This window comes from Elgaria multicarinata, chromosome 17, assembly GCF_023053635.1.
Source record: "Elgaria multicarinata webbii isolate HBS135686 ecotype San Diego chromosome 17, rElgMul1.1.pri, whole genome shotgun sequence".
Lineage (NCBI taxonomy): Eukaryota > Metazoa > Chordata > Lepidosauria > Squamata > Anguidae > Elgaria > Elgaria multicarinata.
This window is the reverse complement of record NC_086187.1, coordinates 19,892,978-20,181,335: the sequence shown is the minus strand read 5'-3', so window position 1 is coordinate 20,181,335 and position 288,358 is coordinate 19,892,978. Positions and strand designations below refer to the sequence as shown.

Sequence of the window (288,358 nt, the reverse complement as noted above, 5' to 3'; positions counted from 1 at the left end):
AAGTCAGTGACATGAAAGAGACAAAGCTACACAATCAAGATCACTTACTGTCTTGTGAGAAAGGATTTTGAATGTTGTTGCTGTTTTTAAACAGGAGAACGCTATAAAATATTATCAGACTACAATGGATTGTTCCATCTCATTATCTTTTCCTGCTCTAGCTACGGAACCAAAAGCAACAGTTGAATTTAACTGAGGCTTATCTCTGTGCTGTTGCGCGTTGCCTTGATGTGCCGTGCTATACGGGCGAGGAAGCATGAATATGTTCCCGCATGCTATGACACAGTCTCTCTCCCACCTATTTTATGCGTAATGCAGGGTGTTGAGTTGAATTATGCTTTTAGTGCAAAGGTAGGAAGCCTGTATCCTTCCCAAATGTAACTGGACTCCAATTCCCATCAGCCCCGGCCGATGGTCAGGGCTGATAAGAAGTGAAGTCCAGCAGTATCCAATGGGCCACAGTTTTCCCCCACCCCCATTTTATAGTAGATGGAATGAAAAAGAATTGTCCTATCTCTCATGTCAGTAGTTTTTCATTTACTCTGCCAACAGCCCAGATATCCATGAAATACATATGAACGCATGAACGTTTCTATACAGTGGTGGTTGGTGTCTCTGATGTCAGTGGGACGGTGAATCCATTCTGGAAGTAAAGGTTGAGAAGGAATGCAGGGTTTCAGAGATGAGCCATAACCATTGGTACGTGTATCTGCCATTCAGTGGACATTTTGATCCTCATCCATCATACCTCAAGGTTAAAGTGTGTGGGGTTTTTTTTCAAACATCGTCTTGATTAGCTGTGTGAATATTTGCATACATCCATATTTATTGTTCACCAGCCCACAAAATGCCAGATGGCAGCTTCCCAAGACAAGGGCTGGGTCAGAGACCCCAGGAATAAGAGGGAAAGAGATCTATCGTCAGGGCCCGTTCACGGTATTATAATGTCCCAGACTGTTTCTCTACAGTTTAATAATCTGAACAATCCACAAAAGAATGTAGCCAAAATAGGAACAGGAGGACGAGATTGCCCTCGAATTGAAGTGTTTGTTTACCTAACATGTAAGTTGTAGGCATTAGATAAATAGTCCATTTGATTGGGGTGTGGATCAGGAATGGACAATATGCAGTCCCTATAGCCTAGCTACAGTTATCCAGACTCTGATAACCTCTCGTTTGGATTACTGCAATGCATTATTCGTGGGGATACCTTTGAAAACGGTCCGGAAACTTCAGCTGGTACAAAATAGGGCAGCCCATTTGCTAACAGGGACTGGCCGGCGAGATCACATTACGCCAGTCCTTTTACAACTTCATTGGTTGCCAGTCCAGGTCCGGGCCGGATTCAAAGTGCTGGTATTGACATTCAAAGCCCTAAACGGTTTGGGGCCAGGTTATTTGAAGGAATGCCTCCTCCCATATGTACCTGCCAGGACCTTAAGATCATCTACAGGGGCCCTTCCCCGTGAGCCCCTGCCAAAGGAGGTGAGGCAGGTGGCTACTAGGAGGAGGGCTTTCTCCGCTGTGGCACCCCGGTTGTGGAATGAGCTCCCCAGAGAGGTCCGCCTGGCGCCTACACTGTACTCTTTCCGTTGCCAGCTGAAGATCTTTTTATTCTCTCAGTATTTTAACACTTAATTTTAACTTAAATTTAAATTTTACAGTTCTAACTCTGAATTTTAATCTTATATCAATTTTTGCTGCGTGGTTTTATCCTGGTTGTGCTTTTTATCCTGTATTTTGTATTTGTGTTTGTGTTTTTAACCTGTTGGTTGTTTTATTGTGGTTTTAATTTTTGTGAACTGCCCAGAGAGCTTCAGCTATTGGGCTGTATAAAAATGTAATAAATAAATAAATAAATAAATAAAGTCCTTTCATGGGCCCTCTGCCCACTGTAAAATTGGCCTTCCAGGAATGCGACACTGTTCGCAAAGAGGCACACGCTTCCCGCGCACCTGGTTTCCTTGCAAAACTGCTGCATTGTTTGGCCACTGCGGAGGAGGCAAATTCTACTGCAATTCTGCTGTGGCAATTTCAAAGTGGCAACTGTGGGTTCCAAGGAGCTGTTTAGTGTATTGCGGCTCAGAGCTCAGCTCTGCCTTGTACTCAGTCTTTGAGGCAGGTGACTAGTCCTTTGCCATGCCTCTTGTGGCAGCCATTTTGTTGTGGTGCCCATGAGAGTTTCTCAAATTGACCAATGTGCCCATGGCCCAAAATGATTACCTACCCCTGATTTCAGGCTTTAACGGTTAACAACAGCGCTTTAAATCGGGCAGAGAAATGAACCCAAGATAAGGAGCGTCGTTGCTTCTTTCTTTTCTTTTGCAATGAATTGTTGGCTTTGCCAAATCCCACTAGCTTCAATCTCTCAACTGTACTACCTGGAGGGCAGAAACGGTGTCGCTAATGAGATACATTCAAAAACCATGCTTTCAAATATCCCTGTTCCTTCCATTAAAGGAAATCAGGGCAACCGTGGAGAGAAACAGGCAACCAGAAAGGGAGCTGATTTCTCTCCCCTATCCACAATCGCCTTCCCAGACCACTTTATAAAACTCTCATTTGGCGCTGGGAAAGAAGCCAACATCTGCTGCGTTGACGCAGCCCATCAAAACCTCTGACACGATGGCAAGCTCAAAATCTAGGTTCATTGAAGAGATTTGCGCACTTGCTGCTTTTCCCCATTCATCCTCCTCCGGAATGACAAATCCGTCGACGTGTGTGAATGAAGCACCCCAGGCTCCGTTAATAATCCACACCTGCGGAGCTGACGAGCGCACGGAGCTGACGAGCGCACGGAGCTGCCAGCCCTTTGTCTGGCGGAGGCATCGCCCGGTTGCGTCGACCTGCCACGGCCCACAAAGGCCAACTTTCGTCACGACCCGGTCACATAACGGCGGCGCTACCGGAAGGAACCCAGATTGGACCCTGCGAATTCAAAGAAGGAAAAGCATCAGCGGTGCAACTTCTACGTCAGCCGGTTGGATTTAAGAACTTCCAAGCAGTTGTCAGCTGCTCGGCTTAGGGTGAAACATCTAAATCGGGGGTGCAGGATTTCAGACTGGGGGTCCCAGTCAGACCCTCTGAGGGTACCCAGAAGGTCATGCCCCCTTTCCCTGGCTCTGTCCCTTTCTCTCCACCACCAGCTTTTGTGCAGTTCCTCCTTGCATTCTAAGTGGTTGAAATGTCCCTCTGGGCATTTCTACACCGGGCAATACCCCGGGGATCAGGGATTATCCCAGTGCATCCAAATGATGCACAGGGGATCCCAGGAGCAAGGAGGGATGATCCCTCCATTTCCCTGGGATGTCGCCACACCCTTTTTTGCTCAGTTTTTCCCACAGACCCGGGACAATCCCGAGGAATGCAGCTGGTGTGGCCAGCTGTCCCAGCTTCTTCCTTCTTCCCCGTGAGTAGTGGGGGTCATCTGAGAGAAGGAGCTGGGACGCGAAGAGTCCAGGGCCATCAGGGATGGGGTGGGGAGCAAGGTCGGGGTTGTGTGTTTTTTACTTACATTTTCACTGGAGCACAGGTGTGCTCCAGCTCCTATAATCTTAAAAAAAAATGGCGGGTGCAACGTCTTCCTTCCTCCCTGGATATAGTGTGCCACATGTGAATGAGGGGGAGGATCTCGCAATCAGCATGTTAGACCAATGTTCTTTTCACCCAAGGACGAAATCCAAACAGCCCTTAAGCACGACTCCACAATTCCAGCGACAGAGGGTTCAAAAGCGCTTTATTGATTAGTAATCAAGGCCTGGTCTCTTCAAAGGGAGCAATCAGACAAAAGACATAGGGAATACAGTACAGTATTTGAGCTTGCAAGGGGCAGGGCCCAGTAGCAGCATTAACCAATCAGAACATAACACTGGGGCATAGCTAATTATGCTAAACAATTCTCTCTGTTCTGTAAACAATACCTTTGGCCTTACAATAAGTTACAAAAAGTTAACTTTGACACAGGAATACTGGAGCCGGAGCTCTTGTTTATATTAGATAAGACAGATGCAAGGATGCACACAAGGAGACATTCTCGCATACAGGACATCATGACATTTTGCTTGCAATATGATGGCTACTTTACAGTTTCCTGTTAAAAATGGAGAGACCTCTGCTAACAAGCATATCACGAGATCCTCCCTGCTCCCTCCCGGATTGCCGGGAGGTGTAGACATGCCCTCTGAAGGCTTAATTGCTGGCAGAGCTTTGAGTTAAAATATGGTGGTGTGTTTTGGCCCTGACCAGTAGTGAAGCATTAAATTCTGAAGTGCAGGTGCTCATCGTAAAATTAGAGGATGTCATTAGAGGGCCTGCTCCTGGTGGGTCCAGATAGGCCAATGGCCCGATTGGAATCCACCAGGAGAAGAGCCTTTAGTGTGGTGGCCCCTTCTCTTTGAAACACCCTGCCCCTGTAGGACAAAATTAGAGGATGTCATTAGAGGGCCTGCTCCTGGTGGGTCCAGATAGGCCAGTGGCCCGATTGGAATCCACCAGGGGAAGAGCCTTTAGTGTGGTGGCCCCTTCTCTTTGAAACACCCTGCCCCTGTAGGACAAGCAGGCACCAACACTGTGCTGCTTCGGGCACCTCCTGAAAACAACTCTTTTTCAGGAACCCGCCATTTCTACTGGTACTTCCTTTTAAATTTAACCATTTTAATTCGCTGTTTTTAATCGTTTCATCTTTTTACTGTTTTATTTCTCTGTTCACCACTCCAGAATCTATTTTAGAAATGGAGCAGTATATAAATATTGTAAATAAATAAATTATAAAATAGATAAATGACAACCCCCATAGCTGTGGCTCTAAAAAGAGTCCAAAAATTCAGGCAGCTGTGTTGATCCCTCTGTGTGTGTGTGTGTGTGTGTGTGTGTGTGTGTGTGATTTATTATTTATTTATTTATTACACTTATATACCGCCCCCATAGCCAGAGCTCTCTGGGCGGTTTACAGAAATTCTAAAATTGAGATAAAAACAAGTATACAAAATTTTAAATTTTAAAACATAGAACATACACACATAAAGCATTAAAAACCGTTTAAAAAATAAACATGTGGGTGATTAAGATGTGCTGCCATATGCCTGGGCAAAGAGGAAAGTCTTAACCTGGCGCCGGAAAGATAGCAGCGTTGGCACCAGGCGAGCCTCGTCAGGAAGATCATTCCATAGTCTGGGGGCCACCACCGAAAAGGCCCTGTCCCTCGTTGCCACACTCCGAGCCTCTCTCGGAGTAGGCACCCAGAGGAGGACCTTAGATGTTGAACGTAATAACTGGGTATATTCACGTCGGGAGAGGCGTTCCATCAGGTATTGTGGTCCCAAGCCATGTAAGGCTTTATAGGTCAAAAACAGCACCTTGAATTGGGCTCAGAAATATACAAGCAGCCAGTGCAAGAGGACCAGAGCAGGTGTTATATGGTCAAAACTTCTGGTTCCCGAAATCAATCTGGGCGCTGCATTTTGCACGAACTGCAGCTTCCGAACCATCTTCAAAGGCAGCCCTACGTAGAGTGCATTGCAGTAATCTAACTTGGAGGTTACCAGAGCATAGACAACTGAAGCCAGGTTATCCCTGTCCAGATAGGGGCATAGCTGGGCCACCAGCCAGAGTTTGTAAAAGGCACTCCATGCCACCAAGGTCACCTGAGCCTCAAATGACAATGATGGATCTAAAAGAACCCCCAAGCTACAAACCTGCTCCTTCAGGGTGAGTGCAATCCCAAAAGATATGTCTTTTGTAGGCCTTTTTTAAAGCTCATGCATCTTAATTACCCATTCAAATCAAACCCACCCCAAAATAATTAGCATTGCAACCAGGATAACTCACAATATATTGTTGCTGGACAAATCCATTTCTCATCAGTAACTGTGAGGATTGCAGGTAGGCTCAGAGGGGAGTGGGAAGCTTGAACGGGGTGGTAGATGACACCAGTGTCCCTGCTAATAAAAAAAAGTCCCAGAGCTTCGACCCTGTGAGCCTCAGTTCTGCTACACCACTATCCCTGACATGATGAGAACGCGCAGTACATGGTATTAGAATCATAGAATCATAGAATAGTAGAGTTGGAAGGGGCCTATAAGGCCATCGAGTCCAACCCCCTGCTCAATGCAGGAATCCACCCTAAAGCATCCCCGACAGATGCTTGTCCAGCTGCCTCTTGAAGGCCTCTAGCGTGGGAGCGCCCACAACCTCCCTAGGTAACTGATTCCATTGTCGTACTGCTCTAACAGTCAGGAAGTTTTTCCTGATGTCCAGCTGGAATCTTGCTTCCTTTAACTTGAGCCCGTTATTCCGTGTCCTGCACTCTGGGAGTTGTCTGCCTTTAATATAGAAACAGTGCAAGACGGTGACTCTGATGTCAGTGGAGCAGCGAATCCATTTTGGGTTTCAGTCAGAACCAGTCAGAATTGTGAAGGCCATCGAATCCATGGTGCTGAACCCTAGATCCAAAATAGATTCACAAGAGCAAACACGCATTTGGCACTCCCAGTGAGAGAAAGGGATGGAAAGGGTTTCATACTCATTCCTCTGCCCCCATCTCATAAGAAAAAGACTTTTTGAAGGTGTCATTTAGAGCTGGGGGGGGGGTTTCTGGGAGGGCGAGTTCCGCTCAGACCTATATTAGACAAACTTCCCATGTGCTTCAAGCTCCACATTGTAGGTTTTTCAAAGCAGCCACATTCCCAATGTTATAAAACCATCCAGTATGTGTGCATCTTCCCTGTGTGTGGGTGTATCATTCATATATATATATATATCATGTACACTTCCTGGTACTCTGGTTAGCAAAGTGAGAAATTGCAACTGTCAGTTGACAAGGAGTCACTTGTTGACTGGGTTTTTAAGAAGATGCTATTTTTACAGCGTTAATGATGTGGTGGTATATTGTTTCCCTTCTCGCCAGGTAAAGCCGGACAAAGTGTCCTTCCTGCACGATGCATTGCCTGTCACACTCGTGGTTTGAAGTGCACACTTCTCCTTACCAGCTCATCGCTGCCACGCTGCTTGCCTCTGGCAGGTGCTGATGAAACCCTGTTACATCGTTCAACTCACAAGTGCTCGCTCGGCAAGGGTGAGGTGAATTCAGTGCTAAGAAATCGCAATTCCGTTTCAGCTGACTTGGACTGAGGGCAATGCCCGAAAAGCAATTCAGTCGCTTTCTGCATGGGGGAAGAGGAAGGTGGTGGTGGTGAAGGAGGAAGAAGAGTTAAACCAGGGCTGGTGTCAAGGGTAGGCATGTGCTGAGGGACCACATCCCTGTAGGGGGCCCAGTAAAAAGAGCTCCTTCAAGCTGTCCCTCCTCACCACCATTGCAATCTGCTCTTTTCACTCTGGTGGTGAAAAGGAGGAGCAAAAGATCAGAAGAACATCAGAAGAACCAGGCTGGATCAGCCAAGGGTCCATCTAGACCAGCCTTCTGTCCACACAGTGGCCAACCAGCTGTGCAACAGCACCCTCCCACCCATGTTCCCCAGCAAATGGTGTATATAGGCCTTACTGCCTTGGATATTGGAAGGACCAGGGGCTCTCCCAGTATGGGTCAGAAACCAGGAGGGGTCATTTGGCCCATGAAGGATAAACCACCCAGAGAGCTTCGGCTATTGGGCGGTATAAAAATGCAATAATAAATAAATAAATAAATGTCCTCAGTTGTATTCCTGGACTTCGTAGGACTGTTTGCTTGGTTCTTGTCTGAACACCATTTGGTGTCTAGTCTGGACTTGGACAAAAACAGATGAAAACATGTCAAATATGATGTTGAGCAACCCCCAATATTACAAATCAATTTAGAACTCTTTGGTTTGGGTGGGGGAGATTTATTATTATTATTATTATTATTATTATTATTATTATTATTATTATTATTATTATTTCCCACCTTTTTCCCAGTACTGGGACTCAAGGCAGTTTACAAGATGAAAACATGTACAATTAAAACATATAAATATAAATTTACAAAAGTAAAATAGAAATAAACCTGCAGTAAAATAAAAAATATGTTATTTTTTTAAAGAAAATAGTAACAGATTAAAAAGGTGGGGAGTAATCCAATACACTAACACAGGTCCAGAATAGATGTTCTTATGTTCTTCTTGTTCTTATACTTGGTATGGAGAATATGCATAGGGAGACATTTTTCTCCCTCTCTCAAAATACTAGAACCCCCCGGGGTCATCCCATGAAGCTGATTGGTGGGAGATTCAGGACAGATAAAAGGAAGGACTTCTTCACACAGGGCATTGTTAAATTATGGAACTCACTACCACAGGATGTAGTGATGGCCACCAATGTTGATGGCTTTAAAAGGGGGTTGGATAAATTCCTGGAGGCAAAGGCTATCCATGGCTACTAGCCCTGATGGTTGTGTGCTATCTCCAGTATTCGAGGCAATAAGCCTGTGAGCACCAGTTGCTGTGGAACATGGGTGGGAAGGTGCTGTTGCACCATGTCCTGCTTGTTCATCCCTGGCCGATGGCTGGGTGGCCACTATGAGAACAGAGTGCTGGACTAGATGGACCCTTGGACTGATCCAGCAGGGCTCTGCTTATGTTCTTCTGTTCTACATCATGCATAATTTTTGTAGACCTCTATGTCTCCCCTTACTCACCTTTTTGCTAAGCTAAACAGTCCTGAACGACACCTACAGCGGTACCCAGGCACCTCTGTTCCCTTTGACATAATACAGATAGCCTAAGGCTAGCTACTCTAAGGGCACTGTAGCAGCAACTATTTCAGTTAGAAAGTATTCTTTTATAGTCTGCAAGATTATGTTAAATCTTTTTTAGCTTGCTCGCAAGTGACTGGTCGTTCCATGCTGCCACTTTGGATCGCTGCATAATATTCTGATCCAAATTATAAAGACAGATTTTAAAGCAGCATCAAGTCCCTTAAAATCTTTTTAGGACTAAGAACTCTGGAGAACTTTTCATTGCAGGACAGCATGAAGCAGCATTTCCAGTTCTATGGCCTTGGGGCACATTCACAACTGATGTGGCTTCCTTTAAAATTTATGAGTGTCCTTAGGATGGCAGGTAACTACAGGAAGGCAAATGATGGGGCCAAGTTTGCAGCTGCTCAATGGACATGAGTGATTCTGTTTATGTAAATCAATACAGGCTGCAACGGGGCTTATTCCCAGGTAAAACTACAGTCCCATCAGGGCTGGCCCTACCATTACGCAGGGTGAAGCAGTAATGGTGCTTAACAAGGTGTAGGAGGAGAGACCTGCGTGCCATGAGGCCTGCTCTGTGTTTCCTAATTTTAATTTTAATTTTATTTAAAGGGATACAAAAATAAGGAATGAATACAAACAATCCCCTAACAATTAATATCAAACCAATGGGTATGTGAATATGTATAATATACAAAAGGGGGAAAATAAAAGTTGATTGATACAACTTCTAGGGGAAGGAAGCTTAATCAAAGTAGAGAGAGAGAAAATATAAAGGAAGAAAAGAGATTTTTAAAAAAGGAAAGGGGAGGGGAGAAACGAAAGAAAACCCCAAATCATAAATGTGTTGTATTCCTTCATTTGTTGTTACAATGGCCTCATCTACACCAAGCAGGATATTGCACTATGAAAGCAGTATATCAAAGGCAGGAGCCACACCAAGCAGGATACAGCGGTATGAAAGCGGTATATGGTACATGTCAGTGGTCCCCAACAGTTGTCAGTGCACTTCAATACCGCTATAAAGCAGTAGTGTGGCTCCTGCCTCTTATATATCACTTTCATAGTGGAATATCCTGCTTGGTGTAGATGAGGCCAGTGTCAGAGCTGAAGCAGGCATACATTGTTGTACATTCGGATGTGATGCATATATGTCATCGAACAATGTTGATTCTGAGTTCCCTTGAATTCCCTTGAATTTGAAGCAAGTCATGAGCTATTTTTTTCTGATATTGCCACAGACCATTTATTTTGATGCCATGCAGATAAATTCAAATTGTTCAATCCTGCACAGGAGCAGGATTTGATACTTTTAGGCATTCAAATTAAACAAATGCTTACATCTGCATAAGTTTTAAAGATAAAGACATCAAAATTGGCACAGTAATAGATATTAAGGAGAGCTTTAAGCACACCAAATTTGAATTGGATTGGGTCATCTATTGATTTATTATTATTTTTTTACATTTCCCCCCTTAAACCCTTTGCAAAGGATCTTAGGAGCGCTGCCGCCTGGGGTGTGATTTAGCAACACCAACAACACCAGCCTAGTGCTGTAGGGGATAATTCGAGGGAAACGGGTACGTGGGATGAAGCTATCAGTCTTTACATTTCAATCTAGTATTAAGTCCTTTACATATTGATTATAAAAATAATTCTGGATCATATACAATTGTTTCTCTAGTAATGTGCTTCCTAAGTTAGCCTGATGCCTTCAGTAACAGTGGAGGAGGATGCTATTCCATCATTGGTACTGAACACAGATTCATCTGACAATCCAGTTGGCTTTTTGTACATGGAATGGGAGGGGACGCCATGTTGTCCTTCACCTCATGCAGCCAAAGGTCTTGAGCCACCCCTGAATCTCATACCTTCTTACCCCAATGACCTCAATGGAACTTGCTGTACTTCTGACTATTTTAGGTTAGCCCATATGTCCCTTTTTACAGTGGACAGTCCTCTCTTTGAATGGACTGCCCTCTGTTTTGAAGAGGATAAAGAACTCTTCTGGATCCCTTTAAAAAGATCCAGGAGAGAGATGCAAGACTACCTTGTCCGCTGACTTTTTAAAAAACGTCAAAGTATGTTTTCTTTACAGAGGTGTGCAAAAATAACACCACCCGCTCTTCTGTGGATCAACAGCTACAGCAAAGAGGCAAGAGGAAGAAGGTGGACAGGTGTGAAATGGAGGAGGAACCATGTGACAGGTGTTTATTACACTCTTTAATGAATCTCCTGAAAACTCTGGCATTAGCCTGTTCGAGCTGCTAACACTGTGTGTGTGTGTGTGTGTGTGTGTGTGTGTGTGTGTGTGTGTGTGTACTTGTATACAGTGGAGGCTGTTGTCTCCAATTTTAATGGGACTCAGCTTCCGTTCTGGATTTCACTGAAAAGCAGCCAGACCTCTGAAGGAGCTGCCCATGGTGCTGAAACCTCCCCCCCCCCCAAATGGAGCTAGCCTTATAGCTTCATCCCATGTACCTGCTTCCCTTGGATTATCCCCGTAGCACTAAGCTTTCGCGGTGGTTGTTTTTGCTACCAGGCGACAGCGATCCTTTGCATACCAGGAAGTGAGTTTAAAGGGGGAAATGTAAAAAAAATCATTAAAAAATCAATGGATGACCCAATTCAATTCAAATTTGGTGTGCTTAAAGCCCTCCCTAATATCTATTACTGTGGCAATTTTGGTGTCTTTATCTTTAAAGCTTACGCAGAAGTAAGCATTGCTTTAAAATCTTGCTCCTGCGCCCCAGCGGCGGCTCGGAAGATACGCTCAAAAAGTAGGGGCTAAATACGGAGAATCTTTTTACTTTATTGCACAATTAAGGCGGGATGCATGGGAGTACTTCCCAATCAAAGGGGATTATAAGGTGGAAAACTTCTGAGTCCTTTGCATGCAATTCGCAGCGATTGCACAGTATAACGCTGGTGTGAAAAAGCTCTTTGATGGTGCTGGTAGAGTTCTAGCTGGTTCTGACTAAAACCCAGAATTGAATCACAACCCAACGGAAATGGGAGCCACCAGCCTCCACTGCTTAGATTCCAGAAATCCATCCAACCTAGCTTGAAATGGGTTACAGTGAAGGAAGGAGATGGGACTAAACCGGACTTCCTTAACATGGCGCCCTTCAAAGGCATCAGACTACAGATCCCATTATCCCCAAGTTTTTGTTGTTCCTTCCACACAATGTATTCTGTTTTGTTCCATTAAAATCACAATAAAATGATTCATTTAAAAAAAAGTAATTTGGGAATTACCAAGCCAAAGCGACATAGGTTTGATCATGGCTGCATGTGCCTTGTATCTACCGCTGCTGAAGGATTTCATGAAACTGTATTCCCAGCATGATATGCAGGAAGGAGAGCACCTATTCTCTAATATTTTTGCAAACATTTTTGCTGGTAGGCGACGGTCGGTGTGGGTGTGGGGTGGAATGGAGAGGAAGAGTGGAGAAATCTGGTTAGTATTAATTTAAACTCTGGTATCTGCTTTAAATAACACCAAAGAAAGTTCTTTATACTGTATTATGTAAACATTTCCCCACTGCTCTGACAAATCAGATTAAATGTTCCTAAGTGCATCCCTTTGCTGAAATGGGGGGGGGGCATTCAGAAGGGAGATTATTCGCCTAAAGTCAAACGAACGCTGCATTACAATAAGTCTTAAGCAATGCTGTGTGGGTGTGAATAAGGAAATAGACTCACTAATGCTGGATTAAAATATTAATGTTAGGATGGATAGTGATTCTAAGCTTTGCGGGGCGGGGGATATCTCTTTCTGTTAAGCAGCGTTCTACATCCATCTCTCCAGCATGCATTTGGCCTAAAGGCATTTGGGGGGAGAGTTATTATATCTGCCAGGAACCCGTCATTCTTTCCCTTGGCTTTTATGACAGTGTCTCTGTGTTTTCCGGGTTTGAAAGCTGCTATTTCTATTAGGTCACACGTTGTAATTGGGTTCATTAGCAGATCCAGGGCTGGCACCAAAAGTAGACATGGTCGGGCATACGCCTCAGCAAGGGCCCACTGACAACACCTCCTTGGACTGGCTCCTTCTCTTCACTGTTGCAACCTGCTTCTACAAACTGCTGGTTTTGACCCTTAAAGCCCTAAATGGCTTGGGACCAAGTTGCTTAAAGGACCGCCTTCACCTGTATCAGCCTGCCCGCACTTTCAGATCACAAAGGCAGGCCCTGCTCATATGCCCACCTGTGAGAGCAATTAAGTGGGTAATCACACAGGAAAGGGCCTTCTCTGCAGCGGCCCCACAGCTTTGGAATAAACTCCCCCTCGGAGGTCCGCCAGGCACCATCCTTGCAGGATTTTAAGAAGGCCTTGGAAACATTTTCTTTTACCTTGGTCTTCTCATGATATGAGTACTATCGCATTTGTTGTTCTCGCTGGCTTTATAGTTGGCTTTGTTGTTTTTAATTGCTATTTTATTGTTTTTGTGTTTTTATTGGTCTTGATATCTTAACAGTTGTTTATATATTTTATTGCTGTAAGCTGCTTTTCTTTTCATATCCATCCTGAAATGTATTCCCAGCAAGGGCCATATGCCAGAGGTGAGCAGGGACAAAGCCAGTGGTGGATGGGACTAGAAGCACCCCCTTAGAATCATAGAATAGTAGAGTTGGAAGGGGCCTCTAAGGCCATCGAGTCCAAAGCATCCCTGACAGAAGGATGTCCAGCTGCCTCTTGAAGGCCTCTAGTGTGGGAAAGCCCATGAACTCCTTAGGTTCCATTGTCGTACCGCTCTAACAGTCAGGAATTTTTTCCTGATGTCCAGCCAGAATCTGGCTTCCTGTAACTTGAGCCTGTTATTCCATGTCCTGCACTCTGGGAGGATCGAGAAGAGATCCTGGCCCTCCTCTGTGTGACAACCTTTCAAGTATTTGAAAAGTGCTATCATGTCTCGCCTCAATCTTCTCTTCTCTAGACTTCTCTCTCTCTCTCTCTCTCTCTCTCTCTCTCTCTCTCTCTCTCTCTCTCTCTTCCACCACTTCTGCATGTGTGTGTGTTCCACTCCCTTTTCTGTCTGTCTCTCTTTCTTACACCCTTTCTCTGTCTGTCTCTGTGTGTGTGTGTTTGTGTGTGTGTGTGTCTCTGCCACCCCTTCTCTCTCTCTCTCTCTCTCTCTCTCTCTCTCTCTCTCTCTCTCCCTCCCCCCCTCCCCCTCCTCCTGGCCAAGTGGACTGCAGAAGAAGGGGCAGTTCACTCTTGCTAGAGGTCTGAAATGATTGACTGCCAGGGTCCACATGAAAACAAGCCCAGCTTGCGGCCCTCGGGCGGCACGTCGCTCGCCCCTAGTATACAGGACTGCAGCCTAATAGCACAATCCGACGCATGTCTACTCAGAAGTAGGTCCTACTGAATCCAATGAGGCTTACCCATTGGGTTGCCCCTAACAGCGCAATCCTATTCATGTCTACTCAGAAGAAAGTCAGCGGAGCAAACTCTTAGGTAAGTGGGTGCAGAATCGCAACCATCATTTCTGGCCGCTGCTAAAAGCCACCGTGAATTAGGTCAAAGCTCTCTGCAAAATAGCATTAATATGTTTATTTGCATCTAAGCCAGCACTTAGTCACAGCTCACCAAACACAATTAAAAATCTTTCCTGAGATCCCCTTGTCGGTACCGAGTCTGTTTCAACCCCACTCATCCTATTAAGCCGCCTGACAAGAAAGTGCATTGGAGTGGGCTTATACTATATTAACTTTTGTAAGTAAACATTTTCTGTTGGCCTTGCTGCCCAGATGGTTCCTTATAGCATACCAATAAAAACTGCTTTAATTATCATAATGAGAGATGCCAGAGTGAGTCAAAGGCTAAAGAATAATGCACTTCATTAAACCCTTCATGAATAATTAGTTGATGTTTACAGAAGGCTCTGAACGGATCAAATGCAACCAGTGGCGGAGCGCCCTGAGCATGCCAGGCCCAGGTCTGTCGGGAAGGAAAGCGCAATGGTTCCATGAAGGAGGAAACAATGGAGGGGACCATTTTGTGACTTGGAGAGAAAGAGAGAGAAACAAATATTTGAGAAATATTGGGGGGTCCTTTTTTCTCTTCTCTGTTTTTTCTTTTCTCTGTTTTGCGATGACCTTTGGTCTTAAGCAAGAAGGATGTGGACAAGCTGGAGGGGGTACAGAGGGCAACACAGATGGTCAGGCGTCTGGAAATGAAGCCCTATGAGGAGAGACTGAAAGAACTGGACATGTTTAGCCTGGAGAAGAGAAGACGGAGGGGAGACATGATGGCACTCTTCAAATACTTGGAAGGTTGTCACATAGAGGAGGGCCAGGATCGCTTCTCGATCATGAGGACACGGAATCATGGGCTCAAGTTACAGGAAGCCAAATTCCGGCTGGACATCAGGAAAAACTTCCTGACTGTTGGGCATGGTGCGACAATGGAACCAATTACCTAGGGAGGTGTTGGGCTCTCCCACCCTAGAGGCCTTCAAGAAGCAGCTGGACAGCCACCTGTCAGGGATGCTTTAAGGTGGATTCCTGCACTGAGCAGGGGGTTGGACTGGATGGCCTTAAGAGGAGGCCCCTTCCAACTCTACTATCCTATGATTCTATGAAATAAAGATAGATAGATAGATAGATAGATAGATAGATAGATAGATGTAATGAAAAGGGAATTTCAGCAGGTGTCATTGTTATGCATGTAGCACCTGATGAAATTCCCTCTTCATCACAACAATTAAACCTGCAGGAATCCTGCCTAGCATAGCCAGATACAAAAGAGGGCAGGGCTCCTGCAGCTTTAACTGTTGTGATGAAGAGGGAATTTCACCAGGTGCTGCATCCTGCTGAAATTCCCTTTTCAATACAATTGTTAAAGATACAGAAGCCATGTCCTCTTTTTCCATATGGTCAACCTAAGATAGATAAATAGATGATAGATAGATAGATAGATAGATAGATATTGACCACTTTCATCTACAGTAAAACTCCAAGGTCTCTGGGGTTTTCCAGATATCCACACCCACTTCACCCACCCACACTCACACCCACCCACCCACACGATCCTATTGATCAGTGGGATTTTGTGCTATTTCCTCCCCATTCTAAAAGGTTGAAATGCCTTTCCTTAGTTAGTGGCAATAAGAGCTTTAAGCTAAAACACACTGCTGTTTCTGGTATTTCACACACACACACACACACACCTTTGGCCTTGGGCTCTCCCCACCACTAGAATGTGGGCTACCAAGAGTTCCTCCAAGATTGAATTCAGCCCTTGGGTTGAAAGAAGTCTCATGCCCCTTTGTAGAGGCCCCATCCACCAGGGCAAGTTCCCCTGGTTTCCGCAGTCTGCCAAAAAAATTGATGGGACCCATGCAACATCTGTTGGATAATAGGCACAACTTTGCATGCTTCCACTAGGAGGAGATAGAGAATGTCCTGTAGCTTGTTCAGTTCCTATTTCCTGCTCCCTCCCCTTCCTCTTCCTTCTTCCTTCTGCCTCTGCAAGAAGCAAGCACCACGCGGTCTCTCCAGAGAAGAAGCAAATAACCATATCTAATGCCCTTTGCTCACTTACACACCCAGCTTTAAGGGGTGCATGTAGTAAAACAATGTTAGATAGCCTACTCTGATGATGTGTATAAAAGCAAAAAAGTTGATTTTAACTGCTTTTAAACTGGACCTAAATTGCATCTATTACCTCTAAGGCCATAGCTAGTCCAAATGACACACAGGGGATCCCGGGAGCAGGCAGGGATAACCCCTCCATTTGCCTGGGATAATCCTTAGGTCTAGCTAAGGCCTGATACTAAATGCTGTGTTGCCACACTTTCCCTATGTAAAGCAACTCTGCTGTAAGTTGCACCAGATGTTCCAAAAACATCATGGTAGTGGCTAGCTGACTGTGCCCAAAATCATTTTTTAAAAAACATGTATAGAAAATGAGGTGCAAGAGCATTAGAATTTCGCTGTCATTCCCAGCCAAAAACATCTGTCATCTGGAGTGAACCTGCTTTTGGCTCTTAGGAAAACAATCCTATGAAATGTGTGAGCAAACTGCTCATTCTTTTAATATAGCATTACAAAAACCCCTGCAGAGAGAGAGAGAGAGAGAATGATGTTTGCCACTGTGCTGCCACACACGTGGGAGTGAGGTTATGGGAGTATAAATCTGCGTTGGATAATAAAACCCTGTAATTTAATATCTATTCATGAAATTAACATTGGCATATATATATTTTGCTAGATGGAGCTCTTATCATTATTCCATTTTTTAATTATTTTCTTGCACCATTAAACTAATATTTCCTATGGTTAAATGTTAGTTTGATTCATCATAATCATCGATTAAATGCAACTCTAATTGAAAGCTTACAGAAGCCAAAAGAAAACTGTGCTCGGATTAGTAGTATTCTGATACAGATTCCCAAAAATCTCAGAATCTGTGTTGATTTTTAAGGACCTTTGATAAGTGACATCCCCCAATTTCGGGTACTAAAGTTAGGAATGGACAGATCAGTCTATTTCTGGTCAATATCATTTCCACCTGTATCAATTCCATCATATTACTGCATTAATCTGGGCTTTTAAAAGAAAAATATGTGCAAAGAAATTCATTTTTAAAGATGTCATTTTGAATGTTTTTTCTTTCTCACAGAACATGCATTTTCAAATACATTTTATCATTTAAAACATATACGCATTAATGCATTCTGCTCTGGTGTTTTTTTTAGTTGGGAACTGCATCACAAATCCAAAGGATCACTGCGTTCTGATCTATTTATTAGTTCTGGGAGAGGTCTGGGATTGTTTAGCTTCGAAAAATGGCACATAAGGGGAGACATATAGAGGTGTACAGAATTATGCATGGTCTGGAGAAAGTAGATAGGGATATATTTTTCTCCCTCTCTCATAATACTAGAATCTGGGGTCATTCCCATGAAGCTCATTAGTAGGAAATTAAGGACAGATGAAAGGAAGGACTTCTTCATACGGCGCATCGTTAAACTGTGGAACTCACTACCACAAGATGTAGTGATGGCCACCAATTTGGATGGCTTTAAAAGGGGGTTTTATAAATTCATGGAGGGGAAGGCTATCAAGGGCTATTGTTTATTCGTTCAGTCGCTTCCGACTCTTCGTGACTTCATGGACCAGCCCACGCCAGAGCTTTCTGTCGGCTGTCGCCACCCCCAGCTCCCCCAAGGTCAAGTCTGTCACCTCCAGAATATCCTCCATCCATCTTGCCCTCGGTCGGCCCCTCTTCCTTTTGCCTTCCACTTTCCCTAGCATCAGCCTCTTCTCCAGGGTATCCTGTCTTCTCATTATGTGGCCAAAGTACTTCAGTTTTGCCTTTAATACCATTCCCTCAAGTGAGCAGTCTGGCTTTATTTCCTGGAGTATGGACTGGTTTGATCTTCTTGCAGTCCCAGGCACTCTCAGAATTTTCCTCCAACACCACAGTTCAAAAGCATCTATCTTCCTTCGCTCAGCTTTCCTTATGGTCCAGCTCTCGCAGCCATAGGTTACTACGGGGAATACCATTGCTTTAACTATGCGGACCTTTGTTGTCAGTGTGGTGACAATGCTCTTAACTATTTTATCAAGATTTGTCATTGCTCTCCTCCCAAGAAGTAAACGTCTTCTGATTTCCTGGCTGCAGTCAGCGTCTGCAGTAATCTTTGCGCCCAGAAATACAAAGTCTGTCACTGCCTCCACGTTTTCTCCCTCTATTTGCCAGTTACCAATCAAGCTGGTTGCCATAATCTTGGTTTTTTTGAAGTTTAACTGCAACCCAGCTTTTGCACTTTCTTCTTTCACCTTCGTCATAAGGCTCCTCAGCTCCTCCTCGCTTTCAGCCATCAAAGTGGTGTCATCTGCATATCTGAGATTGTTAATGTTTCTTCCTGCAATTTTAACTCCAGTCTTGGATTCGTCAAGCCCAGCACGTCGCATGATGTGTTCTGCATACAAGTTGAATAGGTAAGGTGAGAGTATACAACCCTGCCGTACTCCTTTCCCAAGGAGCTACTAGTCCCAAGGGCTACTAGTCCTGAAGGCTATATGCTACCTCCAGTATCAGAAGGAACACAGGGAGAAAGGTGCTGTTGCACTCAGGTCCTGCTTGTGGGTTTCCTGCGTGCAACTGGTTGACCATTGTATGAACAGAATGCTGGACTAGATGGAACCTTGCTCTGATCCAACATGGCTCTTCTTCTTGTGTTCTTAGATGAAGCAGGTCAGTCCTACCTCGCTTTGAGGCACCTCCACTAGATGGGCTAAATCGCCCATCTAGCAGAAATGCAGGGCAGCTGGAATGCAGAGGCAACAATCCCTTCCGCTGTGCCCCCGCCCTGCATTGGATACTTGGCAGGTTCTGAGTTTGAAGACTTCTGGGTATCCAAATCGGATTGCACCCTAAGAGTGTTAAATCCAGTGTCTCAAATCACCGAGCTGCACTATGGGAAGCAGCCAAAACTGTCTGGAGCAGCAAAGATGTCACGTTTAATTTAAACGTACGGATGCACTTTGCCTATGCACACTGACTGCATTTTATGACAAGCAACCTAAAATCACCTCGGATCCTGTGGGGTGGAGGGGGAGAAAGAGGACAACACAGAGAACAATCAGTTGCCAGCCTCTGTGGGCCAGACAGGTAACCTCCAAAGGCCGGATTAAGCACAGAGGCTGGAGGTTGCTCACCTGTGGGGATAAAGAATCACCATTCCAGAGAAGAGCACTAACGTCGAAACGACCGGAACCATTTTCTCCATCCGAGTCAGCCAAGCTCAGCAAGGAAACCTTGTGAGCTCTTTACAAAACCCTAAACTCTTGAATAACGTTGGAAGAAGTTAAACATTTGCCATTTGAATGAAGAAATGAGGGTGCGACCGGTTCGGGTCAGAGGTTTGGGACCCTGAGAAAATATCATTAAAATACTTGGCCGATGACAAACTTGTCTAGACCGTTCCTGCGTCGACTCCTTGGGAGTGCCATTCGGAGCCCAGCATGATAGATCATACCTGACAAGGCGAAGTTAGTGATCTCCTAAGGGCAGTTCAAACATAACAGCATACAAACCCAAGGATGACACAGATGGATAAACAGATGGAGCATTTCACGGTGAAGGGTCATGGAGGCAGCTTGTTGGCAACAAAGGAAGAGAGTTTTCTCTCCTTCCCTTCCCCCTGAACAAGGAAAATCATTCACTTGCGTATCGCCCCAAAAGAGGAAATGCATCACCCAGAAGGAAGACGAAACAGGACGCCAATTTGCAATTGCACGTTGAGATGTAGAGGTGCAAATTTAGAAATAATGACTGTAATTTAAATAGAAACACAATATATCCCACTGTCAAGGAGAAGACTAACTAGGTGACTCATGTGACCGCTCCGTCTGCTGTCCAGGTGCTAACCATGGAAGGTCAACTTCATTATGGTTCACTCTCTGTATGGTTCTCTGCTTTGAAACCAGACTTGGACTGGACACCTCCTCAAACAGAGGATACCTTCAACTAGAGGACTGTCTTCTGCCAGGTTTCTAAAATAGAGGACTACCCCCATAAAGTTGGTCACCTGGCCACCCTACCTCTGGGCAATGGGTGTGCTTTAAAAATGTAAGGAATTCCCTGCTGGATCCTGTCTCTCACAGTGGCTAACCAACAGGGCCACCCTCCTTCCTTCATTTCAGCAGCCTATTTTAGGGCGGGGGGAGTCTTTTTGTTGTTGTTGGGAGTCCGTAACCCTTGTTGATCTTCTGCAGATCACCCTGAGATCTACCAGTAGATCCCATATCCCAACACACCTTCTGCACATCCCTACTCTAGGCAAAGCTGTTTTCCTGCTTTTTCAAGAAATGGGGATCAACTAACCCAGGGCAATCAAAGCAGTCCCAATTATTCTTTGCTCCAGATCAGCCAGGCTGGGTTGAAGGAGCCAGAAATGAGCTTAATGAACTGAAAAGCCGCATACTTCAAGAAGTTAAGGGCACACACATATTCACTCTACCGCTACCACTGCAAAGGTTTGCATATAAAGCAGCGCTTATTGAAATGAGCTGGGTGTTTTCTTCCAGCGAAAATTTAGGATTCATATTATGCGGGGTTGTTTATTTCCAGACAAGCTGCAATTATGTGTCGGCCCGCGTGGATCCCATTTCACACAGGTCGTCCCATTGCACGGGGATGTAGAACTTAGCCCTTAAATTTGATAAACGGTTTTCTCCTGGTCTGTCGATAATGCCTTCGCAACTTCCAAAATGCGAAGGGTTACATTTTAGTTTGTGAGCTACGATTCAGAAAAACTGGAAATATAATTTGAAATGACAGCCGGATCCACAATTCAGTTAACCTAAAGCTATTACGTGTGAATGGATTCTGGAGCAAGTGACTGAATTAAAAAGGCCTAACGAGAAGCCTAAAATGCTTCAATTAAATAGTGTTATTCATCAAATTGTCTCTTCAGTGTCACGTCCAGGGTTTTTTGGGGGGAGGGGAGGGGACATGGGCAAGACACCCTCAACAGGCCTCCATCCTCCATGAGTCTACCTTCTCACCGCCATTGACACCAGCTGGTCTTGCTCCTTCTTCTCCTCATTGCTCCAACTTGCTTGCTTGACAGGCTGAGAGCCAGGGACCAAATAGGGTGTGGCATCTCCTGCTCTTCCTTCTCACCACGGCCATTCTCTGGGCCAAAGCAAGACACAAGAGTTAGGTGAACAAGCAGGTTGCAAAGGCAAAGAAGATGAACATAGCTTCCAAGTCACGTGAGGTACTGGTTCCTCTCTATTCGGCCCTGGTTAGGCCTCATCTAGAGTATTGCGTCCAGTTCTGGGCTCCACAATTCAAGAAGGACGCAGACAAGCTGGAACGTGTTCAGAGGAGGGCAACCAGGATGATCAGGGGTCTGGAAACAAAGCCCTATGAAGAGAGACTGAAAGAACTGGGCATGTTTAGCCTGGAGAAGAGAAGATTGAGGGGAAGATTGAAGAGAAGATGATAGCACTCTTCAAGTACTTAAAAGGTTGTCACACAGAGGAGGGCCAGGATCTCTTCTCGATCATCCCAGAGTGCAGGACATGGAATAAAGGGCTCAAGTTAAAGGAATCCAGATTCCAGCTGGACATCAGGAAAAACATCCTGCCTGTTAGAGTAGTACGACAATGGAACCAGTTACCTAGGGAGGTTGTGGGCTCTCCCACACTAGAGGCCTTCAAGAGGCAGCTGGACAAGCATCTGTCGGGGATGCTTTAGGGTGGATTCCTGCATTGAGCAGGGGGTTGGACTCGATGGCCTTGTAGGCCCCTTCCAACTCTGCTATTCTATGATTCTATGATTCTATGTCCAGACGGCTCTTGTCCATGGACTTCTTCTGGGGTGTGGGCCCTCAGCAGGTGCTCAATCATGCCTAGCCTTGATGCTGACATTGCTGCTATTAGTTTTCTTGGCAGAGGATATGGGGAAAGATGGGGCTAACCCTTCAGGAATGGATGCCATCCCCAGAATGCACAAAGCTGTCTTAAACTGTTTCAGTATAAAAAGCAATTGAAGGTGCTGAACTCCAAAATGGGTCCAGCTCCTTTAGACTTCTACCGAGTTGTAACGAAACCCGGCATGGAACCTCTGCCCCAACAAAATCACAGCCACCAGCCTTCCCTGGTTCTACCTGGATGCTTTCCAAAAGAACTGTAGGAAGGGGTGACCCCCTGTCCCAGGAGAAAGGCGCTGTCATCCGAAGGGCCGGCCCTGTTTGTGAAATTAGTTGAAATCGAGCCAGATCAGCTTAAGTTAATAATTCACCAGGGACCTTCTGCATGCAGAGTATGTGCCCCACCACTAAGCTATGGCCTTTCACCCAAATAAAATTGGATCGAATGCACAAGCCAACAAAACAGAACACTCCGAAGAAAGCTCATTATGCAAGAATAATCATTTACGGGCCTGCAGATGTTGCAGGTTCTCCCAGCGCGGTGTAGAAACCCGTCTTCACCATTACATATTTCATCTCCAGGTCAAGACTTTTCTCTTCTCCCAGGCATTTAGCAATACCTAATGTGTTGTTGTTTTTTGGCTCATCGTTTTTAAAGTTGTTATAGTGGTTTTAAATGTATGTGTATTTTGCTTGTTTTTGTGGTTTATAATCTTTGTATATTGCTTTTAAATCTTTTTATCTTATGTGAACCGCCCAGAGAGCTTTGGCTATGGGGCGGTATACAAAGGCAATAAATAATAATAATAATAATAATAATAATAATAATAATAATAATAATAATAATAATAATATGTTTGTTCGTTCCGGAGTATTCGTCATTTTCTCTGATCTGTTTCATTTGTCTGCTTTGGCTTTTGCAATAGTGTGTGTGTGTGTGTGTGTGTGTGTGTGATAACCCAGGACAGCCTTCCCCAGCCTGTTGCCCGCCAGATGTTTTGGACTACAATTCCCATCACTGCAGGCCATGATAGCTAGGGCTGATGGGAGTTGAAGTCCAAAACATCTGGAGCTCATCACATCAGGGAAGGCTGACCTGGAGGGATCCATAATAATAAAAGGGGATGCTTGTCTGTCATCTATCTCTCCATGACTAGCACAGCGCCAAAACCATGAAACTTAGCATGCATACTAAGGAGACCCTAGGGGTGGTGTATCTCTGAGTTTGTTTGTTTTTTTAAAAAAATGCATTTATTAGTTTTGATTAATGTAAATGTGTCCATATGGTTGATGCCTACAGTGACATCTTCAGCCACTAGAGGGAGTCTTTCCCAACCAACACTTTGCTTTGCAGCTCATACAGTTCAACACCAGAGGGGATTAGTGGAAGGAGGTACAGAGTTATACGCCGGTCCAATCCCCCTGCTGTGGAGCAGTCCTCCCTTAGGGGAATGTAGTGGGAAGGGCCCCTCCATCTGGGGACTACAGCTGGGCTATGCCTAGGAGTGCTAGTGGCTGTGGCATCACTCAGATGAGACGGGCACAATATATCCACTTTTGACAGCTGGTAACTTTGCTTGAAGGTTCTTCTGTAAGGACTACTCCAATCCGTGTGAAGCCAGGTTTGTTTGCTAGTATTATATAAGAACAGGACTTGGGGGGAACAAATGGCAGCCAAAGCAGTGAAGTGAGGAAGGAGATGGTGCAACAGGCTGAATAAGGAAGAAGGGACAGTGCTCCCAGCAAGACCAGGGCTCTGTAGAGAAAGAGAGACCCTGGTTTCGAGGCCTCGGGCAATCCAAGTTAGCATGGATGTTTTTGCATCTGTTGCATTAAGCAGCATCTGCATATATTGGAAAGTATGTAAATGCAACCTTTTTGTTATCTATCTTCCAAGGCCAGAAGTCTCTTGAGCCAACAGAAGCAGCAAGTTCTCAGAAGCAAAGGAAGAGAGAGAGAGAGAGAGAGAGAGTATTCTGACAATAGCTGTTCCATTAATTCACCAAAGAGCAGAAATCCCACTCTCGGAAAATAAACTGAATAGCTTTCAGCTGTAATCAAACATCTTTGAAGCCAGTCTTTTCATTTTTTGGTATGTCTGGAATCTGAATCAGAGCCTTAGGAAATGGAGGCAGGAGGCTGTCTTTTAACCCTACCCTTGTTCAAGTTGAAAAGGGTTTTCCCGGAATATAAAAACACGTAAGCCTATTTTTCAAGGACTTTGGGGATCTTTCTCACCCTGGGAAATTCAAGTGCAGGGATGGAGGGTTCTAAAAGTACCCCTGCTACTTTGATGGGCGAGACACCATGAACGGGCTCCTTCCCTCTGCGAGCCTTCTTCCTCACTACCATTCTCAACAGCTGCTCTTGGTCATCCTCCTTTTCCTCATCATGGCCACCACTACCATTCTCAACAGCTGCTCTTGGTCATCCTCCTCTTCCTCATCATGGCCACCACTACCATTCTCAACAGCTGCTCTTGCTCATCCTCCTCTTCCTCATCATGGCCACCACTTCCTTGCTTGACAGGCAGAGAGCCAGTGAGCAAGCAGTCCATGATATATCTCCTGCTGCTCCTTCTCATCACCCCCGTTGCCTGGGCCAGGGAGAGAGACGGGTGAAGAACCAGGTTGCAATGGGGAGTAGTAGGAGGAAAACCAGGAGATTCTTGTCAATGGGCCCCTACTGGACTGTGGGCCCTCGTGTCATGTCTGTGTCATGTCATGCCCCTGTTTCAGGAGAAGGTGTTTCAAATAATCAATCAGAATCAGATTCAGAACTAGAAGATACAGCGCCAGGCACCAGCCAGCCTGTACCAGTGGGGGAGGAAGCGCTCACGGGCGATGCCCCAGCTGGGAGTCAGCCCCCTCCAGAGCTTATTTCCTCAAGGCCAAATCCTACACACTTAGTGGGAAGTGAGGTTTCTTCCAGGGGTGAGTGTTCCAAGACACTAACTGATGCTAGGATCCACCAGAAGCTGAAACGCATGGTGCGTAAAGAAGTCATGAGAAAGTCGGAGAGATTGCAACAGAACCTATTGCCACGACACACGCTCTGAACACCAAGCCTGGCCGCGGCTACTCCCTGCTCAAGCCAAGCACCACCACTTGATACTCCTGAGGCTAGGGACAAAAACCACCTTCCTCCAAACTATGTGGAGAAAGGGGTTAAATGGAGAAGGATTTCAATATATAAAATAAAACACTGTGAGTTATATGTGCTGAGGTGAATTATTGTCAGAGTGGGTGCTAAATGTGTAAACTTCAGATGATAAATGCCAAACAGACACGTGGGATTTTTGTGGTAGTTAAAAACAAAATAATTAAAATTTATTTTTAAAAGTTCACTAGCTTTGTTTCAAATAAAACATTTAAAAACCTTTTTGAAACCTTTCATCCAATCCTTTCTCTCTTCTCATACACACTTTCCTTTCTCTCACACAATCATTCTTGAGCTTTCTATATTATCTGTATTGATTAATATACATCAACTATGTGCACGCCACACTCCAAAGACACCACTCTCTACCCTGAACCTCAAATTTCCAAGAACTTAAGTACTCTAAACACAGAGAGCGCTAAAGACTCTAAGAGTACCTAAAAAGTCCCCTCCAATCCCCTCAGTCATTCCCTTATATATCACTCCTCCCCCCCTCTTAAGACATTCTAACTCCACCCACTCAGGCCAATATTCTAAACTCACCACAGACTTACAAACTGCAGACATACATTTGGGAACTGACTTGTGGGGTGTAACGCCACACCTACCACCGCATCAGGCACTTGAAGTTACGGGCATTTGAGAAGTAACTTCTTTCTCTTCTTGAAGGGACAATTGTCTTGCTTAGTTTGCATACTTTTGCCTAGGGGGTCATTTCAAAGAGGTAGACTCTATTCAGGTTGAAGAGTCATTTGTTGCTTAATAAAAGCTTTGTAGATTACTTAGCAAGCCTTGTCATTTGCCTCCCATAGAAAGTACCAGCGTTCAGAGAGACAGGACACCTCATCTGGTGTCCAACCATGCCTACCTGTGACACAAGCCCTGGCTCTTGGGCGTTACTCTCACTTGCCCCCTCCTGTGATGTGTCTACTTTCTCACCACCATTGTCCCCAGCTGCTCTCAGTTCTCCTCCTCTTCCTCAGCATGGCCACCGTTTCCTCACTTGACAGGCAGAGAGCAAGGGAAGAAGGAGGCTGTGGCTTCTCCTGGTCCTCCTTTTCACCACCACTGTTGCCTGGCTCAGCATGAGGGGCAGGTGAGCAAGCAGGTGGCAATGGTGAAGGGAAGGAACGACTCCAAGGGACTCTTGTCCATGGGCCCGTGGGTGCCTGACCATGTGCACCTTTGATGTCAGCGCTGACACCAAATACCATCACATGACAATGACAAATTTCAACAGCATTGAGGAGTCCAGCTGGAAAGAAAAGAAGTGCTACCAACTTAAAAGACCTGGGCAATTTTAAAAAAAATAACCTGATGTCAAAAAGAATAAAGATGGTGCCAGACAAGCCTCTCCGGGGAATTCTACAAGTAAGATGCCACAGCTGAGAAGGCCCTGTCACCTTAGAATCATAGAATAGTAGAGTCGGAAGGGGCCTATAAGGCCATCATGTCCAACCAACCCACCCACTCAATGTCACTACTCATCAAATTTCAGGTGGAAGCACCAATAGGATACGGAGCAAGTCCACTGAGGCTAATCTTAGAGGCCAAACAAGTTTATGCATGACAAGGAAATCCTTAAGTACCCCGGTCCAAAGCTGTTCAATGGCTTTGCTTGCTTGCATATTATCCATTTATTTACTTATTTAACACACATCATATGCATGAAACATCATCTACAAACAAAGTACCCTGGTCCGAAGCTATCCAATGTTTAATATCAGAAACTGTAAAACAAAGATATAACTCCATTTTTATACCGTAATTGTTTTTCCAATATTAAGTAATAGGCTTCCATGGTTCTATACATTTGGGATTCTTCATCCACCGTCTCTCCACCGAACTACCTCACTGATTTTCAATAATAATTGTGCTATCTGCCAAACTTCAGTGAACCAATCTTTACATGTAATTGGTTTTATATTTTTCCCATTCTTAACAATAAGTTCTAATAACCCCACAGATACACACACACACACACACACACACACACACAGAGAGAGAGAGAGAGAGAGAGAGAGAGAGAGAGAGAGAGAGAGAGAGAGAGAGAGAGATCAAAGCTAGAGGATGTCAATCAATGAATTTTACTTTGAAATTTTGTTTTGGAAATGAGACAAAAATCTAGGGGGAAAAACACTTGTCGGAGGCCCTTTTCTCCCCTTAAATAAAATGAATGATTTTTTATTTCATTTTATTTTTTGAAGGAGTGTTAACCATTGCTTTTTCGCAAGCCACCTACGTTCATCTGTTTTTCTTGATCGTTACGTCTGCAGCAAAAGCTGCTTCACTGTTTTAATTTGTAGGCTGCTGTTTATTAAGGCTGACGAGTTTGTCAGATTCATGCATTATTTTTTCTTTTACTGTAAATCTCTCCCCATAAGGCTCTGCACCTTTCATTCATTTTACAGCTGCTGCTATTTCTGGCTGTGAAACCTGGGCTAGAACAACGCTCCCATTTAATTGTACAAATAAATCAATTAGAACTTATTAACGCCACAAATCTTTGGCTGGCTTAACCTTGGCCCGGAAAAGCTGCCAAACACAAGAAAGTCTGAAAACGGCTTCCAAAAGATGGAACTTAAGTTAAAATGGGGACACTATCAGAAGCCGCGTGAGAGCTCTGAGCTGCTTTAACAATTTGACATTCTACACCAAGGGGGGAAGTGTGCCTGTGAAGGTTTGAGGGCGAAGAGGATATAAAAGAGTGAGACAGACCAAAGCCAGGGGCAGAGGAAAACCAGAGCCAGAGAAAGACAAGACCTTAAGGAAGGAGCAGAAAGAAGCAGATTAGGGTAAAAGAACTTGCCATTTTGTAGCTTTTGTTTTCTTTTAATACCTTAGTATCACTCACACATGTTGTTGCTGCCTTTCTAGTGTGTTCTCTTAAAGCAGTCTTAATGATTTCCAGGGCTGCTGCACCTTCAATTAGTAGCTTCCTGCTTTCAGATTCTGCCCATTGTATTGCTTTCTGTTGAGCTCAAAGTCTCGAGTTGTCCTGAAAGGCCCTAGTGTGGATTTCAAGTGCCAGCGCAGCCCCTGGTTTATAGGAGTTTGTCACGTCCTGGGTGAGGTTGAGCTGCCATTACATCTTGTTGCACCCCCGAGACTGAAGCTGGTGCTTTTCATACTCCAGATTCATGGAATTAGCAGAGATGATTGTTGTGATTGGCGGCTGTGATAAGAAAGGAATTTTGAAGCTCCCTTTTGTGGATCTGTTCCATCCCGAAAGAAAAGAGTGGAAGCCGCTCTCCAGTATGCCCGGATGTACCAAATCTGAGTTTGCGGCCTGTACGCTGAAGAATGATGTGTACATCTCAGGTGAGGGATGTCCAAAAATACCAGCCTATTTTAGCTTTAAGCTCTCCTAGCCAGGAATTAAGCCGTAGGAGAGGACTGAATGGGAAGAAAACGGCACAAATACGGCCAGTGCCAGACTATTTTGCGCCCTAGGCAGGTGAGCTGCTTTCATCCCCCCACCCACCCCAGCGTACCTGGGCACAGGACGCCATCTTGCCTGCCCAGCCAAAGCGAAGCCAGGACGCTGGCGTGGGGTGGGGGCGGGTTCAGAACGGCGTGCACGATGTTGTGCAGACTTCTACTGTTACTTTCTACTGTTAGTTTTACCCTACCCTGTGCCTGCTTACCCTACCCTGTACCTGTTTGCATTCTCTTCCCCTCCTTATTGTTTTACTATGATTTTATTAGATTGTAAGCCTATGCGGGAGGGTCTTGCTATTTACTGTTTTACTCTGTACAGCACCATGTACATTGATGGTGCTATATAAATAAATAATAATAATAATAACTCAGCTTTATTGACTAAATCATAGAGAATAAGGCTTTCAATGGTTACTAGTCATGGTTGCTATATGTTACCTAGGGTGACCATATGAAAAGGAGGAGAGGGCTCCTGTATCTTTAACAGTTGCATAGAAAAGGGAATTTCAGCAGGTGTCATTTGTCTCTATATGGAGAACCTGGTGAAATTCCCTCTTCATCACAACAGTTAAAGCTGTAGGAGCTATACTAGAGTGACCAGATTGAAAAGAGGGCAGGGCATCAAGCAGGTTTCTGCCATCAAAGAGTGCTGCTGGGGTCTTGCGTGCGATCAACAGGTTTATGTTTACATCCACTCCAATGACGTCCCTATCCGTTTCCAGGAAGAATGAGAATCAGGTACAGATGGAAGAGGGGCGGGGGATGAGTTCTGGGTTGCATTTGCACCAGAAACCGGCAACCAAAGATCAGGGCTGGTTATTTCAAATCAGTATGGACAAAGGGCCTTAAAGACTAACAAATTTAGGGCGCAATCCTATGCATTTTAGGTGGAGAAGAAAACCTACAACTCTAGGATGACCCTATGAAAAGGAGGACAGGGCTCCTGTATCTTTAACAGTTGCATAGAAAAGGGAATTTCAGCAGGTGTCATTTGTATATATGGAGAACCTGGTGAAATTCCCTCTCCATCACAACAGTTAAAGCTACAGGAGCTATACTAGAGTGACTAGATTTAAAAGAGGGCAGGGCACCTGCAGCTTTAACTGGTGTGCTGAAGAGGAAAATTCAGGAGCCCTGTCCTCCTTTTCATAGGGTCATATGAGTGGAAGGGTGCTATTACTCTCATGTCCTATTTCTGGATTTCCCACAAGCAGCTGGTTGGCCTCCGAGTGAACAGAATACTGGACTAGATGATCTCATCCAAAACAACTCTTCATACAGTATGTTCAACATTGATGCATCATCACCAGGCATCACCACACAAACTCCAGTAGAGAAAACTACTCTCAGCTTGTAAGCAGAGTAGGAAAAGCACATCCCTACAGAAATTCACACCATCCTTGCCCATGGCAAATTCATTTCCCTTCTTGCTGACCCGATTCATCAGCAGCTGACATGGGTCTGCAGGGGAAGCTAGTAAAAGTGACAGCAGTACCATGATAAATTAAAGTGTGAAGGTAAGAGTACTAATACGAGAAGAGGAAAGGGGACATGCTATCGAAAATGAGAGTACAAAGCAGCATGTATCAGAACAAATTAATCAAAAGTTAAATGGCAAAGTTGCATTCTGACCCCACTTTAGGCAATGGCTCATGCAGATGAGACTTCAATGTTTGGGGGTTAAGAGGATGTTGCCTTAAATTTCAGACATTCCAACCTCATATCCCGCTTGTACATTCTGAGTAAGAATTAATTCAGGAAGAGCTCTTGAACCTCAGGCCCATGAGCCAAATCTAGCTCACCTGGTGTACCCCAGAAGCCATGGCCACACCCCCTGCCCTTCTTTCCCCCAACCCAATTTGGTGGTTTCCTCACTTTTGTACGTTTTTTCCCCCTCCATTCTAAAAGGCCGAAATGCCTCTCCTAAGGGCTTAGTTGCTGGTAATAAGAGCTTTAAGTTAAAATATGCTGGCAGGTGGGGTGTTTTGTCCCCATTCCTTTTTCCTTTGGCCCCGCCCCCTTTGCATTCAGCCCCGCCCACCACTGGAGAACATGGGCCATGCTGGATCAGAGAAAGGGTGAATCTAGTCCAGCACTGTTGACACAGTGGCCAACCAGGGATCCACAAACAGGACATGGTGCAACAGCACCCTCCTACCCATGTTCCCCAGCAACTAGTGTATACAGGCTTTCTGCCTCCAATACTTGAGGTTGCAATACTTGAGGACTAGTAGCCATTGATAGTCTTGTCCTCCAGGAATTTATCCAACCTCATTTTAAAACCATCCAAACCGGTAGCCATCACCACATCTTGTGGTAGTGAATTCCATAGTTTAACTCATAGAAGTGTGAGAGTCCTTTTCATAACATCGGTCAACCTCCAGGACATGTCCCACACTTTCCTCTTTTATCCCTCTTGCAAAAAGATCAGGGATAATCTGTTAAACAGGGTTAATCTGCTATATTGGCAGTGCCATCTAGTGGCTGATTAATGAAACATATAGAAAACATATAAAATTTACTGAGAAAGGGCATCCTCAATTCGAAGCATATGTCCACCCATGTAATGGAGCTGATCTTAATCCTGCAAAGAAGCCAGAAGGATGTGGGATTTTAGCCTGGTGTAGTGAAGCTCATTGGGTGTCTTTGTACATGTGTAAAAAGAAAGAAGGGGATCAAATCCAAATGGAACTACAGTGGTGAGATGTGTGTTTTTAACTTCCCCCTCCCCTGCATTATTTCCAATAGCCCCTGCTAAAAGCTGAAATTTGCAAAGATAAATGTCTGTTCCCAAATTTGAAGAAATACTGCCTTAAAATCACCATAACTATGAAGTATGACATTCCTTTTATTTGTTGTTTGGGTGGAACCCATACCAAAGAAGGGAAAGGGTAAAGAGGTTAAATTTGGTGCAGCTCCATGCCCTTGTACTGTTGCTTTAGGGACAGATGATACATTCCTTCACTGTGCAAAACAAAAAGACTGTGGGTGGAGTCCTTTAAATCTGGTCAAGACTGTAAAGCCGTAAAACTGGTTTAAGTAGTGACATTTTAGATTGGAATTTGTCAGATGGGAATGGCACTAGGCAGAAAAGTTTGGGCTTTGCAAAGCTATCCAAACCCAGCCGGCAGTTCATAAAAACTGGTCTGTGGTGTTTTGAATTTGATTGACCAATTGAATTTTAATTGAACCTCCTGGGAGGGTGGTGAGTGGATTCTCTATAAAGTCCAGAGAGTGTCGAACTTTGGCTGGTGTCCATCTATGGGCTCATTTACACCAAGCAGGATATTCCACTATGAAAGCGGTATATTAGGGTGAAATATATGAAAAGGAGGACAGGGCTCCTGTACCTTTAACAATTGTATTGAAAAGGAAATTTCAGCAGGTGTCATTTGTATATATGGGGAACCTGGTGAAATTCCCTCTTCATCACAACAGTTAAAGCTGCAGGTGCAATGCCCTCTTTTAAATCTGGTCACTCTAGTAGAGGTCCTGCACTTTTAACTGTTGTGATGAAGAGGGAATTTCCCCAGGTTCTCCATATATACAAATGACACCTGCTGAAATTCCCTTTTCTATGCAACTGTTAAAGATACAGGAGCCCTGTCCTCCTTTGCATATGGTCAGCCTACCATAGAGGACTGTCTTCTATAAAGTTGGACGCATGGCCACCCGGAAGCATTGTTAGGGAGTGACAAGGCAGAGGCTTCTTGGTGAGAAGAAGGGATGCAAAGTGAGAGGCTTACATGTAAGGTGTCATTTTCAGCGGCATCTATTTAATATGCACATCTATTGCTAGTGGTAGAAATAGCAATGAGCTGCCCTGACACTTGGAAAACAAAATGTAGGGAAGATTAGTAGAGTACCAAGAGTGATGCATTTAATCCCTGCCGAGTAAAAAACAGTACGAAAACCCAATCACTTCTCATGCCGGCTGCCTCACATGTGACGCTTATATAAACTCAATCTCGTAATGGCTGGGGTAGGCTATTCATCCTGACTGTATTTATATTTCAAATTAGGTGTATTTTATGGAATGTAAGGGCAGAGACAGGGAGTCAGCTTTCAGCATTTACATTTCCCCCATCAACAGCTTTCAAGTGAATAAATGCTAGCAAAGCCGCGACCGACAAAAACCCTGGACTCTTCATAAGAGCCAGCAAGAAATCAAAGGGAATTCATAAGCGACTGCCTGCTATTTTTATTTATTTATTTTAATGAGCTGGTACAACTTCATTATTCATGCTTGCCCATGGTCGATGTTCACGTTCATCAGCTCCTGAATGTGTGTAGAGAATACATAAAAGAAAAACAAGATACAAGTAACACTTTGAGTTCCACACAAACAGCCTGGTCCAGGTCTAGCTGCATAAACTCCTGTGTGATCAGAGAACTCCTGAATGCCCGGGACTCCAGCGCTTGAATTAGGAACCTCGTGGAGGAAAACTAGCAGGGATCTCAGCTTGCGAGGTGCCTAGGATTGTGTGCGCCCCGTCCTCTGAACGCGCCCCGTCCTTTTCAGGCGTAGAATGGATCGAGGGTTTGCAATATTAGTCCCTGTGATTGGCCAGCTGTTTGAAAAGGGACGGGTCAAATGTAGGCATGGTTAGGAACCTGCTGAAGGCACACATCCAGCAGGGGGCCGCTGACAAGAGACCCCTTGAGATGTCACCAAAATTAAGCTAATGTGGCGAGTTTGTCATGTGGTATGTTTCCAGTCATAAGTCAAGATGCCAGGATGCAGAGGAACATGAGCAGCAGAGCGCAGACGTTCAGCTTGTCATCTTCCCGTAGGAATCTGGTTCGCCACTCCAGGAACGGAATGATGGCCTACGTAGACCTTGGGTCTGATCCAACAGGGCTCTTCTTATCTAGGGTGACCATATGAAAAGCAGGACAGGGGTCCTGTATCTTTAACAGTTGCATAGAAAAGGGAATTTCAGCAGGTGTCATTTGTATATATAGAGAACCTGTTGAAATTCCCTCTTCATCACAACAGTTAAAGTGCAGGAGCTATACTAGAGTGACCAGATTTAAAAGAGGGCAGGGCACCTGCAACTTTAACTGTTGTGATGAAGAGGAAATTTCACCAGGTTCCCCATATGTACAAATGACACCTGCTGAAATTTCCTTTTCAATACAACTGTTAAAGACACAGGAGCCCTGTCCTCCTTTTCATATGGTCACCCTATCTTATCTCCAAATCACTAGGCCTAATCAGGAGCAAGTCCTGGGTCTAAATCTAATCTAATCAGGGACAGCTAGCTACAGAGCTGGTATTCCTAGGAGCTTCCCTGCATTGCTCCGGCTACATCAAACCCCTACTAGATCCCAAGTGGCAAAGGGAGCCCTTTGTGAGACAACTTGATTGAAAAATCAAAACATATCATCCAGTTTTCTTTTCTCTCTCATCCGATTAAACTTCAAAACAAACCTGAAGGTTAAAGAGACACGAATCTATGCTAGTTTGTTGCTTTTGTTACCCTTACAGAGGTACCCGTAATGACTTTTCAAAAATCCCTTAACGCATACAGAACTGAGAGTTGTTCTGCTGCATCTTTGAACGTGGCAGGGAGTGTTATGTTTTCTCTAACTATGAAAAATACAAAACTGCCCACCCTTCCACCTTCTGATATAATTAACGTCTCCAAATGACCAACGCCATTGTTGGGAGCTCAGGGACTTTGAGCAGGTCTGCACACACACCCTCAGCCCAGCCTACATCGGGGGAAATGAATGAATCAACAAATCATTGGGTGGCTTGTCAAGCATCGTTTCCTAACACAAGTTCTTGCTGCTTTTTTCATCTCTTGAAAGTTCCTCAGGATCAATATTTGCAGACTACAACACCCTGCCCTGGGGTAGCGATTAACCTGATTGGGCCTGTTCAGACAACACTTCAGGCTCCGTGATTAGTGAAACTATGGTTCTCTGGGGTTAGCACTATCCACAAGCTGTGCTATCTCACACAACACAATTATTATTATTATTATTATTATTATTATTATTATTATTATTATTATTATTATTTAGGGTGACCATATTTGGGAAACCAAAAAAGAGGACACCTAGTGTGTGTATGGGGAAGCAGCTTTCTGAGTCCTGCAGAAAGTACGTTATTCCCCCGCCACCTTAAAGAATCCGATTGGAGTGGAGGAGGGGAAAGGATTTCATTCTGCACCACCACCATCCACTCCAATTGGAGCCTTTTCTATAATATCCACGAATGACCCACTTTCCCCTTTAAGACCTCAATTGGAGCTCGGGGTGGGGGAATGATGTGCCTCAAGAAAGCATGTCATTCCCTCCTGCCATGCTAATGGCAGCCTTAAAGGGGAAGGTGTGTCATTCCAGGACATTATTGAAAATTATAGAAAATCCCCCCTGACACCATGGAAAGAACAAAAACCAGGACAAATCCGGGGAAATCCTGACAGTTGGTCACCCTATTATTATTATTATTATTATTATTATTATTATTATTATTTATTTATTTATTTATTTATTTATTTCTTAGCCGCCTCTCCCTCTGGATTGAGGCGGGGAACACCAAATACAAAACACCATAAAATGCATAAAACTGATTAAAAACATATAAAACTAATACATTATTAAAAAGCATCTTAAAATTCAACTGGGTAGGCCTGCTGGAAGAGATCAGTCTTTATGGCTTTCTTAAATTTGGAAAGACTGTTAAGTTGATGAATCTCTCCCGGCAGGCCATTCCACAGTCTGGGAGCAGCGGAAGACAAGATCCTCTGGGTAATGGTTGTCAGCCTAGTTTGGGCTGATTGAAGTAGATTCTTCCCAGAGAACCTGAGTGTGCAGAAAGGATTGTATAGGAGAAGGCAATCCTGCAGGTAACCTGGACCCAAACCATGTAGGGCTTTAAAAGTAATAACCAACACTTTATACTTCGTCCGGGAACTAATTGGCAGCCAGTGAAGTGATTTTAAAGCTGGTGGTTAGCCGTTAGAGCTGCTGCTAACCCTGCTGCAGACGATCCGACTAAGGTTAGTGAGTGAGCAGGGTTTAGCAAAACACATTGCGCAAGACACCTTAAACACTTTTGCTTAATCAAAAGCCTTAATCAGCAGGGTTTAAGGTTTCTTCTGAACAGGCCCCTCTGTATGTAAATATAATATGCACACACTCATGGTCCAGACACCCTCTTTGCTTTGGGAGAGATACCAAAACATCTGCAACCATCCATGGTCTCTTCTGACATGGTGTGAAATTAGCAACCGTTCTCTCTGGCATTTCCAAATGTTCCACCTCTGGAAAACAAATTGTGCTCTCTTGACGAAGGCACATTAAAGAGTGTTATCGTCAGTGCGGTCGCCGCGAAGATTATTGGTAAACACTCTAGTTTGGAGGAGCCCCGAGGACTGCTGCTTTGCGAAGTCTGGGCGAGCGAAAAACAACTATTCATTTGCAGAGTCATTGAGACCGTAAACAAATGACATCCGAAGTGGTGCAATATTTTGCTTTAAAAGCCCTCAGCATTTGCGAAACATCAGCCTTAGTGATTCAGAGGTAAGCTCTGAAAAACGTAGTATGTAAATAAAAGTTCAGGAGCAAACATCTGACAGTCTAAAAATATATATGCAAAATGGGAGTTCGAGATAATCCAGGAAGAAGTGATATTAATTTGTAGCTGAAAAATAAGGAGCTGTAGAAATCAAAGCGCGCCATGCGTAATGGAAGATTAAAATAATAAGAAATGCCATATCTCACAGATGAACTTGGTAGCAAATTCTCTTGTGCTTGGCCTACAGAATGAGGAGTTAGGATTTCAGATTGGTTCTTGCTATATTATTTGAATTGACTCCAAGATAAGGTTGCCATCTTTCTGGGTGCAAGAGAGAGTGACAGACAACATGGGCTATTTGTGTTTTAAATGGTTTGTGTGCAACTGGGATCTAAGGCCCTTGGGTTAGCAATCTTGGGATCTGTTAAAGTCTTATCATATGCTGTCAAATCTTGGAAGCAGAGGGAAGTCCTAACCTGGCACTGAAAAGTTAAGGGTGTTGGCAGCAGGTGAATCTCATTGGGAGCCACAACCAAGAAGACCCTCTCATCTCCTTTGAACCTCTCTTCAAAGAGGCACTAGGAGAAGGTCCTCAAATTATTGTGGTGTATGGGTAGATTCATATTGGGTTCACCCCAGAAAAGACGATTCAAACAGAGGACTGTCTTCTGTGACAGAGGACACATAGCCACCCTACCAGTTTCTGATTCCTTGTCTAAAATTGGGTTCATTAAAACCAAGCCAATTAGGAACGGGAACTAATTGGCATAAAACTAAGGCATAAAACTTTGACAGAGGTTTCATCAAAGCAATTGACTCAACTACTTACCGGCATTTCATTCCTCTTTATCATGTGGCTCTGTGATAGAAGCCCTCCAAATTCTTAGCCATTTAGCCTTTATTCTTAGCAAGGGAACAGACCTTCTGAACAAACGTATCAGTCAAAAATATTCCTGGCTGCCATCTTAAAGAAGGATCGAGAGAGCTGTCTTTGACATCACTTCTGAATATCATCATACCTTAAACATTTAAATAGCCATTTCTGGGGTCCAGAAAGTGCCGTGCGTTTTAGCTTTGTATCTCATCAAGGGATTTCCTTTGTCTCTAGGATCACGGCGTCCTTTTAATAGGCCTTTGCTATCTTATTTTAGATCACTTTCATGCCAGTTTGCTTCAATGGGGCCGTTCTATTCTCACCTCTCGCTGTTTTCAAAAATGCTAATTAACATCGGATTTCTGTAACCCAGAACCCACCAACTGTGTCAAGGTGCGAAATTTGGGGAATGGGAAAGGGATAGAATGACGCAAGGGAGGCTTTAAAGATGAACAAAGCTTATTAGTTTCTCACACTTTGTCCTGATCTGCTAAATTGATTCTAGCTGTGAAACTGAGGAAGTGGAGGATCTGTTCAAAATCTCTATTAGATAGAGATGGGGCTGCAGAAGGAAGTGTGAATCAACATTCTGCAGAGACTTAATCTATTTATCATTTCCCTTTGAGAACTAAGGCATAAAAATTCAGCTTGTCTGAATGAATATAAATATGACTTAAGTTCCATAACATTTTTTTCCCTTTTGGTGTGGTCCTGCGTGTGCCCCAAGTAGCCAAAATTCAGAATATAGTTCCATATACTCAATGGCTGCATTCAGACAACACGGCTTGGGACCACAATACCTGACGGAACGCCTCTCCCGACATGAACCAACCTGTACACTGTGCTCAACATCTAAGGACCTCCTCTGAGTGCCTACTCTGAGGGAAGCTCAGAGGATGGCAACAAGGGAGAGGGCCTTTTCAGTGGTGGCCCCCCAATTATGGAATGATTTCCCCAATGAGGCTCGCTTGGCACCAACATTGTTATCTTTTCAGCGCCGGGTCAAGACTTTTCTCTTCTCCCAGGCATTTAACAGGTGTTTCTTTTAATGGACCCCAGAACTGTTGTTGTTTAAATGGATACTGTTGTTTTATACTTTTTATATATATATATTTTGATGGTTTTAAATTTTGTATACTTTTTAATGCTCACTGTTTTTAACTTTTGTAAACCACCCAGAGAGCTTTGGCTATTGGGCAGTATATAAATTTAATAAATAAATAAATAATAAATAAATAGTCAATGGTGGGTTAATAATCAACTCCATGGTTTATTATCGAGGGGGAACACCCCACACAACATGATTATAATCAACCATGGTGTGGATTAAGGCCAGCATTGAGTTGACTATTAGTCAACGGTGTGTTTGATAGACGTATCTCCCCACTCTCTCTCCCCCCCCCAGTCCTCCCGCTGGTATCCCATCAGCCACTGTGAGTTCTGCTGGCTGGACTAGAGTGGCAGCCACCACTTTGGTCACTCTTGACAGAGGACTCTGCAGTCGCCAAAAATAACCAGCTGTGTGTGATGAAATAGTCAACGGTGCCTGACACACAACGTGATAACCAAATGGTTTTTCAAATAATCAACTCTGCACAGAGTTGATTATTTCTGTTGGGGTTTTTTTGGCTGAATAACCAACCATGGGGTGAAAAAGTCCCAACAAATGACACAATAGCCAACCGTTGACTATTTAACCCACCATTGACTATTTACCCACCATTGGTTATCATGTCGTCTGAACTCAATCAGGGTCTTCTCAGTTGCCTAAACTTCCCACCCCCACCCCATCCCTCTACCCTGGGTTTAGTGCAGTTCTCACTCTAGCATCCCTCCAGCACCAACAGGTTAAAATAGGGGTGGGTGAATCTTTTATTTATTTATTTATTTATTTATTTATTGCATTTCTATACTGCCCAATAGCCTAAGCTCTCTGGGCAGTTCACAAAATTAAGACTGTTCAAAGTATAAAACAACAGTATAAAACCATAATATAAAATACAATATAAAAGCACAACTAAGATAAAAACAGCAGCAATGAAAAAAAACACCACAAATTTAAATTACAAATTTAAAACAGCAAAATTAAAATTAATTTATATACTGTTAAAATACTGGGAGAATAAAAAGGTCTTCACCTGGCGTCTAAAAGGGTATAGTGTAGGTACCAGTCGAACCTCCTTAGGGAGCTCATTCCACAGCTGGGGTGCCACAGCAGAGAAGGCCCTTTTTTCAAATCTCAGTTTGGTTCATCCCAAACTTTGAGATTTATTTTTTTTAATTTGCATGTACACTTGTACACTTTTTTGTGCAAATTTCTCCTAATAATACATTTTTGTACGCAATTTTGTACAACACATTTTTGAATGTTCATTTCACAAATTTCCCCTCATATGCATATTTTGTACACATTTATTTATTTATTTATTTATTTATTTATTTATTTATTTATTTAAAAGAACTGGACAATTCCACTGCAAAATTTAGAGCAGTGAGTTTCAGTTCACATATTGGTTTGAAAGTATGACATTAGGTAAGTTCACATCAAAATTTAAACTGAACAGATTTCTCTCCCATAGAATGGATGTAGCTGTGGAGCAAGGGAAGTAACCTTGCTATAGGAAAGAAATCATCCCACTGTTCATAATTTTAGAAGAATAATTAGTAAAAGTGCCTTTTAAGCAATCTAGAACTAGTGGCTATGTATTTCAAGCAGGGCTACTTGCACACACACACACACACACACACACACACACACACACACACATACACACCCAAAAATTGCCAGCTTTGATTTTTAAGAACAGATGTTTTATAGAAAAAAATAAAAAGCACAGAACTTGAAACTGCTAAATTTATTTTAAATTGCAAGAATAAGTAATAATCGATCTTTGTTTATCTTTCACAAATACAGAAGAAAATATTTTCACACACAAATCATTTTGAACTAAAGGGCACTCGATATAATGCATACCTCTGCCATTGGCAACACAGCATTAAAACCTTTAACTTCACACACCTTTAAGTACTGTGCCCCTCTGAGCTCTGCGCCCTAGGTGGCTGCCTAGTTGGCCTAATAGTAGCACTGGCCCTGATTTCAAGGGAACATAGGCATACACAAGGAGTGTGCCGGGTATGCCTGTCATGTCTAACCCTACTGCCTCTGTTTTGGGAGAAGTTGTTTCAGGTAATCAATCAGAATCAGGTTCAGAACTAGAAGATGCAGCGCCAGACACCAGCCAGACTGTACCAATGGGGGAGGAAGCTCTCACAGGTGATTCCCCAGCTGGAAGTCAGCCCTCTCCAGAGCTTATCTCCTCAAGGCCAAATTTTACATACTCAGTGGGAAGTGAGATTTCTTCCGGAGGTGAGCATTCCAACAAACTAGTTGATGCTAGGGTCCGCCAGAAGCTCAAACGCACAGCACAGAAGGAAGGCGTGAGAAAGTCAGTTCGATTACCCCAGAACCTGCCTCTGCACCAGGTGCTCTGAAGTTACAGTGTTTGGGAAGTGGCTTCTTATTCTTCTTGAACGGACAATTATCTTGCTTAGTTTTGCCTAGAGGGACGTTTCCAAGAGGTTAGACTCTATTCAGGTAGAAGAGACGTTTATTGCTTAATAAAAGCTTTGTGGATTACTTAGCAAGCCTCGTCATTTGCCTCCCATCGAAAGCAAGAGCTTCCTGAGAAACACGACAATGTGGGTTCGCTGGTCATCTTTTCAGAGGCCAAGTAGGAATTTTTTGCTCATAATCTAACTTGGTTATGAGTTATTTCGCCTAGTTCACACTGTAAGGCAAGTAGGGTGCTATAATTAGTTTGATTTGGTTCTTCAATTTGGTCACATTTGTTGGGTAGGTGGATAGGAGCGAGCATCTGGTGCTAGGTGTAAATTGGTGAGCATTCACAGGCACCATTGTGGTGATAGGTAATCCCTGAGGGCCAAGCACTGGGAGCCCTGCAGCACCAGCTGGCTGGATAAGGGTTACCTTTGAGGCCAACCCTCCTCAAACCACTCAGAGCCCTGCGGCGTGAGGGGGTTTGACACCGGAAGGCCTCCCTCCCCCAGGAGGGGGAAGCCTGTCTGGTGGCGAATGAACAAGCACCACTTGATGAGCAGTGATTGCCTCGCCCAATCCCATCAATGGCCGCATAAGTAGCCGATAGATGATGCCTGCTTAGGCCTTCCCCCTTTTGCAGATCTTTTAATAAATGTGGCCCATATTTAATCCCACTCTTGTGTCTCGTCTCATTATTTCTCACCCTTCACTTCCACAAAGCCCCACCAATGCTGGGGCTTAAGGAGCATCTCCTCATTCTCCTCCCGCGACCACCACCACCTGCAATAGCCCTCCAGGAAGTCAGGAGTAGGGCGTGAGTTTCTACAGTGTTGAATGAATGAATGAATGAATGAATAAAATGTCCTTTATGCTTGAGTATTTAATAAATGTTTGCCTTTAATCCCTGGGTGTACACCCTAATGAACTGTGTTGTGCACACGTATGCAAGGGAAGTGGCTTTTCTACCTCTTTCCACTCCATAGTGATTTACTGCTGCTGTCGAGGCCTCTTTTGCCATGAACAGGGCAAGTTGCAACTTGATTTTTATATGCTCAAGATGAAGAAAAGAAAAGGGGGGAAGACTATATAATGATGAGTTCTCGTTTTAAAGCGTGCAGAGTCTATTCTCACATTGGCGTTATCATCTGCCATTGAGCCCATGTTCCTGAGGCCCTTATTATATATCTGCAAGGTCGCAGCAGTAACAGGAAAGAGGCGAGGATGAATCACTCCCTGAGGAGGCAATAGCACCTGCTAGAAACTTCACTGAGAATCTCTTTCATATCGAGATATGGATGTGTCATTCCTTCCGCACTCACACAACACATTGTGCATACCCTCCCCTTTACTATGACTGAAACAAAGACTTCCCCTTCTATTGTCTGAAAGTATCTTTTTAAAAAAAAAAAATACTGATTAAAATCAAGGATGAATTACCACCTCACAGAAGGGAGGGATAAAATCACAAAATACACAGTTAGGTGATGCCATTATTTGGACCAACGAAAATGCCACAAATGGTTGTGCAAGCGTTTGGTGTTGCATGTTTTGTGCCTTTATTGGGGTGGCTTGCATTGTTGTTGTTGATTCTTTTAGCTTTGTATTCATCCTCCAAGAGATCTTTTGTTGTTGGGGAAGATTAAAAATCTAATAAATAAAGAACCAGGGAGAGATTTGTCAACTTAACAGCCTTCCAGAATTTAAGAAAGTCATAAAGACTGATCTCTTCCGGCAGGCCTACCCACTTGAATTTTAAATTTGCCTTGTAATGATGTGCTGCTTTTAGTGATGTATTGGTTTTGAATGTTTTAATTGGTTGTATGATGTTTGCATTTGTGTTGTGCCCTGCCTCGATCCCGAGGGAGAGGCAGGTAACAAATAAAATTATTATTATTGTTGTTGTTGTTGTTGTTATTGTTGGTGTGTGCAGCTCATTGTAATAGGGTGTACAACTTAAAGACCCCGATTGGAGCAGTGGGGTGTGAGAAAGTGTGCTTTCCAGGGCCTCTAGAAAGTGTGTAATTCTTCCCCAACATGCTAAGGCAGGCTGCCATTACCATGGGAGGAGGAATTACACACTTTCCAGAAGCCCCAAAAACTGCACTTTCCCCTCCTTCACTCCAATTGGAGCAGTGGAGAGACCAGGAAAGCAAAGGCGGCCCTGGGAAGTTAGGGTGTGCCTGGGCACACCTGGCACACCCTGTGTGCATGCCTATGATTGGGCTAAGTGGTACAAAAAAGCAAGGAGGGAGCACAGAGAAACAGGGGGGGGTGTATCAAATGATCCATCACAAAAATGCTTGGGTTAAAAATAGAGAACATGGGTACCAATAGCTACTAGTTGCTCCCATAGCAGAGGCAGTATGGCCTTAGCTAGACCTAAGGTTTATCCCAGGATCGTCCAAGGGTCATCCCTGTTCATGTAAATGACACACAGGATATCCCGGGAGCAGGCAGGGACGACCCCGGGACGACCCCGGGATAAACCTTAGGTCTAGCTAAGGCCTATGTCTCTGTAGAGCAGTTGCTAGGTAATATGAGCAAGAGGGTTTTATTGAATTCATGTCCTGTTGTGGTTACCTCTAGGTATCTGGTTTGCTGAACAGAACCCAGCATGGCACTTCCTATGTCTTAGAAAAGTCCCAAAATTAAAGAGCCGGTTTGCTGTAGTGGTTAGAGGGTTGGACTGGGACCTGGGTGACCCTGGTTCTAGGACTACATCAGCCATGGAGCTCTAAGGGTGACTATGGGCCACTCACTCACTGGGTTCACACAACATGCTAACCCATGATGGTTTATTTTCTGGAACAACCCATGATGGGTTAGCATGTTGTCTATGGATGATTTGCAGTAGATCTGCAAGGGTGTTTGACTCCCAATTGTCTAGCAGTAACAACTAAAATGCCCCTTTCATGCCTCAAAATTAGGTTTCTGAAATAGAGCCCTGGGTGGGTGAGAGAAACGAGGATCGGGATTCCATTCCACTCCGTTCCCTCCTTTTCACATTTCTAAGCTTTGCATTAGAATTTTCTGAGGCCATTGTTTACCACGGAGAATCTCTGAATAAGCAACCTTGATCCTTTGTTCACCAAGAGAATCTGCTTGGCAACTCAGAGGATAATGAAACTCTTCACTCCTCATGAGGTCAAGGCCGCAATGCGATGTGGCCAAGTGGGTGATGTTGGATCTTGATCCTATACTCTTTGCAACACCACCATTGTAGTGTATTTGGTGGATGCGGGCATTTTGTAAAATGTTGGGCTTTCTTTCTCCCAAGCATGATTATTCATTGCTATAGCAAATTCCACAAATCTTCTCTTCCATTGGTGCTGGTATGCATGATAGCATGGGGCCAGGGGTGGGATACCTCTGGCACTCCAAAAATTATTATTTATCAAATTACCGTTAATTACATTTATTAAAAAAAACCTCATAAAACAAATCTCTCTAGGCGTTTTGCAAACTAATAAAAATACAAAACGAATTGCAATGTAATCAACAATAGAATAAATGTGCCAACGCAGTGTAAAATACAATACCATATTGCAGAGACTAGGATAACATACAAGCCAGCATGGTGTAGTGGCTAAAGCATTGGACTGGGAGATGGGAGATCCGGATTCTAGTCCCCACTCAGCCATGAGAACCCACTGGGTGACTTTGGGCCAGTCACAGACTCTCTTAGCCCGACTTACCTCACAGGGTTGTTGTTGTGAGGATAAAAACGGAGAGCAGGAGGATTATGTAGGCCGCCTTGAGTTCTTGGGAAGAAAAAAGGAGGGATAGAAATGCAATAATAAAAAAAATAATATTGGGCTGCATGAATGTTAAAGGGCTACCTAATGGAAATCCTGTGTTTTCCTTAGAAGCTGTCTACTTAGGTGTCACTTTCTTGCAAGCAAGAGCTGTTTGCTTTGCTTAAAATCAAGAGTTTACAGTAGAAAAGGATGAAGGTCTTGGGGCAGCAAGGAGGTATACCTGAAGAGTGAATTCAAGCACGTGGTGGTATCTCTAAAAAGAGTCTTTCGGTAAGGATGTCTGAAGCTACTTGGATTCTCTCTCTCTTTCTCTCCGCGGATGTGGCGTGCCAGCTGGACATCCTTGGGTATAATGGCGACCTTCTTGGCATGGATCGCACACTGGTTAGCATCCTCGAAGAGTCCCACTAAATAAGCTCCATTTGTCTCTTGCAAAGCCATAACTGCCAAGCTCTGCGACTGGGTCCAAGGTCAGAGCACTGTCTCCAGCCTCGGATCCAGGAATCCAAGAAATCCTATGGCTCCCCTGATGCTGTGTAGAGGACACCGGATAGCTCTCTAAATAACTAAAATAAAATAGTACCAATCTTGACCCATCTTGACCAACCCTATAAAAAACCTGCTGCCCAAGACCAAGCAAGAGTTTTGAGCTCTCAGTATGATAGAACTGCTTTCACAAATGGTAACTTTCCAGATGGAGAACTGCTCTAAATAATCCATGGCCACTAGCCCATCCCCTCCCTGGATCATTTGAGCATCTGGATTGGCCAGAAAACAAAGGTCCTGGTCAAGCCACGCCTCCCCTGAGGAATGGCTCCTACATTTGAGGCTTTGTACCATTAAGCTTTTGTTTACAAAAAGCTGGCTGTCAATCACACATGGGAAATTTATTTCCCTGTTTTTTACATTAGCAGACTTCACAATTAGGCACAGCGAGCCAATTTTCCAGCTGTTTCGTATCGCTGGCGCAAGAAGCCAGAATCTGGCCCAAGATATGTAACCAAACAAGCAGAGAGATTAATAGGTTTCTATTCTCACTGGACACCATCCATCTATGCTGGCAGTATCCAGATAGCTAAATATTTTAGGGAAATGTTAGCTGCTGGATGTTTGTGTAAACCGTATGACAAGAGGGCAAGAGCAGAGCGGGGGAGTGGGGGGGGTAATCATTTCCGAAAACCAAAGCCAGCAGTACCACTGAAATGCTGGCCAATTTCAGTTCTTGGCCAAGAAACCAATACGATTTGGCCATGTCGCAATCATTCTTCATTCATTCTTCAGTGCCAAGGGCATTGATCTACAGCTGGAGATTCCCTGTCGCGAAAGTTCCCTCAAAGATATCAAAAAGAAAAGGCTCTCGCTGGTTTCTCTCTTGCCTGCATTTATCATTCTCTCTTTACTCCTCAACTGCGGCTCTTTGAATCTTAATTCCGCCCAGACATTCTATTATAACTGCGACTCCTTCACTGGCCCGGTTTCTATTATTTTCCCTTACTGTCTCCATTACCATAAAAAAAGAAAAGAAAAAGAAACTAATCATCAGAGGCAGAACATAAAAAAGATTTGGGGAGTTACGGAATATGAAAGATGATAAAAGCACTCCCAAATCCTCATGTGTTCTCATTACCATATGGCCATATGTGAGGGAGACTGGGTCTAGAACAAGGAACCTGTGTGTCCCAAGCCATTACGAGGACTACTGAGTTACTGTCATGATGACCACCTGAACTTCAAAACTAACCGGTACGCCACTGTGGGGGGGGGGGGTGCAGGACACAGGAAAAGGAGGTGTGGAGAAGACACAACCTTCTCAACCCCAAACCCCACTCAGAAGCACATTATTCAGCACTGGTTAGGCCTCATCTTGGGTATTGCATCCAGTTCTGGCCACCACAGGATGTAGACAAGCTGGAGCATGTTCAGAGGAGGGCAACGAGGATGATCAAGGGTCTGGAAACAAAGTCCTATGAGGAGGGACTGAAAGAACTGGGCATGTTTAGCCTGGAGAAGAAAGGACTGAAGGAAGATATTATAGAACTCTTCAAATACTTGAAAGGTTGTCACACAGAGGAGGGCCAGGATCTCTTCTCAATCACGAGGACACGGAATCATGGGCTCAAGTTACAGGAAGCCAGATTCCAGCTGGACATCAAGAAAAACATCCTGACAGTTAGAGCAGTACGTCAATGTAACCAATGGCCTAGGGAGGTCATGGGTTCTCCCACCCTAGAGGCCGTCAAGAGGCAGCTGGACAGCCATCTGTCAGGGATGCTTTGAGGTGGATTCCTGCACTGAGATGGGGGTTGGACTTGATGGCCTTATAGGCCCCTTCCAACTCTACTATTCTATGATTCTAGTGGGAAACCAAAAGAGGAAAGAGAGGTGAAGATCACCTCCATCACTCTTACTGCTCTAGATGTCTGCCAGCAGAGCGTAGGAAGTTCAGAACACTCTAACATCGGAGTGCTCCTTAAACCGTCATAGGATTACTCTGTAAATAAATATTGTGTTCATGTATGAGACAGCCCACTCCACCTTGCATACCCAATATTTATTCCACTTGCAGTTGTTCCTTTATATTATGACATGAATACGGCAAAGAAACACTTAACTATTATTCTCTATTCCCTTTGTAAAATTGCACGGAAGTGGACCAATATAAATATTGGATATAGCAACCCTGAACTCTTACAAAGTTCAGATTTGGGTTGAAATTTAAATTTCAGGGTCATTCAGCTTTGCTTTGTAAGATAGATAGATACAATTCTTTTTTTAAAAAAAAACCCTTTTGGTTGCTAGGAAACATTGTAATAGCAGTGATGCACACAGAGAACAATTCCTGTGACTCTACATGATCTAAACTGGGAAATATGTACCATGTTTGAGACTAATGGAAAATGACTTTTTGATGGAATTCCATCTAAAACAGCATAGTCAAGCCATCATTGTTCAATAGCTGATGGAAATGTAGAATGCCCAATACCTGTTGACATTTCAGAGAAAATAGGGGTGGAAATATATGCAATTTATGTTCCCTGTGCATTTTTTCCATTAGTGTACCTGAGAGATCTTTTGAAGATGTTTCTCCTTAAAGTAGCTGTCAGTGTAACTTGGAAACTGAAGCAAATTAAAACAACCAGGAGTACAGAACAGCATTGTAGACAGAAACCATACTTAGGGGAACAGCAAGATATATGAATACTTTTCACATCCTTGTGAGTGGAACTGGATGTGACAACTATTTATTATTTATTACTGTGTTTTCAGCTCACCCTTCCTCCAAGGAACTGGTGTATATGGTTCTTTTATCTCCATAGTATCTTCTCAACAACCATGTGAGGTAGGTGAAGTTGAGAGCATTTCTATACGAGGCATTTATTGTGCATTGATCATTCCTCACTCAGGGGTGTTGTTTTTTAAAGGTTCTTTAGATGACGTCATGACCATCCAGTTTCACTTCTGTTTTTAAGAACACTTTCCTGGGGGTTTTAGAGTGGGGAAAATGCAGTAGTATTTCTGAAAACAAAATAAAATGCATTCCACACTTGTGTAATTACATTATTCTACTATACTTTATAAGTTATATATTTTCTCTCTGATACTGACAAATTTGTGACAGACAGAGTTGCGAGATTCGCAGTGGCTGCCCAAAAATTGAGAAGAAGATTCATAGAGGTCAATATGGTGAACTGTAATGAAGAAATTTAACATGTTCTAATATATCAGTAGTAATTTTTATACATTTATGGCCCTTTTAATGTAAATTCTTAGTGTCTTATTTTAATTCTTTGTATTAAAACTAACTTTTACATATTTGTGGGCACTTTTCAATGAAAACCTTTTTAGTATCTTTTTGTATTTTACTTCTTTGTACTGTAAAGTTTTTGTGTGCTTACCTATGCATTTGTAAAGTTGATATGACCGTGATGGTTGAAACAACAAATAAACAAGCACTTATAGAAATGTCCTTTCATGCCATTAACGTAGAACCAAGAGCTTCTTTACATGAGTGATTTATTGCACACTCATGTTTGCCCACTCATGGACATTTGTGGGTAATTTACATGACACCGTCAATGACCTGGATGTCTCTTGTGCCTTCCTCTAGAAATCTCGTTTTTAAAACCCCAAAAAATAATCTGATATCAAAAATAATCATGGGATTAATTCCACCACTAGATGGCACTGTTTCATTGACTTTTATGAATCATTCAGCCCAAGGGGAAGATTTCAATTACAAATCATGTGGTCATTTCTGAAGGAGCTCTAGTGAACGTGGAAAGGCCCAAAGAAAAAAGAGGGAAAGAGGGAAGTTTTTTTTTGTTAATGTAGAGAAGCTCCAAGTCTTGGTACATCATAGGAAAGTACTGGAATAGGGTTAGCAGACATGTCTAACTTGCCTCTCATAGCCTAATGGAATAATAATAATAATAATAATAATAATAATAATAATAATAATAACAACAACAACAACAACAACAATAATAATAATAATAACAACAACAACAACAATAACCCCTTGTGTGAATAATAATAATGGAACCAATTACCTAGAGAGGCCTTCAAGATGCAGCTGGAAAGCCATGTGCCAGGAATACTTTAATGTGCATTCCTACATTGAGCAGGGGGTTGGACTCGATGGCCTTATAGACCCCTTCCAACTCTACAATTCTATGATTCAATAATAATAATAACAACAATAACAATATTAAAGCATGTAAGACTGTTTTTGTTATTTTCCATTCAACTGCACAGAAGATGCAATTAATTTTCCATGGAAAAGTATTTATAACATAGAGGATTTATCATCCCTTTGCCACAGAAAATGTTAAGAGTGCCGTCTAAGCTATAAATAATCTATACAATTTTTAAAAAGCAATTAAAGATTAGCAGAGCTGGAATATGCAGTGAGTCCCTTTGGCGAAGAGCAGTTTTTCATTATGTATGTGCACACAGCACTTGCCACAGTAGGAGATCTTCATCTCTGACTGGCATCTCTAAGTACTATCAGAATGCAAATTATTTATCATTATCTTTATCCTTTGTAGTAGTAGCGTTCGCATTTCCAATTTCAGTTTTAACAAAGGCAATGCCTTAAGCGCAGAGATGTCCACACTTTTGCAGGGATCGTGCCCACTGTATGCTCATCCTCAGCCAAATGTTCAGAAACAGGATATTTTAGGCTGATATCTCCATATAACAGTTAACAGATCAAAGATGCAGCCTTCTGCCAATTCATGTAATGAATAGATTCCAGCCTACTTTTACTCCACTGGTTGTCAAGACCCTCAGTCCTCGGCCCTTCCAGTATGCAACAGGGGGTTCTGATGGGCTACTTTCTCAGGGGTAGGATAATCCGCACCTTATTCACAGTCTGGGGTCCCCAGGCCCCTCCCCACCCATCAAAAGGTCTGTCTAGATCAGTGGTTCCCAAAGTGGGCGGTACCGCCCCCTTGGGGGCGGTGGGATTGCATAGGGGGCATTAAGAGGCAAGGGGGCAGCAGGGGGGCGCTCGAGGTGGTCTTTTCCGAGAAGCGCCTCTCCAGAAGGTCTTAAAACCCAGGGACATTTTTATGGGAGAAGGTAGTTTGGTCCCAAGCCATATAGGGGAAGAATCCATATATGTATTAATACCGTTTAAGGAGAGTCCTTTTAACAGTGAATTGAAATGTTTCAAAAGCACCAAAACGCTAATAAAGAGACATACCCTGCTTGGTGTGCCCCGCCACGCCGGCTGCAAAACAGGCGTTCACTGTCTTTTCCCTCCCTCAGTAAGCCTGTGGTGGGGGCTTCGGATTTTGAATAAATATTCAATTGATTGTTACTGTTTTGAATTTTATTGTTATTATCTTCCTTAGTGGGTCATTGAAAACCACTATTCTGAATAATGATTTTTATAGGGTAGGATAGGGGGCACTGGGCATGAGTTTGTGGAACCAAGGGGGCGATGACTTGAAAAAGTTTGGGAACCACTGGTCTAGATGCTCAGAGCCAAAGTCTGTCTAGCTGTTTTTTGTATCTTAAATGGAGGAACGGAAACAAAATCACAGGATTCCACCCTAAGTGTATCTAATAAAATATGAAAATAATTAAAAACATTACAGCAAAACAACAGTAAAACAGAACTTCCTGCCTTTCAAACCAGGCATGGGAGAATGTTCCAGAGAGTGGGTGTCACTACTGAGAAAGTCTGTTTTCATATTACCAGGCAGGATTATAATGGTAATAAAATGACCAATAAGGTCTCCTCTGAAGATCTTAGGTGTCAACTGGGTCTATGTAGGGGAGGAACGTCTGTTAGGTATCTTGTCTCTCAGTTATTTAGGGCTTTGTATGTCGACAACAGAATATTGATCACAGCTAATAGGCTAATAGGCACCCCCTGCAGTCCCTTTAACACAAGTGTAATATGTATATAGCTTGGTGTCCCACTGAGCATGCTAACTGCTGTATTCTGCACTAGCTTCAGTTTTCACACCAGATGCAAGGGCAGCCCCACATAGAACAGAATACAGTAGTCTAGCTGTGAGGTTACCAGTGCATGGATCACAGCAGCCAGGCTATCCCTATCCAGGAACAGGTGTAGTTGGCACATTACTCTGGCCCACTGAGATCATCTGACCTCTAGTGACAAAGATGGATCTAGGAGCGTCCCCCAAACTTCGGATGGAACGCAAACTGTAATGTGGAAAATCGGGACGGATTCATCAGGCAGAATCCAATGGAACGCTTATGCCCCCACCAGTTCTGTTGCAGAGGCAGTCTCCAGCACTTGTTCAATGGTGATTTAGCACTTCCTGGGAACCCCGAGGAAGAGCAGAAATGCTTGCTTCCGGAAGGAGGCAGGGTAGTGAAGCTTGCTTGTAAGGGAATTCTGCCAACCGGCCTTCTTCCATAAATGAGTTTTCTGCTTGTTTGGGGTCTTTCCTGCTTATACACCAGAATTGGCAGGACCCAACACTTCTGGAAGGGAATTGGTGGGGTGGAAAGGAATCTGTCCGTATGTATTTTGAAATATATCCATTCCTTACGAGGACTTAGAGCTGCTACTAACACCGACCTCCAGAGGAACATTAAATGATACCCCAATGCACTTCACCGCAAGGTAGAAGCATGCCAAAGAATCAGAAGTGGCATGCAAATAAGTGAATGACCACCGCTTCTGCCTTCTCTGCATGAATGGTGAACTACTACAAAAGGCTTTGAATAAACACTTTTTGAACCTAGAACGCTCCGAACAATGTGCTTTATTTCTGTTCGGCATAGCTTGCTTGCCATCTTGTGGTCTTTGAAGATAATTCTAGTGAAATCCTAATACACTGCTTCGATTTCTGAGGTGCCACATCGTTCCTCCTAATAACAAAACTTGGCTGATGTGGGTGGACAGGTCAGCAAGCAAAACGGGGCTAATGAGAAACGAGCCGGAGGTCTCAGCCTGTTTGGGAGAATACCGAGATTTGGAGAAGCACATTTAAAAACAAAAGAACCTAAGGGGAGGGGACCTGCTCCCAATAGAGGACTGAGCATGCCCAGTAACTATACAATGTTGATTGACAATAGGAAAATGGGAGAATGGAACACATTGCGGAGATAAGGTGCAATGTCTTGCTTGGAAGGATTGGCTGGCTGGAACCCTGGACAGAACCAGTTCAGAACTCTACCAGCACATTTTGCTGCAGGCATACACCCAGTGGCACCGTTAGTCATGGATTTCAGAAGTCCAGGACTGCACAGCCCCGGCAATGGCCATGGCTGTGCAGTCTTGGACTTCTGAAATGGCATTAGAGCAAGCAGGGGATGATGGGTGGTGGGCAGCTGCAGCTGTGGTGCCCTGCAAACCACTGCACTGTGCCAACTGGGGCTCCAGCAGGCCACCATCTTCATTTCCCCAGAATGCCCCTGGACCCACCCTGCGTTGGTTTGCAGGCCACCACTTCCAGGTTGCCCCCAAAGTTTTGTTGTTGCTTTCTAAAGCGGGAAGAAAAAGAAATCCCTTCCTGCCACCTACTGGTAAGCTTATGGAGAGGGAAGAGGAGAATGGAGTGTGAGGCAGCCAGGGTGCTCTGGACAGCCGGTGGGGATTGAAAGTGGGGCAGCAGAGGGTGTTTCAACGTTGGTGTACTGCCCCCCACCCCCACAACTCAGCCTTCCAAACAAATCTAAGTTTTATCTAAATAAAGCCTTTCCACTGGGCTCTCTCAGGCAGTGGCCACTCTCTCCTCAATCCAGAAGCAGTGGGTGTTGCCCTCAGTCACTTCCTGGTTCCTCCCAGGAAGCACAACCCACTTAGGCCAAATCCAGTATATACATTTTCATACTGGTGTGGAGAATGTGGAAAAGGAGACATTTTTCTTCCTCTCTCAAAATACTAGAGTCCAATGGGGTCACCCCATGAAGCTGATGGGTGGGAGATTCAGGACAAATTAAAGGAAGGACTTCTTCACACAGTGCAGAGTTAAATGATGCAATTCACTACCACAAGATGTACTGATGGCCACCAATTTGGAGGGCTTTAAAAGGGGGTCGGATAAATTCCTGGAGGAGAAGGTTATCAAAAACTACTAGCCCTGATGGCTAAGTGCTACCTCCAGTATCCAAGGCAGTAAGCCTGTGTGCACCAGTTGCTGGGGAACACGGGTGGGAGGGTGCTGTTGCACCATGTCCTGCTTTGTTGGTCCCTGGTTGACAGCTGGTTGGCCACTGTGTGAACAGAGTGCTGCAGGGCACGTCTTATGTTCTTACAGAGGAGAGATGGGCGGAGGAAGTGGGGCAGTCAGGGTGGCACAGGGCAGTGTGGGGTGCCGCAGAGGGCTCCTTTCCCAAGGCCATCTCAAACTTGGCAGCAACCCTGTGAGCGCTGGGCTTTAGACAAAATACAAATTGGAGCTAATATTGTTCCAGTGACTACGCTGTCTCTGACATTTCTACTCAGGGGCTTCACTAGCCTGTTGCTGTAGTCACTGAATCACAGCTGCCTAGCACACACAGGGTAAACGAAGGGAAGACGTGTCAAACAGCTCGTGGCCATGACTGACAAACAGAAACTCCTGAAAGTGTTTCAAGCAAATTGTTGGCTTTGGTGGGAGCAAACCGGCTTAAATCCACATAGACTGGGCTATAAAAATGAGCAAGTATTCCCGTACCTCAAATGAAGTAAAAGAATGAAAACCTTGAAAGGTCCAAAGTGTTCAAGCCTAGCTTACCTAAGGCAATCTATCAGCACATCTGCATGTTACTTATTCCATGGGTCTATTGTGATGTTTTATCCTGGTCGTATTGTATTTTGTATTTGTGTTTTTAAATTGTTGGTTGTTTTATTATGCTCTTCATGGTTTAAATTTTTGTGAACCGCCCAGAGAGCTTTGGCTATTGGGCGGTATAGAAATGAAATAAATAAATAATAAATAAAATCGAGAAATGCCAGATATAAATAAATAAAACAAAAATGCAAGATAACCATCATGGCCATACCAGGCACCCAATCTCCATGCATATTATTATTAATAATAATTATTATAATTATAATAATAATTGCATTTATATCCTGCCTTTTTTTCCTCCAAGGAACCCAAAGCGGCGTACATAATCCTCCTCCTGTGAGGTAGGTTGTGCTGAGAGTCTGACTGGCCCAAAGTCACCCAGTGGTTTCCATGGCCGAGCGGGGACTAGAACCCGGATCTCCCGACTCCCAGTCCAACACTTAAGCCAAGGGCTGGCAGTGCGGTTTACATGGGTGGCATTACGCTTTCAGTATGGGGCGGTCCAAGGACCCAGAACAACTTGATAGCTGTAAGTTCAGATGAAGATGAAGACTTGGCGCTTTTATGAATCAAAATGGAGGGCCTACAGATGCCGCTCTTAATGCTGGTGCCATTACTGACATGTCATGAAATTGTGTAACCCATGGCACAGCACAATTGTGTGGGTCAACCAAGGTCTAGTTCTGGTGAGACGGTAACCCTGTATTTGGGTATTGCATTGTACTGCTACAGCAAGGGTGTACATGTGAAGGCTGCATGTAGATGCAGGAACTAGCATGGACAACACATACACGAGGGAGGTCACAACAGGCAAAGGGAAAATCAGGGGTTGCCCCAGTTGCCCCTATGCCACCGCCCCAGGACTAAATGACCTCAACTACCCTTTGGTGGGGAAAGGGTTGAGGGAAACAGGAGCAGGCAAAGTGAACATCCAGGCCTGCTCCATTTGGACTGCCCCCCTTCCAGACGATGAGATGGCAAACAGGACCATTCTACCAATCCTACTGACAGACTATTTTTCTTTTTAGCCACTTTTTTTTAAAATAATAATAATAATACATACTTCTGGAATGTAAAAAATTGGTCTGCAAGTCCATGGACTCCATGAGATTTGAAAAAGGCGAATCTGCTGCAGAACCTGCAGACATCTTTAAAGACTCATAGAAATTTACAAATACACTTATTTATTTGAGAATTTATGAGTGGAATATAGGTTTCCCCCCCCCCATATATGTTTCTTTTTTACCTGTACCCATTACTCTCTTGTTGCATAAATTATGCCAAATCTGAGTGCATCAGAGTCCAATAGTGAAACACTCACGAAAGATCACAGGCAAGGTGCTCCAAATGTTTATTGTGATAATAAACAAATGTTTATTATCACAGGCAAGGGCTCCAAATGTTTATTCTCAAGAATAAGGAGACCTCCTGGAGCTCATGCTGCTAAATCAGAGTCACACGGTGCTGAGGCAGGACAATAGCTTGTATACTTCCATGCAGTGGTCAGAAGGAGAATTGCAGCTGAGATTGCCATGTGCTTTGCTTCCTTGCTCCTAGGTGTGCTTTGCGCCTGTAGCGTCCCCCCATTGGTGATGTCACTTGAGGCACAGGTGAACTCAGTGGCAAAGAGCACCTTTTATCAGCTTAGGCTGATATACCAACTGCGCCCTTATCTGGATGGAGATAGCCTAGCTACAGTTATCCATGCTCTGATAACCTCTCGTTTGGATTACTGCAATGCGTTATATGTGGGGCTGCCTATGAAAACAGTCCGGAAACTTCAACTGGTACAAAACAGGGCAGCATGGTTACTAACAGGGACTGGCCGACGAGACCACATCACGCCAGTCCTTTTCCAGCTTCATTGGGTGCCAGTCCAGGTCCAGGCCCTATTCAAAGTGCTGGTATTAACATTCAAAGCCCTAAATGGCTTGGGGCCAGGCTATCTGAAGAAACGCCTCCTCCCAAATGTACCTGTCTGGACCCTAAGGTCATCCTCAGGGGTCCTTCTCCACGAGCCCCTGCCAAAGGAAGTGAGGCAGGTGGCTACCAGGAGGAGGGCTTTCTCTGCTCATTCCCGGCTGTGGAATGAGCTCCCTAAGGAGGTTTGCTTGGCACCTACATTATATGCCTTTAGACGCCAGGTGAAGACCTTTTTATTCCCCCAGCATTTTAACAATCTATAAATAAATTTTAACTGGTGTTTAAAATTTGTAATTTTGCATTGCTGCTGTTTTTATCTGGTTGAGCTTTTGTATTGTATTTTATATTATGGTTTTATACTGTTGTTTTATACTTTGAATGTTTTTAAATTTTGTGAACCGCCCAGAGAGCTCCAGCTATTGGGCAGTATAGAAATGCAATAAATAAATAAATAAATAATGTGGCTAGGGGGCAGTCATAAGGACTTGGCTGAGTTTAACTGGTCAGTGTCATTTGAAACTGACCGATGGTGTTGAAGTGCACCTAAGCGATGTTTTCTTAGGTGGAGCTGGAGCTGTGGGAGGGAAAACAGAGTGGGGGAAATGGACATTCTAGATTTTACATCACTCTCACACAGCCGCGTCTTTACTAACCTGATTCACATACCGCAGTATTTATTTATTTATTTAGAATATTTATATACTGCTCCCCGTTGAAAAATTTCAGAGCGGTGTACAAGGTAAAATGAAAATAAAAACGGAATAAAAGTTAAAATAAAATTTAAAAGAACAAAAACAGAAATCCAAGGCTGCATATTAAAGAAAGGCTTCTTGGAATAAAGATGTTTTCAGGAGGCGCCGAAAGGAGTACAAGGTTGGCGCCTGCCTGACCTCCAGAGGCAGGGAATTCCACAGGAAGGGCGCCACCACGCTGAAGGCTCTTCCCCTGGTGGATTCCAATCGGAGGATGGATCTATGTGGAACCACCAGGAGCAAGCCCTCGGATGACCTCAGGGACTGGGCAGGTTGGTAAGGGACATCTAGCTACCTCTCTCAGGTATCCTGGTCCCAAATTGTTTAGGCATGTTTAGTATCACACATTCAACATTCACACACTCAAGTCTAACAATTCTCTTCCTAACTAAAGCCTCTTATTTTGTTTTATTTATCGGATTGTTTTATTTTGTCAACCTTATTTGATTTTGGTGGCAAATGAGCAACATCACTATTTTTCCACAAGTCTTTCTGTGCTTTAACCTCAGTCATCTGTTCCCTATGACCATAGATATAAAGATTTTAAAAAGCCCACTTTGGTCCAGCTGTGTGAATTTAGGTTTTCTCACATGCAACAAAGTTTTAGACTTTTTAAAATAAAATAGAAAACAGACTTTATTACTCCAGAAACCTTTAAACAGAATCAGACCAATACTATAAATTATTATTTGATGGCTTTTTGTTATAAAGAGCCATCAATTGTTTCTAAACACTGTACATAATTTTTTCCCTAGATTTAACTTAATAATAAACTCTGGGAGCATGCGCGCACACACACATACATGCACACACAAAGAGTCAAAGCCATTAAAATAAATGGGTTTTTCTCATGTCCAGGCTGTATTTCAACACATGAGCAGAAGCCATAAAACTCTTAACGGAACAACAGATTGTTTCAGTAAATTATTGCTCTCCCTTCAGCAAAAGATTCCAAGACATGGGAGTAAACATTCCTTACTGTTTCCATTTCTGAACTAAAGCCACTTGAAAGAAAGCTTCTTAGTTATTTTGTCAGTCATGTTTTTCTTTTTGTTTTTTAAAAATAATGTTTCTTTACTCAGTACAATGGATTTATATGAATTTTGTTTACTCCCTTGCTATGGATTTCCCACTTCCAGCTACAGTACTCATTATGTGTCACATTTCATGTGTCACACCATTACTTTTGTAGAAGTCCAATAAAATCAATGGTATTGTATCAATATCGGCAAATGCCATTTATTTCTAAAGTTTGATACATTTTGTCCACTTCACCTTTCAGTGGCCCATTCAAACAACAAACTAAACCATGCTGCATAACCACAAAATTCCAGCATGGTTTAGCGTGTTGTCTGAACGGGGCCATAGTATCTGTTTACATCTTTTCACCCCTGTCAAAATTATGCCCTTTCTTTCCACAGTAATATCCAATTATTGCAGAAACTAAGGAAAATGTAGTCAACTCTGACAGAAACATAAACTGAAGATAGATTTCATATAGGAACACCTTTTCCTGGATGTTTGCTAAAGTCCAAGCCAAAGGATCTCTTTAAAGTGCTGTAAGACCTACCTGTTTGGATTGGGCGTGGTTTTTTTTAATGATATCTTAAAATGATGGACTTTTATTCTGTTTTGCTTGGGGTTTACGATTGTCTGTCCTGATCCTTCAGGATGGTGCAGGCCATAAACCTTTTTTTTTTCAAACTGACCCTATTCTTTGTTAAAACATGCAAAAAATGTTTACAATGCAAAGAACGACAGCTAATTATCTTTATTCTTCTCTGTGTGTACATTCTTGCATAGCATGACTCTCTGACCCTCCCACTAACCTGATTTGGGGAGACATTCCTAGAAGATGCAATTTCGAAGGACAATAAAAGGTCACACTAAAAAAAAACCTCTTGCCGCCACAGAGGTTGGGAGAACACATCAGCAGTGCTTAAAGCCCAATGTTTACTTGTGAATTAGTTCCAGTGAATTCAATAGGACTTATACACAAATGGGTATGCCTGTGATTGTAGCCTTCGGTTCTAAAAGAGGTGAGAAAATTCAGGTCTGCAGGAAAGTCAAATGCCATATACTGGACAGGTTAGAGCTGCAACTTAGGGTAATGCCTTCTTAGTGGTAGCACCATAATTGTGGAATAGTCTCTCCATGAATGCCAATGGGATGTTATCACTACACTGTTTGGGCTGGGGCAGATAAAGACTTAGTTTTTATTTTCACAGCCTTTATAAATGTGGGAAAGTTTGCCATATTTTATGTCTGTCTACTGTTTGGGACAGGATCTAAAGAACCACACAACTAGTTCCATGTGCCTGAGTAAATTTCAGGCATGCATTTCCAGAACACTAGCCCCTCATGCCATATGGCAAGCCATTTTTGAAACTGGGAAGGTTTTCCAAAGCGCTTTGTAATGTGGCATTGCCACCTGCTCTTCAAAGAAAAGAAAAGAAAAGAAAAGAACTCATTAAAGTAGCTCTTTGGGTCTTGTCCTCTGTATTTAGTTGTTTTTGCTTTTTCTCTTGAATTGTCTAATGTGCTTTGTTGTGCCATCTCATTTGCCAAAGGTTGCTCCATCTTTTGGGACATTTTATAAATGAGAAAAATAGCTTATAAATAAATAAGTTTCTTTAAAGGTTACTTTTTTCCAAAAAAGATTAATCTCTGCAAAGAAACTAATGTGTATTTTGAATTAAATGTGACTACAGTATATGTTGCATCACAGGTACATTGACCAGACATATTAATCTCCATGATGGAACAAAGGAATATATGAAAAGACCCCAATTGTGTGGGAGGGGGATTATTTACATCCGTTTCCCTACCTACCCCTTCTGGACCAACCACGGTACATCAGTCGGGAATAATTTGGCAATTGCCTTAAGCATTTTGTTTTCACTCTAGTCACCCATTCTATAGAGATATATATTTGTGGGAATGAGGCGGGAGTAGATTTCTTTCAGCCTTTACCTGAGCATATAGCACCATTCATAAGGGCAATTTCTATCAGCAAATGTTATTCAGACTATAAAAGAATATCATAAGATGGTCTAATATTCAAACAAATCATGTGAAAGCAGGTGGTTGTCAATTGGCCCAGAACAGAGTCTGAAGGGACATGGTTTAGATCTACTCCTGCTGCTAAGCAGGTCTACCTATATAAGCTGTCCAGACAGGAAGCCACCTGGGAACCATATGTATTATTATTGTTGTTGTTATTGTTGTTATTATGGTTACATTTATAAACTGCTGCATAGCTGAAGCTCTCTGGGCGGTTTACAAAGATTAAAACACTGAATATTAAAAACCGATATACAAAATTTAAAACCATAAAAAGCATAATAACAGATTAGATGCAATATCCATTTAAAACACCTATTCTGGGTCAGTTAAAAACTCAACATATGCTGTTAGACACCTGGGAGAAAAGTCTTGACCTGGCGCCAAAAACGTAACAATGTTGGCACCAGGCGAGCCTTGTTGGGGAGATAGTTCCATAATTGGGGGGCCACCACTGAAAAGGCCCTCTCCCTTGTTGCCATCCTCCGAGCTTCCCTCGAAGGAGGCACTCGGAGGAGGACCTTAGATGTTGAACATAGTATACATTGAACGTATATGTAAGCTGCCCGTAGCTCTTCAAAGAAAGAGCAGGATACAAATCCAGCAAGTAAACTTTGTACAGTCCATCCTTACCTACATTACATGATATGTTCTGTTTATTTATCAATTGCGATGACCTTGGGCTACAAGCAATAGAGCCTGTGTGTACGTTCCTGACATATCACACTGTGTACGATCAGTGGAATGCTCACCTAGCATTGAAAGTTGAAGGCAACAGTAAAGATATAAACACCTTCGCATCCATTGAAACAATTAAGTTTTATAGTTCCCGAAACCTGATATCCACTGAAAGGGTCTTAAGTCCACTTCTTGTTGTTTTGTGTGACTCACCACAGCAACCAGGAACGGGGAAGCTGAGCAATTTAGGAGGCAAAGACAGGAAGTATTTTATGAATAAGTGTCTTGAAGCCAAGCCATACGTGAATGGGTGTGGATCTCTTCCAACCCCCAATATCCCTATCTTTCCATGTGTATGAAAGTGAGTGAAAGACTGATTCACATCACTACTACCACAACCCCTTAACCCTTCTCTCACTCCCAAGTGTATTGGTAAAGCACATTGTTTTATATACTATGTTTTAGGTTGCCCTTAGGGTTTTACGGTCTTATCTTTCATGGGGGTTTAAATGATAAAATAAAATAAGAAACTGTACCTTGCACATAGAGCACCAGAAGCACAGGAGGTGATAGCAACCACATGGGAATAGGAATTAGGACAAGACATCTAGCTACCCTAGTCTCAGTACTCAAGCACACAGGTCAGTGAACACCTGTGTGCTACTGTCTCTCACACCTCAGTGAGCCAGAAAGTGAACGGAATGAGCTCCAGCGTGAGCGTCTCTCAGGCTTGTCGTAGCCTAGCTGTTTATCAATTATCTCCAACAAGAAGATAGGCATCCTCAGCAGAATTTCCCCACCCATGACAAGAACTTAGTGGAACATTTCCCTTTGTTTGGAAGGGAGGGAGGGAAGGATGGGTTGGGGAGGAAGCAGAAGAACCTGGTAGTCACAGCTCCTGGAGGACTAGTGACAAAGTTGTACTACAGAGATGGGAGTGTGTGCCTTGTTTTAAAGCAAAATTAGGAGGTGCAATTCTGCTTGCAAATACATTCCCCATGCACCTTGTTTCTATGCAAAATCACTGTGCCACAGGGGGCATGGGGGGGCATAGGTGGCAATGGGGAACATAGAGATGCAAAAACAGCCGGGGGGGGGGGCTCATGCAGCCTGTGGGCCTTGTGCTGCCCACCTCTGGTTTAGACAAACCATAGTTAACATTAACCACAGATTAAACACTAAACTGTGGTTAAGAAAAAGAGAAAGCAAAAGCTTCCAAATTCTGCCTTCTGATCACATAGGAGGTTGGGAGAGGAAAAGGCTCGCCTAGGCTTGTTCATGTCACGCTTAAATAAGCCAGAAGTCAAATCTGGGACCATTCACTGTAAGGATCAATCAGGGAAACGGAAAAGTGGTTCTGAATAGGGTAAGGGTAGGACTGTGCCATAATACTCCCCACCTCAGGATATTCTAGCCTCTTTCCTGAATTTTCAGGTTTCATTAAAAAAAAAAAAGCTCTCTCTAGCCCTTTTATTTATGGAGATACAAGTGGAAATATGTTAATAATGTTTTATCTCATTACTGCAGCTGCTTCAAAGTTTATTTACAAAATCTAATACCGTATTTCTTTGATTCTAAGATGCACTTTTTTCCCCATATAAACATCTCTAAAAACAGGGTGTGTCTTAGAATCGCGGGTGCATTTATTATTTCTTAGAATCAAAGCTTTTTTTCTGTTGGTGGTACTGAAATTAGTGTGCATCTTAGAATCGATGACGTCTTAGAATCGAATAAATGCAGTAGTAGATACCTCCTGTTGCCACTGTTTGGGCCTTTAGTGAATCCATATCAGAGGTGAAATTCTAACTAGGGTCCTCCCAATTTGTAGCTCAGTCTCTTATCCACTACGCTACATCAATTTTCTTTGCCCTTCGCAGTCACTTGGTTCACGATATCTGTCCAGCACTTTGATCGCTCAGCACTCTGCCTCTCATAACTGAATGCGCAAACAGTCTTCCTTGAAAAGTACTTGTGTTTTCAGGCAAAATATGCGGTGTCTCTGTGATGGCTCATTAACACATATGACTCACCCACGGATTGGTGACAGTCCTCAGTGAGGAGGAGCATGCATGAGTGAACGAACAAACCAATCCTTTACCGTTTTTAACTTGGAGACCTATATGACTTTCCAAGTAGAGTACAGCATGAATCTGCCTTGAGCAGCAATAATTGAATTTTTCCCTTTTTCGCAACACACCATACAACAAGTCTGAACAGCACCTAAGATTCCATAGCTATCTTTCCTGAGGGACAGTTTCAGTTCCTAGGATTAGCTCAAACACACGCACAAAAAGACTTGAGGCACTAAAGACTTTTAAGCACAATCCTATGCATGTTGGCACAGAAAGTCCCATTGTGTTCAATGAGGATGACTCAAAGGAAAATGTGCATAGCTGCAATGCTACACACACTTGACTGGAAATAAGCCTACATAAGAGGAGCCCTGCTGGATCAGACCAAGGGTCCATCTAGTCCAGTACTCTTCACAGTGGCCAACCAGCTGTCGGCCAAGGACCAACCAAGCAGGACATGGTGCAACAGCACCCTCCCACCCATGTTCCCCAGCCCCCTTTTAAAGCCATCCAAATTGGTGGCCATCATTACATCTTGTGGCAGTGAATTCCATAATTTATCTATGTGCTGTGTGAAGAAGTACTTCCTTTTTATCTGTCCTGAATCTCCCACCAATCGGCTTCATGGGATAACCCCATTGGGTTCTAGTAAATCACACTAAGCCTCATTGAACTTAGTGGGATTTACCACTGAGAAAATGTATGCAAGATTGCATTGTAACAGATTTCGGCAGCAATATACCTGGGAATATTGATCCATTGATCAAAACCATTGAATCCAGAGCGTTAATTCTGGATAGACATGAATATGGTCTCACTGTTACTATGACATAAGCTTTCATAGACTGTTGAAGTCTCCAGACGACACAAAAAAATCTACCACAATAGATTTTTGTGGTCTTTAAGGTGCTTTATGTGTGTTTGCTCTGAGTCACCTCTCTGGAATTTGTACTTAACTTGTATACATTGGAGCTTAGAAATGTCACAGGCAGTGTACTTCTTGAACTTATCATGGTATTTTGGACCCATTGTTTATCATGTCCTATGTCAATTGCAGATAACACTTCCTGCCTTGGGTCAAGTGGGCTCTAATCCACCAAAGCTTCTGCCACAATAAATTTGAAACTGCACGATCTGATGCATATTTACTCAGAGGTGGGAATCCTCAATGAACTCTCAAATGTGCATAGTATTGCAGCCTTACAGAGCAATCAGATGAGTGATTTCTCAGAAGCCCCACTGAATTCAATAGAGCTTACTCCCAGGTAAGTGTGCATAGGTTTGCAGCCTTACAAGCCAACTCTATGCTCATTTTTGTTGTTTATTCGTTCAGTCGTTTCCGACTCTTCGTGACTTCATGGACCACCCCACGCCAGAGCTTTCTGTCGGTCGTCACCACCCCTAGCTCCCCCAAGGTCAAGTCTGTCACCTCCAGAATATCATCCATCCATCTTGCCCTTGGTCGGCCCCTCTTCCTTTTGCCTTCCACTTTCCCTAGCATCAGCCTCTTCTCCAGGGTATCCTGTCTTCTCATTATGTGGCCAAAGTACTTCAGTTTTGCCTTTAATACCATTCCCTCAAGTGAGCAGTCTGGCTTTATTTCCTGGAGTATGGACTGGTTTGATCTTCTTGTAGTCCAAGGCACTCTCAGAATCTTCCTCCAACACCACAGTTCAAAAGCATCTATCTTCCTTCGCTCAGCTTTCCTTATGGTCCAGCTCTCGCAGCCATAGGTTACTATGGGGAATACCATTGCTTTAACCATGCGGACCTTTGTTGTCAGTGTGGTGACAATGCTCATTTTTCAGTCGCTTTCGACTCTTCATGACTTCATGGACCAGCCCACACCAGAGCTTTCTGTCGGCTGCCGCCACCCCCAGCTCCCCCAAGGTCAAGTCTGTCACCTCCAGAATATCATCCATCCATCTTGCCCTTGATCAGCCCCTCTTCCTTTTGCATTCTCACTTTTGCTGAGTTCAGACGACACGCTAATCAACTGGGAGGGTAATCGGAACAGAATGGGAAACAACCATTGATTAGCGTGTCCTCCGAACTCAGCCTTTGTGTTTTATTTCATTTATTTATTGCATTTTTATACCGCCCAACAGCCAAAGCTCCCTGGGCGGTTATAAGTCTTCTGGTGTGATCCTGTGCAGAAATAAAATCAACAGGACTCACTCCAAAGTAAGCGTGAACAGGCCTGCAGCCTTATTGCATCATTCAATGCAAGTTTTCTCAGAATGTCAGACTACAATGGGGTTTACAACCAGGTGTGTGTTGGATGCACCCTGAGAGCACAATAAAACCTGCAGCCCACTCAAGGGGGTTTACACCTGAGTAGACATCCACGAAGCTGCACTCAAGGAATTTTACTTTTGAGCACAGGTTTGGATTCTCCTCGTATAGCCTTTCCCAATCTGGTGCTTTCCAGATGTGTTGGGACTACAACTCCTAGCATATTTGGTTGGGGGATGCTGGGAGTTGCAACCCAATACATCTGGTGGTGGGGAATAGCTATGCGAAGAGAATCCAAGCCTGTGCATGTCTACTTTTGAGTAGACATTCTATACAAGCCTAGGAGTATAGTCTGTGCAAGCCTATGCATGTCTACTTTTGAGTAGACATTCTATACAAGCCTAGGAGTATAGTTTGTGCAAGTCCACTTTTGAGTAGACATTCTATACAAGCCTAGGAGTATAGTCTGTGCAAGCCTGTGCAGGTCTACTTTTGAGTAGACATTCTATACATGCCTAGGAGTATAGTCTGTGCAAGTCCACTTTTGAGTAGACATTCTATACAAGCCTAGGAGTATAGTCTGTGCAAGCCTGTGCAGGTCTACTTTTGAGTAGACATTCTATACATGCCTAGGAGTATAGTCTGTGCAAGTCCACTTTTGAGTAGTCGTTCTATACATGCCTAGGAGTATAGTCTGTGCAAGTCTGTGCATGTCTACTTTTGAGTACACATTCTATACACGCCTAGGGGTAAGTCCCACAGCGTTCAATGGGGCTCACTCCCAGGTAAGTTTTCAGGTAAATAATTGCAACGGGGCGAGGTACTGCGACGGCGAAGGGCCCTTCGGAAGTTGCTTGAGAAGTTGCCCCTTCGGCATTACTTGCCTCAAAACTTTCCTTCCCGGCTTTCTAGTGAAGCCGGGCGAGGAACGCGACCTTTATACCCCCTTCATGGAGAGGGCGGGAAACCCGCTTCCCTCGGGGGGAGGCGGAGTAAGGGCATGGCGACGGCGAGGGCTCGCTCGGGCCCTGGCTTCAGGTGAGAGGCGGCCCGAGCCGCAGTCGCCCGCCCGCCAACCAACCACCCTCGCTGACCTTCCCTCTTCACCGCTCCGCCGGGTCCCGCCTCGCCCGTCACCGCCACTGCCGCGTCAAGCGGCCCCACCTCGCCCGGCTCCGCCCCGGCGCTGCCGGGCCGGGTTTGGGAAAGGCTGGGCCAGGGAGTGGAGCCGCTGAGCTGGCCGGTTCCACAAGTTTTGACAGTTTGAGGCGAAGAAGAAGAAGAAGACGACGACGACGCGTTACAACAGCAGCAACGCCGCCGGTTTACCTCACTTTCGTGGAGGAAGAAGAAGAAGAAAAAGCGGCGGCGTGTTTTTGCGAGGGAGTTTTTAGCGCGCCCTGGCTTCTCGCCTCCCGCCTCTGGGAGGGACGCCGCCGGCCCAAGAGGCGCCTCCGAAGCCCCGTCCCGTCTTGAGGGGAGCCCGTTCCCGTCGCCTCGGCCTCTCGTCCTTCTCCGCTCCCGCCTCCTTCTCCTCGTCGCGGCGGGACCATGTCTCGGGCTCCCGAGGAGGTGAACAAGTTGACTGAAAGCACCTATAAAGTAAGTGAGGCGTGGAAGCGCGCGCGTGTGTATATCATATTATATTATCTTTATTATATATTGGGGAATCAATACTACAATAACAGTAGTAGTAACTCGAGTAATAGTACTACTACTAATAAGTAGTTAATAGGAGGAGTAATAATGGTAGGAATAACTAACAGCAATACTAGTGAGAACTTAAGCAGAGCCCTGCTAGATCAGACCAAAGGATCCATCTAGCCCAGCACTCTGTTCACACAGGGACCCACAAGCAGGACGCGGGTGCAACAGCACTCTCCCACCCATGTTCCCCGGCAACTGCTTCTGATACTGGAAGTAGCCATGTACTTCTGGAAGTAGCCAGTAGATTCCAGGAATCTATCCATCCCTCTTTAAAAGCCCTCCAAATCGGTGGCCGTCGCTACATCTTGTGGCTGTGAATTCCAAAGTTTAACTCTGCACTGTGTGAAGAAGTACTTCCTTTTATTTGTCCTGGATCTCCCACCAATCAGCTTCATGGGATGACCCCAGGTTGTGGGATTAGGGGAGAGGGAGGAAAGTGTCTCCCTAAACACAATGTCTGAGTTCGGACGACACACTAATCCATGGTTGTTTCCCATTCTGTTCCTATCCCCCCCCCCTCAATTGATTAGTCTGTGGTCCGAACTCAGCCAATGTGCGATTGCCCCAGACTTAAGTGAAGTGAACTTCATGTGGGTGGGGATTTGAACCCAGGTTTCCTCTTTCCTTTCAATCTTCAATCAGCGTAGCCTGAAATTCTGTGCATGCTTACCTGAGAGTAAGCATGCCTGAGCTTACCCCAATGAATAATATTAGTGATGGTAATAATAGTGGATTACTGCATTGAACATGGGGTTGGACTTGATGGCCCTCCTTTAATCAACATCGGCTGAAGTTCTGGGCACACTTACCTGGGAGTAAGCACCAGTGAACACCCTAGTGGGGTTTCAGGATCAGAAGAGTGTGCTGTGAGTGTTCCACACCTGCCCTATAAATGCACTAACCACACAAGGCTGCCCTTTTTGCCACTATATTCATGCAATATAATGAATTGTATTCTTTTGTAAACCACTTTGGGATTTGTGCAAATGAGAAGCAGTATAGAAATATCGATGATGAGGATGATAATACTGAGAATCTCCCACTGGCTCTTTGAGGTAGATACTTGCTAAGGAGCACTTCTGAGGAACTACTACCTTGCAAGCACGCTTGAAAGGCTGAAGCAGATGTGACTTTGCTGTAGTAGGGGGTTTCCTGCACCAGCTAGTGGTTGATCTTTGAGGTCACTCCCTGTTCTATGATCCTACTTCAACATCCATTTTTATCCATATGAGTGTTCCAGGTATGCGCCATCATGTACAAATGCACATATGGACGTAAGAAGCAGGGACAGGCTACTTGGGATCCTTCTACCCGGCAATGCCAGGAATTAAACCCCAAAACCTTCTGCATGCAGAGTATGGTATCACTTCATGAGTTATAACTCCTCCCGGGATGTGTGAGTCAGCTGCCCCCTTTCAATACGATGCTTGGTGCATTGACTTTAAATGTGAAAAGGGCTGACTCACATGGTAGGTGTGTTTATATGTGATGGGGCATGCCCGGAGCACTCACTTGGAGGGGGGAAGTGCTTTACCTGTGGCTGCTGAAATAATTTCTGTTCTGATCCTGAAACCCCTGCAATCAAACTGGCACAATGATGGATTGGTTGTGTATCTGTGGGTTTTAAGGAGGGGGGGGTTCTAATTCATAGTAGAGACTAGAGAATAAGACAGTGGAAGTTAACAGAGTAGGTGGAAGTTAACAGAGTGGAAGGTCACATACTCAAGAATCAGATGATAGAAGTTAAAACTGAGTTAAAGAGCACATACTTAAGATCACTTAATGCAAATTTGGTGCCCATTAAGATCATGTGGATAAAATGTGGGGGGTTTTCAGTGCTTCCTTCTAAAAGAAGGTAGTGATTCTAATCCATTTCATTTTGCTGTATGAGAGTGCCAGATGTGGAGGTGGAAGAAGGAATATAAGGAGTTCTTTATTCAAGGTTCTTTATTCTCAGTCTGTTCAGAACAGAAGTCAAAGTTGGATGGCATTCTGGAGTTGTATATTTGAGAGAGTAATACAGTCTAATGTACCCTGCCTAAAGGGTTCACACTATCTAGGCATTGACCTGATGAAGGGAAGAGAGAAACTGTCTGTTACAGGGATCACTGACAAAGGTAGGAAAATATGGATCTGTATTCAATTATAAGTAACTTGCCAGTATTGGCGTACCTTTTAATAACACAGGGTCCTACTCTGTCAAGTACCTCTTTGGTATAGGGCATTAGGGGTGCTTATAATACATTGGTGAAATGATAGGTGAGCAGCACTATATTACAGGCAGGGTACCGGTCAAATAATGAATACGTTTATACAGAGGGAATTCCAGGATGTAGAATGGTAAGGATGCTCAAAAAATAAATAAATGGAATGGGTCAAAGTAACGTTCCCAATACAGGGCTGCCTGGATGTTGTACCAAATGGCTATTCATATACCTATCAAGAATATAGAACAGTTGGGAAGTCTTCCTAGCATTTGCAATGCCATTCTGTGGGGGAACCCTGAGGGAATAAGACAATGAGAAGACCGTCAATGCACACCTGTATCCATGGCTCCTGAACAAGGAGATACTGCTTCAGTATAATATTTATTTGAGAACTGAAGATGCCAGCAGATTGACAGTGTCATCACACAGGGGGAAATCGCGTTCCCTTACCGTTTCTTCTCCACTCATGCTTTTGTCCCTCATTTCTTCCTTTTTCAAAAGAGGAAGTAAACAACCTGCACGTGGCCCATTCAATAGGCCTTTTTGATCACGCTGCTTCTCCTGCACACAGCAGGAGATAGCGGCAAGTTCCACCTCAAAAATAATTGGTTCTTTTTTGTCACGCGAAGGAGGCTAGAAGGGGTGGGAGGCATGCAGGTTGCAGATGACGTTGTGAATAGGACCCGCAAAAATCCATGAGTGCCCAGTAATGAGAGTGCAATAAAATGCTTATCTGATGACGCCCTGAATATCCCACAAATGGGAAACGCATGTATGTTGTACTAGAATGTCAGCTACCTGTAATTTTAAGACAAAAAGCAACACTGTATTGCTATTGTGTATCTCTCCATGGACAGGAAGGGTACTCCCAACTATTAAATGAGAGAGTGGGAAAGGGATTCATGGCAAACTACCTCTTGTGTACTGACTTGTCATGCACAGCAGTGTACGATTATGATTAAGTTTATTTGTTTTGATCATAAGCCATAACAAAATAATGACATAACCATTGACAATAAAGGACATGTAGCAATATTAAAAATACATTACAGGGTTTCAATAATATGAATTACCCACTGTCCCTCAGATCACCACCAGTATGAATATTCAGCTGTCTAAGTAACAATTGCCTAATCCACATATTAAAATAATTTTGGCAATGTTTTGCTAAAGTCAAAATTGGAGTGGCCTCTCATTGTATCATACCTTTGTTGCTATTTGCAAATATACTTTATTTTTTGTTGCACAGCTATATATGCCAGGAGGAGAGACTGGGAGTGACTTAACCCAGCTTCCTACGCCAGGAAAGGGGGACATATCCCCCCTCCAAAGTAAAAACAAAAACAAAAAACAGAAGCTGTATAGCTGAGTTGTCTGACAGCTGGAATACACACACACAGAGCCTTTTATATTGATGTTGCATCCAACTTTCCAGAGCACTTGGCTTATTTTCCTTCTCAAAAAATAAGCTAGGAATAGTCCGTTTCTGCACTTCCTCGGTCTAAAGAAAATTGAAACAATCCTGCCATATGCTATTTGAAAGCTATAGAGATCCTTTGTAGCATGACAAATTTGTTTACTACCCAAATCTATTGTGTGATTCTAAGGTGTGTGATCAGTCGGGAAGAGTGTGTAGTACACATAATACTATAGCCGCTTAAAATGGTTTCTAATTCTGTCTTGCTTTGGTACAAATGAAAATATGTTATCTGTACAGCACCATGTACATTGATGGTGCTATATAAATAAATAAAAATAATAATAATTTTGGTGTTTGCTATTGTGTGTGTGTACTGACATTATAAAGTCATGCCATATATATATGACCTTATAAAGCCATGCCTTTTTCCATGACACAGGCCTTTAATCACAATGAAGTATGCCTGAATTGTTAACCTGCTATGGCATGCATGCTTATATGATCATATAACCACATTAAAACATGGCAGGATAATCCACAAATGAGTAAGGCCATCTTACTCAAAAGCCATATTTCATGTACCTTTTTCCAACACTGGGTTATTTCATAATTTGCTTTTGTAAAGTTAAGCATTCTTTCAAAGTCTATTCTGCACCATGCTGAGTCTTCTAGCTTGTTCCTAAAATGAACTTGAATGACTGATTAGGCTAAGTATTCTTATTAAGGTTTGGGAACATGGCATGCATTTTACAGTGTGAAGCCTGTGGTCGCTCTAATCACTGCAGTATGCTCTCTTGTCTTCCATCTTGCACCCTAGTTACGCCTTCTTTTAAGTAAAGTCTCACCACCTCCTCTGGCCGTTGAGCCCCCTTCCTTCAGTTGATAGATAATAATATATGGCAGTCCAGGTGGGAGGAACAGGAATTCTTGTTCCTCCCAGACCACAAAAAAGTGCTTTTCTTCACCTTCTTACAACTGCCTACGGTTTATGTCTGTACAACATAGCTTGCTCTGTCAGTACTTCCGGAGCATATGGGCTCACTTTATGGATTTACTTTATCCCTGAGTTGTTGACAGAATTCAATCTTCAGTCAAAACCATGTGAGTCATGCAAAGAAACACCAGGATAATACATAAAGTTCCAAATGTCATGTAGAAATACAGTTGTTATCCACAGCATTTGTCTTGTAGACATGTTGCGGGGGGGGGGGGGGCGTCAAGATCCCTAGGGTGGATTTGTAAAACCGTTGGGTTTTAGGACTGGGGTGCAAACCACCTGAAAGCATGACTAATTTTAGCATCATGCTTGTATGAATTTATGTAGTGCTCAGCTGAATCTTTCTACAGAACTTGAGTTATACAAGGTTCACCCTTTGAAGCTGGATCTTGCAACCATATGTAGATCCACATATGGCTCTGAAGAGTCATTTGGGCTCCACATGAGCTTAGCTGACCTCTGCTACAAACTGATTACATAACTGAAGTTACACAAAAACTATAATTAAAAAATAAAGGCTATTAATGACTATATTATTTTATACAAGAACACCCCACTTCCACTTCCCCTCCTATTTCTATCTTGCTCAGACTTTAGACTGTTAGTTATACTGTTATACTGTTAGTTTTACCCTACCCTGTTCCTGTTTACCCTACCCAGTGCCTGTTTCCATTCTCTTCCCCTCCTTATTGCTTTACTATGATTTTATTAGAATGTAAGCCTATGTGGCAGGGTCTTGCTATTTACTGTTTTACTCTGTACAGCACCATGTGCATTGATGGTGCTATATAAATAATAATAATAATAAGGATGGAGCAGACGCAAACTGTAATAGTTATGGGTTGGCTGGGATGTCTACCCTTCATTGTTGAAGCTAGTTCCAAAACGCATGAAGAACAATGACCAAATCTCTTGAACTTCCTTTTCTTTCATTAACATTTTATTGAGTCTGATAGGAGATTATAAAACAGCTGATGTGTTTACTCATTGGCATCCAAACAGTAATAGCAGTGTAATTTATTACTACAGTTGCAAAGTAGTGAGTATGGCTTTGAGTTTTACAGAATTCTTCCTCAGGCTGGAAGTTGAACAAAAAAGGAAGAGTGCAGGAAGATGTTGCTAAGGGGTATTTAGAATATATACTGCTCTTAACATTGTGATAGGGAAGGTCTTTGCAGAATGATTTCCACTGATGTAAAATATTTTCACAGAATCATAGAATAGTAGAGTTGGAAGGAGCCTACAAGGCCATTGAGTCCAACCCCCTGCTCATTGCAGGATTCCACCTTAAAGCATCCCTGACAGATGGTTGTCCAGCTGCCTCTTGAATGCCTCTAGCGTGGGAGAGCTCACAACCTCCCTAGGTAACTGGTTTCATTGTCCTACTGCTCTAACAGTCAGGAAGTTTTTCCTGATGACCAGCCAGAATCTGGCTTCCTGTAACTTGAGCCCGTTATCCCGTGTCCTGCACTCTGGGAGGATCGAGAAGAGATCCTGGCCCTCCTCTGTGTGACAACCTTTTAAGTATTTGAAGAGTGCTATCATGTCTCCCCTCCATCTTCTCTTCTCCAGGCTAAACATGCCCAGTTGTTTCAGTCTCTCTTCATAGGGCTTTGTTTCCAGACCCCTGATCATCCTGGTTGCCCTCCTTCACAAATATTACTAAAAATTTGACCATCAATTGATCATATTCCTTGTGTGCGACAGATGTGTGTGATTGAGGGAATTGCCCCTAAATTCTGGTCACATTTGTCTATTTGATGTATTGGGCAACAATGACACAAAATTGTATTGGTTTCGGCCATAAACTCTTAAGATATAAGCTAAAGGTTAAAGGCTTTGAAGGCATCTAATTTGGTGAAAGAGTCTTAAATTGTCAGTCTGTAGAAGTCAAGATGTGATTGCACACAAAAGGCACAGCTTACAGTTACATACCGTGTGAAGTGAACAAAAATTCTTCTATGTAGAAAGGGTAGGGCCACAGTCCTCTAAAACATAACATCTGCTTAATCACCCTTGCATTTCCTGAATATCCGCACAAATGCCAACTGTTGAAGTAGTCAGAAACGGTTGCTAATGAGGAGGACAAACCCATCATGGGTTCTTAGACTATGCACTGGGAAATGCCCAGGAAGCTTCAACTATTGGGCGGTATAGAAATGTAATAAATAAATAAGACCCAAATCTTTACTATCCTAGACTCTCAAGTAATCTGTACCAGGTTTGAGACCTACAGGAATATAATGACTGGGTTTAGATGATCACAGTAGGGGAAGAAGCCATGGTGCATGGCAGGGTGGGGGTAGGGGGGTTATCAACCTACAACATGCAGTAGAGATTCTAGCATGGCTACGATGTCCCCCCTCCCTCCCGATGCTGTGCAGTGGGTTTGGACAACCCACCCTAAAGCGTGGGGAATAGTGCAAATGGCAGCCACACATGCAGCTCTCATGGGGAGCAGCCATGATGGCTTCTTCCCCAGCTGTGATTGTCTGAATGTGGCCATTATTTTAAGATTAAAGCTGGCCTTCAACAATGTGTTAAAATTCTGAGATCCATCGCTGGTGGGAGGGGGTGGATTCTGAGGCACCCAGTACATTGTAACCAAATCTCTGAATTATAAAACAAATCAGTATTTGGATTTGCAGTCTTGTAAGACCAGTCTCTTTGCACATAGAGCTTTCTATCGTGTCCTTGCACCTTTTAGTCTTGTGATCATGGGTAGTCAGCTTTGGGAAGTACCCCAACTCAGTCTCAGCAAAAACACGAAGAGATTTAAAGGAGCTTTTAGAGAAGGACAGAATTATTTGGCACAATATTGAGTTTCGTGCAGTGAAGCATGTAAGATGATACCTTGTACTGGACCAACTTCTATGGAATCAGTGTTTGTTACATTACTTACTGTTTGCATCTACTTTATTGTCAGGACAGAATCAATACTATGCGAAACTAAATTTAGGGTGGCTAAAAAGGGAAGGAATTGTGGATTGCAATATAAACCTTAAAGCAAACTTTACAATGAAGTAAAAGAGCAAGCAATTTGGAAAAAAAGGGTATACCCTATTTCTTCGTTTCTAAGACGCACTTTTTTCCCCATATAAACATCTCTAAAAATGGGGTGCGTCTTAGAATCGTGGTTGTGTCTTAGGGTTTTTTTTCCTGTTGGTGGTACTGAAATTAGTGTGCGTCTTACAATCAATGGCGTCTTACAATCGAAGAAATACGGTATATGTGTGAATTTTATTGTAACTGTTGTACCTCAAATACCTATACATGTACTCACCATGTATAACACCAAGTGGTTGGAGCACTTTCCTAAGACGAAATGTTTATTTTCACCTCTGTTCTGTTCCTTTCTACACAACTGCATGGGAGTCCTCTTTTGGTATAGGCATTTCATAGGGCAGCTAGAGAGACACAGGTCTAGACAAAAACTTTTTCTCTCAACATTAGCTCCCAATTTGTATAAGGGAATTAGCCAAGCCTGGTGTCAGTACCTTGCATAATGGGGCATTTGCTAGGGCTCTTGTAGTCAGCAGGGACCACCAGGGCCGATGCCTTACCTGTCCCCCACCTCCCCAACCCAGCAGCCAGCCTCATACTCACAAGCAGGCTAACCAAGTGGTGGGAGTCAAGCAGCCACTTGTCTCCTGACCCATAGCAGTGCTGCCACTGGGTAAGCTTGTTTGCTTAGAGGGCTGGGGAGGGTGATAGAGGCTGGCAGCTGCAGCAGCAGGGTTGCCACAGGGCCAGAGGGCCAGCAGACCCTGGACTGGTGCAGTTGGCATGGGGGAGGCACCAATGGCAGACTGCCTAGGGATCCCAGAACCTGGAACTGTGGTTGGAATTATGAGTAAGCCTTGGACTGATTGCATTCAAGGACTTTCTGTCACAGACCTACTATCTTGTCTTGGATAAGCTACTTTTACTTTCCTCATTAACACAGGAGGTGGTGAGTGTGGGACAGGTAGAAAGAACTGGAGTGTTTTCGGCATGAGGCAGAGCAGGAGTGGAGTTGTGTGCTCCTCTCCTTGTTTGGGGGAACCAATTGCTATTAGTCATGTTGCTTGCAAAATCAATAGTATGAGTAAAATCCTCAAATCCCAGGTATAAAAAAGGATTTAGGAGAATTCTAAAAGGAAATAAGTTTTGTTTGCTCTTAACCTTATGATTCCTGCTCCACACCCATCGCAGTGCCTGTTTACCTAATGTAGAATGTGTTTATTGGATTCTCATCAGAATGTATTGATACACTTTCCATGACATTCTTGAATATACTTACATAACGATAAGAAAGCTTAACAGAAGAATGTGAATCCTACCGGCTTAGGTTTCCCGAGAGGTCTAAGCCACAGGTATATTTTATTTAATGCTATTAAATGAACACCCTAAATATTTTTAGTTGAGACGGTTATTATAAGAATACTCCAGTGGCACATGTAAGCAAGAAAGAAAATTGTTAGATATTAAGAAAGAAAACTGTTAGATATTAGCATAATTTTGTACATAGACTTGTAGTAATGCAACAGGTAAACTACGTGCTGTTAACTTACATTGTATTATAGTTTTATAAGTTATTATTATCATTATTATTATTTAATGCATTTTTATACCGCCCAACAGCTGAAGCTCCCTGGGCGGTTCACAAAATTTACGGAGATTGTATATTTTGACATGAATATATACTTTTGATGGTGTCAGGGGGGCGGTCTTCAAAAACTCACGTGTGCCCTAAACCAACTAATTTCATTTTGGGAACATATTTTTTCACATATGCAAGTGCTCATGATTTCCAGGATTCATATGCCCTGCTTTGTCAGCAAAAAAGTGACTGGCACACATTGGAGTACATCAACTTACTATCACATAATTGTATACGGTTTCTGCAGGCAGATTCTCTGGAACATATGTTTAGTGGACAGGCTGCTTATTGGATACTATTTAATATTAAAATGAATATTTTTGTTAAGTTTTATATAAAAACAATGTAAGCAATATGCCAAATGACATTGCTGCAAATTTCTTTGAAAGCCAGTAATTGGGCAGTTTAGCTAAAGTTCCATTTTAAGCTTCAGGAACTGAAGACAAGGACAATATGCATTGCTAATCTGTGTCAATACATGCTGACCTATTGTATTCTCAGAAGTTGTGCCATGTCTTAAAGATCAATGACAAACATTTACGGGAATGCGTTTCTATAACTGGTGTCATTTGGAAAGTGAAAACTGTTTTATAATAGGAGGACTGTTTATAACTGCCTTTTATAACAAGCATGTATGTGTTTGTATATATATAATATTTATTAATCCAAAGCAAAAGTGAAAACACAAGGCTCTGCCCTCTGGTTCATACTTACCTGCCTGATTTTTGCACAGTGCTCAGTACTTGAAGCAGTAGCAAACTTGCTTGCAGTGATTTGACACCTTTGATCCTCCTTAGTCATGGAGATAAAGCTTTTACCTACGCATTCCTTTATAAGAGGAGGAAAGAATTAGTCCATTGATTTTAAAACTGTGCACCTCAGAATTTCACCATCCCAACCTGTCTGTGCTTGTCCTAAACGACCAACAAGATGCTGCAAGGTCTTTGGAATAACTTTTAAGCCATGCTGGCTGAAGAAATAAACAAGACGGAAGGGTTAGAAGTATGTGTGCCACTAAGCTGAGCTTTCATAATGTTAAAAATTACTATGTAGATTAATTTTTAAAAAGCCAGCAAATGAGAGACAAATAGCATCTTTATTCTTTTGGCTTTCCCCCTCAAAGTATTTAAATTGGTACTTTGAGAACAAACTGGTAAAAATTAGATAAGTTGAAGACGACCATGGCTTACTATCTGAAATACGTTGGGACCCATGGTTGAGCCTTGATCCATTTAAAATTTGCTGTAGCCTGACCTTCATTAGGAAAAATACAATTTAACAACAGTATCTAAAGACATATCTTTCAAACGGCCTAATCATAACTTGGCAACAGATGCCAACTTTAAGTAACCACTCAAAAAGCAAAAGGGAATAAGGAATAAATTAAGGCCTTACCTGTGCTATGAAGGTTAGCTGATTCTGACCTGTTGAAAACCAATTGCAGGGCACACGTCCTTTAATATCAAGAAAATAAAGAAGGGATAAAATCACCTGAAATTATTTGGTCTGACAAGCGTTTACATCTGAAATGTGTATCCAGGAGAGGGGGAAGTGTGTCTCTATTTCTTTCCCATATACTTAAAAACAGGAGAGTCCAATTGGAGGCATCTAGCCATAGGAATCATAGAATAGCAGAGTTGGAAGGGGCCTACAAGGCCATCAAGTCCAACCCCCCGCTCAGTGCAGGAGTCCACCCTAAAGCATCCCTGACAGATGGTTGTCCAGCTGCCTCTTGAATGCCTCTAGTGTGGGAGAGCCCACAACCTCTGCCCACAACCATATACATTCTAATAGCACAGTAAGTAGTGAAAAGGTTTTTAAAAAATTGGGTGGGTGCTGCTGGGATGGCCAGTCATGCATTACCAATTAAGAGGGCATATACTACTGAAAGAACATATACCAATTTGCATATAATATATAGATCCTTGCATATTATAATACACACACACATTTAGAAATAATTAATAGGATTTTACAGAAGACAAACCAATTAATTTCCCAACCAAATCACCAAAATGCTTACCTTAATCTGCACCTCATTCCGTGCCTCTCAAATCAATTCTTATTCAATTAATTTAACCCCAGATGATCCAGATTCTGCTCCATAACCCACATCCCTTCAGTAAATTAAACTTAGTCAGTTCAGTCATTTATATCATTATTCCTGCTAAATCGTATTAAAATTGTAATAAAAAGGATTCTTTTTCCAATGCCTTTCTGGTCGTGAGATTCTTACTATGAGATGAGGATACAAGATGACCAGGTGAGTGGCCGGTCTATTTGTGTCTTTTTTCTTTTCTTTTTTAATGTAATAAAGCCAGTTAAAGGCAAGATAATACTCTAAACAAACATTTTAAAATGGATACAAATACATTTAAATATATGAATAATATATTCCAAAATTATTTTTTAAAAAGTGCCCCCCCCCCCAAAAAAAATTATAGAACTATCTCCCAATGAGACCATTGGTTATTTTTTGGTGCCAGGTTACCTTCCTTCTTCTCTCAGGCATTTGCCAGCATATAATGAGGTTTTAATTATGTCCTGGGTTTTTCTTAGCGTTGATTATTTAAATTATTGTTTTCTTTAAATATTTGGTGTGTGTGTATGTGTACTGTCTGTTTATATGTCTGTATGTATTTTTAACGAGTTATAGTCTTTGTAAACCACCCAGAGAGCTTCAGCTATTAAGCGGTTTAGAAATGTAAAAAATGAATGAATGACAAAACAGGCTTAATTGTTTGAGACAGATTCAAAGTGGCAGTATAAAGCTGCTCCTATTCTTTTTCTTTGACAACCTTAAGATTGTAAATTGTATTATGTAGTCAGGGAGAGCTGCAACTGAGCAAAGATACTATTGTCTGGAAATTATCTTGTATCAATAGGGCGTGTGTGGTATAAAGCAATATTCCTATAATAGTTAACTTTTGCAAATGCAGACAAAAGGTCAGTTTACCATCGGCACTTATTGTAAATAGTTTTAACCTATTGTTATGTGAATTGCCTTAAATTATATCTGAGGCAATCTTGTCGAATGTCGCTAAGAGGGCATTTGGTATATTTTGCCATACAGTTTCCACTGCATAATAGTTTCACATTTCTGGTCTTTCAAAAATGTGAAAATAAACCCATGTTTTGGCTATTTTGTGTTTTTGTCTTTGCTTCTACTTTTAGCTCTTTGTAAATGTGTTTTAATAATTGATTATTATATACATTTTATATTTTATAAGGGCACAATTCTATCATTTCAGCTCTTGATGCTCATAAGCCTCCAAACCCAGAGGCTTACAAGCATCAAGTGCAGAGTGGCAGAGGCGATCGTGGCCTCCGCCACACCTTCAACCCTCCTTTTTAGCTAGACGGGCTTTTTCACCCATCTAGCTGGGATGCTGCAGAGGGGGAGGGAAGGAAGCTGGAGAGGCCTGGGGATAGTGTATAACCTGGCCTCTCCAGACCCCTTCCCTCCCACAGAAATGCCCTAAACCTAGGCAAACTTAATGCTTGGATGTTAAAGTTGGTTTCAAGTAAGTTGAGATCCATTAATTGTGTTAATTCTTCAGTTAACCAGATTCAGTCATAAAATTTCTCTCACACAAACACACACACATACACACACAGAGTATTTGAAATCTACTGCTGTGGCTTACTCTTTTTTTTCTTTCTTTCTTTCAAGTGAGTACTTCAGGTTTTATCATTGTTTGAAAGCCTGTTTTTGTTTTATTCAGTAGTTGGTTTGTTCAGGTTATGGAGCTAGTAGATGAAAAGAATACTTCAACCTTTTGGCCATGATACAAAGAGTTGTGAAACTATTACCAAAAATTGTTTGTGTATGAACATCTCCTGGTAGAATTCAGTTTTATTCACTTTGTGGTTGCTCTAGTTTTTTATCTTCATCTGATTTTAAAGAAAAGCAGTATTGTTTTCCAAAACAGTATCAACTTTCATAAAAAGCAAACACAGCCATGTTGATCATCAGTAAAATTTCCAATTTTACATTAATAGATTTTAGTATCAACTCAATTTTTTTCAGATTGTTCGTATTCAGCACTAGAATTTTAGGCATCAAATCTGCACAAGCTAGAAAAAATTAGGCACCAGCGTTAATTGTCAGACAATGTGTGTGTGTGGTTGTTTTGTTTTAATCTGAAGGTATGTTAAGCCACTTTTAAGGCCTGTAGGTAGAAAGACAAGATATATTTTTACAATGTTTTCCATTCAGTTGAGATGGAAATTTGACTCCAATTAAGTGACGTGCATTTTTTAAAAATTCTCTAGACGTTTAAGGCTATATTTTAATGTCATTAAAAATTCTAGACACTGAATGCTATATTTTTATGTGAGTTTAGTGAAGGAGTTTAATGATTTCTCTCATTTTGTTGTTCACCAGAATGTTATGGAACAATTCAATCCTGGGCTGCGGAATTTAATAAACCTGGGGAAAAACTATGAAAAAGCTGTTAATGGTAAGCCTATGTAACATTTAATGTGTTAATTCCTCTGTGGTGGCTGTTGACTACCTAATTCATTCAGTTTCCAGATGAGAATCTTCCTACTGTTATCTGTAGTTCCAGGCATTTTATTATAGCAATTGGCTTATTTTATTTCTATTGCAGTTTATAAGACTGGTTTCTTTAAAAACCCATTTTGACTATTTAGCTGGCTTAATTTTAGACTGCCTTTCTGGCTCCAGAGAAACTAGTCTAGTTTTGCGAAGATAATAGGTATGAAATATGCATGGCAAGGATAGCCACAGATGAACTGTTTTGCATGACATAGGTGGCTGAAACTTCCTCCCCAGAAATAGAAAAAATCCCCACTTTCTCTCCCTGCTCCACCCCAGTTCCTATGATCCTGTTAGAATGGTGAAAGCATTGATATAAATGAGATCATACGTATTTGTTCTCTAAATCTTGGGTACTTTGCTATATTTACCTAACATCTATCCCAGAAGCAATTTCTGGATTATCCACTTTTATTGAATCCACGGGATCTCTGCTTGCTAGAAGATGATTGGTTTGCCTAATCCTATTTCCTCCCTGCAAGTGTCAACATTAAAAAATAGAACCTTTTTCCCTTAGGAAGAGCCTTGTGTGGCGCAGAGCGGTAAAGCAGCAGTTTCTGCAGCTGAAACTCTCCCCACGGCCTGAGTTCGATCCCAGCAGAAGCTGGTTTCAGCAGCCGGCTCAAGTCGACTCAGCCTTCCATCCTCCCGACAGTTAGCTGGGGGAAAGGTAATAACGGCTGGGGAAGGCAACGGCAAACCACCCCGCTATAAGGCCTGCCATGAAAACGTCAGCGAAAGCTGGTGTCCCTCCAAGAGTCATTAATGACTCAGTGCTTGCACGAGATGTTCCTTTCCTTTCCTTTCCCTTAGGAGTTGTTGTCAACTGTTTTCTATTTGACATTTCTATTTAAGTGACCTTTAAATCAAGAACACCTGCCTAGCTTATCCAAGTATTTAGGTAAGATAGAAAAATGTATTGATTTTGTTTTCTCCTATCTGTTCTGAACCTCCCCCTCCTTTTTCTAAGTATCCCAATAAATTACTTAATTAGTGAACTGCCCTGACTAGTAAATTTGTACGCCGGGAGCTTCTCCCCATTGGCTTCTTCCCAGTTTGCCCATGCTACAATATTGTCTGGAAAAAGAGACTGAAGGGAGCCAGTGAGGTTCATAAGATGAGCGTTTTACTGCACGCTTGCTAGTGCCCACTTACGGATGTGCACATGTCCTTTAGATGATGTCGGCCTCCCACGAGCCTCCTGTTCCTTCTGCTTGTTTTTCCATTGCAAAATAGACCCCTTTTAATGTGTCTTTTTTAAAAAATGGAATGTGCCACGATCTGCTGTGTGCAGGAAAAGCGGCGAGATGAAAGCGGCCCCTGCATGGGTCACACGGTCTTTGTTTACCTCCTCTTCCCCCTCCAGGCAGAAAGAGAGGAAAGAGGAAGTAAACAAATGGACAAAAGCAGAGGCAGAGAAGCGATGGTAAAGGAAACACGACTTTCCCCCGCGTGATGACACTCTTCAGTGATTGGTGTCCAGGAAGGCATTTTGTCTCCCACAGGGATTGCTCCTCTCCAGTTTTCCTCCAAAAGGAAACGATGGCCTTGAGACCCCATTAAAAAGGAAATTAGGATTAAACAAGAAATAAAAATAACTTTAAATCTTCCTCAATTGTCCATTTCGTTTTGTAGTATGAAAAATGTGACAAAATTAATGAGAAACAAACCAAGGTTGTTGTGTGTTATTTAAAAAAAGGATTCTAATAACCTTACGTTTTATTAGAAATTTAATTCAAAGGCACCTAGTTTCTGATAGTTCTTATTTACCATGGAGAAGTTGTGCACGTGTAAAGTATGCTAGAAGTTGCTAACTTTGTGTAGTACTTCTTCCACTTACAAAGTACTAAACAATACTTATCTGCATGCAAAATGAGTTTATTTTCAAGTTGAGATAAAATGGGTGTGACTAGTGAATTAAACGATGAAATCCTTGTTGGGTACTTCTTTGACACTTTTGAACCATACACATTTCCTCTGGGAAATCAGCTTGTAGTGCCACCAGCGTCCTTACCCTATAAAGCCATTCAGTTGGTGGCCTCCAGTAAGAACTGCCTCCAGGGGTGTCTGGGCATGAAAGCTTCACAAAAGCTGCTTCCTCAGTATATTTCTATCTAAAAGAAATTATTTATTAAATTTATATACCACCCCATAGCCGAAGCTCTCTGGGCAGTTTACAAAAGTTAAAAACAGTGAACATTAAAAAAGGTATACAAAATTTAAAACCATCAAAAATATAAAAACAACAGTATAAAACAGTATCCATTTAAACAACAACAGTTCTGGGGTCCATTAAAAAAACAACTTGGCATATGTTGTTAAACGCTGTTAAATGCTTGGGAGAAGAGAAAGGTCTTGACCTGGTGCTGAAAAGATAACAATGTTGGCGCCAAGCAAGCCTCAACAGGAAGATCATTCCAGAATTGGGGGGCCACCACTGAAAAGGCCCTCTCCCTTGTTGCCATCCTCCGAGCTTCCCTTGGAATAGGCACTCGGAGGAGGACCTTAGATGTTGAGCGCAGTGTACAGGTAGGTTCATGTCAGGAGAGATGTTCCGCCAGGTTTTGTGGTCCCAAGCCGTGTAAGGCTTTATAGGTTAAAACCAGCACCTTGAATTGAGCTCGGAAATGTATAGGCAGCCAATGCAAACGGGCCAGAATCGGTGTTATATGTTCAAACCTTCTGGTTCCAGTTATCAATCTGCCCACTGCATTTTGCACAAGCTGCAGCTTCCGAACTGCCTTCAAAGGCAGCCCCACGTAGAGAGCATTGCAGTAATCTAATTTGGAGGTTACCAAAGCATGGACGACTGAAGCTAGGTTATCCCTGTCCAGATAGGGGCGTAGCTTGGCCGCCAAACGGAGTTGGTAGTAGGCACTCCATGCCACCGAGGCCACCTGGGCCTCAAATGACAGAGATGGTTCTAGGAGAACCCCCAAGCTACGAACCTGCTCTTTCAGGGGGAGTGCAATCCCATCCAGAACAGGTTGAACACCCACCAGGTATATATTGGCATGCGGGTAGTTAACATATTTTGTGAGCTAGTAAAATGTGCACTTATTTGCAAGCTTAGATAATCCTATGCTAAACAGTGATTTGATTACACAGAGCAAGCCTTAAAATGGGTCACTACTCGTATTAGTGAAACTAAATATGAAACCTATTTTGAAGCTGTGATTGTGGACTGGAGTTCTTCTCAGAAGACTTAATAGCTGTACCACACAACTAGCCCCAGCTGCATTTACTTCAGTAGGACTGCTGCTGCTAGAGTGAAAACTTCCATTAGACGATTGACTTCCTTTTGACTTGCGTCAGTAACTTGTTCCCACTTTCTGTGTGCAGACTAATTTGGCATCATATTGGAGGGATGTTTCTTCTTAGAGGCGATGGCCTTGTTTGGAATATGCATGACTTTAGATCATGTTCTTTTTCCCATGCTGCAATCTAGAGCATTAAGGGAACTTGTCAAAAGAAATGTATGTGGCTCCCTTCCAATGAGCCTGTGGGACATATTTTTCCACTCAAACTGCTTTTTGGAAACTAGTAAATCGAAATATAATGGAAATCATACGAGAGAACCCGCTTTGTCTTAGAAATGTCCATTTATATCCCATTAGCTTTTCATTGTTGTTGTTTAAACTGAAAGCTGTGATCTTTAAATATCACCAAAATTTACTGAAGGTGGCTTAAACGTATTTTAAATGGATATGATATGAATCATTTTCATGCTGCGCTTTGAAGTGTGTTCCACTATTTGATGAAGTGTCCCCCGTTACTTTTAGGGTAACCAGCCTTCAGCGCACAGGAAATTCAGTATTTTGACTGGTCAAATTATTAATAGGGATAAATATCTGATTTATATACATTATCTGCACCTTTTTAGCAGCACTGCAGAAGTAGACTGTTTCACAGGAAAGCATTTTCTCCTAACGAAGCTTCATGTACTACGTTGACTTCTGTATTTGCAGAGAAATACAAAATATTTCTCAGCCTACATGCTCATACTTGCATGTTGCAGGGCAACTTGAGTGGTGGGTCTGGCAAGTTGCTTGTATGGGAAAAAAACTGTTATCCACTCAAGTCCGAAAATTGGTCCTCGATTGCAGTTACTTAAGTTCACATTAGACCTGGCTAGGTGATGAAACGGTTGTTTGTTCTGTTATTCCCCTAGAACCCTGTTTAGCATTGATGTGACGGGTAATATTTTTCCCGTGTGCCTTGTTACCCACTGACTAGGAATATTTGGCTATTAACAAGAATCCAACGCTTCACCATGTAGCCAGCGATAACATAGATAGGATTTCCATGAAGTTACTGATATTTAGCCATGTGAACCTGACATCAACATCCTACTTGCCCATTCCAGCTTTGAGGATGCATCACTTTCATCTAGGCACGAAAGAGGCATCTTAAGAGGTGCTGCATATTTACTCAGAAGTAAGTTTCACTGTGATCACTGGGGCTTGCTCCCAGGGAAGTGTTCATAAGATTACTGTTTTAGAGCAGTACCCATAGGATTGCAGTCCCATTAGAAGTAAGCCTCTGATCTCTGACGCTTTTGAGTATTCTGTGCTCGGCTGCTGGCAATGTGAGAGGAGCAACGAAGGTGATTTTTGGCTGTCCGTTTTCCTTCTTAATTTTTTCCTCTGATAGGCCTCTGAGTCCAGGGACAGGGACCGAGCTGGAGAACCCATAGGATATAGAGGATCCTGTCCTCTCCTTCTCCCCTCCCCCTGGAATGCTTCCTTTTTCCTCTCTCTGATCTGGTATTGGCGACCTTGGGAAGCAGCTGTCTGTGGCAACTGCAAAGGGGCAGGGGAGAGGTGTGGGGAGGGATCGGAACCCAGAGTCTCCCTCCCAAGGTTGTAACAGTGTCTACAGGCTTGGAAAGAGAACTCCAAAAAGTCCTGTGATCCCTGGAATGTTCTCCCAAAGACCACAGAATTGTTTTTTTAAAGCTATTTGGAACAGACTTAATTTTCCCCCATTTTTGTCGAAGATCACAGACTGTTTTCTGGCTTGGTTTTCTTAAGATAAAATTAAAACTGGATTTCCTGTATGACTGCATAGGAGAAATGTGATTGTCCAATGGTTGATCCTTACACTGAGAATTGATTTACTGAACATGTAAAGCTACTGTATATGGGGACAGTCTGTATCAGCCCTTGACTATTTAATCCTTATCAGCAACTGTAGAAAATGTGAAATGATGATAAATGCTGTGGCGGTTTTTAAAATGGATTTCCGTGGAAGGAAATAAAAGCCATGAAAATGATTTCTGCGATGCTGAAGTTGGTAATTAATTCTCAGTTCCTTTTTTTGCACAAATATTTGATACGGAGTTCAAACAGTTTTCTTAATAAAAACCTAAGGTTTATATGCCCCTGCATGCCACAATAAACGTTGGGCCGCCCTAAATCATAGATCTATGATTCAATAGCATCTGATGGAGGACACACTCCCCGATGTGTGAGTGTATGATTTGTGATGGCCCAAAGGTTGCTGTAGTAGAGTCCATATACCCTGTTCCTTATTGCTTTCTACAATATTTTGGCTAGTGCCTTATGCCCAAAGAAAGATTTGAGCCAGATGCAATTCAATGTCACTGATACAGGGCACTATTCTGCACATTTGGTTGTATGATTTGGGGTGGCCCAAACTTATTGTGGGGTGCACACACCCAATTTTGTATTATTTTCTACATCATTTGAGTATTATTGGCATGGTGGTGTCATGGTTGACAGTGTCTTCCACCAAAATGAAGCATATAAACTTAATCTCATTAAGTCTGATGACTGAAGTTTGTTTCAAACTTACAAACAAATAAGGAACTGGAAACTAGTAACCAACCTAAGCATCATTTTTGGACTATGCTCAGAGCTAACTATAATCCGAGAATGCTATTAATAAAACATAATGTAAGGAGTGGCTGTTCCAGTGGGACTTAACAACTGTAATGACGACTGGTTTATAGGCCTAATGTTCCCTTTTATAGTATTCTGGTCCTCCTTTTAAAGCTTTCCATGTCTCTGCTTAGATTTCCTCTTTTTTTTCCTTTCTGTATTTCCCCCACCCCATTTTGCTCAAGTTTAACTACTGTTTGGCCCTCGTCTCCTCTCGTCCCCATCTCTGAGCCTTTTTGCCTTGTTGTTCCCAGAACAGCCTTCTTCCTATGTTCATCAAGCAATCATCTAAGCCTACTTCAAAGGCATGCTTCTGAACAAGCCTTGCATGTATCGTTGTCAGGTATTAGAGTTTGAACTAAAGTTTCAGTGTTTTAACTATCTACCCTTCTCAGGGTCTCCAGTGGAAGGACTAAAGTCTCAAGGAGTGTGAATGCATGTCTCCTGAGCTCCAAGACTCGGGCACCTGAGTCTTGAGGGTTAGAACCGCAAAGGACCTTGCAATTTTGCCTTCTTATCTGCACTTATACTGCCTTCTCATTGTCAATCCCTGACTCTTTCTCTTCCCTTCCTGTATGTTTAATATATATTATGAATATAGTTGTCACCCTATTTAACCAACTCTTATTCAATTAACCATATCAGTTTTAATTTATCAAAGCTATACTTGATCATATTAAATTTGTATTAAATTTGAAGGTTTAAAATCAACTGAGTAAATGCTATCATTGTGAGTTCTCTGCATGAAATGGCATCTGTGTTCTGCAAAGCTAAATAAATAAATATAGAAAGCAAAAAGGAAGACTAAGTGGATTGTAATTTGAGGAGAAGACAAATAGCACAGCAATTCTCTCTCAAACCTATTCCTATATCTTAGGCAGATCCTCTCTATGTTACTCTTACAAACTATAGGTTGGAAGGGTGTACTTAGATGTGATTGTAAGTATAGGTGTGCATATTCCAAAATTTTCTCCTACCTGTCTTTTACCTCTTTCAAAGAGACCACTCTTGTCTTGTAAAAGTAATGTTTGAAGTGGCTGCCTGAGCTTCTTGAAAGATAACTTGCTAAATCTTACTATCTTGCTTTGTGCTCATGCTACACAGATATAGAATCATAGAATCATAGGATAGCGGAGTTGGAAGGGGCCTACAAGGCCATCGAATCCAACCCCCTGCTCAATGCAGGAATCCACCCTAAAGCATCCCTGACAGATGGTTGTCCAGCTGCCTCTTGAAGGCCTCTAGTGTGGGAGAGCCCACAACTTCACCAGGCAACTGATATGTACCAAGTGCCCTGAAGGTCTAGGGAAGCCAGACTTTTATGGTCTAATGCTACCTTTAACATGTGCAATCTTCTTCTGACACTTGGCTGCTCTCCAATTTGAATTTTGCTTCCAGGACCCATCTATCAGAACAGGCCTTGTTTGTTTGTTTGTTTTTTAATTATAGATGACAAAATAGTTGGAAATCATTAACCAGGAACAACCAAACCCAATGTTATGTTAATGTTTTCTACATTAATGTTTCCTTGAAATAAACTGAATTGATTCACTGATGAATGTCCCCTCCCTGTTCTTTGAGAACAGGAAACTTCTAAGCTCCAACTCTAGGGGAGTTTCCCTTTTAAATCTTGAAAGTACCTGTTGCTTAGCAAGCACTATTATATAAAGTGTTGTTTGTTCTTGATGCAGTGAACCTGGTGAAGGAAATGTTAGAAATGTTAACTGGCTCATTAGGCTATATATATATATATATGAATATGATAAACTTAGATATATTATTTCAGATAATTTAAGAGAGAATCACGTTAAGATACCGTAGAACTAGAATGTAACTTTTCTAATCCCGTTAAAATGAATAAAGAAGTAATAGATGAATACTGGATGAATATTGGCACGATGCCGACCCTAGAGCAGTAATAGTTACAAGGAATACATTGTCCTAAGTACAGCCTATGTCTCCAGTTACATTTATTTTAAGTTATATAGAAGATTTAGATCAAAAAATGATAATTTGATAGCAGATACATGGAAAAATAGAAGAGACCTTCATGTACAGCAGGAATGGGGAAACTCATGCCCAGGTGGCCAAATCCAGACACTTCCCCTTTCCTTCAACCACTGATTGTTTGGTGGTCTCACCTTGATGGTAGATCTCCACAGGTTGCATTCAAGAGACATACAAGATAAATGAGTCTCCAGTCTGGAATTAGGCATAGTATCTGTATAGGCTGTCCATATTCTTTGGTAAATACCTTGTGATTATCATATGTACACTAACTTCATGTACAAAGAGGGAGGTTAAATCCTCTACTGATGGATTGGAGGCAGTGATTTATCCTTCCATTATGAATTTCCTGGCAGTCAGTGCCGTTCTTAGACTTCATTTTGACTTTCTGAATGTGAGTTATTTTCACTGGGAAATAACCCAGTAATGTGTTCCTGTTGGATAAGTAGAGTGATGTCTCCAAGATTAATCTAGTGCATGCATGAAGTGACCAAGTGTTCCATACCATTGAAATCATCATCATCACCATCTTTAGGGAAAGACCTGTGGATACTAAGATGTACAGAAATACAGAAAGTATTGTAGCCTATATGCAACTTAAATTCAAAAACTAATGATCAAATGTGTATGTGCTTTGTCCTACTATTGACACTCCGTTCCTCCTCCTTGAAGTTAATCTGTATGACATATTGTTGACCACTAAATGTGTTCATTAACTTTAGAGTACAACATATACCATATATGTTCTCTTTAATCCTTTTATCTCTTCCTGTAGGTATGATTCTTGCCGGAAGAGCATACTATGATGGTGTTGCAAAAATGGGTGACATTGCAGTTGCCTCGCCTGTTTCTAAAGAACTGGGTAAGTGTATCAGATTATTCAGTTACCCCAGGGGAGAACAACCTGTGATTCTCCAGATGTTTGGCCTACAACTTCCATCATCCTTCGCCACTGGCTATGCTAGTTAGGGTTGATGGGAGGTGAAGGATAAAACTTCTGGAGGGTCACAAGTTGCCCATAAGATACACCATAGAATCCTTCTTAATACATGGAATTCATGTAGGAGCTCCTAAGTTTTACTAGCAAACCGAGCTTGTTGTCAGTTGACTAGTTGATCAACTAGATGTACATTGTAGCATCCTAGCATCTTGTGAATGTCTAATTTCTACTGTCCGTCCACCAACAGATTTCCCCTTCTACATTCTGCGAAAGCTGGGTTCAATTATACTTCTTCCCCAGTCCAGCCCATCATGGGGAGAAAGTGAGAGCGTCTCCAGTGTACCTTGGACACTCAAGGACACAACATTTAAATGTAGCCTGTATGTGTAAAATCCAATGTGCATAGGCCAGGGGTGAGGAACGTGTGGCCCTCTAGATGCTGGTGGTCTGCAACCCCTATCAGTCTTAGGTGTGGGGTGAGGGAGTTGCAGTCCAATCACATCTGGAGGGTCACACATTCCCCATCCCTGGTGTAGGCCAGTCCAATCAATGGTTGATTACCATTTATGGGGGGAGTCAACCAAACAATTTTAACTTATGTGCATTGAATTGTACACACATCTCTGTGTGTTCAGGCATTATGTTCCCTTGTAGACATGTAGGGATGTCAGAGTTGGGGAAGAAGCATTGAGCCAGCAGGAATACCTGGCATGTTCTTGCTCTTCTGCCTGTGATGGGTGAGATCTGAGAGAACATTCAATCCCACTCTGAACTAATTAGGGAATTCATTGTTTGAACTAGCATACTTTTAAGACTGAAATGTGAGTTTTGTTTTTGTATGTCAGTTACCCCAAATATCAATCAATTTCATTCGTGATCTGACATTTCTGTCTGCAGTGCAGTCTTAGGTATATCCTTTATTTTCTATGTAGTGAAATTGAAAATTATGTATCCAACTGCCGGCATAAAATTTGACAGGACACTAGATTTGCTTTTCATCTTGTCTTTTCTGCCATTGTTAGTTTTGACTGAAAGTTTAAATAGGATGGTTCAAGTTATTTTTCTCCATAATCATATTCATCCTTCAGCTACCTATTTGTATGCTCATGTCCTGCTTGTGGGTTCCTGGTCAACAACTGTTTGGCCACTGTGTGAACAGAAGGCTAGACTAGATGGACCCTTAATCTGATCCAGAATGGTTCTTCTTGTATTCCTATGTTCTTATGTTTAAATACCTTGCACAATATAAACTGGAGGACAGATCTGCCTAAAAGAAAAATAAGGTGTTGTTATTGTTGTTGTTTTTAAAAAATTCTATACTGATGAAGAATACAGGAACCTGTTGAAGTAAAAGGAACCGTGTTTGGGGTGTTTTTTTGAAATTGCCTACCTTTTTTGTTTCCTTCTAAAATCCATAATTGTGTGGCTTTCCCATTCTGCCACTCCCGTAGATTGAATACAGAATGTAAACAGCAAAAAAGCAAATAAATCATATTGTAGTCACCTTATTTGCTTTGCAAGTTAGCTTTAGGAAGGACTAGCTGAATACACCAGGAATCTCAATATGCTTGTGTGTCTGATATGTATCAATCCTTCAAGGTTGTAAGAATAATAACGCAATGACTGGCCACTACTTTTTAATTTTATGCATTGCCATCATGTCGTTTTACATGCCTTTAGTAGATGAACATGTATTTTTAAACTTTTAATGCTCTCCTTTCCAATATGTGAGAATTCCAAATTGTCTAACTGAATCTCATGCAGCCTGTCACTATGCATGTATACTCTAAAATAAATTATGTTGAGTTCAGTGGGGCTTATTCCTGAGTAAGTGAACACTTGATCTAAGTGAGCATTACATTAAATTTACACATACCTTCAACATGCTAAAGTGACCTCTTTAAAGTAGGCAGGAATTAGGCAAATCCTGAAGAAGCCTCACCTGGAAGATGTTAACAGCTGTAGGCCAGTTGCCAACATCCCCTTTATTATGTTGTGTGTTATGGTTTTATGTTTTGTGGACTGCCCAAGAGCTTCAGCTTTTGGGAGGTATAGAAATGTAATAAATAATAAATAAAATAAAGTCGAAACCCTTTTGTGGGGTATGATTACTACCCCCAATTTAGATGCATATGGAAAGAAGTAATTTCCATATTTATGAGTATCATAGTTCAGAAAAGTGACCAGCTTTGAGTAGTGTGATACCTCTGCATGTTGTTGAAAATGTCCTTTTGCTTATGCCTCTGTAATTTGGGAGAGGAGAGAACTACAAATAATGCCAACTGCATATATCCTTTAGCACGTTAATCAAGATTTACTCATAATTCATAACTCATGGCATTAGCCTATGTGTAGCTGATAGTTTTCAATAAATAGGTGTGGGGGGGGGAGAGCTGAATTAGGACTGTGGTGGCATGTAGGGAGAGTTTTGATCCTCTGCCAAGTTGGAGGTACATCTGCTATTTGCAATGGGAGGAAAGCTCCCAACCGTGGCTGTGGGTGTCCTTCATAGAATCATAGAATAATTCTTCCATTGCAAATAGCCTTCATAACCACACTTTGGATTGGGATCATGGCAGAACAAGCAGTTAAAAGCCCCCACCCCTGAACTGGCTCACTCCCCATCCTGTGCCAGCTTTTAATTGAAAAAAGAAGAAGAAAAGCCGTGCAAGGGCTAACGACTTGAATAATGTTCTCATCTAGTTTGTCCCTCAGCTACATCAGTGTCCAGTACTCTGCTAAAAATGTACAATTAATAGTTGGGATGCCCCTCTGATCATTTTCTAATGGAGGACTTAAAATATCCAATAAAAGTTCCTGTGCAACATTTTTATGTTCATTGAAAAGATGGCTTTGGACTCCCTCCAGTTCAATCTCAGATAAAGTGCTTGCTGTAGAAATACGAAAGGTACAAAAGGTCAGAGAACTCTGGACGAAGCACTGTAATATTTTTAGCAGTCCTTGAAACAGCAATGAAATGGCGCTCAAAAGTCAGCACTTCCAAAACAAAGCATAGAGTCAGTATTTAAAGTATGGATGCTTGAGGAATTCAGTGTATTTATTTAAATTAATAGCCCCCAAGTTTTGGGATTTGAAGCCAATAGAATTATGTCTTCCTCCAATTTCAGGCATTTAGGCAGTCTTGAAGACCTTCCTGTTGAAGGCTGCCTTTGATTCATACCTTAGCATATGAAAGCAAAGGAAATTCTTAAAGTAATTCTGGACACCTATTCTCACGTGGCCCCCTTTAATTTTTACTTTGTCTTTCACTTCTTCTGTATCTCAACTTTGTAAGGGCTCAGCCCTAAAAACAGCTTCAAAAAAATGACATAAATAAAACTATAGCACAGAACATTAAAAAAAAAAAAAGGTAATACAATAAGATAACAGAATTAGAGCCGTAGAAAGAAAAATGTAGAAAGATGGCCAGTAGATAGTATTTAAGGAGCAACATAGTTAAAAGCTTGTTGAAAAAGAAAAATCTTCAAGTACTGACAGAATACCAGTAAAGAAGAAGATAATGGGGCGCTGTCACAGAAAAGACCCTAACCCTTGGTACGTCAGAGACGGTTTTATTAGCTGGTCTGGTCAAGGCTTTAGCTGCAACTTTCTGCACATTTTTTAATACTTCTGTGATTTTCTGAATGAAATGTCCTGATCCAAATCGCTCAAACTAAAAATGGCAGTTTAAGGTAGAAGCAGAATTAATGGTTGGTATCACATGTGAAAGTGTCAGAGGTCTGAAATAGACAAATTCTTCCACCTCTACTTTTATTAAACAAGTCTTTGAATATGTCTTCATTTGTAAGTGTATTCATAGAGAAAAGATGGAGCATATGCTTTCTCAGGCGTTGCAAATCAAAAGCGAATGAATGTTGGACAGAGAGACGTACATAAGCGAACACTTCTGGATCGTTTGTATCAAATCATTATCGTGCTGGTTTCATAGTATGTGCTTTCTTTCTGACCATGACGAAAGGAAATTGAACCATAAGGTAGAGTTCAAAGGAGAATTAAATTATGTTGATGATGAAGTAAGAAGTTTTCTGAGCTGATTTTTTTTCAAAAAAAGATTCTGGGGACTCGCCTGTTTATTTGGCATGAGCTTTGGTAGGCAACAACCTACTTCAATCTATTGTGTGAATCTAATGAAATCTGCCTGCAAAATCACATGTTCCAATAAACCAGTTAGAGGTTATTTTTGCCACTACAGAAACATTTCTCAGTATTTTTTAGATACAGGATCATTTTCTTCTAATCTATATTCTACCAGACTGTGTTGAATAATTAACTATTCTGAACCTGATCTAAAAAGGCCAAATTATTGCTACTTTAGTGTCATTAAAGGCTCTGTATTTAAACTAAAACATGGAATAAAAACAGAACTCTGCTGGCAGGCTTACAATTTAAATAAGCCAACACTTGAAGAAAGGGAAAAGGTATGAGAAGATACCTTGAATTACCGTATTTCTTCAATTGTAAGACGCCATCGATTGTAAGACGCACACTAATTTCAGTACCACCAACAGAAAAAAAAACCTAAGACACACCCGCGATTCTAAGATGCACCCCATTTTTAGAGATGTTTATATGGGGGGGAAAGTGCGTCTTAGAATCGAAGAAATAGGGTATTAGTTTATTGGATAAATTAACATTGTGCCTTGAAGTGTTTCTTAAAAAGCGGACGGAACTTAGTCATATGAATACCTGTAGGTAATGAGTTCCAGAGATAAGATACCGGCAAAGAAAACATATGGAGGCATGTGACAACAGATTTAATCTTTCATGTGAGAGGAAGTCGGTGATGTAGGACGAGAACAAGTACAGAGAGAAATTAAAGGGAAAAGAAGCAGGAGCATCAGTGTTCAGGCATTTAAAAGTGAGAACTAAGGATTTAAAGTGAAAGTGATATAGGGAAACCAGTGCAAAAGAAATAAAAGGAAAAACATCATGTTTATGGACAACGAAGATAAGACAACCTGCAGAGTGAAAAACAGATATCATTTGTTTAGATGGGCTAAAGCAAAACCAACAAGAACATTACTATAATCAAATCTAAGGGAATGAATAAGTTATCATGGGAACTTCAAAAAGAAATGAAAATATTTTAGACACTTTAATATTTATAACACCTCAGTTTGAATAGTCCTGAATCTGCAATGAAAAATTGTCAAAAAATATATGTGTATTGAAAATGAAATAGAAACACCAACAATTTAAAAAATATTTATTTATTTATTTATTTATTTATTTACTACATTTATAACGCCCCATAGCCGAAGCTCTCTGGGCAGTGTAAAAAAACACACACGATAGCTATTTGTAAATTTGCCAGTGAATAAAAATAAAGGGCATGACATAGAAAAGATGCAAATTTATGAAGAATAAAGAAAGGAGCCAGTAGCAGGTGTATATATAGCCTCTATTAAAATTTGCAGGGTTTAGCTCTGTCTATAGAGATATTCTATTACTAGATATAATGGATAATGACTTAAGACTAAGTTTAGAAACTATGGAATTACGGGACTTTAGGTCTTGTTGAGAATTTAGATGTTCTTTTTGGAGACATATGGGGGGAACTTTTTTAAAAAATATGTGAGATAAATAAGTAGCTAGTATAAGACAGAAGAGATTTTTTGTAATATTGATCTCACACAGTAGATTAGGAGTAGGGAGTTTTAAATACTAAAGTGATCTCACAGGCTTATATTTCTCGTTTAACCAGTTCAGAGATTTAGATTCCTATTTCAATCCTGCAGCATTTTTAAAGTAATTTGCATAGTGCTAAGCACTCTAAAGAACACGCAATTAAGCACATAAGTTTCCATATGTATGTTCTGTGTGATACTGTGCTTGTGAAAATGATAATGTGTAAGTGATGGGCTGCATCCAGCAAGAATGCTCAGTACCTTAAATTTGCGCTTCCACTGTATTTGCACTGAAGGCTCTGAATCAATATTTTCCAAATAACATGAGCTATTTTCCTATCGAGGTATGAATATGATGAAAGCTTCCTGGTAATTTGCTGTCAGACTACTGTGAGAAAGCTAACACTTCTGGTACATTAATACCAAGTTACATCACTGTTTACCTTTGCATTTTAAATGGGAGTTCCTTATAGTTCTTGGCCTTCCGGGTATCCAAGTTGCCATCGCAGCTTGCTTTTTGAGACACAGTTTTATATTGGCTGTATCCCAGCTTCCTTTGCAACGGGAATAGAGATTGCTTGAGAGGAACAGTGAGGCGTCAGAGTTTTGGGGCACTCTTGCTGAGCAGCTCTGTAGGGGATATCCATAACCCACAGGGCGCAACAAACAACACGTTAACCCACCATAAGTAAAATAATCCACTGTGGGGGAGGGACATCCCACAGACAACGGACCCATCTTAGTTTGTTCCGGAAATTAAACCAGCATGGGTTATTGTGTTGTCTGAATGCAGTGTCTTTTCTGCAGGGTGGGTTATTGTGTTGTCTGAATGCAGCATGTTTTCTGCAGGGTGGCCTGTGAACCATGCAGTACAGTTTACTTTTCTCAAACACACCACATTGAGAACCCATGGCTTGTTGTTGGGTTGTTCAGGGTGGTTAACAAGCCACATTGCGTAGTTAACGAGCAAGCCCCTGGAAAACACACTGTATTCAGACAACACAATGACCCAAGTTCAACCACAACTCACACTGGGTGGATTAGTATGTTGTGTGTGAACCCAGCCTAAGAGTGCAGTCCTATGGGATTGCTACTCTACAGACAGAGGGCTCCAATCCTCATATCCTAAGCCCCAGCAGACACGGCAGAGGAACGATGGAGACACTTTTTGCCTCCCATTCCTGGTTTACAGCCAGGCCTCTGAGCCCATCCAATTTGCTTAACTTTCAGTGGGAAGGGATGGAAATAAAGAGGCTCATAATCCCCCACCTCCTACCATCATGCCCCCTCTCCCCGTCACTGTTATAACCTTAGGTAAGTAGCCATTATGCAACTTCCTGCAGTAGCAGTTCCAGGATTTCTCCCCCCACCCGCCAAAAAATCATACCTGTGTTTATGGGTGTGGGTGGGCTGGTGGGATCGACACCATCTTATGGACCCTGGGACAACTATGCTCCCCCTAAGCGTTCCTGCAGTTGTTGTTTTATTTAGTTCATTTATTACATTTCCACACCACCCAGTAACCAAAGCTCTCTGGGTGGTTTACAGAGATTAAAAACCTAAACAACACAATATTATACATAGTATAAAAAACATTTAATACTTTTTGCATCTTTTTTAGTGCTCATTAGGTGCATGATTTAAATAGAGAGATACAATAACATTTGCGTCCTATAAGTACAAGGACTCAATATAGCCGTGTTCTAATTATGATATTTTTATAGTAGTCAGTCTAATCTTTATGCTTCCTTTGCTCAGCTAAGTAGCTGGTCAATGGAAAATCACTGCTCTTTTGTTCAGTTTTCTCTGAGTCTGTTCCTGAAATTGTGATTTCTTTGCCTTTATGACCATCTGAGCATAAAGGCCCAATTAATTTTTGTTACACATAGCAAATATATTTAATAGGAATGGAGCTTACAACGTTATAGATCTATATAAACAGTCCAAGGTCTGGAATGAATTTTGCTATACTAAGTAAGACTTAGAGCAGAAAATACGGTATTTTCCATAGACACATCATAATTTAAAATAGGTATTTTGTATGCTGAACTATAAGGCAAAACATTTGTATAACTTTTAATGCACTGATGGTAAAAGACAGCTTTGAGAATATAAGGCAAAATCCTATGGTAAATGACCTAGAAGTAGGACAACAGGAAGGCCATCACTGCAAAATGGCGTTGCTGAATTTGTGCTGGAAATCCTGTCAGGGATGAATAACAATGGCCTAGTTCACAGGTCACAACAACCTAGGGAGAGGCAACTCTAGGTTGTCTCTCCCCTAACAACCCAGAGTTCCAGGTTCACACAGTGCTAAACAACCCAGGGCTGCAGTGTCCTTGAGTTGTTTAGCCTCTCCCACTTGCAGCCAGAGCAATCCGGCAGTGGGAGCCAGCACACAAACCCGCCAATAAGGTAAAGCATATAAACTCCTTGGTACAAGCATATAAAACCTCACACAGACCCTTTAGTTATATATTCAACAACATATTCAACATTCGCCATGAAGAAGGAAGAATTCCATCAATAGATGTCAGTCTGAAAGTGACAAGACAGCTTGACTACAGTACTATGCACTTCTGTCTGTGTTCTTTCGTGCAAGACTTCACTTACTGAAAGTAATTATTATGCTGTAGGTAAGCAAAACACACCCTCTCCAACTGATATGTACAAGTGGCCTGGAAGTTTGCTAATGATTTTTTTCAATGTCTTCTAGCTTCTGACAGCTCCAACATAAAATGTTTTCTAGATTTTCTCCAGAATTAGATAAATGAGGAAGTTTTCTTTAAAATCCATGTTATACTAAAAAAAATTAACAAGAGCTTACAAACCATAAATTAGTTTAAGGGTGGGGAGGAGTAAACAGGGCCAGAGGCAAAAACGTGCGAGACCAATACAACAGAAACCCAGCACAAAACTCACCAAAACAAAGAGGCAGCACAAATTCTCCCACACAAAGAATAGCCAAAAATCCCAATGATAAAGCAAAGATCCAGCCAAATTCAATGTTCTGTACAGCCCCCTCCCTCTACAGAAATTCCTGCTGGCAGTATAAAACAGATCAAGCACAAAACTCCCCAAGGGATCCAGCACTGAAATGTTTGGCCGCAACCCAGCGAAACCTGCAAGAAACCCTCCACAGTTCCAGACAGTGGTGAAGAGCTCTGAAGAAGAACCAAAGACTAGAACGTGTGCATTCTGGACTTCACAGGGTGTTTTCTCAACCCTGGTTTAGCAAAGGTGAACGCAAACAAGGAAGAGAAGAGCAGGGATGTTAGTGAATGGACATGGGGCTGGGTAGAGAGGTTATGGTCTGATGGGAGAACTTGGCGAGGTGGGTGGAAAGGGCTGGAGGTTCCCTATGACTGAACTAATCCTTAGGGTAGTATTTCCCTGATCCCTATTATATATAATATATGTATATGTTACCAGTTAATAGTCTTGTAGTATAAATATCATGGGGAAAGTTCCCTCCCAATTTTGAGCTACTGCTCATACATGATGGACTCATTTCATGGTCCATGATGAAAGACTGAGCAGACTTTCACATGTCAATCAGTCTCCTTTTGAACATGGCTATTGGAATCCCTCCGAAACTGCCACTTCAGAAACGATGGAAAGAAGTTTGGGTTGCGATGCAACGTTTCTTGAATTTCCCTTGGACTGCAAGAAGATCAAACCAGTCCATACTCCAGGAAATAGAGCCAGACTGCTCACTTGAGGGAATGGTATTAAAGGCAAAACTGAAGTACTTTGGCCACATAATGAGAAGACAGGACACCCTGGAGAAGAGGCTGATGCTAGGGAAAGTGGAAGGCAAAAGGAAGAGGGGCCGACCAAGGGCAAGATGGATGGGTGATATTCTGGAGGTGACAGACTTGACCTTGGGGGAGCTAGGGGTGGCAATGGCCGACAGAAAGCTCTGGCGTGGGCTGGTCCATGAAGTCACGAAGAGTCGGAAGCGACTGAACGAATAAACAACAAAAAGCTTGTAAGAGAGAGTTTTAAGCTTGTAGGCAAACTGTCTGGAATTAATTTTGAAAGGACGTGTTCTACGTAACAGTAGGGTACGCTATCCTGCCTGTCTTACAGGCCTCAGAAAAACAGTCGCACTTGTGAGTCTCGGCTCTAATCAAGTTGTATTACCATACTCCCATCACCCTTCTAAAACAAATGAGGGCTTAAAGTATGAAATAGTTTCCCCTATGGCTGCTTATGACCTTTCAGAATAATCTGCAGCTGAAAGGAGACCTTAAAGTCTGTCAGCATAACCAAAGAGTGAATCTATCACTTTTCCATTAAACCAGAATTAAGTTGACAACTTTTTAAAATTACTCGTTTTTAGCTCTCTCTAATTAATCCATTCGAATTGAGATGAACGCTTTTAAAAATTAGTACATTTCAGCTCTCTCTAATTAACCCATGTCATTAGTCTTCCTGGATAATGCACATCAGCATTAACAAGGGAATCATATTTGTGGCTGACGCACTACTTTGATGTGCTTTTACTTCCTAATGCTGCAAATTGAAACTTACTGCATTTTGTAGAACATTTAAAATAATACAGCAAACAAATTCTATGTTTGAATTAGCATAGTAGTGAACATCTGGTAGTGTTCAAAGTAGTTGGTGAAGCTGAATATCAGCTATTATAAGTCATTTCAGGCAGACATTCTACAAGTTACTATTTAGTTTTCATATATTACAAAAATAATACTTTTTAGTGTTTTGTAAGTGGCTAGTGTCAAGACGCATCAAATAGTGTGCAATTCACTTACAGGATACCTTGTTTAGAAATATAGATGACAACTTTAAAGAGTTATTCATGGACATTGTTTCACAAGTGTTTTTCTCCAAACAAAAGTGTGTTAATGTTTTTTTCTTTGTACATATAAGATCAACAGGCTTGAAAGCAATAGTTGAAATTATTGTGTGGGGGAGGGGGTGTTCTTTCGCTTTGCATATCTTGTTTTATTTTGTCATTACTGGGATAGCCAAAAAAAAAAAAAAAAGTGGAGATTGAAGAGCCAGATCTTCCCCTGGTATACTGTAAATGATGGTGATAATAGTCCATTGATAATGTGCCTACCTAAACCAAGACAAAATCTGTCACTTTGGTTCTAGAAACATATTTCACCTCTCTGTATCAAATTTCTGTTAAGGATACACTCGACAGAAATGGACTTATGGTTTCCTATTTAGGTAAAAGATTCAGGAAATCATGTTCAAAGTTTCTCCATCTATTCCAGGTACTACTCAGCATTTGTATAGGAATTGTAGTACTACAGGGCATGCTACAAAATATAGGAGTACTGCAGTCCTGTAAATGTTCCCCAGATTTCTTTTGGTGGCCTGCTAATTTTAAATATAATACTGGAAATAATCAGAAGAATGTGCTTTAGGTGTGCATTTGTATTGATTGAGCTCACCACTGGGTGGTTTTATTAACTGATATGGTAAATACCTGTCAGAACTCATCCTTAAAATTGCAACTCAGATCAATCCTGCTCTTACAATGGGAGTCCATTCCCTCACATTTTGCTAGAAGTCTTGATGGCAGAGGGGAATAAGAATACTCTTCAGTTCCTTTTACACTTGCTGTAGACCTGGGAAAAGAGGTATCTCTGTTTTATTGCTAAGCTTCTATGCTGGTCATTGCATTCTCTTAACAAGTTCATAGTGCATGATAGTGGGATGGGTGCCCTATCATTGGAGAAAGAATGTGGCAGAACAACATGTTGGAGACCTCAGGAAACACGAATTCACCCCCTCTCCCCACTGCCTGTGGGAATTATTCGGAGATTATATCAAGTTGGTTATCCTGAGATTCATGAACAAAAAATTCCAAGATTTTAACCACATCCTGTTGCTCAAAGGTCACCGTCTTTTTCTTTAAAAGTGTGAATTCTACCCATGACCACCCTTGTACCTTCAGGCTTACTTTAAATAAAAATCTGGAGAAGCAAAGACTCTTTTATCATCTCATGGATTGCTGACTCTTTCAATTCACTTGTACATTTTATGTACCCCTGAAACCAGAGGTTAATGTCTTCATAGTTATTCTGTATTAGCAGGTTTTCTGGATAATGCGGTAAACAGTACATATTAAGCTGTAAACTCAGATCTGTATTGCAATTCAACCTGAATTAACCATAAACCTAGGATCAAAGTCGATGTGACACAAACCATGTCTTTGGGATCTTGGGGTTGTAATGGATAGTACATTCAGAATGTCAACAGTGTGTGGCTGTTGTGAAAAAGACAAATTCCATGTCGGAGATCATTAGGAAAGGAATTAAAAATAAAACCGCCAATATCATATTGCCTTCATACAAATCTATGGTATGACCGTGCTTGGAATGTTGTGTCCAGTTTTGGTCACTACAGTTCAAAAGGGATATTGCAGAGCTGGAAAAGATGCAGAAAGGGGCAACCAAAATGATCAAGGGGTTTGATCTTTTTAGCTTAGGGGGAAAAACTGGGTAAGGGGAGAAATGATAGAGGTATGTAAACTTAGGTATGGTATAGAAAAAGTAGCTATGGAGATGTTTTTCTTCCTCTTTCATAATATGAGAATCAGAGGTCATCCAATGATGCTGAATGGTGGGAGAATCAGGAGAGACAAAAGGAATTACTTCTTCGCTTAGCACATAGTTAAACTATGGAACTCGCTACCACAAGATGTAGTGGTTGTCAGTATAGATAGCTTTAACAGGATTAGAACAATGGAGGCTGGGTATCAATGGCTACTGGTCATGATGTCTGTATATTACCTCCAGTATCAGTGGTTATTTATTTATTTATTATATTTATATCCCGCCTTTTTTCCTCCAATAAACCCAAGGCGGCATACATAATCCTCTTTGTCCTCTCCATTTTATCCTCACAACATCAACCCTGTGAGGTAGGTTGGGCTGAGAGACTGTGACTGGCCCAAAGTCACCCAATGGGTTTCCACGGCCAAGTGGGGACTAGAACCCAGTTCTCCCGACTCCCAGTCCAACACTTTAGCCACTACACCAGACTGGCTCTCAGTTATATAAGTATTCTCTATACTTATATAATTATTGGGTTTCCTGTTGGCATTTGGTTGACCACTGTGTGAACAGAATGCTGGAAGATAGACTTTGATCTGATCTAGCACAATTCTTATGGTTTTTAATCCATCAAGTTAAATTAGGAAGAGAACTGAAATAAACAAAGTCCATAGGTGAGAGTGAACCTGAGAAATCATAATAGTCCGACATCAGCATCAAAAGCTGCACAGTGTGTTTTAGTGTGTTTGGGGTAAGGGCGGATGCAAATTGGAGGATAACTGGTTGATACACTCTGATCTTCTGGTTTGTTTTCTGCAACCACACCCACACAGTGGGTACTGGCAGCTGCTTATGTATACAAACACTCATCATAGCAGAATGCATCTGCAGTCATATGCTCAATGATGCACCCTCTGGGGCTAATTACAAAATCTGCAGTGGGTGTGTTCCAGCTCAATATTAACAGTATGAACATTTCTTTGCCTTGTAGATGGGGTGGGGGGTTACTTTAGTGATCTAATACTGCTTTCATTTTTAAAAAAAAATGTTTAAAAGAGGGTCTTTTGTTTATATTTTAATCATATTAGTCCATTGATGCCTTCAAACGATTCCAAGGTCGATGCCCTCCTACATGGGGACAAATGAGAAACTACAGAATATGAGAGATCTCTATGTGCATCAGGTCTCTACTTCTACATAAATTTGGGGTATAGGTGTCCAACCCAGAAAGCCATGTTCACAACTAAACCACTGTCACTTGTAGAAGGTGAACGTTTCTCATGCACTCTCAGAATTGTACCAATCACTGAGAACCTTCGATATTTATTTAAACTTCTCCAAGGTGAAGCTTCATTCCCTAGACGTCAAACAGGCACTTTCATTCTACTTGCTCAAGACATTATTGTTTAGAAACTTGACTCATTTATTCATCTGCCACCCAGAATCCAAAAAGGGTCACCCTGTGTCACCACAGCACTTTGCCAAATGGTTGGTTTCGGCCATGCTTCCAGCCTATCAACTGGAACACTACCTGCCCTACAAGTATGGGAACACTCAACCAGAGCCCTGGGATCCTCTGCTTTTTTCCTCAGAGGTGTCTCACTTAGCATGGTGACCTGGGGTTCAACCTTCTGGCTTCATTAAACACTACCGCCTGGATATCAGAACACGCGTTGATAAAGCTTTTGGCATAGCAGTTCCTTCTTTCTTCAATCCTGGCATGAGATCTTCTTCCGATAAGTCTATCACCCATATGTGCGAGTCACAGAGACCACGAAGAAGGACAGGTTGCTTACTTGTAACTGGTTCTTCAACTGGTCATCCTGCTTTGATGTCTCCCTGCTTTTGGCTACATAACCATTTAAACACACTCACTAACCTTTTGCTGCAAAACGGTTAGCGGCTTATACAGGCCCTATATCTGTTTTACATTAACACTGCACCACTACCCTTTAAAACAACTCTGTGGTTTTATGTTGCAAGCTGTCAAAGCTTCCTTTCCTCATACCTCATGAAATGGAAACAAGGGATCCACACCTGAGCTATTCCACCTCTTTGGTGGTATATGATCACTTCAGAGCTGGAAGCCATGGCTAAAATTAATATAACGAGGTCACATGTGTTTTGCTTGTACCGGCTTTTATTGCACAAGCAAAGACCACTCGGGTGATCTTCTTTTTACAACCTGCTTAAACAATGTCAAGCCCTTGGGCATGTTCAGGCCTGTGGCTGGGCAGTAATTGGATTTTCTTTTGTGATTGAGATTCATGCAGTTTTGAAGCCCGCATAAGCAATCTATTCATTTAACAAGGCAAGAGTTACCTCTGTAGTTGTGACAGTTGATGCTATTCTATATAATGGCTCAGATTCCAAGTTTCCCTCATAAGTGAGCAAAGGCACTTCCAGTTTCTTGGGAGGGGGATGTTGTGGAGGGGCGATTTCTTTCACACACCCACACCCACACACACACTCTCCAATTGCGGCCTTCTTTGCAACATCACATATCGTTCTTTTAAAGTCAGGAAAGGTTTTTTGAGGGCCCCTGGAAGGTACACTTGGAACAGGGCTGGTTCAAAGCCTATGTGTTAAAACAATGAATCTGCATCAATTGGTATAGAGTCGTACCTTGAACAAAAAGAACATAACACATTACTACTCTTATGTTAAGTGGAAAAAATGTTGCATTTCGTTCATACATTATTAATGGCGCATCTGCCTGCTTATTCTTTTCGAATACAAAATTACCCACAGAAAATTACCAATCACCTTTAAATGAGTCAAGATGAATATGTTGTTTACATTTACTTGGGTTAGCACCAGTCATACAATTTTAATACCCCTGGTTGTTGTTTTTAAAAAAACGTTAATTTTATCCAATAAAAGGCTAAATGATGCGAGTGAATAAGGTTTAACAATTTGTTTGAATGGGTTCTTTTTCCGATAGTTGTGTGGAAATGAGAGGTTTTATAATCTGTTGACAGCTTTAATGTTCTTACAGGGGTAGAAAATTACTGATTTTGTTTTTTCTGGTTACAACATCCAGAGGGAGAGGCGGGTAACAAATAAATAAATTATTATTATTATTATTATTATTATTATTATTATTATTATTATTATTATTATTGAATAATGAATGAAATCCATAGTTATTTCTGAAGAAAATCCATCTTAAATTACAAATATAAACAATATTTCTCCTGAATATCATTGGCACTAAGACATACCTCTGGGTAAAATATGTAGGGGTGACTAGGTGTGTTTTTGCTACCTTGATTATGACTAACAATGTAACTAAATGGTTTGGTTGAAAATGAACTTTCATGGGCCGGAGCCCAATTTGTCACATGTACAAAGGTGTTTTCCCTGGTTATTCCCTCGTCCTCAACAACCTATGCCATAATACATTTCTTCATCTTTTAGGTGCCACAGAACTCTTGGTTGTAGTTCAACATATTGGACTGCAAGCTTTCAGAGGAGAAACATGACGAAGCTAAAGTTGTATAATAAGTTGATTGTCATGATAGTCAATATTAAAATAAGTGTGTTCATTCGCAGTATCTTAATTCTGCCTAATTTTTATCTAAACTAGCCTTGTAACATGATGCAAATATCATTTCGTTCTGAGCAACCAGCTTGCTGAACCCACCAGCCAAGCTAGCAAGATTTTGTACACACTGGCAAGGTACTCTAAATATATTTACTTTGGAGTCCTTTTTTCCCTTTAAACTTACATTCACATTTTTACTCAATAGGTTATATTCAGAGTCATGTTTAAATACACTGTCTGGTAAAATAGTGCTTTTTCATGCTCTGTTCTCCAGAGCCAATGTTGCTATGATTTGGCAAAAGGGATCCTGTTCCATTTGGTGATTCATCAAGAGTTTGTTTACTGAGCTATAATTAGTTACACCTGTGCAAACCAATTGACAGGAGTGGAATTGAACAGGTGTCACTGTGTAATTTGAACGCAATTGGGATGAATACTAGACATAGCAGAAGGATGAGATTATCAAACTCAGAACTGATATATTATCATTGTGGACTGTCCTTTGTGAAGTAGGACACATGGCCACCATAACTTGGAAGTTCCATTATCTATCAATGGCTGCTAATAACATAATCTCAGTGAATTGGTTGAATCTCCCTTTTAAAGTCTTGTATGGTAATGGCCATCACTACATCTCCCCCATCTTGATCGATGATTCTGACATTTAGCATAAAGACAACTATACATTATCTCCCTCTCCAAAAGTCATGTGTATTTATATGCATTTAAAGAGGAAATTGTGGCTATCTTTTTGTCTGCTTCTTGCCAAATTACGCCTATCCTAGTCCTATTTAAATAGTCCATGCTTCCTTAAAGAAGGTGCCGGTCCTATGAATCCCCAGGCCTATGGTCATATTCTTTAAGAGTACAGATTGTGCTTCCAGCTGTAGATTTTTTCTTTCCATTTACCTGTGACAAAAGGAGTTTACCCTTCTTGTTTAATTGGGTATTGTTGTGATCGGGTACTGAATGACCACCAATGGCCCAAAATCCTGATAGGTAGCAGGCACTAAAGCATTGTAACTTCTGAGAAATCTGATGTGCACATTTGGCTGATATTCAGTTCCAACATCCAAAGAGGACTGGGGTGGGGTTTAAGCATCTTCTGGCATTAATACCAGAAGGGATTCTGTTTTATGGTATCTACTGCAGTGTGGAAGAACATAAGCTTTCATCATCCCCATTGCTCTTGTCTGAAGGGTAGTCAGGGATGAGTTTTCAGTTATAGTAAATGAAGCTAGGTTGAAAGCTAAAATGTGGAAGGGTGTTAATGCTGAAAAAAATTCATCAGATGTATACTACGTTAAGAAGACACAATCTAGTTCAATCCATGCTTTTGCATTTTCTTGTCTGCAGTACTTCTGAGAATTAACTAGCATACCACACAACACTGTTCTGTCACTTTAGAAAGTACAGCTTCAGCTTAATAATATGACTTTAAAATCCTCCAGATCTGCCAACTGTAGAACTATTTGACTTTTAGGTAAAAGAGCTCTGTTTGTCTTACTGTTTGCATCTTACTGTGCGCTGTAAGATTACTATGGTTTCATTGTCAAAATATTGACTCATTAATAACACAAGAGGAAATAGGTGAGCCAGTGCATACATCTGTATGGTGACGATGTAGGAGGGGATGTAGAAATAAGAAAAACCAGACTTGTGTATAAAATAATAACTACCTTAAATATTTACTTTCATTTCCCAACTGTATTAGTCCTTCAAATTGTTTTGAAGGGTGAAAGAAAAAAAAATCAATTTTCAGGAAGAGCAGTCACACCCTTAGCTCTGAAAGCTACAGTCAGGCTTGAGTGCTACAGAGACCAGAATAACAACATTTGAAAGTCAGGTTTTCCAGTCTTGACCCGCCAGGTGAATGAGTTGTTTTATTGAACATTTACACTGTCGTGGCAGGAAAAGCCAAAGGAAGGGAGTGTATAAGGGTGGGGGAGAGTTGTGCCAGCTCACAACCTTGTTGGATCACTGTCAGAACGTTGAGTTCCAGCTTCTACTGCATTAATCTTTGCAAATGTGCCAGCCGTTGGTCAAGTGTGTTGCTGTGGCAGCAAATTCTCAAAAGCATGTACTGTGTGAGCAGAGCTGAAGAAAGCTCATAAAAACACACACTTCCCAGGGTTTGAACCTTGCTCTCCATTAAATTTTAAATTGCTTCATGATTTCTTCAAATATGCGTACTTATTTGAAGAATAAGGCTGACTTAAGGCTGACACATTTCATGACCTCAACTGCATTCCTCCCCATAGTTTCTTCGTGAGTAAGTCTCATTTAAGTGGGCAGGACTTGCATGTACCTAAGTGAGGGTATGCATGATTACACCCAGTCCCATCCCTTATTATCATTTGCAAGATAGGTTATAAATATTTCTGTTTTACAGGCGGAAGGGCTGAAGCAGAGGTTGTCGGCTACTTATATGGCAGAGGAGGAAGGGCTGGCATAAATTAGATCTCTCAACAGTTTGTTGAAATAATAGTTAATGTGGAGGAAAGGCACACAATAAAGAGGATTCAGTCATTACTTCAACCCTATTCCTGTGTCCTCATAAGCAGAAGGAAAGAGGCCATGGTTCTTCAACCATGGTTGTTAGAAATGGCATAGATGGAGATTTCTTGGATTCACCAGGAGATTGGCTACCAAAGTGAAATTATGTTGGCTTTGGGGCTTTTATGTGTTTTACTATCAGGGTTTTTCAGTTCTCATCAGTGTGTTTGAGAGTTAAGAGATGTGTTAAGAAGATAATGCCTACATTGATATACGTAGAAAGCTGCCTTATGCCAAGTCAGATCATTGGTCCATTCAGGGATAAGCAACCTGTGCCCAATCTACACCAAGCAGGATATTGCACTATGAAAGCAGTATATGGTATGGTATGTGTCAACGGGCCCCAACAGTTGTCAGTGCACTTCAATACAGCTATAAAGCAGTAGTGTGGCTCCTGCCTCTTATATATCGCTTTCATAGTGCAGCATGGTGTAGATTAGGCCCAGGTAACCCTCTGGATGTTTCAGGTAACAGCCATCCACCCCAACTGGCATGGTCAATGCTCAGAAATTATTTATCTAATTAATTTGATTTATACTCTCCTTTCTACCAAAAATGGCACTTAAGGTGGCTTAAGAAACAATTTAAAACACAATGAAATGCAATTTATAGGAGTTGGGGGTCCAAAACTGCTGGAGCACACCAGGTTGCCTACATTTGCAGCATTCCAAGATTTAAGGCAGGAGTCTTTCAGCCCTTCAGGAATACTCTGTGGGTTGAACCTGGGAACCTATGCATATAAGGCCTGTGCTCTACCATTGAGCTATGGTCCATGCATAATAGCTGTGGCATAGTGCAAGAAAAGAATATTGATTGGAGGAGGAAATATATTATTGGGCAACAGTGCAGCAGCAAGAGATTTTGTAGCTCCTTCACATGTAGGGGGCAGGATTATAACTGCAATCCCTGCTTTCCCCCATTGCAAAATGCAGGATCTCTAAACCTATGGAGTTGGGCTACACACATGTAAGTCGTACGTGGTTAGACTGTATTTGTAGCAAGCTGATCATTGCATAGATGTTGAGAGCAGAGACAGGAGGCATGACCCTAATCCCCTCTTTGTATGTTCAATTAACACCTAATTTCAATTATTACAAAAGTATTGTATCTGAAAAAATATATTGTTATCAAATAGTTGTTGTGCATAACTGTGGCCAGATACCATTTACTCTAAACTTGTTTTGCTGTTTGAGGTATGGTATTTAAAAAGAATATCCAGGTATTTTGCATACTGCTGAATGCATTATGCTACTGCTCCCTCTCCCTCTCTCTGTTTTAAAAGTCTTCCACCAGTAAAATAAACCAGAAATAATGTCGGACCTGGCCACGGTGACACATGCCTTAGTTACATCCCAATTGGATTACTGTAACACGCTCTACGTGGGGCTGCCTTTAAAGAGTGTTCGGAAACTCCAGCTGGTTCAAAGAGCTGCAGCCAGATTGTTGACTGGGGCTGGTTACAGGGAGCAGACAACTCCCTTGTTAAAACAGCTCCACTGGCTTCCAGTCTGTTTCCAGGCACAATTCAAAGTGCTGGTTATGACCTACAAAGCCCTATATGGCGCGGGTCCAGGTTATTTGAAAGACTGTATTCTCCCTTATGAGCCTGCCCGTGCTTTGAGATCTTCTGGAGAAGCCCTTCTTTCAGTCCCACCATTTTCACAAGCGCTTGGTGGGAACACGGGAGAGGGCCTTCTCGGTGGCTGCTCCGGTGCTCTGAACTCTCTTCCCGGGGAAGCTAGACTGGCTCCCTCCTTGCTGTGCTTTCGGAAGCAGGCAAAAACTTGTTTGTTCCGACAGGCCTTTGGAGAATAATCTGGTCCTTCATCTATGTTAAGGTCTTGTAAAATTGTCGTGTATTTTAAACGTTTAGTGTTTTATATTGTATTTTTTATTTATTTATTTATTTATTTATTATTTTAATTTTTGTATATTTCTTTCCCTAGGTTTAAAATGTATATGTTTTAAATTTTGTAAGGCCGCCTTGAGGCCCAATATTGGGCAAAAGGCGGGATACAATAATAATAATAATAATAATAATAATAATAATAATAAATTGTTTGTCAACAGGACATGTTCTCATAGAAATTTCTATTGCACAGAAGAAACTAAATGACAGCTTAGATGAAAGTGTAAGTAAACATTTTTGCAATGTTTTTAAATATTTCAAAAGCATTTCTTAAGTGGGTATGCTAACCTTTTCACCATACTTAATTAATTAATTAATTAATTTTTGTGAGCCGCCCAGAGAGCTTCGGCTATTGGGCGGTATAAAAATGTAATAAATAAATAAATATAAATAAATACTATCATCTGTTTGCTCCTAAAGTTCAAGAAATTCCATAAAGAGATTATATCTGAGCTGGAGAAGAAAACAGAACTAGATGTAAAATACATGAATGTAAGTATATTACATATATAAAATAGTCTTGTCCCTGTGTGTTTCTTGATGTTGACAACTATCATAAATGGATGACAGGGATCAAGAGCTACAACCAAATTGGGTTAGATCTACTCCTCTAGCAGCAGCGTTCTGGAATCTGGATAGAGAAATCTTTCTTTCCTCAGTTCTAACATTCTTAGAGCTTTAGCAAACAGAACTGTTCATTATGTTATGTCTGTGAGAAGATAACAAATTTCTGGGCCTCTGTAAAAGATGATAATTCAATTATGAAATCATAAACAAATGCAACTCAAACTTGCAAGAAGACATGGTTACATTCTCAAGTGTCTTTTGGAAATTGTTCTGATATTTTGTTGCTATATTTTTATCATCATTTGTGAACCTTCTTTAGATAAAAAATAAAATAAAGGCAGCATGAAAATGTCTAAAGTGAATAAAATAAATGAGTGCAGCAGCTTCTCAGACCATCTGGTTATCACATTACTCTGTTTTTATTCTGTTTTAAACTCTTTAGGGTTTTATATTATATCTGACCGTGTTGTACTTTAGGGTTTTAATTTTTGTGAACTGCTCAGAGAGCGTTGGCTATTGGCCGGTATAGAAATGTACTAATAAATAAATAAATAAATTCTCAAACTCAAGTAACATCAGATTGTTCATGAACAATAAACTGGCATCGTTCAGAAGACACCTTAAACCATGGCTTTAACCATGGTGACTAAGGCTTTTTGATTTAACCACCATGGTTAAAGCCATGGTTTAAGGTGTCTTCTGAATGGGGCCATTATTGAACACCCTTAACAGCTATTTCCATGTGCAAGTTGCTGACAAGTAGATTGGGGCAACTTCTCTAGAAGACTGTAGCATGTTCTGATCAGTTGTAATGCAATTTTTCACTACAACACCAGAATAACATAATGTTTTGTGGCATTTTACTGACACTGGTTGAACATGTGCTCTCAAGTACTAATTTGCAAGTAGGGGGAGTTGAGTTCCCAATATGGCAGCCTAACATCGCACCTTTGAACACTTTGATTGCAGGCTACTTTGAAAAGATACCAGAATGAACATCGAAGCAAACTGGATTCTTTGGAAAAGTCTCAGGCTGAGCTGAAGAAAATCAGAAGGAAAAGTCAAGGAGGAAGGAATGCCACAAAATATGAGCATAAAGAAACAGAGGTTAATGCACTGGCCTTGTGCTTATTCCGTTCCCTCCACTGTATCTAAAAACTGGAGGTGTTACCTTGAAAATCCTCCTAGGACAGGTTTAGTAGATGAGATTTTTAACATACCAAACTCTGTGTAGTATGGGCATGATTTTTAATATTTTTGTTAATTATTTTAAATCACTGCCTAGCACCCATGCAAGGTGCCTCCACCCACTTTTCTCCCATCCCTCCTTCCCATTGTAGCCCCTGCACCGCATTCAACTGAAGTGGGCGTGGGGAAGGTCCCACTGTGCAATGGGCTTCCTCTCAAGCAAATTTGGAATCAAAGCCATTTTATCTCTAATTTGAATATCTGAAACTGGATTAAGTTAAAAGGGTGTGATGTTCATTTCTCAAACTTAAGTTCTTCTCTTGACTCAGAGAGAGTGCCTCTAGGTCTTTTGCATGTCAGCATTCTTATATCTCTTGGAAGGAAAAACTAACTGGATTTTGCATAGTCATAGCAAGAGAACAAATGTGTTTAAAGATGAGGGATATTTCTGTAAGTTTATCTAGATCAGGGGTAAGCAACTGCATTGAGATTGTATTAAAATAAAATATTAGATTCAAATTGTCTAAGAAGAGTGTATAAAGTTTTCTCTGTCTTAACCTACTATGTAATACTTGATTTAGTATTTGGAAACCGTGAGTTCTCGGCAGAGTGATATCCAAAGATTTATCGCTGAAGGTTGCAGAGAGGCGTTACTTGAAGAGAAAAAAAGATTCTGTTTTCTGGTTGACAAGCACTGCAGTTTTGCTCAACATATGAAGTTTTACCACGTAGAGGTTAGTATGAGAGAGGAATCTAACTTCCCAGAAAAACCTGAATAAATAAATGAACCTTCAAATTGCAACATGTAGTCTATGGCAGATTGTTATTTGCCACTATGACCCTGTAACAAAAATTGTATAGGGACTTGTATATAAGCCATTTCATTTCTGTGATGGGAAAGTATGTTTCACAAAACAATCTGTATCTTGGTGCTGAAGTATGTCATAGTTCACACTACCAATAGAGTTTGACAAGAACTTTCAACTAAAGCTGTCTGTGCTCGTGTAACCAAGTCACAACGTAATCCATGGCCATTTTTAAGATTTAAATTTGAAAAGTCTACTTTTTTCTGCTTTAAAAAATCAAAACAGGAAACTTCCAATCTTATTGTTTATAGTCCTCAGAGTTACTTAACTCCAAATTGCCTGGATGGCTGGAAACTTGCAGTGATGCTACGAAAGTGCCGGAAAAAATCATCAATATGATTGAAGAGATAAAGACACCTGGCACCACTCCAGTATCTGGAACTCCGATGCCTTCACCAATGTTAGAGAGAAACAGTATGGTGAGGAATTCCCTTTCAATTATAAGTTTTCCTTTTGGAAATGAGTGGGGTGGGTAGATGAGAAATAAATGGTTTTAAGTTCTAGGCTTGACTTCTAAGGCAACAGCTAAGCTACATTTTAACAGGTGTGTATAAATGCTGATAGAGGTAAATGGCATTAGGGCATTGGTCTTCTATTGGTGGATCAGGATCAATGAGTGGATTGCACCCTGATCTAAGGTGGGTCTCGCCACTGATGGTGGAAGGTGGTCTCCAAGAAATCCAAAAAATGGAATTTAGCCCTCAGGATGAAGGAGGTTCAGCATCCCTGATTTAAAGGTTGGTGGTAGACATAAGCTTCTTTTAAAGATGCTTATTCAGTAAAAATAGAAATGGAGCTAAGTCAAGCCCTGCTGGATGAGAGCAATGATCCATCTAGTCAAATTCCCTATTCCCCACAATGGCCAACTGGAGGCCTCTGAGTGGCCAACAAGTAGGATACGAAGACAATTGCTCTCTCCCGTTCTTACCCCATCAGCTGGTACTCAGTGGCATACTGCCTCAGAACCATCCAGTAAAATAATTGTTCATGAGAACATTCTATACGTTATATAGATTTCTTGAATGAATTCAACACATTATTTAGGTATTTTTCATTTTCCATGTTATGTAGGGTATAGACTTAGGTATTATTGGATTCCATCAAGGTTGGAAAACCAGTTGTTGACATGTTCAAAGAAAAAGGATGTTCTTCAACCAGCTAGTAATGTTTGCATATGTGAACAATACCTTATAATAAAACATTATTTCATGGCATTGATGTTTGGGTTAATTTTGTGTCTGCAGGTCGGAAACAGTTATGATTCACTTCACAGAAATTACCCCAAAGTGCCTCCCGCGCCTACAGGGAGAGCCTATACTAGTCCTTTAGTTGATATGTTTAACAATCCACCAATGGCTCCAAAGGCACCTTTGGAGAGACTGAATCATTCAACAGGTAAAGGTTGTTTTTGTTTATGTCTTGAGATGGTATGTTCTTGGGGATATTAAAAATGTTGTACAAATAATGTTGAATCAATTGGAATCTTATACTACAATCCTATGCAACCAACTTATGACTAAGGTCCATTGAACATGGTGGAACTTATGTATGAGTAAACATACCTTGATAAAGGTCTCTGGAATTCCAGAATCAGGGCAGTAGGCAGCATAGTGCCTTCCAGATGTTTTGGACTACAACTCCCAAAATCACTAGCCACAGTGGCTGGGTCTTATGGGAGCTGTAATCCAAAACATGTAGAGGGCATCAAATTGCCTAGCCCTGCACTGCTCAGTTATCATAGAATAGCAGAGTTGGAAGGGGCCTATAAGTCCATCGAGTCCAACCCCCTGCTCAATGCAGGAATCCACCCTAAAGCATACCTGACAGATGGTTGTCCAGCTGTCTCTTGAATGCCTCCAGTGTGGGAGAGACCACAACCTCCCTCGGTAACTGGTTCCATTGTCGTACTGCTCTAACAGTGAGGAAGTTTTTCTTGATGTCCAGCTGAGCTTCCTATAACTTGAGCCCATTATTCCGTGTCCTTCCATTATGCCTAGCTATTACAATTTGCACCATAATGAGGTGACCTGTCATGTTAATTTTGAAGGACTTGTGTGCATACTCACATCCATGTTTAAAAATCTTTTAAAAATTAATATGTGAACTCTAGCGTACACATCTGTTTTGAAGACAACACTGAACCTCCAAAGCAATTACCAGATTTTTGACCTGCATGCACCTTCTCTCTGAGATGAACACATGCATTTTTGTTCTATCATCACATTCTTAGATGTTATTTTGTGTGTTTGCAGCTCCTAAAGAATACTGTGTGCCTTTTTGAAGTAATATGGTAGGGGGCATTTAGTCCCATTAGCTTCAGTGGGACAACATCAGCCCATAGTTAATTCAAAGTTTTGGATAAGTGAGTGGTGGTGGTAGTTGTGCCAGTTTCACTGATTCTTGGATGGGCTGCTCATATTTTTAAAAGTATTGGCTGCATGGAGCAATGCAATCAAAATTTTCCAATATTTTAAACATTCAGGAAGTGAAGCATTAAACCAGGAAGAGTTTTCTTATTTGATCAGTGTATGATATACTTGAGTTAACAGCAATCCTCATTAAATTATTTTCTTTTCCATTTGCCAAATAAGCATTACTGATGTTACTGCATATTTGTTTAAATAGTAATTCATAATACATTGAGGTCAAATTGATTGTTTTAAAAAAAGATGGAAAAGGTCTCTCTTTTTCATTATTCTGTAGTTCCATTTTAACTTGTTTTTCTTTGATTCTATGCTATGCTGTTGTTTCTGTTTCTTTTTAATTAGATCACGTAGACGATTCCAGTTTATCACGATCAACCTCCGTTGCCACGGGACTAAATATAATGAAAAAGCAGAAAGTTAAAACCATCTTTCCCCACACTGCTGGGAGTAACAAGACTCTGCTGAGTTTTGCACAGGGAGATACCATCACACTACTTGTATCTGAGGAAAGGGATGGCTGGCTGTACGGGGAGCACGATGTGACTAAAATGTAAGTTAGGCTGCAATCCTGTAAGCACTTGCTTGGGGATAAACTCCGTTGAACTCAATGGGGCTTACTTCTGAACAGACTTGTATAGGATGCATTGTAAATCCACGTATATCCTGATTCCAGTAGAGTTTTAGAAGAAAAGGTTGTTGTCTACTTATATTGTTACTTTAATATTCTGGAGGCTGTCAGTTGTAGGGAATTTTGAGAGGCATTATGGGCAAAAACATGATCCTGGAGCAGTATTATAATTTTAAAATCAGAATTCAGAACCTCAAACATACTTGCAGAGCTGTTTGTCTCTATATGTATCTGCCTGTATAATTACAGGTACCCCCACCATCTGGGGTGAAGTGATTGGCTGCCAAAGAGAGGGCCACCTTGGAAGGCCAGAGAGCTTTGCTTGCCACACCTAACCTATTGTTCTTTCAGTGCCAGGCAAAGATGTTTTTTTCTCTCAAGCTTTTTAGATAGAGTTTTAATCCTGCAGCCCATCTTATGCTGTATTTATGGTTTTACGGTCTTTCAGTTCATATGTTTTTGTACTTTTATTTAATTGTTTTATGCTTTATGTAAACTGCCCTGGGAATATGGTTGGAGGATGGTATTAAAATACTTACAAATACCTGAAATATCTTCATTAAATTGCTGCAATATAAGAAGAGCCCTGTTGGATCTGACCCAGATCCTGTCTAGTCCAGCATCTGGTTTTCCACAGTGGCCAACCTGCCTCTAGGAAGCCCACTAGAAGAACATGAGGACAATAATGCTGGTCCCATGGTTGTTCTTCAGCAATTGGTAATTAGAGGTATACGACCTCTGAACCTGATGGTAGTAGTATATAGCTATCATGACCAGTGGTGTAGTGGAATCAGGGCTTGTAGGGATTCTTCTTGGGAGTGTGGCTATTGGGACGGTCATGATGGATTTCAAAAATTATCACTACACCCCTGATCATGACTTGTGGCCATTGATAACATAAACTACTGCTTTAAAATGTGGATGTTAGAGCTCTCATAAGCTAATCAAGTATTACTATGTCTTGTTCTAGAAAAGGATGGTTCCCGTCATCATACACAAAGCCAGTGGAAGAACCAGTTGAGAACATTCATATGCCAGCAACGAGGTAATATTATTTTAGCTGGGATTTGTTTAAAGCATTCTTTATACTTACAAGAAACGTATTTTAAAACAAAAGATAAATGCAGGTCAGCCTCCGTAAATATAGTCAACAGTTTTACTTAAACACTTGACATGGCCCAGTTTTATATTGTTGTCACACTCGCTTGGAGTACCTGCCTTCACACACAGCTGCAGACGAGTTTGTGTTCGGGGAATAAACCCTTCCAGAACATGAACAACATGCTAGATGAGCCCTTTTCCCTTCTGGTGAAGGAAAGGCTGCTGTGTAGTCACTAGAGCTGGCCCAGAAACTAGTACTCTAAGCAACACACAAGGGAGCCAAGTATTATGACCTTCACAAAGAGGCTGGCTAGGAGAAAATCATCCCTGGGCAACTAGCCTTGAAACACCTGCTTTTCCTGCCCAATGAAAGTAGGCTAACTGTTGTGGAGGGGGAAGTACAAATCAACCTTGCTAGGATTTCAGACCTCTCTGACCCCTTTAGCTTCAATTATGGCACCCAACAACAAACTCCTCTAGAGGAGATAGCTCTGAAACAGTCTGTAAGGCTAGGTAGGTGAGGAAATAGAAGCAACCTTTATGGTGGATGGGGAGCAAGACCAGCTAGATCTCAAAAAATGGTGAGTAGGGCCTGAAGACAACTCTATCCCAGGATGAGTTTTGGAGCTCTCATCACAAAAAGACTTTTGTACACTTCCCACATGCTCCCTGTACAAAAACGTGTCCTTGTCTTCCCTCCATAGACAGGACTTGAGAGCTTAGGTTAGTTACACTTCATATTTTCAAATGGAAAGGCGAGGTTTCTATCCTTTGGAAAGGAAAGGAACCTCTCGTGCAAGCACTGAGTCATTACTGACTCTCGGAGGGACGCCAGCTTTCGCTGACGTTTTCTTGGCAGGCCTTATAGCGGGGTGGTTTGCCGTTGCCTTCCCCGGCCGTTATTCCCTTTCCTCCAGCTAACTGGGTACTCATTTTACCAACCTCGGGAGGATGGAAGGCTGAGTCGACCCGAGCCGACTGCCTGAAACCAGCTTCCGCTGGGATCGAACTCAGGCCGTGGGGAGAGTTTAATTTGTGAAGGTTCTGTCTATAAAAGAGAAAGGTAAAACAAATCAGCCTGCTCTAATCATAGGAAGCAAAAATGAAATTCACAGCGGGCTGGAACTGACGTACGCATTGTTTCTTACAAAACTTCAACGCTTCAATTTCTTTCCTTTAGTACCGCACCTCTCCGAAGCATCAGCTCAGGAAACTTAACGGAGAGAGGTGGGGTTGTCCTTCCTCCACCAGATTATTTGTTAACTGGGCAAGCAAGAGCAACTTCAGAACTAAGACTAGAGTCTTCAAGAAATGCTGCTATGATTAAAAGTTCAATGGCCAAATCAGAAAGCACAGCTCTGGTGAGTAGACCTGCCAGTTTTGAATGTTACCTTCTGAAGTCTTGTTTAGCTGTGTACAAGACCCAATGTGGTACGGAAATATCTGCATGAAATACCAGAAATATCTGCTCTGCTTTTGTGTATTTGACTACCTAATAGCTGCCTAATAGCTGATTTCTCAAGAGTATAAGCTTCAAAAATCTTTAGGGGGAAAATCATATTGCAGGTTTATTTTGAAGTTTCTTTTAATGGCTTCAAACACTTTGGTGCAGACTTTCCCCTGCCGGTGCCTTCCAGGTGCTTTAGACTTCAACTCCCATCATTCCCAGCCAGTCCAGGGGTCAGGAATGTTGAAAATTGTAGTCCAAAACATATAGAGAACACCAAGTTAGGGAAAGCTAGTTTAGCGCAAAAGCCTATGGTTCGCATGACATAGCAGCTTATTATGAATTAACTCAAGGTTAGTCCAGTTGCATGTAGATGCCATTTATTTATTTACCATATTTATATCCCACTCCCCATTGAAAATTTCAGAGCGTTGTACAAGATAAAATGGAAATAAAAACAGAATAAAACACTTAAAACAGATTATAAAAAGGCAAATACAGTGACTCATAGCTGGACATTAAGGAAAGGCTTCCTGGAATAAATATGTTTTCAGGAGGCACCGAAAGGAGTACAAAGTTGGCACCTGCCTGACCTCCAGAGGCAGGGAATTCCACAGGAGGGGAGCCACCACGCTGACGGCTCTTCCCTGGTGGACTCCAATCGGAGGATGGATCTATGTGGAACCACATTTGGAATATGTGACCTCTGGCCAGGGTGATTGAGGGGTTCCAGTGTATCCACACTTAACCCAGCTAATGATCAAGGGTTTAGTGTGGATTGTTTAATCTTTGATTAACCCATGATGACTGGGTTCACCCACACCACAATTCCCAATCACCCTGATCAGAGGTTGCATATTCAAAATGGCCTACACTGCAGCTAATTGTGGGTTAATTAACCCATGATAACTCACTGTGTCATGTGAACTGGATCTATATAATGGAACAGATTGTTTTCAAGTTCTAAATGTATGCAGTTCCATAGTAAATTTTGTCAAGCATCTAGATATATAGTTTTCTGTCAAATTATTTGCTGGACAGAGTTTGGCCTTCTCAATTAGTTACCATACCTGAATTAAACACACAGAATTAAATATTTAGTAGCTACAGTAATTTTAAGTAGCATTCCAGGTGTCAGGTGTTTATGCTGGTTAAGAGATCAGGTGTATTGTATACTACCTTTAAAAACCCATTGGTCAAACTGTAGAAGTTACTAAAAACCTCAGATAAAATTCAGAGGAGAAATTCCAGAATCCGAAATATATCATACATGCTCCTTATAGTATGACCATTTGTGCAAAGCGTGAAATAAAAATATGTTTCTTCATAATAAAGACAAATGCATAGACTTGTACTTTGAAGAAATTTTCAAAAATGATTAGACATGGTACAAACTTTATTGTGCTTCACCATCTGTTCTGGCTTATACTATTAAAAAAATGTATACCGTATTTTCCGGCGTATAAGTCGACTGGGCGTATAAGACGACCCCCAACTTTTGAGAAGATCTTCCTGGGTTAAAAAGGCATCTTATACTGGGCGTATAAGACGACCCCCAACTTTTGAGAAGATCTTCCTGGGTTAAAAAGGCATCTTATACTGGGCGTATAAGACGACCCCCAACTTTTGAGAAGATTTTCCTGGGTTAAAAAGGCATCTTATACTGGGCGTATAAGACGACCCCCAACTTTTGAGAAGATTTTCCTGGGTTAAAAAGGCATCTTATACTGGGCGTAGAAGACGACCCCCAACTTTTGAGAAGATCTTCCTGGGTTAAAAAGGCATCTTATACTGGGCGTATAAGACGACCCCCAACTTTTGAGAAGATCTTCCTGGGTTAAAAAGGCATCTTATACTGGGCGTATAAGACGACCCCCAACTTTTGAGAAGATTTTCCTGGGTTAAAAAGGCATCTTATACTGGGCGTATAAGACGACCCCCAACTTTTGAGAAGATTTTCCTGGGTTAAAAAGTAGTCTTATACGCCAGAAAATACAGTAATTATATAAGGCTGCCCTCCCTATCTTACATGTTGCCTTCTCAAAAAAGGGCTAGATGGCTGACAAATTATAAACTCATGCAATGAATAATATTAAACCTAAAACATGCAATAAAAAGCAGAAAATATATCTGCTTTCTAGAAGTGGAAATTTTCTGATATCCTCCTTGTGGGAGAACGCACAAGCTTGAGGCTTGCTATGGCTCATTCTCATAATGCTAGAACATGGTTGAGTTTTCTTATGGTTTGCACCCTTGGTTTCTTTTTAAAACAAATAAATGAGCCCTAACCGTTATACAGTGTGTCAGAATTATATATTGGTTCACTTAGTCTGCGGCCAGCTGGTGAGACCTATTTGATCAACATGTCCTTTGACAATAATTATGAGAGCAAGAGTTTTAATGATTTATTAGCTTGGAGAAACTTGCTAAGCCAGCAGCACAGCGAGTTCTTTGTGGTGCGACAGGCCAAGAGGTGACTGGAGTCCAGTTAAATTATTGTATCAATTGAGCATCATGGCACTGTATTTCATACAGTTAATTTACCCCCATTAAATTCTAGAGGGCCTCAGTTCTAAAAGGATATTTTAGATGTCTCATTATGAAGACATTGCCTCATAGAAGAATTAACAGGCATTTCTATCGTGCTGTTGTGAGAAAGGAGAATGTATAGTGCTGGAGTTTGGGAGTAATGATGTCTTGCAACCCCTTTTTAATTTAATGCTAGATATATAAATATAGGTGTGTGTGTGTGTGTGTGTGTGTGTGTGTGTGTGTGTGTGAGAGAGAGAGAGAGAGAGAGAGAGAGAGAGAGAGGCAGGCCTATATCTATCTACCACCTTTTACATGTGGGACAACTTTAGAATTAGAACACTGAGAAAAATTGCCCTGTAAATCAGCTTAGTACATCCTAGGTGCTTGTTAAGAAATTTAACAATATATTGTACAGAAATACATCTTATTAAGCCAACCTATGCTTCTGTTAAAAGTATCCACACTTTCAAACAGAATAGTTTATCAAGCAGAATGGAAAGTAAGACGTATCTTTGTGTGTGTGTGTGTGTTGGTTGTGCAAGTTTGTATTTTAATAATTTCACATGGAGGCCTTCAAATTTCACATTTGAAGCCTTGATGTAAAAAAAATGCTTAGATTCTTGTAATGACCCAGGAAGCCAATGTTTCTGTGTTTCGTCTCCTGTCCTTTGCTTGTGATGAGGTGATGCATTTTAATTCCCAGCCGTGCGTTTTGAAGAGTGCTGTAGGTTTCCTTTTGGGACAAGGAATTTTACATCACTCTTTCAAACAAATGAAAATTAGAATAAATTAGAATAAATGGTTCCATCTATTTGACTCTACTGTTTAGTTACTGAAACTTGATGTGTTTGTTCCAAGGGACTGAAACGTATCTTTCAGTGGAAGAAAGGTTTCTTACAGAGTCATTCTTTATTGCCATTGTGATTCATGTGTCATGAAAACTATCCCCATGGCTGAAATTTAGCAAAAACATCACCAACAACAGCGAGAAGGATAAAAAAAGCAGCTTTAAAAAGCCAAAACAAAAAAGACAGCTGCACTAGTGTTTTTCGAGATTCTTCTCTTTATCAGGGGCGATGGAGACAGGAATTATAAACATTATTCGGAAGTTTTGAAGAAATCAATTGCCCTTGATAAAGAGAAGAGTCTTGAAATGTATCATGAGCTATGAACATTGGTTCAGCTGTCTTTCGTTTTGTTCTCAAATTCAGGGACCACAAAAACAGAATTGACTCAAAAGCATAGCCCCTATTTGGTCTTATTCTGTGCTCAGTTCATAAATCTGTGGGATCTACTGACATGGGACCTCCCCAAACCTGTTTCATGATGTCTGAATCTGTAACTGGCATGCATGATTTAGCTCTCTAAAGCAGGGGTTGGCAGAAAGTAGATCAGGATCTACTAGTAGATTCCTGGATGATTTGCAGTGGATCGATAAGCATTTCTGGTTCCCTGTTGTTTTAACAAAAGCAGCAATGCAAAGGTTTCCTCTCCTACTCCTAAATTAGGTTGTTAGAATTCCTGATGTGTAGCAAGTCATATGTAAACTTATATTTGTATATGCAGGTCATCCCAGACTGTAGCTCATAGGATGCAAGAAGCAGTGGAGGTAAATGCTTCCTGCGTTTAGCTCCACTGCTCCCAAGCCGCTGTTTTAGCCCTGGTTGTAGGTGGTGGACGTCAAAGTTCTAGTTTAAAAAACAACAACACACAGTAGATGATGCAAGCCTGAAGTCTGTCCATGCCTGCGTTAGAGATCTTGCCCATACCCTTGAATTCGGTACCATCTGTCTATTATTAGTAGTAGTAGTAGTAATAGTAGTAGTAGTAGTAGTATCCCGTGTTTTGCCCAATACTGGGCCTCAAGGCGGCCTTACAAAATTCAAAACACATACATTGTAAACCTAGGAAAAGAAATGTACAAAAATTAAAAATTAAAATAAAAAACATTATTAAAACATTAAATGTTTAAAACACACGACAATTTTACAAGACCTTAACATAGATGGAGGACCAGATTATTCTCCAAAGGCCTGTCGGAACAAACAAGTTTTTGCCTGCTTCCGAAAGCATAGCAAGGAGGGAGCCAGCCTAGCTTCCCCGGGAAGAGAGTTCCAGAGCACCGGAGCAGGCACCGAGAAGGCCCTCTCCCATGTTCCCACCAAACATGCCTGTGAAGATGGTGGGACTGAAAGAAGGGCTCCTCCAGAAGATCTCAAAGCACGGGCAGGCTCATAAGGGAGAATACAGTCTTTCTATGGCTCTGACACATCTTCTGTCTGCCTTCAGAAGCTCCCATGCTTGGTAAAATTAATCCTACACCCTGATCCTAAATACATTAGCCAGGACCCAAAGAACTATTTTAGGATTTTTTATTCCCAACCGCTCTCGTTTTGGGGGCAACAAACCGCCACGCCATATAACAAGCTGCTTTTGAAATTCCTCTTAATTATTATTATTATTAATATTTATTTATATAGCGCCATCAAGTTTTCATGGTGCTGTACAGAACAAATTAAAACAAAATACAAAACACCCTGCCATATGGCTTACATTCTAAAATCACAGTAACAAACTAACAAAATCTCTTAATTTTCTGAAGAGATTTTCCATGGTGGGTATGAAGGGTTGCAGTTCGAGAAACACAACACCAAAACTGCCTTTAGCACATGCGGGCTGGTTGTTTTTCTTTCGGATCCCTGCGATGACGTGGGGCCTCCTTGCAATTGATTTCAATAGGCTTAACGTGCTTAAGATCGTGGTGTTACCTGCACTTCGACTTGCTAAGTATTGGCAAAGAGGTAGCACAGCTTGGTCCAGGAGAGGCTGTCAAAAGATTGTCATAGCTGTCAGCGCTTCATGCTTTTATTATCACATTCAGTTTAAACTTTTTAAAATAGATGTCAAGTGTTTGCACAAAGGAAACATTTATTATGGGCCAACGGAAGCATTGTGAAATCGGTAGATAATCATTTTCCCGAAATGACCATTTGTACAATAGCTTTGTGATATGTATGTAGGAAAGAACCTTCAAGTAATTCATGTTTCAGTAACCGACACTGAAAAATGTCGCTTTTCAACTGCTTAATTCTCTTGGCGATTTTACCACTTCAAAATAATGAGATTGTTTGCAGTGAAACTTATTGAGACTATTTTTACGCATTGATTTATAGAGTTAATTTAGTCTCGTTTTTGCACCACAGGTAGTAATAAAATGAAACCTACATCAATATGTATATGTGAGTGAGAAGATAATACATTCCATTGAAAATGCCAGGATTATTCCTTCACCTTCTTGCTGTAAAACAGTATCTGTAGCCTTTCAGGAGAACCACAGTGCCACCTTCTGGGCACAGAGGGTTATTGCACTTCAGGCACAGAGATAAAGTATGAAATTGGCACGGTGAAATTGAGGAATATGCGAGTTCTCATCATTAGGTAGAATGGAAGGAAAATTAACTTGTATTTGACCATTGCTTTTTATCATTAGGGCACCCTAAAGCGAGTCTACACATGTGTGTCCCACAAATTGCCCCCAAATCCTTGATAAACCGTGTGCTTTTGCTGTTTATCTGAAACGGCAAAACCAAGAGAGCATGAGTCAAGTCCTGGCCAGGACACAACGCAAGCCCTTTGGGCTGCTTTCGACTGGCAAAGCCACAAGTTGTACAGCCCTACCCTAGGAGATCCGCAGGACCTTTGGCTCCCGAAACTTCCGACTACATTATCTGTAAAGATGTCCTTGAAGTGTTGTTGCTTCAGATAAGAGCGATGGGTGTGAGATGGATCCAAATGGCCGCCCTGTGAGATTGATGGCGTGATTGTGCCACCGCTGCCATCTGCAGTGGCCATGCAGGTTTCCTGTGTTGTATTGAACACAACTGCTGCTAACTTTCATGCTGAAATAGCGGCAGCAGGAAGAGGTAGTATACTACCCTATTGTCTGAATAGCATAGAACATTTATTTATTTATTTATTTAGAATATTTATATACCGTTCCCCATTGAAAAATTTTGGAGTGGTGTACAAGATAAAATGAAAATAAAAACTCAATAAAACTCTTATTTTATAGAATAGCCACGACTAAGCATTGATTATGGTTATGTTTTCCTTTTTCAGAAACCTGACATGAATGGCATTGTAAAACCACCTTTCCTAAGGTAGGACTGCACCTTTCAGCGTAATTAAAATATTCAACAGTGCATGAACTAATGCTACAGTCTTGAAAAGGGGTGACCGCGGGTGGGGCTTTGGGTTGCAGCACCCCACCCACCCCTCCTAACACCCATTACTTCTTTGGGATTTATTTATTTATTTGTTTATTTGTTTGTTATTAATTACATTTTTATACCACCCAACAGCCGGAGCTCTCTGGACGGTTCACATTGGCGGGATGATTCCAATTAATCCCTTTTGACATTTCAGGGAATGGGTTGAAATTATCCAGGTTGCCATTTTGCCCCTGGAGAAGCAAGAATGGATTGGGGGAACTGACAGAACAGCAAACCTCAATGCCACAGTACAGCGCGAGTTGGACAAGCTCTGTACTCTGGTAAACAGGGCCAGGGACACCATCATTTCATTACGCTTAATCAGGTTCTCCTTGGGCCTGTTCAGAAGACACCTTAAATCATGGCATTAACCATGGTGATTAAGCCAGAAAGCCAGGCTGTGTTCAGAAGACACCTTAAACCATGGCTTTAACCATGGTGAATAAGGGTTTTTGCTTTATTCACTGTGGTTAAAGACGTGGTTTAAGGTGTCTTCTGAACACGGCCTGGCTTTCTGGCTTAACCACCATGCTTAAAGCCATGGTTTAAGATGTCTTCTGAATGGGGCCATTGAAGCTGCTACAATCCTTCCTGGGTCACACATTATGCTAAGGGAGGGGTGATAGAAAACACTGAAGGTTGGATGAAAAGAAACGGAATAAGCGCTGAGAGAGGGTTGTGCCCAAGAGTGTGATAGAAAAGTCGCTCCCTTGTTCTTTGTCAATGAGCCCTCCTATTATTGACCTGTTACCAATTCTATTTAAACTATAACAGAATATAATTAAGTAGCACCCTGCAAACTCAATTTATATTTCAAACAAACTGGTACGAAAGAGAAGTACATACGTCAGTCAAGTTTAACAGGGTCATTCTATATCTTTGGATGTTTCAAGGAACGATTAAGTAGCTCCAGAATAAAACAGAGCAGCAGATTGTGGCTCAAGTTCCCTACATCAGCCTTCCACAACATGATGCCCTTCAGACGTGTAGGACTACAATTCCCATCACCTTCAGCCAGCCGTGGGTGATGGAAGTTGTAGTCCTGCACGTCCGGAGAGCATCATGTGGCAGGGAGGCTGATGTACAGTATTTAAGGTCAGCCAGTGTGGTATTGTGGTTATAACCACATTGGACTAGGACCCAGGGTCAAATCTTCATTCAGTCAACAAAGGTCGCTGGCTGGTCTTGGGACAGTCATTCTTTCTCAGCCTAAGCTACTTCATTGGGTCGTTGTAAGACAGAGGTGGCGGCAGGAAGAGCCGCACACAGAGGTCCTTTAAGAAAGTGTGGGATATTAATGTAATAAATAAAAAATATCTTGTGCCCTTCCGGTGGGAATGGACTGGAGAACTCACTTATGGAACAGGAATAAAAGTTGGCCATTGGTGAGAATGGTTAAATCATTACTGCTTGATCCTTCGGTGTCTCTTGTTAATAACAAGTGTTTTAAGAAGACACACTTCTGGTGTGTGATTTATTTATTATATTTATTTTGGACTTGTTTATAAAGCATTCCAGGCAAACTTCACAAAGCATTTTACATGAAATCACTGAAACATTAGTAAATTATGTAATTTCCTCCTCCAAACAAAACTTTCAATTCTCATATGCTGTATTACTCTGCCTCTAATAACCACCATCACCCCCACCGAAACGGCCACCAGGAAAACCATAAATCGTTACAGAGGAATGGGGCTTCTCTTTTTCCCTGGACCACAACTGAACGTTGGCCCACAGCTACTATCTGAGCATTTGATGCAGAAAGGCCTCGAGGATGAGAGAGCAACAATCCTTAGCATAGCCCTGGTGTTCCTGCTGCTGGTTCTTAAAACTGCAACAGGGCCTGATATAAAATCGTCCACTTGTAAAAATCTTAACATTATTAGCTGCGTATTTTGTATTATCTCAAACCTTATAATTTTGTGTGTGGTTATTGTTTTACTACAGTGGGGAAAATCCATTTGTCACCGTGAAACTCCGACCAACAGTAACAAATGACAGATCAGCACCAATACTTCGATGAGCAACATTAACGGAATGTTTTTTACCCTTCCTTGTAAACATTATACTATCTTCAGCAATATGATTTTTGGATGCGGTCTGTTGTTGTTTTAAAACGTTATTTAAATGTAATTAATGTGTACAGAAGCAGAAAGTTGTAAAGGATTTCCTGACTTTTAAAAAATCTTTTTGCTTCCTACATCAGCTAATTATTGATGGGTTAAGATGCTTGAAAATTCTCTTGATTTTACAGTGTGCCTTGTTTAGGAATACAGAATTGCGAAAATAGGGACGAGGCTTGAGTATTATCATTATCAGCATAATTATTCATTTATTCCTCTGTGCCAGTTGTATGGTTAATCCTATGGGTAAGTTCCAATTATTTAAGTTTGCTGGTACCATTTACTTAGACACATGAATACACTTAGCTGATTTTTAAATAGTCAAGCCATTTAAGGATTGCCTTAACATACAGTGAAATATTGTGTATAGTAATATTTTCATTATATCGGTTAAGATAAATGTCTTAGGGTACAATAAGAATAAATATCTTCTGAATGATCAGAAAATGTAATATTCTTGAACATAGTTTGCAATGTGTTAAAACACAATATAACTATTGCACTGTCTTTATTTTAGCAGGATTCTAACTCATAGGAGAGGTTAATACAAATTATTTCAGTGATGAATAATTACAAATGGAAACCTACGTATTCCTTTACTGTATTCTCCCTTTTTTAAAAAGTGCATGATCTTCAGATTTTGTCGCTAAAGAGAGTTTGATACACAGATAATAAAATATGGATTGTTACTGCATAAAGAATTGCATTATACACACACAAACAAAACCATGTATATATACCTACTTACATTTTACCCTTTTGGTTACGGCATACGCTGTCTCCATTCCTAGGTAGCTGCAAGCTGGTCTCTTAAGCAGTGGTTAAAGAGAACATTATACAAAAGAAATGTAGATGTACATTCCCTTCAACTTTTCACCAATGAACTTAAGTGGAATCAGGAGCATGCCCTGGTAGACAACACTGGATCAGGAGACAGGGCGGAAGAGTATTCAGTCGTTAATCATTTTGACACAGTTTGGCATGGTCAATAAAGAGGGCTATGGAATAACAGTTCCACGTGAAGTAATCTTAAGTAGACAGCTTGTGTAAGGCTTCTCCCACCCTCATATTCCAGATCATCTTGTATTCCAGATCTAAATCTTTTGTGATTCTTGATAATGAGGAAAGCACTGTGAAGAGTGCAAAATGCATTGCATTATCATTGGAACTACTCCTTTGGGTACAGAACTGTGAGTAGTTCTGCGCTCTGCACAATTCTTTATGGCAATGGTTCCCAATTAGCTAAGTATTGGGGACCCCTTGTTTTTCAAATGCCAAGCCATGGACCCCTACTTTTGAAAAATGTGTTATCTCTATGGTAGTTACCTGTGCAAAGCAATTTTTTGGAGAAAATAAGGGGTAGCCCCTAATAAGCAAAAGATTTTAGGTATACTAAAAAAGTCCATAAAATTTGTGATATTACAACGCAAAAAAGACAATGATTTAGTTAGGAATATAAAGACGAATTTAATTTTACTAATGTCTAGTTTACAATTGAACAAATTATGACTTGTCTAGCAGCTACTAAACCTAAATGTGATGGGAGAAACCATGCCTCTTTTTGTCCCGAACAATCCCTTCCACATCTGGTTCAATATTTCCTACGTTTAATCTCAAATCTCAACATTGAGCCGATTTCTAGGCTTGTTCTTCATATAACAAAATGCCAAAAATGTTTGTTCACAAAGATATGTGGAACAAAAGGGAACTAGATGTTTCAAAGCTTTTTCACCTAACTTCTTAAAATCAGAAAAAACCTTCACCCAGAATTGGTCCAGTCTATATTCTTTGAAAAATTATTTCAACGAACCATCACAAGTCACGTCAACAAGTGCATCTTGCTCTTCCGCAGATAGAGTTGTAAAAGGATTCCTTATCCATGAGTTTTCAGGATTAGGTGCAGGGAAGTAATCTCTGAAGCTAGTCGCTAAATCACACAGGTGCTCAGTGATGGTATATTTTACTTCTGGTAAGAATTCATCGTCAGTGGACTCCAGAAATGAACGGTGAATATGTGAATGGTGCCACGGACCTCCTGGGTGGGTTACGCGAACCTCCTGGGGTCCACGGACCACCAATTGGGAACCACTGCTTTATGACATTGTCCTGAAGACTGCATACAGCTGCATCTACGAAAGCCATCATGAAAGATCTTGCCTGTTGTGTTTGCAAACTGAGAATTTCGCTAAGCTATTTATGAAACTGAGAAAAGCACATACAACTTTTAAGAACAAAACGGCAGTGGAGGATACCTTCTCAGTCAAATATAAAATCAAAGACTATGTCTAATTCTTAAGATGGAAATTCCTGACACTTGTTTACAACCCACATGAGGAAAAAGGGTGGGGTGGGGTTAGAAGACCCTTTTCTTACTTTCATCTTTAGCTGGGTTTACCAACCTGTGCCAGACATTTCTAAATGCACTTTGAATTGTGTATAACATTGATACATTTTCAAACATAGGGCGCTATAGACCCTAGCATTCATGGAACAGTGTAGGACTAAGGCAGTTGCTTGAGATAATTTGCCCCTTCAAATAAATGCAACCAAAGGTGCTTTTAAAACACAGTTCTTAAAACTCAAGGTTATAAATCGACAGATTAAATAAAAGTTGAGGCACCAGGTTCAGATGGACAATACTTTAATGAGTACTCTCGCCAGGTAGCGAATCCCCTCTGCTGAAGTTGACAACCCTTGGATTAGTTTATTGTAGTAATTACAGACTTTTCTTTAGAAGGAAAAAGTTGGGGTGCATAGTGAAGTTGCAAAAAGCACTTTTATTTAAATTTCCAAAAAGGTGCATTTAACACACAAAGCCAGGTGGGATTTGTGTCTTGTAGCAGACATGCTCATAGATCAGTTTTACATGCAAGCGAGAGAGAAACTAGTTTCGTCGCACTTATACAAAATCAGCTCAGAAGCAAAAACATGATTGTACAGGACATTTACATTAGAAAAAAGGTACTACAATAGATACAAGCTTCCAAAAGCCTATTTGTGTTGATCCCTTAACCAAATGTCGCACCGCAGTTAGGACATCTTCGTTGTCTCAACGCAAGACAGAAGAGTATTCCAATAGGGAAGAAAAAAATGGCACAGAAAACACCAAGGCAGGTGAAGGTATCTTCTAATACGCCAACTCTGTGAAAACAAAAAGTATGACATTACTATTTAAATTTTAAGGTAAAATGAATACCAAGCTTGTCAAGAGCAACACAAACCCTTTCTAAATATTAATCTTCCATACCAATACAATCTATACAGTTTTGGTATACTTTGTTCGTGACACAAGGAAATTAGGAATCCTATTTTGAATAATAGCACACACCCCTTTCAACAAAACAAGAAATAAAAAAAAAATTCCACTCCAAAACCTTCACGGTAGTTTATACACCAATGTTCCAGCTGGATATCAGGAAAAACTTCCTGACTGTTAGAGCAGTACGACAATGGAACCAGTTACCTAGGGAGTTTGTGGGCTCTCCCACACTAGAGGCATTCAAGAGGCAAATGGACAACCATCTGTCAGGCATGCTTTAGGGTGGATTCCTGCACTGAGCAGGGGGTTGGACTCGATGGCCTTATAGGCCCCTTCCAACTCTACTATTCTATGATTCTATGAAACTAAACAGAATCCAAATAACTGAAAAATCAAAAATGAAGCCCAAATGTTAAGTAAAAAGGCGCAGTTAATAAAAAAAATGCAGTGGGCTTTTCCACTTTAAAAGTTTCCAAAATACAATAAAACACACAATAAATAAGGAATCAATGCAACAACATCCCGACACCATTCCATTATAATAGCTAGTTCAATCACAGATAAAACAGTAAATCAAAGCATGAAAACAATTATGGTTCACTGAAAAGCAAATGGTCTTCACCTGGTGTATAAATATAAGAAAATTGAGTTGTTATTATTAGGTAGGCCTCTCTGGAGAGGGCGTTTCATACATGGGGCACCATTAAACACTCAGGAAAGTAATAGCAGGGTTTGCTTTTACTTAGCAATTAGAAGAAGTTCCTGGGGAAGTTATTCCGTAAGCAGAGCACCACAGTGAGCCCAGCTCTAAACAGGGATATGTGTATTTAACATCCCATTTCATTTAAAATGATTTGTTTCTGAATTCCAACTCTCCCAATTCTAATATGCAGATATTTTATTTTAGGCAAGAGGCCTTTTGATGACTTCGCATTCCAGAGAAGACTCAAAACTGTGACAGAGAAGGTGCCCCTTTGCTTGAAGGCAGAGAGGAAAACATTTCAGCTAGCAGAGGTTTGGAGAGAGAGAAGAAAAACACTGCTCCGGACATGACTAGAAGTAATTCATGGAGAATAAGACATTTTATGCTGCAGGTGTAACATGGCGGGAGAGAGAAGGTAGAACAGCTCGGTTACATAACGTGCACACACAGCACAAGTATGAAGGAAAGGTTCTCAACTCCAGATTTGAGTTAGATTAGTTTCTTGGGCTTCTTGCCCAGGAATGCTTCTGTGTTGACTTCACAAGTCCAACAGAGGCGACCTCCCTAGAGAGGAGAGCGTTTCCAAAACTGTTCTAATACCAAACAAGATTTCTCTACACCTACACAATGCCTCTCTCTTTAATAGCCACCCCTTTACGGATATCACAGGAGAAACAAAGAAATCTACATTCTTGCCCTCACTAACTGGTTTTTTCATAAGGAGAAGAGTGAGTTCTTTCCACCAAGGCTATACACCCAAAACTCACCCTTGGGAGGGAAGAAAAGGCCTCAACATTTTACTCTAGGGAGAGTCACATGTTTCTCCCTAGTTTTCTTAACAGCGGAAGTACAGCAGTGTTGATTTAAACAGAGGGCGTGTTTTGGCAGCTGTCTATGCGAGAAAAGCCAAAAAGGAAAAAACTTGAATGACCTTGAAATGCAGACTCAAAATGTAGTTTAGCAGGGGCCAGTGTGGTAGTTATGAAATCTTGATCTTTTAGTGATGAAAAGAGCAAGTTAAAGGGACAGACAGCACAGAGCTCAAACAAACAGGACAAGAACAGCAGAGAGAAATCTAGAAGGTACAATCTGACTAACAAACGTCTTTGGTCACCTCAGGTCACCTTAAAAGAGACACACCTATTTGCTTCTCCTCTAGGCCCTGAAATGCCCTAAAGCCACTTTAATGCATAAGCAGGTTTAAACAATCCCCATCATTTCCAGGTAAAAGAATCTCAGCACAGCTGCAAGAAGATCTCCGCCCAAGACTCTAGAGCAATCTTCCCCAACCTGGTATGCGACTAGATAGGTCGATTAAAATTCCCATCATCTCCAAACAGCATGGCCTGTCAGCTGAGGATAACGGCAGTTGTAGTCCAAAACGTCCAGAGGTCGCCAGATTGAAAAGGGGTAGACAGACCAAGGGCAGCTTCATAAGACCTACAATTAGCATTCGCATGATAACTTTATTTATTGGAACGAAAAGATAAAAGTAGTGAGCAAGCTTTCGAGTTCACCAAAACTCTCCTGTAAGACAGGAGAGAAGGGCAGACAGAAAATGAAGTTGGCTAAAAAGGGTTTGTACTAATCTTATGAGAGAGTGAAGGTGGTGTTCTGCAGACTTAATTAGGTCAGACCTCATGAGTGCGACCAAAAAAATATCTCAGGTTCTTCCATGGCTGCTCTCCCGTAGAAGATATAGAACCCAGCAATTAATTCAGAAGTTCCACCATTATTATCAATCACTTATAAAGTGCCTAAACTTTTCTAGGCTCTGCGCACACATATTGAAAGATAAGACATTCCTTGCTTGCAGGCTCACAATGTAATAAAGGAAGAGTAATTGTGGTTCTGATTACACAATTACAAAGCACTCAAGCAATAAGAGCTGAATAAAGGAGCTTTTGTACAGTGGAAAGCAGTCCTCAATAAATCCAAATCTAGGCCCATTTCACACCTCCTGCATATAATGATCCAGTCAGATGAATGATCGCTATGGTTAACAATTTCTATGAAAGCATGCCGCAGTAACCAAAGTCACAGTGACGTGCACCCTTATGCTAAGCAAATACAAATTATGCCATATTACCCAAATTTATCATGCAAATCAAGCAAAGATGTGTATATTTATTTATTTTATTTTATTTATATCCCGCCTTTTTTCCCTCCAAGGAACCCAAGGCGGTGTACATAATCCTCCTCCTTATTCAAAAACAAACTGAAACAAAATTGTTACCCATCCTTTCAAACCATCTTTATTTTCCTTCCTAGCCTGAACAAAAACTTTGGACAAAGCCAGCCTTCTTTACTGCTTATTGTGTATTTATTTTACTTCAAATACGTTTTGCCCCCACTCCTCAGAGGAAAATGCTCCCCAAGCAGTTTACATATCATAAGTAAAACAAAACATTCCCAACTACACAGGTCTCTTAAGACCTGGGGAAACCCGTTCTTTTAGTCCCTTCCCCAGGGAAGTTTAAAGAGGCTTTGGTCGGAGCAAGACCAATTTTGTACATAGAGCAGCAAACTAGACAACCAGATTCAAGGTCTTGAACCTGGATGTTGAACCAGAGTCAGCGTTCTCAACACAATCATGTTATTTCCTGCTTCAGTGGCTAAGTATTTCACATAGGAAAACCACGAACTCGTCATCATGTTTAGTCATTGCCTAATTTCCAAACAATAAATTCCCGGTAACTGTCTTTCCTTAACTCACTGCTGCGTGTAAAAGGAAGAAATTTACATATCAAAAGCTAGAGACATTGATAACCACTGCCTTCTTTATGGAGGTTACCTCTTAGATCAGGTAATGGGGATTCGGGAAGGGGACTGGAATATGCTCTATTTAAAAACATGCTAATCTTAGCTATAAAATAAGCGTTGGCCTGGGGGACCTAAGCAGCTTTCCTTTGGCTTAAAGCTATGCCATTCCCAGGCCAACTAAAAATAGAGGGAGTTTATTTATACCACAAGCAGAGCCTTGCATCTAAGCTGTCCTGGTTGGAGAGCTATTGAAATTTAAATATCCATTTACAACACTTTTTAATTTTATTTATTTACATTTATAACTTGCCTTCTTCCCTCCAAGAAACCCAAGGCAGCGTACATAATAATCCTCCTCCTTTCCATTTTATCCTCACAACAACCTTGTGAGGCAGGCTGGGCTGAGAGTCTGTGCCTGGCCCAAAGTCACCCAGTGGGTTTCCATGGCCGAGTGGGGACTAGAACCTGGATCTCCCGACACTCATTCCAACACTCTAGCCACTACGCCACACTGGCTTGATCAACAGTTAAAGACACACAGACTAGATGACAACCCATACTCAAGTGTGGGTCGTGTTGAACTGTGAACTGTTGTGTTGTGCGAACCCAGCCGCACTAACAAATCATGGTTTGTTAATCATGAACAACCTACACTTTACAACCCAACAATACACCGTGGTTCTCTTCATAGATTGTTCATTGTGTGTTTTTTAGTTTTTGTATATTTATAGAATCTTGTTATCCACACTGGAGACTTAAATCAGAAGGTGGGTTATAAGTATCTTCTAAAATATATATTTAAACAAAAAATAAGTCAATTTATCACTATGGTGAGGCATTTGAGGCCTGACTGGGGGAAGCCAGCTTTAATTGCCTTTTCCCTCTAATCATGATTAAGGGCTTGACCTTGCTTTTTACCATTCCTAACAAATAAGCCAATTAAGGTCATGATCTTCACAAGGTGGAATACTGCTAAGGACTTGTTTAGTGCAAGCTACACATTGCTCTTCAGCTTGGGCTTGGCCATAAGTAGATACGACACAGATGTCAGATGAACAGGAGATGTCACATGAAAAGCCAGTGTGGTGTAGCGGCTAAGGTGTTGGACTGGGAGTCGGGAGACCCGGGTTCTAGTCCCCACTCGGCCATGGAAACCCACTGGGCGACTTTGGGCCAGTCACAGACTCTCAGCCCAACCCACCTCACAGGGTTGATGTTGTGAGGATAAAATGAAGAGGATTATGTATGCCGCCTTGGGTTCCTTGGAGGAAAAAAGGTGGGATATAAATACAATAATACATTCATACATATGACGCAGATGTCAGATGAATAGGAGCATTGGTTAAAGGCATGTCCTGTGATTAAACCCCAGAAACTAAAATGATATGGAACTAACAAAGTTCTCAAAGGTATGAAACTCCAAGCTCCTTCAAGAACTATGAATACAAGTGCAATGCACACATTTAAAAAAATGTAGTCACCATAATAAATCTCAGTCTGATTTCTCAACTTTAACGTCAGCACATAAAGAAAGATGGGTGCAACAGCTATACTAAACATTTTTCCCAAGTCCTCCCTGTTCATTTGCCTGCCAATAGGACCAATAAGGTTGGTGGGCCCAAGAGACAGGGCCTCCTCTGCTGTGGCCCCACAGTTATGGAATTCCCTGCCTGCCAACTGCCCTACACATGGCCCCATCAGTGTAAGTCTTCAACAGGCCTGAAAAACTTCCCTGCTCCAGAACATATTCTCCCAACTGTACTGCTGGCTTAATGTATTTCATGTAAAACTTTGTAATATTAGGCCTACCTTTCAAGTTGCTCTCTTAAATCTGTTTACCACAGTCTGATCTGATCATTGGGATGTAACAATGCATCTTAACGTTTTGTGTGTGTTGCTTTACGGGGCCAGTGTGATGAAGTGGCTAGAGTGTTGGGCTGGGAGTCGGGGGATCTGGGTTCTAGTCCCCACTTGGCCATGAAAACCCACTGGGTGACTTTGGGCCAGTCACAGACTCTCAGCTAGTTCAGGGCACTAAATGTCACTATTTCTGAGCACTTGGCTCAAGTGAATAAGAACATAAGCAGAGCCCTGCTGGATCAGACCAAAGGTCCATCTAGTCCAGCACTCTGTTCACACAGTGGCCAACCAGCTGTTGACCTGGCACCAACAAAGCAGGACATGGTGCAACATCAATCTCCCACCCATGTTCCCCAGCAACTGGCGCATACAGGCTCACTGCCTCAGATACTGGAGGTAGCACATAACCATCAGGGCTAGTAGCCACTGATAACCTTCTCCAGGAATTTATCCAACCCGCTTTTAAAGCCATCCAAATTGGCGGCCATCACTACACCTAGTGGTAGTGAATTCTATAATTTAACTATGCACTGTGAGAAGAAGTCCTTCCTTTTATTTGTCCTGAATCTCCCTCTAATCAGCTTCATGGGATGACCCCATTGGGTTCTAGTATTTTGAGAGAGGGAGAAAAATGTCTCCCTATACACATTCTCCACACCGTGCATAATTTTAGCCAGGAACGGGTGGGGAGGCTGTCACTGCCACCACTCATCACCCAAGGCAGCTGCTTCACTCCATCTAATGAAAGGGCCGGCCCCAACAAGCCTAGCACATGTTCTGAAGGAATACCTTGCAGCTGAATTTGAGCAATACCTGGAGGAGAGACACACACCCCTCCCCTGGAATCCAACACACAGCACTGTGGAATGCCAACATGGAAGAAAAGTAGGATGTGGGTAGAACAAACAATGATACATACATGGAAGACAGCACTATTTTATTTTAAAGGGGGAGAAAGAACTGTGCTCCCCAGCTGGTTATTTTATTTTATTTATTTAAAGAAGTTATCCATGGAACCAGGAGCCAATGCTTAAGAGGATTTTAGAGAGGCAATAAAGGAAAAAGAATGACTACCTGCAAGCTGGACAGCCGCCAACAACGACAACAGACGTGGTGGTGGTGGGCTGCTGGATTATCGTGTACGTGGTATTGGGATAGTTATGCGGAGACGGACCTGAAGGAACAGCATATCCTGGGCGGAAAAAGCAGAAATGCAGAGAAGAGCATGTTAATGTCTAAACGGACAACTTGGGAGTTAGACCATTTGATGGCGTCTTGCAAATTGTAACTCCGGGAGGGTTACCTGACTTCTTTTCCACTTGTGTAAACTCCTCACATCTACACTGTTGCCAGATTAGCTGGCTATTGGAATATACACGGTTGCCAGATTGTTCTAGCTATTGGAATCTGAGGACTGTCAATGAGAGTTTCTCTCTCTCTCTCTCTCTCTCTCACTCACTCTCACACACACACACACACACACACTCTCTCTCTCTCTCTCTCTCTCTCTCTCTCTCTCTCTCTCTCTCTCTCTCTCTCTCTCACACACACACACACACACACACACACACACACACACACACACACACCAGTCTCCAATTCTTGGAACATCCACTTGGAACAAAGACATGTTGCCTTTCTGGCTATGTGAACTATCTGCAAATCCCCCACTGCGTTTTCAACACAGTCCTAGATTTAGGACGGACACTTACGCGTCACCCAAAAAGACGAGGGGAGAGGTGTGCCTAAAAGTCTCATATGCCAATTTATATGGCTGGATGCAGGTTTAAACAGGATTACTCCCTATTAAATACAAATACAATTCATCTCAGCATCCTGGGGGAAGCGGACCACTTGATGACCTGTTCACCTGCTCAGTCTGGTATCCAGGTGCTAACTTTCCTCTACCCCCCCCCCCCCCGGCATTTGACAGCATACGAGGGGCTTCTTAATGCATCCGTTGAAGCATTCGGTTGTCAGTGATGTTTTAGTTGTTTATGGGTATTTTAGTAGAAATGGTTCAACCATTTTAAATTGCGTATGTCTTACTCTTGAAGACAGAGAGATGGATTCCTGTTAACAAGGCAATAAATGGAAGCCACACCGTGTGTGTTTTTCCCACAGGCTATTAAGTTTGCTTCAAGTGACCACATTTAGCCAAGAATAACAAAGCTTTGTGAGATTATTTATTTATTTATTTATTGCAAGATCCAACCTATCAAATGTTTGCTTGTTTGCTCTCTCATCTGTGTCCACCAAGAAGGATCTGTGACAAATTCTTCTGAATACCACATAATAGTTTTTACTGTATGTAATAGCAAACTATTTCTAGACTTCTGTTCTCCGCATTCGGGCTTATGAACACAAATACAGCTAATTATTAACTTCAAAGAGCGTACTTCAATGCCACTGGAAAAAGTAAATCAACAGTTTCAAAACTGAGTAAGGGTCGCAGGTTCCAGTAAACACAGGGAAGGAAAAAACTTTCTGCTTCAGAAACAGATTCAAGTAAAAATCTCAGATGAACCCAAACATTTCTACAACTTTCATGACACCTCACGTTTGCCTATGCTAACTAAGTAGATGGGAGTTGTAGGCCAAAACAATTGAAGGGCTACAAGTTTAAGAAGTCACTGTTCAAAGTCCAGTGTTTCTGAGCACAGCTTTGGATGAGCCTAGTTTTTTCTTTTGACTTCTGCTGCTTTTAGGCTGGAATTCTCTTCTTTGATGGCTAGATGGACCAATGGTCTGACTTAGTATTCCTGTGGTCCTCTTCTGTTTAGAACTAGAATGCTGAGATCTACCAACCACAGCCAGACACAAAGTGGTGGGTCAGTCTGGGCGGTGTCCATTATCTATGGCACTCCGAGCACTGAGATATATCCATATCTCCATGCTCTTTACCCTAGAGATCAGGGATTGTAATGCATCATGCTAAACCTAGCCAGTGGAACTGAACCATGACCTGGTCAAAAGCAACCAATTAGTGCTCCTATTTTACAGATGAGGAACACTGAGGCTGAGAGATAAAACAATTAGCGCAAGGCCAGCCACAGCAGAGAGGTTCTTGTTTTTTCATCCCCTTTCAGTAACGACCAACCTTGAAGATCAACCACAAAGCACCCAGAGATCTACCAGATCCCAATCTACCTTCTGCTTACCCCTGCTATATTACACAGTGGAGAAGCACAATCCCGTTCTTTAGATTGGACTTGGGACTCTAGTCCCGCTGGCCCAGAAATATATTTTCTGGCGTATATTATTAATTGTAGCTATTACTCAGTTAACTTTTCTTTTTTCTAAAGCTTTTAAAACTTGATTTTGATCTGACTTTTATACTGTTAGTTTTACTCTACCCTGTGCCTGTTTCGTGCATTCTCTTCCCCTTCTTGTTTTATTATGATTTTATTAGAATGTAAGCCTATGCGGCAGGGTTTTGCTATTTTATTGTTTTACTCTGTACAGCACCATGTACACTGATGGTGCTATATAAATAAATAATAATAAATAATAATAATCAGAAGGGAACGTGATATTTTTCCCTTGAAGCTAATGTTTCCACTGTGAAAAAATAATAATTGCCTTTTACCATCATTCAACCCACAGATTGTTGTTTCGAAGAGGGAAAAATGCATTTCACACACCCCAGTTAGTGCAACTGGATTGACGCCTGTGACATCACTAGAAATGTACAACTAAATCTTCCCTCTATACCTTTTAAAATAAAACAAAAAAATCAATGTTTTTCTTCCTCCCCCCAAAAGCAAAACAAACTCTAGAGCAGTGATGAAGAATGTGCAGCCCACAAGATGTAGCTGTATTACAACTCCCATCATCCCTCATGGCTAGGGCTGATCGGAGTTGCAATCCACAACATCTGGAGGACCACCCATTCCCATCCTTGCTTTAAGGAGCAATCCTATGCATGTTTAGACAGAAAAAAAGGAAGTCCTACAACTTTTTTGGGGGGGTGGGGTGGGGTGGGGAAAGCTGCAAGTTGTAGGATTTTTTTCTGCCTCGGCATGCACAAGATTGCACCCGCAACATGCATAGGATCGCACCCTTAGCGGCTGAGCACTTTCTCACTTACCGCCCATAGGAATGCTCTTCTAATCCTGTTAGACAGACTTTCCCCAACTGATGCCCTTGAGATGTCTTGACTACAATACCCAGCATCCCCCAGCCTGCATGGTTGTCTGGGGGATGTGAGAAATCATAGTCCAACAACTCCAGAAGTCACCACGTAGGAGAAAGCTGCTATAACACAAATGACAGCTAATAGAACTTTGGCTATTGGGCGGTATATAAATGCAATAAATAAATAAATGCTGTATTTTCCGACCCTTGGGAATTCCTCTGTCTTTCAGTGACTTTTTAAGAGTTCCCACCCATCCAAGGCTGTGCACTCCCATCTACCCTACTTTTTAAAAAAGAAAAAAAAAGACTGTCAATTTCATTTCCTGCTGTCAAATGCAGGACAATGAAATTGACAAGCCAGCATAGCAAAAACAGAAAGCCCTGCTGGATCAGACTAAAGTTCCATCTATGCCAACCTCCTGGCTCCTACAATGACCATCTGAATCCTTCATGCCCTCTCATGGGCCATAACGTTGCATTACCCCTTTGCAACTGAGGTGAGCATTGAACTGGGATGCGGGAGATCCGGGTTCTAGTCCCCACTCGGCCAACCACAGACCCTCAGCCTAACCCACCTCACAGGGTTGTTGTGAGGATAAAATGGAGGGGAAGACGACCGCATAAGCTGCCCTGGGTTCTTTCCAAGAGAAAAAAAGGTGGGATATAAATGTAATAGTTAATAACGAAATAAATATTCAGTGGCATACTGCTTCTGGATCCATAACCACCAGTTTTTTATTTATTTATTTATTTATATAGCACCATCAATGTACATGGTGCTGTACAGAGTAAAACAGTAAATAGCAAGACCCTGCCGCATAGGAAAACAGTTCCAAGAGGCATCACACAAAAGGAGCATGCATTTGGTGTGGACGTGGTCCCCAGGTATGTCTAAAATAATCCAACAGGCCTCATCAGGAAGAATTCATGCAATGCCCTTTTGAAGCCGTCACCACATCTTGTAGTCGTGAATGCCATAAACTCTGCGCTGTGTGTAGAAGTTCTTCCTTTTATCTGTTCTGAATTTCCCACCAATCAGCTTCCTGGGAGGACCCCTTTGGGTTCTAGTATTATGGGAGAGGGAGAAAAATGTCTCCCTATCCATATTCTCAATAACAAGAGGAGACATGGTGAAGGATTAAGAATGGAGTTAAATCCCGCCCCTTCTTCTGACAGAATACTAAACATTAAGAAGAGCCAGGCTGAATCAGACCAAGGGTTCATTGAGTCCAGCACTTTGTTCACACAGTGGCCAACCAGTGCAGGACACGGCTTCAACTACACCCTCCCGCCCATGTTCTCCAGAATCTGACTCATCATGAAGGGTAATCTGGAGAACTGATGATGCTTCCAAGAACCACTCCAACCATGAGAATTGCTTCCAGAACTTCAGAGTTCAAATCCCACTTTCCTCTCGGTCAAGTCAGAACCTCAAGTTTTAGAGGTTGTTCCTGTGGTGGGCGGGGCCAGAGGCAAAGAGGTGTGGCCAAAAAACCCAGCCTACAGGACAAGGATTTCAACTTTTTAGAATGGAGGGAGGACAACTGCCCCCCCAAAAAGCCAGGAAACTACCAAATAAGAAAATGAGCAGAGCCAGGGGAAGGCGCCATCAGCAAGCCTGGAACAGGACCCCAGATTTGGCCCACATTCCTGCGGTTCAACACCCACAATATAAAACTTTGCAAGCTGCTTTTTGGAAGTACAACAAAGAGTCTTGCAGCCCCTTAAAGGCTAACACATTTATTATGACATAAGCTTTTGTGGATGACCTAAGAAGAGCCCTGCTGGATCAGACCAAGGGTCTATCTAGTCCAGCACTCTGTTCACACAGTGGGCAACCAGGTGTCAACCAGGAACCACAAGCAGGACAGGATACAACAGCACCCTCCCACCCATGTTCCCCAGCAACTGGTGAGCCCAGGCTTACTGCCCCTAACGCTGGAGGCTGCACTTAGCCATCAGGACTACCATATTTCTTCGATTCTAAGACACACTTTTTTCCCCATATAAACATCTCTAAAAACATAGAATCGCAAGTGAGTTTATTATTTCTTAGAATCAAAGCTTTTTTTTCTGTTGGTGGTACTGAAATTAGTGTGCATCTTACAATCGAAGAAATACGGTAGTAGCCATCACTTCATCAAATGCAACTGCATGAGGATTGTAGCTTAATCCACAAAAACTTAGGCCACAGTAAAATGTACTAGTCTTCGAAGCATCACAAGACCCTTTTTTGCTGCGAGAGACTCACAAAGCTCCACCTCTGGAGACTGTGAGCTTTGTGAGAACAACTGAAATATCTACCAAGACAAAACCATTAGTACAATAGAACAAAACTCCAGAAGTGTTTTCATAGGAAGCTTTCTGTAGCGAGGAACAAGAAGAAATCCCAAACATCGCCTGGCTTGCTTAACAATCCTAAACTTTTTTTGCTCTTCAGAGAACTGGCGCTCCAGGCCAACAGCCAAACAGCTACCTCCACTCATATATTGTATACATAAATCAACAAGGTACAGATAAGACTGATCAAATAAAACAAAAGGGGAAATATTCCCTAACGCAAAAACTTTTAAAAGGGGGAGGGACTTCCCTAAAATCAACACTTCTTTGCAAAGCCCGGAGTTTCTGTTTTTATTTTCCCTTTCCGTCTTGCAGACTTCTCATATCTAAACAGCTGACAGCACACACACACACACACACACACACACAGGGACACAATCATTTCCAACACCGGAGAAGAGCGAGGATCACGTCTGTCCGCCATTCGGAGCATATCCTAACCCACTCCAAAGCTAGGGCTTGGGTTATTAGCTGTGACGTCTGAGTGGCGGGGAGAGAGGCACTCTGGCACTCTGCCCGGGCTCAGAAGCACTGTCCTCTCGCGGCCTCCACCTGTAGCAAGGCTGAAGTCTGGCTGGCGCCAAGAGTTGCTGCAAGCCTCTCCTCGGCTGCAGGTAAAGGAGAGAACAAGCCATCCTCCCCTAGAAGTCCACTCGGTTTGAAACGTTCCCGCCCCTGGAAGCCCCGCCCCTTTTCACGCCCCCTCCCCGAAAGCCCCCTCCCTCTGAAACGCCCCTTCCCCTAAAAGCCCGGCCTTTCTCAAACGCCCCCTCCCCTAAAAATCTGCCCCCACTGAAACTTCCTCTCTCCTAAAAGTCCCCCCTCTGAAACGCCCCTTCCCCCAAACGCCCCCTCCCCCGAAAGTCCCTTCCTTCTCAAACGCCCCTCCCCTAAAAGCCCCCCTGAAACGCCCCTTCCCCTAAAAGGCCGGCCTTTCTCAAACGCCCCCTCCCCTAAAAGCCCCCTTCCTCTGAAACGCCCCCTCCCCCGAAAGTCCCTTCCTTCTCAAACGCCCCTCCCCTAAAAGCCCCCCTTCTGAAACGCCCCTTCCCCTAAAAGGCCGGCCTTTCTCAAACGCCCCCTCCCTCAAAAGCCCCTTCCTTCTCAAACGCCCCTCCCCTAAAAGCCCCCCCAATTTAAAAGCCCCCTCCCCTAAAAGCCCACCGGATTTGACCCCCCTCCCCACCCCCAGACCTGCCGTGCCCAGCGCCCCTCCCGGCTCACCTGCGCCAGGACCCGCGGGGTACGTGTAGGGCGGCGGCGCCTGGAAGCCCGGCTGGGGGGCAGGGATGGCCCCGTAGGTGTTGGGCCCGTACTCGTAGCCTCCTGCGCCGCCGCCGCCCGCGGGGCTGTAGGCTGGCGGCCGGTCCTGGAGCAAGGGCTTGCTGTCCATGATCCGCAGGCAGGGCGGCGGCGGCGGCGCTGCTCCCTCCCTCCCTCTCTCCCTCCCTCCGCCTGGCACCAGCGGCAGGCGGTCAGCCGCGAGGGCCACCCCGGAGCAGGCAGAAGGCGAGGCGGCGGCGGCAGCCCAGAGCCCAACTTTCCAAGCCGGGGTTGCCTAGAGCGCACAACCCGGGATCGCCTCGCCTCGCCTCGCTCCCGCAGCCACGAAGCCGGAGCAGCAGCAGCAGGAGGAAGAGGAGGAGGAAGGGCGCGCGGGGATGCCTCGGACCCGCCCCGGAGGTCCCCGCCCGCCAGGAAGCCCCAGCCCCAAACTCTTGCGCGCAAAGCAGGCGGCAGCCAGCAATGTGCTTCGTCTTCTCCTGCTGCTGCTGCTGCTGCTGCTGCTCGCTGGCCAGTCACAAGACTCGGCCCCACGTGATCCCTTGGCAGCCGCGGCACTCCCCTCCCTGGCCGAGACACGGCGGTGAACTCCGCACAAGGGGAACCCCCTCTTAAAGGGAACGCGCGCAGCTCGTCCTCTTTCGCCTGCCGGGGGGGGGGGGGGGCGGCAGAGAGAAAGAGAGAGAGAGAGAAGGCGCGTCCTATTACCCACGGTTAAACAAGAGTGGCTTTCCATTGTGATTTTCAATCTTTAGATGTGAACCGCTTAGAAATGTTATTGAATTAAACTAGGGTGACCCTATGAAAAGGAGGACAGGGCTCCTGTACCTTTAACAGTTGCAAAGAAAAGGGAATTTCAGCGGGGGTCGTTTGTATATATGGGGAACCTGGTGAAATTCCCTCTTCATCCCAACAGTAAAAGCTGCAAGAGCTATACTAGAGTGACCAGATTTAAAAGAGGGCAGGGCTCCTGCAGCTTTAACTGTTGGGATGAAGAGGGAATTTCACCAGGTTCGCCATACATACAAATGACCCCCGCTGAAATTCCCTTTTCAATACAACTGTTAAAGATACTGGAGCCCTGTCCTCCTTTTCATAGGGTCACCCTATATTAAACGTTATGTAAGTATTACTACTAAATGATGATAAGAAAATAAGAAGAGCTGGGGAACATGGGCGGGAGGGTGCTGTTGCACCGTGTCCTGCTTGTTCATCACTGTGTGTGTACAGAGTGCTGGGCTAGATGGACCCTTGGTCTGATCCAGCATCAGGACACTTCTTAAGTTCTTAAGAGCCCTGCTGGATCAGACCAAGGGTCACAGAATCATAGAATAGCAGAGTTGGAAGGGGCCTACAAGGCCATCGAGTCCAACCCCCCGCTCAATGCAGGAATCCACCCTACAGCATCCCTGACAGATGCTTGTCCAGCTGCCTCTTGAGGGTCCATCTAGTCAAGCACTCTGTTTACACAGTGGCCAACCAGCTGTCAACCAGGAATCCACAAGCAGGGCATGAGTGAAATATCACCCTCCCACCCATGAACCCCAGCAACTGGTGTATATAGACTTACTGCCTTGGATCCTGAAGCTAGCATATAGCCATCAGGACCAGCAGTCCTTGATACAGGGCCGGTGCCAGACTATTTTGCGCCTTAGGCAAGGTGAGCTACTTTCACCCCACCCCACCCCCAAAAAATGCCAACTTTGATTTTTAAGAACATATGTTTCCTGGAAAAAATAAGAAGCACAAAACTTGAAACTGCTAAATTTATTTTAAAGTGCAAGAAATGCATCATGCCAATTATAGCAAACAAATTGGAAAGGAACATCTATGGGTCTAAAATGCATTATTTAATAGGAATATCACCTCCAAATCATCCCCCCCAATTCACTCCAAACAAACACACGCATGAACATATGCATTCACTCAAAGACCCCATGAACCCCATTCACCCATACATTCTCTTTCTCTCCCTCTCTCTTCCGGGCACGTTCCGGAAGTCCGAACATGGAGCCGCCCCACCCCAGCGTCCCTGGCTTCACTTCGGCTGGCACGGGGCGCCATCTCGCCCGCCCAGGCCTGGCTGAATCCTTGGGCCGGGCAGGCTCACAGCCAATGCGTGTGAGTGCTGCGCCCGGCGCCCCTCTTAGCTTGGCGCTCTAGGTGGCCGCCTGAGTGGCCTCTATGGTAGCGCCGGCCCTGCCTTGATAGCCTTCTCCTCCTCCAGGAATTTATCCAACCCCCTTTGAAAGCCATCCAAATTGGTGGCCATCACTATATCTTGTGGTAACCAAGTCCATAGTTTAACTCTGCACTGTGTGAAGAAGTCCTTTCATCTGCCCTGAATCTCCCACCAATCAGCTTCATGGCATGGCCCTGGGTTCTAGTATTATGGGAGGGAGGGGGAATGGGTTACTAAAATGGGTGCAGTAGTCAGTTTCTGAGGAACATGGGTGGGAGGGTATTGCTGCACACATGCCCTGCACTGGTTGGCTACTATGTGAACAGAGTGCTGGAGTAGATGGACCCTTGGTCTGATCCAGCCTGGCTCCTCTTATGTTCTTACGCTTAGTATTCTGGCAGAAGAAGTTTGGGGGGATTGAACTCCATTCTTAATCCTCCATCACGTCTCCTCTTGAGCTTCAAATAGGAATCTTCAACAGGGGCCTTCACTTTTAAAAACATCTGCCTGTGTTTATCAAAGCAGAAGTAGCCTACGCAGATGGTTCTATCTCACATATGTAGACAAAAAGTCCATCTCAAGCTGCTCAGGCTTCCTCTCCTCACTTCCCCTCTAGGAACAAGCAGGAAGAGGCTGGAAGACGAAATGCAACTTCTTACCATATGATCATATTGGGCAACAGCTGACATCAGTCTCATATGTCCAGAAGAGGGTGAGGGTTCAAGAAACCAAGGCCCTACCTTGAACAATGGAAGTTTCTGGGTTTGTTTAGCCTGCACAAGATAAGATTAAAAGGATTTAATATAGTTAGGGTTGCCATATTCTGAATCGACAAAACTAGGACAATTTGTGGGGGGTAGGATTTTTAAAAAAAAACAAACGTAGCAATATGTAAAGGTCTAGGAAAAGAAAGTTATCTAAGCTTTAGTTATCTAACACTGCAGTCCTATGTGTGTCTACTCAGAAACAAATCCTATTAAGTTAAATAGGACTTATTCCCAGGTAAGTATGCATAGGATTGCAGCCTAAAGTACTTAAACACCTGCAAATAAATAATAGGCAAAGAAAAGTTTAAAAAATGACACTAAATTACATTTCTCTACTAGTTCTCAAAAGCTGGAGGAGACTTCAATATGGAGACTTGCACTCCACTGAGCAGGCTCAAGGCACCATTTCGGAAGTTGGAATTTCTCTGGCCGGCTGGAACAGGAATCCGGGATTCCTGACTGACTGACCAGGACATTTTGGAAATCGTGACATTCCCGGTTTTCCGGGACGTATGGCAACCCTAAATATAGTTGTCTTCAAATATCTGAAGGACTCTCCCTCAAAAGGATGGGGCAGATTTGTTCTCTGCTGTTCCACAGGGCCCTTTCAAAAGTTTCCCAGCTTTTAAAAATTATTTTGTCAACAAACAATACAACATGAAAACGAAACTGACAGCAAGTATGAAATAACCTATCAACAATGACCTGCAGAGATATATAAAAGCTGTTGGGCTAAGTTTCCTTTTGAAGGTCTACTGATCAAGATTTGAGTTAGAGAGTATTAATTAGGTCTTTTCAGATGTTTACATGAGATTGTGGAAGTGTCAATCCCGCATCGCTCTGGTTGGCTAAAGAAATCCAGGTTTGCCAGCATGTGTAAACGTCATTGTCAATTACATTGTTACACACAACCTCTAGGTTTTTTCTAGTAAGTCCCAAGTCTCCTTTCTCAGCTTGTAGATTTCCTACATGCTCTTCTTGTAGATTTCCAGACTGATACGATTTCCAATACTGGGCTTAATGGACAAAGAATTTGAGCTGGTACAAAGCACGTCCCTATGTTCCTATGACTGGAAGTTCATTGGAAGTCTCTTTTCAGTTATGTTGGATCCTGTTCACACCTACACATTCATCGTGTGAAGCACGCACCATCAAGCGATGGCCAGCCTGCATGACAAGCCATCACAGAGAGAACACCACCAATAGAACTTCTGCCTTGCCAACACTTTTCAGGGTGCTGCCAGCTTACACGTTTCGCTTCCAGTGCATAAAGAAATCAATTAAATAAAACTATCAATGGCTATTAGTCCCGATGGCTATATGCCTACTGCATCAAGTAATATGCCTACTGCTTCTGATACCCTTAGGCTGGGAATGATGGGTGTTGCAGGCCGACACAAGTTGGGGATGGCTGCTTTACTCCTCATCAGATCCCCAAAGAGAGAGACTACTTCATAGGTGCTTCACTCTCCAGACAACTCCTCTTTCACACATGCACGCACATGTCCATTACATCTGCAAAATAAATAAATAAATAAGGCTGTTTCCAGCACGCTCTGTCAGTTTCTTGGTTTTAAAATAAAACAAACCCATCAGCCTGTTCTCCCTCCAGAAATCTGGGACTCCCAGCATCCCTGACCCTTGGGGGCCGCTGGGATTTGTAGTCCAGAACATCTGTTCAGGGCGTGCGTGGAAAGGCTGTTTGGGTTTCCCAGAAACTGGGCGCGCTCGACCTTTGTTCCCACGACACGCAAACACGCGCGCAGCCCGCCGAGCGCGTGACACGCGGCCAACAGCAGGCCGTGGGCGGCGTGACGTGGTGTCTCTGGCCCGCCCGCCTCCAGAGGAGGAAAACTCGGGATAGAACGCCATGTATCCGTTCGAGGCCCTCGCCGCCCAATAGCAGCAGAGGATTTAGCGGCCGGCAGCCAATGAGCGAGCGGATCCTCCCGGGCCCCGGATTTCCTAGTCCTTCGGCTTGCAAGTGCAGAAAGGTGCGCGCTTGGGCTGCCGCTGCGCAGGACGCGGAGAACAAGCGATCGCGCAGGAGGATCAGGTACAGAAAGGCTCGATCCTGGCCGGGGGTGGCGGGCAAGGGCGAGTTCTTGGGGTCTTCGCGGGAGGAAAGCTCAAATATTAGGTCAGTCTTTCCCCCACGCTTTGCAAATTCGCCCTTATTAGGATTATAGCGATTATTTGGGGTGGGTGGGTGCTTCATCTTTTGCTCTTTTGAAAAACGCAACCGAGGATGGCTGGTTCTCGGTTGGAGTCGCTCACAGCGCATCCCTAGGCATGTGCAGTGGAGGCTGGTGTCTCCGATGTCAGTGGGGCGGTGAATGCGCTCTGGGTCCCAGTCTGAACTCTAAAGGAGCGATCCAACCTTGGATCGCTCCTTTAGAGTTCAGGCTGGAACCCAGAACGCATTCACTGCCCCACTGACATAGGAGATGCTGAAACCCAGAGCGCATTCCCTGCCCCACTGACATAGGACACACCAGCCTCCACTGCACATGTCTACTCAGAAGTAAATCCCCCTCACTCTATTCAGTGCAAGGCTTACATCCAGGTAAGTTTCCCCAGGATTGCAGCCTCACGCGCTCCCAACTTCTGTTTCCTATTCCAAAACCTAACCTTGACAATCCCTCCCTGTGCCCCTGCACTACTGCAGGCCCTCCCCCTTTTTTAATCCGCCCCCCAATATGCTGCCATTTAAACTTGAGAATCGCCCTCCTAACCACTCTGCAAGACTGCCCTTTACTCAAAAGGAAAGGGCTCTGACAGTTCTTTCTAACGGCACGATCCTAACCAAGTTGACTAAGGTTCCGTTGACTTCGGTTTAATTTGTTTCTTACCCATATCTCTTGCTGCCTTTCCACGAAGGAGCCCAAGGTGGTGTATATGATACCCCTGCACTCCTTTAGAGTTCTGACTGAAACCCGGAGTGGATTCACCGCCCCACTGACATCGGAGCCACCTCCTTCTCTGCAGCGGCCCCACACCTGGAATAAGTTCTCGCCAGGGATCTGCCATGCTCCAACCCTGCAGGCTTTAAGAAGGCCTTGAAAACATATTCTTTTACACCAGCCTTCTCCTGATATGCTTGCTATTGTTGCTGGTTATGTTACTGGTTTTATTGTTGGCTAGGGTGACCATATGAAAAGGAGGACAGGGCTCCTGTATCTTTAACAGCTGTATAGAAAAGGGAATTTCAGCAGGTGTCATTTGTATGCATGCAGCACCTGGTGAAGTTCTCTCTTCATCACAACAGTTAAAGCTGCAGGAACTATACTGGAGTGACCAGATCCAAAGGAGGGCAGGGCTCCTGCAGCTTTAACTGTGGTGATGAAGAGGGAATTTCACCAAGTGCTGCATGCATACAAATGATACTTGCTGAAATTCCCTTTTCTAGACAACTGTTAAAGATACAGGAGCCCGGTCCTCCTTTTCATATGGTCACCCTATTGTTGGTTTTAATTATAATTTTCATCGCTGTTTTTATTGCGTTTTTATCGTTTTTTGTCTTTTATTGCTGCACACACCTTGGGAAAGCTGTGCCCTGAAAGGCAGCCAAGAAATATTTTAAATAAATAAATAAAATTCTATGGTTGTCCCATAAGACCTAATCAAAGGCTGCAATTGTAAACACACTTCCTAGGGAGTAAGGCCTGTGAAACTCAGTGTGACTTGCTTCTAAATAAGCATGCTTAGGGTCTGCGTGAGTATGTGTTTTGTGAGCGTGGGGAACAGCTTTATCTATTTGTTACATATTTATCTCCACCAAAGAGCTGAAGGCACCATGCTTCTTATCTCCGTAACAGCCATGTGAGGTTGGTTAGGATAAAAAATGGTCACCTCTGTGTGTGTGTGTGTGTGAGAGAGAGAGAGAGAGAGGAGAATGAATGAATGAGAGAGAATGAATGAATGAATGAATGAGAGATGTATGGATAAATTGATGAATGAATGAAGGTAGGTTGACCATAGGAGAAGGAAGGTGAGGCTCCTGCAGATTTAACAGCTGATTAGAAAAGAGAATTCAGCAGGTGTCATTTGTATGCATGCAGCACCAATTAAAGCTGCAGGAGCCCTGCCCTCTTTTGTATCTTGTCAAGAGGGCAGGGCTCCTGCAGCTTTAACTGTTGCAATGAAGTGGGAATTTCACCAGGTGCTGCATGTATACAAATGACACCTACTGAAATTCCCTTTTCTACAAAACTGTGAAAGATACGAGAGCCCTGGCCCTCCTTTCCATATGGTCACCCTAAGTGAATGGGGGAGAGAAAAGGGGTGTCCTGCCTACTCAGGGCCATGGCTCAATCTTCCACCAGCACTTTGTGGCTCCCCAACCACTTTCCCGGATGGGAAATGCAGCCTTCGACCCTGAAATCCTTGCACACCCTAGTGTTGAATTTTAAAGGTTTTATGCCCCTCTCTTGAGCTGGAAGGGTCATAGAGTAGTTTACAGATCATTAAAAGCAAGACTGTAAGTCTGTTGGGCAAGAACCATCTAAAAAGACATGACACAAAAGGAAAAAGGGAGGAGGAGGGAAAAGGAAAAGAAGAAAATTGTAAGTCGCCTTGGGCGACTCATCCATTTATACATGAAATACAAAATTAATAAAATGCATGCTTAGCCTAGCCTCCAATCTCTGCTTTTGCCTTTCAGCCATGACCACATCCAGTTCTCTCCTGTGGGCAGTCGATATCTTTGGCAGAGTCTACACACTTTCTCCCACAGGCCAGCACTGGGAGCTTTGTAAGGACGGGGTGCTAGAGTTCAAGCGGGTTTCTGCCGTCAAACAGTGCTGCTGGGGTCTTGCATGCGATCATCAAGTTTATGTTTACATCCACTCCAATGACGTCCCTATCCGTTTCCAGGAAGAAACTTATGAGAATCAGGTACGGAAGAGGGCAGGGGATGAGTTCTGGGTTGCATTTGACCAGAAACCGGCAACCAAAGATCAGGGCTGGTTATTTCAAATCATTATTGACAAAGGGCCTTAAAGACTAACAAATTTAGGGTGCAATCCTATGCGTTTTAGATGGAGAAGAAAACCTACAACTCTAAATTAAATTAATTTCCCCACCCCCCGCCCCCGATGGGTGCAGCTCCCGGCCGGGTCAACCCACGGCAACCAGCCTCACGTTCCACTGTCTCAGGCTCAGCCCGGGACCACGAAAAACTGGGGCCAAAGGGGAGGGCTCTATTGAGGGCTCTATCCTGATTCCGGGATCCCTTGTGCGTCATGTGGACGCACAGAGATGATCCCGGGGTTCATCCCAGGATAAAGCCCCGTCTAGCTATGGCCTGAGCACCTGCGCTTCTGAATTTGCCGCCGCATCTCTGTGTTTATGATGGTTCTCTTGGCAGCGCTGGAATCCTGTGATCGGCTTCTGTGAGAAACTCCTGCCCAGCGACCGCTGGCAGTGGAGCGACGTGAGTGGGCTGAGGCATCAGACCCTTGAAAGCTTCGCGCTGCCGTCGCCCCACTGGGAGTGGGAGTCTGACTGGTATGTGGATGAAAATTTTGGAGGGGACCCCACAGAGAAAGGGGTAGGTGAACAAACGTGGAATGTGGGTCATACTTGCTGTCAACGGGGGCGGGGGGAGTGGAAAGTTTGGGTTGCGGGGCCAGGGCTTGGGAGGTGGTCTTTGTAACAGAGGGCAAAGAAGCCAAGGATGAAGGCGCCTAAGGTCTTTTCTAGATGAATGAATGTCGTTTTTGCACAGGAACTGTGAAGTTGCATCCCACCCCAAGAGGAAAGTTCTCCCACCCACCCAGTTAGTGCATCTGTTTGTGGGACATATACCCTTGTGCTCAGACCCTTTGCGCTCATTCAGAGGACAGATAAAACTAGGCCAAGGGTGAGGGTGCCTAAGGGCTCTTTTAGATGCTGTTGGTTTTGCATAGGAACTGTGAAGTTGCATCTCACCCTCCAAGAGGCAAGATTCTCCCTGCACCGCACAGCTAGTGTATCTATATCTGGGACGTTTCCTCTTGTGCTCAGACCCATCTGCGTAATTCCCTCCCTTCTCCCCGGTCCCCACTTGTGCCAGCAATATACGGCATTTATCGTGGTGGCCCCGCTGTGGCCTTCCCCAACATGGTCCCCTCCAGATGTTTCAGACTACAACTTCCATCAGTGTAACTGGGGCTGACGGGAGCTGTAATCCCAAACATCTGGAGTGCATCAGTTTGGGGAAGGATGGATTAGGGGAGCTCTTTAAAAAGTCCACAACCCTTAAGTCCTGCCTCTCCCCTCTAGTTTTAGCCAAATTGTGTGCCCCACCCCCACATTGGTTCCTAAAGAAAGTAACAACAGGAGCCATTGCATAAAGTGAAGGGGGGGCGGATCCCCTTTGATCCTCCTGTAATTTGCCCACTGAGACCTCATGGTGTCTGCTTTGATACTTTTGTGGAAAGCGGTATATAAATCTGAATAATAAAAGATAAAATAAATACCTAGGCCAGAATCCACCTCCCCCCACTGCCATGTCTCCTTTAAAAATACCTACCCTCCTATGGCAGAGATGGGTAAAAGTTAGATCTTCACCTCTTTGGGACTTCAACTCCCAGAAGCCCCTGCCTGCATAGTCAGTGATCAAGAATGCTGGGAGTTGAAATCCAAAACATCTGGAGATTACTTTCTGCCCACCACTACCCTACAGTGAGGACACTCTACACTTCACTTCCCCGGGGGGACAGGGTATATCTCTGACCTTCGTTGACAATAATAAAAATACTTGGAGTGTTATTTTCTTTTGCTAACTTGCAAAGGAGCTGAGCTTTTGCAAGATCTGGTTTGATAGCTCACTGTACCTTAATTGCGGACCGAATGTAATTGTGTACTGAGGTTTCCTAGCTAAATCACCACTTCTGGTTTGGAAATAATCTGAAACCTAGGTCACCGTTATGAGGATAAATTTAGTGTTATGGATCACCCCTTCCTATGGCACATATCAGTGAAGGAGATTGAAAACTTCTGCTTCCTCACCTAAATGAACCGCTGTTTGTCATTTTGACTGAACTGGGGCCAAACATGGGCTTAGTTTCAATGATGGTTTGTTTATTTCAACAAACCATCATTGATCTTGGTCTATTTGTTGAAAAGATGTAATTTAGGAAGCCAGGATCATTGCATCCAAAAGGACTTCTGTGTTTTGATTTGCACATTCTAACATAACAAGAGACTGACTGTTAGCTTTCATGCCAGTGTGGTGTAGTGGCTAAAGTGTTGGACTGGGAGTCGGGAGATCCGGGTTCAAGTCCCCACTCAGCCATGGAAACCCACTGGGTGACTTTATTTATTCAGAGTATTTTTGACTTTGGGCCAGTCACAGACTCTCAGCCCAAACCTACCTCACAGGGTTGTTGTCGTGAGGATAAAATGGAGAGGAGGAGGATTATGTATGCCGCCTTGGGTTCCTTGGAGGGAAAAAGGCGGGATAGAAATGCAATAATAAATAAATTAAATAAATAAACCTCGTGCAACCTTGTAAATAAGCCCACAAAAATTACTAGCCTGCATTGTTTGGAACGTTGTTCCTCATAGGGATCTTGACAAAAAGGATTTTTCTGTCACTGTTCTTTTTAATTCTGTTCTTCTTTTCTTGAAGGGCTGGTCGTATGCCATAGATTTCCCAGCCACCTACACCAAAGACAAGAGATGGAATTCCTGTGTGCGACGAAGAAGGTGGATTCGGTACAGGAGATACAAATCACGTGACACGTGGGCAAAGGTGCCTGCCTTTTTCTTTTTCCCGTTCCCCTCCTCTGATCCATTCTCTTGCTGAAGGATCCTGACAACCCACACTCTGTTCCCTGAAACGGCTTTGGGAAGAAAACCCGGAAAAAACACTCTTTGAACAGACTCTGTGGTCTCTGCCATAGAAGCCTCATTCCTAGAATATCCTAGGAAGCAAGGAGGGGCCTTCCAGCACTACTTCCTAAGATGCTTCAGGAGAAACTCTATGGATTAGGCTTCTATAACATGAACCATAGAGCCTGTTCCTAGAGTGTTTTTCCTTGTTTCTTTTCTTTTTTTGTGGTGGGCCACTGAGCTTGGGGGACCACCTGCGGCCCACAGGTCACACTTTCTGCACTCCCGATTTGAAGCAGCCATCAATGCTAACAGGAAAATAACACCAAGCTTCCCCCCTCACTGCTGTAGATTCCATCCCGGGAAGACCCTAAGCAACTACCAGATCCTTTCAACGATCTCTCGGTCGGAGGATGGGAGATTACCGATGAGCCCGTGGGTCGTTTATCCATCTGGGCCGTCTCTTTGCAAGGGAAGGTAATTGCCTTGTTGTTGCTGATGGACATTCTTATTTACTGTTTGTACTTGCTTCGTGCGGTAAAGGAGTGTTCGCCCATCCGTTGGTCAGCTTAGACCAAGGGTGGACCAACTGAGGACCAAGAAGTCTATGTGGACACTGCCCACTTTGAAAACCCCGCCCACTTTGGGCCATGGCCACACCCAGTGTTGGAACGAAGGCCTCAACAGGAAGAAACCAAGAAACCTTGACGAGAAAAACATTCCCCACCCTGGTCTAGATCTTTCAGAGTGGGTGGAAGTATGGTCTCAAGGAGGGGCAGGGGAAAAGTGTTGGAGTCAGGGTCAACAAGCAGGAATTCCCAGTGGTGGCATGGGGACTGGAACTGCTGGCTGTCTCCAGTATTGTAGTGGTAACACTGGCCCTAGTTACGGGCAGCAGGCTGCCAGCCCAGAAGATAACACTCTTCTCAGCCATTCTAAGCCTCCTCTCAAAATACTAGAACCCAAAAGGGTCATCCCATGAAGCTGATTGGTAGGAGATTCAGGACAAATAAAAGGAAGGACTTCTTCACGCAGCACAGAGTTAAACTATGGAACTCACTACCACAAGATGTAGTGATGGCCAACAATTTAGATGGCTTTAAAAGGGAGTTGGATAAATTCCTGGAGGAAAAGGCTATCCATGGCTACTTGCCCTGATGGTTATGTGCTCCCTCCAGTATCCGAGTGCATCAGTTGTTGGGGAACATGGGCAGGAGAGTGCTGTTGCACCATGTCCTGCTTGTTCATCCCTGGTCAACAGCTGGTTGTCCACTGTGTGAACAGAGTGCTGGACTAGATGGGCCCTTGGTCTGATCCAGCAGGGCTCTTCTTAAGTTCTTACCTAGCCTTGAGGTTCTGCCAGAAGTTTATCTACATTCTGTTGAACAGAGCATCAAGTAGTGATTCTTTGGTTACTAACATTGCTACCCCACCACCACCATCAGCTGAACAAACAGGTGCAACGGCTCTCTAGACATGAGCAAGACAACTGCTGCACCACTAACTCCATCGCTATATAATGGTCTTCTGCATTTCCACTACAATTCCCCCACGTTTTATTTGTTACACTTCCAGCAAAGGACATTCATAAACACACACACACAAGTGGGACACACCACAAAATGTTTCAAAATGCCAGCCAGCCCTCTTAGCCCTCTTCCAACAGCCTATTCCGTGTTTTCCCATTTCCTTTTCGATCTGACCATCAACGTTCTGTGGGTATTGAACATGCTCAGTCCTCAGTGGGCTTTTTTGTTTGCTTTGGGGTTTGTTTATTTTGCCCGCTGGAGAGTTGGGGAGGTAGGTTAAGATTTTTTGGGTTCCCCCAAGTATGCTGATACTTTCATCTTGTTTCCTGATAGCTGTTTAGCTTCCATTTCTGTCGGCACTCACCAGCTGAGTTCGCTGTTAGAGGGAATAATAACTGGCATGAGGCAGGCAATTAATACAAAGTATAAGATAAAGGATTATCCGCCACGTGGGCTGTGCCTGCCACTGAGCTCTGCTCTTCTCACACATTTTCCCTTCTTTTCTAGCAGCAGTGTCTGAAGGCTACTTTTCTCTCCTCAGGTCTGGTACAGGGAAGATGTCTGTCACCACAATCCGGAAGGTTCTTCGTGGACCTTCATAGCCACCCCTGGTGAAGCGGTGCAGATCAGCTGCGGGCCGTATGATCTCCTCTGGGCGACCCTCTGGGAAGGGCAGGCGATCGTGAGAGAAGGCATTGACCGGAACAACCCTCAGGGCAAGTCCTGTTTGTGGACTCAGGGAGCGGCTTTTTAATTCTACGGACATAACCCAAGGTTTACAACGTGTTCTTGGCTTTCCCTTCTGACAGGAATTTCTTGGACAATCGTGGAACCTCCAGTCTCAGAGAACGGAATCTTGCACGTGTCTGTGGGTGTCAACGTGGTATGGGCACTTACCAAAGACAGGAAAGTAAGTGACGTTGGGCTACCGTTGAATCTTTCACTTCATTTGGGGCTGGCTATGTTTCAAGTCCTCATGACAGCAGAGGGGGCGGGGATGCCAGTGTGGTATAGTGGCTAGAGTGTTGGACTGGGAGTCGGGAGATCCGGGTTCTAGTCCCCACTTAGCCATGGAAACCCACTGGGTGACTTTGGGCCAGTCACAGACTCTCAGCTCAACCCAGGGTTGTTGTTGTGAGGATAAAATGTAGAGGAGGAAGATTATGTATGCTGAGTTCCTTGGAGGAAAAAAGGCAGGATATAAATGTAATAATAAATAAATAAAATGCTAACGGCCACTCAGCATGACTGCAGCAATATCTCCTTACAAACTATCCTGCCCCACATAACACACATTTCCCCAGTCTTTCTAAATCTTCATTAGAAGTTGCATACAGAACAGACTATAGGAAGAAAAAACAAGTACTACTTCATGTCCCATTAACTTACAGAACCGCTTGCCACAAGGTGTGTTGAGCACAAGCTTAGATGGATTTTAAAAAATCAGACAGATTAGTGGTTTTTATGATATTTTCTATCAATGGAACTTCCATATATAGGAGCAATATACCACTGATTATCAGATACCGGGGACAAGCCTCAGGTGGAAACCAGTACAATCATACTCTTCTTGCCATCTTTCGAGAGGCAAACTAATTGCAGAATTGCTAACTGTGAAATATCATCATCATTATTATTGTTAGAAATAATATTTCGTATGATTGAAAAATCATCATCATTATGATGAAGAACTCAGAATGCTAGAGATTCAGTGGCCATTTAGTCCAACCCCCGTGTTCAGTGCAGGAATCTTGCACACACAGATATTGCTGGACCTCTTTCAGCCGGAGAGCCGAATTCAATTTCAGAGAAGCTCTGAAGAGACGCATTCCAGTGGTGGGTGGAACCAAAGGCAAAAAGGGGCGGGGCCAAAATATCAAAGCTAGCCACATATTTTAGTTTAAAGTTCTTAGTGCCAGTAACTCAGTCTTAAAGGAAGCATTTCAGTGTTTTAGAATGAAGAGGGGAAATGCGCAGAAACCAAGAAAACACTAAGAGATTGGTGGTTGACAGAGCCAGAGGAACTGGGCATGTTTAGCCTGGAGAAGAGAAGATTGAGGGGAGACATGATAGCACTCTTCAAATACTTAAAAGGTTGTCACACAGAGGAGGGCCAGGATCTCTTCTCGATCCTCCCAGAGTGCAGGACACGGAATAATGGGCTCAAGTGACAGGAAGCCAGATTCCAGCTGGACATCAGGAAAAACTTCCTGACTGTTAGAGCAGTACGACAATGGAACCAGTTACCTAGGGAGGTTGTGGGCTCTCCCACACTAGAGGCCTTCAAGAGGCAGCTGGACAACCATCTGTCAGGGATGCTTTAGGGTGGATTCCTGCATTGAGTAGGGGGTTGGACTTGATGACCTTGTAGGCCCCTTCCAACTCTGCTATTCTATGATTCTATGAATGGACTGGGGCCATCTGGGGAGCCCAGGAGGGCACAATTTGGCCCTCGGTCCTGAGGTTCCCCACCCCCGAAACAAACCCTTTCATCACCTTGATTCGGATATCATTTTGTGTCCCAGGTCTGGTTCAGAAGAGGCGTGAACTCGCACAATCCTTGCGGCACCAGCTGGATCGAAATGGTCGGCGAGATGACGATGGTGAACGTGGGATTGAACGACCAGGTGAGGCTCCCCTAAAAACAGCGGGGTTTTGAGTAGATGGAAGAACAAGGATAGCAAGACACTTCGCACTTGCCAGGGATCGAACTTGAGATCAGCGTAAAGCTTTGCATACAAGGGCAACTACGACAGAAATTAAAGGCGTGGGGGCTAGGATGAAGGAGAGCTGATGTGGCAGCAGCACATGTGGAAAGGGCCTAGATATCTTAGTGGATCACAAGCTGAATGTGAGCCAGCAAGTGTGATGCAGCAGCTAAAATAGCAAATGCAACCTTAGGCTGTATTAACAGAAGCACAGTGTCCAGGTCACAGGGAGGACGGGTTTCGTTCTATTCTGAGTTAATCAGGCCGCATTCGGAGTGCTATGTCCAGTTAAGGGTGTTCCATTTTAAGAAGGACATTGACAAGTAGGGGTATTCTGACTGGTTCTGACTCCCTATACCTAGGGAGGTTGTGGACTCTCCCACACTAGAGGCCTTCAAGAGGCAGCTGGACAACCATCTGTCAGGTATGGATTCCTGCATTGAGCAGGGGGTTGGACTGGATGACCTTAGTGGACCCTTCCAACTCTACTATTCTATGATTCTATGAGACCAGTGCGGATTCACTGCCCTGCTGACGTTCCCCTTAGCCTCCTTTTTTCCCAAGCTAAACAACCTCAGCTCTTGTAACCTTCCCTCATAAGGGAGATGCTCCTGCCCCTTGATCTTCCATGCCGAATGGGGTCTTCTAGCCCTCACTCAGCCATGGAAGCTCACTGGGTGACCTTGGGCCCATCACAGACTCTTAGCCCAACCTACCTCACAGGGTTGTTGTTGTGGGGATAAAATGGAGAGGAGGAGAATTGTGTATGCCGCCTTGGATTCCTTAAGGAGGAAAAAAGGCGGGATATAAATACATAAATGCAATGCAATATCTGTGCATTGAATATTTATTTATTATTGCATTGATACCCCGCCTTTTTTCCTCCAAGGAACCCAAGGCGGCGTACATAATCCTCCTCCTCTCCATTTTATCCTCACAACAACCCTGTGAGGTGGGTTGGGCTGAGAGTCTGTGACTGGCCCAAAGTCACCCAGTGGGTTTCCGTAGCCGAGTGGGGACTAGAACCCGGTTCTCCCGACTCCCAGTCCGACACTTTAGCCACTACACCACACTGGCTCCCACCCTTCCTGCAGCTGGTTTGCAATCCTTTCTCCTTAAGACACGCTTCTACTTCTGTTGTTCTTGGTTTCCTTCCGCCATCAGCTCTTCTCATCTTGAGTTTTTCCCCCAACCCGGCTCCTTCCTAGGTCTGGGGGATCAGCTGCGAGGACCGGGAGGTTTATTTCCGTCAGGGCGTCACGCCGAGCGAGCTGAGCGGGAAAACGTGGAAAGCGATCGTGTGCAACCGGGACAGCGACCGATCGCAGACCGGGAGCTCCACGAGTCTTCTCAGGTAAGCCATAAATGCACACGAGCCACTGGTAGGAAACCAGTACAGAAACATTTCCGGTGGGAGCTTTTTTTGGCCCGAGGACTGAATTCCATCTTGGAGAACATCTCGGAGGCCGCATCCAGGTGGCGCGTGGGGCCAAAGTTAAATGGAACGGAGCCAAAATGCCAAAGATACCTGCATATTTTAGCTTAAAGCACTCACTGCCAGTGATTAAGCCTTAGGAAAGGCATTTCAGTGTGTTAGAATGGGGAAAGGACTGCACAAAAGCCAGGTAATGATTAAACGCCGGGTGGTTGGGGCAAGGGGGTGGAGCCAGGGGAAAGGGAGCGTGGCCATCTAGGGAAAATGGTCCCCAGGTGGGCTGGATTTGGGGGGATGTAGGCAGGCCGGATGTGCCTTCCTCCTCCAGGCCTGACGTTCCTCACTCCTGATCAAAATCCTCCTGAACTGGAGGACTCTCTGGGGAAACTCCAACCTAAGCCCTACTCAGAGTAGACCTATTGAATTAAATTTAAATTTGTCATGACTAACCTAAGTCCCATTCATTTCAGTGGGTTTACTCTAAGTAGGACTTACATTGGATTTTGCCCCATGGTAAAACTATCTCAAGAGGTCCCAGAAAGGCAGGTATACCATTGCCACGCTGGCTGGGGATAATGGGAGTTCTGATCATACACATCTGGAGGATGCTAGGTTGAGGAAGATTGATAATTAGACTTATTATTATTATTATTATTATTATTTATTGTATTTGTATACTGCTCCATAGCCGAAGCTCTCTGGGCGGTTCACATGAGATAAAAACACTTAAAAACAATATACAAAGATTAAAAACCACAAAAACAAGCAAAATACACATACATTTAAAACCACTATAACAACTTTAAAAACGATGAGTCAAAAAAACAGACACAGGGTCATATTGCTAAATGCCTGGGAGAAGAGAAAAGTCTTGACCTGGCGCGCCTCGTCAGGGAGATTGTTCCATAGTTGGGGGGCCACCACAGAGAAGGATCTTTCTCTTGTTGCCACCCTCCAAGCTTCCCTCGGAGTAGGCACCCGAAGGAGGACCTTAGATGTTGAACGTAGTGTTCCGGTAGGTTTATGTCAGGAGCCGTGTTAGGCTTTGTAGGTTAAAGCCAGCACCTTGAATTAGGCTCAGAAACATACAGGCAGCCAATACAAGCGGGCCAGGGTGGGTCTTATATGCTCGAACCTTCTGGTTCCAGTTAGCAATCTGGCCGCTGCATTTTTCACAAACTGCAGCTTCCAAACTGTCTTCAAAGGCAGCCCCACGTAGAGTGCATTTCTTCCTTCCCTTTCTCTCTTCCCCCATCCTCCCCCAAAGTGCCGGCTGCTTCTTCACGGATGACATCAAAGAACAAACGAACTCCATCTTCCGGGCCGATGGAGACCTTCCACCGGAAGTTGAGGCACCTCTGGCTCTTGCTGATGGCCGCCTTCCTGGAGCTGCTGGTGATGACGGTGGCCACCAGGCGGGGGCAGATGCCGACCAGGTTCTGAATCCGGTCGCCTCCCCTCTTGACGAATCCGCCGCTGCACTGCCGAAAGGGTCCAAAGACGTTCCCGGAAACCCCGACTCCAATCCGGATTCCCGTCCTGCTGAGTTGCAGTGGACTAATATTGACCTGAAAGAGGCAAACAAGATCCCTGTGACAGCCACCGGCGCCTTGACCGACACGTCCAGCTTGTCCTCCTTCGGCGCGGTGTCGGTCGGCGTCGAGGATCACTTTGTGACCGACGACCATCCGCTGTGGGCCTGGGTTTCTGGCGGAGGATGCCTTGTGGATTCACACAGCCCGCTGAAGTGGTTCACGGTGCCCTCGGGTGGGTGAGATGCCTGTCGTTCGTTTATCGTTTAAAACAGGGGCGCTTGAACCTCTTTCAGCCCTGATGGTTGAATCTGGATTCAGACAATCTCTTGGAGGTCCCTGCCTTATTGGATGCAGAGGAGGGGCACACAGGCTTTCTTGCCCGCATGCAATTCCACACACTCGCCTACATGCAGCTTCTGGTCGCCACTGGCGAGGGCTTCAGTGCAAGGCTAGTGCAATTCTGATTGGCAACAGCTACCCTGGCTGATGAATGGAATTCTTTCCCAGCCCTGCCACCTGAATGCTAAAGTTGGAAGGGGCCCTGAAGATCATCTACTCTGACCTAGTGCCCTCCCTCCAGACGTGTTGGACTACATGTCCCATCATCTCCCCAAGCCAGCATGGCCATTGTCCAACACATCTGGAGGGTTGGGGAAGATTGATCTACTCCAACACTCTCCTCCCTTCCTTCTCAATGCAACTGCTGCAGTAACAGGTTCTGAACCGGTATGTTCAGCTTCTGCTGAAATGCCTCCTACTAGGTTCGATTGTTTGTCTACCTTAGCCAGTATTATCTGCAGCAAGGGTCCCCAACATGGCGCCCGCAGGCACTGCCTGTGAACGGCTCCCAAGCTGACTCCTGCAAAACTTCTTTTATTTTCCACTCTCCCCGTTTTTTAATACGTGTACATGGATTTGCACATGTCCATAACAATGAATACATATGAAATGCACACATCTTTCTAGCAATTATACATAGGCTTCAACAAAAGCGGACCAAATATCCAAATAAGTAGCCGTTTGAAGGTGGCGTCTATATGCCACCTGTTCAAGTACTGAAAACATTGTAAGGCCCTCCATCCATTGCATTACAGGCGGTGAGCGCTTGTCCTTCCAACATTGTAATAACAGTCTTTTAGCTGTCAAAAGGGTGCGGAGAATCGATTTATGGACTAATGGACTAAATCGACCATTAGTTAAGCCATTTACTCTGACCATTAGCCAATTCCCATGAAGCGGCTCAATAATTTAGAAGAGTGCGTATATCAGTGAATATGAAAGACTGTTCCAATACAAGTTTTATCTGCGTAACAACCTCCTCCCCAAAAGAAGCAACTACTGGACGTGAATGTTTAAAAGAAGCATTAGCTGCGTTCCACTGCCAGGAATTAGCCGAATTAGACAATCCCTTATTAAAGAGTTATTGCAGTGTCTTATAGACATGAAACAAACGCTTTTGCTGAATAAGATGCAGCCTACGATCCATAGACACAACAGATAGACAGATCAGGCATTTTATGGTGGTGCTCACAGCAGTCGCTTGAAATCCAAAATGTGCCCACAGGTCCAAAAAGTTGGGATTACGGTGGCTGGCAGCACTGTAATCTCAGGCGGATTTTCCCCCCTTGCCTGCTTCCTGATTCTTTTTTAACTGGAAATGCCAAGGATTTCATTTGAGACCTTCTGGATGAGAAATGTGCCCGTCGTAGTCCGAGTAGCAAAGACGGCAGCCCTGTGTCTCCTAATGCTTGATCTTCTTTTCCTCCGTAGCCTTATCCTCCTCTGTGCAATCCCTCTCTCTGTCCATCACCCCAGCCCAGACCGCCGTCTGGCGGAAACAAATCTTCCAGCAGCTCTCTGAAAGGACCCGCCGGGAGCTGGAGAACTTCCGACACTACGAACAGGCGGTCGAGCAGGTAGAGCCGAGAAGCCGTTGTCTCTTCCGAGTGGGGGATTGAGAGTCCAAAGCACCCTCGCACCCGTGTTCCCCTGCAACTGGTGTACAGAGATATACTGCCTCTGATACTGGGACGTAGCATAGAGCCAGCTGGACTAGAAGCCATCGATAGCCTTGTCCTCCATGAATTTGTCTAAGCCCCTTCTAAAGCCGTCCAAGTTGGCGGCCATTGCTACATCTTGTGGTAGCGAGTTCTGCAGTTTAATGACGCACTGTCTGAAGAGGTCCTCCCTTTTTCGTCTGTCCTGAATCTCCCACACTTCAGCTTCATAGGTCTGACCCCTACTGGGTTCTAAAATTATGAGAGAAGCAGAACATCAGAAGAGCCATGCTGGATCAGACCAAGGGTCCATCTAATCACTCTGTTCACACAGTGGCCAACCAGCTGTTGACCAGGAACCCACAAGTAGGACAGCACCCTCCCACCCCTGTTCCCCAGCAACTGGTATACATAGGTTTACTGCCTCGGATACTGGAGATAGATTGGGGCTGCTAGCCATTGATAGCCTTCTCCTCCAGGAATTGATCCAACCCCCTTTTAAAGCCATCCAGATTGGTGGCCACCACTACATCTTGTGGTAGTGAGTTCCATAGTTTAACTCTGTGCTGTGTGAAGAAGTCCTTCCTTTTATTTGTCCTGAATCTGCCACCCATCAGCTTCATGGGATGACCCCATTGGGTCCTAGTATTATGAGAGAGGGAGAAAAACGTCTCCATGTTCATCTTCTCCATGCCATGCATGATTTTGTACACCTCTATCATGTCTCCCCTTAGCCTCCTTTTCTCCAAGCTGAACACTCCCAGCTGTTGTGACCTTCCCTCATAGGGGAGATGCTCCAACACCTTAATCATGTTAGCTGCCCTTTTCTTCAACTAATCCCACCTCTCTCCCTCTCCCCATTTTCTCCGCATCAACATTACGATATCTCTATTCTGGTCAAATCCTCCTACATGTTGTGGGAAGAAAGATAGACAATGGTGGATAAACATCCTTTGGCCTGTTGTGTCTTCTCCACCTCAGTGTCACTTGGGTGTTCTTTGCTCCTCCAGTCCGTCTGGGTCAAAACCGGCACCCTGCAGTGGTGGAGAAACTGGAAGCCGTACCGCTGGGTCGATGTGCGGGTGGCCCTGGAGCAGTTCACAGGGAACGACGGGACGCGAGATAGCATTCTCTTCATCTATTACATGCACTACGAAGAGAAGAAGGTACATGCACAGCACAGCAGCGGCTGCCTTGGCACATAGTGCTAAAGCAGAAGTGGGGAACTTCAGGCCCGTGGGCCACAACCGGCCCTCGTGCAATCAGGCCACGCCCCCTTCTGGCTTCATTCCATTTTCTCCCATCACCAATTGTTTTGTGATTTCCTCAAGCCAGGATGTTCCCTAGTGGGAGGGAACGTGCTGGTTACAAAACTCCTGAGATTCTTTGGTAAAACTATGAAAGCAGGGGTGTTGAACCTCAGGCCTACAGGTCACGTCCGGCCCACTTGGGCCCCCCAGATAGGCACATTCCGTTATTTATTTATTTACAGTATTTATGTACCACTCCCCATTCAAAATTTCGGAGCGGTGTACAAGATAAAATAAAATAAAAACAGAATAAAACACTTTAAAATAGATTTTCAAAGAAGCAAAATGTAAAGTGAACCCTTCCCCTGGCCCCACACCTTCCCCCCTCCTTTCTGGAAGGTTCAAATGCCTCTCCTAAGGCTTAATTACTGAGAATAAGAACTCGTAGGGACGATAGGTTGGTATTTTTGGCCACACAGCTTTTGTCTTCGGCCCCGCCCCTTCGCCTCTGGCTCCGCCCACCAATGGAATGTGGCCCTCTGGATGAAGGGCGTTCCCCACCCCGTGCTAAACCGTAGCTTAGCATGTGTGCAAGCAGAAAAACAGCCTGCCAAAGCACTGAGCCGACACACTCCCCTCTTTCCTCACCTGGGTGGAGGAACAAACCAGGATTCTGTTTCACTTAAGCGATCCCTGGTTTGCTGTTATGTGTGAACCAGGAATCGTGGCTTATAATGAGTTCTAGTTTGGTAAGCAACCCTGGGTTTGTAGCTGGCTCACTTAGCAATTGACTAGAACAGCCGTCCTCAACGTGGTGACCTCCAGATATTTTGGACAACAGCTCCCAACATTCCTTGCTGTTGGCCATGCTGGGTGGACTAAAGGATTCACAGCTGCTTTTCCCCAAGTTCTGGGGGTGGTGGTGCGTGGAAGCTTAGATACAGTTGTTATTGTCTGTGTTCCTGAGTTAGACAGCCCATGTTTCTGTTACATACGTGTCCGCACATGTTTTAGAGTTTTTGGTGTTTTTTGCCAGTACATCCACGTGTTCCTCAATGAAGTTACCATCCTGGTCGAGATCCTGAACGAGGCCAAGCACTCCTTCGCCCTCTACACGCCAGAAAAAACAAAGCAGCGTTGGCCCATCCGACTAGCAGCCGCTACCGAACAAGAAATGCATGACTGGGTACGTTCTTCAAAACCAACCGTGCGCTGAAATTGAAGGCCTTGAAGCCGAACTTTGTACTTCGGGTGATAGTACCCCATTTTCACCACATGGGGGCATTTTCATAAGAACGAGCACTTGTCATATTTTAATCCAAGGACTCAAACGGGTTTTGCAGATGTTGAGCGAGTTTGGGGTTGTGTATTCCAGCTGGCGCCCGCAGGTGCCGCAGTTTATTGTAATAGGTTATTTAACTCACGACGAGCCGTTTCGCCTGCAGGCACTAGGTTAAATATAGACAACTCCTGCTCGGGGTTATTTTTGTTTTTATAATTGATTTTTTTTATTGTACATTTTCAGCAATACCAAACGAAATAAAACTAAAAAAAAAGGAGGAAAAGAAAAAAAATGTAGCTACATAAAATTAACGATATCAGTTTCAATACATGACCATGCAGTGTGTGTGTGTGTGTGAATGAATGAATGAATGAATAAAAATGCAGCTTTTTAAGAATTATGCATGAACATCAACAAATGCAGACCAAATATCCATTTGAAGGTGTAATCTGTATACCACCCATTCAAATGTTGAAAGGGTTGTAAGGTTTTCAGTCCACTGCATGATAAGAGGTGAGTGTGTATCCTTCCAATGTTATTATATCTGTCTTTTAGCTGTCAAAAGGCCATTTGCGCTGTTTGTGCGCTAACTTCCAGGAAACAGATAATTTAAAAAGACATGTATGTCCGTAAATATTAAAGTGTGTTCCACTACAAAGTTTATCTGTATAATAACCTCCTTTCAGAAAGAGGCAACTCTTGGGCATTGCCAAAACATATGTTGAAACGAAGCATTGGGGATTGTCGTGCTGCATGAGTTTGGCAAGTATAGGTTATGCGAGCATTTGGGACCTGGCCCCCGGGTCTGAGGTTCTGCACTCCTTGTATATAGGGTGTGCAAACTCTGCCTCTTAAGAGGCCAAATAAGTTTCCCAGCTGTTGGCAATGAAAGGGCGTATCTCAAGGAACCATGAGTAGGAGATGCTGAAAGCGTTCCCCTCTTCCCATTGCTAAACCTTTGCTCCTTTTACGCCTGCCAGCTGGCTCTGCTGAGCATGTCATGCTGCGAAGGCCACCAAATCCAGGGGGCGCCCTCCCACCAGGCCATCTGGTCGCTGACTTGCAAAGGAGACATCTTCGTGAGCGAGCCAGGCCCTGACCTGGAGGCTGCGGCACACCCGATGCCCTGCGACCAAATGTAAGAAGCCTTCGCTTATTAGTCTCCCTTGCAGATGGAATCTTTGTTTGGGCCAGCCTCTGGTTCTCACCCCACCCTACCTCACAGGGTTGTTGTGAGGATGAAATGGAGGGGAGGAGGACCATGGAGGCCGCCTTGGGTTCCTTGCTAGAGGAAAAAGTCCGGGTATAAATGTGATAATAAACAATAAAATAAAATGAATTGAAATGACATGACAGGGTATAATACGTCCAGCTGTTTTCACCAGTGGAACACCCAGCTGTTCTGTGCGGCCCAAACGTGAGATCAGATGGGGGGGCATGTGAGGCGGGGCTTCCTGGATAGCCACGCCCTTTCCCCTAGCCCCACCCCTTTCCCCTGACCGCAATCATTGGCTGGTTTCCTGTCTTGTATGCAGTTTTTCTCCCCTTTCCAAAAGGTTCCATTGCTTCCCTCCTAAGATTTCCTTGCTGGCAGTAAGAGCGTCAAGCTAAAATAGGCTGCTGTTTGGGGGTCCGCCCCTTTTGCCCGACTGCTTTTGCCTTAGGCCCTGCCCACCGCTGGAATGCAGCCCTCAGACTGAAAGAGGTTGAGCACCCCTGAGTTAGTGTATCGGACTAGGACCAGGGAGTCCCACGTTCAAGTCCCTGCCCGGCCCACCTTTCATAGACTTTTTGCAGGGACTAGAAAAAAAATAATTTGTTTATCTGTGGATTCAATGAATGAGAAGAAAATGTTAAAATGAAAGAAAGAGGGAAACTTTTCTTTTAACTATAGAGTAAGAGAAAATAGTGTTATAATTTTTTTGCTGTGGAGGGAACTGGAAGTCCATCTTAATGGTGTATGTTTTGTATGTCTTTTATGTTGATGTTTGATTTTGTTTTTTGTTTGTTTGCTTATATGTTTGTTTTGTTTGTGTTTTAGAAAATAATAAATCATTCAAACCAGGGGTGGAGGTGTGGGGGAAGTCCCTGCCTGGGCCTGGGCCTGAAACCAAAGTGAATTTTATGTGTATCTCTCAACTTAGCTTACCTCACGGGTCACTTTGAGGATAATTTTATTTATTTATTTATTTATTTATTTATTTCCCACCTCTTCCTCTGGATCGAGGCAGGGAACAACATTAAATACAACCATACAAAACATAAAACTGGTTAAAAAAGCAGATCAAACCGATACAATATTAAAATAACAATCACAACATCTTAAAATTCTTAGGTTTAACATTAATCCGGCTAAGACTAAGAGATTGGTCTTTACGGCTGTCTTAAACTCAGAGAGCGTATTAAGTTGGCGGATCTCTTCCGGCAGGCCATTCCGCAGTATGGGGATAGAATTGGCGGTGGGGGTGAGGGAGAACCACGGATGCTACCCTGAACTCTTTGAAAGGAGGGCAGCACTAAAAACTTAATAAATAGACTCCTTTGCAGGATGGGTGGTTATGTATCCTTGGTTCCCTTTTCCCCAAAGGTTCTGGCGCCAGATAGGTGGACATCTCCGACTCATTGAATGCAACAGCCGTGGCATCGTGTGGGGCGTGGGGTATGACCACTCCGCCTGGGTTTACACCGGTGGATATGGAGGAAGCTTCTTCTCAGGTAACAAAAATCTCTTCTTTTGAATTTTCCTGCCTGAGTTGCCGTCTCGATGTTTTCATGCCTCCCGTGCGGCCTTTTCATGCGCGGCGACGTCTTTTGAATGTATTTTGTGAACCAGGCTGCAAACTCAGGATAGTATTCATTTTATTCATTCATTGTATTTCTGTACCGTCCCATAACCAAAGCTCTCTGGGCAATTTTATCTGTTTATTTACAGTATTTGTCTACCGCTCCATGTCTAAAATAGATTCTGGAGTGGTGCACATAGGAATAAAACAGTAGAAAGCAAGATGATTAAAAACAGCAAATTAAAATGGTTCAATTTAAAACAAAGGACCAATAAAAACCGTGGCTTGGTCAGCTGAGGAAGGCTTCCTGGAAAAGAGTTGTTTTCAGGAGGTGCCGGATCTGTTGGCGTCTGCCTGACCTCAAGGGGCAGGGAGTTCCAAAGAGAAGGAGCCACCACACTAAAGGCTCTTCTGGCGGGATTCCTGTCAGGCCAAAGGTCTATGTGGACCCACCAGAAGCATGCCCTCCAAAGACCTCAGTGACCAGGCAGGATGGTAAGGGAAAAGGCGCTCTCTCAGGTATCCTGGTCCTAAGTTGTTTAGGGCTTTGTACATTAGTGCCAAACCCTTAAACCTGGCCCGGTAGCCAAGAGGTAACCAGTGCAATTCCCTCAGCAAAGGAGTTAAATGTTCAAAAATTTAAGCCCCCTCAAAAAAGCCCCCTCCCTCCTCCCTCCTGCTGTCACCTGTAACTGCTGAACTTTCCAACTAAGATTGTAGTGCCTGAGTTTGCTTTCCTTTTCCCCCTCCTCCTCCTCCCTCCCAATCCCCTTTCCTTTTGTGTCATGTCTTTTAGATTGTAAGCCTGTGGGCAGGGACTGTCAAGAAATACTTTTGTAAGCCGCCATGAGAGCCTTTTTTGGCTGAATGGCGGCATAAAAATCCTTAAATAAATAAAAAATAAAAATAAAAAAGGCAGCTCCCGACAACAGCTGAACTGCGGCGTTCTGCACTAGCTCCAGCTTCTGTAGCCCTACATCATTATTATTATTATTATTATTATTATTATTATTATTATTATTATTTTGCATTTTTATACCACCCAATAGCCGAAGCTCCCTGGGTGGTTCACAAAAACTAAAACAATTTAAAGTGTAAAACAAACAGTATAAAAACATAGAATCATAGAATAGTAGAGTTGGAAGGGGCGTACAAGGCCATCGAGTCCAACCCCCTGCTCAATGCAGGACTCCACCTTAAAGCATCCTTGACAGATGGTTGTCCAGCCGCCTCTTGAAGGCCTCTAGTGTGGAAGAGCCCACCGCCTCCCTAGGTAACTGATTCCATTGTCATACTGCTCTAACGGTCAGGAAGTTTTTCCTGATGTCCAGCTGGAATCTGGCTTCCTTTAACTTGAGCCCGTTATTCTGTGTCCTGCACTCTGGGAGGATCGAGAAGAGATCCTGGCCTTCCTCTGTGTGACAACCTTTTAAGTATTTGAAGAGTGCTATCATGTCTCCCCTCAATCTTCTCTTCTCCAGGCTAAACATGCCCAGTTCTTTCAGTCTCTCTTCATAGGGCTTTGTTTCTAGACCTCTGATCATCCTGGTTGCCCTCCATGATATAAAATACACATTAAAACGAATTAAAACATACCATACATGATTAAAACATCCTGAAAACATCCTGAAAACATTGTAAAATTTCACTGAATAGGCCTGCCGGAATAGATCGGTATTTATTGCTTTTTTAAATTCTAAAAGACTGTCAAGTTGACGAAACTCCTCCGGCAGGCCATTCCACAGTCTGGGAGCAGCGAAAGAAAAGGTCCTCTGGGTAACAGTTGTTAAACTAGTTTTTGCTAGCTGAAGTGGATTCTTCCCAGAGGACCTGAGTGTGCGGGGCGGATTGTACGGGAGAAGGCGATCCATACATAGAGAGCATGCTTTAGAGGACAGCAATATTTTAAAGAATACAACAGTAAACAAAACAGGGAATGCCCAAGAAATAGGAAATATTTTTGCCAGAAACAGAGAAATGATGTATTTGTCTGTGGATTCAATGTATGAGATATAGCTAAGACAGAAGAAAGAAATGAATTTGATTATTGTGTTAAAGATAATTAAGGAATGAGAGAAGATAGTTTGCATTTCTGATATGAAGAAGGCCGAAAGAACACCTTAACCTTAGATGTTTTTTAATTGTATTTCAGTGTGTATTTTATGTTCGTATTTCTGTTTTATGTAATGATTTTGTGGCATGTATGTCTATGATGTTTGAAACAATAAGATCATTAAGAGAAATAGGAAATAACGAATGGTCTGGTCCTTGCAGGACTGGCAAGCAGCAGTGATAACATTTACGCGCAGTCAGACGTAAAATGTGTGTACATTTATGAGAATCAGCGATGGAATCCCGTGACTGGATACAGCAGCAGGTAAGTACCGCTGAGACGCAAGTCGTAGAACAATTCTCTTGGGTTCAGGCCGTCGCACCGCCCGAGTCTAGCTTGGGAAAGTTGCGTGGTGTTACGGATTTGGATCTTTCCCGCATGTTTTTAATCTATAGTTCTAGTATTTAGGAAGCCTCTGGCTGTCAGTCAACTACCTGCAGCTGATCAATATGCTTCAAACCAAGTATACACTGAAAATTGTTTTAAATGGATTCCATTTCGGTTTTGTACCACCAAGAATTAGTAAAGGAAGATCTTTTTTGATCCATGTTTCATTTTTATTAGAAATATGCTTGCAGCATCCCATCAAAATGTATTGTGCACATAAAAAACCTTTTTGTTGTGGTTGTTAAACAGAGCGTTGCTAAAGAACCTTAGATCTGAATAGCTTCAAAAGGAGAGATCTCATATATTCAGCTGACAGGGGACACAGGACTGGTGAGCTTCTAATAAGAAGCTCAGGCATTCTGAAATCAGCACATATTTATACATTTTTATAAGAAGAAATTACTTCCTAGCTAATATTTGCTCTCCTGAGAATTAGGGCACACAGTCTTAATCATTTCATTACTATTAAACATTCTTTAAAAATTAGTACATGCAAAAAAGGCTTACACACAGTTTTCAGCCTAGATAAGATCAATTTTGTATTGTACTGTGAGAAGATAACTCCTTACAATTTGTTAATTAAATTTAAATCTGTGAATTTTTCTAGACATCTGAATATCAAGGTTTTTGAGGTATGTACCTCACACATTATTATTTTTTGCTCATTAGTTGATAGGTGAAAATTTTAAGTACACTTTTGACTTGGAATAATACTGTCTCACGGCTGTTCATTACTCAAATAACTTTTTGGCCTGAGTGAAAGGACCTTAGCTCAATATTTTCTCTTTGGATACCATCCAGGTCAACTTGACCATTATTTTTTATGTCATCTACCCAGAATGCCTTGTGAACCTGCATGTGAACCTGTATTTCCTTTTTAATACGATTACTGCTTTTTACTTATTTACACTTTCAAAATCTTAACGAATCATCATTACAATTTAGCATTAGCATCTCAATATATGACATCTTGTGCTGTTTTAAGACAGGCGGGTTAGCATTTTTTCAGTAGTCTTCCCAGCAAGTCCAATAATGTAAATTCAGCTATTTCCTTTCTGCCGTGCAATGTGAGCAACAGCCTCCATTTTGGGCAGAGTTCTGACTGAAACCCGGAGTGGATCCACTACTCCACTGCCATGGAAGCTACCAACCTCCACTTCTGCAGGGCGTGTGGAAAGCATGTGTAGAATTAGACACTGAGCCGTTGTCCGTGTATTCCAGGGGCTTGCCCACAGATCGGTATATGTGGAGTGACGCGTCTGGCTTACAGGAATGTACAAAAGCCAATACCAAACCCCCCTCTCCACACTGGTCTTGGGTAAGTTTAATTTTTTATCATCTCTGGAAGTCACTGTGTTGGGAGGATCCTTTTTCCTTTCTTTCTTTTTTTTCAGCAACACCCAAATTCTGGTGTTGTTTATACCTATGTTCTATTTTTCTAGGTACAGTTTTAATTTACTCTTTAAAAAAATCTTTCTTTTACTGTTTATACAGATGTTCACCACTCTGGAATCTGTGTTAGATAATTGAGCGGGATATAAATACTGTAAAAAATACTACAGCCCAATGGGGTCATCCCATGAAACTGATTGGCGGGAGATGCAGAACAAATAAAAGGAAGGACTTCTTCACACAGGGCATAGTTAAATTATGGAACTTGCTACCACAGGATGTAGTGATGGCCACCCATTTGGATGGCTTTAAAAGGGGGTTGGATAAATTCCTGGAGGAGAAGGCTATCCATGGCTACTAGCCCTGATGGTTGATGGCAGACATTTGTCTTGACTTTCTCCTCATGTGTGTGTCAAAGGGCAGGCTAAACTTGCTTGTTCCCCTTCACCTCACAGGCTTACTTGGTGATGACAGCTGTGTCAGGGAAGCCAGCTGTTTTTTAAAAATTTCCCACAATACCCTGGCGGGCCTGGCTGAACATCGCCCTGCGGCATTGTGGGAACTTAACCAGCGGAGGCTAGCGGCTCCAATGTCGGTGAGGTGGTGAATCTGCTCCGGGTTTTATTCAGAACCCGTCAGAACTCTACAGGAGTTCTCTGAAATGGGTTCAGCACCTTGGATAGCTCCTTTAGAGTTCTCCCTGAAACCTGGAGTGGATTCACTGCCCAACTGACATGGGTGCCACCAGCCTCCACTAACGTAGCGGATAGCTTTCCAGGCCCAGCTGCCACCCAGTCAGCCCTCAACTGAGGGAGCCCAGCAGGAGAAATCTTGCCGGATTATCTCTCAAGCGTGGTGCTATTGGGGGACCATAATTTAATTCCCCTTCTGAATTTTGCCTTATACAATCATAGAATAGTAGAGTTGGAAGAGACCTATAAGGCCATCTAGTCCACCCCCTTTCTCATTGCAGGAATCTGCCTTAAAGCATCCCTGACAGATGGCTGTCCAGCTGCCTCTTGCATGCCTCTAGGGTTGGAGAGCCCACAACCTCCCTAGGTCATTGGTTCCATTGTTTTACCACTCTAATAGTCAGGATGTTTTTCCTGCTGTCCAGCCAAAATCTGGCTTCCTGGAACTTGAGCCCGTTATTCTGTGTCCTGCACTCTGGGAGGATCGAGAAGAGATCCTGGCCCTCCTCTGCGTGACAACCTTTCAAGTCTTTGAAGAGCGCTATCATGTCTCCCCTCAGTCTTCTCTTCTCCAGACTTAACATGCCCGGGTCTTTCAGTCTCTCCTCATTCAGTCTCTCCTTCCCTTACATTACCCAGGTGTCTGACTGGTACATCGATTTTAGCGTTTCGAGCGGCACCGATCGGGACGGCTGGCAGTACGCGGCTGACTTTCCGGCGTAAGGATTTCTCTTTCCTTTACTGATGATGGGTATTGTAGACAATGGGTGCTGGGAAGAGGCTGGCCTAGCAATAGCTCAATCATTCCTACGCACCTACAGGAGGAAAGAAAATTGAACCCTGCCTAAATCTGGCAAGTTAACAATAAAGTAACAAGTGGTGTCACTTGTCCAGTGACCCCGCCATGCCCGGACTCCCAACGTGGGGGTTCTGGCATGACAGACGGCCCTTTTGTTTGAGAAGGAGTGAAGGAAAGAAAACTCTTATCTTTCCTGATGGAAAGCCTGTAAAAAGATGTGTTTCCTCTTCCGGCAGGTCTTATCACGGCCACAAAACAATGAAGGACTTTGTACGTCGGAGGCGCTGGGCCAGGTAAAGCATTTCAGGCTCCAAAACACTTTAGGTTCATTTCAGGCTTATTGTATTTTCTTCCTTTGCACTTACATTTGTTTTTCCACCTTTCCTTTGCACGTATATTCCTCTCTTTCCCTCCACCAACAACAACACCCTGCCCCCTTTTAAAACCTTTCTCATAATACTACAACCTGGTGGGGTCATTATTATTATTATTTATTTATATAGCACCATCAATGTACATGGTGCTGTACAGAGTAAAACAGTAAATAGCAAGACCCTGCCGCATAGGCTTACAATCTATCCCATGAAACTGATGGGTGGGAGATTCAGGACAGAAAAAAAGGAAGGACTTCTTCATGCAACGCAGAATTAAACTATGGAACTCACTACCACAAGATGTAGGGATGGCCGCCAATTTGGATGGCTTTAAAACGGGCTTAGATAAATTCCTGGAGGATAAGGCTATCAATGGCTATTTATTTATTTATTTATTTATTACATTTTTATACCGCCCAATAGCCAAAGCTCTCTGGGCGGTTCACAAAAATTAAAACCATCATAAAACAACCAACAGGTTAAAAGCATAAATACAAAATACAGTATCAAAAGCACAACCAGGATAAAACCACGCAGCAAAATTGATATAAGATTAAAATACAGAGTTGGAACAGTAAAATTTAAATGTAAGTTAAAATTAAGTGTTAAAATACTGAGTGAATAAAAAGGCCTTCAGTTGGCGACGAAAAGAGTACAGTGTAGGCGCCAGGCGGACCTCTCTAGGGAGCTCATTCCACAACCGGGGTGCCACAGCGGAGAAGGCCCTGCTCCTTGTAGCCACCTGTGTACTAGTCCTGATGGCTATGTGCTACCTCCAGTATCAGAGGCAGTAAGCTTGCGTATGCTAGTTGCTGGGGAACATAGGTGGGAGGGTGCTGTTACACCGTGTCCTGCATGTGCGTCAACAGCTGGTTGGGCACTATGTGAACAGCCCGGCTACCAGTCAGAGTAATACCGGAATCTCAGTGATGGGAAATCGGGATGTGTGTATTTTTGCGTAAGCACGGAAATTGGTTCTGGCTGTGGAATTGAGCATCCTGGTCTTTCATTTTAAGAAAAGGCCAGTGTTAAGGTGGTCACGGAGACAGTTTGAAAACGGATGATCAAGTCTTAGCTAGGTCATGGAAAGAAGTTAGGAAGGAGGTTTTGGTGTATCACTTTGTCTCCTTGCCCCTCCACGTCCTGGCTGCACACGTCTTATCTTGGCCTTTACGAGTGCTCCATGCACCATCTCTTTCCCCTTGGCTAATCAGTAAAACACACATTCCTTAATTAAGCATGGTAAGCCTATGAATGAAATGCATCGCCTGGCTCCAGGTCTGCGTCTGCGCCCAGTGTGAAGCAAAAGCCCGCAGGCCTCAAACGGTTGTGCATCCTGTTGCTACAACTGGCCTGTGAACAAACAGCGGTTATTTCACCCTGTCGCGCGAAAGCATTCTTCCACCGCAACGCCCTGCATCAGGACTCAGACTTTGAATATTTGTTTAGCTTTATTCCTCCCCACTTCACTGGTAAATAGTTCAGACAGTGCTTTACGAGAACAGCGAACCAACATTTAGAAAGAACATTAACTAAGATGCCCGTTTAATGTTTAAACTAGAATTGTCCTTATTAAAAAAACAAGAGAAATAGCAGCTATAATGCTGGCCCCTTTTCAATGTATTGTTGGCTCAAAGAAACATATAAAAATGCATATTTTGAGATAACTTGTGTTTTTAGAAATACATATTTAAATAAACGGGAATGTTTGTGTTGATTTATTTTTTTAAATCGCAGATTAATGAGGAAATGGGATGGAACAGACATCTAAGTCAATGCTAAACCCGTGCAAAAGGGATCCGGGCTAGAAATAAACTAATCTGTCCTTCTCTACTCAGATGTAGATATGCAGAGATCATTAGGACAGGGCTATTTGCACGTAACGGTGGCAAATTGTGGGTTAATTAACCCATGGTTTTCCGTGGCACATGCCGGGTACATTTTGTAGCCCCTTCAAATATTTAACACCCGATTCGATTAGGGGTTGCTACATGACTTCCGAACCCGGACACTACAGGTTAATCATGTGTTAACGTAATTGTAGGTTAACTGTGTGTTGTTTAACCCAGAATTAACCTATAGTCGAAGTGTAAAAAGTCATTTCTTCTCTTCCTTCTCTCCCTCTCTCCTGCCTCCCTAGGAAATGTAAAATTGTCACTAGCGGGCCGTGGCTGGAAGTCCCTCCGATCGCCTTGTGGGATGTTTCCATAATTCCTCAATCGCCCGCTGCCGAGGACGAATTTGTCGCTCTTTGGGCCATCAGCGACAAGGGAGATGTGCTCTGTAGGCTGTGTATCACTCCGCAGAGCCCTGCTGTAAGCTTTTCCGTACCTTTCTCTTTGCGTGCGCGTCCAGGTGTGAAACGGGCACCCGGTTACCTCTCAACGCCAGCCCACACTTAACATCCCTTGAGTTCCTTCGTGTTGCCTTTCTAACCGCCGTGTTCTCTCCCATTAGGGAACATCCTGGCTCCACGTGGGGACGGACCAGCCCTTTATTTCGGTCTCCATAGGAGCATTTCACCAAGTCTGGGCTGTCGCCCGAGATGGCTCCGTGTTCTATCGTGGTTCGGTATCGCCGAAGAAACCAGAAGGTAACTTCGGGGTGGTTTGGTTGCCGACCTTCGAATGTTCTCTGGCCGTTCTCTGTGACTTTGGAGATAACAGGGTGGACTAGCAGCAGCCTCATGTAGTGCTATGGGGGTCAACCCGTGCCTGGCCTGGACCACGTCTTTAGGCTGCAGGTGGGAAACCCCTGAAGGGGGAAACCTCCGTACAAAAGTGATTCTCCACATATAGGAAATGAGTGGGTCAGATGGATGGGGAATATATTTTTATTTGGTACAGAGGAGCTTATTATTATTATTATTATTATTATTATTATTATTTATAATAATTTTTATTATTATTTATTATTATTTATTTATTACGTTTATATCCCGCCTTTTTTCCTCCAAGGAACTCCAAGGCGGCATACATAATCCTCCTCTTTCTCTCCATTTTGGAGCCTCGTGTGGCGCAGAGTGGTAAAGCAGCAGTTTCTGCAGCCGAAACTCTCCCCATGGCCTGAGTTCGATCCCAGCGGAAGCTGGTTTTAGGCAGCCGGCTCGGGTCGACTCAGCCTTCCATCCTTCCGAGGTCGGTAAAATGAGTACCCAGTTAGCTGGGGGAAAGGTAATAACGGCCGGGGAAGGCAACGGCGAACCACCCCGCTATAAGGCCTGCCAAGAAAACGTCAGCGAAAGCTGGTGTCCCTCCAAGAGTCAGTAATGACTCAGTGCTTGCATGAGAGGTTCCTTTCCCTTCTTTCCTCTCCATTTTATTCTCTCAACAACAACCCTATGAGGTCATTTGGGCTGAGAGTCTGTGACTGGCCCAAAGTCACCCAGGGGGCTTCCATGGCCAAGTAGGGACTAGAACCCGGATCTCCCGACTCTCAGTCCAATACCTTAGCCACTACACCACACTGGCTCTCATGAGTCCCCCAGCTTCAGCCTGAAGTGGTACAGCCCTGACCCAAATTGACCACCTTTAAGCAAATGATATGAGCCAGCATGATCATGCTGGTTGTTGATGATTGGAGTTGTAGTCCAACCTATCCAGAGGGCAGCATGTTGACCTAGCTTAAGCCCTTCAGAAAGGACTTTAGAAACAGGGTGCGGCTGGGGAGACACTGGCTTGGATCCAGATTTAGTCATACTTAGAGTAGACCATTGAAATCAATGGGACTTAAGCTTGTTATAGCTGATGTCACTCCCTTTGATTTTAACGGGTCTGCTCTACTCTTAACTAGGACTAAATTTGGATCCAGAGCCTTCTCTGCTGTGTGAATTTCTGCCACTTGATTATTTCCAGCGGTTCAGGGCTTTACACCTAAATATAAAACTTGCTGCGGACAGTTGTGCTAATATATTTTGTTGCTGTCTCTTTCTGAATCTCCTTATATATAGGTGACTGCTGGTATCACATTCCTTCTCCTCCGAAGCAGAAGATAAAGCAAGTGTCAGTAGGACGAACCTCTGTGTTCGTGGTGGATAAAAATGGTGAGGACTGAATTACTTACTCTTGTGTTGGGTTGTGCCAGTTTCCAGTGCCCGTTGTTTCTTCATCTGAGCTGCCAGTATTTATTTATTTATTTATTTACATTTCTATACCGCCCAATAGCCGGAGCTCTCTGGGCGGTTCACAAAAATTAAAACCATTCAAAGTATAAAACAACAGCATAAAACCATAATATAAAATACTATATAAATAATATAAACTTTATACATAATATAAAAGCTCAACCAGATAAAAACAGCAGCAATGCAAAATTACAAATTTAAAACACCAAGTTAAAAATTATTTATAGACTGTTAAAATGCTGGGAGAATAAAAAGGTCTTCACCTGGCGTCTAAAAGCATATAACATAGGTGCCAAGCGGACCTCCTTAGGGAGCTCATTCCACAGCCGGGGTGCCACAGCAGAGAAGGCCCTCCTTCTGGTAGCCACCTGCCTCATTTCCTTTGGCAGGGGCTCACGGAGAAGGACCCCTGAGGATGACCTTAGGGTCCGGGCAGGTACATATGGGAGGAGGCGTTCCTTCAGATAGCCTGGCCCCAAGCCATTTAGGGCTTTGAATGTTAATACCAGCACTTTGAATAGGGCCCAGACTTGGACCGGCAGCCAATGAAGCTGGAAAAGGACTGGCGTGATGTGGTTTTTTGCCATTGACACAAAAGAGGAGAGAATTATGAACGTATCAGAAATTAAAAAATTTCAAGGATTTTATAGAGCTGGGAAAAGTGCAGGAAAGGGCAACTAAAATGATTAAGGGGCTGGAGCATCTCCCCTATGAGGGAAGGTTGCATCAACTGGGATTGTTTAGCTTGGAAAAAAAGGAGGCTAAGGGGAGACATGATACAAAATTATGCATGGTGTGAAGAATGTGGATAGGGAGACATTTTTCACCCTCTCCCATAATACTAGAACCCAATGTGGTCATCCCATGAAACTGATTAGTGGGAGATGCAGAACAAATAAAAGGAAGGACTTCTTCACACAGCGCAGAGTTAAATTATGGAACTTGCTACCACAGGATGTAGTGATGGCCACCCATTTGGATGGCTTTAAAAGGGGGTTGGATAAATTCCTGGAGGAGAAGGCTATCCATGGCTACTAGCCCTGATGGTTGTGTGCTACCTCCAGTAAGGTAGTAAGCCTGTGTGCCCCAGTTGCTGGGGAACATGGGTGGGAGGGTGCTGTTGCACCATGTCCTGCTTGTTCATCCCTGGCCGATGGCTGGTTGGCCACTGTGTGAACAGAGTGCTTGACTAGATGGACCCTTGGTCTGATCCAGCAGGGCTCTTCTTATGTTCTTAATTTTAAAAAAAAATTGAAATGGTTGCAGTAAACACAAGAAACGAGTCGATATTCTTGTGCCTATTAATGATTAATGATTAATTAATTAACCATTTATAACTATTGATATTAATATAATAAATAATTATAATTATTGATATTACTATCACCCTTTCTAGGCAATCTCTGGTATCGTCAGGGGATCACACCGAGCTACCCTCAAGGATCCAGCTGGGAGCACATTTCAAACAACGTTCGGAAAGTTTCCGTAGGACCTTTGGACCAGGTCTGAGAACCGCATTTACATATCTCCTGGATTGTGACTGAAGTTGATAAGAGCAGGGTGCAAAACTGTTGTGTCTGGGTCTTTTCCTTTTTTCACAACAGTGAAAAACCTTGATGCCCCTTCCAAGTGCCAGCATGGCTGCTCCTGGCCACATCTTTGGGACAAAATTTATTTATTTATTTATTTATTACATTTCTATACCGCCCAATAGCCGAAGCTCTCTGGGCGGTTCAAAATGCTCCAGAAACAACGTTGCATCATGACAAAATGTGTTCCTGCTGTGTGTCCCGTCCATGCAGTTGACTATCCACACTTGGGGTGCACATTCATAGTTAAACTATGGAATTCACTGCCACAAGATGTAGCGTTGGCCACCAATTTGCGTGGCTTCAAAAGGGGGTTGGATGAAATCCTGGAGGAGAAGGCTATCAACGGCTACTAGCCCTGATGGCTAAGTGCTACCTCCAGTATCAGAGGCAGTAAGCCTGTGTGCACCAGTTGCTGGGGAACATGGGTGGGTGCTCTTGCAGTGTTAGGGCTTTGGGTCCCTGGTCGACAGCTGGTTGGCCACTGTGTGCTGTACTAGATAGACCCTTGGTCTGATCCAGAAGGGGTCTTCTTATGTTCTCCTCCTGGGTGAATTCTCTGTTCTCTTCCCTCTCTAGCCGTAACCCTGCGTAGGGCTGCAAACCTACTTACTTTGGCTTGGTTGGTGTCAGTAAGAGCTTTAAGCTAAAATAAGCTGGCATTTTTGACCATGCCACCTTTTGACATAAGTCCCACCCACCACTGGAATGTACCCTGTCCTGCTTTGTGAGTCCCCAGTCGACAGCTGGTTGGACACTGTGTGAACAGAGTGCTGGACTAGATGGACCCATGGTCTGATCCATCATGGCTCTTCTTATGTTCTTAATTCCTACATTGATATGCCTCCTTCTACATCGGAATTTTGGTGATGGGCAGAATAGTCCCCTATGACGATGACGTTGACCATGAGCTGAGTAGGAGAGGACTCAGGTTTGTGGCATCTAAGATGGCTTCAGTCATATTCCTGCTTTCTAGGTCTGGGTGATAGCTGACAAAGTACAAGGGAGCCACAGCCTGAGTTGCGGAACCGTCTGTCATCGGACAGGAGTTCAACCGTTGGAACCCAAAGGACTGTCCTGGGACTATGGCATTGGGGTGAGTGACTGCAAACCCAAACCGTTGGGATTTGGTGAGTCTCGCTTGTATTCTTAGCATTATCTGGACAGGAGAGTCGTAAGCAGATCCCATTGAGAACGTCCATGCGTATGGTCGGCAGCTGCCTAGAGCATCCGTTTAGAACGCAACAACGGGCCCATTCAGACAACACGCTAAGCCATGGTTGGGCCGCTAACCCTTTTGCAGCAAACAGCTAGTGAGCATGATTAAACCGTGGTTATGTAGCCTCCATGGTTAGGAATGGTTCACATGACACAGTAAACCAAAATGTTTAGCTCAAAATGCTTAACCACGGTGGCTTAGCGTGTTGTCTGAACAGGGTCAGCAGCAGCGAACCGTTCCACCCTCCCAAGGCGCTATAGGAAAAGGTGTTGGTTTGGACAGCAGGACTCCGTAGGTTTCCGGCAGTGAATGAGCAAGGAGAGTCCACTGTACTGATCCATTCCTTTTGCGTGGACGGGCTCCTGCAACTGGTGAAGCTGCATGTTTTATCCTTCACACTTGCAAATCTGGTTCCCTTTGAACCGTTGCAGGATACTTGGGTCTGCATGCGAGTAAGTGAGTGTGTTTTTCTTCACAAAATGGTTTCTGCCAAGAGAAATGCTGGGTTTTTCTGGTTCATTGAGGCTTTAAAAAGTTTTCTTTCCCACTCCCTTCATGTTTATGCCTTCGTGTGCAAATTGCCACTGTAAGTTGTGCAGATTTTTGCGTGAGCAACTACAGCCGGGACGAGCAACTTGTGATCCTTCAGATGTTTTCACCTACGGCTCCCATTGCGCCTCACCGTTGGCAATGCTGGTGGAAGCTGTTGGCCGAAATGTCTGGAGGACCACAAGTTGCCCATCCCTGAAGTATGGCAGTGCATAGATCTTTAAGAAAAGAAGGACTGTGACTACCCCGTCTGAATATGTTCCACTCTTGGCAAAGCGGGGAGAGGCCATTCCCAGCCTTTAGCTTAAAAATCAGTAGCTTCGTAAGCAAAATTTTTAGCTAACATACTTCCAAACATAATGAAGAGATGGCAACACCTGGGTCTCCAATATATATCTTATCATTCATTCCCCAGCACAAGTCTCATCCTGGCCTTAAGAAGTCCTGTGCCAAGTTCTTTCCTTTGCATTGGTAAGGTTATCTACCAGGAGCAGGGCCTATTTTGTGGTGGCTCCAGAGCTGTGGTGTGGTCATCCCTGGGAAGCCCATACGTGCTCTTCCTTGGTCTCCTTTTGTAGGCAGCTTGAAAACACTCTTATTCTGTCAGGCTGGAAATTCTACAGATGCTCAAAACTTACTTTGTCCTTTTCCACGTGAGGCTTCGACATGATATTTTGCCCTGCAGCTATTGCTTTTTCATTCTGGGGAGCTATATACATTAATGTCGTGTTTTTCAGAAAACTCCTGCTTTCGATGGGAGGCAAATGACGAGGCTTGCTAAATAATTCACAAAGCTTTTATTAAGCAACAAATGTCTCTTCTACCTGAAGAGACTCTAACCTCTTGGAAACGTCCCCCTAGGCAAAACTATGCAAACTGAGCAAGACAATTGTCCATTCAAGAAGAATAGGAACTTCTCAAACACCAGTAACTTCAGAGAGCCTGGTGCGGAGGCGGGTTCTGGCGTAATCGAACTGACTTTCTCACGCCTTCCTTCCGCGCCGTGCGTTTGAGCTTCTGGCTGACCCTGGTGTCAGCTAGCTTGTTGGAACACTCACCTCCAGAAGAAAGCTCACTTCCCACTGAGTGTGTAGGATTTGGCCTTGAGGAGATAAGCTCTGGAGAGGGCTGACTCCCAGCTGGGGAATCGCCCGTGAGAGCTTCCTCCCCCACTGGTACAGGCTGGCTGGTGTCTGGCGCTGCGTCTTCTAGTTCTGAATCTGATTCTGATTGGTTACCTGAAACATCTTCTCCCAAAACAGGGGCAGTAGGGTTAGCTATGACAATGAACTTGAAACAGGGGAGTAGAATGTCAGGCCCCAGTCTGGCCACTTGGGGTTCCTCAGAAGGCCACACCTCCTTCTCTTATGACCCCCACCCCGAAATAACTTGGTGGGTTCCTAGATTTTGTGTAGTTTTCCCCCCATTCGAAAAGGTTGAAATGTGTCTCCTAAGTGATAACTCTAACCTCCAATATACTGGTACTTTGATTTTCCCCTCCTTTGCCTTTGGCCCCGCCTCTGTTGTCTTCAGCTCCGCCCCCTCTGGAATACACCCCCCCCCGCCAGCCCCCCTGGGAGCTTCTTTGAAATAGAGTTCATCCCTCAAGCTGAAAGAGGTTTTGTACCCTGCATTTGAAAAGTGTATTTAAACCAATCTCTCCTGTCGCCGGTTTGTTAGGGAGGATGGGAACACATCACAGTTAGAGCAAATGCGACTGAAAGCATCAGGATCGTGTCCAAGGAAACCTCAGCGGCCCCTCCCATGGAGCACAGCGAATTAGAAGCCGGAGAGAGCAACCCTCCTCAGAGCACCATCTTCGTGGACGCCGCTCAGGACTTGGACAGAAATGCCGTCCAATGTTAAGATCCTCCATTCTCTCGGGAAAGGGTCACAGCATGCGCTCTCCTTCCGTGGTCCGCCCACTCCACGCCCCCCTGCTCATGTCAAGACACGCTGGAACCGTACCCACCTCCAAACACTTTCGACATATGCAAACGGAAGAGGAAGGGCGTCGCGTCTCGCGCACACCAGGAGGGCATTCCATCACATGCTCCAATAGCATGTGGACTCTCTTCATTTCAATGGGTCTTTGTGGGGCGGGGGCGGGGGAACCCACATCAAAGCCCATTGAAACAATTTGGGGTCTGCATAGCCGAACAGGCCTTTGATAGAACTGGAATTCTGAAAGAATTGGGATTTTGGTAGAACTGGGATTTTCTATGTGAATGTTTGGGGGGAGGTTTTTTTCTTTTTTAAGCTCCTTTAATTTATTCTCTTAGTAATATTTATTAGGCACGGAGTTGCCGAATCACTTCTAATTGCACTGGATCTGTCCTCATCCCCGGATCCTTAGTTATGCAGCTGGTATGTAAACTGAAATGAATGTGTATAGATCTCTTGGGTATATATATTTTTTTGAGTGGGTGGGGTGTGTGTTAATGTTCTTTCCCTTCAATTCTTCTTATGGTAATACTGCTAATTTCAGCGGTGTGGGGGGGATAGCACGTCCTGTGGGAACCGCTCTTCCTTGCAGGGGTGTCTTGCCTAAACTGAGCCCATTAGTGAATTCTGCAGAAGGCACCTCTTCTTTTTTCCCTCCAGTAAGGACTTTTCTAAAATAGTAGCAAAACGACGAGGTTCCGCACTGATGGGCCTAGGATGATAGCACTGGTTAGCAACTGGCTGCCCCCGTGTCAAATCTAGCCCAGGAAAATCACCAGCATGTCCGTGCTTCTAGCACCACCAATGAGCTTCCTATTCCCCGCCTTCTCCCCTCCGGCTGGTGCTAGGGTGTGAGGAACCAGGCGGAAACCCACCAGGTGGGTGTTTCCTACAGTCCTCTGCCACCCCCGGTGACTAAAGTAGAGCAGGAAGAGATTTGCTCCCTACCAGTCATTGCTGATCGCAATCCCCGTCTCGTCTGGCCTTTTGACGTCAGCCAGAGGTCAGAACTGGTCTGTAGAAAAATGTAAGGTGGGTTACCTTTTTTTCTTTTATTAGAACAAAACACATTTTTTTCATGTATGCTTTCGAATAAAAGGCAAAATGGGGAGCAGCTTATAGCAAAAATCTGTGTGCTACCTTCACAGCTTAATGTTAAGCACCAGAACAACCAGGATGGGTGGGGCGGGGGCGGTTGACCCACCCCACCAAGCCTTCTGAAGGCCCCTGGTGTCATTTTGTCCCCGGCAGGGAGGGGGAGCAGCCCCAGGGGATCTCCTTGTTATTTCACATCACGGATTGGAGTTACGAAGGTGGACGTTCGTGGTAGGGCCTGTAGAGGAGGCCAGAACTTTGCAGGCTGGAGGGCCAGAGGTTGGCTTCCCATGACTTTACAGTCTGCAGATAAACTCGAGAGGTCTTGTTCTTAGTTTCCCTCTCTTTAGTCCAGCTACTCCCAGATTGCGCTCGAAAGAAGCGATAACGGGACCGCTTCGTCGCTGCAGGTGCAAACCCGAAGGTGTTCCCCAGAGCACCACAGACATGAACCAGTGTGCTGCCAAAGCATCCGTCACTAGTCATGCTTCATATTAAAGGTTGATCCTTCACGGAGCTGGGAAGCCTGCGTTACCGGCTTTAAGGGTTCTGTGGGATTTGACAGGCCAGTCAAAATCTTGCACCATCATTCATGGTGTAGGTTCCAGCTAAGCATAACTCCATCCTCGTCTGGACAATCAAATCCATAAATGTTTCTGAACCAATGGTTTGGATCTAAATTCCTTCTGGTAGAAGCCTTCCTGGACCACACCACTGCCAAGCCCAGAACGGGGGATATGCATGTATGTATGAAACAGTGTGTTAGGAAATTGCCCGTTGGAGAGAAAAGGAGGCAGAAACCCTTCTCTTGGATAAGTTCGCTTTGTGTGAGAGGGAGTTTTTGTTGTAGAGGAATGTTTTAAACAAGCCTGTGATTGCCTCCTCCCGGCACGTAGGTCATAGCATGCACTGTTCAGCCATGGGTCTGTCGTGCAATATTTTTTTAATGTATAATCCGCTTGCACCTCAGTCCCGTGAATGTTTGCTAAGCAACCCCCACTGAATTCACTGGGATTTTTAATCCAAAGTGTGTCCACCTAGGAGTCCATCCCGGTTGCATCTCAAATTCTAAAAACCCCAAAAGTTAAGCTCTTGCTAGGACATTGCAGGCAGTTTGACTAACTTGCATTTCTGGTTTTTCTTTCCCCCCTCTCATACTGCTATATATATTTCCTTTCATCGGTCGTCTACTACGAAAACATTAAAAGGACTGCTTTTTCCCATCACTGGAACCCCTATCACAGGAAAAGTAGTATACGTCGGATTACACAGCTATTGAAGCAACTTTTAAGAAAGAAACTCTGCTGGAAATCTGAGCCTAATGGGGTGGATATGGGGCATTTCAGTTGCCATTTATACTGTCTAATTATCTTACGTAGACCAGAACGGTGGATTTAAAGCCGCCTTACAGGGTGCAGGTCAGGAATCTTTCAGAAGGACCCTTGGTTTGACACAGCACTGCTTTGCGGAAGGGCTGCTCCTGCCCTGCTAAAACCCTGCGATATTTTCATTGAAAGTATCAAAGAAAGGTTCCTTTTTGCAAAGGGCGACTTTTACATTCTGTTTCTTTCCCTCCTCACCCTGCGTGATTGTAGGTGGCCTTTTTACTATAAACGAAATAACAGCACGGTTTTAGAGCCAGTCTATATTTGGAGTCAATGTTTGCATGTCCTTCCATTTTAGAGCCAATGTCTGTAAATGTATTTGATGCCAAGTAAAAACGAGTTTCACAATCAAAGGGAAGAGGAGAGCCATTTGGTCTTGGTTATTTTGTGTAACGTTGCGCTCGTTCCGAACAACGTTTTGACTTTGAAGCAAATTTGGTGTTGAGTGTTTTGGGGAGACAGGGGGGTTTGCATTACAGAATGTGGGAGCTGAGCAGGGGGACGACTACCAAAGTGATATTATTTTTGTGTTGAGTCTGATGGTTACGAAGAAGGTTTGGCCTCCTTGATGGCTGGCTCTCTGCCTGTCAAGCAAGCCACTGGTAGCTAGCAATAATGCGAAAGAATAGGAGGAGCAAAACCTGGAGCTGTTTCTGGATTGAATCCCATTTTTAAGTTGATCAATTCATCAATCCCCTTCAAAGGATTCTGGGTTATTTTCTAGGGGTTATGGGCAGTTCATGCCTCACAGTTGACCATTGGTCCTCTGGCTCTGCAGAAATATTGCCGAACAGACTACAGAAATGTAGTCTGCAGAAACGTTGCTGAACTATTGAAATAATCTGTACACGGTCCTGCACTTGATTCTCAAACAGGCGAACCGGTCCAGATGATCAAATAGGCTAATGAGGCCATTGTCTAGGGTCCATGATTTCACTAAAATGCTGTTGGCACAGCCTACCCATTTTCCACGTAAAATGTACCCATTAAAGCAATGTTTTTCAATCCGCTGCCCTACGGACGTTTCGGACTACATCACCCAACATGCCTGAACATTGGCCATGCGGGCTGGGGCTATTTCCGAGCAATATGAAGTCCAAAATGCCAGATTTGGGGTGTGTTGTGTTAAAAAGAGAGGACTTCTCATCGGCTTGGCCATGAATTTCCTAATATGATGCTTATTTTGAGAATGATGCTGTCGCTGAAAGGGGAGAAATTCATAGAATCATGGAGTTGGAAGGAGCCTACAAGGCCATCGAGTCCAACCCCCTGCTCAATGCAGGAATCCACCCTAAAGCATCCCTGAAGATGGTTGTCCAGCTGCTTCTCGAAGGCCTCTAGTGTGGGAGAGACCATAACCTCCCTAGGTAACTGGTTCCATTGTCGTACTGTTCTAACAGCCAGGAAGTTTTTCCTGATGTCCAGCTGGAATCTGGCTTCCTGCAACTTGAGCCCGTTATTCCATGTCCTGCACTCTGGGAGGATCGAGAAGGGATCCTGGCCCTCCTCTGTGTGACAACCTTTCAAGTATTTGAAGAGTGCTATCATGTTTCCCCTCAATCTTCTCTTCTCCAGGCTAAACATGCCCAGTCTCCCTTCATAGGGCTTTGTTTCCAGACCCCTGATCATCCTGGTTGCCCTCCTCTAAACACGCTCCAGCTTGTCTGCGTCCTTCTTGAATTGTGGAGCCCAGAACTGGACACAATACTCTAGATGAGGCCTAACCAGGGCCGAATAGAGAGGAACCAGTACCTCACGCGATTTAGAAGCTATACTTCTATTAATCCAGCCCAAAATAGCATTTGCCTTTCTTGCAGCCATATCGCACTGTCGGCTCATATTCAGCTTGTGATCTACAACAACTCCAAGATCCTTCTCGTTTGTAGTATTGCTGAGCCAAATATCCCCCATCTTGTAACTGTGCCTTTGGTTTAACATGTGAATTGTGTCTGTGCTTTGATTTGTAGAAAAACAATGAGGTGGTCAGCCCCCAGCAGTTTTCAAATGGCGTATGATGAATAGCCTGCTTGAAAACCACTGCTCTAGGAGTTTGGTCTTCAACTGGTGGGTTTGGAATTCCAGCAATAGTAACCACCATCTTTGGGGTGGGCGATTTTAGGTTCTGAGGCAGTTTTTCAAAGCCAGAGAGAAAGAAGAATAATCAGGGCCAAAAATAAACCCCACTCACCAGGCCGCTTGTATCTTGAATAGTAGTAGAGCAAATTTCGACAGGTGTGTCTTTTCTCAACCCCACACCTGCTAGGACTCCTTCCAAACAGATCTTTAAAAAGGAAATGGCTGTACCTCAGTGGTAGAAACCCTGCCTAGCAAAGTCCCCCATTTCTCCACTTTAAAAGATTTAGGGTAACAAAATGACCCCATTTCCCTTTTTCTGCCATCCCTCCCTCTTCCTTCCTGTCCAGTAGGACTGCCAGAAAAGGGACAAATCGTTCTTGCCAGAGATCTAAACTGATCACTCTCGCAGGACTTCTGACATTAGGCTACGGGCTGTGTGAAATTGGGCCGCAGATGAGTACGGGTAAAATAAAAATAAAAAATTAAACCTGGGTAGAGTTAAAGGTGGACCCTGCTTCTGAAAAGGTTAAAGGCGACTGCCTAAGCCTTCTGCAACGAGGTGCATTCCAGATGTTTTCGACTTCAATGGCCAGTGGGAGTTGAAGTCCAAAAGTTCTGGAGGGCATTAAAGTTGGGGAAGCCTGGCTACATTGATGGGAAGCGATTCTCTAGATATTCAGCCAGGAGATCCCAGGTATCGAACCTTGGACTGGCTGCAGAGCAAATATTTTGCCCTGCCACTTCTCCTTCTCCTCCTCCTGCAAATCACCTGGTGGTCATCTGTGTCTTCATATTGCTCGGAAATAGCCCCAGGACATTTTTCTGGAGAATGGTCTTGTTAACTAGGGCTGTGCACCAGCACACACACACACCCCTCCGAACTGGTTCAGGCCGATCTGACCCTCTTCCAACCCACTTTGGATTGGATCCCGGAGCGAGATCTGAAGGGTTGGATCAAGATTTCCCCACCATTTTGCCCCCCCTTACCCACTTGCCTCCACGGCGGAGGCAGGGAAAAGGGAACAAAATGTGGTGTGTATAAGTCCCCTTCCCCCTTACCTGGCTCTGCCGTCCGCCGCTGCATGGACTGCAGCGGTGATGGGCAGCGGAGCCAGATAAGGCCCCCTTCCCCATACTTACCTGCCTCCAGCATGGTCCGGCGCCGTCTTTAACTGAGGGCCAGGCCTCAAACCGGAAGAGCAGGCTACAGCCTGTTTCCACTTTGAGGCCTGGGCCTCAGTTGAAGCCACCACCAGACCGCGATGGAGGCAGGTAAGCCGCCCTCCCCCCCGCCTGGCTCCGCCGCCGTTGCCGCACAGACTGTAGTGCCGTCACCAGGTAAGCCTCCCTCCCCACACACACTTACCTGTCTTTGGAGCTCTGGATCAAGGCAAAGCAATCCGCTTTGTCTCGATCCGCTTTGTCTCAATCTGCAGCTCCCCTGACCCAACCCGGCTCCACCTTTGGTGGAGGTGAATCGGGCCGCTCCGCTCCCGCTTCTACGAAGCGGAGCGGAGCACAGCCCTATTGTTAACCATGCAGTGTGGCTTGTTTTTCTCAAACAAGCCACCTTGAGAACCCATGGTTTGTTGCTGGGTAGTTCAAGGTGGTTAAGAAGCCCCCCGTGGGAAAATGGCCAGGGTTCAGACAACATGTTAACCCACACTCAACCACTGTGTGTGTTGCAGGAACCCAGCGATCAACATGGAGATGATGGGGATGAATGATCTCGCCTTTGCGAACCCCCAAAGCACTGCAGGGTTCCCCAGGGCAGCTGGGGGAGGGGGCAGAGCCTTTGTTTTGTACCATTAAAACCAAAGTTGGGTCCCTTCGTGGTACCTAGTTGAATCAATACTTTCCTCCAGCATTGGGCATTTGTAAAAGGAATACAATCTCATAGCCAACAAAATACATATCAAAGATCTATTTTCCCCTACCATGCCATTAAGAAGCAGGGCATAACAAAGGCAGAGCTGGTATTTACTCAAGGGAGGGGTACACTTTGAGTAGTACGGCCTGTCCTACTTGTTCAGCTGTGTGCCCGTTGATCGCTATGCCAAATGCATCAATAACTTTTTGTCTTTCCCCAAACGTAAGGACAGTGCTCTAAATTAGGTAAGGCGATACTCTCCCCTCACTTCTTTTAGGAGGGGAGGGGGGCACTTTAGGCTCAATTCCTGTTCATGAGAACAAGTCAACGCCTTACGTTGCACACAAAAATTCTTTGCAAAAGAAAGACGCCGTAGACCGTGCCAAACAATGAGGGTTGGAACCTGATATTAAGGTTGGACTAGAGGGAACTGAATTCAAGATCCACTTCGCTCCTCGTTAGGAAGGCACCTCTGCCTGCACCTGGCAAGACCCTAAACCAGTCTTCCCCAGCCTGAGGGCCTCCAGATGTTTTAGACTACAACTCCCATCAGTGTGACCAGTGGTTGGAGCTGATGAGAGTTGTAGTCCAAAATATTGAGGGCTTCTGTGTTTGTGGCTGTAAGTTGCTTTTTGAGGTGGGAAACGCCACGTACATATTTTTATTTTATTTTATTATTATTCACAGAACGCAGTTCAAGCCCCATTGAAAGCAACTGAGTGGGATCTTTTAGCCACTGCTAGCTTGGTGCTCCCTTGCTTTTGATGGGGTGTAGTTCTGGCTCTCTCACACTGGATCACGTCCAGGCTTCGGGCAGGGTTTTGAGCCAATTAAATGTGGCATTTGCACTCAACTGCCATTAGAATACAATCCTAGGTTCTGTATGTGCGTGAATACAGACAGTGTGTAGGAAAAGTGAACAAACTCTTGGTGGTAGATCAAGTTCTCTGCAGCAGATCCTATTAAATAACGTGGCCTGCCGTGAGGGCTGCTTTGTTCGTGTTCGTTTGTGCTTAATTGCCTTTATCCTGTTCTTTCTAAACGATGCAGATGATTTGACTTTTATCAAGGGTGCCTTTGCTATAATCTCCCAGGAGTAAACAACAGTGACCTTTGTAAGTGATTCTTCCTCCTCTTTCTCTCTAACTGCTTTGTTCTTCTCTACCGTGGGCATGTTAAAGGCCACACAAGTAGCCCTGTGGATACTTGGGGGTGGGGGGACGCGCTCTGCAAGGCACACTTTGACTCTGCTGTTGCTGATCCAACTTCCATCGTCCCTGGCTATGTCTCTGGGCAATAATAATAAAAAAGAGGCTACTGGCTCTGGTGCTATGAAATGTCGAAAGAAATTTCTTTATTTTTATCCGAAATATAAAAATATTTTTTAAAAAACTTTCAACCAAACTTGTACAACGCTCAACGTTTCGGATCTGGAGATCCTTCGTCAGGAGCTGTACAACGAAATAAATGACTTTTTGAAGTAATTATAAATTACATCCGATGCAGACAGAATGAACATGACTGCGGTCTTGTAAAAAAACATCTAGAAGCTTTAAAATTTATAATTACTTCAAAAAGTTATTTATTTCGCTGTACAGCTCCTGACGAAGGATCTCCGGATCCGAAACGTTGAACGTTGTACACGTTTGGTTGAAAGTGGTTTTTTGAACATTTTTATATTTCAGATAAAAATAAAGAAATTCCTTTCGACATTTCATAGCACCAGAGATAGTAGCCTCGTTTTCTTATAGCCTTTTCGTGGTGCTTTTTCCCTCTTTTTCCTCATATGTCGCTGGGCAATCACTAATCGTTCTCTTCCTTGCTGCCTCCTTTTGCCACAAAACACACATGGTCCCAGACCATAGCGTTTTAAAAACTTAACTCCTCTATGATGGTTTTTGTGCATTATGGATCCCAGGTCACTTCATCACTATCACTATCACTCCTCTCCTTCTTCCTCCTCCTCTTCCTCTTCAAAACTTTGAAGACATCTGGGACTAGAGCAGCCTTCCTCAACCTGGGGCGCTCCAGATGTGTTGGACTACAACTCCCAGAATGCCCCAGCCAGCTGGCTGGGGCATTCTGGGAGATGCAGTCCAACACATCTGGAGCGCCCCAGGTTGAGGAAGGCTGGACTAGAGCCTTCTGGAGCTGAAGGCCATCCATGGCTATTAGCCCTGATGGTTATGTGCTACTTCCAGTATCCGAGGCAATAAGCCTGCGTGCACCAGTTGCTGGGGAACATAGGTGGGAGGATGCTGTTGCACCTGTGTCCTGCTTTGTGGGTCCCTGGCCAACAGCTGGTTGGCCACTGTGTGAACAGAGTGCTGGACTAGATGGACCCTCATTCTGATCCAGCAGGGCTCTTCTGGTGTAGGGTGACCAACTGTCAGGATTTCCCCGGATTTGTCCTGGTTTTTGTTCTTTCCATGGTGTCGGGGGATTTTCTATAATTTTCAATAATGTCCTGGAATGACACACCTTCCCCTTTAAGGCTGCCATTAGCATGGCAGGAGGGAGTGACATGCTTTCTTGAGGCACATCATTCCCCCACCCCGAGCTCCAATTGAGGTCTTAAAGGGGAACGTGGGTCATTCGTGGACATTATAGAAAAGGCCCCAATTGGAGTGGATGGTGGTGGTGCAGAATGAAATCCTTTCCCCTCCTCCACTCCAATCGGGTTCTTTAAGGTGGCAGGGGAATAACGTACTTTCTGCAGGACTCAGAAAGCTGCTTCCCCCCACACACACTAGGTGTCCTCTTTTTTGGTTTCCCAAATATGGTCACCCTATTCTGATGTTCTTATAAAATGTGAAGATCACTTCTTGATTTTAAACAGTGGTGAAAACTATTACAAGCTAGTGGATCACTGGTTAAAAAAAATGTGGGAAGTAATATATATATATATATATATATATATATATATATATATATATATATAAAAGAAAGAGAAGCTGTCCTTCTATTTCCCTTGCTTGTCTATTCCAAGGAGGATTTTACAGCCAGTTTGATCATGGCATTTTATATTTGCAACTGCAAGTTAATTCATCTACTGCAGCCCCCACCCCACCCAAAAAGTATGTGTTAGTGTCATCTTTTGCACTGGCTTATGCAAATCAGATTCTTTCAAACCCATGCTGCATCCGTGGCAGAGACTAGCATAGCTTTGCATAACTTACTGTTAGGGCTGCAATGTTTTTTCATCTGTTAATTTCCATTCATTGATTTTTAAAAGCTTTTGATCCACTAAACAGCAGCTCCTTATGAATCAGGCAGTGTGTATGTGTGTGTGTTGGGGTAGTAGGGGGAATATGTGGCTGTGGCTGATGGGAGTTGTCATCTAACACATCTGGAGGGCATCAGGTTGAGAAATGCTAGCCTAGACCTCTCGCGTCACAGTCACAATTGTGTGCAATGCCGTTCTCCTTCTTCCTTCAAAAGGAGCCTATGTTTGTTTACTTTGCAATTAAAGCACTTCAAAATTGGTTTAGCCTTTTATTTGTCTTTCCAGAGGCTGCCCGGCCTTTTTCTGCCTACCTGCAGTGGGTTACGGTTTTGCTGTTCTTGTTCTTTGATTCCTGCCTTCCACACAGGCCCTGTTACAGACTACTAGGGTGGGCAAAAAGAATGAAAACCACATCCTAACAACCACGAAATTGACCTGTACCTGGACACCAAAGCATGAAAGCATTTAGGCACAAGTTCCTAATTTGGGGGAAGACAGTCCTTATCGATTCATCTGCAGAGGGACACCCCAGTATCTGCTGTACTCAGCCACAGTGACGCCCTCTTCACCAGGTCTGGGTTAGGAGCCCGGCCATATACACCTGTTGCATTACCAACATCTCTGCAGAGACTGAATCAACAGTTGCCAAGTGCTCCAGAAATGGTGACGTATAGTCACATCAAGTTAAAAAAAGGGGGAAGGAAAGACAGGGTTGGGAGAACAAAACAAAATGCTTTAATAGCATCTTTCATGATTTTATTAATATTTCATAGCACTGGAGTTGATTTTTTCCCCCATAAAGCTTCATATTAGCTCAGAATTAGTATAGAATTAATCACACCCTCCTTTCTAATCAAAGAGGTTCAATACGACAACAATCATCTTCATTTCTTTTCTGATCACAAGAAACTACTCCCCACTCCAAAAAAAAAACCACCCCAAAATTGCTGGCTCTGTATTGCTACTATTGTTTACAGTTTACAGCAAATAATATTGCTACGATTATTTACAGTTTATAATAACAAGGCAGTACCCAGCACCTTTAGGACACAGAGAAATGCAAAAGGACCTTTCAGACATCACAAATTCATCCCCAGGGCAAGATAAAAACTGCAAGTCCCTTAAATGTGTTTAAGGCAACACATTTCCCAACCTGGTGTTCTGCCGAAGTGTCGGACTACAGTTCCCATCATCCATAATCTACAAACTCCCATGTACTCTGAAGGGCATCAGATCAGGGAAGGCTGGTTTAAGACCTTGAATGTTTTTAGGTCATTAAGGTAACATGCGAAGCTACCTTACAATGAGACACCTGTTCTACCTGGCCAGGTGTTGCCTGCTTTGACCAGGGGCAGCTCTTTCGGACTTACAGCTATCCCAGCCCAGTACTTAAGCTCTTTCGGTTTAGGGTTGAACCCAGTCCTTCCACATGTAAAGTGAGGCTCTCTCATTTAGGGCCAAAACAGATGGGATACCTTTCTTAGTTAGAACAGCATTCTGATTAGAAAGCCATTGCTAAATGTATGAATGGCTTTTTTAAAAAGTAAAATAGCAGCAGGTGTGTGTGTGGGGGGGTCTGGATTGAGACTCTTCTGGGGGGGTTAGGGGAATTTAACCCTTTGCCCTCTGCTTAGGATGGGGGGGCATGTGCTATTTGCATTGGGGGGGGGAAGAATCAGTGGATCAAAGCAAGGATCAAAGAGTTCAATCCCTCTCAATTCACCCCCAGCCACATCAGGGTCCTGATCCAGATCAGGCCCTCCTAGGGCTGCTACCTAAGAACCGCCACAAAAGAGGGCACCAATTTGCATACAATTTGAATATGCTAATGCATACGCATGGATGCAAACTGAGCAATAATTATTATAATTTAAATAGACATACAATGCATTTCACCCTAGTGGGGAAGGTGGGCACCAGGGATCCTGTATGCCTTGCTCAGTCCACTGTCTAGGCAACTGCAAGGTGCCTGAGCTCTTCTTTCGGATGTTTCTTGACCTTTAAGCCGGATGTGAACCAGCCAGCCCTTCAAATATAGAATGCTTTGAAATTAGAGAACAGTCCTCTGGCAGCTCTTTAACGAGAGGAGTATCTTCTGTAAAAGAGGACACCCAGCCAACCTCCGCCCCTGCTAATTTACTTCTAAAAAGCCATTCACACATAATTGCTCCTGATGGGAATGACACAACCTGTAGCTTGGCCCCATGTTATCACCACGCCTTCCTAGATTGGGCCGGACAGTTTCTGGGTTGCAAGATTCACTGCCTTCCTGTGCTTCTTGAACAGAGCAAAAAGGGGTCAATTTCAAACTCTTCTTTATTTAAGTACACAGAAATCTTGGTCTCCCCAAAGGGTAGAAGTGTAACCAAACATGACAACCTAAAAGCTGGCCCTGGGAAGAGCAATATATATATATATATATAATGGGCAGACTCACTGAGGGAGGGGGCCCATGGAGGTGTCTTGCAAAAGCCTGGGTTGGCGCCTTTCTCAAAACAACACTACATCCCTCAGCAAAGGATATCTTTGCACAGCGTTTCAGATATATAGCAGGTGGAGACAGACAGCTGCCTGGCTATACATCCCAACCAGGGACGGATGAAAGGTAGGCATGGTTGGGCACTCACCCAGGGCCCACAGTCCAGCAGGGGCCCAATGGCAAGCGCACCCTGGAGCTGTTTCTCCTCTTCACCATTGCAGCCTGCTTGTTCTCTGGCCTCTCGCTCTGACCCAGGCACAGTGGTGGGTGAGAAGGAGAAGTAGGAGACGCCACAGCCTCCTTGCTCACCGGCTCTCTGCCTGTTAAGCAAGCCAGCGGTAGCAGTGATGAGAAAGAGGAAAGGGAGCAATAAAAGCTAGTGACAATGGAGATAAGGAAGTAGACTCACTCTGGGACGGGGGCCATTGAGCAGGCCTTGCCTTCAAAAACCCGGCATTTCAAAAACTTGGAAGCGTTTGGCAGATTCACAGATCACTTCGAACAGACCAGGAGCACATAAAACGGCCTCCCTGAGGTCCTTGGCAAAGAAAAGTCACAGGCTGTCGCTTGACCCTTCGGGCTCAGAAATGCACCCCGGGCGTTCCAGTCGCTGCCGCCGCCACCGCCACGACTTCAGCTGCCTTGCCTGAAGCTGTGGATCTGGGTGGAGTATTTCTGGAGCTGTTCCGCCGGCTCGTCGTCCTCCCCACACTGCTGCTGATAGTGTTCGTACAGTTTGGACCTGCTTCCGGAACCGGAGCCCTCGACGGGTGGCAGGTGCCCGTTGGACATCCGGAGAATGGTGGAGGTGAGCGACTTGATATAGTTTTTGGCCAAGGTGAGGGTCTCGATCTTGGAGAGCTTGTTCTCCGCCCTGACGTGAGGGATGACTTCCCTCAAGGCCTGGAAAGCGTTGTTGAGCTTGTGCATGCGCTGACGCTCTCGCTCGTTGCTCTCCAGCCTCCTCAAGCGCCTGTCTCTGCTGCTCCAAGGGAGCTTTGCGGGACGGGAGGCAGCCTTCGGGCTCTCCTTATTCCTCTTCTCTTTGCGCCGGGAACATTTCAGAAGCTCATCCCTGCTCTGGGCTGCCTCTTGGCACAAGGCGTCCTCGCTGACCGTGTGGCGACGTTTCACACCTTTGCTTTTGGCCTTCATGGTTGGCACAGTCGGAGACACTCTGTCACGGATACTAGTTCTTCTTCATTATGATCTCTTGTCACCAGAAGCTTCCGGCACCAACCAAAGGGCTGCTTTAAAAAGAGGACACCAAATTGGTTGCTGAAAGAGCCATAATTTCATCCTCATCAGGTCCCCACCCCAAGATGGACATTCAAGTGGCGAATTGCACCTGCTTCTTCTATTCACCCTACCACCACCATTTGATTTGATTTTTTTTCATTTATATTACACCTTTTTTCCTCCAAAGAACCCAAGGTGGTGTACATAACCCTCCTCCTCTCCATTTTAGTCTCACAACAACAACCCTGTGAGGTAGGCTAGGCTGAGAGTATCTGACTGGCCCAAAGTCACCCGGTGGGTTTCCATGGCTGAGTGCGGACTAGAACCCAGATCTCCTGACTCCCAGTCCAACACCTTAGCCACTACACCATCACCACCTACTGCTCCTGCTTGCCCTAGCTGAAAGTATGACCTCTGTGCTGCTTGGGCTGCCTCCTACCCATCCAGCCCGTTAAAGCCAAGACAGAAAGGAGATCCAGGTGAATGGGGAGTATGGCGCTATGACTACTGCAAACCCCTCCAAGTCATCTGATCCAGCCCAATAAAGACCATAGGTAGAGCCCATATGGATGTGTCCCCTATTTGCATCCCAGCTGCCCCTGTGCCAGCCTTCTAAAGCTAGCATAGCCGAGCGAATGGCGAGTTCAGCGCTATGACCACTGCACGCCTTTCGTCGGACCCAGCTCAAGGAAGGCCATATCGACCCATCCCTTTTGCATCACACCCTTCCTCAAAAAGCAGCTCAGGGCAACGCACAGGGGGCAGTTCAGTTCTGACCTGCACCCCCACCCCCTCACAACATCTCTGCAAAGTAGGCACACCTGAGAAATATAGCGTTGCCCAGGCCACCCAGCAAGTGTCACAATTTGGCAGCAGTCCAACCTGTACGGCCAACTCCATGTTGCAACACTCTAACAATTATACCACATTGTTGATAAATACTGTCCAATTGGCCTCATTATTCTGGCTCTCTGTAGGCTTTTAAAGTGTCAGGACAGAGGAGGACTGCAAAAGGATAAAAGAAGCCATGGCAGGGAGGGAGGTGGGAACAAGGAGGCGGGAACAAGGAGGCAGTGGAATGGGTACCAGTTCCAATATCAGTAGCAGACACCTCCCTGGACTCTTGTGGATGCTTTCACCAAAGCTGATGTTGTAAGTCCACTTTAGTACCCAAATTGTTTTCAAGGATTACGTACAAGAGGAGGAGTGAAGCTATTGGGCCTGTTCAGACAGGCTGTGATGTGCCTATATGTAGGCACAGGAGAAAACTCTGTACCCAGACAGAGACTTCCTTGAAGTTGCCAATGAGGTTGGTTGTACCGCTGAAGAGGCAAGCTGAAGAGTGGGCTGCCTCTTCGGCACAGGTTGAAAAAGACATAACCCTCTTTTTGCTTCCATTGTGGTTTCAAGAGCCACTAGCAGACTTTGGACCCACAGTTTAAGGTCTATTGGTTTAATGCTAAATCAGAAGTAAAGAAAGCCCCAGGAAATTACTATTCCAAAGCAGGGATGGGAGTAATACTACTACTACTACTAATAATAATAATAATGATAAAGAACAATAAATGATAAAATACATAATACTCAATTAAAACATAATATACATAATTAAAAACACCCAAAAACATTTTAAAAACATCTTAAAATTCCACTGGATAGGCCTGCCGGAAGAGATCAGTCTTTATAGCTTTCTTGAATGCTGGTAGACTGTTAAGTTTTGTGAACTGCCCGGAGAGCTCCGGCTATTGAGCGGTATAGAAATGTAATAAATAAATAAATAAATAAAGTTGACGAGTCTCCTCCGGCAGGCCATTCCACAGTCTGGGAGCAGCAGAAGAGAAGGTCCTCTGGGTAACAGTTGTTAATCTAGTTTTTGCTAGCTGAAGTAGATTCTTCCCAGAGGACCTGAGTGTGCGGGGCGGATTGTACGGGAGAAGGCGATCCCGCAGGTAGCCTGAACCCAAACCATAAAGGGCTTTAAAGGTGATAACCAACACCTTATACTTGGCTCGGAAACTAATTGGCAGCCAGTGAAGAGATTTTAAAACTGCTTGTCTTCTGTTGCATACCGCCAAGAACAGAATAGGAGGGACGGCACAACGCCAGAATCTCCATTTTCCTGTGCAGATGGCAAAATCTTAACAGTTTTGAAAAGACATGGGAACGAGTACCAAATCCAAATTTTGGGATTTTTCATTCCAAGTTTGAAAATGTTAAATTCAAGACTGAGCATAAATAAACACACACACACACCCCAAATCTTCAGTACTCTGGAATTCTAAGGCGAAACATATATTACCTATCGACTTGCCAGTTTCACTACCATTTCTATATAACGTTGAAACCCAAGAGCATTGGTGCAGAAACTTAGGTCCGGGGTGGGTGGGGGGAAGGAGTAAATCTAGATTGAGAGTGGTCCCAATCCAGACCCCCAGCGCTCCACAGCAGGCAATACCGCCTTACCCCTTTTACCCTGATCTCAATCATTAGGTGGCTTGTCAGCTTTTCTGCCATTTCTTTTCACCTCATTCTAAAAGGTTTAAATGCTTCTGCTAAGGCTTAGTTACTTGCATCAAGAGCTTGAAGCTAAAATATATTAGCATTTTTTGTATTTAGGCTCCACCCCCTTTACCTTTTTGTCTTCGGCCCCTCCCACCCCTGGACTGTGTCCCCAAGAGCGTCTTGAAAATGGAATTTGGACATCTGAAAGAGGTTCAGCACCGTTGCCCAACAGCCTCCATGAAATAGGTAGGGTTGGCAGCGTTAGGATAAAAATGCAAAATTTTTGCAAACGTCACAGCCGTCGCCCATGGAGTTTAATCCACGCCAGGTCTCTGCAAACTCTTTCTGGAGAAACACGTGAATCCATAATAAAGAGGGAGCCACCGAGAAGTTCTCCACCATTGAACAACCAACACTACCACCCAAACTGTTGCATTTCACAGGATGGCTTCCCAGGCAAGCATGCGGAGTCCTGGCTATGCCCGGCCCATTTAATCTGAGAGATGAAAATTAGAACTGAGCCACCTGGGAAATAAAGGAATATACAAGTAAAGAGCAGGGCTGTCTGTAGTGGTGTACTGGTAGATTGTACACAAAGGAAGAGAACGGTCTCAGAACGCTGTGAACTGTTTTATTGACCAAAAGCTTTTCATCAATAAAATAATTCACAGCATCCTGAGACCATTCTCTCCCTTTGAGTTCTCCTGGGATGCTCACCTGCCTTGCACCGTACTGGTAAATGGTGACACACAGCTGCGCCTAATGGCGCTCCCCATAGCCATGGCCCAGAAGGAGAGTCCAAAAATGCAGACAATCCATATCAAATTTAACTGTTTTCATCTCAACCAGCAGCAGGTCTTTTGTAAAGCCAATAGTAGGGTGACCATATGAAAAGGAGGACAGGGCTCCTGTATCTTTAGCAGTTGAACAGAAAAGGGAATTTCAGCAGGTGTCATTTGTACCTATGCAGAACCTGGTGAAATTCCCTCTTAATCACAACAGTTAAAGCTGTAGGAGCCCTGCCCTATTGACCAGATGCAAAAGAGGGCAGGACGTGCAGCTTTAACTGTTGTGATGAAGAGGGAATTTCACCAGGTTCTACATAGATACAAATGACACCTGCTGAAATTCCCTTTTCTGTTCAACTGTTAAAGATACATGAGCCCTGTCCTCTTTTCCGTATGGTCACCCTAGCCAATAGGTCTTAACTATCCATTCTAGATCAAGCCATCCCAAAATATTTTGCATTACAGCAGGGAACAAAGCCGTCGACGGCTTGGGTCCAAGTTATCTGAAAGACCGTATTCTCCCATGTGAGCCTGCCCATGCTCTGAGATCTTCTGGGGAGGCCTTTCTCTCAGTCCCACTGACATCCCGGGCACGCCTGATGGGTACACGGGAGAGGGCCTTCTCAGTGGCTGCTCCAAAGCTCTGGAACTCCCTTCCCAGGGAGGCTAGGCTGGCTCCCCCAGTTTTGGAGGCAGGCAAAAACCTTTTTGTTTCAGCAGGCTTTTGGAAGTATACTGGACCTGTGTTAATGTATAGGATCCCCCCCCCCTTTTAACCTGTTACCGTTTTTAACATTTTAACATGTTTTTAATTTTACTGTAGGTTTAATTCTATTTTAACTTTTGTAATTTAAATGTACAGTACATGTTTTAATTGTACGTATTTTAATCTTGTAAACGGCCTTGAGTCCCAGTACTGGGAAAAAGACGGGATATAGATAATAACAACAACAACAAATATATTGTCGTTAGGAAAATTCATTCCCCTACCCCTGTGAGAATTCCAGCTAATTGCAGAGGGAACAGGGAAGTCAGAGAGCCGTGGCTAATAAAAGTGTCCCTTGAATACAGCGTCTCTGTAAGCCCTGGTTCAGCTCCACCACTGCTAATCACTCATCCCTGCATAGTTTAACCAACCATTAACAAAGCAAGAAAGCACCAACATTCAGGGGACATCCACCTTCAGCAGCCCTTTCAGTGGGCAAACCGGCGACAGAGACCTGGATCCAACCAGACCCTGGATAGCAAAAGCTCCCTTGTACCGTACATAGCTTTGTTCCTCTTCTGGTTCTTCACCACTCACGCTCACCTCCCTGCTGGACCTCTTTCTTCACACAGGAGAGATGAACTTCACACACATTGAAATCTAAGAGGCACACGCATTTGTTGCATTCGCAAGTATGTTCTCGAGTACGTTCTACCAGACGATCGACTGCAGTGCCTAGCTGAACGTACATGCCATGGCCAACCGGAGTTTGTCTGTCATGTGTGAAGTGGCCCTTGGACATTTTTTGCATGCTAGTAGTGCTATTTTCAATGGCTACTAGTCCAAGTGGCTATATGCTACCCCGCTGTCAGAGGCAGTATGGCTATGTACGCCAGGAACAAGAGGGTGCTATTGTACTCATGTCCTATTCGTGGGTTTCCCACAGCCACTGGGTGAACAGAATGGTGGACTAGAAGGGCCTTTGGCCTGATCCAGCAGGGCTCTTCTATGTTTCTCGTCTATTCGTCATGTACTGTTGTTACTGCCTTCCCCAAGAGTTCCAGCAGGAAGCTACATTTATAGCTTCCTTTTAATTTCATGTTACTGATGCAAGACTTCGGAAAGCAAGAGCTGGTGAGAGAGGTCAATAATAATCCAAAATAAGATAATATGAATAAGAGTAATAGAAGACATAAAGCTTTTTTTTTTAAAAAAATGGATGAAATATGCAGTCATTCCCCAATTGTGGTTCACTGTAAATGACCTTTTTATTACTCTCCCTTCTCGGTTTTCGACCTCATCACCCGGCCTTTGATAGTGATGGTTCTGAATGGCAGAAACGAAGTAAATGCCTACCTGATGATGGAGCAGGTGCCGGCAGCATCCCGAAAACTCTAAGCCAGCGTGGACCATAAAAGCGAACAGCCCAGCAGTGAGAAAATGTTTTTTTGGCACCCAGGACAGCAAGCTGTTTGACTTCTCCGGTCTCTTGCAGACTGCAGACTGGGGCAGAGACACGTCACTTTAATGCACAAACAGGTGAGAAGGGAGGAGTTTGGCCGGATCAAGTCTTTGGCAAATAATCCAAAGAGTGTGTGCAGCAGTTGTGGCATTATGACAAAAGGGGAGTGCGTAGCCGTTGAGGTTGGCACTTTGCATGGGTAGTGCAGCATAAGACAGGGATCTTAAGGATTTCTGGCATTTCCCCCTGCCCAACCCATTGTTTCGCAAGAAGAGGGGGGGTAACTGATGAGTCTGGGAAGGGGTGTAGCTCAGTGGTAGAGCCCGTTTTGCATGCAGGAGGTCCCAGGTTCGATTCCCAGCGTCTCCATGTAGTGTTGGAAAGAATCCTACCTGAAATCCTGGAGGGCTGCTGCCAGTCAGTGCCTGGGTTAAATGAACCAATGGTTTCTTATATTATTATCTCTTTCTCGCTCATGACGGTTTTTCTGCAAGGGCATGACGGGCTTTGCCAGGTCATGCTGCCTTTTACAGATTCAGGAATTTCCTGACAATTGAGCATGTTTTAAGTAGGGCTGCTTTCTGGATGTTGGTGTGGATGTATTTTGGTAGGGCCAGTTTCTGAAGGTTTTCTGTATAGTTTTTTAATGTGATGCCAGTGACTGATGTGATTAATGGAATAATTGTGACCTTTTCCGGTTGCCATAGTTCTTTGACTTCCATGGCCAGTGGTGTATTTTTTCTCTCTCTTTTCCTCTTCCTTTTCAACAACATTTTTGTCATTGGGTATTGCTATGTCGATGAGGTATGTGTGTTTTTCTTTTTTCTCTATGACTGTTACGTTTGGTCGGTTGCAAGGTATTGTTTTGTTGGTATGAATTGTTCTGTCCCAGTATATTTTATGATCTGCATTTTTCAAGATTGTTTTGGTTGAGTATGTATAGTATGGTGTAGGTTGTTTGATAAGGTTGAATTTGACAGCCAGTTGTTGTTGCATTTATATCCCGCCTTTTAGTCACCCAGTAAACTTTGTGGCTGAGTGCAGACTGGAACCCAGATCTCCCAACTCCCAATCCACCACTACACCACGCTGGCTTTCTTTAGGATCGCCTCCTCCCTACATGCCTTCCTGTGCACTGCAATCAACAGAGGTCCTGCTCCAGATTAGTACAAGCAGCAAGACCTTTACAGTTGTGATGTATACATGATAGCCTTCTGGCTCCCCAGGGAAGTCCTCCCAGCTCTATCTTTAAGGTCTCTCCGAGACGGGCTTTTTACAGAAGGCTAATGGCCGCTAGATTTGTTCGGCCCCTGCTTTTTCGTGGTTGATTTTATTGTTAGGCTGCTATAATAATTTATCTTTAGCTTTTATTGATGCTTTGTTTTTTTAGTTGTAAACCACCCAGAGAGCTTAGGCTGTTAGGCAGTGTAAATATGTAATAAATAAATATTGATCACCACTTTGAAATTATTTTTTAAGTGAAATAAAAAAAAAGAGGTGAAAAACCCTGGAGACCAAACGAAGGAAAACATCTCACTATCATTGCCCATGAGAAGACTGAAATTTCTCTGAAGTTCCTACGTGTAGCCTCAACTATAAGATAGCCCCCAAGAGTGAAATTTGATCAGCCTCAAACGTGAGCTACCTTTAAGTGCTAATCTACAGTGTTCTTCACCCGATGGCATCTGGCCGGAATAAAAGTTATGTCAAATCCGAGGGACAGAAATCAGACCGGAAGAAAAAATAAATAAAGGATGTTAGTATTCCATTTGAACCATGGCCAAGCCTGAAAACCAGTCAACCTGGTTGCTCATTTCTGGCTGTTCTGCCTTCACCACGCTTCAAATTCCATAGGTGATTAAGAACCCGTTTATCCATCCTAGCAAAGTTGCCTTTTCAAAGTTCAGGCCGCAGAACTTTAAAACAACATAATCCTAGAACTTTTTGTACCAACGAATCGAAATATGTGGAGGATGCAATGCATTTATTGTCAAAGCTACAAAAGCGTCTCAGAAACTTTTGAGCCGGTGGCCGGGAAGGGAGCATAGTTCAATGAGAAAGCATAGGCATTTCCAAGCACAGATTAGGTGGCGGAATAAATGGCGCGTGGGACCCCCGTTTTATAAATATATACCTTTATTTTATTTCGAATATTAAATAAGGTTCTTTAAATTACAAGCAGTCTTGAATCACACTAGGCATGATCAATGTACAGTAGAAATATTACAGTTCTTTAAAATTTACAGTTTAAAGACAAATTCGACCTGAAATTTCATTAACTAGCATATTGCCATAAACATCAGACCTGTATTAAATTCCAATTAGGAAAACCTTTCCCCTATGATTCTGTTACATAAATTTTCCTCATTTACAAAGAGAGTAAAACATTATATATATACACATCAACTGGTACCATTTACCATTAGGTTACACCTACCACTGTGCAAGATCATTAAACGGAACTGAACATCTTAAATTCATTCAAGTTTCATTTGAAAATAAAATAAAATAAAAACCAGGCTGGTGGTACACAACACTTATATTTATCTGCATTCTCTTGTACTTGTCTCCTCTACAATTACCCCGTAAAGACTTGATTTTTAAAAAGGATATTTTATACAACTTAAAGCTGACGTTAACTTCTTTTTTGCGAGCCATTCTTATTTATAAGGCTATTTTCTTATAAGACCAGTATGTTTCCAATTCCACCTTCCAATCCAAATAGCCATTTTTGCCGCCAATGAAGTTTCACCTGAATGTTTGTTCCTCTCCTCTAAAAATGTCTAAACAAGCTGGCTCTCGAAATAATAAAAATAACATTAATCAGAACTGTGTACAAGTCAATCTAAAATACTGATGATTTTTTAAAAAAAAGTAGGCATGAATGGCTCTCATCAGTGCTTAGCCACCGATTTAAAAAATAAAGAAAAAAGAATCAGTTCATTTCCCAAGGAAGTGGCGGCTTTTACCTTCTCGCGTATGTGCAAACAAACCTGGAAAATGTAGTGTTTAAAAGCCTCCTCGTTTTGTTCAGCTTCTCGTTACAAATGTGACACCAGCCTTCCCCAGTCTGGTGCTGGACTACAAAACTCATTTCCCAAGCCCCAGCCAGCAAAGGACGGCCCCAGTTTAGAAAAGGCTCATGAGCCCTCCCCTCACCTAGTTTTTCCCTTCTAAACTATGTAATTTCAGCCTGAAACTATGAATTTCTTTCTCTCTCCGCTGCAAATGGGGCAGTTCAAGCATCATTCTGTACAACAGGAGGAGGCAGAAAAGTCCTGTTTTGCCTTACGACACCTCCCTCTTCCCATCCACTCCCCACCTCACCATCCCCATTACAGGGAACTGGCACAACTGCAACATCTGGATTTATAGGACTGCAAAGCCCTGGTTCAGTCCCTCCGTAACCGTCTTCCCTGCCTTTGTGCAGCACAGATGTTCCTCAAAAGCAATAATGACAGACGGCCTGGTCTACCGGAACTTTTGGGCAAAGCTCTGGTGCTTTCATGATAGCCAGAACTTTACCATGTGAAGTTATTTTCCAAGCAATTCCTCCCTCTCCTGGGAGGGCGGAGAGAATGCGCCGGCTAGATCTCTACCTATCGCGCAGCTGTTAAAGTGCAAAAGGAAGAGGAACCAAGAGAAAAGAAGCCACCCCTAAGCCCAGGTAGCAGCCGCAATGGCTAGAATAAGATTCCCTCATAGCGACGTCTAGACTTAGGAGCGGCTTTCCTTAGTTATGAACACAGAGGTCTTCCCAGTCCTGGAGAAGCTGAACGACAACCAACACCACCTTGGCTGCTAACTCACACAGATTCCCCACGAGACATCCAACTTTCACCCGGGTAACTATAGTGCAAAAGAATACAGGCGTCAGGTCATGGACCGTACAATAAGAGGCTTTAAAAGGTAGGAAGTCCGTCTTCAAGGAAACGTTAGGAAATTTGAACAGCTGGCCTAGATTTGTGAACGTTAAAAGTCCACGATTTCAGCTAAAGCAAAGCTAAGTTTGGAGCCGAGCGTTTTAAAAGCTTTGGTAGCCAGAGGCGGCCCACGCCCACGCCAACCCCTCGCCCACTGTGGGAGCGTATCTCGTTTTCATGGTGTAGAGCAAGAGGTAATTCGGTACTCTACCTTGCCAATGAAACAGATAACGGGTTCTCACCAGAGAGGCCTCAAAAAGTCATGGGTTTGCCATTCATGTGATGGCCCAAAGAGTCAAACTTATGTTCGATTCTAGTCACGGAGATTGGAAAATAAAAAACCATCTCACTGACTGGCGCCAGCCGCATGAATCCATTGCAAGAAGCGTTTTCAGAACGCTCCAAAAGTCCGAACGCCTCGTTGTGAGCTGCAGCATCTAAATGGCTGGGATATAGCCATTGAGCTTTCATCCGTAACATGGGATTGTGCAGCACAGGTACTTCGGAAAGAGGGCCGGGGCAAAGCTTCAAGCCCCTGGAGAAAATCCTGGCATGGAGAACCCATGTACGTCGCTGGGATGAGGCTAGTCAAAGTTTCCACGCTTAAGAGGTTAAACAAAAGCGAAGGGGAATACCAACATACTTGCTTCACTTAATCCTTGTAACATAAACCAGCTTCCCCCAACCTGGTGGTAGCTCCAGATGTGTTGGACTACAACTCCCAACATCCCCAGCATAGCTAGTTGGGGGATGCTGGGAGCTGTAATCCAATACATCTGGAGGGCACCACGTTTGGGAAGGCTGACATAAACCATGTTCAAGCTCATGAACTACAAGGTCCAAGGCCTAACGCTTCCTGCCATACAACTCCACATCTCGTTGCAATCTCAGCATAGCAAGTTCAAGGCTCTCATTTGAGCTTCCCTTCTGCTTTTAAAATCACCCAGTGATGAAAGAGCTGGAAACAGATGGAGGAACCTGACCCAACCTGGAATGGCTCCCACCTTCAGCCAGAAATCTGTCGAAGGACCAAGCGGCAATTTCAAATGGGCCCAAGGCTGCCGTTTGCATTATAAAAGCCAATTCAAGCACGCACCAACGCTCGCTCGCTCTTGCAAAAACGCAAGGGGGTTCGGCGAACGAGGCGGATCGCGTTACAAGGCAAGTTGGCACAGGAGGGGCACGTGGCAGGCGAGCGTACAAAGCAACACGATTCTCAAGCGACGTTCTTTTAAAGCTGAGTTCCTTGCGGATTGGGGCTCTATCGTTGGGAATCGGAATGCATGCCAGTTTCTGCCAGCCATGTGGCTGACAAGATCCAGCCTGACCGGAGGAGAAGGGTGAAGAACCGGGGGGAGGGGGAGACGGGAGACCAACACTTTCATACATTCTTCAGTAAGAGGGTTTTAAAACCTACCGACGTTCACATCATTTCCGGATGTTCTTTCTCAGACCCACAGCGGAAGCCTGTGCAGGTCAGCTAGATTGTTTTTTTTAAAGAACACCCCAGAGTATTATTTTTTTTAAATCCTCTCTTTCTGCCAAAGCTGTGGCTGAAAAATATACATTACATGTTCGTTTTTGGAGTGAGGTAAATGAAGATATACACGTTTTACTGAGGGCGGTATACGCGCATGCATGCACATATTCTATGTGTTATATCAAAGCTGCGTTCGCCATGCTCAGAAAGTCTCCATCAGGAGCAAGAAGCTCTAGAAAAGCCTTTTAAAAATGCCCTGGAGGATCTGGGTCTAACCAAGTACTGCCTGTTAGCCCTTAAGTTCCTAGTAGCATCCTTAACGTAACTGAACCATTAATTTTAGGACCATTCTCTCCAGCAGCAAATGGGTGGGTGGGTGAGGGACTCTATAGCAGCCTTCCTTAATGGGGGGGGGGGTGTCTCCAGATGGGTTGGGCTACAACATCCATCATTGCCATGGAGGTGATGGGAGTGGTATTCCAACACATCCCAGAGGACGCCAGGGAAGGGAAGGCTGACCTACAGGACACTCTGACTACAGGAAGCATGGAAGATCCAAATCTACATTGAAGATTGTTGTGTCGCATGCAAATGTTTGAGATCCAGAGAACCCCAGATAGACCCCAGTGAATCTACTTTTATTAAAGCTGCTTCTTCACAGATACCTGACTTCGAAAGAAAGATTAAGAGCAACCGCATGAGTTAACACATCCCCTATTAGACAGCCTCTATAGAAATGCTGACAGATCCCTGAAGATGAGATGAGCAATACTAGAAGTTACCCGGTAACTAATATCATCGACATACACACACACACGATCCCAGAATCTTTCAGACTCCTCCTGGAAAAAAATCCTATGACACCACTACCACCAGTTTTTAGCCATCTAAAACTAAAAAGTTGATTCATCAACCAACTTTACTGCAAACGGATAGACTGAATCGCCCCTTTAGAAACATGAATAGCACATAAAGTTCCAAAAATTAGTAATTTTGTTAAAAAGAAAAAAGAAAAGAAAGGAAGACAAGTGCTTTGCGCGGAAAGGGATGCAGGAGTACGAAGCGAACCGGTTCGACAGGCCGAAGCGACAACTTCTATCAATCAAAGAGCGAAGAAGGATGGCTTTGTACAACGCGGGGGGACCTGGGAAGGATAGCCAATAGTGCATCTGCAGCTAAGCAATGGGTGAAGACTTCAAAATATGGCTTACTACACAACAGCTCTCAGCCAGGCCATTTCAAGTGACAGCAACCTTCTGCTCAAGCTATGTACAATTTTACATGTTCATATATCGATAATACATGAATACAAAAGAGTATGTATGATACAATCCTATATAGAAACCAGAACATAACCATTTTACATATTGTTACAAATTGCCTGGAGGATACTTCAAGTACCGGGTTTTGGGGCGGAAGGGGAAGAAAGAGAGGAGGAGAAAGCTAAGCACAGAATATATATGTATTTTTAAAAAAGGAAATGTAAAATGCACCGGTTTCCAAAGAACAGAACACTTATGAAGTAGTAAGGTCCACCTTCACGTTCACGTCTTGATCAAACGTTGCCTTCGATGTCGGTCAACCGCTTGGTTACTGGATTTCGGCACACCTGCCTTATTTTCAGATGCAGCTGAGTAAAAAGCAGAGGAGTCCTGACAAGCATCACTGAGTATTCAGAGAAGCTTCAGCCGCTCAGTCTTTCTCTCCATCTTCACTGCTCCCTGTTGAAAGGTACAAAGCCATTGGGGTAAGGGAAAAAAGAACCTGAGACATTCTACCTCGCGAAGCAGTCACTTCAAGGCTGTTGATTTCCCTTCAGGCCTACTTCCCAGGGAACTTTTCCTGGAGAAACTTTTTTGGAATGAAAAGGGGAAAATCTGGGGGCAGCAAAAGTTGTTAGAAGAACACAGCTACGTTTTTGTTCAAACCCCCACTTATTTCAAGACAGATTGCGCTACGGCGGCTTCCCAGAAGGTTGGGCCCTGGATCTCCCCGCTGCCTCAAAGGTGAGATTCTGATGTGTAATCATTATCCATCTCCTGTTATGAAATCCACCCCAGGGAAACACCTGGAAATCTCTCGGGCACAGCTGTCTAAGTCACACACTTCAATGTCACCGTTTAGGACACGGAAGAAAGCGACACTATCTTAAGCACCGGCCTTATTGATAAAAGAAGCAAAGGCGCTTATCTAATCAGCACATTTCATACCAGTGCAAACAACATTTCTCTCCTGAAGCTAATAGGAGCCAGATATCAAAGACCCGCAAGTACCAGGGCATTGAATTTTAGTTTTATTTTATTATTGCATTTATATCCCACCTTTTTTCCTCCAAGGAACCCAAGGCGGCGTACATAATCCTCCTCCACCTCCTCTCCACTTTATCCTCACAACAACAGCCCTGTGAGGTGGGTTGGCCGAGAGTGTGCCTGGCCCAAAGTCACCCAGTGGGTTTCCATGGCCGAGAGGGGATTAGAACCCGGATCTCCCGACTCCCAGTCCGACACTCTAGCCACTACACCACACTGGCAAATAAGTGGGGGTTGCTAAAAAATATCCTAGTTCGATGATGATGATGATAATAATAGAATGAGCCAGGGATGAGCTTGTTTATTTGGTGTGCTTTAAATTCTGGAGGGGTTGGGAATTCTTCCTGGCAAAAAGGGCCAGCTCAGGACACTGTGCTTGCACAGCTCCCCTTTATTTCAATGAGGATTTGGCAGGAGAACTACCCGGTGGGTCATGTGCCAAAGGCCAGACTGATCTGCCTCCAGTTCCTAAAGGAACTTAAAATCCACAACTTCAGCTTGCCCCATGGTAAGGCCATGTGTGATGGCGAGCAAGTGTGTGTGTGTGGTGGGTGGGAGGTGTTGCATGGGAAAAGGTACTAGAAAGGTATAGACCACAAAGGCTAAATGGTTTAGGGCAGGGGTCTTCAACTGATGGGTCTTGACAGAAAAGTCGGTCGTGAGATCAGTCCAGACGGGCTGGGCAATTGTGAAAGTGGGTCCCATGTTGCAGGTTGGGACTCCAAGGTCTGGACCAGTTGAAGACCATTGGTTTAGGGGACACAAAAGGAGATCCATGACCAAGGTGCAATAATTTAGGACAACAAACTCTCTAGACTCTGCACATCGTCCGTCTCTCCAACAGGGTCCAAAGCAGTGGCTCACAAACTGGGATTCGAACCCGGCCCACCCGGGATTCTCATAGGGCCAACCCCCCTTCACCGGGATGTACTCCCTTCCCCCACCCCACAACCACTGAACCCTTGGTGATTTCCTGTCTTTTGTGCAGGTTACTCTGCCCCCATTCTACAAGGCTGAAATGCTTCCCCTAAGCTTAGTTACTGACACTAAAAGCTTTCAGCTAAAACATGTTAGTAATGGCCTGCTGGAGGAGCTTCGTCAACATGACAGTCTTTTAGCATTTAAAAAAGCAATAAAGACTGATCTATTCCGGCAGGCCTACCCAGTGGAATTTTAGAATGTTTTTAGGGTGTTTTAATCATGTATGCTATGTTTTTAATCAGTTTTTAATGTGTTTTATATTCACTGTTGTTCTCCGCCTCGGTCCAAGTGGAGAGGCGGGTAAGAAATAAATTATTATTATTATTATTATTATTATTATTATTATTATTATTATTATTATTTTAGGGCCTGTCCTCTTTTGCCTTCAGCCCCATGGCACCACTAGAACGTGGCCTCTGAAAGCTTCCACGAAAGGAAATCCGGCCTTTGGGCTCTAAGAGGTTCCCCACACACCTGCTCTAGAATAGGAGAGGTCAGTTTAACTTTCATTTCTGGTGCATAGTTTTAAACATCTTTCAAGAAGCTTGTGAATCAGCACTGCTCAGGAGCCACCCTGGCGTAACAAACCGAAAGGAAACACTTGCCTCCTTGTTCGATGTCAGAATCCGTCAGGTGAGTGAGCGAGAAGCTTGCGATGTTCGCCGGAGAGATAGAGAATCGGGAGTAAGGTAATGGACGGGACCAGTTTTGTTCGGGGCTTCGAGGCAGCGGCGGTGGAGAGAAGTATTTGGAGGTCTGAAGAGAAGGCTTGGAGCTAATGAAACTGTTTGCTGCCTTTGATATAAAAGAAGGCTCCGGGGAAGAGAAGTCATCGTCCCATTCGAAACCGCCACCTAGAACAAAGCACACACCGTTAATTATATAAAAAAAGACAGAACAAAGGTGTGGCGTTACCCACATTTCTATTCCCTTAGGTATGTCTGCTTGAGTATGTCTAGAGAGTGCGGAATGTTGGACTGAGTGGGTGTGGCTGGTGATGCTGTGGAAAGGGGGAGGAGTCTATATAGGGGGGAGATGAGTGGTCTGAGGGGTTTGGTTGGTGATTGGGTTTAGGGTAGATGGGTTTAGCTGTGTGATTTCTTGTCAGGAGTTGTGTGAGGAGTGAGTGAAAATAAGATCATAGGGACTAAGAATTGTTATTATTAGATCGGTTACTACCAGTATTATTAAGAATACACAGGATTGGAATATAATTCAAAGGAACTAAGAACTATAAACTACAATAAACGTTTTCTTTATTTTTCTACCATAAAACCACCTGTCAGTTTGGCTGTGTCTCCTGCTCTATTGGTTCTTAAATAAACATATTACATTAAACCTTCAGCCTGCTATATTCACAGAGAAGCCTTTTCCAAATCTCCTTACCTTTTCCCTCTGCTATAAGGGAAAGGTTATACTTTTCTTTTTACCCCTTCCTCAGGTATTTAAGTGGTGGTGCTTAGCCTGAGGGAGGTGGGTGCATGTCAAAGCCTTGCATGTGAGGGCGTGGCGTCGCAAAAGGCCACAACACCGTGGCGACAGGCTCCCAATTAACTCTAATTACATTCTCTTTTCTCTGTAGATTATGCTTAAACCGGATGCATTGATCATTCCAGGTAACCTGACAGGGACTGCAAGAGCAAATCATTGATTTGCATCAACATCACAGATTGAACGTGGGACCTTCCGTATGCAAAGCATGCGTCCCACCGCTGAGCTACAATCCTTCCTTAACATCCTTGTAACATCAACCAGAAAAATATACCGCAACCAGATGAAATTGGAGGAAGCTTGGATTTAGACTCCTGTATCCCAAAAGCAAAATTCATCACATGTGGCAGTAACGTTTTCCAAGTCATACGCATCCCTTACAACAGCCTTCCTCAACTTGGGGCACTCCAGATGTGTTGGACTACAACTCCCAGAATGCCCCTGGCTGGGGCATTCTGGGAGATGCAGTCCAACACATCTGGAGCGCCCCAGGTTGAGGAAGGCTGCCTTACAAGAAGGTATTTGGTAAGAACACGTACTTGAAGCAATTTTGAACGTAACCTTTTTGCTTCGGGACTATGCATCTTAATTTTATAAGGAACATCCTCTCAGAATACTTAAGAGTTTTACCCAAGGTCTAACTACCTTCTTCATCTGTAGAGCTTTCCGAATTTGTAAATTTATTCAAGTAACCAAGGCCTGAAGCAGGAGCGGGAGTATTGTTAGAGTCTGAGTGGTTCGATTCTGCAGTACGATTTCCGAGCTCTTTGGTTGGTGTTTCCTAATAAACCCAAAGAAACACAATTAGCTTGCATCGTCTTCTACTTGGGATGTTTTGCCAGGCAAAACACTATTGAAGGTCTATTATTATTATTATTATTATTATTATATTTGTATCCCCCCTTTTGCCCAATACTGGGCCTCAAGGCGGCCTTATAAAATTTAAAACATAAACATTTTAAACCTAGGGAAAGAAATGTACCAAAAAAATTACAATATTAAAACATAAAGTTTACAAGTCCTTAACATAGATGGAGGGCCAGATTATTCTCCAAAGGCCTGCTGGAACAAACAAGTTTTTGCCTCCTTCCAAAAGCCCATCAAGGAGGGAGCCAGTCTAGCTTCCCCGGGAAGAGAGTTCCAAAGGACTGGAGCAGCCACCGAGAAGGCCCTCTCCTGTGAAGATGGTGGGACTGAAAGAAGGGCTTCCCCCAAAGATCTCAAACACCGTCTTTCAGATAACCTGGACCCAAGCCATCTAGGGCTTTCTAGGTCATAACCAGCACTTTGAATCGTGCCCAGAAACAGACTGGAAGCCAGTGGAGCTGTTTTAACAGGGGAGTTGTATGCTCCCTGTAACCAGCCCCAGTCAACAGCAGCCTTCCCCCAACCTGGCCCCATCCAGATCTGTTGGACTTAGTACTCAATATCTCTGGGTTGGGGAGAAATTAAAGCCTCAGTCCCACTTCAGCAATTTGCAGCAGGATTTTGGGGGAGGGAGTGTGTGCAACACGTGTACGCTCCCAGGTTGGCACACATAAGATTGCCAGCCCAAGCCATTTTTCTACTTTATTTGCTATGTAACAAACTTTTTCTAAAAACAACCACAACCACACAAGCAACAGGCAAAAACTCTCACAAACCAAAGTGCCAAACTTCCAACACCCACAAAACAGCCAGCCAACAGTCATCCAAGAAATGCAGACTCGGTCCTTGTAATTTCATCACTACAGAACTGAAGTGAGAAAACTTGTTCATGAGACCATGCCAAGTCGTAGGGGGCAAGCCATCTTGACTAAATAATTCTCCCCACCCCCACCCCCACCACCCATGATTGCTGAGCACACAAAAGTGTCTTTGGGGTGGGTGAGCAAATCAATGTAATTTCTGCACGTCTTTTGATCTCAAATCTATTTAGTGTCATCAAAAGGAGATTTTAGAAAAGAAAGACCCAATGTTTTGAACAACACCCAAAACACTTCATCTGAGGAACTCTGAACCATTCTGCAAGCCAGCTATAGTTCAAGTTACAGGAAGCCAGATTCCATCCGGACATCAGGAAAAACTTCCTGACTGTAAGAGCAGTACGACAATGGAACCCATGGCCTAGGGAGGTTGTGGGCGCTCCCACCCTAGAGGACTTCAAGTGGCAGCTGGGCAGCCATCTGTCAGGTAGGCTCTAAGGTGGATTCCTGCATTAAGCAGGGGGTTGGACTCGATGGCCTTCCAACTCAACTATTCTATGATTTCTAGGCCTTTTCATAAAAGGCCTAAATTTGCTGTGCTAGTTTGCCTTCCCACAAGGTATAAAAGGCACCTTGTGGCTATCTCATTACAGAAGTGAGAACTAGATACACAACCTTGGTGTTTTGTAAACTAGGTCAACTATTTTCAGAGAGAGAGAGAGAGAGAGAACACACATACCGTTCTAACTCAAAGAACTACAGGCAAAGCCAACGTGCTTCATAATTACAACTGTAGGTTACAGTGACCACCAATTGTGTTTTAAGCTCCATGTGCTTCTGTTCTTAACTTGTCCCCACTTGGCGTAGTTAGGTGCAAAGAGTTTTTGGACCTATTTAAAAATAAGGACCATGCAAGCATAGTTCAGGGCACACTTTTGTTCATACTGGATATGCTGGGCACCCACTGAGCAGGAAAACGAGGCCTAAACTGAACAGACGAGTTATATTTAGTTAACTATACTTCCCTACCTCGGTAATGAACATAGTATGGGCCTAGAGCACAGTTTGGGGACATAATAAACTTATTCCGAGGTGCTCTTATTTTAGAATGAATGATCAATTCCAAATGCTATAACCTCGGTTTAGACCCTTAAACGTTACAAAGGGCCACACAAATTCAGGCTTTTCGCTTTTCCTATGACTTCAAACTCACTTGTTTGTGCAAGCTTTTAAAATTTCTTACTGCCACAAATGCCTGTATGCGCAAACAATGGAAATGCAAACATTCCTCAAAGAGTGAGTGGCGACTCGGCCTCCTTCTTCTACTCCTTGCTTTGCTACAGTGAACACACACTTTACACAGGCTTTATCAGGATTTTCTTTTCCCAATCCAGAGCCTGAGAACCAAAGATAAAAAATAAAAAGGAATGAAACATAAACGATACCTGATCAAAAAGATAGACGGTGACGTCATCAAAGAACGTTACTGCTTTTCTCTCGTTCTTCAGAAAGCTTTCGGGAGGGTTGTTCTGCCCCAGTTGCTTTGGATGCTTTAGCAAGCTCTTTAGATGTTTGCCATCGTCCCGATCAGTAAGAATGATTGGTATTTGATGCACAATTTCCTCGTCACTGTCAGAACTAAGCCCATGAAGATGGAAAGTTCTCATATCGTCCTCAGAATCCTCACTGTTTTCATCTTCTTCGTCAGCATCCTCTCCATCCAACGACAGATCAAGCGTGCCAGAAGCATCGAGTTTACGAAGGTATTTACCTTCAACGTCTGGCTCTTTCAACTTGTGACCTTCCAGGTGGCACAATAAGGATTTTTCAAAGATTTCATCAGGGCCGTACAAGTTAGGCGTGTGCTTTAAATCTCTCTCGGGAAGAAGGTCTGCTGTATTGGTGCCTGTGCAAGACACACTTCTGGGGGAATCCTCGTAGGTTTCAACTTCATCATCAGTAGGCTCAGGATCGACCATAGGTAGCAATAAAGTTGCATCGCCACCTTTATGAAGACGGTCCTGCTTTGCTTCATCTGTCCCATGCCCCTCTAGCCTCCTGTCCAATTCCAGACATGAACTGGAATCGTTAGTGAATTGATCACCTGCTACCTGATTGCCATCTGCCCGATTTTCTGCATTTCCGTTCTTTTCCATTTCAAAATAGTCACCACAAGTGCCATCCTCTGATAGTTCCTTTGGTTCGGCTGCCGTGTTTACAACTTCAGATTTCTTGTCTAGTTCAGAATCGTTATCAGAAAAATAGGCAGAATCCCTGTACGAATTCTGGATGCCACCAAAAGTAGTCTTAGATACGGCTTCAAATCCGTCCATGACATTAGTTGTATCCGAGTCAGTATTTACATCTGATGACACAATGATCACAGGATTATCATGCAACAGATTATCACCAGCCGCACTAGACAAAGCAGTGTCTTCACTGGAGTTGCTGACAATTAGGTGTGACGTCCATTCAGGAGACTCAAGGTTTTCAGTTTCGTAGCCACTGTCAGCAGGTTTATCGGGTGGCAAAGGTTTCTGGGGACCCTGACCCACTAAAGACTCTAAGACCTCATTAACATCTAACGAATCTAATGAGTCTGGTGTATCTACAGATTGCCCCATGCTCTGCATGGGAGTTGACAAACTGTCTTCTAGTAGACTGTCATGACTTGTTCGGTCTGAAGGAAGGACAGATGGAATCGCAACGTCTTTAACGAGAGCCTCTGTGTTACATTTTTGAACCTGAGCCAAAGTTTCATCGTCTTGCTCCAGAAGATATGCACCATCTCGTTCTAATTCAGACTGCTTATTCTCCAAGTCATGGATCAGCTCCCCACAACCACCACCGTTATATTTAAGTTCCTGGTTGTTTCGCTTTTGTTCTCTCTCTTGAGTGTGGAGTGCAATGCTATGACATGGGCTAGATCCATCAGCTTGGCTTTTGGCATTTGGAGAAAGTGTTTCAGTCAAGCCGGCTTCAGGGACTTGATCCATTCCAAGATAGGAGTAATCAATACTGCGGGCAGAGTTATCATCAACTCCTACTTTGGAAAGGTTTCTTTCAGCTCTTGATAAAAAGGATACGTGCTGCTTATCCATCACAGGTGCGCTAGAAGGAATTTGACTTTGCACAAGATCCAGGGCCAAAATACTCATGTTATTTGTACCTATTTGAACAAAACGCTCATCTTTACGAACTGCAGTATTTCCAGCCATTTTATGTTCCACCCCTAGAAATTCCATATTTGGTGATTCTAGCATATTTCTGCTGTCGGATGCTCCGTTGAGATCACCCCCACCAGCTTTATTACCCAGTGAGCCTTTTAATAAATTCTTCTCTTGAAGGAAAAGAAAGTTATTGCACAGCTCTTCTGAAGTCAGGAGGCTAGGATCAGCTTGCTGCGTGATATCCTCGTGCGAGTAAACAGCCTCATTTTCAGAGGTGTGTCTGGGACTTCCTTTCTTGGGCTGATCCACTATAGATTCCTCTAGATCTGAATATGAAACTGCTTCAAACTCCACATGAATATCATTTATATCAGCTAACTCAAATCTATTTTTTGTATTTGTCAATGGTTCTGTTCCGGCAATATCGCTAAATCTACTTTGGAAAGGGCTGTCAGGGCCAGTGACTTGCAAGCCCTCTGCCTCGGGTTCTGTATTGTAACAGAAAAAGTCCCCATCTGTAGAAGATTCAGCAGCATAATCCCCAAGGACCTGGAAGCGAGAGTTTTTGTCCTTTGGAACTTCATGGCTGTCCACTTCCGTCGTCAATATGGCAGCCTGGCTATCGAAGTTGACATCCCTGCCTCCGCGCTTCTCTTCTAACTGGATGTAATAATCGTTTCCAACAGACGGTTTATGGGCATTGAATACAGGAAGTTGCCCAGGTACGCAAAGCGAAACTTCCTGCCCACTTTCATCCTGAGCTCCAGCCCCTTGCTCTGTAAGCGTATTCTCAAACACCTCCACTGGGAAGAAGATATTCGTGTAAGTCATCCCTTCATCAGGACTGGCCTGGCCGCCTTCAAAGTGGTCGTGTTTGGCTGCCTCCCAGATGTATTCAAAGTTGAGCCCCCTACTTGTTTCGGTTACCGTGAGGACTTCTTCCATCTCGCGGCCAAACCTGTTGCCCGTGAAATGATCCAGAATTGGAAAGGCGGAGTCATCCAAGAGTTCCCTGTTTGAAGTATTGGGCTTGAGATCATCCCACTGTTCGGGATCAATCACTGAATCCCTTTGACTCTGCATACGGAGATAGGTTAGAAGCTTACGTACTTCTTCTGCTGTTGCTCTCTTGTCTGGAGGCAACCAACAGAACTGGAGAACTTCATACCTATGAGAAGAACACATTTTCAACACCTATGAGAAGAGCAAATTTCCGGCTAATCTTCTTTAGTTTGTAAAATATGCTAGTTTACCTCCACTGATAAAATCCCTTCGGCATTTTTTAAATTATTCTTCTGACTAATTTTTGACATTACAGAAGATAGCGCTATGGCAGCCTTCCTCAACCTGGGGCGCTCCAGATGTGTTGGACTAGAACTCCCAGAATGCAGGCATTCTGGGAGATGCAGTCCAACACATCTGAAGCGCCCCAGGTTGAGGAAGGCTGTGCTATGGTTATGTGAACAGACTGGACTACTCCATACCCCAGTTCAATTTCTGGACAACCACAAACTTACTTGACTGGTCGTGGGCAAGCCGCTATCTATCAGCCTTTGCCATTTCGTACCAATCTATAACTATACTAAAATAACAAGGGTTATTTTTAAAGACTGAGAAAATGCATGAAGCACTTTGGACGCTGCATATTTATACAGTGCGTTTCCTAAGCCTTATTTCATACATCTCGATATAAACTTCAAAGATTCCGGTTTTACCATCGATCAGAACACGGCTGTTCAAGGCAGGGCTCCAAGAGCTTGGTCCGTTTTTCTTTTATGACCTGCATCAGGACCTCATCATCCGATAAATCAGGGTAAGGCCTTGCAGCACTGCTGAAAAGCTCCCATAGCGTTACACCCAGTGACCTGCAAAAAGAAAGCCTTCAGTAAGACGTCGGATCACAACATGACTACCCCAACGTGGTACGTGGGCCATAAGCCATGAGCACAGGAAGGCCAAACCTCTCATTCTTTAATGTTCGGTTTTCAGCTTGTTCATTACCAAGGGACAGATTGAAACTTTACCACAAGCTGTTCCATCTAGTGCTTAAGTAGATCGCAGTGAGTGAAAGAACACACATGCACGGGCCATGTAATTAGCATGGCAGGAATCACACTGCAATGTAGCATAGACAGGGCTAACCTGAAGTTTTGGGTTTTTTGTTTAAAGGGAAGCCAATCCGCTCTAAGCCCCAAAGTTAAGGCACAAGACACCAAGGAGTGAAATAGACCTTTAGATGGTTATGATTTCTTTTATGGGGAGGGGGGGACCCTCTGCAAAACATAATACAGTTCTACTAGTAAAACCCAGCCTTGAAAATACCTATTCTTTGGATATTGAACACCTGTAGATTCCCTTTCAAGGGGAGCACTGGACAATTCAACATTGGCATTCAGAGGAAGTGTTCACCTAAGACTATGCCATGGTTTAGAAGATGCAAAGACGACTTAACCTCATGTGTTCCATCTCATCCTCCCCGTCCTCTGTATGCAAGAATGAGAAAGCTTCTGCTTTCGTTTTGGGGGAAAACAGAAGCTTGCCATTAGGTACAAACTTAAGGAACTGTGTGTTCTCAATACTCTTCATTAAAACAGAAGCGCTCTTCTCCTCGCACACAGAAGAAAGGCCAACGCTTGGGCAAGCTTATTCATAGCTTATTATGCTTTAGATGTTATTCCAAACCGGGCCGGACGCCTTCCATGAAAATGCCTTAGTGTGACTATAGTTTTCGTACCAGATGTTACTGTACTTTGTTTGCTCGGCTGTTAACAGCCTGTCCTGAAAGCTCGTCACCAACTCTGGTGCAATCCATCGAAGAGGCACAAGCTTCTTTTCATCTGTTTCAATATAATCTTCCTGTCATTTCAAGGAAAAAGCCAACGTTAAAGAGAAGCCAAAACAGCATGCTAGAAATCAGGTCAACAGCTTTTTCGACAAGCCTCAGGTGTTCAGCTACACCCTAAGACTAATCGTTGCAGAGAATCATGTAGGCCTTCTCTAAGAAAGTCTCTAAAATGAACCTCCTTCCCCCCTATTGAAGCCTCGTGTGGCGCAGAGCGGTAAAGCAGCAGTTTCTGCAGCTGAAACTCTCCCCACGGCCTGAGTTCGATCCCAGCGAAAGCTGGTTTCCGGCAGCCGGCTCGGGTCGACTCAGCCTTCCATCCTCCCGAGGTCGGTAAAATGAGTTCCCAGCTAGCTGGAGGAAAGGTAATCATGGCCGGGGAAGGCAACGGCAAACCACCCCGCTATAAGGCCTGCCAAGAAAACGTCAGCGAAAGCTGGCATCCCTCCAAGGGTCAGTAATGACTCAGTGCTTGCACGAGAGGTTCCTTTCCCTCCTTCCCCCCTATTAAAATGTTTCCTAGGAATTAGGAATGCAGAAATGAAAAGCCAGAAGCTGGGGATGGGGGCGGAGGGTGGCGAAGTCTCAAAATGATGCTAAAAGTGGGGTGTGGGGAATATTATTGGAGAATATGATACGCTCAACAGGTTTGGTGTATAGTCTTCAGGGTCAATGCCTTGAATAAAACACCACAATTAATTGCATAGAAATATCTTTGCCCCAGAGGACAGTGACAGACTGAAAAGCATCGGGTCCTCAGACGACGTTCACATCCTCCAGAGGCTGCTTTTCATATTAAGAAAGCACCCAACTCTTCCCGTTTGATTCAAAAGGTTAGATAACCCTTTCTTTCAGCAATACGTAGCACTTCCTACATTGCACCACCCCACTGATGTATCCAAATTTGTGCACTGCGAAAGAGATGATGCAGGGAACATTGAGAAATCTGGCATATACCCAGAACCACAGATGAGTACTACAAACAAACTAAGATTACAATATCAGCAATCAGTCAAGCCACTGCATTCAGAAACATGCACGCCTATACGAAAACACCGGGTTGTAACTTTAGTAGTTCCATTTGTCAGTAACTAAGCCAATAATTAATGCCCCCTAACTGATGCTCTGAAATTAATATTTAGCTTACCTTGTACCTACTGAATCCTATTCCATAGTCTCCAACTTTTACGTTTAAATCAGATGTAAGGAAGCAATTCCTTAAGGCTAAATCACTGGGGGGAAATTCAAAATATTGAAGTGAGAACAAAAGAAAGCTCAGACAGTAAAAAAAAAAACCACCAATAATGCAGCTAACGTAACTGAGTTCAGCTTACTCAGCGTCCTACGACATTACAGCCTTACACGGCTTGCTTCTAAAGGGCACCAGCCATACCAAATTAGCACGAAATTATCTGACTTAGAACAGAAAGCCTGGGTTCAAGTCCCCAATAAACCGTGAATTCACCTGGTGGTCTTAGACCATGTCTACTGCAAAATGAAGCCGTGGAGGGCTGGGTGGGATGAGGAGAGATTTGGGGCAGAAAACTGGGGCAGGGCCCCAATCCAGCAGCTGTTACTTTTTTCAAAATGTGGCTGGTTTAAGCACATGTCTTTTAAACACATGAATAATGTAACATGAAATTTGGCCCTTGAACTCTAACTAACAGATCAGCCTCAGAATACCGCTGGACAGACTTAGTAAAATAGGACCGGGGAACTTTGGAGTGCTCTGGGGGATGGCTTGCACTGGCCACTCCATTCCTCCCCACTGCCACCAGAAGTAGCAGCACAAAGGGAATCCCAGCAATTCCACTGGGAAACCATTCTGCCCATTTCCTAGCAGAATGGGACTCCCCACAGCTGTCTGGCTGGACCCCCAATCTGCAAAGAAACAGGGTGTGTGACCACTGGGGTCTGTTTCTCTGTAGAAACAGGAATTCTGCTGAGAAATAAGGTGTGAAAGATCCTTCTCAGAGCCTCGTGTGGCGCAGAGTGGTAAAGCAGCAGTTTCTGCAGTTGAAACTCTCCCCACGGCCTGAGTTCGATCCCAGCGGAAGCTGGTTTCAGGCAGCCGGCTCGGGTCGACTCAGCCTTCCATCCTCCCGAGGTCGGTAAAATGAGTACCCAGTTAGCTGGGGGAAAGATAATAACGGCCGGGGAAGGCAACAGCAAACCACCCCGCTATAAGGCCTGCCAAGAAAACATCAGCGAAAGCTGGCGTCCCTCCAAGAGTCAGTAATGACTCACTGCTTGCACGAGAGGTTCCTTTCCTTCCAAGATCCTTCTCAGCAGGATCGCTGGGACTTGGGGTGGGGTGGCGGCACTAGGACCAGACAGGGGCTGCACAAATGTCCATCGCAGGCCGTGATGGTGTTAGGAAGCGGCCTTGTACTATCAGAACATTGGTCCATTTAGTCCGGTATTGTCGACACAGACTGGCAGCAGCCCTAGAGGGTTTCCGGCAAGATTCTTTCCTAGCCCTATCTGGAGATGCCAGGGATTGAACCTGGGAGATTCTGCATGCAAACCGTGCGCTCTACCACTGAGCCGTAGCCCCTTCTGATGTTGCCTGTCCCTGGAGTCCAGTGGGGCAAGCAATTCCGGTAGGTTCAGTTACCAGCTCAACAGTATGTCGACACAGATTCAAAACTGAAGAACCATGGGTGGTGGTGGTGGGGTGTCTGTGATATGAAGAGACTGCTGAGGGGGTGCCTGGATGAGGCCAGTGCGCTGTGGCTCCAGCCCCCATTCGGTGAGCTCCCAACCCAGAGATGGAAGAAGCCCCAAAAGAAACAGCCGGAGCAGGCAGGCATCTCCATGGTAGGGGTGGGGGTGAAGGGGAGGAGATGGAAAGGAAAAAGGCTGAGCTGCAAGATTCAACACGGCTCAGAACTTTGTTACATCTGAGTATCTCAGAATCCGAGCTTTGCCTTTAGTCTTCGTCGAAGGGTGCACGAAAGAGAGGCGGCAGCGTTAGCGATTTGGAAGGCTTACCCATGCACAAAATTATGCTTATGCATTACGGCAAGTCCAGCAGCAATCTCACACGCCATCCTCTGCAGTAGCATTATTTGAGAGTCCCCTTTAATGTTCTCCTGTTCGTTGCAAAGATACATTTTCAGGTCACCCTGTAAAGCAAGTTTAAGAACACTCATCAATGGCGTCTCATGCTGGTTGCACCTAACAGGTATTTAATGAAGCAGCAACTAAAACACATAGTTTCGCTCTCATCAGTCAACAAGGTTATTAGCAGTAGTTATAAATAAGCTAGTGCTTAGAGAGTCCTGTCATCAAATTTCAAGGCTCCATAAGGTTTCTCGGAGGAGGCACCTGAGGTACTTGCTAGAGTCCTTTAAAGGCCACTTGGTGATTAACTTATGTAGGTAGGTATGAACAGATTAAGGTTATGGGAAGATGGGGGGAAAATGGACGGCTAGCGACTCTCCCCTGGGGCGGAAAAGAAAAGAGGCTAGGAGCCAGAGTAACAGGAATTAAGAGAGAGAAGAATCAAAGATGAGCACAGCAACGCATGAAAAGATGGATTGCAGCAATGATGCGTGTAAAAACAAGCAAACTATATTTGTTCTATTTGTTAATTGCCCAACAGCCTGGGTTCTCTTGGTAATATGCAATTGAACCATCTAAAACAATTAAAATATAGTATCCATACAATACAATTGCAGTGTATGTGTGAAAAAAACACCAAACACTGTAGCCAAAACCAGAACAAAAGAAATCAACCTGATCACAGAAAATAACTTAAAAGGGTAAGACACACGCCAACCGCCTTAAGTGTTATTAATACCAGTATCAAAAGTGTATTCAAAGTGTTAAAATGTTCTGAGAACACAAAAATATTTGTCTTGTCCCAGAAAGACATTAGTGAAGGCATCAAGTGAGCTTCTCTAAGAAGAGTGTTCCATAACCAGGGGCCACCATCAAAAAGGCCCTCTCCCATATTTCATCACCTGAACTTCAGACTGAAGAAGTGCTCTTTGGGGGGGGGGAGACAACCCTTGAGGATAAGGAGTTACTTAGCCACCCTTGACTCCTCAGATATTGTTGGACTACAGTTACCATCATCCTTGACAACTGACCATGCTGGCTGAAGATGATGGGGATTGTAGGCTGGGAAAGGCTACGCAAGTCTTCACAGGTCAAAAGTAGAACTATGAATCAGCTCCAGAAACTGATGGGGAGCCAATAGTGTGAGTTGGCCGTGAGTTTTGCCGTGAGAAGGGTTTTGAATTTTGGCCTTTCGCATGCAGATAAGAGCATTATCCATTGCACCGCACTGGTCCCTACATAAAAGATGGCTCCGAGCACAGGCACGCCACATACTTATAGCCTTCTACATCCACTAGACTAGGATCATCACACAAATTGATCTGACAACCTGGTTGTACCACAAACCTCAGTTTAAACATTTGTTCTTTGCAGCAAGGATGTATGGCCCTGTAGGGAGGCCTGAAGCTGAAAACACTTTGTGACAAGCAGCGGTCAAGCAAAGAGAACACCGACAGTCAATTTCAATTTGCACATCTAAGGACTGGTTCATAAATGGACGTACATGACTCAATTACCTCACATTTATTAGCCAGCAGCTGAATGTCTGGACTGGACGAGGCCAGCCCAAATGAAAGCTCCATCTGTAATTTTGACCTGCAGTAGCTCCTACACACACTTATACATTACAGGCGCGCGTGTGCGAAACACTAAACAGAATTCTTTCGCTGGCTGTAGGTGGCAGCCAAACACTAAGCAACGGCTGTTCAGGAAGACAGAGAACTCAAGCCTGCTAGATTAACCTCCTTCAACTTGTAAACTAAAAATGATTACAGGTTGGTAAATGATTGCACACGCTTAAGGATGATGATGATGGGAAACGATTTCCCCTGGATGCCTTTTACTCATTATTCGCTAGTACCCAAATAGCTAACACGAAGAACTACATTAATCAACTTCTCTCTCAGAATGTAACGGTGAAGGCCAAACGGCATATTATGCTAAATGCAGCATGTGTAGCTATGCCTGGATTTTCTCCTTATTTCAGTGTGTGTGTGTGTGGCGGGGGGGGGGGGGGAGGCTTAATCCTCCCCGCCAGACATGACCTGGAGGAAAATTGACACCAATAGCATTTTTCTACGCCTCATAGCTGCATGGGGGGGGGGGGGGTATTTCCCTTTGGATTGTGGCTGGCATGTGAAGGCTTAAAATCTCCCCTTCGTGCGCACTGCAGTCCTGATAGCTATCAGACAAACACAAACTCACACATTTGTACTTATATAAGGAAGCAGCACTGACGTAGCTGCTTGCTACCCAATTAACGTGACATCTTGTTTCGTCCTAGAAATCATAGCCAAAGTTGGGTATGATTAGGAGACTCCATAAATGCCTCCACCACACTAATCTGTAAGAGAGGGCTGCTAAGTGGCTAAAAAAATCCTGAGCCTTATGGGTTAAGCGTAACCTGGAGATGTATCTTTTAACTGGAAGCATAGAGAGCACACATTTGAAAGGCAGCTATTCTAAGAACCTATGCTTGAATAATACAGTACAGGTTTTATTTTATATCTCAGGATGACTAGTAGCTATTAAGTCAAGATGAGCAAGCAGGCCAGATTGATAACTGGGACTAGAGGGTTTAAGCATATAAGACCCACTCTGGCCCGCTTGCATTGGCTGCCTGTATGTTTCCGAGCCCAATTCAAGGTGCTGGTTTTAACCTATAAAGCCTTACAGGGCTTGGGACCACAATACCTGACAGAATGCCTTTCCCGACATGAACCTACCCGAACACTACTTTCAACATCTAAGGTCCTCCTCCGGGTGCCTACTTAGAGGGAAGCTCAGAGGGTAGTGACAAGAGGGAGGGCCTTCTCTGTGGTGGCCCCCCAACTGTGGAACAATCTCCCTGACGAGGCCCGCCTGGCGCCGACATTGTCATCTTTTCAGCGCCAGGTCAAGACTTTTCTCTTCTCCCAAGCATTTAGCAATATGTAACGCCCGTGGGTCTGTTTTTTTGGCTCATCGTTTTTAAAGTTGTTATAGTGGTGCTTGTTTTGGGGTTTTTAATCTTTGTATATTGTTTTTAAGTGTTTTTATCTTATGTGAACCGCCAAGAGAGCTTCAGCTATGGGGCAGTATACAAATACAATAAATAAATAAATAAAATCATACACATTATAAGCAAACCCAAGCTTGTCACGTGCTCAACAAGGAGGTGATTCCAATCACAGCTCTTACAAACATAGGTTTGCAAATATAATTTACATTTGATTAATATGGTAATATCTATGTTTGCCCTGCTCTTCCTTGGAACTCCCAGGGGACTCCCATCCACATTACTGATCACGTCTAAATCAAATATGGCAATTCAAGGTGCTGTTTTTAACCTATAAAGCCTTACACGGCTTGGGACCACAATACCTGACGGAACGCCTCTTCCGACATGAACCTACCCATACACTACGCTAAACATCTAAGGTCCTCCTCCGGGTGCCCACCCCGAGGGAAGCTTGGAGAACAGCAACCCAGGAGAGGGCCTTTTCAGTGGTGGCCCCTCAGTTATGGAACGATCTCCCCGACGAGGCTCGCCTGGGGCCAACATTGTTATCTTTTCGGCGCCAGGTCAAGACTTTTCTCTTCTCCCAGGCATTTAACAGCATATGCTGAGTTTTTTAACTGATCCCAGAATAGTTGTTTTTAAATGGATATTGTCTGTTTTTGTTTGTATTCTATGGTTTAAAATTTTGTACATTTGTTTTTAATGTTCACTGTTTTTAACTTTTGTAAACCGCCCAGAGAGCTTCGGCTATGGGGTGGTATATAAATGTAAAAATAATAATAATGATGATGATGATGATGATGATGCACCATCAGTTGCTCCTAAACCATTCACTGAGCCTTGCATTCACTTCATACATTTTTAAAAATATTTGCACTCAAACAAGTGATGATCTTACATGGATTTTTTGGGGGGAAAGGCTAAGACGTAACTGGAGGCTTTATTCACTAGCTTAACATAAAGTAACAGGCTTCTGCATACATGCTCAACTGCTACAGGACGTCTTTCTCATTAGCAGATGCGGGGAGGGGGAGGCAGGGGGAGGATATATTGTTACTGCTATTGGCATCCCAGAATGTGCCAGGCTTTCCTCAGGAACAGTGCCAAGCTAGACCTATCCACAGCTCATATTTATTACCATCACAGCACTTAAGGAGACATTTTTCGAACGTGGAGGGGTAATCTTCGTGGAGATAACGCACTACGTTTTCCAACACTTGCAATTTCCAGAAGGCACTAGTTTAGCATGACTGACTGGCCTGACCTTGCCTGGGGCCTTGTCTCGTGCACTGTTAAAATCACTCCCTTTCATTCATGCAGATGAAGTTCTAGTTTACAGACTTAGTTTAAACACTGAAATCCAAAGGATTCATGGGTTAAAAACAGATTTTTGATAAGCCTGAAAAGGAGCTACCAGATTAGGCTAAAAAAAAATATGACTGTATTTCTTCGATTCTAAGAAGCACTTTTCCCCCCATATAAACATCTCTAAAAACGGGGTGCGTCTTTGAATCGCGGTGCGATTATTATTCTTAGAATCAAAGCTTTTTTTTTTCTGTTGATGGTACTGAAATTAGTGTGTGTCTTACAATGGATGGCATCTTACAATCGAAGAAATACGGTACTACAAATATTTATAGAACAGCAGAAGTTAAGAACCTTTGTAAAAGAAATCCTGAACACATGAAAATCCAGAGAACGTGCTAGTTCCTCCCAAGTATTGCTAACAGAGAACAATAAGCATATTCCTGTTCTATGGAGACATCTGGAAGAGGCTACGTGTGGGTGCGAGGGGCCATGGCTCAGCGGGAGAGCACATGTTTTGCATCGGGAAGGTCTGAGGTTCGATCCAGGACATCTCCAGGGAGGACTGGGAAAACTCCAGCCTAAAACCCAGAAAGTCATCGCTGGGCCAAGGGTAGAAGGCAACTTCCTGTGTGTGCATCTTTGGAGCAGGTGGGCAGCTATGGCATTTAAGGTGCCAATGTGAACTCACTGGAAGGAGAGACACAATTGTGGGTTGGACACAGGGACTAGCGCACAAACTGAGAGTTGGAGGAGGACCAAGTAAGGGACCAAGTCTAGACAGCAGCAGAACACCAGAGGATCACACAGGAGCTAAGTGGCTCTTGGATTTCAGGGGGAAAGAGCGTGCTCTGAGGTCGAGCGGAGATAACTGATTGCTCCACTGTTTCCTGTGGCTGACGGGTTCTGTGAACCCACCAGCACTGGACACTATCAGAGGCCAACAAGGGAGAGGGCCTTTTCAGTGATGGCCCCCAGTTATGGAACGATCTCCCCGACGAGGCTCACCTGGCGCCAATATGGTCATCTTTTCGGCGCCAGGTCAAGACTTTTCTCTTCCCCCAAGCATTTAACAGTATATGTTGAGTCTTTAATGACCCAGAATAGTTGTTTTAAATGGATATCATACGTAATCTGTTTTTATGCTTTTGATGGTTTTAAATTTTGTATATCAGTTTTGAATGTTCAGTGTTTTAATCTTTGTAAACCGGCCAGAGAGCTTCAGCTGTGGGGCAGTATACAAATGTATACAAATAATAATAATAATAATAATAATAATAATAATAATAATAATAATATCTAGAAGATAAGCTAAATGGACAATTGTACAGTGCCATGTACAGTGCCATGTGCATTGATGGCGCTATATAAATAAATAAATAAATATAGGATGCAAACTAGCATTGCTATCAATTTAAGCCTCCCTACCTATTTTTTTTAAAAGGACAATACAACATGCTCCCCATTCTTCATAAGAACTGCCATGCTGAATCAGACCGAGGGTCCATCTAGTCCAGCACTCTGTTCCCACAGGGGCCAACCGAGTGTCGACCAGGGACCCACAAAGCAGGACATGGGTGCAACAGCACCCTCCCACCCATGTTCCCCAACGACTTCATCTAAGAACCGCCTGGTTTGGGACATTTTGAACCAAGCAGTCGCAACTCTAGAACATCTTCCATCAGAGCTAGGATCCGAGACAAGCACCAGGATGTTCTGAAGGAGCAGCAGTGCATATCAGCTGCCTACAGACTTGCCACCTTCATTTTCTCAATGAGTTGCGCAAAGCTCCCGACAAGCAACGGCAACTCTGGTTGACAGGCAGGTCGGCCTTGCGGTATAAACGCTACATCCACTTTATAATACCATTCTTTGCTCCTCGTTCGTCATTCTATCAACAAGGAGCTCTGTGCGCTGACAAAAGGCTGGCCACGCATAGCTGGGTCATATATTACAGTTAATAAGCTGGCTACTACCCTATTTTTAAACTAGTACAACCCCATGACGATAGGAAATGATACACCATTAGTTAATTATAGATTAAGAGGACTGCCGCAAGCATATAAGCTACTGCACAATCGTTTGAGACAAGAGGACACGAAGGAGCAAGCGCTGACTTTACGAACAGCGGCTGCTAGTGCTTATGGAGGGTTGGAGAGAAACTGGTCCTCCTTGAAGCGCTGGGGTTTGAAAGTTTTCATTATTTCCCCAAACGTGATGCATTTTATTCCCAAGGGCATGGCTCTAATATCAGCTGTGCAGGTTTTACAGTAGTTGTAGCAAAAGGCAGCCGCCCACAGTAAACACGATCAATGGCCAGGCAGGACACGGTCCGGCAGTTACTGGTGATAATCTTACACATACAGGCCAAAAGCCCAGTTACCATATTCTGGCTCAGTCCAGACACAGCAGTGAAGCATGGTTATAGAATCATAGAATCGTAGAGTAGGAAGAGGCCTCTAAAGCCATCAAGTCCAACCCCTTGCTCAATGCTGGAATCCACTTTAAAGCATCCCTGACAGATGGCTGCCCAGCTGAATCTTGAAGGCCTCTAGGGTGGGAGAGCCCACGACCTCCCTAGGTAACTGGTTCCATTGTTGTACTGCTCTAACAGTCAGGAAGTTTTTCCTGATGTCCAGCTGGAATCTGGCTTCCTGTAACTTGAGCCCATTGTTCCGTGTCCTGCACTCTGGGAGGATCGAGAAGAGATCCTGGCCCTCCTCTGTCTGACAACCTTTCAAGTATTTGAAGAGGGCTATCATGTCTCCCCACAGCCTTCTGTTGAGGAAGCTTAGCTCAGAGTTTAGTGTGATGTCTGAATCAACAAACCATGGTTATGGCCATGACAACATTGTCGGAGGCTATTGCAACCATGAAAATGGTTCAGGCATGAAAGCAAAAGTGAAGGTACAGGGAATTATAAAGAAAGCATATAGTATAGCTATCTGGACTAGTAGCCATTGAAAGCCTTCTCCTCCATGATGACAGCCTTATTGAGGTGCTGGTACATATCAGCAGGTGAAAACATAACTGTGTGGCAAAAAAAAATAATACACTCACCTATATTGGTCAGAGAACGCATTCATGGTCTGACACCTTTTAATATTGCACAGTGCAGGTGTGTCTATAACTGCATATGTTAACAAGGCTATGCAGCACAGCATGCAATTAACGCCAGCTTCATATCCCAACTCCTCTTCTCACTTACAAAAGTTACACACATCTCACATACTTGCAAGTAGCAAAGTGTTTTTGCAGCTGCTGTACTGTACGTTACTGCATTTCGAAGACAAGCTTTGGTTTGATTGAAACAGACTGTAGCAACAGGGTTTTAATTTCTAGGTTCATAATTTAACAGCAGTGAAGTTTATAAACACTAGTTCGCTCGCTGCAAAGTTTCCTGCGCCGTATTCTATCCTGACTAATGAAATCCTTGTGTGGATTATATTCCAGGAGATCGTGGCAATTTCTGACATGATGTGCTAAGCCTCCAAATATTTAAAAAATGTACATTCCATTGCAAAAAAACCACATCTTGGAATCTGGTTAAATATGCTAGAAGCCTGACAGAATGCAGGCAAAAATGAATTATCCACAAGCAGCCAAGAAGTTAAAGGTGCTCAAGAAAAAGGTCATGTCCGTTCATCCTACTGTTCATCCCACAATAGGCCAGGAAATTAATTAGCACTGAACATCTCTAGAGACACAGGAAATTTATTACAGAGTCAATATAACTAGGCCAAAGCCACCAAGTCCAGTAGGATTCTGGGAGGGTGGAGGATTTTTTTCCAGATGAACTAGAGAACCAGAGATGCTTTTTGAGAGTCCTGGGTTTTAAAACAAATCTAAGATCAACCCTGAATGCCAGTGGCAGCCTAGCCAGGAAATGCAAGTAGCCCAGTATGTTTCTGAACAATGAGTGTAACAGCAACCCTTGCTCCTCATGCAGGCAAATGTGTAAACACCCACAGCTGATCAGGAAATGTATATTAGGCCACCAACTCTTCCTTCCTCCCCAAAAGAGTCCGGTTTAATTTAAGTTGGGATTCTTGGTCTGACTCGTTTCTGTAGGTTCTGTTTTTATGAACTCCAAGCAGGCCAGGCTGGTTCAAATTAAGTACTGGACAAGGGTTCCAGGTCGTCTGGCATTCTTGTCACCTAAATCAATGGCTGCACTGTTTTCTTCCCTCTCTCCCTAAGGGAGGGAGGCCATCAGCCATGGGGGAAGCAAAACAGAAGAGTTCCCCCCTCAAACCCACAAGTCTTCTCTGGGAAGAATGAGAGGTATGCAGATGAAATCAGCATCAGCCTGCTATTACAGCAAAATAGTCTTTAAGAACATCAGAAGAGCCCTGCTGGATCAGACCAAGAGTCAATCTAGTCCAGCACTCTGTTCATACAGTAGCCAACCAGCTGTGGACCAGGAGCCCATAAGCAGGACATGGTGCAACAGCACCCTCCCACCCATGTTCCCCAGCAACTGGTGCACACAGGCTTACTGCCTCAGATACTCACCAAGTCACAAAATTCAAAAACCAAAAGATAAGGAATGGCTTCCACACACTGCCCAGTACATTGGAGGACGTTTGGATGCTGAAGAATTCTGTAAGGGAAATAAAAACAGAACCAAAAAAAAATGCTTTTTAGGTCAGGAACACTTCATTTCATCCCAGGCTCATGAGCTAGCCAATAAAAAATAATCTAAAATAAGTTTTTGGGGCTGTTTTCAGTTTTTACTTTGCCATCATAGAAGAGAGAAGGAAAAGCATTATTTTGTAATGAGCTAAGCAGCGCCTCACACTTTCCTCAAGATGTACTTTTAGAATACACTACTACAGCCTTCCTCAACCTGGGGCGCTCCAGGTGTGTTGGACTACAACTCCCAGAATGCCCCAGCCAGCTCGCTGGGGCATTCTGGGAGGTGCAGTCCAACACATCTGGAGCGCTCCAGGTTGAGAAAGGCTGCACTACTAGTTTGTATTGCTACAAGGTATTGAGATGTTACTTACAAATAAGGTTCTCCATGCCTCAAAAACCGATCTTGTTCCTTGGGAGTGGCACTCGCTTTTAATTCCTTCACGACCACTCTTGCCACACTGGTGCCTGTGTAAACCTCCCCAAGCAGAACCTGAAACACAAACACATTATTATTATTATTATTATTATTATTATTATTATTATTATTATTTGTATCCTGCCTTTTGCCCAATGCTGGAAACACTAAGCTGCAGTTACGTTTTAAAAACAAGGAGGACGCCATTTTGCGCACAAGTAAAATGTCAAGAATAACACAGACGCCAAGAGCTACCTGGTTCGCACGATCGCGGCAGCCCACTGCGGTTTATTTAAGCCATGATGGGTTGTGGTGCTTGTAGGCGGCCAATGTGGATAGTCAAGCTGCAGCTAGCGGTTGTCATGGCTTGTCATGTCACCCAAATCCTGAGCAGGGTGGGTTGATGGTGTGTTTAAGAAACCACCCATAACCGGGGAAAAAGCCCATGGTGGGCTGCAGCAATTGTGCGAACCAGCCCCAAGCCAAGCAAAAGGTTCATCTAGCCAGGTATGACCCACCCTGACTTGCAGAAGCTGGCCAGGTTCAAATGATCACAGTGGGGGAAGGAACCATCGTGGTTCCATGTCAGACACGCAACTGCTATTTGCATAATCTCCTGCAATGTAGCAGGGGGTATTGTGCAAACCTGCCATTGAGTGTAGAAGAGGTTGCTTTATACCTAGCCTAAAACCCATGATGTGCAGTTGAGGCGTGGGTACGAAATGACCACTGCTGCACCCCGTGCTGGATTCACACAACACTCCAACCCCTGCTTCATCGTAAGATTATGCAAACGGGGATCATGTGATCACAGCAGAGGGTGGTCCTGTCTTCTGCTGCAGTCCTTCAAACCAGGTTGCTCTCTCCCAAGCCTCAGCCCTTCTATAGCCAAGATCTTTTCCACGAAGGTGGCAAGGACTGGATCTGAGGCTTTATGGATGCAAACTGTGCACTCTTACCAGTGAGCTACGGCCCGCCCAGGGATAGTTCTGACTTTTTTCTTCTTCTTTTTTTGCCAACTTCTCAGAAGTTTTTATTACAGGATTAGAGGCTCAAGACGTGAAAAATCCTGACATGGAGCTTCAACTTCTAGAAAGGGATTTGCTCGCCAACATTGTTATCTTTCAGGCGCCAGGTCAAGACTTTTCTCTTCTCCCAGGCATTTAATGGCATTGAACAACGCTAAGTTTGTTTTTCAATGGACACCAGAAGTGTTGTTTTAAATGGATGCTGCTGTTTTTATACTGTTGTTTTTATGTCTCTGGTGGTTTTTAAATTTTGTGTACTTTTAATGTTTACTGTTTTTAGCTTTTGTGAACCACCCAGAGAGCTTCGGTTGTGGGGCGGTATATAAAGGAAAGGAAAAGAACCTCTCGTGCAAGCACTGAGTCATTACTGACTCTTGGAGGGACGCCAACTTTCGCTGATGATTTCTTGGCAGGCCTTATAGCGGGGTGGTTTGCCGTTGCCTTCCCCGGCCGTTATTACCTTTCCCCCAGCTAGCTGGGTACTCATTTTACCAACCTCGGGAGGATGGAAGGCTGAATCGACCCGAGCCGGCTACCTGAAACCAGCTTCCGCTGGGATCGAACTCAGGCCGTGGGGAGAGTTTCAGCAGCAGAAACTGCTGCTTTACCACTCTAATAATAATAAATAAATAAATAAATAACATAATCGTTTGAGAATTAAAATTAGTAGCATATCTTTGAACATATACAGCCTTCTCAAAACATGGATTGGATCTTAAGTTAATTTCAAATCCAAGATTATGGCTGATTCCTTACTTCCACCTCCAACATTGTTTTGGGAGGGGGGGGTGCTTCGACTCAGGAACATTTACACGCAGAGAAGCTTTCCAAGGGTACAGGGACTGGAAGTTTTCCTTCCCTGAACCTCCTTAAATTAGGCTTAGATTGTAAATTACGGACATAATCCTATGCATGTTTAGACAGAAAAAGGTCCTACAACTGCCAGCATTTTCCATGCAAAGTTTTGCACCCTACGTTATGTTTTCAGTCTACTTGAAATTCCTGGTTAGATGGAATTGTAATTCTAAATAGCCAGTCAAACATCTAACTGTGGATGCTTCTGTAAAGTAATTTTAAAACTCCAAGCAGAAGGACAATTTCAATAAAGTTTGAATACATTTTAAAGATACATTCCCCAGTTACCATTTAAAAAAACCACACACCTACATTTTTACAAAACGGGCATATGCCAGAGAGGGAGAGGGATGCCAAAATGCAGTGATTGCTGTATATTTTCATATCTATTATGTAAGGGGGGGGGGGAATACTTGATGTGGAAACAGAAGGTCAAAGCTGTAAATAACGTTCTCTACCTTTTGGACCCAAACATTACTGTGAGGGGGTAGAGGGAGAGATTTTAGAGGAGAGTTAAGAGCACAGATTTGCAGATACAAAAGAAGGTTGTCTATGGCATTTCACTGCAAACCAGGGGCATGATCCTTCCAGTATCCAAAGCAGTAAGCCTGTATGCACCAGTTGCTGGGGAACATGGGCGGGAGGGTGCAGTTGCACCATGTCCTGCTTTGTGGGTCCCTGGTCAATAGATGGACCCTCAGTCTGATCCAGCACAGCTCTTCTTATGTTCTCAAGCACATTATCAATGCCCGTGGTGTGGGGGCTCCCATAGAGTATAAGAGCACTGTTCTTTCCCTCCACCCCTGTGCATATATACAGGCACCCACCAGGTTATGGGGAATGGCAGATAAGAACATAAGAACATAAGAAGGGCCATGCTGGATCAGACCAAGGGTCCATCTAGTCCAGCACTCTGTTCACACAGTGGCCAACCAGCCATCGGCCAGGGATGAACAGGCAGGACATGGTGCAACAGCACCCTCCCACCCATGTTCCCCAGCAACTGGTGCACACAGGCTTACTGCCTCGGTTACCGGAGATAGCACACAACCATCAGGGCTAGTCGCCATTGATAGCCTTTGCCTCCAGGAATTTATCCAACCCCCTTTTGAAGCCATCCAGATTGGTGGCCATCACTAGATCTTATTTTAACTACCATATCACCATCCATCCTTTCTTTCATCAAACAGAAGGGGCTGGAGTGCAGAAAGAATTTTCCTTTCCTATAGCAACCTGGCACACTGAGTGCCCATCCACACTTCGAAGTAAGTCATCTTGTTAGATCCCCTTCCCTTCCAAACGAGCAAGCATGAAAATGGTGTCCATTCTCACACTTTTAGTAAATACAACCTTGACTTCTACCACCTGACAGGTAATGGTGGCGTATGCATTCTAGGCAAGAGTACACAGGAACTATAAACCTGCTGCAGTTCTAAGTGGAAGCTTCTGCATTATAAATACTCACATATTTTGAAAAGCCAAAGGGAAGCAACAGTAATACATTAAACAGTTCTGTAAACAAATATACTTTCAGTGTGGAAATTTGCAAAATAGCCTTGCACCAGTTCCCATAGAAACCTCCATTTAAAAAATGCAAATACCAACAGCAAAAGTTTCCTCCTAAAGCTTCTTAGCGATAAGATGGCAAGCTCACACCTCAGAATTTATTCAAGACCTATTTTTGCTCATCATTGCATTGGAAAATATTTTAACAGAGGGGGAAGTGAACTGGAGAATGACAATGTTCAAGGCAGACTTCTTACCTTTCCAAACCAGCCGTTTCCAATTTCTTGGATATAGTTAAGATTCTGACGAGCAACTTGAGATTTCAGTCCTTCTGTTATACAAAGAGAGAGGACACAATCAAAAGAACCACTCTCAATCTTTTATTTGCTAAAATTAACTATTTTTCTAATACTCTTTTTCCACTCATCCCTGGTCATGCACAAGACAACATCAATGACTGAAGATGCTCCCAAGGGCACAGATCCCTGCCCGCGACAAAACCAGCTCCCAACCCACAATGAAGGAGCATTCACAACACAGTGCCTTGTGTCCCACACCCCCAGAGATCCCACAACACGCATCCCATTTCGTGCTATCACAACAGAAAAGAATTCAAGCAGCAGAATCACTTGCCTCAAAATGAATGCAAGCATATCTAAGACACCCGTCTTAAAGGAATTGCACTGGCTGCCTATATGCGTCCGGCCAGAATTCAAGGTGTTGGTAATGACATTTAAAGCTCTAAATGGCTTGGGACCTCGATACTTGAGGGAGCGCCTCTCCTTGTATATGCCTATCTGAGACTTGAGATCTGTTGGAGGAGCCCTTCTCCGCATCCCACCAACGCAACATAGACGCTATGAGGGCTTTCACTGTTGTGGCAGCCAGACTGTGGAATGCCCTTCTCTTGGAGGCTCGACTGCTGCCAACACTGATTTTATTTCGACGCCAAGTAAAAACATGACTTTTTAACAAAGTCGTTGATGGTTAAATTCACTAAGACGGCACAATGTTTTAACTGCTTTTACTTCTTTTAAATTATATGTTGTTTTCATAGAATCATAGAATAGTAGAGTTGGAAGGGCCCCATAAGGCCGTCGAGTCCAACCCCCACTTGGTTCTTGGTTTGTTTTTAACTGTGCATATTTATTGTTTTGTACTGTATGCTTTTATCTGTATGCCGCCCTGAGATCTTCATGATATAGGGCGGGATACACATGTTTTAAATAAATAAGTAAGTATTTGTTAGCCCATTGGTTCATCTATGCCAGTAATGCCTATTCTGACCGGCAGCAGTTCTCCAAGATCTCAGGCAGAATCACTTCCCAACTCTGCGACTCAGTATCAATCACATACCCTGTTTCCCCGAAAGTAAGACATCCCCCGAAAATAAGACCTTTTTTTTTTGTTCAACAATAAATGTGTACCGTATTCTTCTTCATGGAAAAATAAGACATCCCCTGAAAATAAGACCTAGTGCATCTTTGGGAGCAAAAATTAATATGACGCTGTCTTATTTTCGGGGAAACAGGGTATATCAGAGTTTGGACCAAGGACACTCTGCCAGCAAAACACATGCTTTACAACTCAGCTATAGTCCCATTGATATTACACTCGCCAATATTCGTGTTGATACTCCCAAGGAAGACACCTTGTTAGATACCCTTCCCTTCCAAATTGGCCTTTACATCAGACTTATCCAAACAGATGCCCCCCAGATGTCCTCCAGCCAGCTATAAATACTACTATTTGGTGTCCTGTGTTTTCCACAGTGCTGCCCATGGCTTCTTTTGAGCTATCTCCACATACCATGCTAAAGTCAGAGGTTTGAAGTATTTGATCCTCCGCTGCACGCATGTGAAGAGGTCATTTCCAAGAATCACAGACATGCCATTTAGGCCACAATCCTATCGGATTCACCCTCGATGCTCATAAGCCTCCGAACTCAAGAGGGTTATGAGTATCCAATACGGAGAGGGAGGAGCAGCGGAGGTGATCTTCTGGGTCTGAGGTCAGAGCGCTATCCTAGACCTCAGATCAAGGAATCCAAAGTAACTGATGGTGCCCCAGATCCTGTCTAGGAGCCTCAGGATTGCTCCCTCTGTTGTTTTTCAACAGATTAATAGAGGGCCTTCTCTGTGGTGGCCCCCCAACTGTGGAACAATCTCCCTGACGAGGCCCGCCTGGTGCAGACATTGTCATATTTTCGGCGCCAGGTCAAAACCTCTCTCTTCTCCCAGCATTTAGCAACATGTAATGACCGTGGGTCTGGTTTTTTTGGCTCATCGTTTTTAAAGTTGTTATAGTGGTTTTAAATGTATGTGTATTTTGCTTGTTTTTTTTGTAGTTTTTAATCTTTGTATATTGTTTTTAAATGTTTTTATCTTATGTGAACTGCCCAGAGAGCTTCGGCTATGGGCTATACAAATGCAATAAATAAATAAATAAATAAATAAATAAAATAAACTACCTGCCCCCAACACACACTCAGACATTCCTGTATATATGTTGGGGGATAAACACATCTAATTACTGGATCAGACCAGGGCTCATGTAGTCAAGCATTATGTCTTCACACTGGTCAGCCAGTTGCCTCGGAAAGTTCAGAAATGGGGCGTGACAGCAAAGGTCACTTGTTTGCAGCGACATTTCGTATTCAAGAAATGTGCTATCTCAAAACATGGCAGTTCCATTCAGCTCTTTTGACTAATAGCCACTGATTGAGGGACCATGCGTGAATCTGTGCAACCCTTTTTTTGAAGCAAACAAAAAATAAAGATAGATGCACATTGTATGCAAATCCCATCACAAGTCCCTACAAAAAAAAAAAATCTGGGATTTGTTTCTTGATCTGAAACATGACAAAAAGCCACCGGAAGCTCATCCAAGTAGCCCACACAGGCTTAAAAAGTCTCCATTTTCTATGTTCTGATTTCCCAAATGGGAGCAGAATGAAGGCTATTTTTACCAAGTCTTCACAGCTCCTATTTAATATCTTTTCAGAAGCAAGATTAAGAAAGATCATCCTATACTAGAGTAGCATTCTGTGGCTGACTGATAAAGGAAAAGGGAAAATGTTAAAGTGGGGGAAAAGATATCTGATATAGGCGACACCATTAAGGGAAAAAAATCTATGTCAGGAGAAATAGAATTATACAATTTGCTACACTCTACCCACACATGCAACGTCACAAAGCACAGGTGATTTTCTCACTGCATACACATTTCCTTTCCAGTGTGGAAATACCAGAAGCATCTAAATAACAATATACAAAATGAGCTGTTTCTTTTAAGTATTTATGAAATAAAATTTAAGATTGCAGCACAAGTATCCAACCTATTGCGTAGGTAGTTGCTATCAAAAATATACAAGTTCCACTGACCTGGTTCAAACGACACAACAACGCTCAGGGTGGCTTGTCATGATGTCCGAAACCAGCATGGTTTTCTCAGCAAGCTTTATTAACTACACACAAACCACCCTGAGAATCCACAGCTTGTTCAGGGTGGCTTGTCGTTACATGCAAATTGGGCGTGATGGCTTGTGTGTGGCTACACAGCCGCATGGCAAGAGTGGTGGAAAACCTGGTCACTCCTCTCTTCTCTATTACATCTTGAAATGTCATCAGTTTACTCCTTCACTTTGATGCCTCCCTAGACAGTGACACTTTTTTTCACTTTTAGGGAGATTTGCTCAAATGTAACTTTGTTTTTGACCCTCGGGAGATTTGCGCATATTTAATTCATTTTTTTCCTATCTTCAAGGAGATTTGTGCAAATTTATCAATTTCTTTTAACCTTTGGAGAAATTTGCACATATATAACCTTTTTTCTCCACCTTCGGGGAGATTCATGCGAATTTGCAGTAATTACCCATGGGGAAATATGTACATTTTGCTTTGGCACTGCTAGCAATACTGAAAAGGAGCTTCAGTCATAAGACCACCAAGCATCAGAGAAGAGTCTGGTACCGTCACTGACCATGGAAGAGAGAACCAGGAGTCTCAGTGGGGAAACGTCTTACCTGTAGGAAGCTGGAACTGTGATGGAGCTGGTAAAGAAACACTGGGAACTGTAAGTGTAAAGACTTCTGCTGGAGACTGAATAGATGGGGTATCTTCTGCCGGTGGCGTAAAGTCTATTTCATCGTCAAAATTGTCCTCAAATTCCTATAAACGCAACAAGGTCAGGAGAAGAAAATGAATTTGCCTTATTCAGAAACTCAAAAACTCAGACCAGCACACTACTTATGCCATGTGCCAGATCTGATCCATAAGTCTTGGCTGCATCAACACTTAATTAAGATCAAAGATACCAAACACCTCTAGGCTCTATTACAAACGCTTCAGCTATGTGGTTTAGGACACACATTACTCCTTCTGTAAACATTTTTATGTACACTCTGAGTGATGCTCAATTGTGTTCTTTTACAAGGGACTACACTAAGGCCGTTATCATTCTACGTATTATTGAGTGCCCATATGTCGACACTGAGGGCAGGAAACAGGAGAATTCTGCAGACTTGGTGAGGATCTCCACACATGGTAGGCACACTCTATTCCTGAATAAAAATAGGAGGGGAGGGTGTCAGAATGAGCTTGCACCCTAAGGATTGCGCATGCACAGTTCCCTCAATCTCCAAGGGAGGATCTCTGGTAGCAAAGTGCAGGATGTGGGCTGTACACCTGGGTCTGCCAGAGGAGAGAATTGTCTATTTGTCGTCCAACACAAGGAACCACTAGGAAGGATAACTCTGAGGGTGTTGCCTCCAGTCCCAAGACAAACTGCTGTTCTCCTCCCCAGGTCCTCTCACCTGCCAGGTCCCTGGAGCTGCTGCGAGTTAGGACTCCTTTGGGCAAAGAACGAGGACTCTCCGTTCAGCGGCAAAAGAGAGTTGAAGAGAAGGGGCATTGGGCTCTGAAAATACACCCTTAAAGCTCGATTTCTTCCCTGACCCCCCCAGTCCTTTCATCAATGAAGAGGCAGTCTGCTCCACTGCTCAAAGGATAACTCAATTCCCACAGACATTTCACAGGTTACTACTTTGACATATTTTAATTTAAAATGGAACAAAAAGCTGAGAAACAATGAAAGTGGTATTGAAAAAGCACAGTTCCAATCAGGTCATACAGATGGAAAAGTACAGCTCAAACGTAGCATAAAAATATCTTTACACCAACTTTTGTCGGCACTAAAGGCTTATTCGCACATTAACCGCTACAGATGGGCTGGCTGCTGGGAAAAAAATCTTTGAAAGGATCTTCAGTTCAGATGTTTTAGCTGCATGAACTTACACTGATTCTGCAGAACGGTCTCATACAAGCAATGGCCTTTGTGCGCACATACATGCACATAGAACATGGAAACAGACAGCAACCTGAGCAATATTATTTTCCTAATCTCTGAACATGGTCTCTCCTTCTTCCCTAGTAACAGAACCTGATCTTATTTTAGGTAGAGTACTCGCTGGTCTATATCACAAGGAAATAGAAGAAATTGACACTCACAGAAAGAGACAAGTTTTAGGGTGATGAGGAAACCCCTCTTTACCTAGAGCAGGCTGACTGTCATGTCTAACGCTACTGCCCCTGTTTTTGGAGAAGATGTTTCAGGTAGTCAATCAGAATCAGATTCAGAACTGGAAGATGCCGCGCCAGAAACCAGCCAGCCTGTACCAGTGGGGGAGGAAGCTCTCACGGGCAATTCCCCAGCTGGGAGTCAGCCTTCTCTGGAGCTTACCTCAAGGCCAAATCCTACACACTGATGCTAGGGTCTGCTGGAAGCTCAAATGCATGGGGCGGAAGAAAGGCATGAGAAAGTCGGTTCGATTACGCCAGAACCTGCCTCCGCACCAAACTCTCTCAAGTTACAGGCATTTGATAAGTGGCTTCCTATTCTTCTTGAGCGGACAATTGTCTTGCTTAGTTTGCATAGTTTTGCCTAGGGGGACGTTTCCAATAGGTTAGACTCTCTTCAGGTAGAAGAGACATTTGTTGCTTAATAAAAGCTTTGTGGATTACTTAGCAGGCCTTATCATTTGCCTCCCATCAAAAGTAGAAGTTTTCTGAGAAACAGGACACTGACACAACTTCTGATCTACTACACGAAATGCATGGCATGAATAGCAGCCCACAAGGTGCATGATAAATCACCTGGTTTTATTGAACAGCTGTTCAATGCTGTGCTTACCATCAATATCATGCAAACTACTCAAAACAATTCTTATTAACAAACAAAAAACACCTTTTTAAAAATTACACTGAACGCTTCACTGAATAGTTTATCCTGAGCCGGAAGTCAGCATCATTTCTGTACGGAAGCACATGCTTCAACAACTACAAATGAACTAAAAAAAAAAATCCACCCAGATTTTACAAATAAGAGCTGCAAACAGGGCTGGGATCCAGAAAGCAAGATCAATTGTTTTTATTTGAGAAAGAGAGAGATTTTTGCTGGGTCTTGTCCATGTCTTTCCTATAAAACCCACGTGGATTTTCTGGTTTAAATTTTCCACCTGCATTCCTCTTAAAAGAGAAAAACGTTACAGGTCCGAATGATGCCTCTATGGTCCCATGTGCACATGAGATTCTCTAGATTCTGTCCCACACAAGAAGTGTCAGCTTTTGTTGAGGTTTAGCTACTTCAATGTAGCTGGAAGGGAAGGAGAATCCCATAGGGGTAGATTAACAACAAAGAAATAAAACCACTAATAAAGGGATTCTTTCAAGCTTAGTGCTCACTCATGTTTAGCTGCAGAAGTCCCTAGGACAATATCCTGTTTGTTCCATTTTCTACATTCCAAAGACGGAAATCAATCCATACCTCGAAGCATCCATCCTCTGGCTGTGTATTTGACTCTACCAAATGTTATTTGGGAAATCGCTATCGTAAAAAGAGGCCTCAAGTAATCTCCCACATATTGAAGACTGTTTTCTTCGCTGAATCCCCATGATACATTTTTAAAAGAAAATAAAACCAATAAAGTATCTTCCTCAAAGGCAAGAGGACACATTTCAGTATCTTTTCATCTTAATAGTTATAGGGCCAAATTGCCCTGTTTAGAAAGACTGGGCGAGTTACTTACTTATGGGTTTACAGAGTGGCACAATTCTATGAACAGCTTCCATGCAATTACAGTTTGGCGCTCAGCACCTCTTGGCAAGACCTCAACTGTACGTTTCCCGATTTACTTGATTACTTCAAAGCAAGCAGAAGCACCAGAGAAGTTGCTTTAATTTAACGTAAGCCCATCTCCACCCAGTCCGTGCTTAATTGCTGGAAAATCTGAACAAAGTACCATGTAACAAAACAATATTAGCTCCCCAGGAAGGAGTTCCAATCACAGAGCAATTTGAGCAGACTTGGGGAATCACCTTAATCGCCCAAGCTTCATTGATTATCCTTTGACCAAAGTGACTTTTAGTGTTACCCAGAAGTATCATCTCAGGTTCTATATCAAAGCGATATGAATATTTCTCTCCTGTACTCACCTTGAAGTTGATCTCTTGATCTTTACAACAGGATACACAGTTCACAACCAGTAATACCAGGACTACAAGGATACAGGCAGAAAAAATCACCAATGAGAAGGGTACTTCTACTGCTGCTGCCGCCCCTAGAAACCAAATAAAGGGTTGGAATAAACTTGGCTCTGTATATTAGAACACATACAGCAAATACCTGCTAACTTCAGGAGACAGAGATTTCAAATATATTTCTGATTATTTACTCAAGCGGTGAAATCCGGCTTGTTGGCATATCTGGTTGTGTGTCTTTTGCAACAGTGCAAATAATAAGCTAACAGAGTTCTACCATTTTTAAGGGACTAAATTTATGGTTTTCAATTTCTAGCAAGACTTGCTTATCTAAATTGGTACCTGAATTTGTTTATTTCCCTTGCTCCTCATTTTCCCCCCTTTTGTAGTATATGTATTAGATTGTAAAACAGTAGACAGGGTTTAAAATCTAGTAGACTGTAAAAGCTGGTATAGGCTTTTTTGTGTGCAGTGCTTCAAAAGTTTTAGGCATGGTAAACATTGACAATCATTCATCACAGCCCAGAAACAAAAGATCAAATGTGAAATCGTAAAAGTTCTTAGTATAGGCTTTTGGACAGTCAATACAAGTTTTTTTTAAGAAAACTTTAAAAATCCCAACTTAAATAAATTACATCAATGGACTAATTGAAAAAGAATATCGCCAGTTGCCAGACATTGGGAAGAGACAATAGGAGACTATTTCTCTTTACCATGCCCTCTTGTGACCTTCCCAGAGGTTACAAGGCTGGCCGCTGTTGAAGAGCAAATTTCAATGGTCAGGAATACTGGGAGTTTAAAGTCCAAAACATCTGGAGTTCTACTTTCTGCCCACCCCTGTCTTAGGCAATGTATTGGCATTACAATAGATGCTCACTCTCAACTAGTATATTTAAGCAAAACTACCAAAAACATCACATGCACAGAGGAGGGAAAAACTTTGCTGACATAGTTTGAATGCTTCTGTCTTAAATCAATTTTATATAACAGTCACTATCCCTTCAGAGTTCCAGCAATAATTATTTCTACATTACTGCCTAGGGCACATTTGCCAAACAAATGCATGAAGAATTTGTTTAAGACCAGAGCAAGTGCCATGCCAACCAACCCATGGTCAAAAATAATAGGTGCAATGTTAAAGAGACAGCATGACTAAACCATTTTTTAGAATAGAAAGAGTAAGAAATTGCTTTTCAACAAAAGGAAATGTTTTGACAATTCAAGTAGGCCAATGCACAATGTACAACCGTCTTGTAAATAACCCCCAAATAGTTACTAGCTTGCTGGGGGGCGGGGGGCGGCAGAGGGATCGGCAGAGAGCTACATTTCTGTGCTGGCCACAGGAGTGGGGGGGGGGGGGTCCCTCCTATAGGAGCCTGTTTGGTTTCTATGCTGGACAAAGAGGAAAAACAGAGTGCTCTATCCATCGTATTGCCAGTCCACTCACACCTGCATGGACATCCATAGAGTCACCTGCGTGCAATAGATCACATTTAAGTGGGAAATTGGATGCCACATACCGGACTTGGACATCCTGAAAATTCACAGGGTTTTTTTGGCACATTGTGGGAGGACACACCTATACCCAAATGTTGTCTAGGAATGAGTTGTGGAATGAGCTCCGGTTGTGGAACGAGCTCCCCAGAGAGGTCCGCCTGGCACCTACACTGTACTCCTTTCGTCGCCAGCTGAAGACCTTTTTATTCTCCCAGTATTTTAACACTTAATTTTAACTTAAATTTCAATTTTACTGTTTTAACTCTGTATTTTAATTTTATATCAATTTTGCTGCGTGGTTTCTATTCTGGTTGTGCTTTTTATATTGTATTGTGTATTTGTGCTTTTAACCTGTTGATTGTCTTACTATGATTTTAATTTTTGTGAACCGCCCAGAGAGCTTCGGCTATTGGGCGGTATAGAAATGTAATAAATAAATAAATAAATAAATAAAAGGCCAGCAACAGGATTACAGTCAAGGTAAAAGAGTCAGAAAATGAGTGTGTGAGATGACAGACAAGGCTCTGTTGCCATAGTGATAGACATGTCCTCTGCTAACAGGCAGCCTGCATATGTCACCGGTTTTGATGGTGGCTCCTGTAACTGGCTGTTCATAAAGCAGCCAAGGTCCAGCTGGGGGTGAAATCAGATTCAGAGCCCTTAAGAAATCCAGAGAGAATGGGAGACAGTGGAGGCAAGACAATAAGTCAGGGCAACTTAACCCTCTCGCCTCTCACGACTGCGGACAGAAGAGCCATAAAGGAAGGAAGGCTAGCTACTCTCTAAGCACATTTTGCTAAAGGAATCCCCCCCAGTGATTTTTTAAAAATACTTTATTTTTCTCTCTTTTCGCTTTACCTTTTCATATCTAACATGCATTTTCAAGAATGTAAACACTGAAGGAACTATTGTTCAAAAAGCTTCAAATCGAACAACTGAAGAAGAAAAGACAGAAATGGCTAATACTTCCCCATGGGCTGAAACGACTCAAGTACTGTCGGAATGGGCTGGTTCGACTATCCTGGAAATTCTAACACAGGTCACTTTCAGGTATAGCAGACTGCTACCCAATTGTTGCCAACAATTCAAGTCAGAATTGACATACAAGCTGTGTTGGGAAAACAAGCCAGCTGTGTATTAAAACAGCCCTTCTGTGATGCTAATGTACACTGGCAATTCAGAGCTATATAATTTGTCATCTATTGTTGACATCAAACATGTTGGCTTCCTTACTTGCTGGGGGTAAGTGAATGTTAAAACTAATGCCCTCACATCTTTGCTTGCTGTGGAAGATGGGGTTAAGCTGCAATTAAAGCTGTTGTTGATTAACTGAGGAACCTAGTGCAATTTAAACTTGAAGCTCTATTATGTCAAATTAAGTTCAGACTGCACGCATAAAAGGTAGAAGGAGCCATTTTATGTAGAAAGGCAACCGTGAAGTCTGTTTCAAGGGACAAAATTAGTCTTTGCTTGTTTTATCTGTGCAAACTTCATAGGATATTACAAACACCCCAGAAGAAAGGCTGTTGTTGTTGAAAGCTACTCTACAAAGAAATGTAATACACGTTTTAAAATAAGTTCCATATTTTTAGAAAGATACTGCAATAGATCTAAACTTTGAATGATACTGTAATGGTACTAAACTTTTTTCTTTTTCTTTTTCAGAAAGATACCGCAATAGATTAAAACAACTATTTGAGGAAGTTCAAAGTGGCTTTTAGAAGAAACCTTTTTTTAAAAAAAACAACAACACCCACCTAGAATAGAATGCTGCTTTCAAAACAAGATTTGGAAATCCAGTTAGCAGAAGAGTCAAATTACCACTTGGAAAAAAATACCCCAAGGTGTTGATTAATGAGACTCCATATAGTTGTAGTTCTAAGGGAAACAAGTTAACCCAAAAAGACTGATGAATATATCTAGCTTTGCACCTTCTTTCATTTGAAGGTGTGCTTGCCTGCAGGAGCTACATCAGACACGCTTATACAAGCACACATAACATATTACTAGAAATCATCCTGAAGCATGGATCAGACATGCATTTAAAGTAGTATGTGTATTTATTATTTATTTATTTATTTACTGCATTTATATCCCACCTTTTTTCCTGCAGGGAACCCAAGGCGGCGTACATAAACCTCCTCCTCTCCATGTTATCCTCACAACAACAACCCTGTGAGGTGGGTTGGGCTGAGAGTTTGTGACTGGCCCAAAGTCACCCAGTGGGTTTTCATGGCTGAGTGGGGACTAGAACCCGGATCTCCCAAATCCCAGTCAAACACTTTTAGCCACTACACCGCACTGGCTCTCTGTGTACATGGACAGTCCTAAGCCTAATCATGTAAGATGTAAAAGAAGGTATGAAGAGAAATGGAGAGACAGATGTCCCCAATGGCTGAAAAACACATAGAAAAATGCCCACATATTATTATTATTATTATTATTATTATTATTATTATTATTATTATTATTCCTATACAAAGACTTGACAAGTTACCCACAATATTTACAACACACCAACAAAATGAAGTCTCTGAAGAGGAATGGTCTCTATCAGTATCAAGAAGGGTAATTGTTGCTCCATGTTGCCAAAGGATGTGAAAAGACTTTGCTCTCTATGAATAAGATTCATAACTAGAGGGATGAAGAGTCTAATATATGCTTGTAAATGTTTATTGTACTGCCTACTCGTCCACTCATTTCTCTTCAAACTTCTCCAAAGCACATAGGCCCCTGGCACATCTATGACAAACATTTCCACTACTTAGTTTTAATACTAATTCAGATTTAAATACCATTCATATCATGAAACACCACCCTTTATACTCATTCATGCCAATGGGATCTGTTGATATCATTAAGGGCTACAGAAGTATCCCGCAAAGGATAAGATGTAATTGGAAGAAGCTTTGCTGAAGTGTGTGGAATGTTCCTTGGATTGGAGACTTTCACTTGGTACAAACTGCATATTTACAGCAGGGCATAAGCATCCGGAACAGAGCAGTGAGTTGTTTCACAAGATATTACACAAATACACCCATTTCACATAATGGGGAAGGATACACAAGAGCCTAGCACTCTGCACAACAGTAGGCTGATAAATAAAGTTGTTTCTACATAAAAAAAAGCAGATGTGTTCTACGTAATAAAAATGAAGCAATGACAAATAATGCTAGGATCCAACCCATGAAGTAACAAACCAGAAGAAGCTACTGTTGCAAAAATTACATATCTACTTTTGCAGATATGGGAACGTATAATGCCATTTTATTATTTTTACTGAGACAGAAATAGGGGATGTTTCATACACCCCTATTTAAGAATATTCTTCTCTTTAACACATATAGAAACGTTTCTTTCACCAGTTGCCTAACAGAAAAAAAGTTCTAAAATTTAAACGATCTGATGTTCTCAATTAATATTACTGGTGATTAATATTGTTGCAGCCCCTATACCACAAATGTTGTTAAGTACCTTACATCACTGAAATTCTCTCCTGCCCCATCTTTTTTGCTCACCAATGTGCTATAACTGTACAAATTAACACGCAACGTAACTTTCTGCTAATAACCGCTCTATGTGCTTGGTCCCATAAACACTTCTGCAGGTTGATGATATGCCGCCAATTTACAGCAAACTGTTGCTGTAAAAATGGCAATTTAAAAAGTTAGTTGATAGCGTCCACCCTTTCACACATGTATAATCTAACCTTCAGTGCTTGCAAGAGTCAAAACTGCTTCCCAGATAATTTAAGAACTGCTTGATTTGTAAGTTATGCATATGTCCGCACTTTGAATGGCAGCTTATCAAGTATTCGTGCATACAATTTTTAGATACGACATTAGTATCTAAACAAAGAAAGTTTAATCTAAAGTAGGTCCTGTATGATTGCAAAGACACACATTTAAATAAAAGCCTGTGACAATTGAGTAGAATACATAGGGTGACCATATGAAAAGGAGGACAGGGCTCCTGTATCTTTAACTGTTGAATAGAAAAGGGAATTTCAGCAGGTGTCATGTGTATATATGGAGAACCTGGTGAAATTCCCTCTTCATCACAACAGTTAAAGCTGCAGGAGCTATACTAGAGTGACCAGATTTAAAAGAGGGCAGGGCACCTGCAGCTTTATCTGTTGCGATGAAGAGGACATTTCACCAGGTTCTCCATATATACAAATGACACCTGCTGAAATTCCCTTTTCAATATAACTGTTAAAGATACAGGAGCCCTGTCCTCCTTTTCACATGGTCACCGTAAGAATACATATCTATGCTTGCAACTCATGCATCCTTTCACATGTTCCAAGGCTGCTGACCAACGTAATATATTATTATATATTGGAGAACGGGTCCCATCCAGGCATTTTACAAGGCCATATCTGCTTAGAGTCAACACTACAGTCATATTATTTGGCTTCAGATTAATCTCTGGGCCACATTTATTAGGCCACAAAGCCCAACAAAACCTGAAGCAAATGCTGCCACTTTGTCTTAAATTTATGTCATGAAAACATACCCCTTAAACCTGACAACTCATTGACAATTAAACCTTGTGTCTACTCAGAAGCCAGCCCATTTGAGTTTGATGAGGTTTACTCCCAGGTAAGTGGGTATAAGTTTGCTGTCTTAGAGTACTATTCCCTTGATCTCCTAAGTCAACCAAACCGATGAATTCTTCTACATGTTGTAATCCATGGCCTGTCAAGTTGCCACACTAGGAAGATGATAGTATTTCAAAAAATACTATCATCTACTGCAAACAGTTGAATGAATGCTGCCTTCTTAGTCCCACAGTCTCTGAATTCCCTTCCAAAACCCAAAAGGAATCTGTTCAACCTAACGAAATAGGCTAGGGAGCAGTCAGAATGCTCAGTAATGTCCTGCAAAAATATTTTATTGAAAGGTGGGGCGAAATGTTTCAAATAGACAACATACACAGGAAGATACATTTTAGGTTTTCCTCTTTAACTTCACCAGTTGCAGTCACTGGTACAACACGGACATAATCAGACACACTGAATATGGCATTTCCTCTTTACCAAAGGCACCCATGTTATGTGGTCTCCTAGTCTATGGAAGTATTCGTGTATACATAGAAGTTGTTAACGCTACTGCAAATAAGTCCTTCAGTGCTTTTTCATGTAAACACCAGTGATAAGTGACCAGATTTCTTTTTTAAGTCAGCATATATGAATCTTTAACATCAAGAACAAGTCGCATTCGGCTAGCCCCACCTCTCTGGGAATAAACTATGCAGTCCAACATATTGAAAGAAAGAATGAGCTTTCTATATAGGCACAACGTACGTCCATAATGCACCGACATCAGGTGCATTATGCAGATTATTTGTTATTTGAGATCCAGAAGTATGAGTACACTACCAGACAAGCAAAGCCAGAGATTAACCAGAAAAACAGGGGGAAGAAGGATGTGCCACAATTAAAGCTCACTCAGTGCAAAGAGAAAAGCTGCTACGTCACCTGGCCTCTCCTTTAATAAACAAAAGCATCACAGCAGTTAATCCCCAACTCGACACTCTCTTGCTCGCCACTCAGGAAACACGATATCAGCATTCCCCAACCTGGTGCCCCCCAGATGTTTTGGACTTCAAATCCCATCAGCCTCTTCCACCATGGCCCATGTCAGGAAAGTTGGGCGCTGTAACCTGAAACACCTGGAGGGCACCAGGTTGGGGAAGGCTGCACTATATATTCGACACACATGCAAATCATACTGCCGTGCACATGGGTTGCCTTGTTAAACCCTCACCAGGCAAACAGGGCTTCCGATATGGAAGCAGTTAATAGATAAGCACATTTGCAGTGTTTGTCAGACTTGTTGAATTTTCCTCTCCAGGTTTAAACTTAGCAGATCTTCTGCACCTCTACTAAAAATACCTGAGGGAACGCCTCTCCTGACATGAACCTACCCTTACACTGCGCTCAACATCTAAGGTCCTCTCCCGAGTGCCTATTCCAAGGGAAGCTCGGAGGATGGCAACAAGGGAGAGGGCCTTTTCGGTGGTTGCTTCCTGACTGTGGAATGATCTCCCCGATGAGGCTCGCCTGGCGCCAACATTGTTATCTTTTCGGCGCCAGGTCAAGACTTTTCTTTTCTCCCAGGCATTTAACAGCATTTAACAACGTTAAGTTTGTTTTTAATGGACCCCAGAATTGTTGTTTTTAAATGGATACTGTTGTTTTTATACTGTTTTTTATGTTTTTGACGGTTTTTAAATTTTGTATACTTTTAATGTTTACCATTTTTAATTGTTGTAAACCGCCCAGAGAGCTTTGGCTGTGGGGTGGTATATAAATGTAATAAAATAAATAAATAAATAAATAAATAAATAAATAAATGAAAGAAAAGGGGGAAAAGCATGCCCCAGAAACCTTATAGGCTTTGCTAGCACGATTCCTAGTAAGGTCTCCTGCTCTGCCCTCATCCACACCAGCGTTTCTACACTTCCATCTCGAGCCTAAAGTAACAGGATTCATTTTAAGGCATCTCTATACAATACAATAAAATAAGTAGGCTTTATTCATCACGGTTCTCTCCGTTCAAACCCCCCCCCGTGTCATTTTGTGAGGGGGGGGGCCCAGCTTGTAACAGAATTGCTGGGGGAAATGGGTGGGAGGGTGCTGTTGCACCATGTCCTGCTTGTTCATCCCTGACCGATGGCTGGTTGGCCACTGTGTCAACAGAGTGCTGGACTAGATGGACCCTCGGTCTGATCCAGCAGGGCACTTCTTACGTTCTTAATTTTTCAAAACCACAGTAAAATAAATAAATAAATAAATAAAACACTATAGTCTTACTGAATGCCATGAAAATTAAACCTGTTGAAAAATCAGTGGGCAATGTAAATGCACTGTAGGTGATGACTCTATTTAAGGATAAACCTTTGCGTGTTCCATGCTGGAGATAGACCAGAGTAACTGCCGGCTTTTGTATTTCATAAAAAGGGGAGGGATGAAAACAGTTTTCTCCCTCCGTTTGTTTCGCCTCCAGTAAAATCTAACCTAAGTCTGCATAACACTTCTTATACTCCATCTTAAGACTGTTACAAACTGCAGACCTTTGGCCTTGTCTACCATGCTCAGCTTCTTCCTCTCCCCACACACACACACACCACACTCCTCCCCTCACCACCTTTTCTGTTTTGTTTTACATCCAGCCTGAAGAGCCCTGAAGAATTCAAAAAATTGCTCACAACATTTTAGTTGATCTTAATAGAAGGTGTTACTCTACTGTAACTTTTGGATTTTTTTCCTAATGGACCAACATGGATCCCTACAACATTTGATATTGCATATCTAACTGGTAAAAATGCTAAGTACTATTGCTGGAAAACACAGTAAGCCTAGGTAACCCATAATATCATAAGCATTTCACATCAACTCCCTGACTGATGGTGTTCTTCACCAGGTGTTAAATTTATGTATCTTTCTACTCAAAATCTGTGATCTTTTCCTTCCTCATCTTGGTAATGACTCAAGCACTTTAAATAGTTACCCTTCAAAACAGAAGGGGAAAAAGGATTGATAATTAAAGGTAATTTAAAACTGTTCCAAAATGACACTGGCATGGCATTTTCCTAAGTCGGCAACAGAAAGACTTCAAGCTAATTTTTGCTCAGTGGGGAGAAACTGTAACATATTAGATGTACATGCAAATCCCAATTCTCTGCATGCCAGTCCTTATGCATGCACAAGAGGAAGGTATCAACAGACTTGGGGAAACTCCAAGGTTTGTAGGAGAGTAAAACTCTTTTTAAAAAAACACTCAGGAAAGAAAGACAAACACACACACACACACACACCAGTGCTAGGTGGTGGAAGGATCAGAAAACTTCAGAGGAGCAAATGGAATGGAGTACCCTGAAAGAAAGCATGTCTTCAGAGCACTCCGTGCTGTAACATCTTAGGCCAGATCTACACCAAGCAGGATATAACACTTTGAAAACGTTTTGAAAATGGTATATGGAATGTGTCCTGAGCCCGATCAGTTGCCAATACCATTATAAACCTTTATAAAGCAGTAGTGTAGTTCCTGCCTTGTTGCAGGTACCATTTATTCTCTTCTAACTCACTTCGGCTTCTGATTTATTTATTTTATTTATTTATTTTATTACATTTATATATCGCCCCACAGCCAAAGCTCTCTGGGCGGTTCGCAAAAGATTGACTGGGAAAGAGGTGCGTAACACATGTTTGAGGTACAATTCCCATGATCCCTGACCATTGGCTATGTTGCCTAGAGCTGACGTAGGCCAAAACATCTGGAGGGCCACAAGTTGCCCACCCCAATTTAAAGGGTTACGCTTGAGGACTGTATGTCACAAACTCTGCGACGTGGCAAATTCAAGATAGCAGCCGCAAAAACGTTTACTTAAAGAGCATCATGTTTGGAGGTAGATGGGTGATTTCATGATTACAACATTGAACAGCTAATATAAACAGAGTAATATGTTCAGGGAGAGCTAACCATTTAGGGTCTCAAAAGCGTTCCGTAATCTTTCACCACAAGCAACCACAACAGCAGCTACAAAAACCGCAGAAAAGTTGAAGCTCTTTTTCACTTCCGCTTTCCAGACTCCTGTGAACAGGCCTGAGCATCAGAAGAATCAGGTCAATTATTTTTTCAATGCACTGAACCTTTAAACAGCTTTTGGCAACAGCACAGTCAAGGGCAGAATGAAGAAGATCTGGAAGGCTAAGAAGTCTCTGTGCAGCAGCTAGGAAAGCAATAAAGGTTGCAATACGTAAAAGCACAAATCGGCTATTTGCTAGCTATGGGGCAGGTCAGAGCTACAACATCGTTGAGATTATTCCAGTGTTGTAGTTTGCACAAATGTAAAAGGAATGTCCTGCACGTGCCACGGTTCCTATGAGATGTATTTAGTTGTATAGAAAAATCTATCCCGCCCTGTCTAGCCTATCCAACTTCAGACTCAACCCTCCCTTCTCCTCTTTTGTATGAAACAGGAAATTGAAAGCTCTTGCTTTTAAACCAACCATGGTTCCCTGTGAGATCCAAATCCAAGAAAACATGGTTGATTTAATCTATGGCTTGATCCTGGGTTATTTTTACAAGCCATTGTGTGAAACATGCCACAGCTCAGCTCACATCACAGGGAATTGTGGCTAATTTAAAAGGAGATGCTTTTGATCTCCTCCTCGTGTGCATGAGGCAGCTGGACAACCATCCATCAAGTATGCTTTAGGGTGGATTCTTGCATTGAGCAGGGGGTTGGACTCGATGGCCTTATAGGCCTCTTCCAACTTTACTATTCTATGGTTCTATGAAAAAGGAGGGGATAAGAGGCAAGTGTGTGGGTCCAAGGCTTGAACAAGGCCATTCACATCGCAGGAAAGTATGGCTTCTCATTACATCGAACTGGGCCTTAATGTAACCAATATTGCTTGCTCCTTAATGACATTCACAAAACAGGTTGGACCCGTCATACACATTATGTTCCATCATCATCTTTAAGATGAACCAAGGATACCCTAAGTACATTGACATCTGTGCACCCTGCCTGAACAGCAAGGATACACGGAGACACTGTCAACAGTGCCTTAAGAAATGAAGAAATTCCTTTCCCTGTGGATTCAAAGTCCAAGCCCGTTCTAGCAACACTATCACATTTCCCTGTCTGGGCTGGCTTTTAATTGCCAGGGGTAAGCAGGTTTGGGCCATTCTAATTAGTTCTTAACATAATATCTTAATTGAGGATTCTACAGGAGCTCATGTATTCCACTTTAAACCCTGTGGAATGGGACAAACAGAACTGAAATGATTTTAAAATCCACAGAAATCTTAAAAGGGAAACCCAGAGAGCCAGTTCTGAGCCATTATTCTAACATGAGAGAGATGGGCACAAGGGACTGTAATTCCCAGCCAATGCTGAGGGACAATGAGAGCTGTCCAACGATATCTGTAGAGCCACACGCTCCCCATCCTTGGTTAAAGGAGGCAATCAAGCAGAAGTGGCAGGGAAAGTATGCAACAAAACTGGAGCAGCAGGAAATAGATTTTATTAACAATAAGCAGGAACTGACACTGCAATGTGTGAGTGCAAATACGAAGGTAGAGGTCATAATAAGAATACTGCTTGGATCTCAAACACAGTGAGTCAATGCACTTACATATATAGCTCAAATCTGGAGAGAAGGCACCCAGACCTTCAAGGCCTCCTACAAATACAGTCGAGATAGCTTTGCTTTTCGCATGACACAAATGCCTAGTGCTCCACAGAAGATAAACCCCATTGCGCACATTTTTATTTATTATTGCATTTATATCCCGCCTTTTTCCCTCCAAGGAACCCAAGGCGGCATACATAATCCTCCCTCCTCTCCACTTTACCCTCACAACAACCACCCTGTGAGGTGGGGTGGGCTGAGAGTCTGTGACCAGCCCAAAGTCACCCAGTGGGTTTCCATGGCCGAGTGGGGACTAGAACCCGGATCTCCCGACTCCCAGTCCGACACTTTAGCCACACTGGCACATAGTGACGCACATAGAGCATCAGTTAATGGAATCAGTTACCTAGAAGGGTTGTGGGCTCTCCCACATTAGAGGCATTCAAGAGGCAGCTGGACAACCATCTGTCAGGGATGCTTTAGGGTGGATTCCTGCATTGAGCAGGGGGTTGGACTCGATGGCCTTGTAGGCCCCTTCCAACTCTGCTATTCTATGATTCTATGACCTTAGGCAGCAGAGCAATTCCAGGCGCAGAGCGAAAAGTTCCTGTACAATGTCAAACAGTGTTGATGATGGAAAAGTAATACTTTGGAGAGAAATATCAATGAAGGATCTACTGCTGTTTGGATCTATGTTCCCTTTCTTAGCATTCACTTGTGACTGTAGCGTACGTCAGAGGTGGGCTCGCTTCAGACTTATGGGATCTACTTTGTTCTTTCCTCTTTTTTTCTTTTTTTTTTTTTGCTAGAACCCTATGATCCATGAACCAGAGCCTGGTGCACAAGACATGCACATAGAATTCAAGAATTAGGAGGCCAGGAATTTGTTCTGATAGAACAGCCTTCCCCAACCATTGGCCATGCTGATTAAGGATTATGGAAGCTATAGCCCAAAATATCTGAAAGGCACATGGCTAGGAAAGACTCTGATTAGAGTATCAAAACTGAATGAAACTCACAGATCTCCCACACAAAAATCTACTCCCGATTACTCCCAAGCTTTCTTCAGTTCAGCAATATAATTTGGAGCAGAGAAAGGGGTCATTTTGTTACTGCTATTGTTAAACTAGTGGCAGTCTGAAATCCTTGCTGAGCTACTGCAAAAAAAAAACAAAGACCTACCAGGAGATCAAGATCAACCTTCTACACCACCCCTGGTATAAACACAGGGATAACCTAGCTTCAGTTGTCCATACTCTGGTAACCTCCAAATTAGATTACTGCAATGCCCTCTACATGGGGCAGCCTTTGAAGACGGTTCGGAAGCTGCAGCCTGTGCAAAACGCAGCAGCCAGATTGATAGCTAGAACAGGGAGATTTGAGCATATAACACCGATTCTGGCCAGCTTGCATTGGCTGCCTATACGTTTCCGAGCCCAATTCAAGGTGCTGGTTTTAACCTGTAAAGCCCTACATGGCTTGGGACCGCAATACCTGATGGAACGCCTCTCCTGACATGAACCTACCCGTACACTGCGCTCAACATCTAAGGTCCTCCTCCGAGTGCCTACTCTGAGGGAAGCTTGGAGGATGGCAACAAGGGAGACGGCCTTCTCGGTGGTGGCCCCCCAACTGTGGAATGATTTCCCCAATGAGGCTCGCCTGGCACCAACATTGTTATCTTTTCGGCGCCTTGTCAAGACTTTTCTCTTCTCCCAGGCATTTTAACATTTTAACAGCATTTAACAACGTTAAGTTTGTTTTTAATGGACCCCAGAATTGTTGTTTTTCAATGGATACTGTTGTTTTTATACTGTTTTTATGTTTCTGATGGTTTTTTAAATTTTGTATATTTTTTAATGTTTACTATTTTTAACTGTTGTAAACTGCCCAGAGAGCTTCAGCTGTGGGGCGGTATATAAATGCAATAAATAAATAAATAAATAAATGCAAACACACACACACCCCAGCTGGAATATACATTTGGTTTTGACACAGCTTTTCAAATTTCTATTGCATATTACAGCAAGCAAATGCACACACACACACACACACACACGCTACAAGAAAGGTTCAAAGGTGCTTTTCTTTGTGATGTGAAAATGCCCTTTGACCACCTAGAAAGAGAGTGGACTTTCCCTGTCATTTTGAATCAAGTGGAGATTGTAATTCACTTTTGTGACTGCAAGTACTGACTGATGGACCAGATACAAAGGAGGACAAGGTTTCTCTACCATTAGTAATGGTGGAGCAGAGGGGATTTGCATGATATGCTGAGGAAATTGACATTGAGTTAGTAAAACCACCACTTGAAATTCCTTCTGCTACACCTTGTCTTCCTTTGCATATGGTCACTGTAATTTTGAAGCACAATACATGGGAGGGAAAAGAATCTGTAAAAAATATATCAGTGAGAATGTAATTCTATGCAACCACCCCAAAATTATGAAAAATATCATTTTATAAAAATCCATACACAGTTACAAACTGTAATCTAGAACCAGTGATTCAACAAGATGTGCTTCAAGGAGACCAACAGGTATCTGGTACACTCCCATTTTGAATAACTTTTCTTGTTGAATCATTAATTTTTTTATTACAATTGTACCACAACCATGGGGAAAGATATGGGGTTGTTCATGACTAACTTAAATCCAATTGATTCAATGGGTCAACGAATGAGACAAAAATCTATCTTTAGTTTCCAACTTCTATAAAACAAACAAACAAACAAATAATAATAATAAAAAACCAAGGAACTCCTATCTTCAGTTTCAGATGTCTTAGTCAATGTCAGTTTCAGTTTTGGTCAATGACAACTCTATAGCCAGAGCGGTTATAAACCTGTTCAAAGTCTGAGAAAGATATATATTCTGGGAAAGCAGATCCAACTGCCTCATGTATAGGCACAGCAATTTTTCTTGAGAAAGTCTAGTATTTGAAACACCATCGGGAATGATTTCTTCATTCCCAGTGATGGGAAGTGATGGCCAGTAGCTTATGTTGCTTTAAAAGAAGAATCAGACCTAACCTATTTGAATTTGTCTATCAGAAGCTATTTACAATGACAGCTTTATGCCTGAGCATCTCTCATAACCGATGTACATATGCAAATACATGACAAACACATGCACAGTTGTTTGCCAACATTCTTCACTCTTTACCCTTCCGTTTCCCCATTATGCATTTTAGATTATAAACCCCTCAGGAACAGGGACTTTCCTATATCACCTACACAATACTGAACCATGTAGACTAATAATGAGGGATAAATAATAATAAATAGTAACACACATACAGAACCAGTGTAGTTAATGGATTAAGCGCTGGATTAGGCCTTGAGAGATCCACTGTGACCCTGGGCCAGTCACTCTCTTTCAGACTAGCCCACCTCACAGGATTGCTGTGCGATACAATGGGGTGGAGGGGGGGAAGAGACCATTTACACTCTCCAAAGCTTAAAGACAGGATAGTATGACAATAATAATTCTAAAAGCCATATACTGTAATACTTTTATTAGGCCAACTCAAAAATCACAAAACATGTGCAAGCTTTCATGATCTTCAGATCTCATTATCGGGCAAAATGTTACAAAAAACTACAATTGAGGATTTACAATTATCCGCTACTTTCGTGTTCCCAGAAGGCCTAGCGGAACTGAAACCATCACATCACCTGACAAGAGCCCAGTTTGAACGTTTGTAAACTGTCCTCCTCCAACTGTCCTCCTCTGTACCACCTTAAGCCTCTGACTATGCAGAGATCCTGCCTACCACATTCAGTCAGCTGATTTTTCTCTCTCCTCCCCTTGCCCTTGCACATTTTTTTTTTTGTGATCTTTGAGTTAGCTTAATAAAGGTATATGGAATTTGGAATTTTTCCTATAGCTAAGACAGCTGTGTTTGTTTTCACTAATGATGATATTAATAATTATAATGACACTAATAATGACAACAAAGAGTGCTAACAATTTCTCAAAGGGTAGCTGTGTTAGTCTGTTGCAGTAGAAACAAGAAAGCATCTTGTGGCATCCAGCAAATTTATTGTGGCAAAAAGCTTTCGCAGACACTGCCCTCTCTGTCCGAGGAGGCATCTGATGAAGTGTGCTATAGTCTACCAAAGCCAAAATAAATTTGTTAGTCTTTACCATGCCACAGGCTCTTTCTTATTTCCACCACAACGGAGTGAGAAATTGCTACTAATAATGGGGACCCCAATAATAATAATGACACACAGCTGAAAAAGCATCTCTCAAATCAGCCAAAAAAAAAAAGGTTCTGCCACCAACAAGGTGCTACATTTAATGTTAGTCCTACAGAGAGTGGACCCATTGGGATGAATGGGGCTTAATTTTAGTTGTGGCTAACAAGCCTCATTCGTTTCAATGGGTCTACTCTATGTACGACCAAGGTTGAGATCTCCTCAGCTTCGCAGCGTCCATTTGAATCCAGAAGTCGGTCGGTTGGTCCTTCCGTTCTTGCATCTACCTAGCTAGCTACCTGCCCGCCCACCTTTCCCGGTCTCTCACCTGCACCTGCTTGCGGAAGTGGAGCCGCCTCGCCGCCTCCCAGCAACAGGAAGAAGAGACCCAGACCGAGTCCAAGCCCGGGGGGCAGGAGCCGGCCCAGCCACCCGCTGGGCCCCCGGAGCCGACGCCGACGCCTTCCCCGCATGCCGCCGCCGCTCGCCTCCACGGGGCGGTGGGGCTGCAGTCGAGTCCTCAGCGCCGCCCGCGGCCAGGCCTGCCGGCACCCGCCGCGTCTCGCCTCAGCCCGCGCGGCTCGGCCGTCCCCGGCATCGGTTCCCGCCGGGAAGGAAGAAGGGCGGGCGGGCGAAGGGCGGAAAATGCCGCCGGCTCCCCTCACACAGCCTGGCCGGCAACGGCGGCAACGACAGCGCCTCTCGCCGCCGCCATCTTCCGGGCTACCTGAAAGGGTGAGGCGGGCCGCGGGCGAAGACGGGCGGGCCTCCGCGCCAATCGGCGCCAGGTCCGCTCCCGAGGAGGAGGCGGGCGTAGACGGGGTGGGCGGGGCCCGGCTCGAGCCGGACTGAAGGACAGCCGCGTGGGGCCAATCGGATCCTCCCGCTCGGCTGGCCCGTTCAAGAGGCGAGGCCGAGAGAGGGGCGGGGGTGAGTGGATGGGTGGGCTCGGTTTAAGATGGACAGAAGAGCCTGCCAATGAGGCTTTCGTTTTATTTTATCATCCTTTTTCTTGTTACGGCTTCGGCAAGGTGTACTATGAGACGAAAGCGCTTATCTGTGAGTGACAGCCGGGACCGCCAATCAGAGAGCTGAATGGTGGGAGGTGGGTATTGAAAAAGCAAAATGCTAAAAGAATTGCAGGGGTTCAAGCATGATAAAAAATGTTGTTGTTGTTGTTGTTGTTATTATTATTGTTGTTGTTGTTATTATTATGTTTATTATATTTCTAGTCCACCCAATAATGAATGTTCTCTTTTATTATTTATAATTTCTATTTTATTATTTATTTATTTATTTTCTTATTACGTTTCTAATCCACCTAATAACTAATGTTCTCTATTATTATTATTATTATTATTATTATTATTATTATTATTATTATTTATTTTATTGTTTATTTATTTCTAATTTATTTCTGAGATTTATTTATTTATTTCTAATCCACCCAATAACTAACGTTCTGTTATTTTTTATTATTTCTATTTTATTATTTATTTATTTTCTTATTATATTTCTAATCACCCAATAACTAATGTTCTCTGTTATTATTTATTATTTCTATTTTATTATTTATTTATTTTCTTATTATATTTCTAATCCACCCAATAACTAATGTTCTGTTATTATTTATTATTTCTATTTTATATTTATTTATTTTCTTATTACATTTCTAATCCATCCAATAACTAATGTTCTCTGTTATTATTTATTATTTCTATTTATTTATTTATTTTCTTATTACATTTCTAATCCACTCAATAACTAAAGTTCTCTATTATTATTTATTTTATTGTTTATTTATTTCATTTCTAATCCACCCAATAACTAATGTTTTCTATTATTAGTATTATTTATTGTATTTCTATACCACTTTTCTAAAATCAACTAAAGCCATTTACCAAAAATAAATAAATAAATAAATAAATTGAACATAAAAAGCAGATCATCCTAGACTCTGAGCCACAGAAATCTTTTCTTTTAACCCTACAAAAAACGAAGGCAGAATTCCAAAATCCATATAAAGTAATACCTTTGTTAAGCCAACTCAAAGATCTCCTCCTCCCCAAAAGTGCAATCTTTTGAGATCTGCAGAACTCTTCATCAGGCAAGATATTACAAAAACAGAGGGGCGGCTGGGGGAGAGCAAAGGAGAGAAGAAAAAAGGATGAAGGCACAATCCTATGTATGTTAAAATAGAAAAAAAGTCCTACAATTCCCATCATCCCTCAGCCAGCCATGCTTGCTGGGGAATGCTGTGAAGTGTAGAATTCTCTTCTGTCAGAACATACATAGGATTGAGCCCTGAATATCATAGTCAGGACATCTGTATAGTCAGAGTCTTAAGTTGATATAGAGGGGGAGAGCTTGCAGACCTTCAAATTGCGCTTTCTGCCAGGTGATGGGATGGTTTCAGATTTCAGTGTCTCCCGGGGCCACTGGAAACAAGAAAGTAGAAGACAATTCTTGAACCATCTTCCATTTTTGAAAAATTTAAATCCAGCTGTCATCTGAAAACTCCCATCTTGGATTTTGTTTTTTAACCTTATTTATTTGATAGCCTCCTTGAGCACCATTTTTTTTGGACAGAAGGTGCAGGGGAGGTGGGTGTCCAGGAACTATCCAAGGTGCTGAACTTAGTTTGGTGATTGGGTTCAGCACCTTGGACAGCTCCTTTACAGTTCTGACTGAAACCCAGAGGAGATTCACAGCCCCACACTGTCATCAGAGGCAACAGCCTCCACAGCAAAGGCGGGATATAAAATAAATGAATAAATAAACCCTAGTAAAAGCATCAAAGCTAAATATGGTTTTGATTTGTTCAGACTTTCTGGCTCTCCGTAACTGAGGATTTCCTGAAGAATGAATTAACTAAAGGCATGTTTCATAATGACACAGGTCCGTAACTAGCACCACCCAGTTTTGCAAATGAGCCTCATCATAACTACATGCCAGTACAAGCCAAACTGGTTAGAGAACAGGCCTTTCTCATTAGGGATGATCACCCCTCAATATCTTTACGGTCAACATCACCATGGCCAGGAAGTGGTTCAGGCTCAACGCCAGTAGCCAGCATGATGGGGCAGAGGCCAAGGCCCATCCCTGCTGGTTCTGGCCTTCCTTTATTTATTTATTTATTTATTACACTTATATACCACTCCCATAGCCAGGGCTCTCTGGGCGGTTTACAGAAATTCTAAAATTGAGATCAAAAACAAGTATACAAAATTTAAAACTCCAAAACATAGAACATACACACATAAAGCATTAAAAACCGTTAAAAAAACCTAAACATGTGGGTGATTAAGATGTGCTGCCATATGCCTGGGCAAAGAGGAAAGTCTTAACCTGGCGCCGGAAAGATAGCAGCGTTGGTGCCAGGCGAGCCTCGTCAGGGAGATCATTCCATAGTCTGGGGGCCACCACCGAAAAGGCCCTGTCCCTCGTTGCCACACTCCGAGCCTCTCTCGGAGTAGGCACCCGGAGGAGGACCTTAGATGTTGAACGTACTGACCGGGTATATTCACGTCGGGAGAGGCGTTCCGTCAGGTATTGTGGTCCCAAGCCGTGTAAGGCTTTATAGGTCAAAACCAGCTTGTGTTTTTTTAATTAAAATTTATAATTTTATAGGGCCTGCAACTCTGAAGAGAAATGCCACAGCCACAGCCATTTTAATTACCCCAGAATGCTCTTGGGCCCCAGAGGCAGTCTGGGGAAACTAAGGCTATAGCTAGACCTAAGGTTTATCCCTGGATCATTCAGGGGTCAAACCTGTTCATCTAGGGCCACAGCTAGACCTAAGGTTTAACCTGGGATCATCCAGGTTCGCCCCTGCCTGAGCACTGGATCCCCTGTGTGTCACCTAGATGAACAGGTTTGACCCCTGGATGATCCAGGGATAAAGCTTAGGTCTAGCTATGTCCTAGGTGATACACAGGGGATCCAGTGCTCAGGCAGGGGTGAACCCTGGATGATCCCAGGATAACCCTTAGGTCTAGCTGTGGCCTAAGATGGCAGAACTGTGGCAGCCACTTCAACTCTGACGCTTCTCTATAGACTGGACATCAGGAAAAACTTCCTGACTGTTAGAGCAGTGCGACGGTGGAATCAGTTACCTAGGGAGGTTGTGGGCTCTCCCACACTAGAGGCATTCAAGAGGCAGTTGGACAACCATCTGTCAGGGATGCTTTAGGGTGGATTCCTGCATTGAGCAGGGGGTTGGACTAGATGGCCTTGTAGGCCCCTTCCAACTCTGCTATTCTATGATTCTACGATGAGAGCACTAGTCTGCCTCATGAGATGGAAACCAACAATGTCCAGCTGCGTCACAATCATTACAACATTATAAGAACCTTATAACATTATGAGTTGATGCTTGAGATTTCTTATTTTTCTCTTCCCTCCCCATCTCTTTGTAAATTGTATGCCAGAGGGCCTGGACCATTTTGTTTTTTTTATTGATCTGGTAGCCTTTCCAGCAGAAGTGCGGAGTAGAAATGCTTTAAATAGGATAATGGCACTGTTTATGGCTCATATGCTTTGAGATGAGATATTCTCTCTCCAAGACAATGCCATGGTTCAGTTTGAAGCTTTATATGCTGGCAAATGAATGCTGTATTCCATAACATGACATTTTTAGCATAATAACCCAAGAAGGAAAAGGTGTGGGGTGTGTGTGTGTGTGTGTTGATGACGCATAATCTCAAGATGACACAAATTAACACGGGTGATTCAGAATTCTTTTGAAACTGACTGCCTTAAAGAAGCTTCGTCTAAAACCAATATGCTTCTTCTAAAACAAAGCTACATTAAAGAACCACAGTGTAATTAACCAAATTAGGTTCTTGATTTCAGTGTAATGTAACAAAAATAGCTAATTACATCAAAGGTTAGGTAACAGTCTGGCGAGCACAGATTTCCCAGAAACATTCAGAGTCAGTAACACTGGCAACTTTTCATCAAAGGAAAGTTATCTGCTCTAACTGCAAAGGAGGGAGTGTCCTATAGTCGAATTCCCCAGCAGAAAAATTAGAGATGTGCACACATAGCCTATTCTCCATTCATTTGTTTTTGGCATGAACACGACAGCTGGGAGGAGAAATTGGAGCATCATTTCACTACATTTCTTCGGTGGGAAGAGAAAGTCTCCAACAGTTTGTTTGAGGTGCAACTCACCCATAGCAGTAGCAATAGCACAGCTGCTTTCATCTTTCCCCTAAGATTTTGTTTTGTTCTGTCCTTTTGGTGCCATTGCAAGTGACAACAATGTCTGTCGTGGCAGCCTAGCTAACATTTTGCATTCTCCACAATGCTCTTGACCAAGTTATGTTCCATGGAATGTGGAGTGGGTGGGACAGGGTGGCAAAAGAATGGTGGGGGGAAATTTGGAGACATTTCTGCAAAGTATGAAGAAAAGGAGATGAGGAAAAGAAAAATCTCAGAAAAATGACTTTGGGGGAATTTTGGCTCAAAATTTGGCTCAACAATTTGGAAACAATTGTTACAAAAATTATTAGGATCAAGCACAATTGGTATGCTGTATTTTTACATTTACATTCCACTTCCATTACATATCTGGCATATCAGTTACATTCTCTACGTCCATGTTTCTGGCTTATAGCTTCACTGCCAAAGTGTACCATTTTAGGCCATGGGTTCTGTTGATGCTGGGTTGCCGGATTCTGCTATGGGTCAGATCTCTTGTTGTTCCAACAAGGAACAGATCTAGACTGAGTTTTAAATAAGAGTTTGGCTGAATTTAGTCTGGTTGGCTCCGCCTCCACAGATGTTGTCCATGTACACAGAGGCCCATGCTTTGTGTGTCTATTATATAGTGTTCTTTAGTCAACCAAACACGGGAGCTCATTCCAAAGGTTAACGTATCCTCGAAAATAAGGGCAGCTTCAAAACACTCAAGGAACATGGGGATCAGAAGAACTGTTATGTTGCAGAGGGTTGAAGTTTGAAGGGAGGTCTGATTTTCAGTTCAAATTCATTACAGGTTAATCTTTGACAAGTCATTTTTGTCTCCGGTCCCCATCCATAAAACAGGAGCAATGATTGACGACTTTGCAGGATTTATGTGGACAACAAGGATCATAGTTGACAAGTCCTGAGTCAAAGAAAGTTTCTAAACCCTTTACTATTATTTGTTTTATGTATGTATGTATGTATGTATGTATGTATGTATGTATTACATTTCTATACTACCCAATAGCCAAAGCTCTCAGGGCAGTTCACAAAGCAGAGCTAAAATACTAAAATAGAGATACATAAAATATAAGTATAAAACTTTTAAAACCCTACAGAACAAAACCAAATATAAAATCAATGGCAGCACTAAGCTCTAAAAAGCATGAACAACGTTTTAAAAACCTGAAATACTAACAAATCTAGGAGAATAAAAACATCATCACCTAGTACAGAAAAGACCACAACGGAGGCATCAGTATTCCACCACCAAAGTGTCACCACTGAAAAGGCCCTGCTAAAATGCATGGTGACCCCTATGGCTGGTTATTTAGGGTACAATCCTATGAACGTTTAGAAAGAAAAGCCTACAACTCCCAGCATTCCCTAGCGACCTATGCTGGTTGTAGGAATGCCCGCCTTTTGATGGGCAGCTACAACACAGCTATTCCGGTGGGCATTTGGGCTTCTCTTTAATATGCAGTTCTTCCTTTAAGATTTGTGATTTATTCTACTGTGGATTGCTGCTGTTTGTTTTTTCAGGGTGCAGAAGTATGCATGCTTAAACAGGGTGGGAAAAGTACTACAATGCCCAAAATGGCTGGCTGGGAAATGCTGGGAATTGTAGGACTTCTTTCTGTCTAAACATACATAGGATTGCACCCTGATCGTTGGGTGCCTCTCGTCACATTTAAATGTCATTCAAAAGGACTTGAATGCGGTGAGCCAATAAAATGTCATGCTGAGAGTTAAAATGGGTAATGGGAGAAGTCTATCGCAATGCAGAATTTTACAGTCCGACTTAACGATCATTATAAATTCCTTCTATACAAGATCAGGGTAAGAGTTGTCCCCAGAAGCCAAGTAATCATGACTCCACAGTTCACTAACTCTTAAGGCTCATCTACACCAAGCAGGATATTGCACTATGAAAGTGGTATATAAAAGGCAGGAGCCACACGACTGCTTTATAGTGGTACCGAAGTGCACTGACAACTGTTGGGGCCCATGACACATCTACACCAAGCAGGATATAGCACTATGAAAGAGGTATATGGTCTGTGTCAACGGGCCCCAACAGTTGTCAGTGCACTTCAATACCGCTACAAAGCAGTTGTGTGGATCCTGTCTTATATACCACTTTCATAGTGGAATATCCTGCTTGGTGTAGAAAGGGCCTTAGTGTCCTCTGCTCCCATCTTCATAAACACACACTCACAAAAAAGCATTCAAATTCTGTCTATCCATCTACCATCAACAGTAGTAATGGATCAATCTGTTACCCTTGAAATGGACAAACTCTAGGCTAAAACTACAGTTCATAGTGCAGAAAATACGCTTTAGCAAATGTATGTGCATATTCACTGAAATGCAAGAAAAGCCAAGATCATTATCTTTTTGTACCAAAACTGGGTTATCTAACTGAACAGCTGCCTCTTTCCTAATTATGCACTGCTATCACCACCAACTTGCTTACGTTGCTTTTGCGCGTGGGAAGTGTTTTAAAAAATCTTTTTTTAGACAAGGTTAATTGGATCAACTCTGAGAAATAGTGTGCTTTTACTTTTTCTCCCTTTGTTTTTTCACCAATGTTATCTATTTGCAGGAAATGTGGTCCAGTTTCTGAAACACAGATTTCCATAAGAAGATGCTCTGAAGTATGCCACTAGACCACTGTTAACTGCAAATAACCATGAATGAATCAAGGCTTCCTGGTATGTTACAATTTTCAGAAAGGGGCGGGAAAAAACACTTTTGAGTAGAGAGAAGTGTGAAGACCTCATGTAGATCCCTACATGTAAAGATTGCACGTGGCTGCATGTGAGTAAGCATGTTTTGGGAAGCTACATCTGCCTTCATATGTACCTGCCCAGACCCTAAGATCATCTTCAGGGGTCTTTCTTCATGAGCCCCTGCTAAAGGAAGTGAGGAAGGTGATTACCAGGAAGAGGGACTTTTCTGCTGTGGCACCCTGGCTGTGGAATGAACTCCCCCCCCCCCCCACCGCCGAGAGGTTCACCTGGTGCCTATGTTGTACTCTTTCCAGTGCCAGATGAAGACCTTTTTATTTTCCCAGGGATTTTAGCCTTTTAGCATTGTCGCCTTTTAGCTCTGCTGTTTTAAATTTGTTACTGAATTTTAAATCTCTGCATTGCTGCTAGGTTTTACTCTGGCGGTACTTTTATACTGTAGTTTAAAGTTTTTATATTTTATATTCTTTTTACACTGCATTAGTGATTTAAATTTTTGTGAGAGCTTCGTCTATTGGGCATTATAAAAATGTAATAAATAAATAAAATAATATAAAATAAATAAAAATCTATATCAGCTTTCCCTAACAACATGCCTTCCATATATTTTGGGTGACAACTCCCATAATCCCTGTCCATTGGCCATGGTGGGTAGGGTTGATGGGAGCTGTAGTCCAAAATGTCTGAAAAGTGCCTGGTCGGGGAAATCTAAATCCTTCATTCATTCAGTTTATATTCTGCCTCTCTTTCCCAATGGAAACCCCAAACAGCTAACTGCCTCAAAGCAATATTAAAATCACAGCACACTACATAAAAGCGGATTAGATCCTGCTGGCTCAACACTCTTGCCTGTTGGTACTTGCTGTAATTGCTGGAAATTGTGCCAGAAAGAAGATGTATCTACATCCACCCACCCACCGCCTTGATTCTGAAGGAGCTCCAGTAAAATGATTTATTTTCTAAAGAAAAAAACAACGACCTGAGAAATAGATGGATTTATAATCGAACCTATTCGGACATTCATAGCCCATCACGCTTCTGATGAGATCATTGGGAGCAAGATGGGGCCAGAAGCCCCCTGACCTAAAACACACACACACAAGCCTTCTCCTTTCTCCAACTTACCTATTGATGGCTGCCGTGGTTTATAGGAGGACCTCTGCTATCAGCTTCATTTCCCATGGCTCCCAATGGCACTAGACCAAATCTGGTGTCCCCTAGATGTGTTCCCAGATCTGGGGGCCCCTAGATGTGTTCCCAGATCTGAAGGCCCCTAGATGTGTTTAGACTTCAATTCCCATCAGCCCCAGCCAGCATGCCCATAGTCAGTAATTGTCATGTTTTTCAAGCCTCCCGCCTTCTTTGGAGGCAATAACGAGGCCTGCTAAGTAATCCACAAAGTTTTATTCAAGCAATAAATGTCTCTTCCCACCTCAAGAGAGTCTAATCTCTAGGAACTTTCTTCTAGGCAAAACTATGCAAACTAAGCAAGACAATTGTACTTTCAAGAAGAATGGAAAGCCCTTTCCCAAGACACGTTAACTTCAGAGAGACTAGTTGTGATGCAGCTTCTGACGGGATGCCAGACGGGCAGACTTTCTCTCGCCTTCTTTTAGCTCCGCCCATTTTAGTCTGTGGCGCGGCATACTCTAGGATCGGCTAACCTCTCTGTGCTCTCCCCCTCTGAAGAATATTGGCTTCCCACTGACTATGTATTGTTTGGAAGACTGAAAAAAGAAGCCAAAGGCAGGGGTAGAACCAAGGATAATCTTGCAAGTTATTTGTATAGAAAAGGATTTAATAAAAGCAGCCTATGCATTTTGGATGGAAAACATCCTGCCTCAGGGCTATTCAAAAAGGTTTATACAGTTGTCAGTTCAATGAAATCATAGGCTTCTACTTCAGAGTCTGAATCTGATGGATCATCTGAAACACCTTCTTCCAACCCAGGGGGAGCAGGGCTAGACATGACAGGAATGCTGAGAGTTGTAGTCCGAAACATCTGCAGGACACCATATTGGAAAAGTGCTAACCCACCCAGTGTGGGTTGTGTTTGTTGAACTGTGGGTTATTTGTGTTGTCTGAACGTAACGCGTTTTTCGCATGATGGAAATATCATTATGAAAAATGTTAGCCTTAGCCTCGGTTCACACAACTGTGAACTGAGCCGAACTGTGGGCTAGCGTGTTGTCCAAACCCAAGACATTTCCCGCAACTTCGCTTGTTAACCCTGCAGTGTGGCTTGTTAATCACCCTGAACAACCCAACAATAAGCCCTAGGTTCTCAAGGTGGCTTGTATGAGAAAAATAACCCACACTGCATGGTAAACAAGCCACCCTGTGGAAAATGTCCTGGGTTCGGACAACACATTAATCCACCCTGCAGAAAACACATTCTGTTCAGACAAGACAATAACCCATGGTGGATTAGCGTGTTGTGTGAACCCAGCCTCTCTAACCATCTCCTGCTGCCACAAAAGTCCATTCAGGTCAGTCAAGCTTAAGACGTCCTGAGCAGGCTGAAGTACCATGGCCCACTTGAAAATGGATCGAGACCCACTGGTGAGTTCTGGCTCGTAGTTTGAGAAACTCTGCCTTTGAAAATATTTATTATTATTTATTTGGTAGGAGACTTTGTACCCTGCCTTCCCACTAAAAATATAGCACTCAAGGCAGCGAACAACAATTTTTTAAAATAATAATAATACAACAATAAAATCCAAGCAAAAAGAGACTGTGCAGCAGATAAATTAAATCATCAGACACCGCATAAAAGCACAAAGCTAATAAAAAGCTAGCCTAGACAGGACTGATCCTTATAATTTTACCGATGGGTTCTTACACGAACAACATTTCAATTTGGATTAAGATTTTCACCACCTGGTGCTTTTAGGCTGCAATCTTACACCCACTTATCAGGGGGTAATTGAACTCAGCATGACTTACTTCTGAGTAGCAGGCATGTACGGGATTGCACTGTTAATCTAAGGGCTCTTGTTTACAGTCATTCTCTGGATTCTTTCCACGGCACTGCATAATCCAGACATATACTGCCTGAAGTCATGAAACTAGCTCCGTTCTAGACGGCATCTGGAAACAAAAAACAAAATGAAGCAAAAACAAACCTCAAGAAAATCACAATGCGGTATAGGGTGACCCTATGGAAAGGAGGACCGGGCTCCTGTATCTTCAACAGTTGTATAGAAAAGGGAATTTCTGCAGATGTCATTTGTATGCATGCAGCATCTGGTGAAATCCCCTCTTCATCACAACAGTTAAAACTGCCCTCTTTAGCTACAGTGACCAGATGCAAAAGAGGGCAGAGCTCCTGCAACTTTAACTGTTGTGATGAAGAGGGGATTTCTAACGCCCTTGCTTCATTCTTTCCATCATGGCACTGCTCCATTCTTTCAGCATTGGCACGGCTGTGTTACCACTCCACCCATATTCATGTCACATCCTGCAAAATGGCGCATTGAACCCCAACCCTTAGATGATTAAATGGAAACCCAACAGTTGCCTTCGGCTATTGAGCCTAACATAACTACTCCGCGTTCAAGCTGAGGTGTTCATGCCAACTGGATCTACATTACGATGTCGAAAGGGACACATTCTCTGGGAAAGTGCTGTTTTGCAGCAACTTTGCATGGCAAAAGGAGTCATTCTAAACAGGCAATGAGTTATCACACAAGAGTGAAGGAATATGCTATTGACAGCAGGTTTGCTGTAAGATTAATTTCCTGCTAGAATGAAATGATTCTATATGCCTTTCTTTTTAATTCAGTTTTGAGCATTTTAAAGTCCAAAATGATAATAAAACACCAAATAGCTTCAGACATGGTCAAATGCAGGCTATGATATTTATGCACACTCACTTGGGAGTAAGTCCTATTGAACTCAATGGGACTTACTCCTGAGTAGACATGTCTAGGATGGAGAAGATCTCTGAGCCTATTACTTGTGTCCCTTGAGGTAGTCCACGAAGTCAGCTTACACATGGTTTCTACCCGGTGTGCAGATGATCAGGGATAAGGATGTTTAACACACGTAAACGGAGGGTGTGAATCAGTGGGAAATGATCAAAGTCTGCGTGTTCACTAATAGCTGAGTCAAGACTCTGCCACTGTGAGGAAATACAAAGCCAGTGGGGAGAACAGATTGAGCGCCTAAAGATCGTAACATAATGCGAAATTGCCGAAAAGAAAAGAAAAAAGTTGATTCCTGAGAGGCGTTGAGCTATTTCTGAACCAAGGGGATGGGTCTGAAATGACTCAGTTGCAAAATTATTACTCTGAGAGCTGCATCAGATTGGCTGGAACTCCTCCTCACTTTCTCCTCCTTCAACATCTCAGAGAAAATTGGGTTTCATGTGCAGCTTGCAAAACCAGTGCAAAAGGAGAGAGAACATTCCTGGGCTGAGAGAATAGCTTGAACAGAAGACCAGGGTCAGCCCAAGACAAGATGGCATCTTCCTTCATTCCACGTGTAAAAACCAACTGGACAGACAGTTGAATCATATGAACCAGGGTGACCATATGAAAAGGAGGACAGGGTTCCTGTATCTTTAACAGTTGTATTGAAAGGGAATTTCACCAGGTGCTGCATGCATACAAATGACACCTGATGAAATACCCTTTTCAATATAACTGTTAAAGATACAGGAGCCCTGTCCTCCTTTCCATATGGTCACCCTATCTTTCCTCAAGACTGGTGAAGGACAGTATCCCCCACTGCACCTGTGAGCAGCCAGCCTTGGTCTTCTGTTCAAGCTATTCTCTCATCCCAGGGATAATTGTTATATTTATATCCCACCATTTTTTCCTCCTGCAAGGAACAAGGGCAGCTTACATGAACCTCCTCCTCTCCAGTTTATCCTCATAACAACCCTGTGAGGTAGGTTAGGCTGAGAGTCAGTGATCGGCCCAAAGTCACCCAATGTGTTTCATGGCAAAGTGGGGTCTAGAACCTGGATCTCCCAAGTCCCAGTCCAACCCTCTAACCACTACATCACACTGGCTTACCTAGCTTAGGGGGTATACAGGCCATGGCCCTTGGTATTCATGGCTCTACAACACTTCCCTTGCCACTCCCCAGAATCTGTCGCCTAAGGCAGCCGCCTCACCCTGCCCAGTTGCAGGGCCGACAGAAGACAAAAGTTGCAATCCCAGTGAGCTCAAACAGGCCTCTCTTCTGAGAAGCCGTGCTAAGAATTGTGCTGTAATTCTCATTTTTATTTATTTATTTACTTTTTTCATTTCTATACCGCCCAGTAGCCAAAGCTCTCTGGGCAGTTTACAACAATTTATAATAAAATATGGCACGAAAATACAGCATAAAATTTAAATATACACAACTGAAAACAATTTAGACAGCTAAAAACAGAATCATCATCATCATCATCCTAGCAAGACTGCTGCTGTTCAGGGTTCCTGCCAGCCAGTTAACCAGGATACACCATATTCCATTTTCTGTTCTACCCCTTTCCCATTCTTCTTCTCCAACTATGGAAAAGAAGAATATGCCCTATAGAGGCTAATCTATTCAATTATTTAGGGTCAAACCCTCATCACTGGACTCTGAGCAAGGTACTAGAATGCCAACTGTGCTCATGAATAAACACCAGTGACAATGTAAGAGGACCCAATAGAGCTATCCATGGCAAATATACTTGTGCATCATTGAATGTTGCATATTTGATCTCCTTTAAGACGAAGACTAAATGGGCACAAATCAGACACCAAGCATAAGAGCATCAATAAAGTCAGTAAACACATTAACCTTCCTGGACATACCACTAAGGAGCTCAGGGCAGCAGTTCTAAAGAAATTGAAATCAGGGGCTCACTTGGGCCGTGAGATCACAGAAGAAGAATGCTCAGGAAATTTGATTGTGTTCACCTGGGACTCAATAGGGAGTATGGTTTCTATGCACATTATTATTATTATTATTATTATTATTATTATTATTATTATTATTATTATTATTATTATCCCGCCTTTTGCCCAATGCTGGGCCTCAAGGCGGCTTTACAAAATTTAAAACATACATTGGGGGCATAAATGTTTAAAATACACAACAAAATTATAAGACATTAACATAGATGGAGGGCCAGATTATTCTCCAAAGGCCTGCTGGAACAAAAAAGTTTTAGCCTGCTTCCGAAAGCCCATCAAGGAGGGAGCCAGCCTAGTTTCCCCGGGAAGAGAGTTCCAGAGCACTGGAGCAACCACCGAGAAGGCCCTCTCCCATGTTCCCACCAAGCGCGCCTGTGAAGATGGTGGGACTGAAAGAAGGGCTTCTCCAGAAGATCTCAAAGCACGGCTCATAAGGGAGAATAAGGTCTTTCAAATAACCTGGACCCGAGCCATATAGCCACATGATAAAGACTCTTAGTGGATGTTGTAGTTTCTAACTGTTAAGAGAATGGAATGCTTGCTGCAGATCTACCTCTTCAACTGAAGAGTTTGGACATCCTTATTAGGCCACACTTGATTAGGCTGAGCTAGCTGTCTTTAGGCCTTCAGAAGGCTGTTCTCTATTGACTGATTGATTTGATTTCTTTGATTTGCACCCTGCTTTTCTACCTAAAACTGGCAATCAAGGCAGCACTCAAGATCTTACCTAAACAAACTCATTTCACACAACATCTTTGTCCTCTTGGGTTGCTGACTCTGGAAGGGGGCCATTGCAATTAAGATGCAGTGGCAGAAACGTCACAGCCAAAGGTGGCCACCAGATGGCGCACCATAACAGGCAGCCCCGCAGGGTGGTTGGAGTCAGGCCCCTGCAGTAAGGGTTAATTAAGAAATCAGCCAAGTAACTATTTATGCCACTTGCATCTTACTTAGGGTGGCCATTTATGAACTGCCAAAACAAAGGATGAAAGAAGAAAGTGGTTTGCATATGGTGATTTATACGCATAGGTGCAAACTTAGACGTAATTATGATTGTTCAAATAGCAATACAATGCATTTTGCCATAGCGGGCAAGTCTGTGACCAGATCCGGTGGCTCTGATTTTTCTGTGAGTCTATTCTGGGCTTCAGTCAGAACCAGCTGGGACTCTAAAGGTGCTATCCAAGGTGCTGAACCATCGCAGCCCCACCAAAACCAGAGCCACCAGCTTCCACTGGACCAGGTGACCTGTGGGAGTTCCTATTCAAGTGCTAACTGTGGATGGCCGACGGTTCATATGGTTTGTTATCTTTAAACCAGGATTGGACAGGACAGCTCTTCAAAAAGATGACAGTCCTCTGGGACTAAAAGAGGACACCTGGCCACCCTGATGCCATCTTAATCTGTAGCAGGCCTGTAACCTTGAGGAAGGGTTATGTGATATCTTCCCTCACTGATATCCAAAGCCCCTTCTCTGAAGTTCCAATTTAAATAAACATTGTCTCAACCCATTGCCTTATGGAGGGAAATATAAAGGAAAATGCATAGGCATAATCACTCCCTCTAATACCAAATCTAGGTGGTGAGTGCCGACAGAAATGGAGCTAGAATCATAGAATAACAGAGTTGGAAGGGGCCTATAAGGCCATCGAGTCCAACCCCCAGCTGTAACGGGGCCACTGAGAAACCGAAAGAGTGTTCTGAACATAATATCGGTAATGGGTTGGATAAAAGCGAACCAATGATAAGACGAGACAAAGATGCCCTTGGTCAGAAGAAAGGTAGATCAGGATATGTCTGTTTTGGATTGGGGGTTGCGCTCCCCTTGGAAAATCAGTTTGGGGCAGGGTTGGCCCAATCACGAAGCAGGGTGGAACACCTGCATCAGGCGGCAGAGTTCCAGGAGTGGCAAATTGCACTGCTCTCTCTGTCTCTCCCCATCCCAGTCAGAGCTCACCACTGCTGTTGCTGCCACTGCCACCTCCAATGAGTGTGCTAGACAGTCCCACCAGCTGCTGTCCCTCCACAGTATTTGCCGCAACAAGAGAATGACCATCGGGACTCTCTAAAGCAGCCCCCTGCCCTCTGCTTCCCCTTCGATGTGCGGTTGGAATAAACTCCGTGATTTCATCTGTATTTTTAAATGTTTAATTATGTTTTCAACTGACTGTCATTTGTGTTTTTGTTTTATTTTCTATATACCCTTATTGGATTTTTATGTGTTTTTACTGCAGATTGGTTGTTTTCTATTGGGCTTCTTATTTATTTTATAAATAAATAAGATTGGATTACTGCAACGCGCTCTATGTGGGGCTGCCCTTGAAGCTGCTCCGGAAGCTGGAGCTAGTGCAGAATGCTGCAGCTCGGCTGTTGTCTGGAGCTGCCCCTTTCCAGCATGTAACTCCTCTGCTGAGGGAACTGCACTGGCTGCCTATTCGCTACCGGGCCAAGTTTAAGTTTCTTGGACTTGTGTACAAAGCCCTAAACAACTTGGGACCAGGATACCTGAGAGAGCGCCTTCTCCCTTACCAACCTGCCCGGTCACTGAGGTCATCCGAGGGCCTGCTCCTGGTGGTTCCACCTAGATCCATCCTCCGATTGGAATCCACCAGGGAAGAGCCTTCAGCGTGGTGGCCCCCCTCCTGTGGAATTCCCTGCCTCTGGAGGTCAGCCAGGCTCCAACCTTGTACTCCTTTCGGCGCCTCCTGAAAACATCTTTATTCCAAGAAGCCTTTCTTTAACATGCAGCCTTGGATTTCTGGTTTTGCTTCTTTTTAAATTTTGTTTTAACTGTTTTATTGTTTTTTTTTTTTTCATTTTACCTTGTACACCGCTCTGAAATTTTTCAATGGGGAGCAGTATATAAATATTCTAAATAAATAAATAAATAAATAAATAAATTTTATTTATTATTGCATTTATATCCCACCCCTTTTCCATGCAAGGAACCCAAGGCGGCGTACATAAACCTCCTCCTCTCCACTTTATCCTCACAACAACAACCCTGTGAGGTGGGTTGGGCTGAGAGTCTGTGACCCAGTGGGTTTCCATGGCCGAGTGGGGACTAGAACCTGGATCTCCCAACTCCCAGTCCGACACTCTAACCACTACACCACACTGGCTCCTTTTTGAGGAAAGGCAGGGTATAAATAAGTGGGTAGGACCAGCATGTCCAGAAGAACTTCAAGAGTTGCAGAACTACAGAAAAATGAAAATAAAAAACTAAGGGGGGGGACTGCAAGCCCCCCCCCCTAAAATAGAGCAGTGACAATTTAGCAGGTTGAGTAACCATGGAATGCCGAGAGCCAGCTGGAAAAGAAGAACAGAAAGCAAGAGTAGAGCAGGAATGGAATGGAATATATTAGAGGAGGGTGTGGCTAATTGGCTGGCAGGGATCCTGAACAGGAGCACTCTTGCTCAGAGATCTGCTGCTCTCCAAGAAGTAAACTTGTTCCCCACCCCTGGTATTTCAGACAATATTTGGAAGCAACTCAGGATTGATTCCTACTGCAGACATGATTGTGGGTTAAAGAGACTCCCATGGCCCATTCTCTAATGGCAGCTGCGGTCATTCAACACAGGTGCTTAAATCTTTAGATGCCATCCATATATCCTCCAAAATGCCAGTCACGTGAGGAATTGCCAGCTAGCTTTGTCCATTCCCCGCCTGCAAATGGAGATAATCTAAGCAATCAATCTTTAGGGCTTTGAAAGGTGTTTACATGTTATGGGACGTTGCCACCCACAGCAGGGTAACTGTCTGGGTCAGTCTCAGCCCTGGGGCAAACTAGGGGCAAATCCATTTACTAAAGTCAGAAGGCAAGCAAAACCGCAAAAAGCACAGTTAAAAAAAGCAGGGGGAGGCCAAAAACAGGGTCTTGTCAAGAGCCCAGGGGTCAATAATACAAGCGATCAGTCCAAGGAAAAGCAAAGCTTCAAGGTACTGAGAGCTGAAATAAAGGTGTTGTTCCAGCAGACCTCCTTGACTAGGACTGAGGCTTATAAACTGGAGCTTCCAGAGCCCCACCCAGGACTCAGCTGCAGGACATCAGAGGCTTCTGGAAGAGGTCCTCCTAGCAAGGAGGCCCCTACTCACAAGGAGTCCTTTACTCACTCCTCCTAGGGATTCTTCTGGCCTGCCTCTGCTCTTGGGGGCTAGCAGGTCACTCTGCTTCTGTCTCAGATAGCCACACCTCCTTTTCCTAGCCACACCCCTTTCCCCCTGACCGCCACTCATTTTGTGGTTTTCCAGCTTTTGCATGGTATCTTCCCCATTCTAAAAAATATAGAGAGAGAGAAATGCATTTCCTAAAGCTGATTTCCTGGCAGGAAAGGTTCCACCCACCACTAGAAAGAGTCCCGCCCCCCAGACCTCCTCTGAAACTGAATTTGGCTCTCGGGCTGAAAGAAATTCGCCAAGCCTGTTGTACAGACTTTCCTATGGAGAAAAGCTTCACAGCTTGACCGCAGATACATTCATGTTCTATCTAAAGATGAACAAAAACATCTCACTGTTTCCGTATGAAAAGAAGCCTTCCTGGACTGCAAAAGAACGGTGTCTGGCTGTGTTTGCCCTTTCACAATTTGGTGCCTCGATTCCTTAGCAAAGACCAAACTCTCAATACCAGCCAGATTGCCCTGTGATGTACTATGATGTACTATAAATCTGATCTTTTTAGATTTGAGTCATCCTCCTCCTTAGCAGATGGCAAACGCGGTTTGTTCATAACAGCTTTGTTGAGATTGTAATTTTTGTTTGAATCAAAGGTTTGTATTGGTAAAGGTCTCTTTTAACAGTTCTATACATTGTAAAGGCCTTTGGCTATATACAAGTATGTATGTATGTATGTCACTCTCAATACCAAATGCCCATGAGCATTGCAAAATTGTCTTTCCAGAATTTTGCAAAGACGTTCTGTAGTTTTGTATGCACAGGCTGATTCACACAATTCCCCCCGCCCCAAAAAAGGTGTTGGCGGAAGTGTGATGATTTTACTGTGACGTTTGCTAAAAATACAGTGTGTGTGACTTCCAAAATTATTTGTTGCGGGGGGGGGGGGGCGCTTACACATCACCAAAAAAGAGAGAATGCATCACCTCCCCACATGGACACCAAAAGAGGACAAATGATGATAAGAGAATTTCATCCAAGGATTTATATGGATAAATGCAGATTTAGAAATCATTGCTAGGAATTTGGACACAATCCTATTCCGTTGTCCCTTAGCCTCCAGACTCAGAGACTGATGGGTAATCAAAGCCTTGCTGCTCCACACTGCCCCCACCCCCATCAGTGGCAGGAAGGGGAACTGCAATCAGTCAACCCAGGAAGAAGCAAGTGACCTGAGCAGCCAATAGAGGTCCTGCCGGCCTTATATAAGGACTCTCCTAGGGTGGTCTAAGCATCATGTTTGTGAAAGTAAGGTTGTAGTTCAGTGGTAAAGTACATGCTTTGCCTGCAGAAGGTCCCGGGTTCAATCCCCAGTATCTCCAGGAAGACTGGGGGAAAATAATGCCTTAAATAGGTATATTTATTTATTTATTACATTTTTATACCGCCCAATAGCCGAAGCTCTCTGGGCGGTTCACAAAAACAGTAACATGCAGATACAGTATAACAGTAACCTGCCTCACAGGGGGCTTCTTTAAACGAGCAATTTATAGCACGCTTGTGAGTGGCCACTCATGGAAGTTTGCGGGTCATTTTGATGATGAAGGGGACCTCCTGCACGTCTCCTGCTCCTTTCCCCTGTTATTCCGTGTGTGTTTTTTTTAAAAAATGGATATCCCGATTCTTCTGAAATATCTCGGGATTTCCTACTGTGTCCAAACACTGGGGAACTACATTCGTAACTTGGAGTAGTGTGCTGGTGACTAGTGAGCATTCAGTCTCTATAGAGACCGAGGCCATATAAGTACAGAAATTGAAGTTGTCAAAGTTCCTGGTTTAAACCAGACTGAAGTTTGCATCTGTCTCGCAAGCTTCCGAATCCTGGAGATCCCATGTCAGCCTTAAAGAATTACTCATTTCAAAAGAATGTGGGTATCAAAATGCACGGATCTCTCCAGCTCCTCCTCATCAGGAGTTGATGGAATCTCTGTTTCTTGCTGATACAAATTTACACTCACCAGGGGGGAAAGTGCCAGTTTCATGCCTCACTGTCCGCTGGATCGTGTCCAGTTACTCTGCTTACCATTATGTAACTTAATCAAGGGCAACCCAACACCATCGGACAAAATTAGAATCGCCTGAATGCATTTGCACAGTTTGTTACCTGTCCAGAATAATATAAATACGACCCATGAACACACAAATACACACACACCCTCCCTCTCTACATGTCAGGACAGACATGTAAGACGACGCTTATGCTGATCTATAACATCTCCCCGCCCCCATCCCAAAGTGTCCTTAAAGGGCCTTCAAATCCATCCTCGTAGTTCAAAATTGTGTCTCAGCCGTTGGACGAATGCATTGATTTATATCCCTTCTACATCCTTTGATTAGGAATCACAGCCAGTTTCCCTTCTGGTACCGCTTATGAAGGAATAGTAAAAATAATGATTAAAAACTGATTTTAGTCATGCAAGAATATATTAGCCAGTCATATATGCTATTCAAGTCTTTGCGCGGGAAGACTGTCGTTGCTTATGTAAGAAGAACAGCAACGTTTATCAGTCTGCTTTGCAGAATCCCAGGTTTTGCAGAAGTACAAGAAATCTTTAGTGGAGAGGATAGCCCTAGCCAAACAATCCAATGGAAGACTGAGGCCCTTCCTACACCTAAGGATTATCCCAGGAAAATGGAGGGGATCGTCCCTGTCTGCTCCCGGGATCCCCTGTGTGTCATTTGGATGCACAGGGATGATCCCGGGACGATCCCGGGGGGGAGGGGAGGCAGGTGTAGAAATGGCCTGAATGTGACTCAGCGGCCACAGGAGGGAGGCTGATTTGCAAGGGGCAGGATGGAAAAGTGGGGGAGAGGGAAGGCAATAGAGTGTCCTTGAAAAGGGCTTTGCTAGCTGGTTGGACCCTAAAGAGGAACAGTCTGCACACCACGACATAAGGTCAGAAGAAGTGCCCTGATGGATCAGACCAAGGGTTCATCTAGTCCAGCACTCTGTTCACCCGGTGGCCAACCTTCTGTCGACCGCAAGCAGGATATGGTGCAACAGAACCCTAACACACCCGTCCCCCAGCAACTGATGTACACAGGCATACCGCCTCTGAGGCTGGAGGTAGCATACAGCCATCAGGATTAGTAGCCATTGATGGCTTTCTCCTCCAGGAATTTGTCTAACCTCCTATTAAAGCCATCCAAAGTGGTGGCCATCACCACATCTTGGGGTAGTGAATGCCATAGTTTAACTATGTGCTGCGTGAAGAAGTTATGCAGGAACTGCATTTTGTTGCATACATCAGCCGAAATCCATTCTGGTCCATGACCCATCCAATGCAGCAAGTCATTGCACATTGTCATCAATGAATGAGTCAGGCCCATAAGTGGGCCACAGCCTGACGGGACCCAGCAGGGGGGGCACTGAGGGGAGGTGACCACTAGGGTGATGCGTGTCTAGGGCCCTGCCCCTTCAAACCTGGTACCAACTTGGTTGTCTATTTGTACAAAGTGCATAGAGTACTGATTTCACTGGCTAATTCACCTGATAGTTCTTGGGACAGGCTTGTTTTGTTAATTTTCATCCAAACGTTCACAGGAGCCCTTTCATTCTGAAAACAGTAGGTCAGTATCTTGCCAGAATTGATGCTTGCAAGAATCCTCTTGGCCTTTGATTTCAGTTGGCAAACGTCATCTGTTTGTGCCTATAATTTATAAGAGTTTGCCCTCCCCATAAACCTTGATTCTCTCACTCCAGCGGCCAGTGCCTTCTGCATGCAAAGGATGGAATTTCCCTGGCTCAGAGCTGGGAACACTGTGGAGACTGTGTACCGCATTTGTCCCGGAGGGGAAGCCTCATCTTACTCTGCCGTCTCATGTGTGAGCGTGGGCCAAAGTGACATAGCGAGAGTTACTGGACGGAGCTGCCAAAACGATGTCTATTTTAGGAACGTCTTAAGTGAAGGGAATCTACCTTACCCTGGAACATCACAGCTCTGTGAAACGCAAGGGGCTTCCCACAGAGAGGGCCAAAGGTATTTCGGTGCCTGAGACAGAAAATCCAAAATGGCGCCCAAAATATCTTGGACCATCTCTGGGCAGCCCCTTCCATTTCAAGAAGCTTTGAGGCTCCCAGGCTTATTATTATTATTATTATTATTATTATTATTATTATTATTATTAATAATAATAATAATAATAATAATAATTTATTAATTAATTAATTCTATTATTTATTTTTAATCAACCTTGCCTCAGAACCTCAGAGCTCCATAAAACACAAGGAGCTTTTCACAGAGAGGGGCAAAAGTATTTCAGTGCCTGAAATGGAGCTGTTTTCATTTTATGGCTTATTATTGTTATTATTTTATGATGATGGTAGTGGTGGTGATGTTATTATGTCATATTTTTTTATCAACACCATCACTACGTTTATTATTAATTTATTATAAACTTCTTACATTTCTGTACCTCCAAATAGCCAAAGCTCTCTGGGCGAATCACAAAATTAAAACCCTAAAATATGACATGATAAAACGTAACAGAAAACCTTTAAAAGTTTAAATCAGAATCAAAACAGAGTAAAAGGCAGCAGCAAAGATCTGAAAACACAGTAAAAACCAAAAGCGATGGACTTAAAATTCTGGGACTGGGGCAGAAAAGAAAAATGGTCTTCACCTGGCATTATGAAAAGATCACCATGGGCGTGAGACGATCCTCTCTGGAGTGGGTTCTTCTCCATCTTGTCTACTGGAAGCAACTCTCCCCATCAAAGCTTCTCCATAGATGTATCAGGGGAATAGCTTCGTAGGCGCATTGATGCACGAGTGCTTGGTCTGTTTCCCTAAGGGTGTGATTCTATCGATTGTGCTCCTGGTGATTGGAACCCCCTGATCTCAGAGGTGTCTGATCATCCAGTGTTGGATGAGAGGAATCCTGCAGGTTTTGCTAGAATCTGACTTCCTGTAACTTCAGCTCATTATTCCGTGTCCTGCACCCTGGGATGATCAAGAAGAGATACTGGCCATCCTCTGTGTGACAACGTTTCAAGTATTTGATAGCACTCTTCAAATACTTAAAAGGTTGTCACACAGAGGAGGGCCAGGATCTCTTCTCGATCCTCCCAGAGTGCAAGACGCGGAATAACGGGCTCAAGTTGCAGGAAGTCAGATTCCGGCTGGACATCAGGAAAAACTTCCTGACTGTTAGAGCAGTACAACAATGGAAATAGTTACCTAGGAAGGTTGTGGTCTCTCCCACACTAGAGGCCTTCAAGAGGCAGCTGGACAACCATCTGTCAGGTATGCTTTAGGGTGGATTCCTGCATTGAGCAGGGGGTTGGACTTGATGGCCTTATAGGCCCCTCCCAACTCTACTATTCTATGATTCTATGAGATGGGCTTTTTAGCCCATCTAGCGAGGATGCTTTGGAGGAAGAAAGGAAGCAGGAAGAGGCTCAGGATAACCTGTATCCTGGCCTCTGCCCCTTCCTGTCCACCAGAAGCCACTTTTTGAACCTTGGAAGCATAACTGTGAAGGGGTGGAGAAGGTGGGTCGTATCTCCAACTCCCCCTTCTGAGGACAGAGCCCTGTCTCCGACCTCAGAAAGGGAAATCCAAAAAATTGCCACTCGCCTCGAGACCATGGGATTCTTCAGAATCCCCCATCCACGGACTGCTACAACCTCGAAAGGGGGACTCTGGAATCCGATCCTGCCACTTGCAGCCAACTGTAAAAAGAACAGGGTCAGCTGCTTTCTGAGGTCCCAAAAGCAGTCTGGGAGAAAGGGGGTGTTTCACTGGTGTCAACAACCATCCTACTTGGAGGTGCTGGTGGGGATTGAAACTGGGGGCTTTGGCCTCCAAAGCAGGTGCCCTACCATTGAGATGCAGCCCTTCTCTTCCCCAATGGACAAGACAGAAAAGCAACCAGGACGTCATACAGCCTATTCCATTTAGGAGTGGATTTGGGGCTCGCCGGATCTCCCCACCCCAACCCCATTCCTCTCTTGGATCTATACAGCAAGTCTAGATCTCCAAGTTTTGGTTAAATATAGCCCTAATCTGTCACCATGCATAAAAGTATCTGTCAGCTTGAACCATTTTGACAAGCATGTAACGCTACACCTCCATCAGATATATCTACAATCTGCAATAAGATTATTTGGACTTATTTGGATTGGACTGGGCTTTGGGCCGAAATGAAGAACCATTGCCGCCATTTTTTCCCGTTACTACTTAATCAGAACAGGAGGAGCCTTCAGATTTAAGATGGCTAATTTTATACTTGACGAATTGATCCAGCTTCATTTTTAGGCCTCCAATACTAAATGTATTTAGTGAACCACCCAGAGAGCTCCGGCTATTGGGCGGTATAGAAATGTAATAAATAAATAAATAAATGTTGTGTTGCCACGCTTTCTCTATAAAAAGCAACTCTGCTGTAAGTCACACCAGACTTTCCAACAAAAGGGAGTGCTACTCACGTTCACTTGAACTCAAGTAGAACTCTTCACATGGTCACAGACCTTGCCTTACCAATTACACAGAGAGCTGCACTTATTTTGTGATGCTCCAAAATACCAGATTTTCCCCACTCCACGCCCCCTGCAAAAGTGTTAACTCTCCCTCGGCTCCTATAGGATTCCTCAGATCCTATAAAACAAAAGAAAAACTTGAGGGGTAAGACATTGTCTAAAAGCACCCATAAACAACTGTGAGTGAAAAATAGCATGTGTTAGTACTATTTAATCCCATTCATTTCAGTGGGTCTACTCTAAAGCCCATTCATTTCAAAGTTTCTACTCTAAACAGGATTAACATTGGATGCTACCCAATAAAAGGCTCATTTGGAAAAGGGGAAGATATCACTTGCAACTGTTTAAAACTTTATTATTTATTTATTATTTATTTATTACATTTTTATACCGCCCAATAGCCGAAGCTCTCTGGGCAGTTCACAAAACTTGCTCTGTGAAGTAGGAAAACATGTCTATCTAAACCTCCCTCCCTCCAGGTCTGAGAAGTTCCCTAAGCTAGGGTGACCATATGAAAAGGAGGACAGGGCTCCTGTATCTTTAACAGTTGCATAGAAAAGGGAATTTCAGCAGGCGTCATTTGGATATATGGGGAACCTGGTGAAATTTCCTCTTCATCACAACAGTTTAAAGCTGCAGGTGCCCTGCCCTCTTTTAAATCTGGTCACTCTAGTATAGCTCCTGCAGCTTTAACTGTTGTGATGAAGAGGGAATTTCACCAGATTTTCCATATATACAAATGACACCTTCCGAAATTCCCTTTTCTATGCAACCGTTAAAGATACAGGAGCCCTGTCCTCCTTTTCATATGGTCACCCTACCTAAGAATGGTGTTAAAGCAAGCATAAGGGATTTGGGTCAGCTGAGATACAGGCTATTTGATCCGTCCGATGTGAGATGGAATTTCCTTACTGGCTGAAACAGTAGAGCTCCAGCTAAATTGTCAGTTTCATCAGACAGCTTGAAATGGTCTTAAATTAAGCATCAGGCTGAAAACCCAAGTGAAATGTGGTGGGGCGTTGTTAAGGGTGGAAGGACCAGAAGGAGCACCCACCAGGAAAGTCATCTGTTAGGTTAAATCCGTGTCATTCTCAGTCAGCAGTTGTTATGCAAACAGAGATTCTCCCCCAAAATAGCCTCTTCATGACTTCTAGAAGCACCCATGAAAATTCTTTGGGCCACTTTTAACAGTGAACATCTACAATATTTTCTTCCCCCCAACAAGGATATACATACATCTGCCCTTTCAGCCTAACTTTCAGAGCATCAGAGTCTTTGACAGAGTTTCTTGGGACAAAGAGAAAGTGATCAAATTTATTATTATTATTATTGTTATTGTTATTATTATTATTATTCACCAACAAGTAGCCATCAAACTCAAACTCATCAAACAACCTACACCATACTATATATACTCACCTGAAACAATTTTGGAAAATGCAGATCATAAAACATACTGGGACAGAATAATTAATACGGACAAGACATAACAGTTATAGGCAAAAAAGAAAAACACATACCTCATCGACATAGCAATACCTAATAACAAAAGTGTTTTAGAAAAAGAAGAGGAAAAGAGAGGAAAATTGGGCTCGGAAACTTACAGGCAGCCAATGAAAGAAGACCAGAGTTGGTCTTATATGTTAAGACCTTCTGGTTCCTCTTATCAATCTGGCTGCTGCATTTTGCACAAGCTGCATCTAATGAACTGTCTTCAAAGGCAGCCCCACATAGAATGCATTGGGTTGTTTGGGGTCATTAACAAGCCACCCTGCAGAAAATGTCCTGGGTTCAGACAACACGCTAGCCCATAGCTCAATAAGCAACCCAAATTGATGCCTTTCAGTTCTCTCAATCAGTTTGAAGCTGTGTGAGTGCACAATGAACACTAGGGGTCAGTGTGGACGGCCACGGAGAACCTGCCGGGTCAAGCTACCTGAAAACACCCTTACGGCAGAAGAAACCCCCAACGGGGGCACACAGATCATGTTTAGAGCCTCTCTGCATTTGTGGGAAGGTGTAAAGCAACCAGAGCATGGCTTGCAGCAGAGGCAGAGCATTCAAGTCCGAAGGGGAGCAGGATTCAGGCCTCTGGTTGCTTTTTATTTTAAATGAGGTCTCCAGAAAGTAGGACTGCATCGTCGTCATTATTCCTACTGCTATATGAGTAGGAGCTGCAGGAAAAATATATGTGGAAATAGCTGTAAGGGGTGCCCCACGGATTAATTGCAGAAGAAGTTCATTTTATTATCGGTTCATTTATTATTAACATTTATATCACAGGCGTGCACAGCACATTTCATTAGGGTGCACACCCAGGGAATTTTTTTAAAGGCAAACATTTATTGTATACTCAATCATAAAGGACATTACGAAACGACTTGAACATGGAGTGACTCCCAGCACTGCTGTTTGCCTCTGTCCCTTCATACCACAGCAGGAAGGAGCCTGGGCTGAGCAGGGAGTGTCTATGAGCCAGCCGACTGACCGGGGAGCATGCTCAATGAGACATTAGGGTGTGCCTGGGCACATCTGGCACACGCCCTGTGCATGCCTATGTTTTATATATACCACCCGATTTGCTAAAAACCCATTGAAGTGATGTATAACAATGTGAAACAAATGAAATATTGACGAAATTTTAAAGAACAAGAGTATTACACATTAGCACTTTAGAACAGCTACATCGTTTAAAAGGCTAGATTAAAAAGATGCATCTTCACCCATTTTTTAAAAGCTAAGAGAGAGTCTGGGAAGGGCAATAGTAGCTCTTGAGGTAACCCTTTCCACAGTTTGGGACCGACACAGGCATGCCCAACAAATGCAGATAACGGCATCGTCAAGAGGACTTGCACGTAGAAGAGTTCTTCAGTAGCAATAAACGAGGGGAAATCACAGTTCCCTACCATCCCTTCTCCACCCCCACTCCTGTCCCATAATAATTCCTCTTTTTTCTCCGGATAAGAAAGAGGAAGTAAACAAAGACCACGCGGCCCATTCAGGGGCCATTTTTATCACGCCACTTTTCCTGCACAGCAAGAAATGGCGGCACATTCCATTTCCTAAAAAAAAAAAAGTGGGATTAAAAGGGGGCATTTTGTGACGGAAAAAAGGCAAGAAGGAGCGGGAGGCGGATGGTGGCGTCTAAAGGCGGTGTCTAAAAACTGTGAGTGGGCAGTAGCGAACATGTGCTAAAATGCTCACCTGATGAACCCCCTTGTCTCACTTTGAGTTAGCTCAGATCCAACACCCCACCACTATTTTGCTTCAGACTTGCCCAAGTCAGCACCTTCTGGGATGTGTTGGACTACAATTCCCATCATCCCAACCCTCCCCTGGCTACCGGCCAGCCTGGCCCCACTGCTTTACCACCAATCATTTAATGATTTATGTGCTGGATGTGTGTCCCCCGCCACCATTACAAATTATTGGAATACTTCTCGTCAGGTTTAGTTACTTACAATAAAAGCTTTCAGCTGAAATAGGCTAGTATTTTGGGTATGCCAAACAGTACAAAAGCTGGGAAGCCACCCAACAACTGGCAGGCACAGGGAAGGGAGCTTTTGCTGGATTCGAATCACCCTCCTTACTAGGGTAAAATCACTCCCCCCCCCCCAAAAAAAGTGCCCTGTTAGGAAAAGGGGCGTACAAAAAGGATGTCACATCTAGCAACCGCGCTCGCAAAAATGCCAGTGGTCATGGCAAAAAGAGGAATGCGATTGGAAGAGTTGCTTACAAGGGATGCAGACTAGAAAAAGAGATCTGTCTTTGATAAGGAGAGACTGAGCACACTAGAGAAATTTGCCCTTAGCAACTGGGAATGTATCGTCCTCAGGCAGGGAGTCCTAAACTCTTATTGATGGGAAAACAGGACGTTATGTCTCCATTGCTCTGTAAATTATAATATCCCTGGAAAAGATTGGCACTAACTGTAGCATGGAGCAAGACAGGCCTGATAACAGCCCTGAAATATATCGCTGCCTTTTTCATCCCCCGCTCTTGATCCTTTAAGCATTTAAACAATGGGATCATTGTGTCTGCATTAAGCCAGGCTTAGCATTAAAATGCTAGATGAATTCTCCTTTCTAAAAAGGCTTAAAAGCGCCTGTATTCACTTTGTTGACTCCTTTTATTTTATGCAGCTCAGTGGTGGAGTTTTGTTTTCTTGCCATCCAGCTGTGACCTTGTTGCTTTTATCCCACCTGCCCAATCCAACAGGAACTAGTACAGTGAAAACTTGTGGGTTTTCCTCCTCCAACATTGCTCCAGTGCCTTTCCATGTCTGACAGTGGTTAGGTTGGGTTTAGCCCTGGGGCAAATCCTTCCAGCAACATCAGCTGGCAAGCAAAACCTCAAAGCACTGTATTACCAGTCCAGAAAAAAAGGGCAGTCCAAAAGCAAGTTCTTATCAGGAATCCAGAAGTCAGCAGCACAAGAGATGAGTCCAAGGAGAAGGAACATTTCAAGGTCCTGGGAGCTGAAATAAAAGTGTTGTTCCAGCAAGCAGCAAGTCTCAAGTTAGAGTTTATAAGCTGGAGCTTCCAGAGCCCCACCCATGACTCAGCTGCACCATGAGGCTTCTGTTCCTAGGTGCTTCTTGTGTCTGGGACCTCTAGCTCAAACATCAGAAGAAGATTCCTACAGCAAGGATATGGCATTCTATTACCTGCTTCACAGTACCCACAACAGCACTGACCATGACGGACATTGACATTGGCCCAGGATCTAGTGCAAGACATAAGTCTTGTTGCACTGATTGGGAAGAGTGACCAGAGTGTTATCAAATTTAATTGATATGTGAGTGGGAAATTGCCAAGGAAGTCCAGCACAGCCACTTTTAACTTCAAAAGAGAAAATTTCTCAAATGGGTCGAGTCTCTCCAGAATGCTTGGGGGTTCCTCAAACCCACTATAATAGAAGCTCATCTAGAATATATACTGCAGTTGAGGAAAGATACCAGCATGTCCAAGCGGTCCAAGAGCAGGTTCTCATCTTGACAAAGCATATAGCCCTGCCCCCAAGGAGAGGCCAAAAAATGTAGGCAGCTGT

The 288,358-nt window shown here is 43.4% G+C and overlaps 5 protein-coding genes across 5 annotated transcripts; 2 read left to right on the top strand and 3 right to left on the bottom strand.

The window, feature by feature from the left end:
- Positions 1-65,768: 65,768 nt before the first annotated feature.
- Positions 65,769-127,094, top strand: BAIAP2L1 (BAR/IMD domain containing adaptor protein 2 like 1). The gene is made up of 14 exons (XM_063143060.1): positions 65,769-65,977; positions 79,736-79,811; positions 88,595-88,681; positions 109,117-109,178; positions 109,376-109,447; positions 110,492-110,629; positions 111,292-111,444; positions 111,828-111,995; positions 112,821-112,971; positions 114,345-114,552; positions 115,601-115,675; positions 116,912-117,092; positions 123,830-123,870; positions 125,929-127,094. The coding sequence occupies exons 1-14, from the start codon at positions 65,927-65,929 to the stop codon at positions 126,002-126,004; spliced, it is 1,539 nt and encodes a 512-aa protein (XP_062999130.1). The 5' UTR covers positions 65,769-65,926; the 3' UTR covers positions 126,005-127,094.
- A 1,767-nt stretch (positions 127,095-128,861) lies between these two features.
- Positions 128,862-142,833, bottom strand: BRI3 (brain protein I3). The gene is made up of 3 exons (XM_063143307.1): positions 142,391-142,833; positions 135,764-135,881; positions 128,862-129,245 (listed from the first exon to the last, which is right to left on the bottom strand). Exons 1-3 carry the CDS (start codon positions 142,557-142,559, stop codon positions 129,113-129,115), a joined length of 420 nt encoding a protein of 139 aa, XP_062999377.1. The 5' UTR covers positions 142,560-142,833; the 3' UTR covers positions 128,862-129,112.
- Positions 142,834-147,392: 4,559 nt separating this feature from the next.
- On the top strand, positions 147,393-185,750 carry TECPR1 (tectonin beta-propeller repeat containing 1). Its single transcript, XM_063143055.1, has 25 exons — positions 147,393-147,455; positions 150,063-150,295; positions 150,768-150,950; positions 153,015-153,137; positions 153,569-153,694; positions 155,288-155,462; positions 155,556-155,656; positions 157,272-157,373; positions 158,663-158,808; positions 160,157-160,656; positions 162,195-162,340; positions 163,432-163,587; positions 164,708-164,857; positions 165,934-166,091; positions 167,541-167,668; positions 170,011-170,113; positions 171,458-171,554; positions 172,960-173,039; positions 173,356-173,412; positions 175,634-175,808; positions 175,951-176,086; positions 177,443-177,535; positions 179,013-179,119; positions 180,182-180,301; positions 182,654-185,750. Exons 2-25 carry the CDS (start codon positions 150,065-150,067, stop codon positions 182,837-182,839), a joined length of 3,579 nt encoding a protein of 1,192 aa, XP_062999125.1. The 5' UTR covers positions 147,393-147,455; positions 150,063-150,064; the 3' UTR covers positions 182,840-185,750.
- Positions 185,751-195,681: 9,931 nt separating this feature from the next.
- BHLHA15 (basic helix-loop-helix family member a15) lies at positions 195,682-196,203 on the bottom strand. The gene has a single exon (XM_063143310.1). The coding sequence runs from the start codon at positions 196,201-196,203 to the stop codon at positions 195,682-195,684; it is 522 nt and encodes a 173-aa protein (XP_062999380.1).
- Positions 196,204-203,863: 7,660 nt separating this feature from the next.
- On the bottom strand, positions 203,864-259,296 carry LMTK2 (lemur tyrosine kinase 2). Its single transcript, XM_063143483.1, has 15 exons — positions 259,152-259,296; positions 252,962-253,084; positions 242,931-243,055; positions 239,465-239,609; positions 235,698-235,771; positions 232,008-232,126; positions 231,514-231,601; positions 222,621-222,754; positions 220,774-220,858; positions 219,519-219,640; positions 218,500-218,649; positions 215,060-217,952; positions 212,575-212,710; positions 211,040-211,292; positions 203,864-208,865 (listed from the first exon to the last, which is right to left on the bottom strand). Exons 1-15 carry the CDS (start codon positions 259,294-259,296, stop codon positions 208,841-208,843), a joined length of 4,617 nt encoding a protein of 1,538 aa, XP_062999553.1. The 3' UTR covers positions 203,864-208,840.
- Positions 259,297-288,358: the final 29,062 nt, after the last annotated feature.

What these genes read in the sequence shown, in the direction of transcription:
- LMTK2 (XM_063143483.1), bottom strand. Translation starts at nt 259,296, where the DNA reads ATGCGGGGAAGGCGTCGGCGTCGGCTCCGGGGGCCCAGCGGGTGGCTG. An exon ending in TTTTTGAATTTTGTGACTTG is followed by an intron (nt 222,755 to 231,513) that starts GTGAGTATCTGA and finishes CTTGCTTTACAG; the next exon opens with GGTGACCTGAAAATGTATCT. An exon ending in TAGGATTCAGTAGGTACAAG is followed by an intron (nt 219,641 to 220,773) that starts GTAAGCTAAATA and finishes TTGAAATGACAG; the next exon opens with GAAGATTATATTGAAACAGA.
- BAIAP2L1 (XM_063143060.1), top strand. Translation starts at nt 65,927, where the DNA reads ATGTCTCGGGCTCCCGAGGAGGTGAACAAGTTGACTGAAAGCACCTAT. An exon ending in GAGACTGAATCATTCAACAG is followed by an intron (nt 112,972 to 114,344) that starts GTAAAGGTTGTT and finishes CTTTTTAATTAG; the next exon opens with ATCACGTAGACGATTCCAGT. An exon ending in AATCAGAAAGCACAGCTCTG is followed by an intron (nt 117,093 to 123,829) that starts GTGAGTAGACCT and finishes TTCCTTTTTCAG; the next exon opens with AAACCTGACATGAATGGCAT.
- TECPR1 (XM_063143055.1), top strand. Translation starts at nt 150,065, where the DNA reads ATGACCACATCCAGTTCTCTCCTGTGGGCAGTCGATATCTTTGGCAGA. An exon ending in CCGATGCCCTGCGACCAAAT is followed by an intron (nt 166,092 to 167,540) that starts GTAAGAAGCCTT and finishes TTTTCCCCAAAG; the next exon opens with GTTCTGGCGCCAGATAGGTG. An exon ending in GTTCGTGGTGGATAAAAATG is followed by an intron (nt 177,536 to 179,012) that starts GTGAGGACTGAA and finishes CACCCTTTCTAG; the next exon opens with GCAATCTCTGGTATCGTCAG.
- BRI3 (XM_063143307.1), bottom strand. Translation starts at nt 142,559, where the DNA reads ATGGACAGCAAGCCCTTGCTCCAGGACCGGCCGCCAGCCTACAGCCCC. An exon ending in CCCCGCGGGTCCTGGCGCAG is followed by an intron (nt 135,882 to 142,390) that starts GTGAGCCGGGAG and finishes TTTTCCGCCCAG; the next exon opens with GATATGCTGTTCCTTCAGGT. An exon ending in GGCGGCTGTCCAGCTTGCAG is followed by an intron (nt 129,246 to 135,763) that starts GTAGTCATTCTT and finishes TTGTTTTCACAG; the next exon opens with AGTTGGCGTATTAGAAGATA.
- BHLHA15 (XM_063143310.1), bottom strand. Translation starts at nt 196,203, where the DNA reads ATGAAGGCCAAAAGCAAAGGTGTGAAACGTCGCCACACGGTCAGCGAG.